The sequence below is a fragment of the Lissotriton helveticus genome, chromosome 5_1, assembly GCF_964261635.1.
Source record: "Lissotriton helveticus chromosome 5_1, aLisHel1.1, whole genome shotgun sequence".
Taxonomy (NCBI): Eukaryota; Metazoa; Chordata; class Amphibia; order Caudata; family Salamandridae; genus Lissotriton; species Lissotriton helveticus.
This window is the reverse complement of record NC_136065.1, coordinates 1,324,827,957-1,325,116,314: the sequence shown is the minus strand read 5'-3', so window position 1 is coordinate 1,325,116,314 and position 288,358 is coordinate 1,324,827,957. Positions and strand designations below refer to the sequence as shown.

General features: G+C 44.6%; 1 protein-coding gene across 1 annotated transcript; it reads left to right on the top strand.

The window, feature by feature from the left end:
• The first annotated feature begins 59,303 nt into the window (after positions 1-59,303).
• Positions 59,304-278,694, top strand: PTPN7 (protein tyrosine phosphatase non-receptor type 7). Its single transcript, XM_078644166.1, has 10 exons — positions 59,304-59,369; positions 122,062-122,282; positions 130,521-130,704; positions 132,631-132,715; positions 160,047-160,123; positions 164,633-164,770; positions 219,202-219,312; positions 227,570-227,727; positions 228,528-228,641; positions 274,870-278,694. The coding sequence occupies exons 2-10, from the start codon at positions 122,152-122,154 to the stop codon at positions 274,961-274,963; spliced, it is 1,092 nt and encodes a 363-aa protein (XP_078500292.1). The 5' UTR covers positions 59,304-59,369; positions 122,062-122,151; the 3' UTR covers positions 274,964-278,694.
• The last annotated feature ends 9,664 nt before the right edge of the window (positions 278,695-288,358 follow it).

The following is a 288,358-nucleotide window of genomic DNA, read 5'->3' as shown; positions in this document are numbered from 1 at the left end:
GTTGTGTTTACAGATTTAGTTGACCGTCTGTGAAGCGGCTAGAGTTGGCCATCCGGTACACAACATACACTAAAGGGTGTAAGCTTTATGGACTCACAGGGCCTAGCTGCGGAGGGGCTAGTACTATCTGGCTGGTACACCGCCACTGGGTGAAAACTTCACAGACTCAGGGGGCCCTGCTGCCATTGGGCTAGAACACCTACCTCAACCTCGACCACCAGGTGCAAGCTTCACAGACTGAAGGAGTCAAGCTACAGAAGTGATAGTAAGGCCACCCGGTACACCACGAGGTGCAAACTTCAGGTACTCAAAGGGCCTGGCTGCAGAGTAGTTATTAAAGCTCGGTAGGTACCCCACCACCGAGTGCTGTAGAGGGACTAGTACTGCCCACCTGGTACACCATGTGCAAGCTCCTTAGACTCAAAGGCCCTGCTTGCAGACAGACCTTTACCGCTCACTTACTACAGCAGTACTGGGTGCAAGCTTCCAGACTTACAGAGTCTAGCTGTGAAAGGAGTAGCACAGTCCTGCCAGTGCACCACTATTAGGTGCAGGCTTCACATACTCATAGGAACCCTCCTACAGAGGTGCTATTGCTGGCCTTCTATTACACCAAACTGGATGCAAGCTTTGCAGACTCATGGGACCTGCTGCAAAGGGCTGCTATCGCCCATCACTTATGCTGCCACTGGGTGCAAGCTTTCCAGACTCAAGGGACCCGGTTGTGGAGGGGCTAGTATCACCCGTCTGATACACCATGCACCTAGTGCAAACTTCATGGACACAAGGAGCCCCACTGTAGATGGGTTAATACCGCCCACCCAGTACACTACACCACCCGATACAAGCTTCATGTCTGTGCATGGCTTGACATGATATAAGGTGGTACTTACAAACTACCAGCCACCCGGCATGTCACTTCTGGAGTAAGCTTCACTAACTGAAGGGAGCTGGCTGCACTTGGTCTGCAGCTAACCCCCACTGTGTAACATCAAAAACTGTAAACAACGAAGTTTGAACGCTCGATGAAGGTATTGTGCAGTGCCTGACAAGATGCTAGGCACTACAGTCCAACTGTTCATGGTTGAAGGCTGTTTACACAATGAAGGTTGAAGAGCCAAAAAGGGTGGGGTGCATGTCCTGGTCAGAGTACAGGCCCTGCACCCTTCACATGCAATGTAAAATTTTGGCACAATTGATAGTGTAAAGCGTAGAGATGTACCACAACAATAACCCAAACAGGGATTCTATTCCTGTCTTTCTTTTCTATAAAAAGCATCACATAGATGAAGTGAAGACAGTTCTCCAGTGGCTGTTTCAACCCCCTGAATAAGTTGCTGTTTGGAATTTTTTTTCTCCATTTTAGTGTTTTTCATGTTTTAAAGACTACTCATGTGGGTGGCACAATTAGTGCTGCATGGCCACCAGTAACATTTAAATTTCAGGCCCTGGGCACATATAATTCACTGTACTAGGCAGAAAATCAAATATGCCAATTATGGAGAAACCAAATGATATTACATTTTAGACACAGAGCACATTCACTTTAGCTCTGGTCAGCAGTGAAAAAGTGCACAGAGTCCTAAATCCAGTAAAAATAAGGTAAAAACAGGAGGTCAGAAAGCTAAATATCAGGAGAAACCACGCCAAAAGATGCCAGGTGTAACGTGTTTACAACACAAAAACTGTTTTTTTGCTATTCTGCATCATCAGAATACACTTAAATTGAACGTATAACATAGGTCACACAAGTTACAGTTATGGCCTGAATATTTTGTTTAAACATATTTCCGGCATTAAGTAGATCAGTTAACTAATAATTCCATCAGTAGACCATGCCTTTTTCCTAACATAATTGAGTACTGCCCAATTTTTTGAACCATGGTCGTCGCTTAAACTTGAATGACGATGCTTAATTTGTACAACATTAAGTGCGGGGCCTATAATTTCCTGAGAAGCCTGCAGTCAGTGCTATTAATATTGGAGGTGCTGAACAATTAGGATACTTAAATTTGATTCCACAACATACCTCTTTCATCCACCACCCGACACCCTCTACCCCGTACCTCACTCTTGCACGTTTCTTTTTATTTCTGCCGTATACCTTTGTCACTAATTTTAAATCTTTCACTTCCTCCTCCATTCCCACTTTTGTGTTTTTCTCTCTCTTGCTCTAGAGCAGAGGTCTTCAAACTTTTGGATGCCGAGACCCCCCTGTCGACATTTTCAGGTGTACGAACCCCCTCATTAACAAATGTTTTCCTAAGCCTACATACTCAGGGGCAGATTTACAAGCCCCCTGCGCCACCACTACGTCACTTTTTGTGACGTATTGGTGGTGCAGGGGGCCCCTCCATATTTACAAGGAGATGAAAAGCCACCCTGCGAGCCTTTTCCTCTCCTTGTAAATATGACCCCTTCACATGCAGCACTGTGCGTGGAAGGGGAGTTCCATGGGTGTTGCTGTGGGTGTTACCACGCAACATCCATTGAACAAGACACATCTCAATATTTACAAGAAATCGCCGGTGCATGGCTGAAGCTTGTGCGCCAGCGCAGGGAAAGGACAGAGATGTAACATATTCTTGTAAATATGTTGCATCTCTGTGCTTTCCAAACTAACAGGGCACGGTGCAGCAAAATGACTTGCTGCACCGTGCTGCGTTACTTGTTGTAAATCTGCCCTAAAGTGCTTTAAAATTTTTACAACTCCAGCACATCCACAGGACCAAATTCTCACGAGTGCCGAGATGTAATGGGACTTGCATATAATGTTTTTATAAGCTAAATTATTCTTATAATAGAAATTGGCAAAAGTGAAAAACATTTTGGGGCAGATTTACAAGCCCTTTGCGCCACTTTTGCGTCACTTTTAAAATGGGAAAAGTGACGCAAAAGTGGCGCAAGCGGCTTGTAAATCCGCCCCTTGGTGTACAGAAAATAACCTTTTAAGATGTATGAATGTCTTTTCTGTTCTTTGTTAATTTTATTTGTTGTTGACCTGTGACATTCTTAACTTCCTGGAGTTTTATTCACAGCTACCACTTGATAAAATTGTTTAAATGTAAGGAATAGGCAGAGTGGGGGCCCAGGGGGTACTGGAACCAGAAAAAAAACAAAGCCTCTGTAACCAGTTTACAAAGGCATGTAAATATGCAAATGGTCTTTAACGACGTGTCAAAAACTCGGGTGTGCCAGAGATAAGACTCCAGACACTGCCCAGCCCACAGAAGCTCGAGCTGCACTGCAGCAGCCAGGGCTGAGACACAGACGAGGTGGGGGGGGGGGGGGGGGGGGGCTGAGGCCCTTGTAGTTCTATGGGCCTGGGAAGAAGTTTGACAGGGAATGCGCGACCCCCTTTGTAACACTCCACGCCCCCCCTGGGGGTCGCGCCCCACAGTTTGAAGACCCCTGCTCTAGAGAAATAAGTGCCGACCGCAAAAATTAGTCCTGGTTGCTCCCACCTACAATCATTGGCTCAAATTGAGCACTTGTTAATTCTGCTTCTGTGATATATTTGGTCTTATTTTGTTACATATTTATACTAGGGTTTTGTTGACAGTAGTATGCCAAATGTGTCTTTGAAAACGTCTGTGCAGATTTGTCATACGGGGCCAAAGTTATTAGCAAATCAAACATTTGCTCGTTTTAAGGATTTATGATCTAACCATTACTATAGTCACATTGTACCTTGCAGTCTCCTTAGAAACTAGCATTGGCAAGCCAACAGGTGTGGCCTTACTGTGCTAACACATGCTGTACCCTATATCTTTTCCGGTGCTTGTTTTTGCTTGGCTCTATGCTTTCTTTTGCTCGTAAATGAGTAGGCCGGTAGCTATATTTGCTTTTTAAACCAAACATTTTGAATGCACTTTATTATTCTTCCTCTCAATGGGTGCTGACGGTAACTTTCCATCTTATGAAAGGCCCTTTTCTGGGCATTTGTAAATGCCTGCTACAGAGATCTTAAGACACAAAAAAAGCAGCTGCCCCGACTTTATTTTTTAAACAAAACCCATACATTGACGACATAGAGGAAAGATTCAAGTCGTTTAAAGAAGTAAAAGTACCAGCTACATATAACGTCACCCATCTCCTCCTCCTCACACCCATCTCAGATGTCTCCTTTAGCTTCCTGTGATAGATAAGCCTATACCTTTAAAGCACACCATGGCTCCAGAGTAGACCACTATACTTAACTCAAGATTGCTAAAACTCTGCCCTAGAAGTTCTGTGACCTGGTCTCCTCGTGGCCTCTTGACTGTACCGACAACAGGGAGGCAAAAGATAAGGGAAGGTGGTACCCTTTCCTATTTTATAGCGGTGCATACTGAAGTCTACTCTTTCAAACTGGTCATAACGTATCCGATCCTTTTCTCTGCTTCCCCAAAGGATTAAAAACATGCTCTTTTCCAAAATGTGTATTTACTTGGTTTCTAGTTTTCTTCATCTGGTATTTTTGCATTGAAAACATCATGCAACCCATAAACGTACAACTTGTGTTCTACAATATGCATTTAATAGACTTTTTTTTCATATCAGCCTTGAAGACAGGATGCAACGGAGCTTGTTGTCATTTCTCCTTGACTCGAGAACCTCAGAAAGTAAAACACTTCCCTGAGCTCTGCTCTCAGCCGACTGTAGAGCCAGGCTGTATCTGTTTCCATGTCAGTGCTGCTCTCTTTACATTCTGACACCTAGTAATAGCCAGGACAAGACTCTGACAAAAGACTTACTGATTGTCCTTCATGTTCAACAAATAGAGGCTGGGGGCACACCTCTGTATGCTTTGCTGCTCTCACTTGCGTTTTACATTGCAAAGCTCTGAGGTCATTGTCTGCAGCCCCAGGGGCGGATTAAAAAGCGATCGGACTAGTTAAAATCCGGTCCCCCACAATCAGCAAAGCATTATGGGTCTCCTCGACACAACCTGGGCCTACTACATCTCTAGATTGACTGCACATTTATTTAGCAGGATTTGGAGGTGTCGAAGCATAGAACTATACATTTTGAAGTAATTGTGCTAAACTATAATAAATATCCTTAGATAATTATTCTTAGCTATGCGACGCCAGAGCTCTTTTCATCAAATAGTTGGTAATTTAGCTATTCAGGTTAGTTTATGTAAGAGGAATAATGATGAAGTGCGGACTTCTGCACATTTTTGCGTTTACAAATGACTGGGGATTGAAAAGAACTTCTTTAGCATGTTTTGTTACTTGCACCACATGGCTTTAAGCTAGAGTTCCTGCTCATGTAAAGGGGGATGGGACACGGCGAGGTGCTGACGGATCTGCTTGGACCATTTTGCACGTTTAGAAAACACCGCTGCCGTCGCCAATAATAGGCCTTTGGCTGCACAGTGCAAAACCCCTTTTATGAGTTAGAAAACAAATTCCCAACTCGCATAAAGGGTTTTGCGACCCATTACAATTTTCAATACAGGGGAAGTGAACGGAGCATCGCCTTCATATTTGTGAGTTTTCATGAAATGGGTCAATGCTTTGCGACCCCAAAACAGTTACAACCATTTGAACCGGTTAACAATACCCTGTTTGGGTGTTATTTTATTTGTGTGGGACAGCTTCCTCAGATGACATTGGGGTGGTTGAGCAGACAGTGCTCTATAGGACCACTGCATATTTCCTCAATGTCTTCACAGTATGGGACTTGTTTTTTTTCTTTTTTACATGTTCACTTGCTAAGAAAAAGAATGCAGGCATTGGGTCTGCTGTTTCTCACAGGCATGCATCCCTGCATTCAGAGACATTTGTAGATGACTGCAAAATGAGACTTGCCTGATTAATATTGAGGAATAAGGATCTTTAATGGCCCCTACAAATATACTTTTTGTGATGTGACTGCCTGGTACTGATAGGCACACCAACAAATTAACAGGAATAGCTGAGCTGTTATGATTTGTAATGCAACTCAATGTAGGCCTGGGTAGTCACCTATCCTTTCACCTACATTTACATTGCCATTGTACTACATAACAGGTTTGTGCTGACCTTTTACCTAGTTAGGTGCTGCATCAATGTCGTGTGGTTTTCTCCAAAAATTAGACTCATTTATTATGCATGAGGATTCTCAGAATCACAGTAGGACTGCCATCTACTACATCTTCTGCATAATAACTATGTATAAGGGTCATCCCTTTTGTCATCCTCTGCCATCATGACACAGCAAGGTAGAACGCCTGAGGGTACCTTTTGGGTGTATAAGCACCATATCTTTGCTGGGGCAAGAGGAGGAGAAAGACTTCTGACACACTGACGCGATATGTTGAGTTTCCTGCACGCAGACACTCCAGCACGCAGTGGTCTGACATCCCTTGTGGGGTGTCCATCTCGAGAACAAGACGGAGTCCCACAGTCTCTCACTTCAGGTAATGGAGTTGGCTTCCTCCAAGGGGGAATCTTGGCTCTACACCTACATACATGTTAGGTTCACTTAGGTACATCTAGTTAGGGTTAGCATCGAAGGAGAACGCATTCTTACAGCTATGTATTCATATGCCTGCATATATTCATTGTTTTAGCACTATGGTAGAAATATACCATCCATTTACTCTGTCGGTGCTTATAATCATTTATATCAGTTTCTTTCTTATGGTTGTTGCAGCACACATATTTTACACTAGAATGACACTGGTTTAATAAATGCTTATTGAAAAACGTCCCCACTGTTTTTTCGGTGTATATCTCTGAGACAAAGTGAGCACGAGTGACTGAGCGAAAAGTACTGTACTGTTTCCACGATCCCCCAGGGGTCAGGGTAGTCATGTTCGATAGTTGCCAGAAACTATTCTCTCCTTGGTAAAAGGTGTTCATAGTGGCATTGTAAGCTAGCTGGTATACAGATGAACATATCTGATAGGGTTGTCTGGATCAGTCTGGACACCAGTCCCACAGTTTATGTTGTCTAAACGCGCAGATCCTATATAGATTGATAAGAACTACACGACAGAGCCAGGGGTCTGGCTTGGCTCTAAGAGCCCAGGCACGAGTTGAGTCCTGAAAATAGTTTGCATGTAAATTATATAAACACATTTTTTTTTTAATTATGGAAAAATATCTTAAACATTTTAAAAAGTATTTGTTTAACATGTAAAAGCGTGATCATTTTTTAAAATGTACTTAGAAACATTCCTGCCCCTGCTGTAATGAAAATCCCGTTTTTGAATTAAAAAGCATCAGTTGTCATCTGTACAATGTGTGTGGCCTAGATTCTTATTATACATGGAGCAACATTCTATTTCACTAAATCAAACAAGAGGTTTTTGCGCATTGGTCACCCTCAACTAACATATTTGAAGGTGCTTGCATGTATGACAACGAAGATAGAAAGAGGCTCAGTGAAAGAAGATATTTGCCTGTGATCACACAATTTAATCAAGCAGAGAAGCCAGGATTAATTTCAGGTGCTCCTTGGTCACCTTATGCAATTCAGCCAACAGGTGGCTATTTTTTACTCTCCTTTGCAAAGTCAAAGGTCTATGCATTATTTTTAATTCTAAGAACATGTGGTTAGATTGTGAAAGCTCAGCTCGTTTTGGGCTTGAGAGTCACAGAGGACCTCAAGCTGAACAAGAGCCAAGCCTCTGGTTCGAGCCTGACAAGATATTTTATAATTAATTCAAGAACTGATATTTTGTTCTCATGAAATTGTGATTATTTTGTCCAACTTTGTTTTAATGTATTTCCTTTATTGATTATGTGTATTGTAAACAAATATTTTTTTATATGTTTCTTTGAAAAAGTTTTTAAGATATTTGCTTCGGTATATTTTTATGTAATTTGTTTAATTAAAATAAAGTGTCTTTTCTACGGAAGTAGGTTGTTGCGTCCTATCACTATTATGTGGGCAAGTTTTGTTTGTTACCGCCTGGGTTGATACTCACACATCGAGCCTGGCTAGAGCCTTTAGTGGCTCGCCCACCTCTACCGATTAGCATATATCAGTTGCATCAGAAAATGATTGACAGGTTGCACAAAGTTGGTGCACAATTGGCACCCACTATTTGCGACTTGTCCGATGGCACATTGGACCCTTACAGCTAAGCATCTCCCCCAGAGCCAGATTCACAACAACTCCTAAAAAACAGAGACTGGTTCTGATTTTCGTCTGCTTGTGCAGCACTGTTTGGAAAACCTGACTGCTTGGACATCGCTGTGGCAGGCCTGATGTAAACTCTGGTTGCTTACACAGCCCTCTACTCACCTCTGATTGTGAGTCCTGGATGATGTACAGTACCCTGAATGATGCCTGTAATTGAAAACCCTGGATGATTGTATATCACACCACCTGCGTTTATACAATACTCTGCATCCGCTTCTCTGCAATTTCTGCCTCTGAATCTGTACCCTCTCTCAGTAGGCCATTGCTGCATCAATAGCACTCTGCCGCTAACATTTTATGGAATACTTTTTATTATTAGCAACATAATGGGATGAGCCAACATCCACAGCCAATTAATCCATCCATTCAGTAGGTGAAATTTCTGCTTCTAAAAAATTTCCCAATAAGTGGGATCAAGAGAAAAAGCGTTGTCAGAAAGGAATTCTTTAGAATTTCTTAGAATCTTTCCACATGGGCCCTAGTTTGAAATGTATTCACCTTTCTGAGGGTTGTATCCTGGGTCTAACACAGGCCCCCGCTGTTCCTATAGTGTATGGGGAAAAAGAAACCTTCGGCCCCCCCAAGCATTCAGGTGGCCCCTCTACAGCCCAGGGTCAAATACTATCTGTGAGATATGAGAGACTCCGGAGACCCTCACAACATCCTGCAGGGGACCCCATCATTTTATGCTAGACCACTGCTGCCACAGCAGAGGCGGTGGTGCTCTGATACACTGTTCTTCAAAAAAGAGGAGTGACCATCATAACTAGTGTGAAAGAAAATAGCATCTGTTTTAAATGCTGTGCCAACAGGTGAAAATCCTTTCGTGGTTCCTATTCCAACGTTAATACACCAGTAATTAAAACCACGAGAATTGCTGCCTTCTCAACCAATGCTGTTGATGTCCCAGTGCTGTTGACGTGTCATTGGTGAGGTCTGCATATATTAGGGCTCTTGTGGTGTCTCTCTGTATAAGGGAGACCCCCGTGTGCCAGTGGGCATCGCCGGACTGCTTATGCCAGGGGTGCCCCTCTGTGTGCCAAGACCCTACTCTAAGACATTGAGCTTCTTATGTGCCAGTGGTGCTTTGTATATGTGTAGCTCAATGTCTAGCAATACTGCTGTACTGCTTGCTCTTCCCTTGTAAAAACTGTCCTCAGGTACTGTATTGTGCCCGTGTTCCAGGAGATCTCATGTTTGTGAGCCTAATGTCTCAAAGACCTACTCCATCGCTGACGGAGGGATGTACGTTGTTACAATGCATGCTTTTACCACGCATGCTGTTACAACGCAAGTTTTACCACGCAAGCCATTACAACGCATTGCTTTGGGGGGTGCTGGATAGTGAATAGTTTAATTTACTATTCCAACTCCAGTTCCCGTGGATAGTAGGGAAGGTGTTGGATAGTAAATTAAACTATTACTTATCCTAGAGCGCCCCCCAGTGCAATGCGTTGTAATGGTTTTCGTGGTAAAGCCTGCGTTGTAAAAGCACTGCGTGGTAAAAGTTGCGTTGAACAGGATGTTCCCCCTGACGGAGTATCACCATGTTGCCTATATGGTCTTGCTTCTGGTTCTCCAGTTATGCTCTTGTGTCAGGAATGTTTATTAATGATGGATGCTCATGTGTCAGGCCTAATCATGTGCCAGAGGTTCTCATGTGCTGGGTTCCCGTCAGTTGCCTTGGCTGGCGGTGTTCCAGTGTTCATCACGTGCTCTTCTTGGTCATGTACAAGAGAGCCACTAATGTGTCGTAGGATGCTCATGTTCCAGCTACAGCAGCTACTGTTCCAGTTCGCCAGATGCTACTGGTCACTCGCCTGAACAGCCTCCATCATAAGGAATATTACATTTCTGGACAAGGTATCAATGTGAAGTTCATTAGGGCAACCTCAGCCCACTGACACACAGGCCATAAGAAATATCTTGGTGGCTTTTTAGGCCATTGCAGCAGTGCAGTCTGTTACTGATCCTAGTCAGTGGTGGTTCTAAACCCCTCTGCTGAAGCCTCTCAGGCAAAAGCCCTCCTAATGGTCTGTACCCTGTTTTTGCCTCTCATTCTACATGCAGTGGTGGCTGACAACAATAATTAATGGTGAGGCCACCTGCCAGGCTCTCCAAACAGATTCTCCTCTCCCTGCGCCGATCCTGAGGGTGATAACGAGCAGAAAGGAAAGGGAAGGACTTCCCTTCGTGTGCCCCACGAATCCAACCAATCCAGGAGCTTAAGAGCAGATACAGGATTAGTTGGAGTGGGCTAATCCAGTGCTCATTTTGAGGCTGGGGGACTTTGCCTGCAATCCGTCAGCTGTATTACTGTGCTGGGATTGCTGGCTTTGAAGTGCGCATGTCAGATTGACCAGCTGTAGGCAGCCGGCCAATCTAACATGCGTAATTGAGCACCTACAATGTTATCCTGCAATCTGCAGGAATCTTCCCTGCCCCACCATCCACTCGCTGCGGCATCAGCACACATAATAAATAAAATGGTAATGACAATTTTGTTATTCTGTGTTTACTGCTGAGCTCACAGTAAGTGGGGAAACCCTCTTTTGCCCATGAAAAGAAACCGCCCCTGTCTACACATCTTCTGCTCAGTTATCCTACACAACGTGTAAAGACACAAATAAAGCTGTTATGGTACACTATTGGTGCACAATGCATAGTTCCTATAAAATCCAGTGCTCACTCCCAGGGCCAACTGGAAAACATTAAATATAGGGGGAGAGGTGCTCCTCCCCCTAGTTTTAATATCCTGCACAGCGTGACTATCTCTTATACCAAGCCATAACTAACTGATTCAATCAATCAATCAATCAGCAAATTTGTAAAGCGCGCTACTCACCCGCTAGGGTCTCAAGGCGCTGGGAGGAGGGGGAGACGCTACTGCTCAAACAGCCAGGTCTTGAGTTGTTTCCTGAAGGAGAGATGGTCCTGGGTCAGCTGAAGGTGGGTGCGGAGGGAGCTCCATGTCTTGGCAGCCAGGTAGGAGAAGGATCTTCCTCCGGCGGTGGTTCTGCAGATTCGTGGGACGGTGGCGAGGGGTAGGCTGGCTGATCGGAGCTGGCGGATGGGTGTGTAGAATGTGAGGCGGCTGTTGAGGTATTTGGGGCCCATGTCGTGGAGAGCCTTGTGTGCGTGGGTGAGGAGTCTGAACGTGATCCTCTTGCTGACGGGGAGCCAGTGCAGGTCTCTCAGATGGGCAGAGATGTGGCTGCAACGGGGGATGTCCAGGATGAGTCGTGCAGAAGCGTTATTTATGCGCTGGAGTCTTTTCTGGAGTTTGGCTGTGGTTCCCGCGTAGAGGGTGTTTCTGTAGTCCAGTTGGCTGGTGACGAGGGCCTGGGTGACCGTCTTCCTGGTTTCGGTGGGGATCCACCGGAAGATCTTTCGGAGCATGCGCAGGGTGTTGAAACAGGATGACGAGACGGCGTTGACTTGTTTGGTCATCGTGAGGGAGGAGTCCAGGATGAAGCCCAGGTTGCATGCATGGTCCATTGGCTTGGGGGCAGAGCCCAGGGCCGGGGGCCACCAGGAGTCATCCCAGGCAGAGGGGGAAGGTCCCAGGATGAGGACTTCCGTCTTGTCTGAGTTCAGTTTCAGACGGCTGAGCCTCATCCATTCCGCGACGTCTTTCATTCCTTCCTGGAGGCTGGCTCTGGCGGTGGTGGGGTCGTTGGTGAGGGAGAGTATCAGCTGGGTGTCGTCAGCGTAGGAGATGATGTTGAGGTTGTGTTGGCATGCGATGGCTGCAAGGGGGCTCATGTAGACGTTGAAGAGGGTGGGGCTGAGCGAGGATCCTTGCGGAACGCCGCAGATGACTTAGGTGGCCGCAGATCGGAACGGGGGAGGCTGACTCTCTGGGTTCTTCCGGCGAGGAACGAGATGATCCACTCCAAGGCTGTTCCTTGGATTCCGGTGTTGCTGAGGCATTGTATCAGGGTGCGGTGGCATACGGTGTCGAAGGCTGCAGAGAGGTCTAGGGGGATGAGGGCAGCTGTTTCCCCTTTGACGAGCAGGGACCTGATGTCATCGGTGGCTGCGATGAGGGCAGTCTCGGTGCTGTGGTTTGCACGGACACCGGACTGCGAGGGGTCGAGGGATCCGTTCGTCTCGAGGAAGGCGGAGAGTTGTTTGTTGACGGTCTTCTCGATGACTTTGGCAGGAAAAGGGAGGAGCGAGATGGGGCGGAAGTTCTTGAGGTCCGTGGGGTCCGCGGTGGGTTTCTTCAGGAGGGCGCTGAGCTCGGCATGTTTCCAGCTCTCCGGGAAGTTGGCGGATGCGAAGGAGCAGTTAATGATGTCCCGGAGATGGGGTGCGATGATGGAGTTTGCTTTGTTGAAGATGTGGTGTGGACAGGGGTCGGTTGGGGAGCCGGAGTGGATGGTGTTCATCATGCAGGTGGTGTCTTCGGTGCTGACTGGGGTCCAGGTGCAGAGGGTGGTGGTGGGGGGCGCTGGTTCGGTGGTTGGGTGCGTGGTCTGTGCGCCGAAGCTGTTGTGTATTTTGGCGATCTTGCGGTGAAAGAACGAGGCGAGCTAATGCATCTCCTTCTAAATGTTGTCTGCTTATATTTCCTTTGGTTCGTGAATCCCATTCTAGACCATGACTGGTTGTATATCACTTACTAATGCATCTCTTTCTAGGCTCTGACTGCTTGTGTTTCACTTAGCTAATGCACCTGATTCCAGATCTTGACTGCATGTATATCACTCAATTACTTCATCTCAATCTAAACTCTGGCTATTTGTATATCACTCAGGTAATCTATCTCATTCTAGACTAATGCATGTATTTCTAGACTGCTTGTGTATCACTTAGCTAATGCACCTGATTCCAGGTCCTGACTGCGTGTATATCACTCCGTTACTTCATCTCAATCTAAACTCAGGCTATTTGTATATCACTCAGGTAATCTATCTCATTCTAGATCATGACTGCTTGTATATAATTTACTAATGCATGTATTTCTAGACTGCTTGTGTATGACTTAGCTAATGCACCTGATTCCAGGTCCTTACTGCATGTATATCACTCAGTTACTTCATCTCAATCTAAACTCTGGCTATTTGTATATCACTCAGGTAATCTATCTCATTCTAGACCATGACTGCTTGTATAGAATTTACTAATGCATGTATTTCTAGACTGCTTATGTATCGCTTAGCTAATGCACCTGATTCCAGGTCTTGACCAGCCGCGGCCCGTGCAGGTAAGAGCGGTGGGGCCGGGTTGGGGGGGAATTCAACAGACAACCACGAGGGAAAATTGAATTAATAATTATCGTCTGTCAAAATACCATGACTGCTCATATGTCACTTAGCTAAGGCATCTCTTTCTAGACGCTGACCCTGACTGCTTGTGTATCATTTAGTAAGTGCCTCTGATTCTAGGCTCTGGCTGCACGTATACCACTGGTTATTTCATCTCAAACTAGACCATGACTGCTTGTATCACTCGTTAATGCATCTCTTCCTAGAACCCAAGTTATTTGCATATTAGTCAGGTGATGCATCTCAATCTAGACCCTTCCTGCTTGTATACCACTCAATTTATGATTGCGATTCCAGAACCTGGCTGCCGGACTGAGAACCAAAACCGGCCCTGGCAAAGTGCTCGGCCGGCCCCCTGGGGGTGCGACCGAGCTCTTTGGCGGGGCCGGTTTTCAGGCGATTTTGTCACAGGGCCGATTTTGCAGCTATGCTGCAAAAACGGTCCTGTAACAAAAACGGCCCCCAGGGCCCAAAACCGGTCCCACCCTTGCGGCGCATCGGGGGATTGCCCGGTGCCTGCAACGGCCAGTCCGGACCTGCGCTCTGATTCTGTACCTCATTGTAAACATTGACATATTTTATAGAATGTAATTCTTGCATTCGATTCTGAGCCTTGTTTCCTTGCACTGAATACTTCTGATTTGAAGCTCAATGGCCTCAGTTCACGAACAGCTGTGAAACTCAACGGAAAGCAGACTTTAAACGGGTATGGAGAGGTGGGGCCTCCTTTACAGTCTTGGCCGCTCTGGCCTGGTTTGGTTTACCATTTAGGGTCATGACATGCAGAATGTACAGAACTTCTGCAAAATGTTTAAAACACATCTGTTTTGTAACTGTGATGTCTACATGCTGTGCAGCGCCGGGGCACTCTCTGAGCAGCTATGTGCTTTATAAGTTCATTGATTCATTTACTCACTCACTCATTACAGCTTTAATGGTGAAGATAGTACAGCAGGTTAGTAGTTAAGGTCAAAGAGTCCAGATAAGGACATTTCCCACCATTCCATTTGCTTCCAGTTTATTTCTGGTTTGCCAAGTAAGGAGTGTTAATATTACAACCTTTGTGTTTATATAAATGAAGATTCTAGCTAGACAATAGGCATTAAATGAGATCGTGAATAAAAGATATCTGTTAGGAATCTTTAATTGCAATCATTTTTTCACCCAAACGATGACCTTCAGTACATGTAAAAAGGGTATTTGCAATAAAGAATTTTTGTTTCAGTTTAAAATAATGACAATCAGGAACGTAAATGACTTGGAGAGTACCGACGTAATTAAGAGGACACATTTTGCTTCAGAAAGTTACTTGCTGAATTGGTCATCCCTTATGTTCTCCCGACACACCACAAGACCTCTGCAGACCAGCAGAAAAGCAGACGTGATTGGTCAGCCAGTTCATCTCTTTCACACTACATTTCCAGCTTCAAATTAAAATCCTAGTTGTTGGGTGTCAGAGTCATTTTTATCAATACCACCATTCATGCATGCATTATATACCCTGTGGCGCGGCTCAGCTGAGAGGGTGGATGAATACGATATTTGTTGAGTTACTTATGCGTAAAACCACTTCAATGTTCAAGAGACGGTGCCAACACACTACACACCATCATACTGAGGAAGTCTAATTTAGAGTAGACCACCTCACAAGAGCTCGGCTTGTAGTAGACCCGCTCACATGGCGAGGGAGGATCCAATTCATCTATGTGTGGGAAGTTGTTCGATAAAAGTGCGCATGACCCACACTGTGTAGATGAAGTGCTGGCACCTTCACAAACATTGAGCTAGAGAGTAGAAGAGCTGGTGGACTAGGCAGCAAACTCTAAATGCGAACAGAGTAGAATGTGGTCACCTTCAACAACAGAAGAGGAAACAAATTCTACATGTGGTGTTGGATCAGCGGATGTGTCATACCTTTCGAGGGAAAGGACCTGGGCCACGCAAGCCCGCGTAGGCTTGTGGCGCTCTCTTTCATTGCTTCTGCGCTGGTATCTCTTACCCCAGGCTAGGCTCTCTACAGCCAGTCGCGTCTGACTCACTCGGTTGCTCAACAGGTTGGTTAAATCAGTTTCCTCCCAACGGTTGAAGAAACTTTCATTTCTGAGAGTGAGGGAGGGGTTATCATCATAGCAGTGGGGGAATGTTAGGCTGAAGCACTGAAATAGTTCACATCTTGTTTCTACCTGCCCTGTCCTTCCTTTTCAGGATCCGTAAACCTGCCATGGAAGGCGTCGATCGATGATCGTTTGGAGGTGTTCCCTGACTGCTCCTGCTGCAGATTGTCTTTCAACCTCAAAGGTGACACCCTAAGGCGTCCAGCAAGCCTCTGGTAAGTCACGCTGCACTGCTGCATCTGAATGCTGTAAGGATTAGTCATTTTGTATAAGTCAAGCTGCAACTGTGTAAACTGAAAACCTCCTAGTCCCTGTGGATGGGGTCTGGCGAACTAAAGAGCTTCTGCCAAATTTGTTGTTTCTTTATTTGTAATCTTTCATTTTTTGCAGTGGGTAATGTACATACTTACCACTAGTCCACAATTGTAAGCCTGCCTTCTAATTCACGCATGAGCAGAGCTGTGCACTCACTGGTTGCATTACTCCTATGGGTGAAAGAGATCCATGCACATGCTGTCTCTGCACACAGGTGAGAAGATTGTTCAATTTCTACAACTCAATTTGCACCGGTCCTTTGATGGCAGGTTCATAGTCTTTGCAGACTGCCTATTTGGAAGAAAAGGTACCAAATAACTAATTCGAAAGGTCTATGAATGCGGATTTGGAATTTCCAATGATTCCTTGTGCTTACAAGTGTTACACCACTCATGTAAACCAGCCACACCCTAAAATGCTGCTAGTTAACCAAATGTTAGGTATATTTGGGGAAGAAAAAGAAGACGCAAAAGGAAGAGAATAATGAGAAGAATAAACTGATCATTTGAAAAGAGGGGTGGGTTTAGCTTTTCTGGTTTAGCCCCTCTACCTTTACTGCACTAATGCTCCTTCCTTCTAAATAAAGAGGTATCTAAATCTTCAACCCTCATCGCACACCGTAGAATGGCTTTGTGTAATTGAATCCTCTCTAGTCCTCCTCGTCCCGCAGGGCCAATGAGCGGTCCCTGCCTATATAAGTCAGGGACCTAGAGAGGCACAGTATCAGGCTTATACCCGTCCTTCAGAGACTCTGTCATCTTCCATTTTCATTATGGGTAAGGCCAGCTCTGATCTTTACCTGCCCAACTCTTACATCAGATTAGTATTTTTTGCACCATTTTCCACTCTGTGGATCCGGCGGTATTGTTTTGTAGGCTGCCACTCTTAGCAGATATTGCTGAAGAGCAAGGATTTTCAAAGTTCCATTACCATCTTACCCATTGTTTGAAAATATCCAGAAAGAATCTACTAGAAAAGTGAGTGTTAGACGAACTGACAACATGTGGATTACTTTAGGGCCCTAACACCTCACACGTGTGACATAATGTGCCTGCTAGAGCATTAGCATGGAACCCCCTGAGGAATAGACGCTCCTGCAATCAGTATGCAGATCATTGTTTCTTCCACATCCCTTCCATGACATCATTGTCCCCTCTGTCTGTGGTGGCACAGTGAATAGAGCGATGACCATTAATGCTCTTCTCGTGACAAGGCAAAATCGGTGCAGAATGAATTGAAGAGAAACTGAAAAAGCTGATTGGTTGAGTCAGAGTCCCCCTGATGAAAGTATTTAATTGAATCCGAATGTACTTAGTTCATAACCTGGGATTATGAATGACGGTGGTACATGGGATATTGACTTCTTATGATGGCAGCTGTGCTGAATGGGTTCAACTGTGATGAGAGGGAGCCTGGCCAACCGCTCAGAGATGCCTTTTCAATTTATTAAATGAAAACACAAATAGGGCCAAGCCATAGACATCAACTCGAGGTTTCCAGGTGTAGACTTCTACCCATGGCTTGCACTGTGCTACTCTTGATCCTGGCCTTGCTACTCCTGGTCTCAGGTGTCATGATTTCAGAAGTAGGACCAAAAGAATAGACATGGTTTTAAGGGCCTCTTTGCTTTCTTTTGTTCCCGCCCTTTGCCTCTCAGAAGCAATAGGAAGCTCTGCAGCGGCAGAAGCAATAGAAACCTCTTGTAGGTGATAAGAGATAGAGCTTGTGAAGTATTAGTGAGTGATGACACATCTGCTACCCTCAGCTTTTGGTTAATCCACATCCATTGGCCAAGAGCCAATAGTGAGGTGACATGTTTGGGTCAGGCATTGGACCCATATTTACTGTCCTAATATGACAAGGAAAAAAGGCAGGTAATAGCTTCTACTCTAATGCATCTGCTGAGCTCCTCTCAATTTCTGTCAGTTCAACAGGCATCCACAGGGTTATCCAGGGGGCAGATATACAAAGGACAAACCCTTTTACTAAGTTAGGTCCCAATCCAGACTCTTGCCCCAACTTTGAATGACCTGTCATGGAGTACCTTTGCCCATTGTATCCACTTGAGCACCTCCCACATGGGAGGCCTCTCACAGGCCAGTTGACACCCTTCTACCCTACCTTGAAGTCTAAGGGTGAGGGGGCAATCAAGTATGTGAATGAAATAGTGCACAGGTAGAAAAGTGTCCTGTGTGCTAGGGTGCAATGGAAACACCACTCCGATGGGTTACTTTTTTACAATCATGCTCTATCATCATTTCACGTGTTCACTGACCACAAATCTCCCACAGATTCATTAATTTCAGCAAATCTGCAATGAATGAACTCTCTGAACACAAAACCATCAAGTGGGACATGGCTGTTACCGTGTCTAGGTTATATAAGTGGAGGGAATCAAGTGCAGAGTAGGTCGGAAGGACATGCATAAATAAAGGGGTTGCAAAAATATACCAAACCTTCAGCGCCAAGAAAACCACTGAGATGGCCCCGAAGCGATTTGGTACTGATCCACAATTACAAAGAGGATACAGAAGCCCCATCATTCTGCTTCTGGGAAGCCGATCACACCCCTGGACGGTGATAGTCACTGGTCTCCGCTGATGAGCTGTCTCAAACTCCAAGCAGCCACTCCAATGTCAGCTGAAGAATTGTGGCGTCCCTAAGCAATACATATTTTGAGGTCCCTGTTCAGAACGACTGTATATTTCATTCATCAATTTTTACCAATTGACGCCCGATGATGACAAGCAATAATGACTTACACATTAAAGGTTGGATTACAGAAGCAAACCAGAATAAGATAGAGAAAAGTTCATTTTCATATGGCCCCCTTGGCAGGTGAAGGCCCTGGGCAATTGCCCACTTTACCCATGCAGTAAAGCGTCTCTGACACCTACACTTGGCGATTGCAGGTTTGTGTTAAAGTGCAGATTTCTGGTTAGGCAGGTGTTAGGAGTTGCAAAGTTTTTCTCTCACCAACTTCCCTAATTCTTTCTTCTGAGTAAGAAAGTTTGCCAACATCCATCCAGTTACTGAGTCGGAGAGCAACGGTCTAAAAGTTAACTTGTTATAAAATAGCACACATTGATTTTAGCACCAGCTACTACTCATGAAGAAATATTGTAGTTGCGTAATAAAAACGTCAAACAACCCTAATTCTGGTCAGCATTGTTTAGACATTTTAGACACTTCTTGCAACTTGAGTCTCGATTATGTGTTCAAACCATATGATTCTTCCCGTTATCCTATTTAAAATTTTCATACAACTGAGAGAGGAAATCAGACGTTAATTTTCACATGAATGACACAAGATTAGCAGGGTGTTTTAGAAGCATGAGATAAGAACAGGTGCAAAAACATCATGTGCAATTAATGTCAGATGACACATCTATTTGTTTCACCTGATTATGGCTTCAACAGTACTGACGGGAACTAATAACACCCAACAGTAACTGCCTCTGTTGTGCTTGTTATTATCTTTTGCAAGTGGTAATTAGTGCTAGCTATATACTGGAGCTAGCTGCATGCCCGAAAATCAGTGCCACTGGAATTACGCGATTCTGCAGCCATGACGTTTTCTCCATAATTATCGATTCGCTGCATTTTCTACATAATCAATCATCTGCTGCATAATTTGCAGATTTTCAACAAAATAAAAATGTGTTTCTAGCTCAAACGCATCAAAAGTTACTAATATTGCAGCAACCCGTGTCGCCATGCAGTGAATGCCATATGAAAAGGATGACTGGTCATCTTTTAGTTGCTTATTACATGTATTAGATGTTAAACTGGTATTAATGAGGCGAAACCATTGCCCAAACAAAGTTAACGTGAAAAGCTGACAAAATTATGAAGTAATAACTACCACAAAATCACAAATTGTGCTGCATTATGTAATATCTTCACTTTAATTTCGCATAATTTGCCTTTTCTTGCTGCATAATTTAGCCAACCATGCCATATAATGTGGTCCTCCCCTGCTGTATAATTCGAGTGGTTCTGACTAAATTGCAGCAGAGCAGGAGCTGTTGGCACTAAGAGCAGCCAATGGGAGCAAGTGCTATAATGGGATTGAATACTCTTCTCTCCCACTTGCGTGTTCACTAACATCTGAATTGTAATGTTATGGCGTCACTGCGGTGTTAACAAATGCAAAACATCTTGCTGCAAATAACATTTGCACAGTTCATAAATTGCATTTTTACACCCAGTTTATAGCAATAAATAAAATGATTGGGGCTAATGTGAGCAAATATTCATTACACTCATGTCTGCATACTTCACCCGTGCAAAAAGGATTGTCTGGGGAACGAGGGAAAATCTGGTGGTGGTTGTCAGTACAAGCACAATCAGAGCCCACTTTGCATTCAGCTGCTATATGGCGCAGTTACTAAAACGGATTATTACCTCCTTCTATGACTTCCAGGTCCAGTCCTTACAAATGTGTAATCTTTCTTCTCAACAACCTTTGATGTGGGCAGAGCTCAAACTTCTCTCAGAAAAGTGATTTTCTTGGTGGTTATTTGTTAGAAGGGGGAAGGTTGGGGAGCTCGGGGCTCTGCTTTCCACCCCTCCCTTTTCAGTTGTTTCCCAGATAAAGTTGTACTATTTATTTATGAAACTTGTAAAGCGCGCAAATGCCCAGGGGCGTCTCGGCGCTACTAAGGCTGGGTCCTCTTTTTCTGCCTTAGATTCCCTCCGTATTCTGTTGTACAGAGGATATTATTTTGCCAGCATTCTTTCCTAATCATGTTTTGGATGAGAAAATAAGATTACACACACTGGCTGTTCACAGGGCATTTTCGATTTATTTAAAAAGGACTGCGTCCTTCTCTATGGTTGAGTCCCAATTTATAACCTTTGGTCTGTCGGGTAGGAGCCGGTGCCTCTTCCCCCACTCTTTCTGGAAGAATTAAACTAGGGATTTCTAAATCCCACGGGCTTTCAGCTCAGTAACATCCTAGGCACATACATGGACGGGAGAGGTGTGGAGACCCTTACGGGTGATTGTGCGCTTTACAAATGTGGACTTTACTTTTTTACTTTACTAGGGGGATGGATGCATCCTTGGCAGCTTTTAAAGGTTCCTCTTGAAAGGCATTTGCGGTGCAGCACATTGCCGTCCTCTCACGTGTATATGTTACATTAACATCTGTATGTTTGTGTAGGTGTCCACCCAGACGTTGGTTCGCATGTATTTGCTTTGGTAAATTCTTCTTAGATTGCTTTATCATGAATGAGCTTTATATATTCACAGGTGTTGCCTTACTAGCGCAGTTTTTCCTTTGTTTCTTGTGAAAAATATTGACATCAAACCAATCAAGCACCTGCTTGGGTATTTCCTCTTGCATAAGGACCATATGTGGAGGGCGGTTACATACCGGTATTCTTCATTGCTCCAGGTACACATGTCTTCCTTGTAGATTAGGGTCGATTAAAGTGGGGTGTGATAAATTAGAGAGGAGTGGGGTAGATTGCACTGGGGTGGAGTGGGGTAGGCTGGGTTGGAGTCGAGTGGGGAGGATCGGGGTAGATTGAAATGGGGTGGATTTGGGTAGATTAGAGTGGAGTCGGGTAGACTGGAGTGGAGTGGGGTAGTTTGAAGTTGGGTAGATTTTTTTTTCTCAGGAGTTTTATATAGCGCAAACTTGAGCAAAGGTATCGGGTATCAAAGGGCTTTACATGAACACCAGTTGCTTTATATCAGGACACATTCATTTTTGTTAGGCACGGAGAGATTAAGTGATTTGCCCAGATGTAGCATGTTGAACATCATTGCCGAGACTCAAACCCGGTTCCCCACATTTGAGGTCAACCGCCCTAGCCATTAGGCTACATCCTCTCCCCTAAGATTGGAGTGGAATGGGATAGAGTGGGGTAGACTGGAGTGGAGTGGGTAGATTTGGGAGGATTGTAGTGTAGTCGGTAGAATAGGGCAGACTGAAGTGGAGTAGGGTAATATGTAGTAGAGAGGGATAGACTGGAGTAGATAGAGGGGTAGAGTGGAGAGGAGTGGGTAGATTGGAGTGGAGTGGGGTAGATTAGAGTGGGATAGATTGGAATGGGGTGGATTGGGGTACATTGGAGTGCAGTGGGGTAGACTAGAGTGGAGTGTGGTAGTGTGAATCAGGGTGGACTGGAGTGGTGTAGATTGGAGTGGAGTAGATTGGAGTGCAGTGGGCTAGATTATAGTCGAAGGAGGAAGATTGGAGTAGATTGAGTGGAGTTCTGTTGATTGGGGTGGAGTGGGGTAGATTGGAGAGGGGTAGCTTGGAGTATATTGTAGAGGAATGTAGTGGGATAGATTGGAGTGAAGTGTATAGAATGAATTGGGGTAGATTGAGGTACATTGGAGTGTGGTGGGGTAACTGGGATAGATTGATCTGAGGAGTGTAGAGTGGTCAGGCATTGAGTAGAGGGCTGTAGAGTTGTGTGTTGTGGAGTGACATAGAGTGGAGAGGCAGATGGGAGTGGCATGCCTTAGAGTGATGTGGGTGGCATGTCAGACTGGAGTAGAGTGGAATGACGTAGTGTTAAATATGCATGTTGTGGTGAGCCTTGCCATTTTAGACAATACATTTTCAATTGAAATGACCATTACATTTGCACAGACATACACTTTTACTGTGCACAAACTTTAATGTGTGGAAAGCTCATCTCATAGTGTATTGATGTGTTTTGATATTCAAATATTTGTTTCACCACACTTCAGAATTACAAAAATAATGTGCTTCATTTATACTTTCCTAATTCTGATATATTCTGAAATATCAGCATAGTTCTTTACAGACATTTAATGTTTGTTGTGTGCTAGAAAACAATCCTTTCCTGTCATGGCAAGATAGTCACATAAGTTGTCTTACTTTGAAGTCAGAGAAAGAAAAGTAAACACCAAGTTCCTCAGAAGACAAAGTCGGGCATTTATCCTCTGTCTTTAAATGCACAGCAAATGTGACAAGATAAGAACAAGATTTAAAGACCTGTTTATAGAAAGCGAGCACTCGTAAGAATACAGTAAACAGGCATTGCTTTATGTGCGAAACAAACTCAACCACAACAGCCTAAAACAAATAAAGCCAGCAAATAGAAAGCAAGCAACTGTGAGTTACACACCACAAAGCCAATGGTAAGCAATGGGCAGAATGCATTCCCTGGGAAGCTTTCAAAATGTCCACAAGAAGTTGTTAGAAAATGAGATAGCTGTGCTGCCTGGTAGACTTCGACCTAAAAATAGAGTGACATTTAAGAAATAAAATGACACCAAAACTACAAAAATCCAATAAAAAGAACTGGAGTAATGAGTTATTAAAGTTTCTAACTGAAAGTTTCCCCCGAAAAGCACAAAGTGCCACTCACATTTACTTGTTTAGGCTGGATCGAGGTAAAGGCACAAATTCAAGCTGACCACAGTGAAACTTGGGTTGAATGCAAGGACCATGTTTGCCCCCTGGAGAATTTACCTTCTTGATTCCAAGACTATTAGAGGAGCTGAGTTTGCATTGGCGGGCGCCATGAGGAGCTGGTTGGACATTGTGAACCGTTGCTGTTTTGCCACAAAGAGTCAGTTTTTGCTGGAGCTTCATGTTAGCAGTCATCATGGACAGTCGCTGTTGGAGCCGAGTAAAGGTCTTGTTGGTGCTTCATACTGTAGGTCATTCTGGAATGCCATTGTTTACCGCATTTCCTTTGCGAGGAGCCAAAACTTCAGAATATTTCACCTGGTGTTCAAGAGGAGTACACTCTAATGCCAGCTAATGTTTCAACACCTGGGGCACCTCTTGCTGATCCGGTCTCACTGCAGTAGAGACCAACTCCAGGGCTCAGGCAGGTCCAGTTGGAGCTGGTCCGCTGGACAGTTGAAGGGAGGTTTCTGGAAGCGTGTTGCTTACCTGTAGCTCAAACTAGAGGTCAGGTAACTGACCTCCTGAAGTCAGTTCGGGGTAGACTGGGTTCATGGCATGCAGGTCTAGTATTCCTTCTTCACTCAGTAGGACAGTCCTTCTGAAAATTCTACAGGTCCAGTAGTGTTCTGATGAGAGGTTTTGAAAGTGCTACCTTTATCCCCAGTGCCAGTCAGTGGGTTGGGAATGCCCCCATTGTCTAATCTTTCACCTTTCCTGAGTTTAGCTCGAAACCTTCTAGGGTAACAAAAGTAGCAGGGCAGTAAGCCCTTATAGTTCAGGAAGGATGAGTGCAATCACTGGGGCTACCCTTGGAAGTTCAAGAAGGGCTGATTGAAACCCCTGTAGCATCCTGCTACAATAATCACAGACACTGTAGGTTACTAGTACTGGAGCTTTATTACTGCACATCCATGCTTATCCCTGTCCCTACTCTGACTGGCCCCTTCCTGTCCTGTCCCCACCTCTTCCCCTCTGCCCACCTAGCTCCGCCCACCCCAGCTACTGGACTGCTAACTCCTTCACATCTCCCCCTTTCTTAATAAAGCAACAAGTGAAATAGAGATTAGTCCATCTCTGTGATCAGTCTTTTGGGAGGCTGCACGTGACGGCGGGGCCTCGCTGGTGTGGACACGGCGCCTTCAGTTGAGGGTTCCTTCACTGATGAATGTCCGGTGTCGGGTGCGACAGATTCAGGATTGTCTCGGCTTTCAGGTGTGGGGATTATAGTTATGCTTTCATGGTCTTCAGGAGGGCACTTCTTGAAATGAGAAGCGTTGCGGGTGACTCGCCGGTTCTCAGATTCCGCGGTCACCATAGTGCCTTTTTGTCGGGTAATTGTTAGAGGCTCATCTTTGAAACGACAATCCGTCTTTTGGCGCTGTTCCTGTCTGACAAGGACTCTGTCACCTTCCCTCAGGGAGGGGGACCGGGCTCTTCGTTTGTGGTCCGCATACTCTTTCATTTTGTCTTTGCGGCGCTGATCTGTTGCGGCCATTTCTCTGTGTTGTTGATCCGAAAGAGGCTTTCTTAGTGCTCCGTCCCATGTGGGGATCCGATTCCTCATTGTCCTCCCGAGCATGAGAGTCGCAGGGCATTGGCCCGTTGTGGAGTGGGGAGTGGTTCTGTAGGCACTAAGGACCTCGTTCAGCGCTGACTTTAGATCTTTCTTCTCGGCCGTGGCTTGCTGGAATGTTCTCTTAATGGTGGACATGAATCTCTCCACGGTGCCGTTGGCTTGGGGCCAGAGTGGTGTGACTTTGCGGTGTTGAAAGTCCATGTGTTTCGCGAAGTCGCTGAATTCATGACTATTGAATGGGTGCCCGTTGTCCGTCTTGATGACCTTGGGGACGCCCCATGTCGCGAAGGCTTCTTCAAGTACCTTGATGGTGCAGGCGGCACTGGTGGATGATATAAACTGGGCCACTGGGAATCTGGAGTATTCATCCATGATAACGGCTACGTACTTCCCTGATTGTAGGGGGCCGTAAAAGTCCATGGCAACTTCTTGCCACACCCCATCCGGCAATGGGGTCATCTGTAGAGGTGCGGGTGGATTACTGTGGCTAGTCAGTTGACAGAGGTGGCAGTCTTTCAATGTGTCTTCAACCATCTGGTCGAGGGCTGGGAACCAGACACGCTCTCTCAGTGTTCTTTTGGTGGACACGACCCCTCGATGGCCTTCGTGAGCCAGGTCAATTACTCCTTGCCTCAGTGCTGCTGGGATGACTAGTCTGTGATCTCTGAGGAGGAGGTCGTCACTGGTTACAGAGAGTTCGTCAGAGACATGTCGAAAGGCTTGGAGTTCTTTCTTGACAGCGGGGTCTTCTTCTTCCTCCTGCGGGTGGTATCTCCATCTGTTGGTTCGTGTACGCTTCAGTGCTGTTTGTAGGATGTTGTCTTGACAGGTTGCTTCCCGAATAGCGTGCATGGGAATGGCCGGTGGGCGAGCATGACTAGACACAAAGTGAATGTATTCTTCCGCAATGGAGGGCGCGGTCTCTGAGGAGTCTCGGGGGTGGCGAGACATATAGTCAGCTGGATTCTCATCCTTCCCCGGTTTGTGAATGATCGTGAACGTGTACTCTTGTAGCCGTAAGCCCCATCTTTCGATCCTGGGGGGCATCTTGCACTTGGGATTTCCGTAGATCGTGACAAGTGCTTGATGATCGGTTATGAGCGTGAAGTGCTTCCCGTATATGAAGATGTGGAAGTGTTCGCACGCCCACACAACGGCCAGGCTCTCTTTCTCTGGTTGAGAGTACCGTTTCTCAGGGTCGGAGAGGCTCCGACTGGCGTAGGCGATGATCCTCCTCTGATCCGACTCGTTGTCGTACTGGGCCAAGATGGCTCCCAAGCCCACGGGGCTTGCGTCCACAGTGATTTCCGTTTTCCTCTTGGGGTTGAAATAAGAGAGGCAATCAGCCGATTCCACAGCATGTTTGATGGCCTTGAAAGCACGTTCACACTCCGGGGTCCAAACAAATTGCGTGCCAGCTTTCGTGAGGAGTCTCAGTGGATGACTTACTGTGGCGTAATCACGAATGTAGCGGGCGCAGTAACTCGCCATTCCGAGGAAGGAACGTAGATCGTTGATGTCAGCCGGACTCTTGGTGTTGTTGAGCGTGGCGATCTTGTCCGGGTCCGGTTTCATGCCACTTGCCGAGAAGATGTGCCCGAAGAATTTCAGGGTCGACTGATGAAATTCACATTTTTCCTTGTTGAGGGTCAAACCGGCTTCCATCAGGGCGTGGCAGACACGATCAAGGGCGATGTCATGCTCTAGCGTGTCCGACCCGTAGACCAAGATATCATCACTGTAATTAAGGGCGTTAGGTATGTGGTGGATGATGAGTCGTATGGCCTCCTGGAAGATTTCGGCGGCTGACGAAACGCCAAAGCTGAGCCGTTTGTAACGGAATAGACCAAGATGTGTGACAAATGTTGTGATGGACCGAGAACTGTCATCTAGTTCGAGCTGATGGTAGCCCTTGTTCAGGTCCAGTTTAGAAAACACTGTTGCCCCATTGAGCGCTGCAATCATGTCACTCAGGAGTGGGCCGGGGTGTCTCTCCCTTTCAATGGCCGTGTTCGGTAAGCGCATGTCCACACAGAGACGGACCTTGTTGTGGGTCCCTTTCTTGGGGACGATGACCACCGGGGACACCCAAGGAGTGGGGCCCTCAGAGCGTTCAATGATGTCAGCGTCCAAAAGTTCCTGCAGTTCACTTTCAACCGCGGATTGCAAGTGAAATGGCACCCGTCGTGGGTGTTGAGCCACCGGTTTGATTTGCTCGTTGATATGCAGATGGACTTGTCGGCCTTTCAATTTTCCCAAACCTCGGAATAGTGACGGGAATTTCCCAACGCAGTCTGAGCTGTCATGTACGTTGAAGAGGATGTGCACCAACCGAAGACGTTCAGCGGTGGGAAGGTTCAACAGACAGTCAGCTTCAGGCCCTTTAAAGACGTGGATGACTGCTGGGATGGAGATGTCGCCATGTGTAAGGGTGGTGTCAAACTTGCCCAAACATTGGAGTGGTTTCTTCGCCATCCAGGTGAATACACGGACAGGCGCGAAACGCAGACGAGGTTTTGGGTCCATGCGGTCATGTTCTGCAACTGAGATGTAGTTGAGCGACGCTCCACTGTCCATCACGAACTTGGCAGCGTGGTTGCCCACTTTGATGTTGAGACGTGGATAGCGTTTAAACTGATCGTGGTCAGCAAAGTTGACATATTCAGTGGTGTATGACGACCGCCTGGATGAGGACAATCTTGATTCCCTTGACGGAGAACGACGGTCCCATCGGGAGCGTCGAGATTCGTGACTGGAGTGTGAAGACGCGGGAGATCTAGGGGGCTCTTCCTGAACCGCTCTGATGTGATGACGTTTGGCCTCCGATCTTGAGGGTCGCTGCGGCCCATCGCGTCTGTCATTATCGCTGCGTCTTTCTCTGTGGTAGTCCCCACACATGGCTTCAAAGTGGTTGGACCGCCCACACTTTCTGCAGCGTTGGCCCATGGCAGGGCAGGAGTCGATATGAGGGTAGTCGTATCCACACCGGAAACACCGCCTCGTGTGTTCGGGTCGTCGATCCCTCCTCTCAGAGTCTTTCCTTTTATAGTCCGGGCGTCGCCTGGGCGAGAATCTGGAGCGCCGTGACCTATCTCGCGGGTGACGTCTTCCGCTGTCACGCCGATCCGGTCGTCCATGCCGACGTTCAGTAACACGGTTGGCGCGTTCGTGACTGGTTCTGGGTCCGGTTTCGATTTCTGCCGCATTTTCTTCAGCTTGGTCGTACAGCCGGGAGTTCTCTTCGATGTCTGCCAGTTCCTGTGGTTTTCTTAGCAACCGTCGTCTCAGCGATTCCGAGTGACACCCAGTGATTATTTGAGATTTAATGGCTGCATCCGGCGAGAAGTTTGTGAACTCGCAATATTGGGACTGCCGTCGTAGTCGATGTATGAAGGAGCTCAGTGGTTCCTCCTTTCCTTGGCGCTGCTGGTGGAACTTGTGTCGCTCATAGTCGACGTTTCTCTTGTGTAGAAAACGGTTGTTTAAGACATCTCTCACTTTGACATAGGTGTCACCGTCCACAGCCGGGATCTCTCGTACAATCTTGCTTATCTCACGCCCCCCTAGATTGCGAAGGGCTATTATCTTGTCTTTGTCTGGTTCTATTTTGGACCCTTCAATGTAGTCCTCAAAGTCCTCTAGCCATTCTTGCCATTTTAGGCCCATGCTGCTTCCTGTTGTGACTGACAGTGGCTCCGGGGCTCGCAGGTGTGTGCCTCCCTTGACTTCTGTTTGCGCGGGAGGGTTAGACATCCTGGCGGTGAGTCTTAGTGCCTGTGTCTGCTTCTTGCTTCAGTGACCGGCGCGTGTTTCCGAGGGTTGTTCTCTCGTAGCTATCAATGCTTGTTTATTTCTTGCTAATACTTGTCCTTGCAGGCACCAACGCTCGTTGACTTCCCTTTACCAATGTTTGTTTACGTTGTTCTTGCCAATGTTTGTTCACTTTCTGGCTGTTGCCTGACTCCAAGATGGCCGCCTATGAATCACACAGGGTACGTCCTTGAAATCCGCCTGACTCAAAGATGGCCGCCGCTATGGGAATCTCGTTTCCCACGAGATCTCAGTCTCATTCAAGCCTCCAGACTCACGTCTCTTCACTCGGCACTCACCGGCAGCCGATTCCTTCAGGCAGCTCACCCTCCGCACCTCTCCAGACGCTCCTCGGGCACCGGAGCAGTCAGACACGATCCAGGTGAGCTCCCGACTCCACTTCGTGGCTCGCAGGCGAGGTCTCACGCATCAGGGGTGAGCTTTTCTTCCGTTTTGGCGCGAACAGCGCTCTCGCTTCTGGGCTCACCCACGGGGCTTCCGCAGTGCTCCAGGCGCCCTCTTGCAGTCAGGGCATTAGGCAGGATCGGGGTGGGCTCCTGATTCCTCCTTACTTTGAGTTCTTGCTTTCCTTCGCCGGCACTCACTAGTCTTTGCACGCTTCCTGCGTGAGTCGCGTTTTGGCGCGAAGGGGTCTCTTTTTCTTCGAGCGTTTTAACGTTCGGTGTCTCGGCTCCCTCTTGGATCCCTCTCAACTGCTGGGGAACAGGGTCACCTGCTACTGGCTTCTTGCTTCAGGTAGCAACTTCGTTTTCCTTGGTCAGCGTCTCCTTCTCCTCGAGGCTGCCTGGGGACAGGGCTCTCTTGTGGGGTTCTGTGGGTTGGGTTCAAGCCCATCCCACCCTCGTCGCCAGTTGTAGCATCCTGCTACAATAATCACAGACACTGTAGGTTACTAGTACTGGAGCTTTATTACTGCACATCCATGCTTATCCCTGTCCCTACTCTGACTGGCCCCTTCCTGTCCTGTCCCCACCTCTTCCCCTCTGCCCACCTAGCTCCGCCCACCCCAGCTACTGGACTGCTAACTCCTTCACAACCCCCTAAGGACATCCTGCTTAGGGGAGCAACACTCTGCCACACACCAAACCCCTTTTATTCCCATGTCTGGAAGGAATAAACAAAACACCACAGGAGAGCCATTCAAAGTCATGTGAGCCTGTACACAGACAGAAAGTCACATTTGATTTAAACAGAAAAATCACAACTTTCTAAAAATGACATTTTCAGAAGAATAACTTAAAATCTAACTTTACCATTACAGAGGACTTGAAATAACAGTTAATTTTTGTAATCATGTAACCCAGTGTTAGTGTAAGGCACGGGTACTCATAGTACGGTCCGCGGGCCAACAGCGGCCTGGCAAGCCTTCCCTGGCGGCCCGCGGACTGTCCAAACATCATACCCGTGTTTTAATATATAAATTTTTTTAAAGTGTGTCAGCAAACACCCCTGCGGCAGCGCGACGCAAGAGACTCTGCTGCTTTGTGGAGGCGGGCGATTCCCGCCATAGTCAGAGTGGAGCTGCAGGGGCCTAAGAGGTGAACAAAGCCTCATTAACATGTGAATGGTCTTTTAAAGACCTGTGAAGTGCTCGGAAGCGGCTGTGTGTGTGTGTGTGTGCCCAGAAGATGTCTCAGCCAGGGCACACACACGCAGGGTGAGATGAAGAGGGTGACAGAGGGAGAGCGAGGGAGAGGCAGACAGAGAGAGAGCGAGGGAGAATGTGAGGGAGGGAGACAGAAGCAGACAGAGGGAGAGCGAGGGAGAGGCAGACAGAGGGAGAGCATGGGAGAACGCGGGAGAGCAAGGGAGAGCGAGGGAGGGAGACAGAGGCCGAGGGAGGGATAGCGAGGCAGGGAGACAGAGACAGAGACAGAGGGAGAGCGAGGGAGAGTGAAGGAGATCGTGGAAGAGCGATGGAGGGAGACAGAGGCAGACAGAGGGAGAGCGAGGAAGGGAGACAGAGGTAGACAGGGAGAGTGAGGGAGAGCGAGGGAGAGCAACGGAGAGTAAGGGAGAGCGAGGGAGGCAGACAGAGGCAGAGCAAGGGAGAGCGAGGCAGAACGAGGGAGAGCGAGGGAGAGAGACAGAGGCAGATAGAGGGAGAGCGAGGGAGAGCGAGGGAGTCAGAGGGAGAGCGAGGGAGAGGGAGAGAGACAGAGGAGCGAGGGAGAGCGAGGGAAGGGGAGGAGACAGAGGAGTGAGGGAGAGGGACTAAACCTGCATTGGAAGGCCTATGACATGTTCTGCAAGCCATTTTAGTGGGTGTCAGAATAAGTGCTGCGGCCCACTAGCAGCATTTAATTTACAGGCCCTGAGTATACGTAGTATCATATACCAAATGTACCAGTAAGGTATAGGCCAATTTTACCATGTTTTCAAGAACGTTACCACTGGTTAGCAGGGAAAAGTGCACAGAGTCATAGAAGCCTACAAGAACGTTTTCAGCAAGGAAGGCAACATTATGGGGTGATCCAAAAGAGAGGGCTAAGTTCAACAGAAATGAAAAATAAATTCAGCAAACATGGTTAGACATAATACAGAGGCATATATAAAACTATTAACTTGGCCACGTTTTATAACATTATTAGTTTTGTGCATCACTATTGACTCAAAAAACCGACAACATAATACAAGGAAGACAACTAACCTGAAAGGCATGAAGCAATATAGTTTAGTTGTATGTTTAAATTGAAAATAAATAATCCATGACTAAGCCAATAGTTTTAACATCTGTTCAGTAGAAAGGTTTTGATAAGCAATGCAAACACAGACATAGAAATATTTCAGGAAGTGCAGTGAAAACCTTTCTCAAACACATGACAGGCACAAGAAAGCTGTGTTCTTCACTTCCTAAATCACACATAGCTGGAACACCAGGGCAGCAGCAGAGCAAGCTTCTTTTCCATAGAACAGTGCAGAACTGTCAACCGCAGTCCAAATTTCCTTCACATGTACAGAACATCCATCAGTGCACAAGTTTCCGACACACGCTGAAGACCTGTAACATGTTCAGCATATGTGCATACCTCCGAATCTCACACAAAACAAGTAGAAGATGATCAACAGTAGTGAAAGGTTCATTCACATAGTTGTACAGTGTGTGTAGCAACTAGCAAATTCCCTACACAAAACAGGTACAGCATGGTTGCTGCAGTATAAGCTTCCATCATACATATACCAATGACAGCAATTGAAGCAGTACTGCAACTTTCTTCATACATGAAGCAAGTACATTTTCTGTAGCACCCATGTAAAACTTTGAACAGTTGGAGAGCATGTAGCAGTACAGTGGTGGCCTGTAATTTTGACATGGAGGGGGCGGACGGGCCACACATATATCCTCACTCACATCCATGCATTCACAAATGTGCACACACACACACACCCATTCACAACACTCACAACAGAGCCATACTTTTATACGTACAGGCACGCATGCACCAAACATTCAAAAACAGAAAATATACCTGTCCTGCAGCTCCAGAAGAGGAAATCCTTGGAGGTACCAGGAGGGTTGGAATGCTGTCTTCCCTCATTGAATGGCCTTAGGCCAGCCAATGAGGGAAGGCAGCAGTCCCACACTCATCACAGAGTAGGATGGGTTCAGTGAGAGTTTCTGATCCCACCCCACTGTGAAGAGGTGTCATTTTTTGTCACTGGACCCAAGGCAATCGGTGACACTCCCCTTCATCACAAGGAGGAGGGCCTTGAAGCACTTTTGCCAGGCTGAGGGGATGACGCCCACAGGGCTGTGAAATCCTCAGCTTGGCAAACTTCACATCAAGCAGCCAGGAGCCTGTTCATTTATTACGTGTCTAGCTCCTGCTGCCTGACCTGAACATGAAGAGTGTCCATCAAGCTGACCTTCACTCAGCCTGACAGACACTCTTCCTCTCTGGAAAAAGGTGACCATATGGATGGGCCTTGGCTGGCAATAGGACAAACTTCCTTCCAACATATTAGGGCAGCTACAGAAGCCAGTTCTCACGCATGCAGAATAGGTGTATCACAGATAATGTTAGTGCAAGTTCATCTTACATAAAAACCAACCGCAATTGCATAGGAAATAGAAGTGAAAGTTACCGCACAATTGCAGAGAAAAGGTGCTGCATGGGCAGTGGCGGCTCACACAGGTAACGCTGTGGGGCGGTGAGGCGGGGCGGGGTGGTAGTGGAGTGTGACATACGACGGGAAAGTGGAGAGTAAGGAAATAAATAAATAAAAGCCCTTACTTTGCGCTTGCATCACTGCTGAGTCGGTGATGCTGCGAGCGCAAAGTAAGTGCTTTTATTTATTTCCCGTTATATGTCACACTGTCACAATCCACTACCCCCCGACCCAGCTCCGCCCACCTCGCCGCCCCACAGCGTTACCTGTGCGAGTCGCCACTGTGCATGGGTAACCGATAAGTGTCACACAGATCAGTATCAGCACAGCATTCTCAGTGGACGCTTCCGCTTCACAGAATAGGTAGAGCATTTTCCACAGCAAAGCAAACGTCGTCACAAAGAGATGAGGTGTAGCACTGGAGGGAGTAAGTTAAGCTTCATTAAGCACAGAGGTCAAGCGCAACACGAGGAGCAGCAGTACACGCTTCCCTAACAAACAGAAAACGTGTAAGGTGTAGGCAGAAGTGCAAACTTCCTTCATACCAAAGTGGCGCACATACAACAACCACCATTGCATGGATGACCGGTAAGGGATGTATTGTTGGCTGCCCATCTTCTGCCTATTTAGTTGGTTTAGGGCCAACAAGAAACAAGGTGCCAGATGAATAAAATGATTTTGCAAACCCAAATCGTCAGAGTGTTTACAACTGCAAAATGGTGTTGGGCAGCTATTTTATCTACAGCAGGCGATTGCAGGATCCTCATGAAACCCAACTTGCACAACTGGCAGAGTATTCGAGTGAAGGGAAAGCATCCCAGGTAAAACATCTCCCCTGGGCTTAAATAGCTACTTTGGCTACCATCTACATTGGAATTCCGTTGAAGTCACTTACTATGTTTCCGTCACTTCCTCTAGCCCATGAAGCTCTTTGTTTATAAAAGAAGAGCCTGTGTAGTTAACGAGAGGCCAAACCTCTCCTCTTCTTTCAGTCAAGACGTGCTTCCCATGGTGAAGAATGGAGATTCACTTCCTGTTTCTGAAACAAGGAAAGACATTTGTGTTCCTGCTTAACCTGTTGCAACCGCCTTCTCTGTTCAGTTATATCTAGTACCAGGAAGTCATTCCTCATGAAGGGTGCACTTTACAAGATGACACAGCGCTGGGGAGGGAAAACAATGCCCTGCAGGGAAGGCTGGATGCAGGAAGCAGAATGTCTTTCCATGTACAAAGGATCAAAAAAGATAGCTGCAAGCAAGGGGCATCTCCCATAAAGGTGTGCCACCAGTAAGGTCTAAATGTGCAGTGTCTGGGGCGAGGAGACTCAGGGGCATATTCTCGAGGACTTATCGCTGAGTTATCAGCACTTTATCACAGCCAAAGTGGTGATAAACCTATCGCTCCATTCACAAGCTGGTGCTAACAGCCGATATCACCAGTTCCCCTGCTATAGCAGCCGCAAAAAACATCATGACCCCGGCAACTAACGCTAATGATATGCAGAGTAGACGTTCCCGTGCAAACAGCCGCAACAACACCACGTCACAACATTCTCAACGACCAGCCAGATCTGTGATAAGATCACAAAACAGGCGATAAGGCGTGTTAGCAGCAAGGATTTAACATCTGCTCTTACCTGGTATAAAGTCGGATGACAAACCTGCACCATAAAAGGGAGTCCATCCGAGAACCACATCTGAAGACCGACAGATGCCATGGAGCCAACGATCATGCAGCACGGACACCCAAGAGGGCCACAACACCCACTCCCACCACCCCCAGGACACTCCCCCCCCCCCGACCTGAGCCCTACCCCGGGCACAACCCCCAAGACCAAGATATTGCACATCAACTTCACAAAATCATGAACAAAATCATTAGCCTGATGTTGCACAGTTACAGCAATTAACTTTCATGTGTGGACAGAACAAAGAGAATCATTAATTCACCATTGAAAGTCCAAACAAAATCTCACAATCAAATTTGACTCTAAACAACTATTCGGAAGAGTCATGGCAGGTCATCCCTGGACAATCTGTAAGTCACTGCCTTCAAGACAAAATTCAAGATAAGAAGGTGTGTCATGCACTCATCAAAGGACAGAGAGAGAGAGAAAGAGAGAGTGAGAGAGAGGGAAAAGAGGGAGAGAGAGAAACAGAGAGGGTGAGAGAGAGAGGGAGAGAGAGAAAGAGAGAGAAAAAGAGATTGTACAAGGAGCGCAAGGCCAATCGGGCTCTTGGCTCATACATGCCAACTGTTGTGTGTGTATCGCTATTGGTGCACCATAAGTCTAAGGCCTGGCATCAATTGCAGCGTGAAGGCCACATCACATTTAAAAAATGCAAGCAGTAGTCAGACTAACATTAGGTATGAAAGCACCTTTGTCTCAATGCATAAGGCGGAAGTACATCTGAACCTCTGACCTTGGTCTTGAATGCGACTGGCACCCCCTGAGAGAGATACCATACCAGATTTTGATGACTCCCACACCACGAACTGCGCTAATGAAAGACCAACATGTCCACACCCCACACGTAGTTGTCCCTGCTTATGGTACTCCTGCATGGGATGCCCTTGACACATACGAAAAAAACAACCCATACGTCCAAACGTTGCACACACATACGACTCATTGCTCCGAGCTGTGGCATATCATCCATATAACTGCCGCCGGTCTGAAGAGTGCCGGTTCTATGAGACCAATAAACGCAATGGCAGGCCACTTCTCTGCATGGAATGGTTTTTTACTGATTTCATTGTAGTACTAGGTGTTTTATAGAATGTGTTTTTGGAAATGTATAAATTGATATGACAAATTGATAAATGAGAAATTTTGTACTATGAAATATAACTAAAGTGAAAAAAATAATAAAACTATAAATCCCAAAAAAATTTTGATGTTTGCCCCTTTGTACTAAAGTATAAAAGTAAAAGTGTTGGAGGTATATCGTTAGAATTGTAGAGGTCAAGGGGGAATATTTCTTATAGAGGCCACCCGGGCACACGCACAACCCCTGTCACGTGGAACTGTACCGTGCACATATGCTGCATCTGTTGGGATAACTGCCACTGGCAGTGTTGCGCTTCAGTTACCGCCTGAGCTTCCGCCTTGCGTACGTCACCTGCATCCACTCCTGGTTCCACTGTCGACCAAGCACATTCGAGTGGCCCATGGATGTCTGCCTATCCAACACAATGGTAGCTGAACCGGATTATGACTTGTCTGTGTGCCCCCTGTTAGCCACGACCAGGAGTGCGACTGTGATACCTGTGCATGGGATGCCTTGATATTTGGCGTATGTGCTGGCAGTTGGGGGTGGGAGATTGCACAAGTCATCGTGTGCAGTGACCACATCAAGGCGCTTCCCTATTGGGCTGTGTTGCGGATTGGTGAAGCAGCGTGGACGGAGCACATCTGTCTGCACCTGTTAATGGATGTGTTCTCCTTCATGTTGGTAGAACTAAAAAATGACATACTCTTGGAACTGATTGCCCATGAAGCTGCGCTCGCATTCATGGATGAGTAACTACGTTGCTGAAGCCACAACTGATTGTAACCCAGAGCACAGGTCCCAATACCATGTCGCATCTTGGAGGAAAGGTCACATATCCCACCACAACAGTGGACATGTCTGCATTCACCAGGACTCAGAATGCCTGTGCGTGCACCTACGCGTGTTGACACACACCTGTGCAAGGTGATGCAGTCCCATGGGCGGAGATGCAAAGGAAGTTTAGCAACGTTTCTATATCTGACATACTGCTGGAGGGAGAGTACACACATGGCAATTGTTGACCTTGTTGGACCCTTTCACCTGTCAGCAGAGCACACAGTCTGCGCAGTCCAGTGGTATAGCACTATGCAGATCCCATGGTCTGTGGGTCGGTCCCCTGACACGGGGCAATGAGCAGACGCCAAACATCACATGATTCGTCCAGCAAGGCAAGGTGTGATGAGCGCGTTGGCATCCGTAATGATTTGTGTTAATTTTTTCCTCCCCATTTCTTGCACCTCGACATGTTCCTATGCTGCCTGTAAGTGTCTTAAGCATTGGTCTGCATGTTGTGGCCCTTGTCTTGCCCGTACTGACACGCACATGCTAATAAAGTCTACGCAACTTCACTAGTGTTCAACTGTGATGAGTATTGCTTAGAATGACAAATCGTGTGCTTCAATGAGCATTGTCCGTACATAGGGAGGGACTGACTGACGCATTTCCTTTGGGGGTGAGTCCCTATTGACAGCTCCACCTCTGTGAGCCAGACATTGTGGTTGGGATAGTTGCTGGTAGACCTGTGCTCTTACATGCCTTCAGCAATGTGAGTGTGGTGTCCAAGTTCTTGACATGTGGATCAATGTGATCCATCAAAACAGGCTGTGTCTACACAGATGTGTGTGAGTAGGTATGCAAAGAGATGTTCTGTAGCCACATGTGATGGGGACACCACTTCAGGCCTGCTATCGAATTTGACATTTTTACACACAGCCTTATTAATACATCGTCGTGGGGCTACTTTGGAGGGTTGCGAGATTGTTGTTTATGTGCAATGAGGCCACAGCTAGTTCACATCTTCACAGTCATCTAATTGGCAATGTGGGTCAGTTCAAACATGCGCATTGATGTCATTTACCAGGGTGTACCTTTTAGTGCAATCAATGTCCCTACATTAATCCATAGTTTTATACTTGATTGAACATAGACATGACATATCTGTGAGATTCGGAATGTTTTATTCACATTCTGTGGAGTGTCGGAGCTGGATCAGTACATGGCCATGCCAAGCCCACATAACATAGTTGCCCAGTGGAGGGCCAACCAGAGTCCTTGGGGGAATACAAAGTAAATCGGAAGAGGAAGAGTTCAGTCCGCAGCCGGATTGCTGTGTAATTGGTAACCAGAGCAGACATGGCAGTCCATGTCGGGGTCCAGGTGAATGTCACAGAGTGTTTCAGGGGACAGTGGGAGGTGTTGTTCCAGGGCATGATGCATAGGGGTGAACCAGGCAGGGACAGGCCATATGGCGGGGATGGATGCTAATACCTCCTTCCTCACACAGTCATTACCATCCACATCTTACTACTTTGATATGTCTTCTGTCTCCAGTGTGTCAGGTGTGTGTGGTGGTGTTATGGCTGCATCACTGTGTGCCACTGACACATTTAGGGGCGAAGGTGGTAGGGCTGCATCACTGTGTGGCAATGACACATCAGGATGCAAAGATGTGTGTGTTGACGTTCCTGCAGTAGTCATCTGGGATAGGCTCTGTGGCAGCAATGGCAAGATGTGGATCTGCAGGGCATGTAAGAGCCCAGCTACAACTCTCTGGTGTTCAGCCATGGCAGCCATACTTCCAGCCTGCATCGGCTCCCTGGTCTCCATTGTCCTCCTTGTCTGTGCCAACACTGTGCTGTCATCGCTGGAGCCTGTCTGACTAGACAGTTCTTGTTTCTGAGTAATGGCCCCAGCGATGTCAGCCAAGGATTGTTGGAGGGCATGGAGCAGACAGTGGGTGTCCGTTAGGGACTGTAAGTGGTCCCCGACGGGACTTAGAAACCCACGTATGGCATCTAGTTTGGCTGCCATGAGGTCGAACCCCACCCGCAGCTAATCAGCCATATTCTCCTAGCAACCTAACACACAGTGTTGAAATGCCATGTGTTGGTTGTGGGGGTCATATGAGCCAGCCGTGATGGTGTGTGCGTCCTGCTGTATGATCTGTGCAGGGGGTGGGATCACCTCGATGCAGCTGGGCTGACCTGCTCCTGGAGGTGGGGCGCGGAGGCTGTCTAGGAGCCGTTGGAGGGTGACGGAGCAGGTGGCCAGGGGGTCCTCTTCATCTTCACTGAAGAGATGTCTGGTCTGCTCTGCAGAATGTGTTGATTGTCCCTCTGCTATGTAAAGGGGAGATGCAGGGTAACAGTGTGTTCCATGTATGTTGACGCATTGTACATGTTTCCGGAGAGACAGCATGACAATGTACATTGTGACTGTTTTGGAGGAGCTGGCTATTTCATGGGAGACAGTGAACATTTCGACTACATGACGGATGTGAGGTTGTACTCATAAATTATCATCTGACAGTTTCCTGCAATGCCAGATGTGATTGGCCAGTTTCTACGCACAAGGGGCACCAGTTGTGTCCTCTGTCCTGTGGTGTAAGTATTGCACTTTGTACCACATAGTCGTCAATGTTGATGTGCTGTGATTGCTATGTGTGTGTGCTGCTTGTTGAAGAGTCGGCCCTGCAGCTCTGATTTAGCAGCCCCTTATCCCTTTGAGGCGGTGTGCCTTTGACTTGTGTGCTTTTCGGGTGCTAAGATGTTGACGACTTGAGTAATTTGTGCTCTTGGACGGTTGGTTTTTGTACTCTTGTGCATTGTTTGTCTGCAGATGTGTTGTTGACGTCAGGGTTGTATGTGCACATGGATGTGTTAGAGTGTGACCTGCTACTTTGAGGATGTGATCCACACTGGGCCACCTCACTGTCATGTCGTGCACCATGTCATGTATTTTGGCTCCAGCCATGCTATCGGTCATGCAGTGTCACTTGCATTGCAGTGTGGCTCACAGAGCCGCTGCTTTGCTGGATTCAGCTCCTGTGCATGGGTAGGTTGTGGGATTGGTGATAGGGAAGGGGGTTCCTTTGTGCACATAGTGGACGGGGGCCTACTTGGTGTTTTAATGTGTGCTACAGTGTGCCAAGGGTATCAGGGACATGTTCCACAATTATTGTGCCTGTGCAGTGTGCTACACATAATTGTGCATGTGTACCCCTCTCCCTCCGTCCCCCCAGTCACTGGTCATTACTCACCCTGTTGCGTCAGGTCATATCGAGCTGTGTCTGGGCTCCCACCTCTTTGCACCGTCTCCACACTGATGACTGTGGCCACCATTTCCTCCAGCTCCTACTGTGGCGCATGACTGCCACCTCCAGTCGCCTTTGCTGCTTTCCTGTTAGCTGCAAGTTTCTGTTTGGTTTGGCTTTGCACATCATGCCAGCGCCTCTTGACATCCTCCATTGACCTCCTCAACACTCCGACTGCATTCACGTTTTTCACGATGGACTGCCATATTTTCGTTTGTGTTGCCAATGATGCAGGGGAGGTGACGAACAGTTGTTGGTAGTGTTCTATCACCTCCGTGACAATCCGGTCTTCCTGTTCCTGTTCCTCTTCCGCTTGCCCTTCCCCGAACACGTTGGTTACTCCTCCGTGGGGCTTGTGGGGTTCGGGTTGTCCTCTGCACTCAGTCCGGGTGCATCCATGGTGCTATGCAGTTTGATTTGGTTGTGGTGTTTTTTTGTTGTTTTATAGTGCATTTTCCCGCATGATGCGTGGGAATTGCAGGCCTGTCACTGGTTGTCGCTGATTTTTGTATCGCGATTTGGGGCTTCGCTGCAATTTTTGCATTTGTGTTTCGCATTTTTTTGGTGTCGCCTGCAGTTGTTTGGCGCATTATCCTGATACTATTGCATGGTGCCGCCGGGTTAGGAATACAATGTTAACACATTGTTATTTGGTCGGGATAGACTGCTATGTGCTAAGTTGCATTAAGCTAATTTTGTGATAATTATCACACCTTCTGGAGAATATTCCCCCGAGTTCTCTCCAAAGATGGGAAATAGTAGATGTTGGATGAGGGTTACAGATAGGGTCATGAGTGCTGGCACGCAATGCTGCAGGGTATTCCTCAAGAACAGAGGTCAAACAATGACTGCATGCAAGCAATTCAGGAAATATCTATGTTCAAATTATTGACTGGCCCTTTTATATTTCAGGGCAACATTCTTGTACAAATCTAATGTCCCAAACGTTTTCGCCCCTCCGTTTGCTTTAGCTTGAATCTTCTTTTTTTGCTAAATCGAATTTGATTTTCTTAATTAAAATTTATTTTGACTGTACAAAATTTAAATATATCCACTTTTAATGATGTGTCTGCACTTTGCGTGAACTTATATAAATGAACACTTTTTTTTGTAAATATTGTAAAAAATGTTACTCTTGATACAAACCAGCATAGAATTCAAGATACAATGAGAAACTTAAAAAAACAAATTGTTGCAATACATTTGTAGTTGATTGCATTAAATCTAATCAAGAATGACACAGTTTCAAACATTTGTATTAAAAAAGCAGGATTTAAAAGATTCAAAAGTATGTAAAATATTGATAATGGTACAATAATATAGTAAACTGGCTACGTAGTAGTTTTTATGTGACCTTCTATAGTTAATGTCTCTTTTTTATGCATTGAGACTAGGTGAAGCCTAGAGTCATCCCTTTGCGGGCACACAACTAGTTGTCTTCTCTGTGAAAAAGACTTCCACTCCTGTTTGTTTCTTAGTGTTCGTTTTTATTTCTTAACATTTTGAGTTTGGGACTTTCAAACAGCTTGTGTTATCCTCTTAACTTGTCTCAAACATGTTATTTTCTTCAGGCAATGTCATAATTGTGTTACCAATGCATTTCGGGCATTACAATCATGCCCTTCATCAGGGAGACGACAATGCCTTCGTTATGAAGTTGTTCCAATCTGAAATCGAAGAGTAGACAGACTTGAATCCGTTAGTAATCTTCAATGGTGGCGGCATTCAAGTCTGTCTGCCCGAAATGCATTGGTAACACAATTATGACATTGCCTGTAGAAAATAACATGTTTGAGACAAGTTAAGAGGATAACACAAGCTGTTTGAAAGTCCCAAACTCAAAATGTTAAGAAATAAAAACGAACACTAAGAAACAAACAGGAGTGGAAGTCTTTTTCACAGAGAAGACAACTAGTTGTGTGCCCGCAAAGGGATGACTCTAGGCTTCACCTAGTCTCACTTCTTAACTCAATTGCTAGGACGTCGTTGGACCCTCGACGCCTCCTTTCGGTGCACCATAAATTTGAATTAACGTGATTACTTCAACATAACCCACTTGCTGTGCATCTATCCAATTCTTATCTTTTTTATGCATCACAGGAGTTTTATGCCACAATCTCTTATGCAGTTGTTTTACTATTAATGTAACACACTGAATTTGATTAATCATTTTAATGAAGCTTTTTAAACTTTGCAAAAAAACAGCTCCTGATTACCCCTCAATTGGGAATCAACCAATCAGAGTTGAATCTAGACCTATTACACTGAGAGGCTCTAACTTCTCAAACTTTTAAGGAGCTGAACATTAATGTTATATACATTTATATTCAGCACCTTAAAAATCATGTGAACAAAGCATTGATACATTTAGCTTGTTAGCTGAACGGATTCTAATTGCAATACCATTTGTAGATAGTTTTGCTTTAGTAAAGCAATTGCTCGCTAAAATATTATATAACTAATAGCAGAGAAAGGGAGGAGACTGAAAGAATCACATTGTATTACATGCCAGTCTACCACCACAGAACGATAAACCAAAGTAGTTTTAATTTCATAGTTGAGTAACACTCATGCCCCATTTTAAGCAATGGTCCAGGTCTATAGAGTAAGCATTTATAGAACTATAAATGCAGTGGTGGCTGGTGACATTTCAAAGTGGTGAGGCGTAACAGTTCGGGATGAGTGCCCGGTAGCGAGTGAACGTAGCGAGTCCAACCATCAAAGGGCGCTTGCGTGGGTTCTCCCCCAAGAAAAAAATTTAAATACAGTGGGCAAATGGTGCATTTTCAAGCAAATTTATGAAAGCAAGAGGGGTAATAAAGCAATTGCGAAAGTGTAGTTATGAGAGCAATTAAAGATTTAATATGCTAATGACATAGGTAGCTGCTTATTCAGTATAACCAAAGTACTTCATAACAGACTTTGAGATAACAGTGCTGAGTACCTCACAGATGTCTATATTTATTCATAGCCTGGATATATATTTTTTCCCAATGACAAACCGAAGGAGCCTCATGCGAGAGGACGTTGTTATCATTTTTTGAGAAACACATTTTACGTTTTGTAAAGCAAGAACATACACATTGTATAATGAACATTGTTTTAACGTGAGCATCTCATGCTACTATTAGATTGATCCATGCGCTATTCAATCGTAAAAATAATTAAATCAAACATACATCTCTCAAACAATTTACTTTTAATTCCTATAAAATTGTGCTACAGGCAGGTTAATCTATTTTGCACAATACCCAGTGCTTACTGTTAGACACATTTTAACCGTGTGTTGCATATCTGCCCAAACACACACTTTTGATTAGTTCATTAAAGAGCTCATATGTACACATTCAATTAACTAGAACAATCTTAAACTGAAGTCCATGAAAAACATTTAATGATGTCCACTTTTATCTCACCCACAAGCATATAAAAACAGTTGGTCGTGGGTTACGTGAATATGTGCACTGTTCTATTTTCAAGTGGCCTGCCTCTCTTCTGCTCTCAAGCCGGCATACCTGAAGCTTAGTCATGTGCTGCATTGCACTGGCGTCAGGCAGGAGGGCCGTGCGGGATGCTGTGCCGAAGACTAATCTGCCCAGTTCACAACCATTTGTTAGCAGGTACCCCATACTTGAGAATTGGTCTAAACTGCCCCAAAGAGTTAGAGTGTTCTGACTAGCCTTTCAATCGAGGCAGCGATAATCAGGAAGCCTTTTGCTATGTGTTATATACCACGTTAAAAAGCGCAAGTTCTGCGGCTGTGACAGGAAGCACCAGACATTGTACACTCTGAAGATCTGCTGCCTCAGGAGTTAGCCGAAACATTGTCACACTTGGGCCCAATCAAATTCAAAGTCCATGTGACTGAAACAATGGATGACTACTGTACGTAGGCCCTTTTTGTCCAGAAGCAGCAACCAAACAGCAGTTGCGGCTCGCGGGGGGAGGGGGGGTGGGGTGGAGGAGAGGGATGGCGCACGGGAGGGGGGTAAATTAAATATAAAACAAAAGCAAGCAAAACTTACATCACCACGCCACAGTCATATGCAGGAACATTCACCTACTACTGCAATCTGATTGGCGGCAAACATCAGTGTCTGTGTAGCAAAAAAAGTATAGGAATCCTCATCGTGCTTCTTTCCTACCACAGGAAAGGTCTACCGGCTGCTCCCCTATGGGCCCCCCTTCTCTGACTCCCCCTCCGACAGGCACAGGTAAAAATCCTCACCAGCCGGCTCCTCTGTGGCACTTACACCCTCGCCTGCACTGTCCTCACTGGAGCCCCCGCCCAGTCCCCAATACCATCCCCGGGCAGCACTTGGACATGTAGGTCTTGCTGTGCTCCTCCCAATCCAAGGCCCCCAGGCACTAGCTGCACACCTCTGGCCATCCCGCCCCCTTTGCCTGCCTTCTCACTGTGAGCCCCGGCCGCCGGCTCACTTCGGGGACGCGCCGGGTGGCTCAGGCGCCTCCCACCGCGCTTTGATGTCTCCTGTTGCTTCCTGCCCCGTCCTCGAACCGATTTCATCCAGGCAAGCCGCCACCGCCGCGGCCACACCCGCGGAAGCAGAGCGAGGCGCTCGGATCATCCCGACACACGCCTGCTCTAGCACGCCGGGCTGAAGGAGGTCGGACCTCCCAGCCCGGCCCAGAACCAGCAGCGTGGCGCGTACCGCTGCCGCGTCTGGCTCCGCCATTGCCGCCCACAAACTGACGCCTACCTGCTGAAGAGGCCCTTCCCCCGCCAACGTCAACACCCACACACCAAAGCACCTCCGAGGCACCGAAGGATCCAGCCGACACAGCCCTGCACCGACAGGAAAAAGCCAGGCATGACCTAGCAACTCCCCACACTACTCGGCTAAAAGTAGGTGAAAACACAAAAAACCCCTGCCACTAAATCCCTAACTACCACCAATCCTCAAACTTTCCTATCCTAAACCTGCTGGCGCTGAGACAGGAAGAGAAAGGACTTCCACTCCTGTCCCCCTTTATAATCTAGCCCTGGCCCCCACCCCTAATCCCAACCCCTACTCTATCTACACCCTGTCCATAACTATCGCGCGAACACCCCAGGGGAAGACTGGTCTGCCGACCTCACTTCCCCTGGGGGCCGCATAACGCTGGTAACTCGCCTGTTACGAGACAGCTGAGAGCCTGATGTTCAGATCAGATTGGGAATCACCTTGTGACCTGCAGCCCGCCAGCGCGGTCTGTCACTGCGGGGCTGGGCAGTAGGCAGTGATGCACTCCCCATCTAGGCCAACATGTCCTGTTACTAGAAGTAAAAGAGACTGAGGGAGTCAAGTTTTCTGTGTCGTCTTCCTTCACTTGGACCACTTTCCCCCCTTGAAATAAAATCTTCTGCCAATACCTGGGGATTTAGAAAAAAAACCTTGGCTGTTCAGACGAACTTATGTATAAATAACTAGCAGCGGCCTCCTCTACCCCAGAGCAGAGACCTTTTTGGTGGCAAGTGATCTTTAACATAACATAATAGGTTCACTAAATGGATGTGCAAAAAAAAAGAAACCACTAAAACACGCAATAATTCAAAGCCGTGAATCACTCGAAACACTACAGCGGGCCTGAGAACCCCTGGTAGGAAACGGGGGTTATTAACAAGGCTGTCAGGCAAAAAAACCTCTTGGCACAATCTCCCAAGCCACTGTGGGCAGCACATAGATTCCTAGAGAATTGGCCTGAGATATCTCCTTCGAGGAACAAGATAGCACTGGAGGCCCAGGCAGCCCTAATCAGTGCAGACACAGCACCAGCGTGCAGTGACCATACTGGTGCCTGTCAACTTTCAGCACAGCCGGCGTCGCTTAGTTTAAGTCAAGAGCCTGGTTTATATTGGTAGCTCTGGGACTGCCGCACTCACAGCCTACTCTGTAGATCTGGTGCTGCGGGGCTGGGCAGCAGGCAGTGTGCTCCAACTGGGGCGGACACCGCTCAGCAGTGCTGGTAAACACTTTTATTAGGGTTGAACAATCAGTAGTATAGTCAAGGCTAATACAGTTTCCTAGTTGGCTGTAATGTGTGCCTCACACTCCTTATTTCTGGTGCTTTCCAGCAGTTTTAAGATGTCAGAGCTTCTTGTTGCTCAAATGGGTGTATTTTCTGATATTTATGTTTCCCTCATCACATGATTTTGCTCATGACAAAATGTCACTCATAATTACAGTAAAATTATGAACATGTCACACATAGCAATCTGAAAACTTGGCAGCTATGGAAAACGCCCACAACTCCTCCCCTCGTCTGTGCAGGTAGGGACCGTGTCAAAAGTGCATTCACAAGGCCTGCATGCAAACTTCTCTAAACCGCCAGGAAATAACGCAAGACGCCTGATGTCTAACAATTGTTTAATGTGTATATGGCCCCCATCGCCATTCTCGCCGAGAAAGTTGGGGCCAAAATAGTGTCATATGCTGATGACACTCAAACACGTGCGAGAAGGGTGTTGAATTTAACGGCAACTTAACACTTACGTAATGAAATGTGAGGGGGCCTCCCTGCACGGTACTTAGGGGGGCCCCCTCTGGGCTCAATCAGGAGCTCTTCCGGCCAGAGTTCAGTGCCGAGGGGGCCCCTTGGAGCTAGGGCCCCCCCGTACCGCGTGGGCTACGGGGACCTGTGTTACGCCCCTGCAACTTAATAAACACTTGTCTCCCTGAAGTCTTCTCCTGGCTTGGATACAATCAATTAAAGTGTAACTCTGAGAAGTCAGAGATTATTTTCTTTGGCCCTTGCCCGTATGAAGCTTGGCATACCTGGTGGCCTCAGGACATGTCCCCCCCTTCGTCCTCTGTCACCACCGTGAAAAATCTAGGGGTCAAATTGGATGCTGCCCTTTCCATGAAGGCCCAAGTCCAAACAGTGGCCGGGGTCTGTTTCGGGGTGCTGAGAATGCTGGAGAATGTTCTCCCCCTCCTCTCAGCCTCCTATAGAAAAAATGTGGTCCAGGCCCTGGTGGTCTCTAGATTGGACTATGTAAACTCCCTGTACCTGGGGCTTCCTGAATACCTTCTGGGCCGACTACAGGTGATTCAGAATGCGGCGGCAAGGGCCCTCTCTCTGTCAGGGCCCAGGACTCACACTACTCAGCTTCTGTTCTTGCTTTACTGGCTCCCAGTGTGGAAAATAATACATTTTAAAACCTTGGTCTTGGTCTTCAAAGCCTTCCACCAGATTGGAGCCCCCTACCTTAGGGATAGATGTCAACCTTATATTCCACAGCGGAGTTTGATATCTTCTTCCCAGTTTTTGATCTCTGCTACGAGATTCAGCTCTCCCGGATAGTGGGTAGATCTTTCCAAACAGTGGCCTCTCGGCTGTGGAATGGCCTACCCTTCTCCCTTAGACAGATTCCGGACCTCCTTACTTTCAGGAAGTGTCTGAAAACGTGGCTCATTCAGTTGTGAGCTTTATAGCAATGGTTTGCTTTGTTTGACGTTATGTGGTCTATGTTTCTCAGTGCCGGGACACTCTTGGGAGTAGTTGTGCGCTTTATAAATATGAACTAACATAACATAACAAGATTAGCCAGCACATGGTGACGCGCTGCTGCTGGTTACCGAGTTCTGGGCTGAGCCCTTACCTGCTTTCCACTAGCCTCAAGAGAGTACAGAGTCCTCGTAGCCGCTCATCAGGGGAGATATAGCCCCAAGAGTATCAGGCGTTAACTAGCAACCAGCCACCACAGTCAGAAATGTGGCCGGAAGAAGGATCTATGCTTGTCATAGCCCTGAGCGAGATGTCGTGCTGAGTGCCGCAGTACCTCCTCGGTGTCGGCAGAGTGCAGTAGAGAATGGGGACGCTCTCAGGAGAAAAGTGAGCAGGTGCCCCATAGCTGCACCAGAAAGGCGCGCTGCATCAGAGAAAGCTTTCACGCCTCCTGCTCCATGCCACGCGGAGGCCTCACTGCAAGTGATCAGCTGGCCCGACCGGTTACCGGGCGAGTGTCCTTCTCCCACCTCTTAATGGAGCCACACACAGTTACGCTGAACATCCTGGGGGCATTTGTTGGAGTGTTGCGACATGGGCTGAACCTTGACGGAAGATCCAGGTCGCCTAGACAAACTTGCTGCATTTCCCCTTTCGTCAAATTACCGTAAGACCCATAGTAGGCACACAGGCACTTCTATGGCATACAGGTTATAACTGCATAACTGGAATTCACTGGTGAGGTTTAGGGGGATCTATGTGGTTTTTTTTCTCTCTAAAGGTTGCAATTGTGCCTGATTAATGATGTATGTGTGCTCATAGAGTATATTGACAGAATAAGAATTACTCTGTCAGGAGCTACCTATTACATACAGTGATGATGTTTGTATGACTTGTGAAACTTATAAGTATTTGTTTCAATACACTAAATGTGGTGTTTTGACAATGACCATTGCCTAGTGATCTATGGAAGGTTATGACGATTGCCTAGTTGGCAAAGTGATTTATGTGATTGTGGCCTTATGTGTTTTATTTGGGAAACAACCTTTACAATGCAGTCATTACATCGCACTACACTTACAACGCAGTCATTACACCACAACATCCTTTACAAAGCATGCCATTACAACGCAGGCATTACAACGCATACTATTGCGACGCATAGTACCCCTACACTATCCAACACTTACCCTACTGTTGCATCCCCTGGAGTTAGAATAGTAATTTTTAACCCCTACACTATCCAACACTTACCCTACTGTTGCACCCCCTGGAGTTAGAATAGTAATTTTCACCCCTATACTATCCAATACTTACCTTGAATGCAATGTTATGGAATGCGTTGTAATGGTATGCGTTGTAAAGGTATTATACAATGTAATGGAATGTATTGTAAAGGTAGTTTCTGAAAATGCGGTATAGTGTCATACGATGTAATGGAATGCGTTGTAAAGGATGTTGCGATGTAAAAACTGCATTGTAAAAACATGCGTTGTAAATGTAAGCATTGTAACGTCATACATCTGTTTTATATACAATATACAAGATGTTTTATATAACCTTGTGTGGAGTCTCTTTTCTGGTGTATCTAGTGTGTCACTGGTGTGTGTGTGTGTGTGTGTGTTACGCAAACGCTTTACACATTGCCTCTGGGAGAAGCCTGACTGCTCTGCTAAGCTACCAAGGGGGTAAGCAGGGGTTACTTTGGGTGTGTAAACCTCTTACCCTAAAGAGAGAGATGGGTTCTGACAGGCTTAGATGCATACCCTAGCCTAACAGAAACCCCATTTCTAACAATTCACAAGTGCATGCACATACACCTACCATTCACCAGCATATACACATGCACACACCCATTCACAGCATGCACTTACAAATACCCATGCATTCATGTACTAACTGGGCAGGGCAGTGATGGCTGGTTCAGAGCGAGAGAAGCAAAAGGACTGGAATGAGAATTTTTTACATTACATAAGCACACGTACATTTTTTGTAAGCACAAGGAGATTAAGTGATTTGCCCAGAATCACAGGACATTGAGCAGACGCCGAGAATTGAACCTGGTTTCCCAGCTCCAAAGTCAGCAGCTGTGGCTGTTGTGCCACATCCTTGCCCCTACACAAGATATCAGGAAAAGGGGTTCCGTAAAACATGCTTTCTGAAACAATTGAAAAATACATGATTATGTGGAGTATGGCCAGGTGTCGCCAGTAGGAGGCCATCCACAGATTTCCAAGAAGGCCTATGGGGCATCTAGATTAGACACATATGTGATATAAGTGATTCAAGAGGATATATAAACCTTTGTTTTCTAACAGCATCAAGTCATTCCATTGTTAGTATAGTTGACATATAAAGAAGATCGCCTTCCAAAGATTCAGAAACAGCTGCAGATTTACAATTGTCCTACGAAAAGAAAAGAGGACAGATGGATATTTCATAATATTTGTGATATCAGGCTTCTGGACACAGCTCTAGGATAAATAAAGTGATTTTGCCCAGGATCACATGATGTTGAGCCAATACAGAGACTGGAAACAGGATCCCCAGAACCCAAGTCAGCAGGCCTGCAATGCCACATCCTCTCCTCGAAACATCCAATGTTCCGACTAGTACTGGGCTAAAAGGAGGGAGACTTTTAAGAAAGCTCTTCATTTTTAAAAAACATTTTTCTTAGAGTTTTATATAGCACAAACTTGATCTGAAGATAGCAGAGCACTTTACATGAGCACCAGTATGATTACAGACGGACACATTCATTTTTATTAAGCACGGGGAGATTACATAATTTGCCCAGAATCACAGAATGTTAAGCTTCATTGCCAAGACTCAAACCCGGTTCCCCAGCTACGAGCTGGTCGACCGATCTAGCCATAAGGTTATATCCTCTCCCCTTCATGCTTACCTGCCAGTGAATGAAATCTTCAGGAAGGATGCCTCTGTTGTAAAATCCTTGGAGCGAAAGGCAGTAGCTGCAAGGTTACAAACCAGGATACCCTTCAACAGTGAGGCGAAGGGAAGCAACCGGATATGAAATTCCGCTATCAAGAGGCAAACGACAGCAGAGAAGAAGGGCTGCTTTATCAGCAAAGTAGAAGTATTTTGCAGCTTTATGTCTGCAAAATACGCAGCACTTCCTGGCATCTGTGCTGCTGTCCCTTTCAATTGTTGAACATAAGTGCTGACTTCAGTCCCGCAAGAGCTACATACTGCTTGGCTGTTCTAAATGACTACTCCAATCAGATAGCCCTAACTCGAGATGGGTGTCTGCAACACGGGTAGCCATCGTACTTCAGCTGTGGGAAGCAACAATGGAAGGTGAAATGGTGGGGTGGAGTGCACGCCCCCCCCCCCTTAGGGGCGGCAGTGCCCCCCTCCACTTACAAGACCTATGCTCTTGCCTCTGCAATGTGTGTCTGTCTTGGATGTATGACATTACAACGCATGCTTTTACAACGCATGCCATTATGATGCAACTTTTACAACGCAAGTCGTTACAACGACTTGCGTTGGAGGGCGCTGGATAGTGAATAGTTTAATTTACTATTCCAACTCCAGTCCCTGTGGATAGTAGGGAAGGTGTTGGATAGTAATTAAACTATTCCCTATCCTAGAGCGCCCTCCAGCGCAAGTCGTTGTAATGACTTGCGTTGTAATAGTTGCGTCATAATGGTAGTGCGTTGTAAAAGTTGCGTTGTAAAGGATGTTTCCCGTCTGTCTTCAAACCAAGCCTTCTAGGCTCTGACACCAATAAATATTTTGTTAGTGAGTGATATACAGTGCTACTCTCCCAATCTAGCATGCCAGAGTGCTTTACATCACATATTATACAGGGCCAATGAGTAATAAAAGTGTGTAAGTCAATATATAGGAAATGTTACTTAAGACAACACGGACTACAACATGTAGGAGCTATAATGATAGGCATTTTATGCTATGAGTGTTTGGTCTGGAGCAACAAAAGGGTGTCTTGCTAAGTTTTCATGAAGTCGCTGCGCTGCATTGCGTGAAGAGGATAGAGCACAACAGGAGCATATCTGCTAAGATTTGGTGCTGTTACTCTCTCTCCCCAAGTGTTCACATACCTTCGGCTGCCTTGTACTAATACACTCCCCATTGTACCATAGTGCAAGGGTGTGTGCTTGATGGCAAGCATAGGCTCTATACTGGAAGGATACCATGCTATTGTTATAATCCCCTACAACATTCCAGGAACACGAAGATTTCTGCTGACCCTTCTTATCTCACTTCAGCTTGTCATGCAAACGGTGCCCCCACGAGATTGGTGCACAGTGCGGTGACAGCGGCTGCACCACCCTAAAGTCAGCGCAGCTGCTTATCTCCCATTTAAACAGTGTTACTATATCTATAACGGTGCATAATTAATCACTATGCATTTTCCATTAAAAAGTTACATTTTAATTTGCGATCTGCGTTAAATAGTGTGCACAATCATGTCTTCGGAGACTTTTTTACTCTTCTATTAGTACTAGACAACTTGCATTACTAAACCCTACAAAAGTAGTGCGAACAGTACACAGACGTCTAGTAGCCTCCGATAATGTGTGATTCCTTTAGAAAGGCTTGCATTGTAGTATATTGTGGTCAGGAATTCTTAGTTTCACCCGTAACACTGCAACCATAGGTGTAAACATTCCACCTTGCAAATGCACTTGGCTAAAAAGACACACAAGGTTGATGATCTCGCTCATGACATGTGGCGTCTTCGAAGCAATTTGGCATACTTAAATGCACTAACATAAAGCTTTATTGTTCCTTTCAATGTCAATGGTGCAGATCTTTGGCTGCTTGCTCAACGCAGCAACTAATAAATAGCAGGGAATGTCACCCCTACCTGCTGCTTGCCTTTCATTCCCTGTCTAAAAGTATTGCTGCTTGCCTTTGGGTCATGCATTGGATAGTGGCAAGTCATTCTTCTCAACTCTTGTGTAGTGCAGGTGGAATGTTTTTCAATATCATGCGCTTGGACCATCAAGAAAGTCAGCTGTGCCTCTGGAGTTTGGACCTCAGGCCCCCCCCACCCCTTCAAAGTTAATGCCGAAGCAGCAGAGGGGGCTAACCATGCTCTCTTTTAAGTAAAAAAGAAAATGCACACGCATGGATTCCAGGACTGATAACTTTGCCGCTGACCGCGTGACCCGCAGGGGAACATGGGCGGGGCAGCGTTTTAGTCCCACCCGGCAAAAACTCCAGCCGACATTGGTGGGGCGCCCCGCCCCGCGTCTACCAGTCGTAGGCCAGGGGAGGGCCTACATGTGGGAGGGGCAAACCCCCCCCATATCTAGCACGGTGGCCAAGGCTCGGCCTTTCTCGTCCTAGTCTTCCCGCGGCCCAAGCGCTGTTGGGCAGGCGAAGGGAGTGCAAGTAAGAGCTACTCAAACACGCAAAGGTGATAGGTGGAATGCTAGCAATGTGTCTAACCACTGGCAATCGCTCGGGGTAGTAGTCAACAAGATCCATGCATGAGTTCATGGGACGTGAGGCTTGGGTTTCATCAGGCAGTACCATGACAAGAGAAAACTGAAGGGTACTACGACAAAGACAGGGTTTACTTGTCTAGATTGGGAGTGGACATATCCCTCCCGGATGTGCAGGAGGTACGAAACAGCGAAGGGAAGTGGCTAGGTGGGTGGGGGGCTCTGTCATCGACGGAAGCCTCCTCCAGAGCTGTGGCGGAGTTATGGGGCGATCTGGAAGCAGACGGGTACAGTAAGGGTACCTCTGCGGCAGAAGGGTGCAGTAAGGGTACCTCTGCCTGGCACAGTAAGGGTGCCTGAGCCAAGGACCAGGAGCCGAAGGAGGTTCCGGGAAACCGCGACAGCGCCCCGTTAGTCCTTCGGGCGGTCGGGGGGCCTGAACCGACCGGGGGTGGCCCACACTGCTCCGCCCCGACAGGGGGGGCGGGGGTATAACGAAGTTGGTAATGTGCTGCACCGTCAGAGCATCGACTCACCGTGCAAGATGGCTCCTTAGGCATGCGGGACAGCGAGGGGCTGCCTGCTTTGGATCGCCTGTAAGATGACCCACCTTAAAACGTCATACGTGTGTTGTATGAAATAAACCTGCGACAGTTCTTTCCCATAAATATGTCTCCAGAGTTTTATTGGGGAGGAATTGTGTATATGTTCTAGCAGGCGGGAGTGTATGGCGATGTGGGCACTATGCCGCTGACCGCGTGAACCGCAGGGGAACATGGGCGGGGCAGCGTTTTAGTCCCACCCGGCAAAAACTCCAGCCGACATTGGTGAGGCGCCCCGCCCCGCGTCTACCAGTGGTAGGCCAGGGGAGGGCCTACATGTGGGAGGGGCAACCCCCCCATATCTAGCACGGTGGCCAAGGATCGGCCTTTCTCGTCCTAGTCTTCCCGCGGCCCAAGCGCTGTTGGGCAGGCGAAGGGAGTGCAAGTAAGAGCTACTCAAACACGCAAAGGTGATAGGTGGAATGCTAGCAATGTGTCTAACCACTGGCAATCGCTCGGGGTAGTAGTCAACAAGATCCATGCATGAGTTCATGGGACGTGAGGCTTGGGTTTCATCAGGCAGTACCATGACAAGAGAAAACTGAAGGGTACTACGACAAAGACAGGGTTTACTTGTCTAGATTGGGAGTGGACATATCCCTCCCGGACGTGCAGGAGGTACGAAACAGCGAAGGGAAGTGGCTAGGTGGGTGGGGGGCTCTGTCATCGACGGAAGCCTCCTCCAGAGCTGTGGCGGAGTTATGGGGCGATCTGGAAGCAGACGGGTACAGTAAGGGTACCTCTGCGGCAGAAGGGTGCAGTAAGGGTACCTCTGCCTGGCACAGTAAGGGTGCCTGAGCCAAGGACCAGGAGCCGAAGGAGGTTCCGGGAAACCGCGACAGCGCCCCGTTAGTCCTTCGGGCGGTCGGGGGGCCTGAACCGACCGGGGGTGGCCCACACTGCTCCGCCCCGACAGGGGGGGCGGGGGTATAACGAAGTTGGTAATGTGCTGCACCGTCAGAGCATCGACTCACCGTGCAAGATGGCTCCTTAGGCATGCGGGACAGCGAGGGGCTGCCTGCTTTGGATCGCCTGTAAGATGACCCACCTTAAAACGTCATACGTGTGTTGTATGAAATAAACCTGCGACAGTTCTTTCCCATAAATATGTCTCCAGAGTTTTATTGGGGAGGAATTGTGTATATGTTCTAGCAGGCGGGAGTGTATGGCCGTGTGGGCACTATGCCGCTGACCGCGTGACCCGCAGGGGAACATGGGCGGGGCAGCGTTTTAGTCCCACCCGGCAAAAACTCCAGCCGACATTGGTGAGGCGCCCCGCCCCGCGTCTACCAGTCATAGGCCAGGGGAGGGCCTACATGTGGGAGGGGCGAACCCCCCCATATCTAGCGCGGTGGCCAAGGCTCGGCCTTTCTCGTCCTAGTCTTCCCGCGGCCCAAGCGCTGTTCCCACCCTGAACCCTGACCCAGCAGGTTGAGCGGTGGCTCAAAGTAAAAGAATGTTGTAATGTTTTTCTTGTGTAGCAGGCGGAGTTACAGGGCGATCTGGAAGCAGACGGGTACAGTAAGGGTACCTCTGCAGCAGAAGGGTACAGTAAGGGTACTTCTGCCTGGCACAGTAAGGGTGCCTGAGCCAAGGACCAGGAGCCGAAGGAGGTTCCGGGAAACCGCGACGGCGCCCCGTTAGTCCTTCGGGCGGTCGGGGGGCCTGAACCGACCGGGGGTGACCCACACTGCTCCGCCCCGACATGGGGGGCGGGGGTATAACGAAGTTGGTAATGTGCTGCACCGTCAGAGCATCGACTCGCCGTGCAAGATGGCTCCTTAGGCATGCGGGACAGCGAGGGGCTGCCTGCTTTGGATCGCCTGTAAGATGACCCACCTTAAATTGTCATATGTGTGTTGTATGAAATAAACCTGCGACAGTTCTTTCCCATAAATATGTCTCCAGAGTTTTATTGGGGAGGAATTGTGTATATGTTCTAGCAGGCGGGAGTGTATGGCGGTGTGGGCACTATCTTGTGCTTTGTGGCACCAATACTGTCACCATACAGAGCGCAAAGTTGTTGACGCCCTCATGCTTGATTGTGGATCTGGCCAGAGGTGCGTCTTAGCTTGTTACTAGGAAACAACCCTCAGATACCTACAAAAGGCAACAGTTAAACTGTTTCCGTTTAAATTGGTCACTGTTTCCATCATACCCATTTGCTTTCTAAAAAAGTAACTGTCGGAGACTAAGAGGAAGTAAAAAGCTATACTATTTCACAGTAGCACTGCCTTTGAGACCTTCTGATGTCTGGGAGCGCAAGGGCAGTGCCAGTGGTAGCAAGACATAAGCAAGGGGTCGCAGTTGCTACCCCTGGTGACCCCTAACGGACGTCCATGTCTTTAGTCTAGCATAAAATAAGGCATTATGCCCGACATATAAGGATTCTTTAAAATGTACCATACTTTCATCAAATTATAATCTTTAAACTCATTTTACTGATTTTTACAAAAAGAAAAAGATTACATTTATACAGTTATATTGCACATACAAAAAACCCAAGGAGATACAAACTCAAAATAATACACCTTCCATCTTATATTCGCGACAGCTCTGACATTCTAGCCAAATTCAATGGCTTACAATGGTCGGAAGAATTGTCCTTTGTCACTTTTGACGTGGAAAGCCTGTACACGTGCATCCATAGCAAATTTGGCATAACTGCGGTACGATCTTTTCTAGATAAAGAGAGAGCAGAACTACATGACTTTAACGAAATGCTCCTCGAAATGATAAATATCATTCTGGAGAACAACTACTTCCTGCATGACGGTACCTGGTACCACCAAACCCGTGGGACAGCTATGGGTTCTAAATTTGCGCCGTCGTATGCCTGCTTATTCATGGGCTAGTATGAGCGGTCACATGTATGGTGCAACTATGCCTCCCCCTGGACCGATTATATCGTGTTCTGGGGGAGGTATATAGACGACATTATAGTCATATGGTCCGGTACAGACGAACAACTGCAGGCGTTTCATGGTTATCTTAATGATAACAACTGTAATGTCAAATTGACAATGAAACATGGAAAGGACAGTATTGACTTTTTGGACATTCATTTTTACATCGACAACAACAGCGTCCAGAGCACACTATTTAGGAAAGAGACAGCTTGTAATGCTGTGTTACAAGCCGACAGTGCTCATCCGCAGTCAGTGATTAACAATATCCCCTATGGCGAGATGGTAAGGATACGTAGAAATTGTAGCCAGGAGGATAAGTTTATCACCAACATCAAGGAAGCAAACAACAGATTCCTCAGAAGGGGGTATAAAAGGAAAACAGTGCAGACAGCAGTTGAAAGAGCAATCAAACTTGATAGGGAAGACACCCTTCGCACTAAAAAAAGAAATCCCAAGTCATCCAGGAAAAAGGATGGTCCGGTTAGATTTGTCACCCAGTATAACACCAACAGTAAGAAGGTGCACAACATTCTCAGAAGAAATTGGGGTATTCTAAAGAACATCAATAGCTTATCTAGTGTCATCACAGATCAGCCGCAGATAACATACCGCAGGGGCAGATCGCTAAGGGATACCTTATGCAAAAGTTATGTCACAAGTGATAAGAAAGTATGGTTCCCACCGAAGCCTCCGGGCTTTTTCACCTGTGGGATTTGCAACATATGTCCCTTTGGTCGACACAGAACCAGTGAGTTTTCACACATTTCATCTAAGAAATATAAGATCGATGCTTTCATCAATTGCAACACACCCTATGTAGTATACATTTTGGGTTGTAGTTGCGATAAAATATATGTTGGTAGCACAGCACGCCCGTTAAAGATCAGAATCCAAGAACACCGTAGGGCGATCATTAATAAGGACAGCCGCTACCCGGTCAGCATGCACTACAAAGACTACCATCCAGAGGACTCAACTTTCTGGTTTTTGGGAATTGATCATATCCCACAGGATAACCGAGGTGGGGACCGTGAGTTGGCACTACGACAAAGGGAGGCAAAATGGATTTGTCGCCTTAGGGCCACTCAGATGGGGCATAATACGGACAGGGAACTTCATTTCTTTCTGGAGTAGTGCTGTATGTACTTGATATGTCTCGTATGATTAACATATATAGATACCACCTAAACTGTAAAATGGTGCCATTCTCAATATAGATACTGCATGGCAACCCACTATATATGTCATGACATGCCCATATGTTGTTCTTTTATTTATGTGTCGTGATAATATGTCATTGTCTTTATCATGGGACAGTTGTATCCTATTTATGTTTTCAATTCATGTGTTGTGATAATGTTATTGTCTTTACTATGGGGCAGTTAGTAGGCTCCTCTCACTTACTGTAGTGAGATGGCCTTAATAAATATAACAATAATAGAAATATTTGGCGGGATCGGATATACCTTTCCTTTGGAATCCTGGGAGCTAAAATAGCTTGTATTATGTTAAACGCATCCTTTTAAGCCTGCCACATCCATCCTTGAAATATATAAAAGGAAAATTTTTTGAATACCCTTTAAATATTCCCCATACTAAGTTAATAATTGATGAGCATTTTTACAACGAATTTGACTCGCTAAATGTATTATAAAAATATTTCGAGCGTTAGTGTGTCCCGGGAACTTTTACACCAAATTTGACTCGCTAGCGGTATTATATATAAAAAAAAATTTTTATATTCCTGGGAACTTTGGAATGTACAATACCCTTATTCCTAATAATAACTCTCTCATTCTGGCGGTATGTTTAGGTTAAAAACACCACTTTAAGATGGCGCTTTTGCAACCTCTGAATCCGAAATGTACACTGTCATGTGCTGAGACGAGCATTTTATAACGGATTTGACTTGTTGGATGACTTAGTAGACGTCCCAGTACCAGTGCGTCCCGTGAACTCTTCAATGTACCTTTTTCTTATTTCCAAAAATAACTTTCCTGTTCTGGCGGTATGTTTATGGTTAGAATCACCACTTTAAGATGGCGTTCTTTCGCCGTCTTAATCCGACCAGGACCCTGTCACGTGCTGAGGTCGTTCGCTACTAGGTGCACAGGTGTGTGCAATTACTATATCCCTTTATAAACGAACGGCTCACACGTTTCCCTCGCTGAACGCCGCACACGCCGAGGGTCTGAGAGCCGACACCCTATCACAGGTATGTTCTAAAGACATGGACACGGGAGGGAACTCCTTGATACTTATTGATATTCTAACTATACATCTTGATGGGGTTTTGTAACTGTTATCCTAGGTTCGGCACGTTGTACTTCAAATTTCGGGTACTGCTCACAAGCACTTGGTCTGTGACTTTATTTCGGGGAACCTCGACGTTTGCAAAACGAATAGAAGCTGGCACTATTTGAAAACGGGTACGGTTGCATTTTACTTGTTTTCATATTCTAACCATTCTAACTATACATTTTGATGGGGTTTTGTAACTGTTATCCTAGGTTCGGCACGTTGTACTTCAAATTTCCGGTACTGCTCACAAGCACTTGGTCTGTGACTTTATTTCGGGGAACCTCGACGTTTGTAAAACGAACAGAGGCTGGCACTATTTGTAAACGGGTACGGTTGCATTTTACTTGTTTTCATATTATCAAACTCCCTATGCTAATTCGGTTTATTTAGGGCGTGAGGCCATTAACCACATACCATATTAACAATCCGCTAAGTTCCGACGTTGTAGTCTCTCATTCTGAGTCTTATACTCATTACAGCATAAACTCGTTTTAGTAGGCTCCTTGAAACTAAAAATGACAATCGGTGCCATCCTTGGTGATTTAAATTTCCGCTTTTGCCACGTTCTGAAAATTAAATGTTTTTTAACTATATAATGATTTGAGTTGTTTGCGATTCCTATAGGTTCTCAATCTTTCTGCGTGAAACACAAGATCACCCCAGGAACCACAGGCTGATATACGCTATCCTTATTTATGAGGTAGATAAACATTGAGCGAGAGCAGTAGCACTGTACAGTCATAACATGGTTCCCAGTTTGGGACCATGGAGCCGTAAAACAGCTAACTTACCTTAAGTGCTTACTATGGACGGTTGTTTAGATAATATGTTTGGAAAGGATGGTCACTAATATTTATTGTTACATGGACGCGAGATCCCTTGGCTCATGGTGTTTTTATCTTTATGGGCCACTAATGGGTTGATTTTTGTATGTTTTAATTACTATACATTTTCGCTCTTTTTTGTTTAGAACGCACGTCCGGCCTACACAGCGTAATATGTGGAACTGTGTGGCAGTCTGAATTTCACTGCTTTGAAGTCTCAAGTTTATTGTCTATTGGTAAGCACAACTGGCTTTTTGAGCCTCTATATCTTGGTGGTTGTAGATATACCTACACTGATCTCCCCCCTTTCTCACTAATGTTTTGTTGAGGTTTCCCCAACTCAGTGTTCTTAATTCACATTTAGGGCAAAGGGGATCCATTTAGGGCAACACGTTACTCTTCGTGACTATGGCCTATCTTTAAGACCTAGGACGGAATATCCTATCCCTCTGTTTGTTCAAGTCTGTTCTGCGCAGACTAGGGGGTAATCCATTATTAGGATAAAACCCTCATACTAACTGATCTCTTCTATGTATTCATTTTTGCTCACATTAATTCAATGTAATTACGACTTTATCTAGACTTGCTCTACTGTATATATCTTATTATGTATGTTTCAAAAGATATTGCAAGTTTTGTAAATGTTTTTAAACAGGTATTCACTAGGAGCATGGTATTATCTACGGTCATTACGACACTTGTCCGATTTTCCTTTAATCGATATGATTTTATTTAACAATAGTAGAAAGGCAGCAAACCATGACAGTCTTTTCAACATATATGATGCTTTCTAAAAATTATATCAATGCAATTATGGCAGTCACTTGTTCTGGCCATATTGGAAAGATGTTCTGGCTACATTAGAAATGTTTTAACCAACTTTAGCGGTCTCCCCTTTTTTAAATATGGTGTATTATTTTGAGTTTGTATCTCCTTGGGTTTTTTGTATGTGCAATATAACTGTATAAATGTAATCTTTTTCTTTTTGTAAAAATCTTGTACTTTTACTTTTTTGTTGGTTTTGTCAATTGAATATTTATGTGTGTATATATGTTTATAATTATTACAGCCCTGACGAAGTTCCAAAAGGCAAAGAGTGGAACGAAACGCGTTGGCTGTGCCTTTGATGTTTGAAAGAAATTCAAAATAAAGAAGAATTTATACAAAAAAGCAACTCCAGACACTGATTTTTCTTAGAGTGCACCTTCTTTTTCTGTTTCAATATTCTTGTAAATTACGCATCCTACGGCAGCGGATGTTAGAAGTGTTTGCACCACCATTAATTGGGAAACAAATGAATCGTTGTGCATGACCAGGTCTGCTGCTTTGGTCCTTTTGTCTAAACATTTTACTGATTGTTTATTAATATTATCATAGTCAATATCAGAGAAGTGACGATACAAAGCTGCAATTTCTATCCCCACCCCAAATAACAATGGCCATATTACTGGAATTGAAGATCAGAGAATCTGATTCCAATCACTTTTCTTAAAAAAATTTTAACTCTGAAGATATTTGAAAAAGCTCTGTTTCCTAAGATTATATGTGTCATGCAGAAGCTTAAAAGCACATAGTTGCCCATATATAACAAATCTCACACAATTTGCATGCCCCAGCTTCTTCCCATACTTGACAATAACTGTCATGGAATATTGCAGGAAAAATCAGTGGATCCCGTTGGGGGGTTTGGAGGCTGTATTTTGTGATCTCCTTTAAAGTGGCTATCTTTGTCCATATTTTATAGTGGCCACAACTATATAGAATTTTATTTTGTTTAAAAATAACGTTGTCCGTAAAATTTAACAAGAAGTCTAATGTAACTTTACTTATAGTATATCCATATAACACTGGTATCAAAAAAAGTGGAAAGTTGTTTGAACACCTCTTGTCTGCAATTGAATATCTGAAAAGTCGTATCATTGCTGCATAAAAATATCTAAATTTAGGGAGAGCCCAGCCTCCACTTCCAAGTGGAAGCCTAATAAAAATTATAGCTCTCCTTGTTCTTCTATATTCCCACACAAAACTGCTACGAGCAACATCTAACTTCTGAAAGCAGTTCGTGCCAAATTCCAATGGAATTGCTCTAGACAGATATAATATCTTAGACAATATGGACATTTTTATAATATTACAATGGGCACTGACCGCTAAAAGTAAATTCTTCATACGTCTCAAATCAGTTATGTTCTTGCTTAATAATGGATTGAATTTAGTGTAAAGATTTGCCCAAAAGAAGTTGATATTTTTACCCCAAGGTACATAACACATTCAGTCCTTCTATTACCAACTACCGTCAAGTGGTTGTTATTAATGATCTAGGTCTTATTGTTAGTGAGCTAGTATCCCAAGACTATCTCAAACTCTGCTACTTACCTCTCCATGTTGTTTATAGCTGTATTTGGATTAATAGTCAATATTGCCACATCAATAACATAAGCTAGCAGCTTAGGTGCATAGCCATCAAACACAGGTGCTTTTCTTTCGTCATTTTGTAATATTCTCTGTAGAAAAAGCTCGACAGAGGTAATAGCAGAGGAGAACCGGGACATCCCTGCCATGTGACAAAGGAAAATCTAATATTATTAGACTCTGTCCCAATTAGATGCCATCTAGCTGTGGCATTTCTATACAGGGTTTCAGCTGTGACCGGCTCAGGTAAGTGCGGTAGGGCAGTGGGGTGGGGCCGTGCGAGGCGGGGGGGCGGAGGGGGGGGGAGCCCACAGATCACGGAAACCTTTTTGCAACAATCCTGCTCAGGCGTGCAGCCATGATTTTGACATATATTTTAACATTGCTGATTAAGAAAAATCCTATCACAGGAGCACAATAGCGTATGCATATTTGTCCAAAACAGTAAAGAAAATAAATGTTTTCCCCCACCTTCATTGCCAAGCCCATTTCTTAATAACCTTCTGGCCATTCCGCCTGTCTAAATAGGCAGCCGGATGCAAGATATGTGTAATCATACAGCCACAATTTGCCATGGTTTTCCCAGATTCCCGCCTCACGGTTTTGACCCTCTGAACCCCATACCCTTACACCAACCAAACCTCTGATCTCTGATTCGGGGGTTTATTAGATATTGCACTGCTACCACCTTCTCAGTGGCCTGCCTTGAAGTTGTCTTTATTTTTAGCTGGCTGAGTGCTTTATTGTTCTTGTCTGTGGCTCACCCAATCTGGAGCTTGGCACTGTTGTCATGACTGATTCTGACTCACCAGTACAAGACCCTTGATTATTTGTTTTTGTGATTCTAGAAGGTGAACCTGTCATATCATCCATAACACCGATTAAGACTAAGGGGCATACTTATGAGGCCAATCCACCACCATTGCGCTGCCGTAACATCACTTTTTGTGATGCTCCAGCAGGACAAACCTTGAAATAATATGTGAGGCCACGCAAAGCCACTTTGCGTGGCTTTGAATGGGCTCATAGATATGGAGTAAGGCAATGCAGCGCAAATCATTGAGTTGCCCTACTCTGTGCTAGGGAAGCATTCCATGGGCGTTGCAGTGGATGTTCCCAAGCAACACCCATGGATTTTGAAACTTACCAAGATTTACAAGACCCTTTAAACCTGGGGATTCACCAAAATCTTACACCTCCAGAGATGAGGTGTAACAAGAAGAAATAACTTTACTTCTCCTCGTTTCTTCCACTTTCTATGTGTGCTGCAGAATAGATTGTTTTGGTGCTGGAAGGTGTTCATTCCTGAATTTAAATAATCCTGCCAACGACACAGGCACTCTTGCACCGTATGCGCTGGTGCTAGGCTGCTGAAACAGCGCTAGCACAGGGGAAGGAAAGGACAGGGATGCACCATATTTGATAAATGTGGTGCATTACTGCCGTTTTACTTTGATGTTGGGTGTTGGAAACCGGCTATTTCTGGTAGGCCAAGGCTGATGCCAAAGCCAGGCAGAAACCACCATTCCAGTCAGGGCAAGGAAGTCACACGCCAAGATAACCCCTGCTCACCCTCTAGGTAGCATGGCGCGAGCAGTCTAGGCTAAACTCGGAGGCGATGTGTAAAGCATTTGCGTCAGCGCACGACAGCAACAACATTCTAGGCACACCACAAAAGAGACTCCACACAAGGTTATATTAAAATAACTTTTGTATTGTCAAAACATATCAGATAGAAATCACACATGTACATTGTGCCAACTGGCACGGCAATATTCACAAGGGATTATTTACACAGGACAGGGCCACATGGGCCACTGTCATAATCAGCACTTTTAGAAATAGAAATAGTACCTATAGAACTTAGAATAAAAGTGTATAAAATCACTGTAACACAAAGTAACAGTTATAGATCACATCCAGTAACTACTGGGAACAGGTAAGTACTCCCTACGCAACCCTAAACCCTTAGGAGACTGTCACGCAGGGGACCAGGACCTCACTAGGACCACCTGTACTAAAAAGAACAACCACCTAAGTATCACACAGCATTTAGGGGTCTAAGAAAGAACACATTACCCATGATGCATAAATATACATTCAGAGGAGTAGTAAAGAAAAACACATAATGCATAAACCTACACATTCAGCGGTGTTAAGAATAAAGCACATGATGCAATAAAATTACATTCAGAGGTACCAGAATAATACAGTAGCGCAATAGTCACATGATGTCTAAAAACATTCAGAGGTGCAGGAATAAGACATGATGCAAGAAATCACATTCAGAGGTGCAAGAACCATACAATTGCGCAAAACCTACATAAGCCACCACCTGTGGCAGTCCCTAGGCCAACTGACCTTGTTGGGGCTAGAACGCCCTGAGTCTCAATGTCAGGGACCTAAACGATGCAGGGGCCCACTAGTTGCTGGGCCCCTGGGAACACTCACAAGGGCCTAAACGCTGCAGCTGGCACTAAGTGCTGCGCAGCTGTGACTGGCCGGGCACCTCTGTGCCAACTCCATCCCTCTCAGGGACTCACTCTCCATCTTGCGCCTAAACGGTGCAGCTGCCCACTAATTGCTGGGCAGCTGGAGAATCATCAACACTGCGCCAGGGCCCTCACTGGCCCTCAGGCGCGAACTGCGCCACGCTGGAGCCACACAGGCTCTACACGCACCTATGTCCACGTTGGAGCCACACCGGCTCTGGCATTACTCGTGCCCAACGTTGGAGCCTTCTGGGGCTCTTAAACAACCATGGTGCTCTCACTGGCACCAGAACTACACAAGCCCAGGAGGGGACGGGCATCGACAATATGCCCCGAGGTGTCCCAGGAGCCATCTAGACTCCTTAAACAAATATGGCCTGCGTTGGAGCCTCTCAGGGCTCGTAAACACGAGTATGCCGCCTGGAGCCTTGCAGGCTTGTAAATATCAAAGCGGCATTGGAGCCTCTCAGAGCTCCACGTACGTTGGGGCGACCCACTGCCTACCGGGGCCGCCCTTGAAGCCCTCGTGGCTTCGCACTGGCAATGGGCGCGAGCTCGCGCCACCGGGGGGCGGACACCGACCATGTGTCCCGGCGCCCCCCCCTTCTCCTCCGCCCTCCTCGGCCCGGCCCTCAGCCCAGACTCACCGGGACTCCGACGCGGGGCGGTCTCTTCTTCTGGGCAGCGCGGGGCTCCTCTTCCACCACGGAGCCCCGCCTGCACTCTCAGCTGCTCTCTCTCCCCACGTTGCAGGGCTCCCTCGACACACGGGAGCCCTGGTCACCGGCCATCTTTCTGCCTCGCCGCCACTCCGGACTCTCCCCCAGGCGTCCACAAGCGCTGGGCCAATCCCAGCGCGGCCTTCGGGACGAGCCTCCTCTGACGCGCAGCTTCTTCGGCCAATCAGGTCGCGGCTCTCGGGGACAGGCCTCCTGCCAAGGCCAAACAGAGCGCGGCTCCTGCCGAGGGACGGCCAATCAGGTCGCCACCCCTTCGTGGCTTCGTCCACGGCCGGGCACAGGCGAACGGCGGCTCCTGGGCACCTTCAGGCCCCCGGGCAGCGGCAATCACGGCGTGGGCAGCTGAAGTTAAATAAAGTTAAGAGTAAGCGAGGTAGGCACTCGCCAGGGCGGGCAAAGCGCTCCTCAGCGCAATAATCAAAATAAAGCGCTCTAAAGCGCTATGGGGCAATAAAGCGCTCCCAAAGCGCTAGACCACAGGCAGAGCGCTCCCAGGCGCTCAGGGGGAAGCTCAGCGCCTCCAGGCACTAGGAATACAGTTCCAGCGCTCTCCCCATGAAAATGCAGCTTCTCCATGCTGCCAGGGGTCCCCGAGCTTCCCAGGGGTAAAGCCAAGTCCCCCCCTCAGCCCAGGCAGGGCAGAGGGGTCCCCCCAGGAGTCCAGGCATCCAGGGGCTGGGCAGCGCCCACCCCTGCTAGATTCAAGTCCAGAAAACAAGAACAAATTGGAAGGGAACACGGCCCCTTCTTATACACAGAAAAGGCTTTGAAGTCCTTTGAAGTCTTTGTGTGAGCGAGCCCTAAGCTCTGGGTGTATCTGGTTTCCCTCTACTGTCAGCCTCAGGTCAGAGGTGACAGGGGGCCATCAGGAGGGAGAGCCATCAGGGGTGGGCTGCCAGGCACGGCACCACCAGAGCTCTTTCCTCCCCTCCCTAACAGCAGATGGGGGCCTTTCATCTACAGCTGACTCAGACCCCCCTTGTCCAGACATTCCATCTACCAGCAGGCCCAGGCATCCAGGGTCAGGCCCATCAGCCAATCACGTGCCAGCAGACTCACGACACAAATATGCCAACTTCTAAAAGTGGCGCTTTTAGACTACACACAGCCATGCCGCATACACCATTCTGCAGCATTCATTCTCACGAGTTCATACATATCAAACTCGACCCTGCACTCCCCATGCATCAGGAATCTACCATGGGCATACATATTCCCCAGTCATTCCTATGGGAGGGCAGGGCGCTCACCATCCATACCCAGAGAGCACACGCACTTTACACTGTACCACAGTGAAGACGTGCGCAGAGGCCTAAAATAACCAACCCAGGTTCCAAAAACAGGCTAGGAAAAAGCAAAAAGTCACGGGGTGAACCTGCCCAAAGGACCGGGTCCAACACATCCCCCTTCCAGCCAAAACGCAGGGTAGACCAATCACTACACTGATGGTCTTCAGTGCTTTGGCGACAAAACCCACGGACACGGGCCTGCACGGCAGGGACCTTCCAGTTTTTCGCCACTCTGAACCCACATAGATTTCCCTCACCAAAAGCTCTCTGGCACAACTAGGATACCCCACTGGTACACACTAGTCATCCACAGTCAGGACCAGGCCCTAGGCCATCCAAAGATCACAGGTCCTAACCAATCCACAGAGTGGGGGCAGAAGCCCCTGGCACACAATAGCTAATCTCCACTCTCTCTCTCAGGGTAGCTACACTACCACTGATCCTACAACCTAGGGACCACACCCTCAGGCTGACTAGAGGTCACGGCAAGAATGCCCGATCCTACCTCTACTCCACCAATGTTAGAACTGGGGGTCTCTAGTTGGCAGAGGTAAGTACCTTAGACCAAGTAGGGACCCTTGCTTCCAGTCAGGGTGAAGGAATAACCCCCACAGGGAAGCATTCACCAGAACACAACTCTCCTACCAGATCAGGACCTCACTCCGTCACTGGTCTACCACCTGGAAACGATTCCACTTCTGAGGTACAAAGCACACAGCACAGTCCCTCTGTGGTTCTCAAAAAATCCGGACCCTGGTGTTTTCCGATATCGAGGTCCAATACCCGTGTCACAAAACCTCAACGCACCGAGACGATTTTGGTATCTATGAACCGATAATAATTAGGACATCATTCCTATGTATTTGCGTCACAATCGAGGGTTGCCAACACCCCAAAATCGTAGTTTCCTTCCCCATCCCTTAAACTCCATTTTGTGAACGGCATCCATCTTGCATCTTGCCCTCATGTTAAGTCAATTAAAGGTCGAGCTTGATCAAGAGGGACACGTCCACCTTTTCGTGACTTCCCCCTGACCTGTCCCAACTGACTCCATTGCCTTCGGCCAAACCTGTTTGGGCAGCTCCTCGCCCAGTGGCCGAGTACGATAGCATCAATACATAACATTCCACAAACCATTCACGACATACAGACCATGCTTTCTGCAAACATGCACCTGTCCACATTCCTTGTTTATGGCCAGTTTTATGACTGGGTTGTACCTTTCTTTATTAAGGTTTCATCGATATCTGATGGAAGTTCCAGGCCTAACTGGGTAATCTATCAACAAACTGGACATCTAAAATATGGGCTTGCTTACATGACTCCGCTCTTTGTATTATTGTAGAAATATGTGTATAGCCATATCATAAACTCAGGAATTCTTGCTTGCAGCTATTATTTTTGTATATAAGGAGACGACTGGTTCTGTAAAAACGAACAGTCTCCCGAGAACCTACACTCCGTGTGGTGTACTTCTGGGACACGTGTTACTTGGTAGCTACCAATAAAACTTGATCTTTGACGGTAACTAGAAGACTCCGTGTTTCTGTGGTCCGGAACAAGGGAGAACTCAGAGGTCCTCGGGTGCTACCCCCTGGCACCACCGGGTTCCTAAAAACCCGGCACCTCAGTTGGCGCCCAACTCGGGGCGATATCAAGCGGTGACGGTCCAAGCCAGATGTTCGTGAGGAGCTTCGTGTGAAAATTCTGGAGGACGGCCAGCCACTTCAGCGACCCCTGTATGGCGACGTGGTTCCGAAGGTCTTTGCTGCGAGGTTCCCCGCATCCCGACGGCTACGAAGTACTGCTGCCCTGACTATCGCCTTGTTTTGGACCCAGTGATCCTTGGTAGAGCGAAACGATAGACGAGTCTTCTAGCGACGTCACAGATCTTCAAATACTTCAGTTAAGTATAAGTGGAGCGTCTCCCAGTCCTTAGTTTGTCCTTAGTTTTTGGTATCCTTGAGATACGCTTTGATTTGGTACTTGCAAGCCCCAAAGCCGAAGGGCTCGTGTTTTCACGAGATATATCGTAACAGATAATCCTTTGAAGTTTGAAGCTAGACTAGTGAGCGAAGATGCCTGGTTTTAGCAGACTTGGAAACTTGTTTTGTCTTGGTTGTAGTAAGGACTCCCGATTAGAGGAATCTTGTCCGGTTCCTCCAATTGGAACTCCAACGTATGAGCTCTATGTAAAGCACGGCGTAGGTCCTATAACATATAACGAAGTATGGATAAAATACACCCGCAAGGATGGTGTTTTAAAATGGCCCCAATATGGTAGTTTAGACTCAGAAGTTTTAGATAACCTAGAGGTCAAACTATTCAAGAAGAAAGCCCGACCGGCGATGTTTGACTCTTTCCGCTTATGGCGTAAAGAGGCCAAACAGAAGGAAATTAAATTAGAAAAGAAGAATAAGAGGGAAAGAGGTATTTCAGTAATGCAAGCCGCGATAAAATTTAAAGACAACGAAGAGGATCAAATAAGTGAGCAGTTGCACAGGCAACGTAAAATGGCAATAGATAAATGCTATCCCGTTTTGCCATCTCTTCAGCGAGAGACAGTAAAAGAGCGTGAGAAAGATCCATTAATGGCTCATTTGCTAAGTTCGCCTCCACCCTATGCACAAAATGCCACAGTACCTCCGCAACCTTTAGTTGCACCTCTGGTAGCTGTTATACAGGCTCCTTTACCGCACTCACCGGCTACTCTTCAGCTGGCTCCTGTTTCTCTGGCGCAGCCTCCTCAAGGCTCACCGATCACATCTACTTCTCCTACTGTTCCTTCTAAAATTTCGCCTAGCACATCTTCTAGTCTCTCTGATACTCGTTCTACGAACATTTCTGTTTCTACTTTGCGTGACTCTGTTCTACCACCAGTTATTCCCCCACTTTCACCTTCCGTCTGGCATAAAATGGCCAGCATTGTTACTAACTTTCCTTCACCACTTTTTCGGTCGCCTAAAACGACCCCTAACACGGAACGAAGACAATTACGAAGCCAAATGCCCGATTATCAGGAAAGGGAATCATTGAATAAGTTAGCACGAAATTGGGCTATGGACACAGCAAGATATGATGTAGAGTCTGTCATGAACGTTTTCCGTCAATGGGATGAACCAACGCAAAGATACGTCTTTGAGCAGATGTGTGTTTTTCTGTGTGAGGATTTGGTAGATAATGGTCAGAAGACCAACCAGCAAGAGTTGTGTAGTGTACGATGATAGTTGGTCCCGACGTTGAAAAAGCAGTTGAGATATTATTATCACATAGAAGTACGGGTGGTAATTCTGGGTCATCCTCTGACAGTGGTACATCCAGCAGGAAAAGAGCGAGACAGTACCCCATGAGAGAGGTTCCTCCGGTCTGGAGGGAAGGTGACGCAACTGCAGTTCCACCGGTTCTGCCTCATTTCCAGCGTGTATGGGTACATGTCCCCTGGAAAAGATCCGAAGTTTTAGCACTCAAGCAGACGCTACCCGATCCCCGTAAAAACCCGACTGGGTATTATAAGGAGTTATCCCAAACTGCCAGCTCATGTATAATGAATTTAGCGGATATAGACATGTTGTTTGGGAACGTTGTTCCACATCCTTTATGGAGTAAGATACGTCATACAGATCATGACCAAGAATTAGGTGACTCGTGGGCAAACATTGCGACTACAGATGCTAGACAAGTCGGTGGTTTCAAGCCTGAGCCGTTAATAGCTGAACTTCCCAGTAGAATTATTGCGTACATGAAGACAATTATGCCTGAAGTACGCGTAAACTGGGACAAGCTATCGGCGTGCAAGCAGAAGAAAGACGAGAATGTGTCTGACTTTTTCACAAGATTTGAGGAAACTTTCACTGACCATAGTGGTCAGGATATGGCTACCGAGGGTGGCCAAAGATTGTTTGTAGACACGTTTGTACACAATCTGCTTCCCGAACTGTGTGCTAAACTAAAAGATTCAGAGAGTGCTTGGGCTGTCTCTACGTCAGCGCAGATTCTAGCAACAGCTCAGTACTACGAAAACAGGCGCAAAGACGAGCTAGACAAGGCAGACAAAAAGACGAAAGATTTAAAAACTAAAGTTCTTCTCCAACAGGCCTATCCGCCTCGTATGGCTAGCCAGCCCAATTATCAACAGAATAAGCAGTATTCTAGAGACGCGCAAGGAAACGAGTCTTCCCACCAGCGTGTTCCGTATGGCCCGAATCAATGTGCGTATTGCAAGGAAGAGGGTCATTTTAGGAGTAATTGTCCGGCTCTTGCGCGACGCTTAAACGGTGTTTCAGGTGTAAGAGGGAGAGGTGTTCAACATGCCCCCAGAGGTAGGGGCCGTGGAAATTTCTCCCAGAACACAGTTTCTTTTCCGCCTCAGAATTCCATGAATAGCTTTGACCAACAGAATAACGCATCGTCTAGGTCAGCTCAGTACTATGCTGACGACTATTACACCGAACACGAAAATGAGGGTAATGATCGCTAGGACAGCCATGGACAAAGAGAGGGAGTTGTTTCAGTTCCAGTAGACCAGGATGGACCTTATGTCGAGGTAATTACCTCAGGAGTGTCAGAGCCATTTCTGCTGGATACTGGTGCTACGAAAAGTTCTATTATGCACTCAAAACTTCCTGGCGCACCTTTGTCTGGCGAAATGAATGTCTCAGTAGGCTTCTCTGGCGCCCCTGTTAGAAACCCGATCTCTAGTCCTATATCACTTTTTGTTGGCCCCTGTGAATTAGAAGCACCCCTCATTCTTACAACAGGTTGCGGTGAAAATTTGTTAGGATTGGATTTGCTAAAAAGGTTGTATGCGACTTTGTACTGTTCTCCCTCGGGAGTACAACATACCTTAGGGAAAAAAGTCATTTCTCCAATGTATTTGTCGAAACAAGGTATTCCAACCGAATTGTCATCACTTCCTGATATACTGTGGGCTAATGGTTCCAATGACGTAGGTCGTTTGGAGATAACACCGTATGTCATAACTTTGAAAGCCAACGTCGGATTGCCGCGTATTCCCCAATACAAAATATCTAACGAATGCGAGAAGGCGTTGTTAACGATCATTTATGATTTGATCGATAAAGATGTTATTGAAGAAACAACAGGGAACGTTTGTAACAGTCCAGTTTTACCGGTCTTAAAACGTACTGATCCTTCACAGCCCCCTGTGTATAGATTTGTGATTGACCTCAGAGAGGTAAATAAGGTAGTTATCCCACAGTTTCCAGTTGTCCCCGACATTACTGCTTTATTGACAATGGTTCCAGCTTCAGCAGACTGGTTCTCGGTGATTGACCTGAAGAACGCTTTCTTCAGCATCCCGATCGCCGAAGAGAGTAGAGACCTTTTCGGCTTCAATTTAGGAGGACGAAGCTTCCGCTTCAAATGCGCTCCTCAAGGCTACTGCGAAAGCCCATCTATATTCAGTCAGGCACTGAAAACACAACTAGACACAATTGTGCTGCCAGATGGGTCAACTTTGATCCAGTACGTAGACGATCTACTGATCGCCGCAGACACTGAGGAGATTTGCAAACAAGCCACGTTGTTACTATTGCGTCACTTATGTGACATGAAGCACAAAGTCTCCCTTTCAAAGCTGCAATTTTGCCGACAAGAAGTAACCTACCTAGGTCACATCTTATCGAAGGAGGGAAGGAGACTGACACCAGAAAGAATACAGGCAATTACAGAACTAAGTGCCCCAAGGACACAGAGAGAGGTTCGAGCCTTCTTGCTGGCACTACTCCGCAAAGTCACGCCTAATCCTATGCCTTGGTCTGAAGATTGTCAGACGAGTTTCCACGAGTTGCGTGATGCATTGTGTTCGGCCCCTGTGTTTGGAAACCCCAACCACAGTAAGCCTTTTACATTGTATGTCCACGAAAAGGAAGGTTGTGCATTATCAGTCTTAACGCAACACTTTGGGGACAAACAGCGCCCATGCGCGTATTTTTCGGCAACTCTGGATCCAGTGGCTAAGGCACTGCCAAGTTGTCTAAGAGCAACCGCCGCAGCAGCTGTCTGCATTCGACAGTCTGCTGGATTAGTCATGAATAACACTCTGATCGTTATGGTTCCGCATGCAGTTGACATTTTGCTAAATAGGACCAAGACACAACATCTTACTAGCGCTCGACTATCCAGTTACAAACTTACCCTGCTAGCAAGTCACATCCACATAAAGAGGTGTGATACACTCAACCCCGCTACGTTCTTACCCATCCCGACAGAGACAGACAAGATTGACAAACATGACTGCTGTTTCAGGACAGAAGAAGAGACAAAAGGGAGAGTAGACTTACAGGACACTCCCCTTCCCGAATGCAATGATACTTTATGGGTTGATGGTTCATGTTTCAAGTTGCCGAATGGTGATACGACCACAGCATACGCCGTAACGACATTACACACCATTGTAGAGACTGCACGCATTTCCCACAATTCTGCACAAGCTGCAGAGCTGATTGCGCTTACTAGAGCATGTGTGTTGGCGAAAGGAAAGCGAGTGAATGTGTACACTGACAGCCAATATGCCTTTGGTGTGGCTCACAGTTTTGGGAGATTGTGGCGTGAACGTGGGTTCCTTACGTCCCATGGTACAAAGATACAACATGGCCAGCTAGTTAATGAGCTCCTTGAGTCACTCACCTTGCCCCTACAAGTCGCCATTATAAAATGCAGTGCACACAAAAAGATTCAGGATGATGTTGGCCGCGGAAATGCATTGGCAGATGAGGTTGCGAAAGAAACTGCAAGGAACACAATGAGTCGGATGTATGTTATGGGTCCCGCTAGATGGACTACTGATGTGGGAATGTGTGAAGACACCATTGAAAGCGTAAAATCGATACAAGCCGAAGCAACTGAGAACGAGGTGAATGAATGGAGAGAAAGCACAGGTAGATTGGATGCGAATGGTTGTTGGGTCGAACTATCAGAACACCAGAGATGGCTATTACCTAATGCATACGTACTTGCAGTAGTAACGATGGCTCACGGAATTGCGCACATCAGTTCGAAAGGAATCTGTAAACTATTGGCCCCAGTATGGCAGAATAGCAATATCCCAAAATATGCAAAGAATGTGGTTAAAAAGTGTATGGTGTGTTTGAAGTACAATCCCGGTAGGGGAACCCCAACTCCAGCTGGTCATTTTGCGCCTCCAACGTACCCGTTCGAGGTTTTACAGCTCGACTTCATCCACATGGAGAGGTGCAACAACCTAAAGTATGTGCTTGTTGTTGTCTGCGCCTTTTCAAGGTGGGTGGAAGCGTACCCCCTTAAGGACAATACCGCTTTATCAACTGCCAAAGCACTCGTCAAAGAGTTCTTTCCGAGGTTCGGAATGCCTAGAATTGTCTGGAGTGATAACGGAAGTGAATTTGTAGGATGCGTGATGAAGAGAGTGTGTGAGTGTTTAGGCATCCACCAAAAATTCCACGCTGCAAATCACCCCCAATCAGCTGGATTAGTAGAGTGCTACAATGGCACTCTAAAACTCAAACTAGCCAAGATCCAAGCCAGTACAGGTCTTAAATGGCCTGACGCCCTGCCTCTAGCGTTTTTGTCAACCAGGACGACTGTCCACTCCAGATTAGGACTTAGCCCCCATGAGATCGTGTTTGGCCGCCCAGCCAACGTCTGGGGCGTGCCAAGACCCAAGAAACTAAGTGAGATAGAACACCCCGTACTACTTGACTATTTGTGCGAATTGACAACTAAATTGCGTGTTTTACACCAACAGGTTCACAGTTCCTCTCCACCAGCCTCTGACGATCCAGGTCACCTCATCGAGCCCGGTTCGTGGATTTTGGTGCGGAATTTCCAGCGCACCAACAACGGACAGCCGAGGTGGACCGGACCGCACCTAGTGCTGCTTTCAACGAGATCTGCTGTTCGGGGGGAAGGCAAGAAGAATTGGGTACATGGGACCCACTGCAAACGGGTCCCTCTACCCCTTCCATACGACCGGTGGGTCAACAAAGGACTTGCCAACTCTGAGACCGAATCCGTACCTCGCTTCATCCCTTTCAGCGATGCACGTTTGAAAGAAACTAGTACCGAAAAGGAGAGTGATCATATTTTACAAGGACTTGTGTCACCGTCTATGCAATTGGACGCTACCGAACCTGAGACGCTGTTTGAAGACCACACCATACCTGGGAAACGACGATACGACCTGCGGTCTAAACAAAGAGACTAATAAACGATTGACCTAATGTGATTTCCCTTTTCCCCTAAGAACTATTTTTTTGATTTTTCAGCTCTCTCGTCCCAGGGGAACTAGCTCATTTTTGATTTTTCGAACCGCCATCCGGTTCTGCTGCTAGGGTCGCGGTTGAAGTCTGGGGAGTGCAACTGGGAAGTTCTAGGTCCACGGTTCTGATTGGTCCACGGGAGTTACCCCGGACTGAGCAGAGCGCGCTCCCTGGGAGAATCAATCAACCACCGCGGGCAGCAACTAGAGGATGGAGTTTCCAAGGGTAGAGAGACCTATCAGACTCACGAACTTCGGAAAACAGTTATGCACAATACTGTCCAAAAGAAGTTTCCTGATACTATGTGTTTTAATGTTATGTAGCATACTTGTGTTTTTTACTGGTTATACTCTATTCGTATTTAAAGTTACCTTTTCGAATGACACCCAGCCACCATCTCCTCCCACTATTTCTCCACACTATTTTCACCCTCTACCTGAACACGAGTCTGCCTGAAGACTCAAATTTGTAAACAATTCTTTCATTCAGCTCCTACACCAACACCAGTCCGTAATGAACATATCAAACTGTTGGATATGCGGACTTATGCCACACACAACCGATAAGGGGATCCCATACTTCATTTTGCCATTCAGCTACTATGGTTCTCTGTGGGCTTTCCAGACCATGTTCCTATTCGCCCTAGAACCATACCCGACCCGTTCCACTGCGAGCGATTCCAATAACAAGGCACTAATTGCAGGGATAAGAAATATGAGTAGGGATATCGACATATATCTGACAATGCCCAAAGATGAACTCAGTCCCTACACCCGTCGGAACGTGACTAAACATGGGGTTTACCTGGTCAAGAGCCAGGCAGCAAAGAAATCCCGCCCAGTTTGGATAGTGCCCCACCGAGGTCACTTATGCTTACAGGGTATTGGTAGGGACCCCACAGCACAGTTAGGAAAGAGCATTTGCACGGAAACATATGTATTTACTTCCTGAACTTCCCCTATACTTTTGGCAGCCAAAGGCACGTATTTCGTTTGCCACGACCAAGCCTACACGTGGTTGCCCCCTGATTTCTCAGGTACATGTTTTATCTCATTTCTGCTGCCTCCCACCTACACGGCCAGAGCAGATTACCATCGGACAAGGACAGCTAGGGGTGTCGTGAGTAAAGACGACACCGCGGGTCAGGAATTCGCTGACTTCGCAAAGGGTTTTCTGCCATTTTGGGGGCCTATGGTGAACAGCAGAAATATTCGCCAGTTATCGAGGATAGTTGAATCCGCCGTGACTACGACGGCCGGAGCACTTGGCAATTTGACAACCGAGCTTCAGTCGGATCGACTTATGACCCTTCAGAACCGAATTGCCTTAGACATCATACTCGCCGATCGTGGTGGTGTGTGTAGAGTCATCCAATCCAGTTGTTGCATATTCATCCCTGATAACGCACCGACAGTATACCAGGCCATCTCCAAACTACACGAAATATCTGGTTCCCTTCACGTTGAGAAAGGGGACTGGTCCCTGCTGGGGTGGTTCTGGGAGCTGATCACTGCCTGGGGATGGAAAATTTTGATCTTCATTGGGATGACCTTGGCACTTCTGTTCATGTTTTGCCTATGTATACAGTGTGCTCCTGCACTATGTGGCCTCTGTGCTACCTCGTGTGTACGGAAGCCTGTGTCACAGGACGAGCTGAGTAACAGAATGATGCTACAGCAACATCTCCACGAATTTCTTCATACCGATTTGGACTCAGATTAGCATGAGTTATTGCCTTATATGAGGGCAAAAGGAGGGTCTGTGGTTCTCAAAAAATCCGGACCCTGGTGTTTTCCCGATATCGAGGTCCAATACCCGTGTCACAAAACCTCAACGCACCGAGACGATTTTGGTATCTATGAACCGATAATAATTAGGACATCATTCCTATGTATTTGCGTCACAATCGAGGGTTGCCAACACCCCAAAATCGTAGTTTCCGTCCACATCCCTTAAACTCCATTTTGTGAACGGCATCCATCTTGCATCTTGCCCTCATGTTAAGTCAATTAAAGGTCGAGCTTGATCAAGAGGGACACGTCCACCTTTTCGTGACTTCCCCCTGACCTGTCCCAACTGACTCCATTGCCTTCGGCCAAACCTGTTTGGGCAGCTCCTCGCCCAGTGGCCGAGTACGATAGCATCAATACATAACATTCCACAAACCATTCACGACATACAGACCATGCTTTCTGCAAACATGCACCTGTCCACATTCCTTGTTTATGGCCAGTTTTATGACTGGGTTGTACCTTTCTTTATTAAGGTTTCATCGATATCTGATGGAAGTTCCAGGCCTAACTGGGTAATCTATCAACAAACTGGACATCTAAAATATGGGCTTGCTTACATGACCCCGCTCTTTGTATTATTGTAGAAATATGTGTATAGCCATATCATAAACTCAGGAATTCTTGCTTGCAGCTATTATTTTTGTATATAAGGAGACGACTGGTTCTGTAAAAACGAACAGTCTCCCGAGAACCTACACTCCGTGTGGTGTACTTCTGGGACACGTGTTACTTGGTAGCTACCAATAAAACTTGATCTTTGACGGTAACTAGAAGACTCCGTGTTTCTGTGGTCCGGAACAAGGGAGAACTCAGAGGTCCTCGGGTGCTACCCCCTGGCACAACCGGGTTCCTAAAAACCCGGCACCTCACCTCTTCAAGCAGGTGGGGGGTCACAGCACACAGCAAAGTCCCCTCTCCTCTACCTTAGTGGAAACAACAAACTGCAGGCGGGCCCCAGAACACACAGCAAGGGCAGCCCCCTCGGTCTCTTCAGCTGATTCACTTTGGTAGAGTTCCTCTTGACCTAGAAGTTTCCTAATCTCCCAACCTAGGATTTACACCCTTAAGTTGCACCGGGGTCAGAAGTACACCGTCCTTCTGCACCCCCTTCCAGTTCCACGATTACAGGCACAGTATGTCTCAGGCTAGACAGAGCACACGCCAGCGGCGTATCAGCGACACACTCTCCTCCAGTACTCCCTATCACAGGGAGATTCTCAGTATGTTCCCGGCTAGACAGAGCACACGCCAGCGGCGTATCAGCAACACACTTTCCTCCCACCGGGGTCAGAAGTAAGGACACCGTTCCTCTGCACCCCCCTCCAGAGTTCTGCACCCTCCCACCTTGGAGCGGTACCCCTGGAAGCCAACAACCGGTCAGGACACTGATTACAGATGCCCTTCCCTCCAGGTCAGGCTGAACCTCAAATGCCCAGCGAACCAGGACTTCTGCACCCTCCACTTAGGAGCGGTACTGCCCAACACTAGTGTGGTATTCCATAACATGTCATATAAGAACTCATGATGTCATTGGAATGTCTGTGGGGATTCGTACATTGATGCTGGGCTGCGGTTGAAAGAAGACGTAGGTCTTCCTGTGGGTGTTAAGCTGTTGTACCATATATTAAACCCGTATCCTGGAACCCATCTGTTTTCCTGTGTTTATCTACAACACAAAAACTGGCGACGATCGGGATCAGCAACTATCTAATTGAAAAGAAACAGGATTACGACGAAACAGCGTTCACAAGTTTGCCAGCCTTCTTCAAAACAAAATAACGACTTTTCACCGGATTGGGTAATGTAATACCACTCGACTGTAAAAATTTTTTATCTTTCCGACTTGTTTAGCGGGGTTTACTAACATTTCACCCGACCCGCTTACCTATCACCGTTGAACATTTCAAAAACGGCTGAGTGTTCCACCGCGGCTCGAGGAAGACACCCGACTCGTCATTTCTTGACGCACGTCTCCCTCTACCGCAGAAACAAACGCTTGGCATTGTGGGTCCTAACCTTCGACACCAAAGACGCGCTGACGTCACAGGCGTGCCGCCATATTGAAATTCACCGAAATTCATCGGAGCAAACAGGAAATTACTCGGACATCACAGGTTTTTACATTTTCAAATATTTTAGTTACAGATCGAGTGAGCAGTTACCCAATAACGGAATATAACTACCAAATACTTATAAAACATTTTATCACAAACTTTAACAATCCAAACTATTTAATCAAAAAAAAAAAAAAAAAAAAAAAAATGTCGAACATTGCTGCCCCTCCTCATTTTTTACAAACAGCAGGAGATCCGAATATCGAATGGGACTTATGGTTTCCTATGTTTATGGCTTACGTAGATGTCCTAGAAAAGGAAGGGTGTTCAGCTAAACGCAAACTAGCACTTTTGCGACATTGTTTGGGAGGGGCAGGAATTAAAGAATTTGACAATCTTCCCCCAATTGAAGATGCTGGTGACATTGATGTTTTTGAAAAAGCAACTAGACAAATGAAAATCCGTTTTGGCAGGAAAATAAACACTGTCATGGAGAGGTTTAAGTTTTACTCTCGCATTCAAAAACAAGAAGAGTCCATTGAAGACTATGTATCGGCACTACGCTCTTTAGCCTGTTATTGCTCATTCGAGACAATTTCCTATGAACAAGTTCTTAGAGACCAAATAATGATGCGAACAAAAAGCAAGAAAATTCAGGAGAGACTTTGGCTTGGAACAGAAACCACTCTTAATGCTGTCATTAACATAGCTAAGGGTATAGAACAGTCAGAGTTGTTTGTATCAGAAATTAGAGGCTCTAACATCAAACCCTCTGTTCCTGAACCTGAAGTGTCATTAGTTAAAAACCAATCTAACCCTAATCTTACCTCCAGGAATGTTTTGAGAAAAGATAGCGAGAAAAAATCAAATGAAGTCAAAACCTACTCAGATAACAGATTTGGCCAAAGGAAAATTATTTCGTGCTATCGTTGTGGCAGTTCCAACCATGTTGGCAATTATAAAGGTTGCCCTGCCTGGGACAGAGTTTGTGTGAAATGTAAACGTAAAGGTCATTTTGGCAATGTTTGTCGTTCAACACAAAGAGTGAATTATATTTCACAAGAGGAAGAGGAAGTTCTCAATAGTTTCAATTGCATCCTTTCCGTGGATGAGGTTGAACTGGATGAATTTCCCTCTTATCCCATTTTGGTTGACAACATCTCCATTGAGCTAATGATGGACTCGTGTTCACGATATTCCATCATTGGGTTAGATTTGTTTAAAAGTTTCTGGGACAATAGGGAGCTTTGTGTTCCAGACATTCATCCAGGAGGTTATTCAGGCAAGAAGATAGAATTGGAAGGGTACTTCTGGGCCAAACTTCAAGTGAAAGATCGTGTTACCAATGGGAAGGTGTATGTAGCCACTAAAGGGGTAGCTATTTTGGGTTGGCCTCACCAACGTGAATTAGGCATCAAACTAGATCCCAATGCCAATCCCCCTGTGTGTTTTATAGAACCTGAGGTAAACTTACTCTCCAATATGGGAAATTCTGGTTTCATTAACAATATAAAAAATAAATTTCCTAATGTTTTTAAAGATACTCTTGGCAAGTACGCAGATTTCAAACATAAGATTATACTCAATGAGAATGCAGTGCCTGTTAGACACAGGGTAAGGAATGTCCCGTTAGCCTACAGAGATAAACTCAAAGGTATTTTGGATGATCTTATTTTAAAACATATCATCGAACCTATTGAGTCTTCCCCTTGGGTTTCCCCCGTAGTTTTGTCCCTCAAGAGTTCTGGAGATCTCCGTCTCTGTGTGGACCTTCGCAGCCTAAATCAGGAAATATGGGTTGATAAACACCCATTGCCGAATATCCATGAGTTGATTTCATCTTTGTCAGGTGCCACTGTGTTCTCTACGATAGACTTGGCGAGTGCATATCACCAAGTGGAGCTCCATGAAGACTCAAAGAAATTGACAGCATTTGTGACTCCAGAGGGCATGTTTCAATACTTGAGGATGCCCTTTGGACTGGCCAGTGCTGCTTCCGTCTTTCAAAGACTAATGCGAGATGTACTAAAAAACTGCAATGGCGCAGTGGCTTTCCAAGATGATATCTTGATTTTTGGAAAAGATTGTGAAGAGCATGATTTGAATTTGTATTCTGTTCTTAATTGTATTCAGGAGAAAGGTTTAACCTTAAAGTTTTCAAAATGTAAATTTAGGCAGTCTAAAGTCGAATACTTAGGCCATGAAATTTCAGAGAGTGGTATCAAACCTAAACTTAGCCATGTCAAAAGTATTTTGTCTGCTCCTATTCCTACTTCCAAAGAACAGTTATTATCCTTTCTTGGCCTTACAGAATTTTATGGAAAATTTGTTCAGAATTACTCTACGTTAATACACCCTCTACGCTCCCTACTCAAGAAACAAGCAAAATTTGAATGGGGAAAAGACCAGCAGGAGTCTTTTGATTCTCTTAAAAAGAAAATTGTATGTGCTCCTTTTCTCAAACCTTATTCAGTCAATAAGGAATGTATACTTTGTGTTGATGCCAGCAATATAGGCCTAGGCGCAGTTTTAATGCAAAAAGACAATTCAGGTGAATATGTTGTCTCATATGCTTCAAGGTCTCTTCGTGGTTCTGAGGTAAATTATTCCACAATAGAGAGGGAGTTACTAGCATGTACCTGGGCCACCCAACATTTCCGTCAGTTTATTTGGGGTACCAAATTTTCACTAAGGACTGACCACAAACCTCTGGTCACTATGTTATCTGCTGGTGGAGGTAGAACTCTTACTGCTCGTCTAGCGAGGCTTGCTGCAAAATTGCAGGAATATCGATGTGTTGTCACCTATGTTCCGGGTCGCCTTAATGTCCATGCAGATTGCATGTCTCGTTTTCCTATTAAAGATGGTCCAACAATAGACCACTCAGAAGAATGTGATGTGGCGTTTACCATGTACGATATTAATATCATTGCTAATGATAAACAGTCTAAACCAATTTCTCAGCTTGAATGGACTAAAGCTTGGGAACAGGATGATGTTCTGAAGGATGTTAGATTGTTCTTAAACAAGGGTTGGCCTGAAGAAAGGAAACTCAATGGTGAACTAGCTTCTTTCTTTAAGGTAAAGGATGAATTGATGGATGATGGTGCAATGATTTTTAGAGATGATAAAATTATTCCCCCATTAGGCATACGTGAGATGATTTGTGACCTGGCTCACGAAGGTCATTTAGGGATGTCTTCCACGAAAAGAAGGATTAGAGAATTTTACTGGTGGCCTAGTATGGACAACATGATAGATAAATGGGTAAGGAATTGTTCCCCATGTTCCTTGAGTGATAAATCCGTGAAACCCATTTCAGTGAGCCCTACTCCTGTAGAGTTTGTTCAAGGTCCGTGGCGCAAACTAGGAGTAGACATAATTGGTCCTTTTAGTTATCAGTCAGGCAAAGAGATGTTCGCTATTGTTCTAGTTGATTACTTCTCCAAATGGCCGGAATTGAAAATTGTGGAGAAGGTAAATACAGAAATAATTGTCGACTTTCTTAATGAAGTTTTTTCCAGAGAAGGTTTGCCTGAAGAACTTGTAACGGATAATGGTCCGCAATTTGTTAGCGAATTTTTTTCATCATTCCTTTCCAGTTGTGGTATCAAACATAAAAGAGTTTCCAACTATTTTCCTCAAGCCAACGGACAGGTTGAACGTTTTAATAGAGTAATTAAAGAATCTTGTCAGTTAGCTGTGCGTAGTGGTTTGAACTGGAGGAAAGCCCTCCAAGCTACCTTATTAACATATCGATTTTCCCCTAATACTGTTACAGGTTTGTCACCTTTTGAAATGTTGCGCTGTAGAAAGCCCGGTTCAAAGCTCATGCCTTGGTGGTTGCGGACTGAAAAGGGTGATTATCTAGAATTGGATTTGAAGTCTGTCAGAGAAAGAGTCAATAAATATCAGGCTAAGATGTCCCGTATACCAGCGCATAATGTGGGTCTACCCAAATTAAGTGTAGGTGATTTTGTGAGAGTGAAGTTTGGTGGACTAATCCGCAAAGGTTCACCCAGATGGTCTAGTCCTCTCAAAGTTATTGAACTTTTCAGCAAAGCAGTTAGGGTAGAAGATGGGAAAATTTGGAATCTAAGACGTATATCTATGTGTAAATCAGATGACTTAAAACACTTTTCTGAAAGTAGATCCACTGATTCCAATTCTTTCACCTCAAGTCCGAGCTCTCCTCCCTCTAATGACTCACATATGGTGAAGGACAAATCTGAACTTTGTGGTACTCATGAAGCCTTTGATCATATGTCTTTAAATAAGAATGTTAATGTTGACAATATTACCAATGATGATATCATTAATACTTCTACTGTTGGTGGAAATACAACTAAGAATGTTATTCCTGTGAATGTTGATCAGGATATTATTGCAGACAGTTTGGTTGATGTGGATCATTCTGATTGTGCTTTTACTGCCTGTAATCAAAGGTCAATTGCATCACGCAGTAGTTCGCGGGTCAGATATCTTCCTATAAAATTCAAGGATTTTGTTCGGTTCTGAACTATTTCATTGTTTTTTTTTTGTAAAATTTTTTTTTGTTAAGTTTTATTTTTAATTTTGTTTTTTTTGAAGGGGGGGAGGTGTGTGGTATTCCATAACATGTCATATAAGAACTCATGATGTCATTGGAATGTCTGTGGGGATTCGTACATTGATGCTGGGCTGCGGTTGAAAGAAGACGTAGGTCTTCCTGTGGGTGTTAAGCTGTTGTACCATATATTAAACCCGTATCCTGGAACCCATCTGTTTTCCTGTGTTTATCTACAACAACTAGGACCGCCGGAGTTCTGGTTACAGAAACTCCCCGTCCTCTAGACACAGGAAGATCCTCCTCAAATGACTTGTAAGTACAGCCTAGGCCCCTGACCTGGCGCTCCCTTAGGGAACCCTCCAGGCCCCGAGACAGGGTTTCGGGCTAACGTGGGACACACCGTCCCACACTCACTCCGCCTCCACTGAGACAGGACGTGAGCCCCTACACCCCTACCATCCTAATGGGACATAGCTTGGCTACACATGAACCTCTTCACCTACACAGGATCATCAGATACACAAGCCACTACTTTTAGAATCACTTTCTAATGTCTCTGCACGACATCCAGCACACCGCCAGACATCCACCTCACGTGCGAGCTCCCCTCCAGACTGGTGAGACAGTTCCTCACTGCCTCTGACTCTCAACCTGTCACCCTCTTACTGAGCACCAGGCACCATACTCTGGGAACTGGGAGTGGGAATTCATGCACTGGACACATTTAAGCTGCCACCACTGGATCCTACCATACTGGGGAATCCAGACACACACACTACACTCAGGGAATAACCACCCTCCTGAGCAAGCAATTTCTCTTCCACCCTCCCTCTCTTCCATCTACCCAAACAGGGACAGGAATAGGAGTTGGACACTGGACCCAGCAAGGGATTCCTAATCTATGGGAACCTCCCCTCTCTACTGGCGTCCCGCCCTGTCATTTTCTCTCATCTGCCACTAAACATAAAGCGCAGGAACACCATCTGTAAAATGACACTCTTGAGGAAAAACAAAATCAAAAACAATAATCCCAAATATGTGACTATCTGAAAAACGCAGAGTTTTTGTAATGTAGCCAGTTGTCGCTATGGCACTGAGCAAACGCAAGTCCAAATCCGCACCGCTGACCCACCAATGTTGGAAACCGGCTATTTCTGGTAGGCCAAGGCTGATGCCAAAGCCAGGCAGAAACCACCATTCCAGTCAGGGCAAGGAAGTCACACGCCAAGATAACCCCTGCTCACCCTCTAGGTAGCATGGCGCGAGCAGTCTAGGCTAAACTCGGAGGCGATGTGTAAAGCATTTGCGTCAGCGCACGACAGCAACAACATTCTAGGCACACCACAAAAGAGACTCCACACAAGGTTATATTAAAATAACTTTTGTATTGTCAAAACATATCAGATAGAAATCACACATGTACATTGTGCCAACTGGCACGGCAATATTCACAAGGGATTATTTACACAGGACAGGGCCACATGGGCCACTGTCATAATCAGAACTTTTAGAAATAGAAATAGTACCTATAGAACTTAGAATAAAAGTGTATAAAATCACTGTAACACAAAGTAACAGTTATAGATCACATCCAGTAACTACTGGGAACAGGTAAGTACCCCCTAGGCAACCCTAAACCCTTAGGAGTCTGTCACGCAGGGGACCAGGACCTCACTAGGACCACCTGTACTAAAAAGAACAACCACCTAAGTATCACACAGCATTTAGGGGTCTAAGAAAGAACACATTACCCATGATGCATAAATATACATTCAGAGGAGTAGTAAAGAAAAACACATAATGCATAAACCTACACATTCAGCGGTGTTAAGAATAAAGCACATGATGCAATAAAATTACATTCAGAGGTACCAGAATAATACAGTAGCGCAATAGTCACATGATGTCTAAAAACATTCAGAGGTGCAGGAATAAGACATGATGCAAGAAATCACATTCAGAGGTGCAAGAACCATACAATTGCGCAAAACCTACATAAGCCACCATCTGTGGCAGTCCCTAGGCCAACTGACCTTGTTGGGGCTAGAACGCCCTGAGTCTCAATGTCAGGGACCTAAACGATGCAGGGGCCCACTAGTTGCTGGGCCCCTGGGAACACTCACAAGGGCCTAAACGCTGCAGCTGGCACTAAGTGCTGCGCAGCTGTGACTGGCCGGGCACCTCTGTGCCAACTCCATCCCTCTCAGGGACTCACTCTCCATCTTGCGCCTAAACGGTGCAGCTGCCCACTAATTGCTGGGCAGCTGGAGAATCATCAACACTGCGCCAGGGCCCTCACTGGCCCTCAGGCGCGAACTGCGCCACGCTGGAGCCACACAGGCTCTACACGCACCTATGTCCACGTTGGAGCCACACCGGCTCTGGCATTACTCGTGCCCAACGTTGGAGCCTTCTGGGGCTCTTAAACAACCATGGTGCTCTCACTGGCACCAGAACTACACAAGCCCAGGAGGGGACGGGCATCGACAATATGCCCTGAGGTGTCCCAGGAGCCATCTAGACTCCTTAAACAAATATGGCCTGCGTTGGAGCCTCTCAGGGCTCGTAAACACGAGTATGCCGCCTGGAGCCTTGCAGGCTTGTAAATATCAAAGCGGCATTGGAGCCTCTCATGGCTCCACGTACGTTGGGGCGACCCACTGCCTACCGGGGCCGCCCTTGAAGCCCTCGTGGCTTCGCACTGGCAATGGGCGCGAGCTCGCGCCACCGGGGGGCGGACACCGACCATGTGTCCCGGCGCCCCCCCCTTCTCCTCTGCCCTCCTCGGCCCGGCCCTCAGCCCAAACTCACCGGGACTCCGACGCGGGGGGGTCTCTTCTTCTGGGCAGCGCGGGGCTCCTCTTCCACCACGGAGCCCCGCCTGCACTCTCAGCTGCTCTCTCTCCCCACGTTGCAGGGCTCCCTCGACACACGGGAGCCCTGGTCACCGGCCATCTTTCTGCCTCGCCGCCACTCCGGACTCTCCCCCAGGCGTCCACGAGCGCTGGGCCAATCCCAGCGCGGCCTTCGGGACGAGCCTCCTCTGACGCGCAGCTTCTTCGGCCAATCAGGTCGCGGCTCTCGGGGACAGGCCTCCTGCCACGGCCAAACAGAGCGCGGCTCCTGCCGAGGGACGGCCAATCAGGTCGCCACCCCTTCGTGGCTTCGTCCACGGCCGGGCACAGGCGAACGGCGGCTCCTGGGCACCTTCAGGCCCCCGGGCAGCGGCAATCACGGCGTGGGCAGCCGAAGTTAAATAAAGTTAAGAGTAAGCGAGGTAGGCACTCGCCAGGGCGGGCAAAGCGCTCCTCAGCGCAATAATCAAAATAAAGCGCTCTAAAGCGCTATGGGGCAATAAAGCGCTCCCAAAGCGCTAGACCACAGGCAGAGCGCTCCCAGGCGCTCAGGGGGAAGCTCAGCGCCTCCAGGCACTAGGAATACAGTTCCAGCGCTCTCCCCATGAAAATGCAGCTTCTCCATGCTGCCAGGGGTCCCCGAGCTTCCCAGGGGTAAAGCCAAGTCCCCCCCTCAGCCCAGGCAGGGCAGAGGGGTCCACCCAGGAGTCCAGGCATCCAGGGGCTGGGCAGCGCCCACCCCTGCTAGATTCAAGTCCAGAAAACAAGAACAAATTGGAAGGGAACACGGCCCCTTCTTATACACAGAAAAGGCTTTGAAGTCCTTTGAAGTCTTTGTGTGAGCGAGCCCTAAGCTCTGGGTGTATCTGGTTTCCCTCTCCTGTCAGCCTCAGGTCAGAGGTGACAGGGGGCCATCAGGAGGGAGAGCCATCAGGGGTGGGCTGCCAGGCACGGCACGGCACCACCAGAGCTCTTTCCTCCCCTCCCTAACAGCAGATGGGGGCCTTTCATCTACGGCTGACTCAGACCCCCCTCGTCCAGACATTCCATCTACCAGCAGGCCCAGGCATCCAGGGCCAGGCCCATCAGCCAATCACGTGCCAGCAGACTCACGACACAAATATGCCAACTTCTAAAAGTGGCGCTTCTAGACTACACACAGCCATGCCGCATACAACATTCTGCAGCATTCATTCTCACGAGTTCATACATATCAAACTCGACCCTGCACTCCCCATGCATCAGGAATCTACCATGGGCATACATATTCCCCAGTCATTCCTATGGGAGGGCAGGGCGCTCACCATCCATACCCAGAGAGCACACGCACTTTACACTGTACCACAGTGAAGACGTGCGCAGAGGCCTAAAATAACCAACCCAGGTTCCAAAAACAGGCTAGGAAAAAGCAAAAAGTCACGGGGTGAACCTGCCCAAAGGACCGGGTCCAACACATCCCCCTTCCAGCCAAAACGCAGGGTAGACCAATCACTACACTGATGGTCTTCAGTGCTTTGGCGACAAAACCCACGGACACGGGCCTGCACGGCAGGGACCTTCCAGTTTTTCGCCACTCTGAACCCACATAGATTTCCCTCACCAAAAGCTCTCTGGCACAACTAGGATACCCCACTGGTACACACTAGTCATCCACAGTCAGGACCAGGCCCTAGGCCATCCAAAGATCACAGGTCCTAACCAATCCACAGAGTGGGGGCAGAAGCCCCTGGCACACAATAGCTAATCTCCACTCTCTCTCTCAGGGTAGCTACACTACCACTGATCCTACAACCTAGGGACCACACCCTCAGGCTGACTAGAGGTCACGGCAAGAATGCCCGATCCTACCTCTACTCCACCAATGTTAGAACTGGGGGTCTCTAGTTGGCAGAGGTAAGTACCTTAGACCAAGTAGGGACCCTTGCTTCCAGTCAGGGTGAAGGAATAACCCCCACAGGGAAGCATTCACCAGAACACAACTCTCCTACCAGATCAGGACCTCACTCCGTCACTGGTCTACCACCTGGAAACGATTCCACTTCTGAGGTACAAAGCACACAGCACAGTCCCTCTGTGGTTCTCAAAAAATCCGGACCCTGGTGTTTTCCGATATCGAGGTCCAATACCCGTGTCACAAAACCTCAACGCACCGAGACGATTTTGGTATCTATGAACCGATAATAATTAGGACATCATTCCTATGTATTTGCGTCACAATCGAGGGTTGCCAACACCCCAAAATCGTAGTTTCCTTCCCCATCCCTTAAACTCCATTTTGTGAACGGCATCCATCTTGCATCTTGCCCTCATGTTAAGTCAATTAAAGGTCGAGCTTGATCAAGAGGGACACGTCCACCTTTTCGTGACTTCCCCCTGACCTGTCCCAACTGACTCCATTGCCTTCGGCCAAACCTGTTTGGGCAGCTCCTCGCCCAGTGGCCGAGTACGATAGCATCAATACATAACATTCCACAAACCATTCACGACATACAGACCATGCTTTCTGCAAACATGCACCTGTCCACATTCCTTGTTTATGGCCAGTTTTATGACTGGGTTGTACCTTTCTTTATTAAGGTTTCATCGATATCTGATGGAAGTTCCAGGCCTAACTGGGTAATCTATCAACAAACTGGACATCTAAAATATGGGCTTGCTTACATGACTCCGCTCTTTGTATTATTGTAGAAATATGTGTATAGCCATATCATAAACTCAGGAATTCTTGCTTGCAGCTATTATTTTTGTATATAAGGAGACGACTGGTTCTGTAAAAACGAACAGTCTCCCGAGAACCTACACTCCGTGTGGTGTACTTCTGGGACACGTGTTACTTGGTAGCTACCAATAAAACTTGATCTTTGACGGTAACTAGAAGACTCCGTGTTTCTGTGGTCCGGAACAAGGGAGAACTCAGAGGTCCTCGGGTGCTACCCCCTGGCACCACCGGGTTCCTAAAAACCCGGCACCTCAGTTGGCGCCCAACTCGGGGCGATATCAAGCGGTGACGGTCCAAGCCAGATGTTCGTGAGGAGCTTCGTGTGAAAATTCTGGAGGACGGCCAGCCACTTCAGCGACCCCTGTATGGCGACGTGGTTCCGAAGGTCTTTGCTGCGAGGTTCCCCGCATCCCGACGGCTACGAAGTACTGCTGCCCTGACTATCGCCTTGTTTTGGACCCAGTGATCCTTGGTAGAGCGAAACGATAGACGAGTCTTCTAGCGACGTCACAGATCTTCAAATACTTCAGTTAAGTATAAGTGGAGCGTCTCCCAGTCCTTAGTTTGTCCTTAGTTTTTGGTATCCTTGAGATACGCTTTGATTTGGTACTTGCAAGCCCCAAAGCCGAAGGGCTCGTGTTTTCACGAGATATATCGTAACAGATAATCCTTTGAAGTTTGAAGCTAGACTAGTGAGCGAAGATGCCTGGTTTTAGCAGACTTGGAAACTTGTTTTGTCTTGGTTGTAGTAAGGACTCCCGATTAGAGGAATCTTGTCCGGTTCCTCCAATTGGAACTCCAACGTATGAGCTCTATGTAAAGCACGGCGTAGGTCCTATAACATATAACGAAGTATGGATAAAATACACCCGCAAGGATGGTGTTTTAAAATGGCCCCAATATGGTAGTTTAGACTCAGAAGTTTTAGATAACCTAGAGGTCAAACTATTCAAGAAGAAAGCCCGACCGGCGATGTTTGACTCTTTCCGCTTATGGCGTAAAGAGGCCAAACAGAAGGAAATTAAATTAGAAAAGAAGAATAAGAGGGAAAGAGGTATTTCAGTAATGCAAGCCGCGATAAAATTTAAAGACAACGAAGAGGATCAAATAAGTGAGCAGTTGCACAGGCAACGTAAAATGGCAATAGATAAATGCTATCCCGTTTTGCCATCTCTTCAGCGAGAGACAGTAAAAGAGCGTGAGAAAGATCCATTAATGGCTCATTTGCTAAGTTCGCCTCCACCCTATGCACAAAATGCCACAGTACCTCCGCAACCTTTAGTTGCACCTCTGGTAGCTGTTATACAGGCTCCTTTACCGCACTCACCGGCTACTCTTCAGCTGGCTCCTGTTTCTCTGGCGCAGCCTCCTCAAGGCTCACCGATCACATCTACTTCTCCTACTGTTCCTTCTAAAATTTCGCCTAGCACATCTTCTAGTCTCTCTGATACTCGTTCTACGAACATTTCTGTTTCTACTTTGCGTGACTCTGTTCTACCACCAGTTATTCCCCCACTTTCACCTTCCGTCTGGCATAAAATGGCCAGCATTGTTACTAACTTTCCTTCACCACTTTTTCGGTCGCCTAAAACGACCCCTAACACGGAACGAAGACAATTACGAAGCCAAATGCCCGATTATCAGGAAAGGGAATCATTGAATAAGTTAGCACGAAATTGGGCTATGGACACAGCAAGATATGATGTAGAGTCTGTCATGAACGTTTTCCGTCAATGGGATGAACCAACGCAAAGATACGTCTTTGAGCAGATGTGTGTTTTTCTGTGTGAGGATTTGGTAGATAATGGTCAGAAGACCAACCAGCAAGAGTTGTGTAGTGTACGATTTAAATTTGGGGAGGGTATGATAGTTGGTCCCGACGTTGAAAAAGCAGTTGAGATATTATTATCACATAGAAGTACGGGTGGTAATTCTGGGTCATCCTCTGACAGTGGTACATCCAGCAGGAAAAGAGCGAGACAGTACCCCATGAGAGAGGTTCCTCCGGTCTGGAGGGAAGGTGACGCAACTGCAGTTCCACCGGTTCTGCCTCATTTCCAGCGTGTATGGGTACATGTCCCCTGGAAAAGATCCGAAGTTTTAGCACTCAAGCAGACGCTACCCGATCCCCGTAAAAACCCGACTGGGTATTATAAGGAGTTATCCCAAACTGCCAGCTCATGTATAATGAATTTAGCGGATATAGACATGTTGTTTGGGAACGTTGTTCCACATCCTTTATGGAGTAAGATACGTCATACAGATCATGACCAAGAATTAGGTGACTCGTGGGCAAACATTGCGACTACAGATGCTAGACAAGTCGGTGGTTTCAAGCCTGAGCCGTTAATAGCTGAACTTCCCGGTAGAATTATTGCGTACATGAAGACAATTATGCCTGAAGTACGCGTAAACTGGGACAAGCTATCGGCGTGCAAGATGAAGAAATACGAGAATGTGTCTGACTTTTTCACGAGATTTGAGGAAACTTTCACTGACCATAGTGGTCAGGATATGGCTACCGAGGGTGGCCAAAGATTGTTTGTAGACAAGTTTGTACACAATCTGCTTCCCGAACTGTGTGCTAAACTAAAAGATTCAGAGAGTGCTTGGGCTGTCTCTACGTCAGCGCAGATTCTAGCAACAGCTCAGTACTACGAAAACAGGCGCAAAGACGAGCTAGACAAGGCAGACAAAAAGACGAAAGATTTAAAAACTAAAGTTCTTCTCCAACAGGCCTATCCGCCTCGTATGGCTAGCCAGCCCAATTATCAACAGAATAAGCAGTATTCTAGAGACGCGCAAGGAAACGAGTCTTCCCACCAGCGTGTTCCGTATGGCCCGAATCAATGTGCGTATTGCAAGGAAGAGGGTCATTTTAGGAGTAATTGTCCGGCTCTTGCGCGACGCTTAAACGGTGTTTCAGGTGTAAGAGGGAGAGGTGTTCAACATGCCCCCAGAGGTAGGGGCCGTGGAAATTTCTCCCAGAACACAGTTTCTTTTCCGCCTCAGAATTCCATGAATAGCTTTGACCAACAGAATAACGCATCGTCTAGGTCAGCTCAGTACTATGCTGACGACTATTACACCGAACACGAAAATGAGGGTAATGATCGCTAGGACAGCCATGGACAAAGAGAGGGAGTTGTTTCAGTTCCAGTAGACCAGGATGGACCTTATGTCGAGGTAATTACCTCAGGAGTGTCAGAGCCATTTCTGCTGGATACTGGTGCTATGAAAAGTTCTATTATGCACTCAAAACTTCCTGGCGCACCTTTGTCTGGCGAAATGAATGTCTCAGTAGGCTTCTCTGGCGCCCCTGTTAGAAACCCGATCTCTAGTCCTATATCACTTTTTGTTGGCCCCTGTGAATTAGAAGCACCCCTCATTCTTACAACAGGTTGCGGTGAAAATTTGTTAGGATTGGATTTGCTAAAAAGGTTGTATGCGACTTTGTACTGTTCTCCCTCGGGAGTACAACATACCTTAGGGAAAAAAGTCATTTCTCCAATGTATTTGTCGAAACAAGGTATTCCAACCGAATTGTCATCACTTCCTGATATACTGTGGGCTAATGGTTCCAATGACGTAGGTCGTTTGGAGATAGCACCGTATGTCATAACTTTGAAAGCCAACGTCGGATTGCCGCGTATTCCCCAATACAAAATATCTAACGAATGCGAGAAGGCGTTGTTAACGATCATTTATGATTTGATCGATAAAGATGTTATTGAAGAAACAACAGGGAACGTTTGTAACAGTCCAGTTTTACCGGTCTTAAAACGTACTGATCCTTCACAGCCCCCTGTGTATAGATTTGTGATTGACCTCAGAGAGGTAAATAAGGTAGTTATCCCACAGTTTCCAGTTGTCCCCGACATTACAGCTTTATTGACAATGGTTCCAGCTTCAGCAGACTGGTTCTCGGTGATTGACCTGAAGAACGCTTTCTTCAGCATCCCGATCGCCGAAGAGAGTAGAGACCTTTTCGGCTTCAATTTAGGAGGACGAAGCTTCCGCTTCAAATGCGCTCCTCAAGGCTACTGCGAAAGCCCATCTATATTCAGTCAGGCACTGAAAACACAACTAGACACAATTGTGCTGCCAGATGGGTCAACTTTGATCCAGTACGTAGACGATCTACTGATCGCCGCAGACACTGAGGAGATTTGCAAACAAGCCACGTTGTTACTATTGCGTCACTTATGTGACATGAAGCACAAAGTCTCCCTTTCAAAGCTGCAATTTTGCCGACAAGAAGTAACCTACCTAGGTCACATCTTATCGAAGGAGGGAAGGAGACTGACACCAGAAAGAATACAGGCAATTACAGAACTAAGTGCCCCAAGGACACAGAGAGAGGTTCGAGCCTTCTTGCTGGCACTACTCCGCAAAGACACGCCTAATCCTATGCCTTGGTCTGAAGATTGTCAGACGAGTTTCCACGAGTTGCGTGATGCATTGTGTTCGGCCCCTGTGTTTGGAAACCCCAACCACAGTAAGCCTTTTACATTGTATGTCCACGAAAAGGAAGGTTGTGCATTATCAGTCTTAACGCAACACTTTGGGGACAAACAGCGCCCATGCGCGTATTTTTCGGCAACTCTGGATCCAGTGGCTAAGGCACTGCCAAGTTGTCTAAGAGCAACCGCCGCAGCAGCTGTCTGCATTCGACAGTCTGCTGGATTAGTCATGAATAACACTCTGATCGTTATGGTTCCGCATGCAGTTGACATTTTGCTAAATAGGACCAAGACACAACATCTTACTAGCGCTCGACTATCCAGTTACGAACTTACCCTGCTAGCAAGTCACATCCACATAAAGAGGTGTGATACACTCAACCCCGCTACGTTATTACCCATCCAGACAGAGACAGACAAGATTGACAAACATGACTGCTGTTTCAGGACAGAAGAAGAGACAAAAGGGAGAGTAGACTTACAGGACACTCCCCTTCCCGAATGCAATGATACTTTATGGGTTGATGGTTCATGTTTCAAGTTGCCGAATGGTGATACGACCACAGCATACGCCGTAACGACATTACACACCATTGTAGAGACTGCACGCATTTCCCACAATTCTGCACAAGCTGCAGAGCTGATTGCGCTTACTAGAGCATGTGTGTTGGCGAAAGGAAAGCGAGTGAATGTGTACACTGACAGCCAATATGCCTTTGGTGTGGCTCACAGTTTTGGGAGATTGTGGCGTGAACGTGGGTTCCTTACGTCCCATGGTACAAAGATACAACATGGCCAGCTAGTTAATGAGCTCCTTGAGTCACTCACCTTGCCCCTACAAGTCGCCATTATAAAATGCAGTGCACACAAAAAGATTCAGGATGATGTTGGCCGCGGAAATGCATTGGCAGATGAGGTTGCGAAAGAAACTGCAAGGAACACAATGAGTCGGATGTATGTTATGGGTCCCGCTAGATGGACTACTAATGTGGGAATGTGTGAAGACACCATTGAAAGCGTAAAATCGATACAAGCCGAAGCAACTGAGAACGAGGTGAATGAATGGAGAGAAAGCACAGGTAGATTGGATGCGAATGGTTGTTGGGTCGAACTATCAGAACACCAGCGATGGCTATTACCTAATGCATACGTACTTGCAGTAGTAACGATGGCTCACGGAATTGCGCACATCAGTTCGAAAGGAATCTGTAAACTATTGGCCCCAGTATGGCAGAATAGCAATATCCCAAAATATGCAAAGAATGTGGTTAAAAAGTGTATGGTGTGTTTGAAGTACAATCCCGGTAGGGGAACCCCAACTCCAGCTGGTCATTTTGCGCCTCCAACGTACCCGTTCGAGGTTTTACAGCTCGACTTCATCCACATGGAGAGGTGCAACAACCTAAAGTATGTGCTTGTTGTTGTCTGCGCCTTTTCAAGGTGGGTGGAAGCGTACCCCCTTAAGGACAATACCGCTTTATCAACTGCCAAAGCACTCGTCAAAGAGTTCTTTCCGAGGTTCGGAATGCCTAGAATTGTCTGGAGTGATAACGGAAGTGAATTTGTAGGATGCGTGATGAAGAGAGTGTGTGAGTGTTTAGGCATCCACCAAAAATTCCACGCTGCAAATCACCCCCAATCAGCTGGATTAGTAGAGTGCTACAATGGCACTCTAAAACTCAAACTAGCCAAGATCCAAGCCAGTACAGGTCTTAAATGGCCTGACGCCCTGCCTCTAGCGTTTTTGTCAACCAGGACGACTGTCCACTCCAGATTAGGACTTAGCCCCCATGAGATCGTGTTTGGCCGCCCAGCCAACGTCTGGGGCGTGCCAAGACCCAAGAAGCTAAGTGAGATAGAACACCCCGTACTACTTGACTATTTGTGCGAATTGACAACTAAATTGCGTGTTTTACACCAACAGGTTCACAGTTCCTCTCCACCAGCCTCTGACGATCCAGGTCACCTCATCGAGCCCGGTTCGTGGATTTTGGTGCGGAATTTCCAGCGCACCAACAACGGACAGCCGAGGTGGACCGGACCGCACCTAGTGCTGCTTTCAACGAGATCTGCTGTTCGGGGGGAAGGCAAGAAGAATTGGGTACATGGGACCCACTGCAAACGGGTCCCTCTACCCCTTCCATGCGACCGGTGGGTCAACAAAGGACTTGCCAACTCTGAGACCGAATCCGTACCTCGCTTCATCCCTTTCAGCGATGCACGTTTGAAAGAAACTAGTACCGAAAAGGAGAGTGATCATATTTTACAAGGACTTGTGTCACCGTCTATGCAATTGGACGCTACCGAACCTGAGACGCTGTTTGAAGACCACACCATACCTGGGAAACGACGATACGACCTGCGGTCTAAACAAAGAGACTAATAAACGATTGACCTAATGTGATTTCCCTTTTCCCCTAAGAACTATTTTTTTGATTTTTCAGCTCTCTCGTCCCAGGGGAACTAGCTCATTTTTGATTTTTCGAACCGCCATCCGGTTCTGCTGCTAGGGTCGCGGTTGAAGTCTGGGGAGTGCAACTGGGAAGTTCTAGGTCCACGGTTCTGATTGGTCCACGGGAGTTACCCCGGACTGAGCAGAGCGCGCTCCCTGGGAGAATCAATCAACCACCGCGGGCAGCAACTAGAGGATGGAGTTTCCAAGGGTAGAGAGACCTATCAGACTCACGAACTTCGGAAAACAGTTATGCACAATACTGTCCAAAAGAAGTTTCCTGATACTATGTGTTTTAATGTTATGTAGCATACTTGTGTTTTTTACTGGTTATACTCTATTCGTGTTTAAAGTTACCTTTTCGAATGACACCCAGCCACCATCTCCTCCCACTATTTCTCCACACTACTTTCACCCTCTACCTGAACACGAGTCTGCCCGAAGACTCGAATTTGTAAAAAATTCTTTCATTCAGCTCCTACACCAACACCAGTCCGTAATGAACATATCAAACTGTTGGATATGCGGACTTATGCCACACACAACCGATAAGGGGATCCCATACTTCATTTTGCCATTCAGCTACTATGGTTCTCTGTGGGCTTTCCAGACCATGTTCCTATTCGCCCTAGAACCATACCCGACCCGTTCCACTGCGAGCGATTCCAATAACAAGGCACTAATTGCAGGGATAAGAAATATGAGTAGGGATATCGACACATATCTGACAATGCCCAAAGATAAACTCAGTCCCTACACCCGTCGGAACGTGACTAAACATGGGGTTTACCTGGTCAAGAGCCAGGCAGCAAAGAAATCCCGCCCAGTTTGGATAGTGCCCCACCGAGGTCACTTATGCTTACAGGGTATTGGTAGGGACCCCACAGCACAGTTAGGAAAGAGCATTTGCACGGAAACATATGTATTTACTTCCCGAACTTCCCCTATACTTTTGGCAGCCAAAGGCACGTATTTCGTTTGCCACGACCAAGCCTACACGTGGTTGCCCCCTGATTTCTCAGGTACATGTTTTATCTCATTTCTGCTGCCTCCCACCTACACGGCCAGAGCAGATTACCATCGGACAAGGACAGCTAGGGGTGTCGTGAGTAAAGACGACACCGCGGGTCAGGAATTCGCTGACTTCGCAAAGGGTTTTCTGCCATTTTGGGGGCCTATGGTGAACAGCAGAAATATTCGCCAGTTATCGAGGATAGTTGAATCCGCCGTGACTACGACGGCCGGAGCACTTGGCAATTTGACAACCGAGCTTCAGTCGGATCGACTTATGACCCTTCAGAACCGAATTGCCTTAGACATCATACTCGCCGATCGTGGTGGTGTGTGTAGAGTCATCCAATCCAGTTGTTGCATATTCATCCCTGATAACGCACCGACAGTATACCAGGCCATCTCCAAACTACACAAAATATCTGGTTCCCTTCACGTTGAGAAAGGGGACTGGTCCCTGCTGGGGTGGTTCTGGGAGCTGATCACTGCCTGGGGATGGAAAATTTTGATCTTCATTGGGATGACCTTGGCACTTCTGTTCATGTTTTGCCTATGTATACAGTGTGCTCCTGCACTATGTGGCCTCTGTGCTACCTCGTGTGTACGGAAGCCTGTGTCACAGGACGAGCTGAGTAACAGAATGATGCTACAGCAACATCTCCACGAATTTCTTCATACCGATTTGGACTCAGATTAGCATGAGTTATTGCCTTATATGAGGGCAAAAGGAGGGTCTGTGGTTCTCAAAAAATCCGGACCCTGGTGTTTTCCCGATATCGAGGTCCAATACCCGTGTCACAAAACCTCAACGCACCGAGACGATTTTGGTATCTATGAACCGATAATAATTAGGACATCATTCCTATGTATTTGCGTCACAATCGAGGGTTGCCAACACCCCAAAATCGTAGTTTCCGTCCACATCCCTTAAACTCCATTTTGTGAACGGCATCCATCTTGCATCTTGCCCTCATGTTAAGTCAATTAAAGGTCGAGCTTGATCAAGAGGGACACGTCCACCTTTTCGTGACTTCCCCCTGAACTGTCCCAACTGACTCCATTGCCTTCGGCCAAACCTGTTTGGGCAGCTCCTCGCCCAGTGGCCGAGTACGATAGCATCAATACATAACATTCCACAAACCATTCACGACATACAGACCATGCTTTCTGCAAACATGCACCTGTCCACATTCCTTGTTTATGGCCAGTTTTATGACTGGGTTGTACCTTTCATTATTAAGGTTTCATCGATATCTGATGGAAGTTCCAGGCCTAACTGGGTAATCTATCAACAAACTGGACATCTAAAATATGGGCTTGCTTACATGACCCCGCTCTTTGTATTATTGTAGAAATATGTGTATAGCCATATCATAAACTCAGGAATTCTTGCTTGCAGCTATTATTTTTGTATATAAGGAGACGACTGGTTCTGTAAAAACGAACAGTCTCCCGAGAACCTACACTCCGTGTGGTGTACTTCTGGGACACGTGTTACTTGGTAGCTACCAATAAAACTTGATCTTTGACGGTAACTAGAAGACTCCGTGTTTCTGTGGTCCAGAACAAGGGAGAACTCAGAGGTCCTCGGGTGCTACCCCCTGGCACCACCGGGTTCCTAAAAACCCGGCACCTCACCTCTTCAAGCAGGTGGGGGGTCACAGCACACAGCAAAGTCCCCTCTCCTCTACCTTAGTGGAAACAACAAACTGCAGGCGGGCCCCAGAACACACAGCAAAGGGCAGCCCCCTCGGTCTCTTCAGCTGATTCACTTTGGTAGAGTTCCTCTTGACCTAGAAGTTTCCTAATCTCCCAACCTAGGATTTACACCCTTAAGTTGCACCGGGGTCAGAAGTACACCGTCCTTCTGCACCCCCTTCCAGTTCCACGATTACAGGCACAGTATGTCTCAGGCTAGACAGAGCACACGCCAGCGGCTATCAGCGACACACTCTCCTCCAGTACTCCCTATCACAGGGAGATTCTCAGTATGTTCCCGGCTAGACAGAGCACACGCCAGCGGCGTATCAGCAACACACTTTCCTCCCACCGGGGTCAGAAGTAAGGACACCGTTCCTCTGCACCCCCCTCCAGAGTTCTGCACCCTCCCACCTTGGAGCGGTACCCCTGGAAGCCAACAACCGGTCAGGACACTGATTACAGATGCCCTTCCCTCCAGGTCAGGCTGAACCTCAAATGCCCAGCGAACCAGGACTTCTGCACCCTCCACTTAGGAGCGGTACTGCCCAACACTAGGACCGCCGGAGTTCTGGTTACAGAAACTCCCCGTCCTCTAGACACAGGAAGATCCTCCTCAAATGACTTGTAAGTACAGCCTAGGCCCCTGACCTGGCGCTCCCTTAGGGAACCCTCCAGGCCCCGAGACAGGGTTTCGGGCTAACGTGGGACACACCGTCCCACACTCACTCCGCCTCCACTGAGACAGGACGTGAGCCCCTACACCCCTACCATCCTAATGGGACATAGCTTGGCTACACATGAACCTCTTCACCTACACAGGATCATCAGATACACAAGCCACTACTTTTAGAATCACTTTCTAATGTCTCTGCACGACATCCAGCACACCGCCAGACATCCACCTCACGTGCGAGCTCCCCTCCAGACTGGTGAGACAGTTCCTCACTGCCTCTGACTCTCAACCTGTCACCCTCTTACTGAGCACCAGGCACCATACTCTGGGAACTGGGAGTGGGAATTCATGCACTGGACACATTTAAGCTGCCACCACTGGATCCTACCATACTGGGGAATCCAGACACACACACTACACTCAGGGAATAACCACCCTCCTGAGCAAGCAATTTCTCCTCCACCCTCCCTCTCTTCCATCTACCCACACAGGGACAGGAATAGGAGTTGGACACTGGACCCAGCAAGGGATTCCTAATCTATGGGAACCTCCCCTCTCTACTGGCGTCCCGCCCTGTCATTTTCTCTCATCTGCCACTAAACATAAAGCGCAGGAACACCATCTGAAAATGACACTCTTGAGGAAAAACAAAATCAAAAACAATAATCCCAAATATGTGACTATCTGAAAAACACAGAGTTTTTGTAATGTAGCCAGTTGTCGCTATGGCACTGAGCAAACGCAAGTCCAAATCCGCACCGCTGACCCACCAATGTTGGAAACCGGCTATTTCTGGTAGGCCAAGGCTGATGCCAAAGCCAGGCAGAAACCACCATTCCAGTCAGGGCAAGGAAGTCACACGCCAAGATAACCCCTGCTCACCCTCTAGGTAGCATGGCGCGAGCAGTCTAGGCTAAACTCGGAGGCGATGTGTAAAGCATTTGCGTCAGCGCACGACAGCAACAACATTCTAGGCACACCACAAAATAGACTCCACACAAGGTTATATTAAAATAACTTTTGTATTGTCAAAACATATCAGATAGAAATCACACATGTACATTGTGCCAACTGGCACGGCAATATTCACAAGGGATTATTTACACAGGACAGGGCCACATGGGCCACTGTCATAATCAGAACTTTTAGAAATAGAAATAGTACCTATAGAACTTAGAATAAAAGTGTATAAAATCACTGTAACACAAAGTAACAGTTATAGATCACATCCAGTAACTACTGGGAACAGGTAAGTACCCCCTAGGCAACCCTAAACCCTTAGGAGTCTGTCACGCAGGGGACCAGGACCTCACTAGGACCACCTGTACTAAAAAGAACAACCACCTAAGTATCACACAGCATTTAGGGGTCTAAGAAAGAACACATTACCCATGATGCATAAATATACATTCAGAGGAGTAGTAAAGAAAAACACATAATGCATAAACCTACACATTCAGCGGTGTTAAGAATAAAGCACATGATGCAATAAAATTACATTCAGAGGTACCAGAATAATACAGTAGCGCAATAGTCACATGATGTCTAAAAACATTCAGAGGTGCAGGAATAAGACATGATGCAAGAAATCACATTCAGAGGTGCAAGAACCATACAATTGCGCAAAACCTACATAAGCCACCACCTGTGGCAGTCCCTAGGCCAACTGGCCTTGTTGGGGCTAGAACGCTCTGAGTCTCAATGTCAGGGACCTAAACGATGCAGGGGCCCACTACTTGCTGGGCCCCTGGGAACACTCAAAAGGGCCTAAACGCTGCAGCTGGCACTAAGTGCTGCGCAGCTGTGACTGGCCGGGCACCTCTGTGCCAACTCCATCCCTCTCAGGGACTCACTCTCCATCTTGCGCCTAAACGGTGCAGCTGCCCACTAATTGCTGGGCAGCTGGAGAATCATCAACACTGCGCCAGGGCCCTCACTGGCCCTCAGGCGCGAACTGCGCCACGCTGGAGCCACACAGGCTCTACACGCACCTATGTCCACGTTGGAGCCACACCGGCTCTGGCATTACTCGTGCCCAACGTTGGAGCCTTCTGGGGCTCTTAAACAACCATGGTGCTCTCACTGGCACCAGAACTACACAAGCCCAGGAGGGGACGGGCATCGACAATATGCCCCGAGGTGTCCCAGGAGCCATCTAGACTCCTTAAACAAATATGGCCTGCGTTGGAGCCTCTCAGGGCTCGTAAACACGAGTATGCAGCCTGGAGCCTTGCAGGCTTGTCAATATCAAAGCGGCATTGGAGCCTCTCAGGGCTCCACGTACGTTGGGGCGACCCACTGCCTACCGGGGCCGCCCTTGAAGCCCTCGTGGCTTGGCACTGGCAATGGGCACGAGCTCGCGCCACCGGGGGGCGGACACCGACCATGTGTCCCGGCGCCCCCCCCTTCTCCTCTGCCCCCCTCGGCCCGGCCCTCAGCCCAGACTCACCGGGACTCCGACGTGGGGCGGTCTCTTCTGCTGGGCAGCGCGGGGCTCCTCTTCCACCACGGAGCCCCGCCTGCACTCTCAGCTGCTCTCTCTCCCCACGTTGCAGGGCTCCCTCGACACACGGGAGCCCTAGTCACCGGCCATCTTTCTGCCTCGCCGCCACTCCGGACTCTCCCCCAGGCATCCACGAGCGCTGGGCCAATCCCAGCGCGGCCTTCGGGACGAGCCTCCTCTGACGCGCAGCTTCTTCGGCCAATCAGGTCGCGGCTCTCGGGGACAGGCCTCCTGCCACGGCCAAACAGAGCGCGGCTCCTGCCGAGGGACGGCCAATCAGGTTGCGGCCCCTTCGTGGCTTCGTCCACGGCCGGGCACAGGCGAACGGCGGCTCCTGGGCACCTTCAGGCCCCCGGGCAGCGGCAATCACGGCGTGGGCAGCCGAAGTTAAATAAAGTTAAGAGTAAGCGAGGTAGGCACTCGCCAGGGCGGGCAAAGCGCTCCTCAGCGCAATAATCAAAATAAAGCGCTCTAAAGCGCTATGGGGCAATAAAGCGCTCCCAAAGCGCTAGACCACAGGCAGAGCGCTCCCAGGCGCTCAGGGGGACGCTCAGCGCCTCCAGGCACTAGGAATACAGTTCCAGCGCTCTCCCCATGAAAATGCAGCTTCTCCATGCTGCCAGGGGTCCCCGAGCTTCCCAGGGGTAAAGCCAAGTCCCCCCCTCAGCCCAGGCAGGGCAGAGGGGTCCCCCCAGGAGTCCAGGCATCCAGGGGCTGGGCAGCGCCCACCCCTGCTAGATTCAAGTCCAGAAAACAAGAACAAATTGGAAGGGAACACGGCCCCTTCTTATACACAGAAAAGGCTTTGAAGTCCTTTGAAGTCTTTGTGTGAGCGAGCCCTAAGCTCTGGGTGTATCTGGTTTCCCTCTCCTGTCAGCCTCAGGTCAGAGGTGACAGGGGGCCATCAGGAGGGAGAGCCATCAGGGGTGGGCTGCCAGGCACGGCACGGCACCACCAGAGCTCTTTCCTCCCCTCCCTAACAGCAGATGGGGGCCTTTCATCTACGGCTGACTCAGACCCCCCTCCTCCAGACATTCCATCTACCAGCAGGCCCAGGCATCCAGGGCCAGGCCCATCAGCCAATCACGTGCCAGCAGACTCACGACACAAATATGCCAACTTCTAAAAGTGGCGCTTCTAGACTACACACAGCCATGCCGCATACACCATTCTGCAGCATTCATTCTCACGAGTTCATACATATCAAACTCGACCCTGCACTCCCCATGCATCAGGAATCTACCATGGGCATACATATTCCCCAGTCATTCCTATGGGAGGGCAGGGCGCTCACCATCCATACCCAGAGAGCACACGCACACGCACTTTACACTGTACCACAGTGAAGACGTGCGCAGAGGCCTAAAATCACCAACCCAGGTTCCAAAAACAGGCTAGGAAAAAGCAAAAAGTCACGGGGTGAACCTGCCCAAAGGACCGGGTCCAACATTGGGCAGCACAGCACGGTGACTTGCTGCGCTGCCCTATGCCAAATCCCCATTAGTGAGGCCCTAAGACTCAAGCTGCTAACTCCCGATCTAGTTCACTACATTGTGCTGTTGCCGAGGTATTGGCTGTATCCCCAATTTGCAGTGTCTGTTCAGTTTGAGAACTGTTGCAGTTGCTCCTCCACATTGTATAAGATCATCACAGCTGCCATGGGTTTTATCTGAGTTGGGGATCATGGATGTTCAAGTTCAAACATTTTGTTGAAAGCAATAGAAATTCTGGTAAGGTCAGAAACTTGTTCTGTAGTAGGTAATTAAGGAATCATAGTACAGATGTCTGACACTGTACCATTAGTAGGAGTGAGTGGCTTTTCTAAGGTAAGTCTTTTATCACTGTTACTGTTGTTGTAAGCATATATATGCATTGCCCCAGCCGAACACCCTTCTTTCTTATATCTGGGGATCCAATGAAGAATCTGGTAATTAGGATCTTTCTACATATCAGGGAGCGATTTCCAGGTTCACTACGCGTTGAGGTGTCACATTTGCCATCATTAGCAGGGCCAGGCTGGAAACACTTTCTTTTAGTGGTGTCAGACTGCCTGCTGTACACAGTTTAGGCAGATAGGTTGGTTTGGGCTGCTTGGGAGTCATCCTGAAGCAGCAGCGTTGCAGCCTAGCGCTTGTCTGCTGGACGAAAGTCAGAACAGAAGGAAGCAATTACAGGATCTTCATCCATCAAGCATCAACGCTGCGGAGCTCAGGTCAGCAGATCCAGAAGGCCATTCAAGTAAGAAAACTGGGCACTATCATCTACAGACTACCACATGACTACGTTGGGAAGAGCGAGAAGCACTACAATTGTTCACCATCTTGACTTCCTCTCCAGAGTTTTCACAGGAAAAGCAAAGGAAAAAGAGAGGGAGCCCTTCCCTCCCTACAAGCATTTGCCAGTTTACTCTAGGGTAGATAACTATCCAGCTGGCTGTAGTGGGAGAACTCAGTGGACTGAAGTGCATCTGTATGCAAATCAGACCGTCCTGTATGCACTCTTTCAATAGTGATGTACTTTACAGAGGTCTCTGAAGATCCAAAAGGACCTATCTACAAACTACATTTTGTAGTACGTTTAGTAGAATTAAATAGTACAACTAAAGTACTATACAATAATACTCACAAACCCACTAGTGTAAATCTCCAACTTTACCTCTCATATCTTTTCTATGAGATGATCCTTACACGTTAGTTTGCTACTTAATAGTAAATGTTGGAGGGGCCAGAGAGGGGTTGGATAAAGGGAAGGGGTTTAGGGGGAGTAAGGAGTCGTGTAGGTAGGATTAGGGAGGGATAACATCCACCCACAAAGGTTTAGGCCCATTGCTATTAACAAACTACTTCTAAAGTTACTACAGTCAAAAAGGTACTCAAAACAATAGTAAATTATCCCAGCTCAGAGCTGAAGTAAGTTCAGCACACATGGCCAACCACTAGTACTACAACACCTTCACATAGAAAATAATTAAGGAAGTGCCTTAAAATAAAATGCCTATGGAAATATTTTTAAATTAAATTATACTAAATGATTAATAATAGTTCAAATTATTTTTTTCAAAGTCGTTTTCAAAAAAATCTGTAAATGAAGCATTATAAAATATTTTGACAAACTTTTTGAATTTTCAATACATCACTTTCAACAACAATTAATGCAAACCATTTTTTTAAACTTTATATGGGAATTTATTATACTTCATTTAAACCTCAGTAAAATAACTATATTTCATTTACTATATTTAATTTTTGTTATTGAAAATTCAAATCCAATTAAAGTTAATAGTGCTCTAGCATGTTTTAAATGTGTTTTTTATATAAAATTAATTTACATTAATATTTACCTTTAAAATAGTTTACTATATTTATTCAAGTTGAATAAACCTTTTTACTTTTCCCTACCCCTTACCATACGGAGACTCCACAGTTGTGGTGGAGAGATCCCTATGGTTAAGTATAGGGAAAATTAAAAAGGTTTACTAAACTTTATAATAAAAAAGGAAAAACATTTTTAAATGTGACATTTTTGTAAATTAATTTTATATAATTTAAATTAATGTAACTTTATTTCCTATGTGGCATTATTTTAAGACCTTGTCTCCATTCTTTTCGAAAGAAGGGTGTTGTCGTATCAGTGGGCGGCCATGTATGGTGCTAGACTTGCTACTGTTTGTTTTTTGCAGTAGTAACTTACACTCATGAATTTGGCTCCACCCATTTTTTCTGAGGGTGGAGGTGTTTAAGTCTACACTTTTGAGTAACTTTATACTAAGCATGGGCGGATTTTGCGAATTGGCAATCCGCGAAATTGCGTATTTACGGATTCGCAATCCGCAAAATCCGCAAACTCTCACGAATTTGTGGATTTTTTTTTTGTGTTCGCAAGGATTTCTGCCAGTTCGCGAGGATTTTGTACCAGTTCGCAAACGTGAACTTACTTTTCGGGTAGCAACGGTCGCGAACATGTTGTTTCTACATCTGGTTCATCACAGCACTCTCTGTTTCACCACTGCCACCCTCTGTTTCACCACTGCCACCCTCTGGCTCACCCATGCCACCCTCTGGCTCACCCTTGCCACCCTCTAGTTCATCACTGTAGATTATGGGTGGAAAAGCACACCTGCCCTGCCTCAACTGACATAAATGAATTAGGGGCTGATTAATGTGTTACTGAATTTGAACTTCCTGGCTGGAACCTGCTTCCTTATCTGTAATTGCTTTCTCTGAGCCTGCTGTGAGGGTCAGAGCAGGGTCATAGAATAGTTGCAAGTAGGCAACTGAACTCTGGAGGGGCCCCTCAGGAAGCACTACAGGGAATGGTTACTAATGATAAGATTGAACTTTTGCACCTGCTGAGTGCTTTCAGTTTTGCAAAAATCCAAATATCCAGCAGCATCCACAAAAAGTAATCCTTCCAGGTCAAGATCCCTGGCACCTGCTTCCTTATCTGTAATTGCTTTCTGTTGCAGTGTAATTTTTTTAACAGGACCTTTGTTGTATACTTGTAGCTATTCTCTGAGCCTGCTGTGAGGGTCAGAGTAGGGTCATAGAATAGTTGCAAGTAGGCAACTGAACTCTGGAGGGGCCCCTCAGGAAGCACTACAGGGAATGGTTACTAATGATGAGTTTGAACTTTTGCACCTGCTGCGTGCTTCCAGGTCAAGATCCAAATCAAAGTGACCAGCACATGAAGAAAGCACTGAGAGGAGCCTGCTGGACAGGAACAGGAAGTTGGAGACTGTGGGGCACTTCCTTCCTCCCACCCCCCCCCCCCAAAATGGACTCCTTGCAAAAAAAAAGTGCAGGCAAATGTCAACCTGAGGAGTTATTCTAATAAAAATCATAATTTTCAAGGTTTATGCTGCCTGCTGGCGGATTTCTTGTGCGAAATTTTACATTTTGCAATCTCGCAATTGCGAGATTGTCGCTGCCCGCCGCATCTACGTTTTCGCGAGTGTTTACTCCCGCGAAATTGTATAGTATTCTAGTTGGCAAGTGCGACCAAGCAAAAAAATCCGCTTCGCACAGATTTACAAATTTTCGGTAAGTTCGCGAGAGTTCGCGGATTGCGAATTTACCAAAAATCCGCAAAATCCGCGAGCGGAACGGATTTTACGCCCATGCTTACTTTATACTCGGATTTTGTGAATAACTGAAAGTATTGGAGTTACTTAAAAATGCAAGAATAACTTACTTGGGTAAATTGCTCACAGGTGTAATTATCTTTGTGAACAGCCACGAAAGGGTTCAAGTCGTAACTTGCAGATGAACAGCAACTGACACATTACCCATATGATCTATTTTGCCAGTTTTGATAGTTGAGATACTAGCTGATATTGCTGGCCTGCAGATAAAGTTGATTATATTGGTTGATCGGATAACACTTTTACTGTGGAAATCTATGGGTAGCTCAAAGGTCTCAGTTTCAGAACATCTGGAGGCCAATTCAGCTTTTGATTTTTTATGCAATTAAGTTGGCTAATAAAACCTATCATTTACAGTGTTACATCAAGTATGCTCTAACATACTCCTTATAAAAAGATAAATAGAAATATGTCCATGCATACTTTTATCTATGTGAGTAATGAATGTGACTATGGGTGCAGTAAAGAAGCTTGTTACTTTGATATGTGGGCTACGCAGTGTTTAATTTGAGCCGGTATTATCCAGTGGTGTACACCGGCACAGATTTTTGGGAACTGGCACTTATTTATTTTAATGAGATGTTTACCGAGAGCAAGAGAGGGAAAACAAACAAAGAGGATAGATGAAGGAAGAGAAAGGCAGATACACCATCATGAATGGAGGAAGCAGGTACAGGATAAAGTGAGATAAAGGGGCAGGGAGTTGTCTAGTAGTGGATTAAAGTGGCATGAGATGGATTTGAGACTACTCAGCCTTTTACATGCACAGAAATTTAATTGGGCAATGGCACTCATTATTTTTACAAATTACGCATTGTGGCCATGATGTGTTGCATCTTTTTCTGTAAATAAGGAAGGAATCATTAATGAGGACTCTCGGATTACCAAGCGGGCTTCAGGGCAGGGACAGGGACTGTAGAGCAGGCGTTTCGCTTGTTACTTATTTATTGGAAGGTGGTCCTCATAGGCAAAGGCAGTCTTTACCTCTCGTTCATCGACTTAAAGACTGCCTTTGACCTGGTACCTAGGGAACGCCTGTGGAAAGTCTGAAATGGGGATCCCACGGTATATTTTATCGTTATTAGTGAGGCTGCACGATAGAAACTTTGCGCGAGTGAGGTGGGGCCAGCAGGGACAGAAGACCAACAAAATTCCAGTGAATAGGGGTGTCCGCCAGGGATGCGTTCTAGCCCCCACCCTGTTCTCACTATGGGCACGATTAGGATCCTGGTGAATCTGCATCCTCCGGGCCGGCGGAAGCCACCGCCGGCCCGGAGGATGCGGATTCACCGCTGCGGACACAGCAAAGACCCCCCGCCCGATTAGGATGGCTGGGGGGTCATTTTTCCGTCCGCCGCTTTTCCGCCGCGGTCGCCTTCCGACCGCGGCGGAAAAGCTCTAATATGGTGGCGGTGTCTATCAGACACCGCCAGCCATATTAGGATGCCGGCGGAGACATGCTTTTCCACGGCGGGTTTTCCGCCGTAGAAAAGCATGTGGAGTCTGAGTATGGGGGCCTGTTGCAGGCCCCCAGGGGTGTTGGGGGGTGGGGGGTGCACATGGGGGGGAACCTATGGTACCCCCCTGCCTTTGCATGCACGAAGCGGCAGGCACCACGCGGAAACATGCACATTTAACATGCACATTTAACCTTGCGGCGGGTGTTGCTTGAAGCAGCATCCGCCGCAATGTTAAATATAGGGGATGTGACCGCCAGGGTGGCGGTCACATCCTAATTCCGAGGGAGGGAATGCCGAAGCCCCTGCGGACGGTCCATCCTAATCGGGCCCTATATGTGAACGGGGTGGTGGAGCATTTACTGCAAAGTCCATCTGATGCACCGTCCCTGGCGGGCTAGAAAATCCCAGCTCTCCTATTCGCTGATGACACCCTCCTCATTTCCAAGTCCGCTGTAGGGTTGCAGAATCTGCTTGATAGTTTCCAGTCTTTTTGTCTTTTGAGGGGGATTGTTATAAATACAGATAAAACAAAATACCTGGTGATAAATCCACCAAAAAAGATTAGCAGGCCCCCTGTTTTAAATCTTGTTCCACTGGAGAGGGTTAAGGTCTTTGATTATCTTGGGATCCGTATTTCTGACAACATGCAGTGGTCCCCTCACATTCAGAAGATGCTTTTATGTCATAAAAGGGTAGGGGGGGCTATTCTTAGGGAACATCGCTCCTCATTTACCAGGCCCATTGCTCCGGTTCTTGAGATCTATAGGGCAAAAGGAGTGAGTTCTGCCCTATATGGAGCGGAACTGTGTGGTACATGTAATGTGGACCAGCTGACTAGATCTGAAAACAAATTTTTCAAAGATCTGATGGCACTCCCACAGAGTGCCCCTACGGTCCCATTGTTACTAGACCTGGGATGTAACTCGATTTGTGATTTGGCTAAACTTCGCCCGCTCTTATTATGGGCACGGCTGTGGCAAGCCCCCGAGCTAGCGAAGTATGCGGAGTGTCTGACGGAAGTCTTGTCCATGGCTGGTTGGCATTAAGCATGGGCGGATTTTGTGGATTCGCAATCCGCGAATTTGCGGATTTGCGTATTTGCGGATTGCGACAATACGCAAAATCCGCGAATTCTCGCGGATTTGCGGATTTTTTGGGGGGGTGTGTGTTCGCACGGGTTTCTGCAAGTTCGCGAGGGTTTTGTACAATTTCGCAAATTGCGAACTTACTTGTCGGGTCGCCAGTTTTGCGAACTTGTTGTTTCTACGTGCCCAGCCTGTTTGCAAGGCTTTCTTCATCACTGCCACCCTCTGTCACCACTGGCACTGTCTTTGGTCACCCATGCCACCCTCTGGCTCACCCATGTCACCCTCTGTGTCATCACATCACACTCTGGTTCACCAGTGTACATTATTGGGGCAAAGCAAAGCACTGCCATCCTCTGTCAACACTGGCACTCTGGTTCACCCATGCCACCCTGTGGTTGGCACACCCATGCCACCCTCGGTGTCATCACAGCACCCTCTGATTGACCAGTGAGTGTACATTATTGTGGCAAAGCCAAGCACACCTGCTAAGTGCTTTAAGTTTTGCAAACAACAACACCTGCCCTGCCCCAACTGACATTAATGAAGGCTGGCACCTGCTTGTCTGCTCCCTTTCCTTTTTGTTGCAATGTAATTTTTTTTTAACAGGATGCAATGGCATACTTGTAACTATTCTGTGACTGTCAGAGCAGGGTCACACAATAGTTGCAAGTAGGCAACCAGATTCTGGAGGGCCCCTTCAGGAAGCACTACAGGTAAATGGTTACAAATGATGAGCTCGAACTTTTGCACCTGCTCGTTGGTTTTGCTTTTGCAAAACTCGTTTTTCGGTAATTTCGCCCTATTCGCGAGGCGCGGCGTTGTGCGAAATCGACCGTGGAAGCCGCGAACTCGTGCGAGTTACCCCAAGGTTGAGTATGGGCGCCGCCATTTTGTTTGCGTGACGTATTTCCGTTTCCGCCCGCTATGTGTAATCTCGCGCAATGAGCGCCTTGCGAATGCAAGTTCGCACGAGTTCGCGAGAGAAATCGCGTGCGAACTTACTTACACGCACGTGTTCGGGCCGCCATCTTGTTTTTCATTCATTCCTATGTGTCTGGGCATGGTGTTTCTATCCTCTGTATATCTCTGCCATCCTTTGCTTGTTTTAATATTTTTTTGATCTATTTAACTTTTTTTCTATCCCTCTAGTTTTCTAGGTCTATATTTTTGTGTTTTAGGCTACTTTTGTTTACTTTTCAACTACTTTTTTAAACTTTTATTTCCTTCTTCCCTACTCTTATTCTTTTTAATTTTCCCTCCTTACTGCTAACACCTGCCCAGAACATGGTGAAGACAGCTGTCAAGCTGCCCAAGACGGGCACCGCAGCCCGTGCCCGGCTCCCGTGTGGCCGTTTGAGGGCGGAAATGGTGGTGCCCAGGGAGATCTTCAGCCCTGAGGAGGTGGGCTCACTCGTTTTTTATGTGCTGCCCCGTCTCCCCAGGACCATCGCGGCAGGCGGCAGGATCGCTGCTGGTTATATCAACAGCCAGGAGCGACGGAAGCGGTGGGGGCAGGTGTGCCGGGCCCTTTTTGACATCACAGGGGTCCAGCGCACCTACAATCAAGTGACCCACCGCTGGACCGATATCCTGGACCGGGAGCGCGACCTGCTAGACCTGCTGGGAGTGGAGGTCCCCGGGCTTGGTGAGTAGTAGTAGCAATTTTTTCATCACTCACTACTCTGTTTTTTCTCCTGCTCTGTGTGACTGTGTTATATTGCAAATGTTTGCTTTAACTTTTTTACAAAGAGCAATAATGCTGCTGATTACATTGATAGGAGAGGTAAATTAATATTTCAAAATCTTCTGTGCATTTCAGGTGCACTGTTCTCCTTCTCTGTGGCGGTGCCACTGCTTATTTGTTTTCTATTTTGTGTTCATTTAATTGGGCTGAGTAATGTATGAGTGTACTTTACAGAACTGCGTAATGCTAGACTCAAAGGGGCAGATTTACAAGCCCCTTGCGCCACGTTTACGCTGCCTTACCTGAAGCACAGCGACGTAAACGTGGCGAATCCATGCGAGTCATGTACAACGAGATGCATCTAAGGAGATGCGCCACGTTAAGGCCTGGGCCTGCGCCTCAATGGGTGCGTTCCCACGCAGGGGGGCCGTGGGGGGTGGCGGTCAGGCAGCTGTGCGCCTCGCAAAAGTGCCTGCGTGAAATCTACAAGATTTAACGCAGGCACTTCCGCGACGCTGCTACGTCAATTCTTTATGCCTGCTTGCTTGAAGCAGGCGTAAGGACTGATGCGGTATGTTGAGTATTGGGCAGCCCTGAGCATTGCTATAGTTGCATCGCGCCTGAACGGAGCAAAAGAGCTGCAAGGGGCTTGTACATCTGCCCCTAGAGTAGAGGCTCAGGTGCAGTCCTTCCTTTGTAGCCCTCTTTTTGGCTGAAATAGTTGGTTCTTGATCTTTCTAAATGTTTGATTTGGTTGACAAGGACATCGACAAGCAGCAATCATCAATGTTTTCTGTTCTTTCTTTCATGTTGTACGTCAGGTCCACCCAGGGGCAAGCGGACAGAAAAAGCGGATGCAGTGGCTCCAAAGGAGGAGGATGCAGGCCAGGGCGGCGAGTGCTCCTTTGCTGGCCCCAGTAAGTTTTCATTTAAATATAAAGGACCTATTGTTGTCCAAGCGTTCCTAATTTAATTTTTTTGAAATAGTGTTTAGATAGGAGCAAAATCCATAATACTACTGTTGCAGGGACAATTCTCCACAAACCTAACTATGGACACCAAAGACCAGAGTAATAATATTTCAGAGTGACGTGTTTGGCACACTGTATAAACCTGGTAGTGTCAGCGGCACGGACTCCTCCTTGCAAAAATTACAAAACCTTTCGCTCAGTCACTCGAGTCTGGAGGACCAAAAACCACAGAGTCTATTCAAGTTTAAAAGCTTTATTAAAAGTTAAAGTAAACACATATATTAAAATTAAGTTAGCTGGAAATGGAAAAGTGCTTGGTGCTGAGTTGATGAGTAATGGAACACATTTCTTGTGGTCGAGCCGAGCTTTCACCTGGTTTGAAGTTGATGTTGCTCTTGTCCTTAGAAGTCCAGTTTCTGTCTGTTCAGAGAAAAATGATGTGTGTTAAAATTAATCAAGCATTCATCAATTATGACAAAAAAATGCAGCAAGACAACAGCCTTCCCTGGAAGGAGGGACATTTTTACTTTAGACTAGAGTAGACAGTCAATTAATTTTTCTGTTGTTTTCACATTTCTTCATTCATAGACCAAATACTAGTGAGTGGTGTAATCTAACATTCTTAAATCTACTTTGTAGGTGGAACATCTGGTGGCGGGGCCAGCTCGGATGTGGTGGTGATCATTGACTCCGAGTCCGAGGACCACTCTGGGGAGGAGGCGGCGCAAGAGGACCAAGAAGTACAGACTGTGAGGAAGCAGACAGTGGCGGTGGCGAGTAGAGGTAAGCTGGATCATGGTACTATCTGACTCTTAGATAGGATATGATGTGTATCCAGTGCTGGCCCAGTGACAAATTACAATATGGTAATTACAGCAGGCTGGGACCGACAGACAGATGGAGGCAGAGACAGAGAGAGAGGACGACAGAAGGAGAGAGAGAGAGGGAGGGAGCCAGAGGGAGGGTGAGGGAGGGAGACAGAGAGAGAGAGACAGCGAGGTAGAGGGAGACACAGGGAGACAGAAAGAGGGAGACAGAGAGAGAGAGAGAGAGGGAAACAGACATATCGCCTGGGCCTGGTGCAGATGATACGGTTGCTGGTGTGGTTAACGGCTCAGAGGAAAAGTCACTCACTTCTGCCAGATCTCTTTCATATGAAAGAGCATCAAACCAAGGATACAAGTGAGTTGTGGGAAGGGAAATGGTGATTCAAGCGCCCCCCCTTGCCCCTCCCTGCGGACGCCCATGATACTGGCCTGAATAGTTTTGTACTGCGCTGGCTAGATGCTAGTTGTACTGTGACACAACTTCCTGCTGAATCATTTTGTGTTAATCATATTCTTAAAGAGCATTGGTTACATATTATGTCTTTCTTTCTTCATATAGTTGGTAATACTAAAACCTCTAAACCGACGAGGAGTATGCTGGCTGTACTGGCCCGGCAACGGAGGCTGGAAGCAACTGTTGCCCAATATCGGCGGCTGGTGGAACTGGAGGGGGACGACACGCAGTCCAGTGCATCAAATGTAACATCTGCATCCTCCTCCGTGACCCCACGTTCTGCCGGTAAGCGCAGTGCTCCAGCGAAACGGAGCCGTGCTGGCAGACACCACCGCCAAGCAGCAAAGGCTGCACCTCACAGCAGTGTAAAGGCTCGCTTGCGCCGAGCACTCCGCAGAGTGTCCGACCTAGAGGCGGAGGTCCAGAAATGGAAAGACTATCAGAATGTGGTGGAGGGCCTCTGCTTAGATCACGCCACCCTCCAGGAGAAGTACGATGCCCTGGCCCTAAGGTATGATGCCCTGGAGGCCAAACTCAACACTGTGCATCCCTAGAGTGTCCCTTGCCCCTTTTTTAGAGACTTTTGGGGGGGTGGGAATTGGGAGTTGGGTTTTTTGGGGACTTTTGAATGACTATTTATTTGTTGGGGTTAGGGAGGGTCTTGCGGGAGATTATTTTGTTAGGGATATAAAAATATACTTTTTCAAACTTTATCTGAGCATACCTGTTTTTTTACTACTTTTGCGCTTGGTGGGTGGTGGTTTTGCAGTAAGTTCATTTAACTGAACACTGTCATCGTGTTGGTTGACGTGTAATACGCCAAATGTTTTCCAAAGTAAATGCCTGTCACAGAGTTTGTTAATTCAAGAGCCCTAGGACTTTACTACTAGTACCACTGTCACTCTCTCGCCTCTCCTAATACTCCATTTATACTACCTCCCACCCAAACGCTTATCTTACCTGTAATTTGTGTTTGAGGGCTGGCTCCACCTGGAATTCACAGTGTCCTAAAGCGTTCTGCAGCAGGGCCCCAACTGGAGTTTCCCGGCGTGGATTTTCTGCAAAACAAAAGCAATCAACATTAGAAATATGGCAGCGGTGCTCACAGACCCCAAAATCCTAGAAGCCCCACAGACAGCACCCCTAAGACAGGCAAGCGAGCAATAATAACGCCTAAACGTTCACGTGTAAGAGGCCAAATGTTTTCCAAAGTAAATGCCTGTCACAGAGTTTGTTAATTCAAGAGCCCTAGGATTTTACTACTAGTACCACTGTCACTCTCTCGCCTCTCCTAATACTCCATTTATACTACCTCCCACCCAAACGCTTATCTTACCTGTAATTTGTGTTTGAGGGCTGGCTCCACCTGGAATTCACAGTGTCCTAAAGCGTTCTGCAGCAGGGCCCCAACTGGAGTTTCCCGGCGTGGATTTTCTGCAAAACAAAAGCAATCAACATTAGAAATATGGCAGCGGTGCTCACAGACCCCAAAATCCTACAAGCCCCACAGACAGCAGCCCTAAGACAGGCAAGCGAGCAATAATAACGCCTAAACGTTCACGTGTAATAGGCCAAATGTTTTCCAAAGTAAATGCCTGTCACAGAGTTTGTTAATTCAAGAGCCCTAGGACTTTACTACTAGTACCACTGTCACTCTCTCGCCTCTCCGAATACTCCATTTATACTACCTCCCACCCAAACGCTTATCTTACCTGTAATTTGTGTTTGAGGGCTGGCTCCACCTGGAATTCACAGTGTCCTAAAGCGTTCTGCAGCAGGGCCCCAACTGGAGTTTCCCGGCGTGGATTTTCTGCAAAACAAAAGCAATCAACATTAGAAATATGGCAGCGGTGCTCACAGACCCCAAAATCCTAGAAGCCCCACAGACAGCACCCCTAAGACAGGCAAGCGAGCAATAATAACACCTAAACGTTCACGTGTAATAGGCCAAATGTTTTCCAAAGTAAATGCCTAACCAATTTCATCCCTTAATAGACCTTGCCAGCAATGGCCCAGCCAAGACCCGTAAACCCAAACGCAAAAAAGTCACACTTAGCAAAATGTATTTAAATGAGGACTCACTACTTCCAGACAGTCCCTCTTTAGGGGACTCGTCAACGTAAGTTTCTTCATTGTGCAGATTCCAGGCATCAGCATTACGGGAAATGGATAGGGTGAGTCTGGAGGAGGAGGATAGACGACCAGGACTGAGTTCTTGTCAACTAACTGTTGTGAACCTGAGGAATGCTGCGGCATCAAAATCAAGACAGTTCTGCTGATGGGCTTGTTGTTGCTTGTGATGGGGTGATTACAGTTTTGTTGTGAATGTGATCAAGCACTTGCTAAAAAAAGAAAGACAGACACACAGGAATAAAAGTGAATAAGGACTAATGTTACAGTTAATGAATCATTGACTCATTTTCAGAACTCGCTGTCAGGGAAGCAGAGCTCGTCCTCAAACTCTGCAAATTGAGTCGGTAGTACTTCTGGTAACTGAGGAGAACTTTCCTCAGGTAGGTCGGTGTCCTCGTCTTCTTCCTGCGTGCATTCTCGTACTTTGTAATCTGGTGATATGAAGTGCTGGTTCATCTTTATCATGGTGAGCCGCTCCACATTTGCGGGCAAGAGGCGGGACCTTTTGCAAGTCACAATGCCACCAGCAGAACTAAAAACACGTTCTGAGGCCACGTTTGCGAGTGGGCAAGACAAGTAATTGATAGCCAGGTTGGTGAGCTCTCACCATATTTTTCTTTTCCCATGCCAATACGTCAATGGGTCCTCAGTAATATTGACCGCTGTTGAGTCATCCAGATAGGCCTGCACCATTGAAAGAATGTCCTCCCGGATTCCTGTACTTTGCACTTCTGTGTCCTTTCTGGGACAAGGAAACCCTAGCTCACTTAGCCAATCTGCTTCAGACATATCGCCTGGGCCTGGTGCAGATGATACGGTTGCTGGTGTGGTTAACGGCTCAGAGGAAAAGTCACTCACTTCTGCCACAGACACAGATGCAGAAGTGTTTTTTTGGGACGCCTGATGGCCTGCTGATTCACTAGTAGTACTGTCTTCTCCTACAGTTTCCTTCCGCTCTCTTTCAAAACGAATGGCTGACTGAGCTAGCCAACCTTTGTACTCTGTAACATCTGATGTTTCAAAAGGAATTATTACTTTGCCAAACAATGGCTTTTTGTAACGTGGATCCAGAATAGTAGCACAAATGTAGTGCTGTTGTTTCTTGATATTTACAAGCCGTTTATTGCTAACTAGGCGTTGTAATAATCTCTGCGCCAACTCATATGCTTCATTCTTTCCAGCATCTTTTAATTCTGAAGACACCACCTTGACTTGGTGCTAGAGCTTCAGCAACAATGGGATAGCTTTGCTCAAAGAACAGTCCTCCCTGCTGACGTCACGCGTGAAGACCTCAAAAGGACGAAGCATGTCTGTCAGGCTTTTAACTAGCTGCCATTGCTCCACCGCTAGCATCATTTCTGTCGTATCACCACCCAGGTTGTAGAGATACTCATTGACTACTGGAAACAGCTCATGCAGACGCTCAAGCATGTAGAAGGTTGAGTTCCAACGTGTTGCCACCTCCTGGATAAGTGCTTTCACTGGCATTCTACGTACATTTTGCTGGCGCCTCAGCTCCTTCCGGGCCTTAAAAGAATGGTTGAAATGTGTGCATATTCTTCTGCAGATGGTCAGTATTTTGTCGACTGCAAGTTCTTTTTTCAAGAACTTTTGCACGACAAGGTTCATACAGTGCGCCAAACACGGCACTCTGAAATAGTAACCGTCCTCCATGGCCTTAACTACATTGCTGCCGTTATCAGTAGAAACATAACCAACCTTGCATTTTCTTTTGGGCAGCCATTGCGATATTTTTTTGTTAAAGTCATCCAAAATGTTGGCTGCAGTATGACTTTTCTCCATGCCAAACATGGCTAATGTTGCATGTTTATGAGCACCCTTAAAAATCTCGACCAAGTCACCACCTGCATTTATCTGTTTTGCAACCCCTGAAAAAGAGACCCAGTGTGCAGTGATGCACATGTAATCAAGGGCTTGGCAACTGGTCCACATGTCTGTTGTCAGGTGTATAGTGTGAACAGCACTCTTCTGCAAAGCTGCCCCAACCAACTCAAGCACCTCTTTATGTAGTGCTGGAACAGCAACCCTGGCAAAATAGTACCGGCTAGGAACCTTCCATTTAGGGGCCAATGTTGCCACGAGTTCAAGAAAACCCACACCTTCGACAAACGAAAAAGGGAGAAGGTCCACCGCTAGCATTTTTGCCAGCTTAGTGTTATACAGGCGTACAGTTGGGTGGTTGCGTTGAAATTGCGCATCTGAGGAGAACATGGCTGAAATGGTGCGCTGGACAAATTTACTGGCTGATGCTGATGCCTTCTTCGACCCACTTCTGCTCAGTGTTGACATTTTCCGCATTGGTGTGTCTCCCAGACTCTCAGTGTGCCTCCTATGTGTTCCAGAGGGTGTGGTGCTGCCAGGGGTACTGGGTGCAACCGGACAAATGTCTAATGCTTCTTCTACCTCCCCGTCATCTTCAGATGAAACACCTAGTATGGGTATATTTTGGCCACTTGCCCTTTGGGATTGCTTTCCCTTGATGTTTGCTAGGTGCGCAAACCATTCGACAGCGTGCCTTCTTTTAAGATGACCTGTCTGGCCTCCGGTTCCATAGTTGGTACCAGTCTTACCACGGCTAACTCTAGTCTTACAAATGCAACAGACGGCTAGGTTATCATACTTTGCATGGACACTAAAAAAGTTCCAAACTGGGGACTGGAAACTTCTGGTTTTGCCGCACGAGATGAAACTGCCAATGCCAGATGAAGCAGTGGTGGATGAGCCTTGCAGACATCTACTGGGTTGTGCAATTATTGCAGCAACCCTACTTGAGGGAGTCGAGCTGGATGGAGTCCCCCTCTGGGGAGAAAATACGGGAGCTGTAGGTTTTGTTGAACTTGTTGTACTACTTGACTGCTTTGGTGGTGCTACCAGTGCCACGTCGCCAGGGTCACGCTCAGCATGATGTCGGGATAGGGTATAAATGTCTGTCTGCTGCATGGCCGGTGTGGCTGGAATGACGTGTGTGATGACTAGGTCATTGCTGTCATCCTGTTCATCAACATCAGAATGAACCACTTCATCAAGTCCGACGTTCGGATCCATAAGTATGAGCTTTCCGGGGCCCTTCCTTTTAACATTTGATACCTTTCGCAGCTCATGGTGTGCCTCCCTCTCAGATGTCGGAGATGGGTGCCAATCTAGATCCAGATCATCATCTGAAGGAGCGGGGCTTGAAGAGGAACTTCTACACACACTCCTTGATCTTTTCTTTGGTGGGGAGCTGGGAGAAAATGAATCATCAGGAGGAGTGCCTTCGTCTTCCTGACATGATACCCCGGCTCCAAAGTCAATTTCCTCCTGTGCCCCTACTTCTGGAAGAACAACCATTGTGGGCACTTGCACCGCTCCATGCGCCGCTACATGGGCCTCTTCACTGATCGCTACTTGCAACTCTCCATGGACCTCTCCTTCTCGGCCTTCTCCTTCTCGGCCTTCTCCTTCTCGGCCTTCTCCTTCTCGGCCAGCTCCTTCTCGGACAGCTCCTTCTCGGACAGCTCCTTCTCGGACAGCTCCTTCTCGGACAGCTCCTTCTCGGACAGCTCCTTCTCGGACAGCTCCTTGTGCATGTACTTGTGCTTGTACTAGTAGCCCATACAGTTGTTGTTGTGGCTTTGGTTGTTGAATAGTACTTGTGAGATGAGTTACAACCTGTGTTGATGGTGTGCTGCTACTTTCTTGCGATGAGCCAACATCACTGGTCGTTGGTGATTGAACCACTAAACAGGCTACCTGTGCAGCACTCATGGTGGGCCTTTGTTTTCCCCACAAAAATTTAGTGGTGGTGCCACCAGTCTCCTTGGTAAGTGGTGCCACTTGCTTCTTCTTCTCCTTAGTAGAGACATCTTTCTTGCTAGAGGACCTACGGGCACCTCTTTTTGGAGCCATCTTCTTCAGATGTCGGAACAACAGGCCGCAGCAGGACTTCTTCCTGGCACTGATGCTCAACGATGATGCGGATTTATTGACTTTATGCACCTACAAGCAAACGAAGACAGAGGAACATCAGTAAATATATGTTGCATATGTAGCACTTCAATAAATAGTTTGCAAGTAGGCATTTATGAATACACGCGTGCACACCACACAATATGGAAATTTCAAAATTAAGAATTGCTAAATTTTTGGGAAACAGGAATTTAACATTGATCCAAGAGAGCACACACAGAGAGGGTTATAGTTTCATGTACCACTGACTCCCCCTGGGCACAATGGGTGAAAGCAAGGCAAAATGGTTGCAGGCCTATGGCACAAAGCTCACTGCCTGCCTTCAAAATGGCCGCTTGACCCCCATCCACATGGCCAGGACCATGCCCCAAAATGGCCCCCACCAACATAGCCAGCCCCCAACCCCTACTCCAAAAGTCAAAAAACACAACACCAATCTAATCACCACAATCCAATGCCATCCATCAAGTTTCAGAAGGTTTAGGCTGCCTGCTGGTGGTTTTCTGGTGCAGAATTGCAATGTTTGCAATTTCGCGAGTGTGAGACTGTTGCTGCACGACGCGAACGTGGCGAAAAATCAGCAAAATCCGCGAACAGACCGATTCTGGGCCCCCTGGGCATGATAAAATCACAGCACACTGGGTGCAGGCCTATGGCACAAAGCACACAAACTGGTTTAAAAATGGCCCCTAGACCCCCACCCACACGGGACCAGGCAATAAAATGGCCCCCACTCACATAGCAAGCCCCCAACACCACCCCAAAAAGTTGTAAAACACACAAAAATCACAACAATCCAATGCCATCCATGCCCTGGCCAGAATAATGTTAAAATTAAAGAAAACAGTTGTATCATACATGCACCCATAACTAAGCCTGGTAGTTTTCAATTCATGCGCAGAATTGTAATTTTTACTATTTCGCGAGTGCGAGATTGTTGCTGCGCGGGACGCGAGCAGTGCGAACACAGGCAATTTTTTTTTTTTTTAAATCCGATTTTCGGGTAATCCGCGGGAGTTCTAGGCCCCCTGGGCATATGAAAGCAATCAGAGCAGACTGGGTGGCCCGATTGACCCCATCCACATGGCCAGGACCTGCATGACAATGCCTCAAAATGGCCTCCCACCAACATTGTTAGCCCCCAAACCCACCCCAAAAAGTCGAAAAACATAAAACACACACAAAAATCACCTCAAACAAACAACATCAACTTATCATCTTACTTGTGAAATCAAATTTCGAATCCAAAAGTAATCCAAAAGGCCTCAAAGCCAAATCTCCAGCAGCATCCACAAAAAGTAATCCTTCCCAGTCAAGATCGAATTCAAAGTGGCCAGGAAATGGAGTAAGCAATGGGAGGAGCTTGCTGGACAGGAACAGGAAATTGGAGACTGGGTCACTTCCTTCACCCCTCCCCAATTGTAATTTTTGTAATTGTAATTTCGCGAGTGCGAGATTGTTGCTGCCCGCGCCGCGGCCCGCGAGTAGTGCGAACACAAGCAAAAAATCCGCAACGCGCGGATTTGCGTATTTTCGCCACATCCGCGAGAGTTCGCGGATTGCGGATTTACCGAAAATCCGAAAAATCCGCGAGCGGAACGGATTTTGCGCCCATGCTTAGTTGGCATAACATCAAGTGGCTCAAGGATGTTAAAATCTTGTTGTGTGATATGGGCCTTAAAGATGCATGGGCAACTAGATCGGCCCCACCTAAGCCAGTCCTAAAAAGAACTTATTGGAATTGGGTAGCATACAAGCGTTGTTCTGACTCGAATCTGGGTAGAATAAAAGATTATGTTTTTATCGAAATAAAGCCTTATTAATTAATTAATTAATTAATTAATTCATTCATTAATGAGAACTTTGTCAAAGTGTTCCACCGCTGCTTCTGCGCAAAGTTAGCTAAAGTCCTTACCCTAGTCATCCAAGGCACATAGTCAGCCCTCTTCCTCCTAATTCTTCTCATATATGGTAGGTGATTCATTCTAGAGGGCAGGGTGGGTGTGACCTTTCTGAATGGAAATGATAGCATTTTACCCTAATTTAAAGTTACGTTCATATGCAAGGTCCAACTAACATTGTAGAGTCAATGAAATGGTCTGGATTGTAAAGAGAATTCAGAGCTCTCACAGCTGGAAAAGCAGTCGATTGTGGATAAAATATTCCCAGCGGTTTCTACTTTTATAACATTTGAAAAAATCATAGTTTCCTTTTGTGATCCTATAAATTATCCATTGAGGCCACTGAATTGCAATATAAAGCTCAAGTGGGACGAGTGCTTTCATTGGAGGGCTGTCATCAAAACTTTGAAAGGTGGAGGACAATACAGACTGCACATGCTCTTTTTGTTAGTTTGCTGCTCTAGTGATGGTGGTTGTCTTGTCTGTTGATATGTGTTAACTTGTATTTATGTTTTCTGCATGTACCTTGCAAAATACATTATTGCCAATAACTCTGGTTATGAGTGAAAGATTTATGGTAAAACTCACTTGCAAATTTACTCATATTGTTGTTATATCTGACTAAGGTTGTATGTAATCGGTTATTTCAGACAGATGACAATTGTCCAATAATAGTCGGCAAATCCATTAGTTCTACAGGCTACATCTTTTACATTAATTTCTTACTTACTGGTCATTCTTAGACCACACCCAAAATATATTGTGTATCTTTTGGGGTTCCTCAGTTTTCAATCCACTCAAAGCATTGGCTGCTGTACAGACTTCACCGCAACCTCCTTACACAACAGAAGAATGCTGTGGAGAGTCGTGTGAGCAAAGGTGGTGCATTTCATGTTCCCGGATCCTGTTGTGTCGCCTTTGTTTATCCCACTGCTTTATATTTATGGTCCAACAAAGGGGCCCCGGAGGACAGTGCAGGAGAATAAAGGATAGGGAAAAAGGGCCTAGATCCTGTACCTTACAAAATCACTTTTCAATTCATAACTGTGAGCACAATTTCCTTATTGGGGGTTCAGTAATGCCATATGTTGGAAGAGACCATCTCTGTCAATGGAACCTGACAGTGGAAACATGCCTAGTGCAGAATGGGAATCCATCCATAGTTTTGCATTTCTAGAATCCAGTCTGACAAGTTTCCTGAGGCAAAACTGTTTCAAACTGCCCCTTTTGGCTTGCTACTATTGACTAGAATATCATACTGCTTTCAGTGAAATATGCATTCACATCTTCTAAGGTTCTCTGCATCACGATTCACTGCATTTGCTTCTTGGTTTCAGGATCCCCTCCCTTCTATGATGGCTTGGATACATCCTTGCACCCTTTCCCCCTTCTGCGCTTCCGCCTGATGTCAGTACAACTGGCACAGCATGGTCCTTTGCTGCTCATGTTCTTCCGGAGTAAGTACTGCTGATCAGTCACATCAGACTCCGAGGACAAAGATGGAGCAGATACTCAATCAATGCACCTCGGTCAAGAAACATGCCCGCCTCCAGGAAAGGTATGAAGCTATTGCAACAAAGAACTGCTATTAATTATTTTAATGGACAGAGCTGTAGCAAGTGGACAAAGTAGATATGAAACCATGTATATTGCTTGCACTATTGGCATAAATCATTATCTCCTGCTGTGCCCTTAGTTCGTAGAACACAGTAACACTTGCCTGTAGGTATTACTGTCATCAAGTGTGATTACATCAAGCAATGCTTCAGAATGTGATATAGAGTTGAGGAGAGCACCATGATTCACTTGAGGCTTCAGCACGTGTTAGCCATGGCCAGCCCCACCCCACCCAATAATGGTCGAAAATTAGCATTTTACACTTCGTGTATCTGCTTATATAATATATAAATTATGTTGGGCCAATAGGCCCATCCATAATAAGGGTGGGAACATGGTAAACATAGTGATTCAGAAGTCAGAATTAAGGTGGGATTTCGTTCTGGTAATATGAGGAGGAAATTGCTGGTTTACTAAACTTTGAGACATGCAATGTTTTAAAAGATTTTCTGAGTGGGTTTGAAATGCTGGTAGCCTTTAAGGAGAAACAACTAGAAAGGATATATGATGTAATGCGACGCCATGTAGTCATTGCTGAACTGCACCCAAAATATAGAATATTCATCTATGCATAAACACTTTAGGATCCAGTGATTAGTAAATCTACAGATGCTGGTTGAAGCATGCATTTCCCGCTTAAACTCGTGCTGTTTCATCCTGACAATCTTGGGGCCGCTTCAAGAAACAAAGCAAATTAAAACAACGGACAACACGTATTCCGTGATGCTTAGAGTTTACTTTGGCCACTTAGCAGTGAATCCTTGTTCTTAGATCCCCTTAATAAATTGTGACTTTAGTCAAGTTAAGGCGAAGGAATACAGTTTGCTCTGGTGTCTTAAACATTCATAATAAATTGAGGAATGTTAATGTATATTTTCGTGTCCTTTCTGCTGATGTTTAGGTTTTTCCACATAATGTTTCTTCCCATTTAGACATTTTCTTCTCATATTTGCACTGCCTTTAGCCATAGGACTGATTGTTTTAAGAGAAATATTATTATGGTTATGAGTAAAGGGCATGAATAGATATTAAATCAGTTTGCAGGCCTTCCACTGTGTATGCCTCCATTGGTGAAATAACCATTTCATAAGCATCTTCGACCTCCTTCTGGGATTTCTGGAGTGATGAAAGCATGATGCCCAGCAGCGCTGGGTCACTGCCCCATAAAAATGTCACACTCCCTATAATCTGCACTTAGGTATAAGTAGATCCACAATACATATAGAAGTTTGCTAAAAATGAATTTATGAGGAAGGTACTTCAATATGATTAGTAAAATTTGTCATTGGTGACAGTCATGGGTCAGAAAGCTGTTTCAATTCATTATTGAGAGGAGTTCATTATTGAGAGGAGGTAGCCTTACAGTTAGAGCAGTCATTCTGGAAGCTGGGGAACCAGGTTCGAGTCTCAGCAATGACGCTCAACATCCTGTGACTCTGGGCAAATCACTTAATCTCCCCATGCCTAACAAAAATGAATGTGTCCATCTGTAACTAAACTGGTACTCATGTAAATCGCTCTGATACCCAATGTCTTGGGTCTAGTTTGCGCTATATAAAACTCTAAAATTAAAAAATGTATATATATTTGTTTAAAATTTCCATTTAAATATATGAGACATCCTGGATAGTTCCGAACAAGGGCAATCGCTTCACCTCGATGAAGACCATTTTTTACACCAGCAATATGGTCATGAGCCCCCTTATTTCAATACTGTAGCAACAGACCTTTGATGTAATGAAATACGGAATATATTAATGTCAGACCCCTTTGTGGGGTTGGTCAAATGGCAGACATGTGCTACCGGGCTTCAACTGTGGTGGTCGAGGTCATTGAACACTGATTTCCTGGGGTCCGTTCTACTAGGTCTCTGCAAAATTGCCCAACTACAACTTTTAATTGAATTTGCTTCTACAGTAATGAAGGAGAGCAGCAAATGGTTTTTCAACAAGGTAGAGTGTGGGAAATGTAGGCAACAGTCACAATAACGTATGGTTCAGCCCTGTGCTTATCTTTTTTATAAAAGTCTGTAATTTAGTTTCACAGAATAAAAATACTGTACAGTTCAATACGAATCTGTAGACCGGGCCTGCTGCTCAGGGCCGCCTGGAATAGGGGGGTTTGGGTTTGGATCAGGCCTAACGGTTGGAACAGGTTGCAAACCAGGGAGTAGAAGGACACCAGGTCTTGCAGGTAAAGAGGGTTTTATTGGGATAACACGTTTGGTATTGAGCATCAAAGTTCTCCTGGTTCTAAACGTGAGTCTTTCCCTGGCAAACTGGCTGGGATCCGTTTTCGCAGCGCGGGTGTCCTCTTCCGGGTCTTCGGGTTTCAGGGCTTGTCCTTAAGGTCTGGTCACGGAGGCAGCTCGCCGCTTCGGAGCCCATGTAAAGGAAGCCAACAGAGAGGGCACCGTTAGTTCAATTGCCTTCTGGGGAGTGCACCTTTGGGGCCGTGTGAGGTGAGGCTGGGAGGAGTTCACCAGTGTATAACGTGCAAGTAAACCTCTGTCAGTGACGTGGGGGAAAGGCGTACAGAAGGTGAGGGTTAACCACGGGGTAAGGAACACAGAAGGAAGGGAAAGACGCGGGATACAAACACGGGTCTATTTACACTAATTACACACTCTTCCTTCCCGCCCACACTGCCATACGCTGCCATACCTGGGTCAGCCACGCTCCTCCCCTGGGAGAGTGGCACGGTGGCTCGCGGTGTCGTTGGCCTCCTGGCACTCCGTGGGTCTCTCCTCCTCCTCCTCCGTGATGTTCTTCGGGGTTCCCTCGCTGTCCTTCGTAATCGCCTTCTCCGCTCCGTTCAAACCGCTCTCCGACGCCGCTCCTCGCCTGCTCCTCCTCCGGGGTGATGTCACACACCTCGTACCTTGCTTCCGGGGGTTTATCCAGTCCGGGCCTGGCGACGTATGTAGGGGGAGTGGTCTCCTCCTCCTCCGAGAACGCCCACTTAAAGGCGCCAGGTCCCTCATCCCGTTCGTCGAGTCCGGTCTCCCAGGGGTCCGTCTGCAAGGAAGGAGGCACAACAGAGTCATTCCCGGGAGCCCACCACTCCTCGGTAGCACTCCGCCTCGCATCGTTACAGAATCATAACTATGGAGTTGTAATTCCAACTACAGTCTTCAGTAAGGCACTACACCTTCTCTAGTACCCTGTTCCCTTTCTAGGAGATTTCTTTTGCTAGCCATCCCCAAGGAGGATGCAGGGATAGACTTTAATTAGATGCAGGAACACATCAAATCTATTTACTTCACTAGTTATATGCACAACTACATTCAATAGTATGTATGTGTGTGTGCATGTAGTATAGCTGTAGCAAAATCCTAGCCAAATGGCAGTGGAAAGCTCTATAGGATCCAAGACAAGTAATGCATAATTATAGAGGTAGCTGGTTGGTGGACTGTTGATACATTTTAATGTAGTGTGCTTTAAAGAGGTGCACCTTCGACTCTTTCCTAAATTGGATCGGTGTTGGGTCGGTCCAGATGGATTCAGCGATGTTGTACCAGATCCTGGGAGCATGAACAGAAAAAGCCTGCAGCCTTGTTTTTTTCTTTTTCACACCTCTGAGACTGTAGTCTGATAGTATCCTGGCTGTAAGAGTACTGAGAACCAACAGAGATAGTGACCTTCTCTGCAATTAAGCACAAGTGTTGGTTGTGACGGTTTTGTAAACAATGCAGTTGGTTTTAAAGATGGTGAGGGACAGCAAGGAGTGCCAATGGAGTTCCTTCAGGATGAGGGCAAAGCGATCATATTTATTCATGCCATAGCTAAGAAGGGCTGCAGCAACTAAGATGCTTTTAAGGCATGCCAGTTTGGAGTCTGGAACGCTATGGAGAAGGACGTTACAGGTACCACAATCTAGAAATGAGAGTACAAGGGCTTGAACATCAGTTTTGAAGTGTCTTTTTGGAAGAAACTGGTCCATGTCCTTAGAAAAGAGAGCTGGTACCAGGCCATATTATTTTTTTTGACAATAAGTTCCTAAATAAATGATAACCTCTGGTCTGGGGACAATGGAAATCGGTGATGCCTACTCAGGGGATTTGGACTGCTTAAAAATTTTTAATAATATTGGCATATTAATTAAGTATCTATACATAAAAAAGCAAAATATTAGAAGAATTGGAAATTTAGTTAATATCCTAATATTAGTTTGTGGGAGCAATGCAAGCAATGCAAGGGCAATGCAATATAGTGTGGATAATGCATGGTCTCTTTTCAATTTAGAAAACTTCCCATTAGAATTTGGATTTTTTATATTTGATTGTGAATTAAATGAGATACTTAATCATGTGTGTATTTGTTTGAGGAATGTTTGTTTCTGTATTTTTTGTGCATTATTTTGCAGTTTAAATCATTAGGAAATGTTAAGTCTGAGGCCTCCATATTTCAGTAATGACTCAGTGAGGGTCCCTAGATTCCAATAATGATTCAGTGGGAGTCCCCAGGTTCCAGTAATGGAACCTGGCAGTCCACAGAAGTTAGAAGGTTAGGAACGACTGAAGGATAAAAACACTGAGAAAGAAAAATAACAAATTGAAATGTGCAAAGAAAAAAGAAATGAGTGAAGCAAATGAATAGAGCACAAAGTAAGCCATGAATGTACCTGTGAAGGCATAAAAGAGGGAAAGAAAGAAGGAAATGAAAAATACAATGAAGGAAACAATGATGGACGGCAAATTAAAGACAAATGATAGGAAGTTAATAAAGTGGGAAGTAAAGAAAGGATGAACAAAGAATTGAAAGAAGGAAACAGATTGAAAAAAGAAATATAATGGAAGGACAAAGAAAAAAGAAACATAGTAAGAAAGAACAATAGCAAAATAAAGAAGTAAAGATAGAATGAAAGAAAATGAACAGGAAAGAAATGGGGAAAGGGAGAGAGCACTAATGAGTGAAAAAGACTGAAGGAAGTAAAAAGAAAGATGTACGAAAATAAACATTGAAACTATAAATGGAGAAAAGAATGAAGGAAGACTAGAAAAAAGTCAAGGAAGATAAAAAAGGAAGGAAAGAAGTAGTAATTTAAAGTGAAGAATTAACAGGCTTGGGGGAGGAAGGAGGAATGATTAAAGGAACATAAAAAGATAAGATGAAAGTAAAGAAAATAAAAGAGAAAGAGAAATAGAGATGAGAGAGCTAAAAGAACAGAAAAGGGAAAGAAAGAGCTAGCAATAAAATAAATGGAGTGAGAAGAAAGAAAGAACGAAGGGAGGGAGGGGAAGGAAGGGAGTAATCAAGGAAAGAAAGAAGAAAAAAGAAAGAAAGAAGAAGAAAAGAAAGAAGGAAAGACAGAGAGAAAGTAAAAGAAAGAAATGACAAGAGTAAATCAACAAAGAATTAACGAAGGCAAATATTGAACAAATGAATCCAAGAGGTAACACAGATGTAAAGAAATGTGAAAGGAATGGGAAGTGAATAAAACAGAAAAAGGAAGAAAAGTTGGAAGGATTAATGTCTAAATAAAAGGAAAGAAAGGGAAAGAATAGGAATAGATTTAAGCAAGACAGACAATTACAGATAAATAAAGTGACAGGGAAAATATAAAATTTGGCTAGGGCAATAGAAATAATGATAAAGCATGAAACGAGATGAGGAAGGAAGAAATGAGCTATTCGAGTGCAATTAAGAAGGCAATAAAGACAAAGATTCAAGGAAAAGAACAGATAAGAAAGGATGGGAAGAAAGAAAGTGAAAAAAGAACTAGAAAGATCAAGGTGGAAAAAGGATGAGTGAAATAAAGGCTGGGGTAGAAAGAAGTGGATAAGAAGAAATATGCATGCAAAGATAAATGAATGAACCATATTAAGGACCCAATTTAGAGTTGGCAGAGAGGTTACTCCATTCCAGTGGAGACAGAGTACCCTCTCTTTGAAACTTTCAGTCCACCTGTCTGATTCATGGTTCGGCAGACTAAGAGCTTGTAGATGATAGAGCCTACTCTGGCTGCTTTCCAACAGGAAACAGGTCGTCAAATGGCTTGCTGTCACCATTGAGGACAGTACTCTCTCCGCCAAGCTCTAAATGGGGCCTTTAATTTTTGATTAATGGAAAACTTTCAAAAGTTTGGAATAAGAGTCTGTTACCAATCATGGGTGCACACAAAATCTTTCAAAGGCTGTGTATGAACCACCATGATGGTGGGTTATAAAAATCCATTGTGTTAATTGCCATGTCAGGGGTGAACTCTCAATGAGGCAGGTGGAGTAAAGACTAAATGATGGATGTCAAGGTAACTGCAACCCTCACTGCCTTTACTCCATCACCAAAATCTAAAACAAGCTCAAAGTCATCAAACAAAATGGGTAAAATATAAAAAAAAATGTAGGAAACGAAAAACATAAGACAATGGTAAAAAAGGTGACTATAAAGTCTGCAGACAGAAAGAGGATGGTAGCAAGTAAGAAAATATATATATTTTTAAAACAGACAAATCAAGCAATATTGAGGAATGAACAAAGGGAATAAAGGAATGAAATAGAAAAAAATGAAAACAAGTGGATCAGGTGAGCAAAGCAAAAGAGACAAAGAAAACAAGAAAGAAAAAACATACGAGGAGGTTTAAATCAAAATACGGGGGAGTAGAAAATGGAATGAAAGTTAACCAAAAGGACGACACCAAAAGTATGATAAGAAGTGTGAAATGTGAAGTGGAGACATGAGAGGGAAAACTGAAAGACAGGCTGAAATTAAGAAGGAAAATAGGAATAAAAGAAAAGAGAAAGAGACTATTGTGGTAGATCAAAGAAATGCATCTAATAAGTAATCACTAGCTGGGAAGTAGCAGTAGTTTGAAGTTTTAAATTGGGGAACAGGGATAACGGTAAGAGAATAAAAGATTCAGGTGACATGGAAGCTGAAACAATGGGGTAGAGAGAATGCTAAATGAAGGAGATCGAACTGAAGTTATAACGCTAATTAAGATTGGGATGTACATTCTAGGCATCATGCCAGATCTAGAATTAAGTATCCCCCTGGGGCATATTGCAGATGTTGTAGGCATTGTGATTACTCCTTGGCATACTGTGGCCAGTCTAGGAACGATGATCGAATCATCATAAAGTGGTCCTACACTGTATGTTTTCAGCATTGTAGCCATAGATGCTTGATATAAACCATTGTTTTAAAAATCAGAGCATTTGGGGCATTATGGTGTCACTCACCTGTGACTAGCTTTCTAGGCATTATGCGGCCCTGGGACAAAGAGGATCTCATTGGCATATAATGTGAAACCCAGTCAACATTTTGGCCACAGCTAGCAGCACAATAGTGGTCAACAATGACTTGCTGTGGCCACCCTTGTCGTCTGTAGCACATCGCAACAGGTGTGCGTTCCTGATAATTGACAGCTGCCACTAACATATGATGCACATAAATAAATTGTGTTTGTAATACGAGTCAGGTTCTGTCTCTGTGGGGCAGTAGTGCATGTGTGCTTGTCATGAAAATGCCAAACTTGTATTTTGTGTAGCTCAAACATGTTTGGCACTCCATAAAAATATTAAGGATATCACATAAATGCATCTTTAAAATTGACTGTAAAACGTCTTTTTCAATTAATTGCATTTGGAAATGGTATTATCAAAGGCATACTTTGAGGTCCTATTAGCAACATTTTCTTAGCAGATGTAATCCTAACATCCTCACTAGGCAATCTGTATCTTTTCTGTATTATTCCATAAGTGACCTTTTTAGAGCCTCCTGGACACATGTAGATTTTTGCCGAATTCTTCGAGAAATGCGCTGTAAAATGTGTCATCTTATCACATTGTATTAAAGCAATCCTTGGGAAGGAAAACATGCCTTGGGAGAGGAACCCTCAGAAATTTCAAGAGAGGGTCAGGATTGCTCACTTACTCAGTGCCATTTATGACATGGTCAAAGTTGGGGGAATACTATTATTCCATCTACTCTCTTTTTTTGAAACTCACCATTTTATAAATAAAAATTATTGCTACAGTTATCAGGATTAGCAACCTAACGCAAGATTGATAAATGTTTGGTCACATACGCCTCCATTGTAAGCCTTCTTATTTCTAGGTCTCCATCGCTCTATGTGCCTCTCATCACCTTCTCCCAATGTCCCTTGTGTAATTGGTGGATCCTGCAGTCTGTTGGAGCTATGGTCTCAGGATTTAACTGGTCCCTTTCTTCACACACAGGAGAGGGTCCAATGTCTCGCTGACCCTGGACATGAGTTCCTTGGGTGCTGTTGATCCGATTCTGTCCATCACAACCCCTAAAGAGATCACGCTGCACTTCCTGAGGACCTCGAGCCGCGTGCTGTCAAAGGATAGACTTCAGGAGGAAGCCAAGAACCTGAAGGCCCTAGAGGAGCAGTATGCAGTATGTGCCGTTACTATTTGCTGTTTGAATCCATTAATAAGAGCTGAGGTTAATTAAAAGGTTTAAATGAAAGGTTTGAGATCCATGTTTTTATTATAGCCCTAACGAGGTGGTATCTGAAGCGGCAGAGATATTAGAAGATGAAGTTAAAAGAGAGATACCAAAAGGGAAGAAAAGGATACTGCAATAAAAAAGGGAAATAGATATCAAAAGAGGGAAATGCTGCACACAAAGGAGAAGGGTGGAGAGAGCTATACAGCAAGAACGGAAAAAGTAAGAGAGAAACAGAAACAGAGAGACACATAAGTGATATATACTGAGAGAGGAGGAAAGACAGAGAATAAATGAGTGAGAAAAAAAGGGGAAGAAAGAGTAAAGGAGAAATAAATAGAGGGGCAGAAAAAGAGGCAGAAAGGGAAGGATAGAAATGGAGAGAGATATTCTCTGCAAGTACACTAAGTAAGTTAAGCACTCCCCACTGACATTTGAGGTCATCTGTAGATCACAAGTTCAAATCCCATCAACGCCCACTCAGCCTTCTATCCTTATTAGGTGACGAGAAAGAGATTCTTTGAAAAAGGTGGAGAGAAATACTGAAAAAGAAGGAGAGACAGGGGTTAAATACTGAGAGCGACTTGTGGAAAGAGAAATACACAGAAAAGTTGTAGATACTGACATTATTTTGTTTTATTTATTTTGTGGAGCTTCTATGGAGCTTTCTCCGAACCACTTTACAGAAATATGAGGCTGTACAGTAAATATATGCACAGTTTAACGAAATACAAGAAAGAGAAAATATGTCCAGATGAAAACAGCTGACACGAAAAAAAGTATACAATGGCATGTTCAAAAATTTGCATTGGAAACATTGAAAGAGATATTGAGAGAAGTGGTGCGGGTGATACTTAGAGAGACACTGAGGAAGATGTCGAGGGAGAACAAGGGAAACAGACTAGGAGATGCTGCGAGGACAGGAACGTTCGATAATGAGAAAACCAAACCAAGGAGAGCGAGACACTGAGAGAGCAGAGAGAGAGAGAGAGAGAGAGAGAGAGAGAGAGAGAGAGAGAGAGAGAGAGAGAAGAGGAAGAGGATGGAAACATACACAATGAGGAAGGGCAAGCCAGGGAAAGGCCGACAAGGATTTCGAAAAGAGGGGGTGATGCTAAGGAAAATGGAGAGCCTTGTACCGGTACCAAGAGACAATATGAAACCGCTGCAAATAGAAAAACAAAAAAACTCTAGAGAAAAGTGACTGAAAGTAAAAGCTAGAGGTACTGAGAGAAAATTAGGAGGTATTAAAACATAAAGAATAGTTAATTCTAGAAATACGGAGATACAGTGTGATGGAGTGGGGAAAGAGAATGGACTGTCCAGCTGTTCCGAACTTAGAGAAAGGCTTTCTTTTTTCTGAGAGAGAGGTTACACTTTTTTTAATTCTTTTTCCAATCTCCCTTAAAAATTCCACATTGTAATGAGTGAAAGACAGAGTAAGAACTGCCTCTATCTTTCAGTACTATTTGTCCTCCGAACAGCAACTGCCACATCTATGTTGGAACTACAGATTCGTACACAATGTGATTTCTAAAACGAGGTACAACATGTTTCTTTTAGTAACTGCATGTTTGTGTCTGCCGTCAACAGATGTTTAGTAACAGGCTGCATCCTCCCTTTTAAACTGAGCGTTGAAAAAGAGCTTTGCAGTGTCCCGTCTTGAAGTGCACAGGTCCTGTGATGGCACTTCCTTAAGTACCACAGAGGAATATGATGTTAGTGCCATTAAGCATCTTTGTTATGAATAAGGAGCATGTCCAACAACGTGTCATGGACCTCTAGAAGAAAACAGTCTCCTACTGGCGTGTATGTGACATAAAAGTTCTCAGTCTGCAGCTTCTACTTCACACGTCATGTTTCCATTTCTTGCAGAAAATCCCACCCAATTATGTAAATCCAGAAGAACTAGATATCCCAGGTCGAGCCAGCAAGGACCGCTATAAAACCATTTTACCAAGTAAGCACCTTATGCCTCTCCTTCTAGGTGTTGGTCGGAAGCCATTTGATACTTAATAAGGGAACACTAGAATGTATGTCTTGAAGCATGCTGTCTTTTACTACCCATTTCCTTCCTTGCAGGGGGCCCATGGTGCTCTTGTTGTTCCATGGCAAATCATTATATAAAACTGTGTTTGCATTTTTTCTGTTTTATTTTTTTTGCGTCTAATGTTCAGGGGGACAGTACAAAAGTTGTGATAAACCAACAAGACTATGAAGGGGCTGGGGACCAAAGAGGTAAAAAGGTTCCTGGAGGGCAGTGGGATTTAGCTAGAATTGGCAAAGCCAATAGGTATTGCTTGCGACAGTGGGGCACATTCATAATGGTTTTGCCAGTGCTACTTTTGGTAATTCAATTGCTTATGGCATAATTCTTGACGATGGCCACCCATGCATGTGCACGGTGGCTATTCTGGAATTGTTGTTCCAATATTGCACATACTGGAACGGCAGTCCTGGATTGGTTTAACCCCTTCTCTGCGGGGGAAATTCCCCCACCGTGCAGGGGGCTGGGGGGTAGCGCGGCGCCACGGTGCTTGTGACGAGAACAGCTCGTCATGAGTCACAGTGGAGCTGTGCTCATGACGAGGTGGTCTCGTCACGACCCCGCCCACTAATTAATTCGGCCAAACAGGCGGGGAATTAATTGCGCGTGGGCGGCGTGGAGCCGTTATGACGAGACCAATGACGAGACCAGCTCGTCATGAGTAGAGCTCCACAGTGACTCATGACGAGCTGGTCTCGTCATGAGCACCGAAAAGGTTAAAAAACAATAAATGATGGACAGACACTGCTGTATTGGGAGCGGAAGGCAGGCAAAGCATTGGGATGGGGCAATAAGCCAAGTAGGCACAGAGCAGAACAGTTTAAAAAATAAATAAAGTGAGCGGGCTGTAAAAATGGCAAGCAGAAAGAGAAAGTAGAGGGAGGGAGAGACAAATTGTGCCCCATGCAATGCAGTGCAATGAGCAGAGGAGCAATGGAAGGATAAAACACGTCAAATCAAAACAGAGTGAGACATTCCATGTGTAATGACTGGAACACAGAGGAAAGCCGCTGCATCAAGAGCAAGAAACTGAGAAATACTATGTGTTGCCTAACATCAGAAGCAAATAAATCTTCGCGATTGTGAAAGTTTTCACGTCACAATCGGCTGACTCCAACTCAATCACTCCCTTGCAGTACATCTGCAACAATCTCTCTAAATCCTTCAACAATTAAATCACCATCATTTACAACAACTTCAGCCGGCAACCTGACCTGACAGACCATGCCTAATGCCTCCCGATCTTATTCAAAGAACACATTCTTACCAAATGGCCTGTCATCACACCAGGACAAACTGCTACCACAAGGAAGTCCATCCACTCAGGGGCCCCATTGAAGCCCTGCCCCACCACACCTACTCCAGAGATTGCAACTCATCATTGCCATGCTCACTCCCATTCTAAATGCCTCCACCTCTTCTGCGGCCTTCCCAGATGCTTGGAAATATACAACTGGCCTTCAATTGCTGAGAAATCCCTGTTCAGACCCCTCAATGTTCGCCAAATATAGACCCTTCTACCTGCTAGAGTTCCAGACCAAGGTCTTAGAGAAAATCATCAACAGACACCTTACCGAATACCTCAATGACCACCAAGTCCTCAACACCACTCAGTTTGGTTTCAGACCAAACCACAGCACAGACACTGCTTGCTCTCAATTTTGCCGCAGATGACATCCGCGTTGTAGCATCCAGCTACAATAAATACAACCACTATTCTGGTATTAACTGGAGCTTTATTATTTGCATGGTACTCCTACCTTGTCCCTGCTCTAACTAACCATATCCTGCGTCCACTCCTCCTCTTCCTCTCGCCCCCTAGCTCCTCCCACTCCCAGCTACTAGTGTGCTAACTTCATAACATCTCCCCCCTTTGTAACAAAACAAACAGAGCATACTGACTTCTTAGTCCATCTCCTCGATCAGTCTCTTGGGTGGACGTATGTCACGATGAGGTCGTGGCGACCTGGCCCTCAGACCATCAGTACTCAATGTCTCAGTGATCGGAGCAATGTTCTCTTGACCATTTGGCTGTGGTTCTTCAACTCTGGGATTGTTTATGTCACTCATCATGGTTCTCGAGGTGTCAGTTGGCAGTTTCTTGAAGTGCGAGATGTTTCTCGTAACTCGCCGCTGCTCGGACTCCGCAGTTACCATAGTCCCTTTTCTTCTGGTGACCACCAGCGGTTCATCCTTGAATGGACAGTCAGTCTTTTTCTGCGTCTCTTGCTTGACGATAACATTGTCCCCTTCATTTAATGATAATGACCGTGCTCTCCTCCGGTTGTCGGCATAGGCCTTCATTTTTCTTTTGTTGCGGTCATCAGTGGCTCTCATTTCCCACGAGTCCTTCTCAGATGATGATGCTTCCAGGGCTCCATCCCACGTGGGAATGCGATTCCTCATGGGACGTCCCAGCATGAGAGTCGCCGGGCATTGGCCAGTCGTAGCATGAGGAGTTGTACGATAAGCTCGAAGGACTTCATTGAGTGCTGTTTGTAAGTCTCTCCCTTCCACGGTAGCATGTTGGAAGGTTTTTTTGAGGGTGGCCATGAACCTCTCAATTGTCCCATTCGCCTGTGGCCAGAGAGGCGTGATCCTGCGGTGATGAAAGTCTAGGTGCTTCGCAAAAGCAGCAAAGTCATTTCCGTTGAAAGGAGGTCCGTTGTCTGATTTAACGATCTTGGGAACTCCCCACGTTGCAAAGACTTCATCAAGGACTTTGAGAGTACTGGCAGTGTTCGTGGATGACACAAAACAGGCAATGGGGTACCTGGAATACTCATCAATGATGGCCAGCACATATTTGCCCGATGACAGGGGTCCATAAAAGTCTATGGCGATTTCTTGCCACACACCACTGGGCAGGCTGGTCATATGTAAAGGAGCTGGAGGATCGCCCTTGCTGGTGAGTTGGCAGAGATGGCAATCTTTCAAGGTGGCTTCCACTAGTTGATCAAGGAACGGAAACCACACTCGTTCCCTTAGTGCTCGTTTGGTCGACACTATTCCTCGATGTCCTTCATGTGCAAGAGCAACCACTCCTTGTCTCAGTTGAGTAGGAATTACAATCCTCTGATCACGCAACAATATGCCATCAGTCGTGACGGAAAGCTCACCACTCACATGCCGGAAGGCTTGTAGTTCACGTTGAGTCAAGGAATCAGCTTTATCGTCCTGAGGATCATGCCTCCATCTATTGTTGCGGATTTTGTGAAGGACTCTCTGCAAGATGACATCCTGTGCTGTCATCTCCCGAATAGTCTCCATAGGGATAGCTGGAGGAAGAGCTTGATCCGTTACAAAATGAATGTACTCTTCCGCAATGGAGGATCTGGAAGCTGATGATGGGAGAGGATGCCGGGACATGTAGTCCGCTGGATTTTCAGACTTCCCTGGTTTGTGAAGTATAGTGAAGGTATATTCTTGTAACCGTAGGCCCCACCTTTCGATCCTCGGGGGCATCTTGGATCTTGGATTTCCATAGATGGTGATGAGAGCTTGATGATCTGTAATTAGAGTGAAATGTTTTCCGTAAATAAAGACATGAAAATGTTCACATGCCCATACCACGGCTAGGCTTTCCTTTTCGGGTTGGGAGTAGGCTCGTTCCGGCTCAGTCAGACTACGACTCGCGTAGGCAATGATGCGGCGTTGATCTGAGTCATTTTCATATTGTGCCAGGATCGCTCCCAGACCCACCGGACTTGCATCTACAGTTATTTCAGTTTTTCGCTTTGGGTTGAAATATGACAAGTGATTCGCCGATTCCACTGCCTTCTTGATTTCCTTGAATGCCTGCTCACATTGGGGAGTCCATTCAAACGGCTGACCCTGCTTGGTTAGCATGCGGAGGGGGTGGCTGATCGTAGCGTAATCCTTAATGTAGCGAGCACAATAACTGGCCATTCCCAGGAACGATCTGAGGTCGCTGACATCTCGGGGACTCTTGGTGTTGTTTAAAGTCATGATTTTGTCAGGATCAGGTTTCATGCCAGCACCAGAAAAGATGTGACCGAAAAACTTCAGCGTGGCCTGGTGAAACTCGCATTTCTCTTTGTTCAAAGTCAAGTTGGCTGCCAATAAGGCATGGCAGACATGATTGAGCGCAATGTCGTGTTCTCTGACGTCAGAACCATAGACAAGGATGTCATCGCTATAGTTGAGCGTGTTTGGAATATTTTGAATGACTTGCCGGATCATTTCCTGAAATATCTCGGCCGCCGAGGACACACCGAAGCTCAGTCTTTTATATCTAAACAACCCCAGGTGAGTTGCAAAAGTAGTGATATATCTAGACCCTGCTTCCAATTCCAGTTGATGGTAACCTTTATTCAAATCCAATTTGGAAAACACAGTGGCTCCGTTAAGTGCTGCGATCATGTCGCTCAAGTGTGGCCCCGGGTGCCGCTCTCGTTCTATCGCAGTGTTGGGCAAGCACATGTCCACACAGAGTCTGACTTTGTTGGCCGTGCCCTTTTTGGGAACGATGACGACCGGCGAAACCCATGGGGTCGGGCCATCAGTGCGTTCAATGATGTCCGCAGCCAACAAATCTTGGAGTTCTTCCTCAACAGCGGCCTGTAGGTGAAATGGTACCCGCCGAGGGTGTTGGGCGACAGGCCTGACTTGTTCGTTGATGTGCAGTCGCACTTGACAGTCTTTCAATTTGCCCAGACCTTGAAACAACCTGGGAAACAGGCGAGTCACGTCTCGGATGTCGCTAACTTTGAAGAGAATTTCCACCAGGTGGAGTCGTTCAGCAGTTGGTAGGCTCAAAAGACAGTCTGCTTCAGGGCCCTTGATAACATGGATGACTGCTGAAATAGTTGTGTTGTCGTGTGTAAGCGTCGTTGAGAATTTCCCTAGGCAGGGAAGTGGCTTCTTAGCCATCCACGTGAAAACTCTCACAGGTGCAAATGTCAGGGGAGGTCGTGGACTCATCCTTTCATATTCAGTAACTGGAATGTAATTTAAGGAGGCACCAGAGTCTAGTACAAACTTTGAGTCGTGATTTCCAACTTTGATGTCCAGCCGAGGGTATCTCTTAAGCTGGTCCGGGTCTGCTGCCAAATTCAGGTATTCAATGGTGTAAACAGAGTCTCGGGACGAAGGTCTGGATTCTCTGGAAGGTGACCTCCTCTCCCACCGAGACCGACGTGACTCTCTGCTGGAATGTGACGATTCAGGGGACCGCTCCTTCTGATCTTGGACAGCTCGCGCATGGTGTCTTCGAGTGTCGGACCGCGACACTCTTGGAGCTCTGCTTCGTGTGTCAGATCGTGTAGTACCTGAGTGGCCACTTCGCTTCTCTTTGTTGTAATCCCCGCACATTGCTTCGAAGTGGTTAGTGCGACCACACTTTCGACATCTCTGGCCCATGGCCGGGCAGCTGTCCACATGAGGGTAATCATACCCACATCGGTAGCACTTTCTCACTCTTTCCTGTCGTCTCTCCTTCCTCCATGGTTCTCGACATTGATAGCCTGATTGCTCTTGACGGGAGGATGTGTGCGACCTCCATTGTTTGTCTCTGGAGCTTCTTCGACTGTCACTCCTGGCGTGTACGCGTCGCGCCTGTTCATGACTCCCTTTGTGTTCCATTTCCATGACGGCGGCGTACTTCTCCGCCTGATCATAAGCTCGTGTCATCTCCTCTATTTCATCCAATCCATGCGGTTTCCTCAGTAGTCGTCTCCTTAGTTGATCCGAATGACATCCGTCTATTATTTGGGATTTGATGGCAGCGTCAGTAGAGAAAGAATCAAATTCACAGTACTTGGCTAGTCTCCGCAGACGCACCATGAAGGCACTCATGGGCTCATCCTTCCCTTGCCTGGCGGAGTGAAATGTGTGTCGTTCATAGTCTACATTTCTCTTGTGAAGAAACTTCTTGTTCAGGACCTCACACGCTTTAACATAAGTATCTACGTCGGCAGCGGGCAGGTCTTTGAGTATCTTGACTATCTCTCGCCCCGCCAGGTTGCGCAGAGCAATCAGTTTCTTTTTCTCATCAGTGATGTCCGAACCTTCAATATAGTCTTCAAACTCTTCCAGCCACTCTTGCCATTTGGGGCCCATGCTCCCTTCCGTTGTTACCTTGATAGGAGCGGGTGCTCGCAAAAGCGATCCACTGGGTGGAAGTTGAGCATCTTCGTCGGACATTCTGCAGCGATCTCACTTGTCTTTGCCAGTGCTTATTTATTTTCCACTGCTTGTTCCTTTCAGTCGCCAATGCTTGTTTGCTTTGCCACCGCTTGTTGCTTTCAGTCGCCAATGCTTGTTTATTTTGCCAATGCTTGTTTCTTGTAGTCGCCAATGCTTGTTTGCTTTACCAATGCTTGTTTCTTTCAGTCGCCAATGCTTGTTTACTTTGCCAATGCTTGTTTCTTTCAGTCGCCAATGCTTGTTTACTTTGCCAATGCTTGTTTCTTGTAGTCGCCAATGCTTGTTTGCTTTACCAATGCTTGTCTTCTCCCAGCGCCTGACTTCAAGATGGCCGCCGTTGCCTTGCACAGGGTTGTCCTTACTAGGCGCCTGACTTCAAAATGGCCGCCGTCCTTGCAGGCACACACGAGGCTGGCTCTCCCGGCTCATTCACTCGGGGCACTCAGAACTCACCGGCGGTCGGCTTCTGGGGCAGTCCACGCCAGGATTCACTTCTCCACCACCACCACGGACATCAGGTGAGATCGGGGTGGGCTCCCGACTTGCCTCAGCAGTTCCCGCGTTCTTCCGCCGATGGCCTCCCAAACCTCACGCATCGGGCGTGAGGTTTTCCGACGTCCGATTTCGCTTGGACTCAAATCACAGCGCTCTCAGCAGCGCTTGCTGGCGGCACGTCGTGGGCGCCGTCCACGCCACTGGGGCACTCCACAGGGTCGGAGTGGGCTCCCGATTCCTGCTTACCAGCTTTGCACTTGGGACACACGCTTCCAGTGTGCAGTGCGTTTTCAGCGCGACAGCTGCTGGGGACAAGGCGTTTTCTCGAGGCTCTGCACAGTGGGGTTTGCTCAATCCCACTCCTCGTCGCCAGTTGTAGCATCCAGCTACAATAAATACAACCACTATTCTGGTATTAACTGGAGCTTTATTATTTGCATGGTACTCCTACCTTGTCCCTGCTCTAACTAACCATATCCTGCGTCCACTACTCCTCTTCCTCTCGCCCCCTAGCTCCTCCCACTCCCAGCTACTAGTGTGCTAACTTCATAACACGCGTGATTCTGGACAAATTAAACACACCGGCTCTCATCCTCCTAAACGTCTCTGCAGCATTTCTCGCAGTCTCCCACCCCATCCTCATTGAGAAATAAGGAACTCAAGGACACCACTCCGATGGATCTGCTCCTTCCTGATTGGAAGGACATTGTCAGTGAGCCTGGCACCATACACCTTGGACACCCCAACTTCTTCTGCTGAGTTCCACAAGAATCCTCCATGAGTGCGACCCTCTTGACTCAGCCTCTGATATCACACTCACATCCCACCACATCTACTGACTCCCCATTCACGAACGAGCACAATTCAAACTCCTCACCCAAACTTTCAAGTACTACATAACACTGGCCCAGCATACCTCAACAATCACATCTGCTTTCACAAACCTTGCAGACACCTACACTCTTCCAGATTCTGACGTGCACGAAATCCATGCATACGGAAAACCAGATCTGGTTGTCGAGCCTTCTTCTACATCTCTCCTTAAGCGTGGAATGACCTGCCTCTACACATAAGAGCCTCCTCCTCACTTCTTGAATTCTGCATGTAGCTGGAGACCGGGCTTTTTGAGAAGCCTCATTAGGCTCTAGGTGTGCCTAAACGCATACCTGCTTAGCACTAGATACCCTCCTGTGTGATAGTGTGCTCTACAAATCTGCATAACATAACTTCATTGTTAGGCTGGAGGAGTCATTACTTTGCTTTGCGAATGCTTTTTTTTCATTCTTTACATTATCCTTTTGTATTTTGTAGCCATCCTTAACTGTTTAAGCTATAGTAATTATAGAAATAGGTTGATTGTGGGTATGGGCAATAGCGGCTGCTATGGGACAGTAGTGGTGGGGCAGGGGGAGGCAGGGTATTATTAAAAAAAAATTGTGCTTATCTGCTGGCCACCACTTTTCCTCCATACTCGGTCGATGCACGAAGCAGACTCCCCTAAGTCAATCACGACGCTGCTGTCATCAGCATGACAGCAGCGTTGTGATTGGTCTGATTAGCCTTGTTCGGCTCTCAGACAGGCAGTGGGAGCCTGTGCATGTTCTACACCCAGCTGTGCAATGCAGATGGGTGGAGAACAAACTAAGTAGACGGCTGGCCAAAAAGTCAGTTGCGGCTCGCAGAGGGAGTGCTGCCGGGTGGTGGGGCGGGGCGGGGGAGGGGCAGGGGGTAGTGGAGTAAGTAATTAAATTAAAAAAAACAATTTACCTTGCGCGCGCTGCATCGCCACCTCATCAAGTCAGAGATGGCCCATCTTGACAATACCTAGTCCTCCTTTAACTCACATTCTGGAGGTAATACACAAAGGCCAACAGCTAGCTGCACCTAGTCATGTGACTCAGGATACAGGCTACAGGCACCAAATGGTTGGGACAAGAAAGTGCCAACTTTCTAAAAGTGGCATTTTCAGAATTTTAACTTCAAATCCTACTTTATCATTGAAGAGGGTTTTAAATTACAGTTCTTTAGACACCAAACCCGACATTCATACTTGCTCTCAACTAAAATGTATCACATATTAAAAGTAAATACGGTAACCCAATGTTATTCTATGAGGCATGGGAGAAGGAGGGAGAGCAATCCTTGCAGTAGTGAAAACAAATTTGAGTTTTTTATTACCAGTACATGTATAAATGTATAAGTACATATCTAACGCTTTAAATACACTGCACCCTATCCTAACGGGTGTTTAGTGCCTACCCTAGGGATGATATATGTATTAAAAAATTAAGTTTAGGCATGTCGAAAGGTTGATTTTGCCAGGTTAAAACATGAGTTTAAAACCGCTCATACAGGCTGCAATGGCAGGCCTGACACACATATAAAGACTACGTAAATGGGTGGCACAGTCAATGCTGCAGGCCTACTAGTAGTATTTAATTTACAGGCCCTGGGTTTACTTACTTCCATTTTACTGGGGACTTACAAGTAACTTAAATGGGCCAATCGGGTGTAAACCAATTTCACCATGTTTAAAGGAGAGAGCACACATGGGTTAACAGGTTAACACTGGTTAGCAGTGTTAAAATGCAAAGAGTTATATGGCCAACAAAAGCAAGTTCAGCAAAAACAGAGGAGGAAGGCTAAAGGTTTGGGAGAAGACCACCCTCAGACTGGCAGATCCAATAATATGCAATTGATAAATGAATAGTAGTTATCAGGAAAATGAAAAACTATAATAAGACTTCTTTACTAAAAATATGTGCCAACTGCATGCACAGTAACTGATTCAATTGCCAGCTGCTCTGTTCATGAGAGCAACTTTAATTCATCTTTTAGAAGAACTTGCATTTTCCCAAACAACATGTTAAGTAAAGATAGCAAATTATTTCTAGTTCATGGAAAAGTACTTAAGGGAAATTAATATTGTAAATTCTTAACTAAAAGCCTTTGTATTGTAAAGCAGCCTTCTCAAGTTGTCTCATGTCTGCTGTGAGTAATGTTTTTTTTTCTTTGCATTCTGATATCTGTAGATGTGCATGTCCTCTTATGGGTGCAGAAGTACATGTACCACAATGCAAAAGAGAAACAGCACCTGGAATTACATAGAGCACTGTGAGGACTAACTGTAAATACAAAAGAAGCATTTGCTGTATACATTAGTACCCTTCTCCTGTAATGTAGCAATTGGGTACATTTATGCATTATCATTGTTAACTCCCCCAAAGCATAGATGTACAAGAGTAGTGATTATTAATCTTTTTGATTTACAAAATAGAGTTTATCTCTTAAGTACAGGAATGTTGTCAGTGACATCAAACACGCAAAAGGTGATGGGAAGAATGCTTGCAAGTAGTCTAACCACTGACAATCGCTTGAAGTAGGAATCCAATCTATCTTTTTTTGCCCACCATGCCACCTCATATTAGCCCCAGCTATATGCAAATCAGTCATGGTCATGTTCAAATAGGAACCTTCTAGCCCAAACTGCCAAGCCAGGTTTCCTCTGAACCTGAACACTTGCGACTCAAGGCCAGTTTTGTCGTAATTGAGCCTCATCAATAGGGTGCAGATTGGTTCCAGTGACACATTGAGCACAGGACCCACAGCATATTCTTGGCCGCTTAGGGCTTTACATCAAGCACTCTAAAGGTGATGGGATGAATGCTTGAAAATAGGTTACATTGTCAGTGGCACAAGAGTATGCAGTGTCTATGGACCTGTAGGGAACAGTACTGTGCATCCGTTTTAATCTGGTAGATGATGGAGTCAGGTCACATTCTGGAAATTGTTTCTGGCAGGGGGAGTCCTGATGTAATCAGAGGCCACAGTCTATGGCAACTGTGTACGGGTGCTTATACTAGAGAGTGGCTAATTTTGCCCAAAAAATGTCACTCAGTGTGTCACATATGAGGTATGGCAATGCCACACATTAGGGCAAGGCAAATATTGAAATGCCACACACAAGCAAACTGGAAATTTTGCAGCCCTGAAAAAAGTCTCAATATTCACCCCCACCTAATAATACTAAATGCTCTTCCTGTGTGATGGACAATGTTTAATGAAGATGTCATTGAGTTATTTAGCAGAGTAGTAAAACTTAGGGATATTCTCATGATAATCTAAACAGACTGTTTGGGACATGTGGAACAGCCTTTCAATATTTGGCCCTGTCAGTTCTCAAATACCTGGGTGTGAAAGCGTCTCTGACTCGCAGTGCACATGTACAGACATGGTTAATTGAAGGCAACAGTTGAAGCAATTGGCTGAGAAACTCATTAAGGGCTTTTGGTTTTGACGGGGACACTATTGCAATAAACTCCTACAGTTCAGGTAGAGAGGGGATGAGACTAGCAATTCAAGGTTTTCACCACTTTCATACATTTTTAATTATAGGTGAAGAATTAATTCAACAAGTTATAAAGGGTTTCTACTGGACCCTGGATGATATACGCCCAGTGAAACGCCAAGGGATATTATACTGTTTAAATAAAATACCAACTGAAAGTAAGCAACACTATTGGAAACTAATAATATGTTCCAGGAGTCAACTGTATGTATTTATGTAAGTGAGTAGTACTTGTATAGCACAGACCTGTCTTTGTTTTTTTTTTACACTGTGTTCCTTCAGGGCGAGGTTGGTGTTTAGGTAGAATCCATGTGACATGGAATTCGGTGAAAGTTGGGGTTTGAAGCCATCAAAGTTGATGTTATTGAGCCAGGCAGGTTTATAATATTTTGTGCTTGTGGTTCTTGGTAATTACCAGGAATAATGTCTTGGGCTAAGATTCAGGTATGGGCTGGACATTGAGGTCTAGATGGGGTGCAGGCAGTGATGAGGTGTTGGATGTCTGGAGCGGAGAAACTTTCAAGAAGATTTGTGTATCATTGGCATGTTGATTAATTTCTATGTTATCTGTGGTGTACAGTCATAATATCGAGTCAATTATTTCGACTGGACAGAATATCGAGTAAAAAATATAGAATGGACATAATATCGACTAGACATAATATAGACAACAAAAATATCGACTAGAGAAAATTAATATCGAATAGAATGGACATAATATCGAATCAAACATATAGAATGGACATAATATCGACTAGACATAATATAGACAACAAAAATATCGAATTTAAGGTAAGTTAATAATAATTTTTATTTTTTGTGTAATATAAGTCTGTAGCGGGTTGTGGGTTTATAGGGGAATAGGGTGGGAAGTAATTTAATTCTAATTAATTAAATATGTTAATTTATTTATTGATATATATTTAGAATTAATTGTTAATTAATTATTAATTGGTAATTAATTAAAATATAATTGGTAATTAATTATAATTGATTAATTGATAAATATTTTAATTTTAGTAATTTATTTTCTGTAGCGGGTTGTGGGTTTATAGGGGAATAGGGTGGGAAGTAATTTAATTATAATTAATTAAATATGTTAATTTATTTATTGATAATAATTTAGAATTAATTGTTAATTAATTATTAATTGGTAATTAATTAAAATATAATTGGTAATTAATTATAATTGATTAATTGATAAATATTTTAATTTTAGTAATTTATTTTCTGTAGCGGGTTGTGGGTTTATAGGGGAATAGGGTGGGAAGTAATTTAATTATAATTAATTAAATATGTTAATTTATTTATTGATATTTTTAAAAAATTAATTGTTAATTAATTATTAATTGGTAATTAATTAAAATATTATTGGTAATTAATTATAATTGATTAATTGATAAATATTTTAATTTTAGGGTTCAGGGTCAGTTGTCAGTTTTTGGGTAAAGGGGTATTTTTAGGGTTCAGGGTCAGTTTTCAGTTTTTGGGTAAAGGGGTATTTTTAGGGTTCAGGGTCAGTTTTCAGTTTTTGGGGTAAAGGGGTATTTTTAGGGTTCAGGGTCAGTTTTCAGTTTGTAGGTAAAGGGGTATTTTTAGGGTTCAGGGTCAGTTTTCAGTTTTTGGGTAAAGGGGTATTTTTAGGGTTCAGGGTCAGTTTTCAGTTTTTGGGTAAAGGGGTATTTTTAGGGTTCAGGGTCAGTTTTCAGTTTTTGGGTAAAGGGGTATTTTTAGGGTTCAGGGTCAGTTTTCAGTTTTTGGGGTAAAGGGGTATTTTTAGGGTTCAGGGTCAGTTTTCAGTTTTTGGGGTAAAGGGGTATTTTTAGGGTTCAGGGTCAGTTTTCAGTTTGTAGGTAAAGGGGTATTTTTAGGGTTCAGGGTCAGTTTTCAGTTTTTGGGTAAAGGGGTATTTTTAGGGTTCAGGGTCAGTTTTCAGTTTTTGGGGTAAAGGGGTATTTTTAGGGTTCAGGGTCAGTTTTCAGTTTGTAGGTAAAGGGGTATTTTTAGGGTTCAGGGTCAGTTTTCAGTTTTTGGGTAAAGGGGTATTTTTAGGGTTCAGGGTCAGTTTTCAGTTTTTGGGGTAAAGGGGTATTTTTAGGGTTCAGGGTCAGTTTTCAGTTTGTAGGTAAAGGGGTATTTTTAGGGTTCAGGGTCAGTTTTCAGTTTTTGGGTAAAGGGGTATTTTTAGGGTTCAGGGTCAGTTTTCAGTTTTCGGGTAAAGGGGTATTTTTAGGGTTCAGGGTCAGTTTTCAGTTTATGGGTAAAGGGGTATTTTTAGGGTTCAGGGTCAGTTTTGGGTTTTTGGGGTACAGGGGTACTTTGTAAAAATAAAGTAAAATTACATTTAAATTACATTTATTTAATAAAATTAAATTATATTAAATTATATTATAATATTTTTTATTAATTTATATTCAAAAAATTATTATATACTTACCAATACTTATGTTGTAATGGTATGCGTTGTAAAGGTATATGCGTTGTAAAATCTTGCGTTGTAAATGTATGCGTTGTAAAAGTTTTTGCGTTGTAAAAGTTTTGTTGTAATGGTAGGCGTTGTAAAAGTATGCGTTGTAACGTCATACATCCCTGGAGTGGGAATAGTAATTTTAACCTCTACGCTATCCAGCGCTTTCCCTACTGTTGCACCCACTGGAGTGGGAGTAGTAAATTTTACCTCTACGCTATCCAACACTTTTGCTAATGTTGAACTCACTATAGTTGTAACAATAAATTTTAAACATTTTCTAAAATGTTATATATGTTTATTTAATAATATGTTTAAATATATATATATATATATGTATATATATATACATATATATATATATACATATATATATATATATATATATATATGTGTGTGTGTAATTTTTGGTGATATAATTTTTTTAATTATATAAATTATTTATTAAAATTATATTTTTTTAATAATTATTTCTAAGTTTATATTAAATATATTTATTACTATATTAGTTTTAACTTACTTTTAAGACATTTTAAAAAATCGATATTTTGACAGTCTATATTTTTGTAAGTCGATATTTTGGAGTCGATATTTTGGTACTTACCTGTTTGAAGATAGGGAGTCGATATTTTGTCAATCGATATTTTTGACTCGATATTTGTGTATCTCGATATTTGTGTCGTCGATATTATGTCAGTGATCCGTTATCTGTATGTAGAGCCCTACGAATCCCTATAGAGACTGAAGATGGCAAGGGGCAGTTTAGAACCTTGCAGACTCTGCCGATGATAGGGACCTGAAAGTGAAAACAAAAAGAAATATTCTTCACGAAAGTTCAGTATATTTTAAAATGAAAATCTAGGCCTTACTCTTGTTGATCCACCAAAAGTAAATTACAGCTGTTTTGTAGAATCGCCAACAATTAAGATAATATATGGATTTTTGGCAAACGAATAGTAAAACTAAAACCCTAGTTTGAGCATAGGTTTGGAGCTGACACTTCCCTGAATTTCTATACTCTTGTATAACCTCCTCTACCAAATTAAAATATTTAGTTTGGTGGGAAGATGGATGAGACCGTACAAAAGGTTCCCTCAAATTTCTCTGTGTCGTCCACTGTTTAGGGTTAAACATTGGCATCCTGATGAATACTGGGTGATGTGGAAGATCCTGGGTGCATATATTCAAAAGACCTGCTGCCAAGTGGAGGCAAATTTAAATCTAGAGACACTGATGACAGATAAGTGCCCTAGCAGAACAGGGTCGATTGTTCAGTCTACTAAGAGGTGCAAGTGGGTAGTGCATGTCCTCACTGAACAAAACCTTCTGAGACAGCAGCACATACACCTGGGAAGAGGTGTGGCGCCCGGTTCGATCCCCGGCTCCGGCGGCAGGTTAGCCCAGCACCATGTGACTCTGGGCAATAGCTTGCTTAATCTTCCCGACGGCCCCCAGCGCCTAGAGACCCTAACGGGTGATTGTGCGCTTTACAAATGTGGATTTGGCATTTTGCCTGTACAATAAGAAGCAGCAGGTAATGGGCAGAATTGTGCATTATTGGAGGATGAACGCTTCAAGTTATCCAAAGACGAAGGAGCACACTCCATGGTGCAAACACAAATGAGATGGAAGTGGGAGAAAGCCTAATATGGACGAGAAAGGGAACCAGGAATAGCCGTAAGAGACATTAACCGGAGTCAGATATGTTTGCTCACCTACACAGTTGCAAGTAACTGCAAGGATTCTGTAAAAAAAAGCACTGCAAGAGTAGTGGGCATGGACCCCTTACCAGGCAAGCAAATACTACTGTATTATAATACAAGTGCATAACACAAAACTATATAATACTCATCAGGTGAGAACTTTTGTACATCTTCTCTATAAATGTGCAGACCCTTTGAAAAGCATGATGTGCAAGTGATTTGAGTGTTCAAAATTTGGAAAATAATCTAACCACATTCATAGATTGGTTATTATTTCCTTTCTACAGTGTGGCATATGTGGATACTCAGAGAGTCCAGGCATTCTGAGTGTCTGGCGTCATCCTACGATTTTTGTTATTACAGGATCCGGGCACTTATTAAAAAAAGTAATTGGGGAAGTTGTTGTGGCCCGGGAGAACATACCCTGACTCCAAGGGATATGTTGGAGCACCAGAGGTGCAGATCCATCCCTCCCCCAAAAACCTCTTTCGACATGTGATATATTTACCTGGAGTCCGATCCTCAAACCGTGGGTCGTTCTACCGATTTGTTGAAAACCTTGTATTTTTTTAGGAATAAAAAAAAGAAAAGAAAATGAAATTCCAAGTGCAACTGTATATGGTCAAAGGCCATCTGCAATGAGCACCGTGGACCCATGGGCCGGAGCAGGGTGTAGCTCAGACCTAGCTGTCTTGGCTAAAAACCAAGCAGAGCTAGTGCACTGACATGGGGCATGAGGCACAGACTGTAGGGAATATTGTAATAGAAATACATGGAAATGAAATAGAAATAAATGGGAGTTGTATGCAGTATGTCACCAAAACTTTCACTGAAATCTTTTGCTACAGATGCGTTTTAATTTTGCTTGCTCATAAGACATTAAACATTTTTTTTTTATTGATGCTTATGCTGAAATGAAAAAACACAGAAACTCCGTAGAAAAAATGCAGTTCCAAATTATTTTTACAAAACAAAATTGAGAGAGTCATGGCTAGCAATGCAAACCATAACTCGTATCCCTGCTAGGCATTGCGCTAACCGTATACATAACATCATTAATCACATCATAAATGACACCATCAGGGACATCACAGGTTACATCTCAGTTTTCACCACAGATGACATCACTGATGAGATCACATGACATCACAAAGTACATCATTTACGTCATTGTATGAAAATGTGTGATGCAGAGCTTGTGCACTTCAAACAAGCACAACAAATTATTAAAAACAGTTCTGTATACATTTAAGAAAGACAAAATCAACAGCAGTCTAAATATTTTGTGCAGTGAGAAGGACCGGTGCTTTAGACTAATCTTGAACAACTTAGTACTTATGTAACTTTCTAAGCAGAAATACATTTTAATATTGTGGATTCTTACTACAGGGGTGAAGGAGCGAGATCTCAGAGTGTTATTGAAGGATGTACTATTTATACAATATGCACCACTCAGGCATGCATTGTGGGTGAACAAGAAGAAGGAAGATTGTCATAATGATGAGTGACACAGTCGTGTTTCAAGACATTTATAAGGATCATTGCAGTTGTTGCCTTCTGAGTTGCATATCTTGATCTTCCCAAAGATAACATTTGCTTGCCTTTCCAAATACCCTACCAAACCCATCCCATCCATAATGAACATCTCATCCTCTATACTGTTTTATATTTTCCTCCGCAATGAAAACCACGTCTGTCACCTGCTCACGACACTCCTGTAACACCTGGTTTACTTGCTCAAGCCTTCTCTTCTATTTCCAGTTCCCCCTTGGTGACCCTTTAGTGCAACAGACAGGTTTATACGGATAAGCTTTTTGACATTGTGGAATGCCTCATGCACATCCAGTTCTCATTGATGTCAAAATGGGGTTGTTTTTATGGCCAACATTTTTTTTCAGTCAGACAGCCCACAATGATACAATACTTTGTATTATGTTTCTTGTGTAGTTGAATGTTCCCCATATGTAAATTCTTAGAGATTGCTGGGAATGCACAGGTCTCTTAAAGGAGAATATTGAATGAATGAATGAATAAATACGTTTATTTGCATAAGTTAACTAAAACCATTGCAATACAGAATAAAAAGGGAAAGAGAAAACATTTTCTTGTAGAATAAAAGAGTTGATAAAATAGGGTGCTTAAGTGCCAGCAATTGTCTCAGATTTTGTGTTCAAATGTGGATCTCACTGAAGCACTGTGGTCCCATTCGTGTGAGATTATCGCCACTCAGAATGTTCAGGGCTCCTTTTAATTCCGAACCCCACGCTTTGGAGTATTTCTTGTGTATAGACCTATTACATTGCTAATTTTTGACCTGGTAAGGCAGGTTTGTGTATGATCATGGAGACAACTAGGGATGCAGCCCCATGGACGCGTAGTTTCGGTTGACTGGATAATACAACCTGAATGGAGAACATGCAAAGTGCGCATGACTGTTTGGCCAGCCCGAAAGGGTCGGCCAAACAGTCATGCACACTTGCAAAGAGTGCTCACCACTCACCCTAGACCTGTCGCCAGAGCAGCCCCGCCCAACCCTACAAAGCCGATGCAGTAGGACAAAATAAAATGATAATGACATCAAAGTATTATCATTTTATTTTTCCTTTATTTCACTCCTGCAAAGCAGTATGGCGACACTCCTCCGCTTTAGCAGAGGAGCCGCCACTGTTTATTGATATAATAATGTTGACCGTAATTATATCATGGTTGATATGCTTTATAGTAATATCATTGACACACAGGGATTATTGCTTTTACACACAAAAAATTTTGTTTTTAACATGGGAATTGAGCATTAGGAGCTTTGCAGCATGCCTGTTACATCCAATCCCAGATGTGTTGCCCACCGCAAAGAAATCGAAGTCTGACATGGAAAGATCAAGTAGGAACCAGAATGGGCGTCAATGGCAGACGAGCTAACTGCAGCATTGATAATTTTGTATGTTCGAGGCATGTGAGCTGTAGATCACATGCTATGCATAGATCGCCATCTTGTGTTGGGTCCAAATGTTTGCAGTTTATTTTTCTTTAAAGAAGTCTTTCCAGTGACGAGGCCGGTGACTCCTTCTTTTGGGGATAGTGAGCATGGGCATCGACTCCATTGTTAGATTTTTTTTTCCGCCATCGGGTTCGGATGTGAATTGTTGTGCTCCGGTTCAACACCATTTTGTCAGGTTCCCCTCGGTGCGCAATCCACTACCCTAGACGGTATTGTTTCCCAAACGCATTTCCCATTCTCCGCGTATCGTTTCAAGTCAACAACCTTCGGTCGGAAGACTCGTGGAGGGCTTTATGGCCTACCCGCATTGGGCTCCATAGCAGTCGATGGAACAAACTTCATTTAAAGTATGTCCCGGTGTTGCGCTAAATTTCCATGCACCGACTTGCATGAAGTGTACAATCTCTGTCTTTCTCCGGAACACAACAAGAAGGACTGCGACGCATGCCAATCATTTCTATCGAAGAAGAAGCTGCATGAACATCGGGCTTGACATCACACAATGCGTCAGCAAAGTGGCTCCACAGTGGATCTTTTCAGAGATGATTCAGATCAACAAGAGCCCAACGCGCCGGAAGCTGATGCAGAAGTGGAGGAAAAACACATCTCTGTGTCAGGAGCCAACTCTGATGTCGAAGACCAAATCACACCAGGTCAACGTATCGTGAGTACAGAGACTTCCTTCCCCTAACACTTACTCCACAAAAAAGGTTCCAGTCCCTCCTCTGCCCTCGGGTCGAGGTCAGCACAGACAAAAAGTTTTGAGCACCCCACCTTTGGGCCAGGCGCCGAAACACAAGAGCTTTTTGGCTCGGGCTCGAGTCGGCCCCATACTGGCACCGAACCAAAAGCTTCGGCACCTAAATCAAAGCAAGTCCATGTACATCTTCCATCTTTACCCAAGATTAAAGCTGCGGCGCTGAAACCCTCGGAGACGAAACTTTCAATGCTCAAAATGGCAGCTAAAGAAAAGACTCTCTCTAAAGAAATTCGCTCCTAAGTTCTATCTTCAGATCCGAAGCAAAAAGAGCTGGAAATAAATCCAGATACTGGACATATCATTGCCAAGTTACCTGAAAAGAGGAAAATGAGCCTTCCAGAGGATTACCACATACCTCTAAAAAACTACCTTACATTCCATATTCTCCACCCATTAATCCAAACTTGCTTATTTCACCTACAATTTCACCACCGCCATCACCTGACCCACAGGACAAGGGAAATCGGGACCATGATCAGGGAAGTCCAGCAAACCCTGACCCATGGGAAAATTATGATAATGACAACAACACTGATAATGATCCGGATCTATATCTGTCGAAACCCTCTCCACCTGAAGATAATGAGATACATTGAGCTTCTTAACAGGGCTGCTCACGGGGTGGAGTTATATAAAGCAAACGTAGCAGGGGATTTTCTATTTGGAACCCTTAATACCACTCAAAGACCTACTCATACCTTACCTATGTTAAAGGGAATGCTTAAACATGCAGATGAGATTTTTAAAGACCAGGTAAGGACAAGAATTTCACACCTGGAATAGATACAAAGTACAAACCAGCACCTACTGACCCTGTCTACATCAAAGGTCAGGTGCCTTTAGAATCTCTCGTAGTTTCCAATGCACGCAAGAGAGCTAACTCACAGACCACAGGTGAGGACCCTTCTCCTGATAAGGAGTCCAAGTTGATTGATGCTTCAGGGAAACGAGTGGTGTTGCAGGCAGCCAATCACTGGCGCATTGCTAATACTCAAACTTTATTAGCTACGATCGGGCTCGTTATGATGAATTAGAGAAGCTCATGCAATTTTTACCTGATCAGCACCAATCTAAGGTAAATGATCTTATTCAAGAGAGTAAGCTCATCACTAATACTTCTATTAGATATGCCTTAGACGCTGCAGACACAGCAGCCCCAGCAGTAAACACCAGTGTATTGCTACGCAGACATGCTTGGTTAAGAGTTTCAGGTTTCAAACCTGAGGTGCAAGCCTCCATTCTTAACCAACCATTCAATAAAGAACACCTCTTTGGTCCAGCAGTTGGCACCTCGCTGGAAAAGACGAAAAAGGACACTGAGGTCACTAAGTCCACGGGAGCTTTACAATCACCTTCAGGTAGAGATTCCTTTCATCGCTCCTATTATAGGGTAGGCTCCATGAGTATATATATAGAAAATCCTTCCTCCTCTTACAATGGCATTAGTCAGTCGCCTTCCTCAAGAGGCTATTTCAGAGGTGGATTTAGAGGAAACAATGGAAAAGAAAGAGGTAGAGGCAACTCAACATGCATTTCCCCCACAAATACCAAACAGTGACTTTTTAGCAATAACCCCAGACCATTCCACTCCTGTAGGGGGACGTCTTACTCAATTTCTCACAGTCTGGAATACCATCACTTCAGACAAATGGGCATTACAAATTTTCCAATCTGGTTATTGCCTGGAGCTTACCAACAACCCTCCAAACATTCCACCAAGAGCACACAAACTGTCCCAAGAACACCTTCACCTCTTCAAACAAGAGGTTCAATCTCTTCTGGAGAAAGGAACAATAGAGCCAGCCCTATTAAAATATCAAGGGACAGGTGTCTATTCCCTTTACTTCTTGATAACCAAAAAGGATGAATCACTCAGACCTATTTTGGACCTCAAAGACTTAAACCTCTACATTCATTCCGACCACTTCCATTTGGTCACTCTACAACAAGTACTTCCACTGCTACAACAGGGCAACTTTATATCCACCCTAGACTTAAAGGATGCATACTTCCACATCCCCATCCATACCGCTCATCGCTAATATCTAAGGTGTGTAGTAGCAGGTCATCGCTACCAGTGCAAGGTACTTCCCTTCAGAGTCACCACTGCTCCCACAGTTTTTACCAAATGTCTAGCAGCAGTTGCAGCTCATCTCAGGAGACAAAAATTACATGTGTTCCCGTATCTGGACGACTGGCTCATCATAGCCAACTCCCAATAAAGGTGTCTCCAGCACACACAGAGTACGCTACAACTGTTACACAGAATGGGCTTCACAGTCAATCACATCTGCAGCCCTCCATGTCTCAGACATACTTGGGGACTAATGTCGATACCCAAAAAGCTCTAGCTTTTCAAAATGCAACAAAAATACATAACATTCAAAGCCTAGTCTCCCAATTCCAAGACAACCAATTGCTTCCTGCAATAGTGTTCATGCAATTGCTAGGAATGTTGGAGTCATGCATCACAATAGTTCCACATGCAAGACTTCAAATGTGTTTCCTTCAAGAATGTTTAGCTCATCAGTGGAATCAGTCACAGGGTCAACTGAAATATCTTGTGTTGGTGGACAGCCACACCCATCGATCTCTGCAGTGGTGGAATACACAAAACTTGTCCAAGGGGCGGCCATTGATCGACCCAATTCCACAGACAATCCTAACAGTAGACCAATTGCTAATGGGTTAGGGAGCACATATCCATACTCTAACCGCTCAAGGACTGCGGAGTCAGGAACAGAAGCAAATACATATCAATCACCTAGAATTGTGTGCAATTTTTCCAGCACTGAAAGCTTTTCAGACCCACCTCAGGAGAAAAGCGGTCTTGATTTGTACAGGCAACATAACAGGAATGTACTATGTACAAAAACGGTGGGGGACTTCATCCTCAAGTTCTCCTTCCGTTCTTCCAGCTATGGGGGTTTCCGGAAATAGATCTGTTAGCGACTCCCCTCAATGCAAAATGCCCAGCTTCGCCGCCAGGTATCCACATCCACAATCCAAAGGCAATGCCCTATGGATAAACTAGTCAGGGAGGTTTGCTTACGCTTTTCCGCCTCTCACACTCCTTGCGTTAGTGGTTAGGAGGCTCAGACAAGCATCCCTGACTCTGATCCTGGTTGCTCCTACTTGGGCTCGGCAGCCATGGTTCACAACCCTGCTAGAACTGTTGGTAGTACCACATCAAAAGCTACACCTCACACCCAGTCTCCTCACTTAGAACCATGGAGAGATACGGCACCCACATCCGGAGCACAATCTTGCGATCTGGCTCCTGAAATCATAGAGTTTGGTTATCTAAACCTCCCACCACACTGTATGAAAATCATTAAAGAGGCTAGACGATCTACTGCTAGGGCTTGCTATGCAGCCAAATGGAAGCGATTTGTAATATACTGCAATAACAACTGCATTAACCCACTTGATGCTTCAGTACAAAATATCAAATGTTACTTACTCCATTTACAACGCTCAAATTTGGCATAGGTATCTATAAGGTTAAATCTAGCTGCCATTGCTGCATATCTGCATTACAGGCAACATCTTTCTTTATTCAAAGTCCCCGTGATTAAAGCATTCATGGAAGGATTAAAAAATGTGATTTCACCAAGACTCCCACCACCACGATGTAGAATCTAAATATTGTCCTTACCAGGTTAATGGGTCCACCATTTGAACCTTTGCACAAATGTGAGCTGCAATTTCTCACAAGGAAAGTTGCTTTCCTAGTAGACATTACATCACTGATGAGAGTTGGTGAGCTACAGGCATTTTCAATAGAAGAACATTTTTTTTGCTTCCGCAATGACAAAGTGGTTCTTCGTACCAACCCAAAATTTCTACTGTAAGTAGTTTCTGCCTTTCATTCGAACCAATCTGTAGAGTTGCCCATATTCTTCCCACAACCAGATTTGGTGGCAGAAAGAGCTCTTCACACATTAGACGTTAAAAGAGCATTACTTTACTATATTGAAGGGACAAAACCATTTCGTAAAACCAAGCAACGAATTGCTGCTTTTGCACCACCGCATAAAAGCAGTGCAATTGCAAAGTCTGGAATGGCAAGATGGAATAGTAGAATGTATCCAAATTTTTATGCTAAAGCAAAAAGAACTTTACCTACACCCCTAGGGTTCCATGTTTAAATATCGTTAACAAAAATATCGTTAACAAAAATATAGATGTAAAAATATCGACTACAAAAATATCGAATCCCTATACTTAAACAGGTAAGTACAACAATATCGACTCAAAAATATAGAAGTTAAAAATTATAGATGTAAAAAATATCGACTTTAAAAAATAATATAACTTAAATTAATTAATTAAATAATATTAATATTATTAACAAAATACATTAAATTACATTTATATTTTAACTAATTATAACAAATAAACTTAATTTAATGAATATAAACACAATAAATGTGTACATATACATATATTTTCTTAATTACATTTTATTATTATCTTTAATTAATATATAAACTTTAATAATTATATAAATATAAAATAAACACATATATAAAACATTTTGAATAAAAAATAATATTCTATATTTCATTAACACATTAAAGTATTAAAAAATAATAATACATACATTTAATAACAAAATACAAACATTAGTAGTGAAAACAGTTGATAGCGAAGGGGTAAAAAGTTACTATTCCCAATCCAGTAAGTGCAACAGTAGGGAAAGCGTTGGATAGCGTAGGAGTAAAAATTACTATTCCCACTCCAGATAGTGCAACAGTAGGGAAAAAGTTGGATAGCGTAGGGGTAAAAATTACTATTCCCACTCCAAAGAGTGCAACAGTAGGGAAAGCGTTGGATAGCGTAGGGGTAAAAATGACTATTGCCACTCCAGAGGGTGCAACAGTAGGGAAAAAGTTGGATAGCGTAGGGGTAAAAATTACTATTCCCACTCCAAAGAGTGCAACAGTAGGGAAAGCGTTGGATAGCGTAGGGGTAAAAATGACTATTGCCACTCCAGAGGGTGCAACAGTAGGGAAAGCGTTGGAGAGCGTATGGGTAAAAATTAGCATTCCCACTCCAAAGGGTGCAACAGTATGGATAGCACTGGATAGCGTAGGGGTAAAAATTACTATTCCCACTCCAGACAGTGCAACAGTAGGGAAAGCGCTGGATAGCGTAGGGGGGAAAATTACTATTTCCACTCCAAAGGGTGCAACAGTAGAGAAAGCGTTGGATAGCGTAGGGGTAAAAATTACTATTCCCACTCCAAAGAGTGCAACAGTAGGGAAATTGTTGGATAGCGTAGGGGTAAAAATTACTATTCCCACTCCAGAGGGTGCAACAGTAGGGACAGTGTTGGCTAGCGTAGGGGTAAAAATTACTATTCCCACTCCAAAGGGTGCAACAGTAGGGAAAGCGCTGGATAGCGTAGGGGTAAAAATTACTATTCCCACTCCAGCTAATGCAACAGTAGGGAAAGCGTTGGATAGCGTAGGAGTAAAAATTACTATTCCCACTCCAGAGAGTGCAACAGTAGGGAAAACGTTGGATAGCGTAGGGGTAAAAATTACAATTCCCACTCCAAAGAGTGCAACAGTAGGGAAAGCGTTGGATAGCGTAGGGGTAAAAATTACTATTCACACTTTAGAGGGTGCAACAGTAGGGAAAGCGTTGGATAGCGTAGGAGTAAAAATTACTATTCCCACTCCAGAGAGTGCAACAGTAGGGAAAGCGTTGGATAGCGTAGGGGTAACAATTACTATTCCCACTCCAGACAGTGCAACAGTAGGGAAAGCGCTGGATAGCGTAGGGGTAAAAATTACTATTCCCACTCCAGAGAGAGCAACAGTAGGAAAAACGTTGGATAGCGTAGGGATGAAAATTACTATTCCCACTCCAGAGAGTGCAACAGTAGGGAAAGCGTTGGATAGCGTAGGGGTGAAAATTACTATTCCCACTCCAGAGAGTGCAACAGTAGGGAAAGCGTTGGATAGCGTAGGGATGAATTATTTTTTTTTTGCAGAGTTTTATATAGCGCGAACTAGACCCGAACCGAATCAGGTATCAGAGCGCTTTGCATAGTACCAGTTACAATACATGAGGACGGACACACATTCATTTTAGGCACGGGGAGATTAAGTGATTTGCCCAGAATCACAGGAGGTTTTGGCGTCATTACCGAGACTCAAACCCAGATCCCCAGGTCCGAGGTCGAGCGCCCTAGCCGTTAGGCCAACTCCAATTACTATTCCCACTCCAGAGAGTGCAACAGTAGGGAAAGCGTTGGATAGCGTAGGGGTGAAAATTACTATTCCCACTCCAGAGAGTGCAACAGTAGGGAAAGCGTTGGATAGCATAGGGGTAAAAAGGACTATTCCCACTCCAGTGAATACAATAGTAAGGAAAGCGCGGGGAAAAAAAAACAATAAAGAAACTATCAATTTGTTTTTTTTATTTAATTTCCAATATAAACATAATTAATATATACATTTAAATATATTATTATTAACAAATATAATAACAATTATTTAATTACACATTATTTAAAACTATAATATCCACCACACACCTAAAATTAATTACACAATTACATTTAATAATTACTAATTAATTAATGAAAAATAATGTTTTTTCTAATTAATTAATTATTTAATTAATTACCAGCTTTCACGCCATATACACTTAAAAACACCACAACACACACCTAACATTAATTACACATTTACAATTAATAATTACTAATTAATTATTGGTAATTAATTAAAAAATTATTTATTAATTAATCAATAATAAATTAATTAATTACCACCCTTCACACCATTTACACGTATGAACTCCCCAACCCCCACCTAAAATTAATTAAACAATTAACATAATTAATTATTAATTGACTAATTGAAATTAATTAACAACTAATTATTAAACTATTATTAATTAATTAACACATTAATTAATCAATTACTTTTATATAACTAAATTACTTCCCACCCTATTCCCCTATAAACCCACAACCCGCTACGGAAATAATAACACAAAATTAATCATAAAAAACATTAATAACTAATACAATTCCAAAACATATAATAAAATAAGAAACAATTCTCATTTAAAACACTAAAATACATAACATTATTAATAAATCGATATTTTTGTAAACTATATTTTTGTAAACGATATTTATTACAACTATATTATTGTTATCGATATTACTTACCTGTCAGTCGATATTATCGTCAAACTATATTTTTGTTCTCGATATTTATTCAACTCGATATTTCTGCGGAGATATTAATGTCAGACGATATTTCTACGTCGATATTAATACTCTGCACCCACCCCTAGAGCTCATTCCACACACAAATTGAGGGCTACTATGGCTTTTTTAGGCAACATTCCCATCGCAGATATCTGTAAAGCTGCAACATGGTCTACTCCACACACATTTACTAAACACTACTGTATAGATGTGTTAGCCAGACAACAGGCTAATGTAGGCCAAGCAGTACTCATAACATTATTTCAGACAACTGCACCAGCTTTAAGTTAACAAGACCTTTGGGAGCAATTGCTGTATAATCTATGCATAGCATGTGATCTACAGCTCACATGCCTCGAACGGAAAATGTTACTTACCAGTAGACATCTGTTCTTGGCATGTAGAGCTGTAGAGTCACAAGCACCCATCCGCCTCCCCGGTTACCTGTACCTGCTGCAGTTAAATTTTTTTTTCTATACTTATTACATACATACGAATGGTCATCTCTTTATTAACTACTAACTCCATTCTCACCCTATAACGGCAAACAATCTAACAATGACGATGCCCATGCCCACTATCACCAAAAGGAGGAGTCATCGGCTTCGTGACTGAAAAGACTTCTTTGAAGAAAAACAAACTGCAAACATCCGGACCCAACACAAGATGGCGATCTATGCATAGAATGTGACTCTACAGCTCTACATGCCAACAACAGATGTCTACTGGTAAGTAACATTTTCCTTGTCTCTTCTCATAGTGAGGAGCACTATATGCCACCAGTAGGGTTATAAAATGAATCTGATGAACCTGGACTTTACTAAAGTGGCCAGTACATGCTCTCTGTGTTCGGACACATATCATGTACATGCAGAACATTTTAAAAAGAGGTTTGAATGATATGAAATACAAATTGAATTCACATTTTTCATGTTCACTGAAAAGTCATACATAAATTAAATACATAATCATACTCAGAACCCCTCCCTGTACACACACACAGATGTCCTTTAGCATATTGTTTCAATGCCACAAGATTTTGAAAGGTTTTATTTCTCTCTCTTGAAGATCCTCAAACCCGTGTGCGCCTCAGGAGAGCAGACTCTCAAGACGAGAGCAGGTACATCAATGCTAATTACATCAAGGTAAGTCATATACCTCTGCCCAAGCAATGTTGGCCGTATACACAACAATTGTGTTTGAAATAGAGACTGTATCTTTTAATGAAGGCAAACTAGCATCAGGTTAAAGGGGGGAAGAGACCTCTACCACCAGGCCCGGACTGGCCATTGCGGGCACCGGGCAATCCCCCGGTGCGCCGCAAGGGTGGGGGCCGGTTTTGGGCCACTGGGGGGCGTTTTTTGTTATAGGGCCGTTTTTGCAGCGTTGCTGCAAAAACGGCCCTGTAACAAAATCGTCCGAAAACCGGCCCTGGCAAAGAATGCGGTCGCACCCCCAACCCTCCCTGGGGGGTGTGGGGGCCGGCCGAGCACTTTGCCAGGGCCGGTTTTCGTTCCCAGTCCGGCCCTGCCTACCACAAGCAGGTACCGTGTGTTACTGTGCCCACCTTCAGGTGGTTGTGTTGGGGAGCTCTAGGAGTGCACTAATTGTATGCCACCTTCTGTGAGGCACACAATCTGTACGCCTCCTGGATACCTCTTTGCCATGTTCATGTCAGTAATGGTTTGTTAATTACATTTGTATTGCACACGTGTACTAGAGATTGATGTCACTTTAGAGAGCAGCAACATAACCAGTGACAGACAATCTAAAACATAATACAAAATGATATTGATTAAAAAGGGAAAAAAATGAATTTTTCTGGAAGACCGTGAGACAGTATAAGGAACACAGTTCACTCTTTGGCAACTGCTATCAAGAAGGCCCTGTCACCTGCTCACCTATTTGGTCTTTGGCCGCAAGAGCAGAATAACCCATTTGGGAGCATAGAGTTAGCAATTGTTTGCCAGGAAAGAGGGTGATGAATTGTGAATTACCCTGTGTATTATTACTAGGGATCTCATAACAAGCCTTGTTTTATTGAAAGCTAGTGGAGATTTCAAAGGACAGGGGTAATATGGCCTTTATGCTACTGCTGTAATACTTAATGGCATAGGGTTCCTTTATAACAAGGGTTCATGGCCACATGAAAATGAGGGAACACCTCTTATGAATACTCTAGCACATCTCTTGCAATGGCAAGATTCATGTTACAGAAAGGGGCAACACCAGCGTCTGTTGCCCCCTTCTTTAATACAAAGGTATCACAATCGGTGCAAGCAACAGGTGCTATGCCTTTTGCACCCCATGAAACATTGTATAATATAGCCCCCAAAAGAACCTTCCAGACAAAACGTTTAGTGCACAGCAAATAAAATGCCAGTCATCGAAAGGTTGTTAAGAGATTTGGAGCTGTGGCCACAATTGGACACAGCAATAGCAATTAGATAGCAAATTCAATTTTCACACTGATTTGAACAACTTTTCTTCCAGCAGGATTTTGAAGGAATATAAAGGTTGGGTAATTTAAAACGAAACAACTATGTTTCATAATCTGAAATAATGTTTGCAGAATTCAATTGTAAAATCTATTATTGTATAATTATTTCAAAATGTATGTAATCTACTATCAGAATTTGGTTTTGTTTGGCGATTCTAAGAGATTGGTCTGATGGTCATTGTAGTGATCTGCTGGGCACGGTCTAGTGTTCCAGTATATACCCTATGTAACTAGCCACTGCCAGAGGGCTGGCCTCAACACTCACCCTTCGCTTATCCTTCACATGAGTGACCGGTCAGGTGACCCTGCCAATAAAAGGGGCCAGGCGCATGTTCCCAGCACCATATACCAATGTGTCTGTGTGCCTTATTCCCTAGTATGTGGGCCTGGAGCCCACAACATTATGGTCATGAAGACCGTGCCACATTCTTACGGCATGTATTTTACTGACTAAGTTGAGGTGTGTGTATCTTTCACTACTTGCATGGAGGAAGGTCTCCAATAAACAGTCACTTTTCTGTAGTTGGGTCAGGAAATTATTTGAGCATTTCACAGGAATTAACAACAGCCCCAGCCTGGTCGCTGCTCTTCGACTTTCATTTCAGAATCTTGACACCCAGGGCTTTCTTTACAAAGCCCCACACCACCGGGGCCTCACTTTTTGAGGCACTCTGGTGGCACTGCGTCCTGCTCCATATTTCTTAGGCAGCGCTAAGCAACTTTGCGAGGCTTAACGTGGCCTAGTAAATATCGTTCCCTTTGATACCGTTTTCTGCGCTAAAGGGACATGCAAAGAGTGTTGCTGTGGACAATCCCAGAAACACCCATAGTTTTTTTGACACTGCCCCAGATTTACAAGGAATCGTAAATCTGAGGCAGAGCCAAAAACCGCATAACGAGGAGAAATAGTTTTATTTCTTCTCAGTTTTTTGCTCTTTCTATGTGTGCTGCTTTCGCAGCACAACAAAAAGGAGCAAAAGGCCATTAATGATTGTTTTTGTTGCAGGAAGGTGTCCCTTCTTGCCCAACAACAATCATCTCTGAAACATAGGCAGCCTGGCACCATGGTGCAAGGGTGTCTGCGTTGACGCATGGCTTCTGCTTGTGCACCGGCGCAGGGGTGAGTACAGGAAAGCGCCATACTCTTGTAAATGCGGTGCATTCCTGCACTTAGACAATGATGCAGCTTGGCACAGCAAAATTGCTTGGGGCACCGTGCTACGCCATTGTCTTGTAAATATGCCTCCAAATCCCTAGCAAAGAATGTCCTTGCAAACATTGTCTGCCCCCAGTTAACATCAACTAATTTCCCTGCACTGACACACACATCATAATTACATTTCTCCACACAAACCCCTTGATGATATATACACATATAGAGGTCCCTTTAAAACAGCTTTTACACTAACTAATCTTAAACTACCATACCATGGAGTGGTGTGGCTCAGTGGAGTGGTGTGGCTCACTGGTTAGAGGCGGCAGACCCGGGAGCAGAGGACGGCCCGGGACCAGGGTTCAATTCCCGACGCGGCAAGGTCTTGGACCAGGGTCAGCCGACTCGATAATTCTCGCCTCGGCGCCTACTATAACTAGGGATCACACTCGGCAACTCTGGGCATTAGCTTGCCTCATCTCCACAACGGCCCCACACATACGCCGGGGATGCCTGGTTTCACCTTGGAGATACCCAGTAGGGACCATCTCACAAGGAAAACCAGGACGGGTTCCCCAGCGGTCTATAGCACAGAGATACTCCTTCGGGAGTCGATTCTAGCGCGTTAGAAACCCAAAATTAATCCCAACTGAAATCCAAATACCAAATTAAAAACAGAACTGAAAAAGAAATAACCGAATGCAAACATATTTTTTCATGTACATTGGAACTTGTTTCCAAACACGACTCATCACCCCCAACCTCATCTCTTTATGTACATTTGCTTCCTTGCCACTCTTTGCTGTCTGCTCTTTATTCTCTCTTCCTTGCCTCATCCCAGCTTTTTTATTCTCATACAGCTCTACATAGAAAATATTTCAATTTTGGTAATTTCCCAAAATTATGACATTACCAACACAGTACTTCACAACCACCTGTTATCCATATTTAAGAAAACATTGCTGCTGCCTATACTGCAGTTCTACTTAAACCAGTCCCTTCTCCGGTACTGATTCTCACTGATGTTTTCTGACTTTATTTTAACACTGGGCCTGATTCACAAAGGTACATTTACACTTTTTAAGTTTACTATTTCTTTTCTTAGTCATAAATTACAAGTTTAATTTTTACTAACAGTAATTTTACGGTTGCAGTGAGTCCGCAGTTGGGGCAGAGAACTCTGTACATTAAAAGATAGGATAGGTCTACATTTTTATGTGTGGACTCTCATAAAATTAATATTAGTAAGATTAAACTCGTATTTTGTGAATACCAAAATATAGAAACTTACACAAAAGTGGTAAGTTTACATTTGTGAATCAGACCCATTATGTTGTTGCGGCTGCTCTCACGATCTCTCAAACGAGGGCTATCAAAGGCAGTGTTTTGGAGCATCAAACTGCTGCCCAGAGATATCAGTCGTATCCCTGATTCAGTGCACCTTGCATATTAATTCACACAATGACCTGCTGGGTAACACAATTTGTTGCACACCAGCTGTTAGCACCTTAGTCTAATTTATATTTAGGACCTAATAAACTGCTTCTTTAAGTGAGTGAGTGAAATAGTGAGTGAGTCAATCATTACAGAAATGTATTTGTTGTATTCGGTTCTGAGTACAGGTGGTATGCTCGAAGATCCATACTTGTTGGGCAAGCGTACAGTGTTCTTTTAAGTGTAGTCCAAAAACATACATTTTTCTCTGTATATTGCCAACTGCTGTTCGTTGTTTGGCACTTGTATAGTGTATAATCGCCCAATAGTAGTCCTATATGGCCAGTAAATAAGATATCCAGTATTACAGAATATGACATGCCTTGCATACTCAAGGATAGCTTTAAAGGCCCCGGGCCAGTTCTGATTGGCCTGAGTAATATGGATGACAGGTACCTCTTGAGATAGCAGCTCAGTTGCATCTGTGTGGATCTCTTCTTTTGGTCTGCTTCTGTCATCCCATCTATGAATGAACTAACATGCAATTACTCGGGCTCTTGCTTCCAGGGCTATGAAGGACGGGAGAAGGTATTCATCGCAACTCAAGGACCCATGCTGAACACAGTGAGTGACTTCTGGGAGATGGTTTGGCAAGAAGATGTTCCAGTCATCATCATGATCACGAAGCTGAAGGAAGGGAAGGAGGTAGGCTAACACAGTAAAATCCCCCCTTTACACACAGGGTACAGTGTCCAGAATGTTTTGCCTACATGCAGTGGTTGGAAGGAATCTCATTTGTTAATCATGGCATGCAAGACTCTCTTAAAGAGAAATCAAGCCATAATCAGTATTGAATCTATTTTCCATTCTCTCCATACTTTTGCTGATAGTGAAAAAAGCAACATTTCATATTTTTCTGCCAAAACATCAGTAGCTTCTTATGTTCACAGCTCAGTTGGAGGAGGGTAAGTCATTCCAGCTTGTATGACCGGATGCATTTAACGAGTTTCCATTGCTGGTGCTTTTATTACAAAATTAAATAGGTCTGAGGCTTTCCAAATGGAAATCATGGACAGAATCTTTGACACACAGAATTTGGTAGGTCATTGTGCCTGCCTTAATTGGGACTGTGGTCACCTGGACAACACCTGGTAGCCCCTCGCCCTGCATCATACTCGACTCTTCTCTTCCCAAGAACCGCCAGATCAACGCCTTATCCTCCACTTGCTTCAACACCCTCTGCATATTTCGCAATACCTTAAAATGGATTCCCCCGAAGCCTGGAAGACCGTCACCCACACACTCATCACCAGCAGACTGGACTACGGACCCGCCCTCTACCCTGGAATCGCAAATAACTCCTCCACAAACTCCAGACCGTCCAGAACACTGCCGCTAGACTCATCCTCAACATCCCACACCATGGTCACATCACCCAACACCTCCACAACCTCCACTGGCACCTGGTCGAAAGAAGAATAGCCTTCAAACTGCTTACACATGCTTACAAAGCCCTCCATAACACCAGACCCCAATACCTCAACAAACGAATCTCTTTCCATGCCCCCAAGAGAAACTTCCGCTCTGCATACCTAGCCCTAGCCATGGTTCCCCGCATTCACAGGGCCAAAGTGGGTGGCAGATCCTTATCCTACCTCGCGGCTAAGACATGGAACAAACTCCCCCACAGCATCTGACGAAGCACGACACAGCACCAGATCAGGAAGGATCTCAAGAACTGGCTCTTCAAATGACCGAGGGAGCTGCGCCTACACAAACACCCTCCCCCCATGCCTTGGTGAGTAGCACGCTTTTAAACCCCTGATTGATTGATTGACTTACATCCATTCACTGTGTAATAAGCTCTTCAAAATCAAGGTTGGATGAAGGTACCTGTGGGATCTTGAGTGAACTTGTGTTGAGGCTTGTGCGAGTGAGGGTTGAAGAGATTGTTTAGCCCATGGCTTGTAGATCCCACCCGTTATCAGGACTGATTCTTTACCTTGGAGAATCATCTTACTGGCTTGGTAAGACCGTTTCTGATCAGCTGCAGTGCAAGGAATTCTGGAGTCCCATACAAAAAGTTGCTGTTTGCAATATTATTTTACGGTCAGTTGTTATATGGCCCACTCTTGTAGGCTCTTGTGCAGCTGCCAATAGTCACATTGATGTAGCACCATTCCTGGCTCTGACATCTACTTTATAAGAAGGATCACCAGGGCTGCATAAGTGTATCTTTCTGTTCTTGAAATCTATACTGCATAATTTTCTATAAATGCTCTGTTTCAGGAATCGATGATTTTTAGTGGAAAGGTGCTTTGTAGTATAAAGTCATTTTGGCGTGGATGATGATGCAATGAAGTATGATTTGCCACAGGCAGGACAGGTCTTTTGAACTTTTTACGTTTCCAGGCGTCCATGTGGCCCTTTCTCCACCCAGTGATGTAGGTGTGTTAAATAGGGCTGGGTATAATGAATTGACCAAAATAACTTGCGCTACTTTTGGCCCAAAGAGTGGCCTGTCGTATAATAAGTAATCGCCCCAATTTTACCAATAGAACTTCAAGAAGAGAAAAGAGATATCAGTAAATGATTTGTCGCCAAATTAAATTTAAACCTGGAAGTGGGCTCTAAAAATGAATCATTTAATGGGGAAATAGATTAAGGCAAACAACTATAACTCATTCTGAACTCTTATTGAAATAAGAGAGCTTTCAAATAAATATATTCCCAATTCAAAAATCTATATCCTTTTGATTAAATCAACGCATTTATATGCTGTCAATTTCCCGGATTATGTAGATTTCTTGTCCTATTTCCATTACTGAATTAATGAAAGCGAATTGTCACTTCGAAATTGAGTTGCTCTCACACAACTAGCAGACCGGTGATGTGTATTTGCAAGTGTCAGCATATATCGTCTTCGGGGTCGGTTGTAAATTTAGGGAGGATGCCCGTGTAAAAGGTGGTGAACACCAATTAAATTGGACATATTTGGGTATTCACAGACTTCACTTTTGTAGGTATGTTTCTACCATAGAATGGTCCTGATTTACTTCTGTTAGGGGCAGTATTGAATCAATTTTCAGGGCGAGAAATGGGGATGAACTCCCCGAAAACTGGTGAGGGGTAGAAAAAGGGGTTCTGCCTAGGAAAAAATATTTTCTCCAGGAAGAAAAAAGTTAAAATCAAAATGCACAGATGCCTTAACCCCTTGGCCGCGGCAGTAATTCCGCCCCGGCGCTAGGGGGAGGGGGTGCCGCGCGGCGCCGCCATGCTCGTGGCGGAACCACTCCGTCACGAGCCGTGGTGGCGCTGTGCTTGTAACGGAATGGTTCCGTCACGGCCCGCCCGCCTAATAGAACGCTCAGCGCAGGCGCAAAATCAACGCTGCGCAGGCGCGGCGGCCAGGCCGTGACGGAACCATTCCGTCACCAGCACAGCACCACCGTGGCTCGTGATGGAATGGTTCCGTCACGAGCATGCAAGGGGTTAATTTCGTTATTCGAAAATGAATACTTGTTACATTTATACACTTGAGTACCTTTTGGGAAGCTGTCACAGTTGCAACTTCCCCGGAGACCCTGAAATCATTTGAGAATGACAAGAAAGGTTGAAATGTACCTAAAGCAATGACGTAAGCCTTCAAAACTTTGTGAGTCAGACAGCCCAGCACTAAACTGGCCCTGTCAGAACAGTGGTACATGCCCCTGATTTCCACTTACATGTGTGCCCTTACTTTTCCCTAATAAGTGAATGCCACTGTGTCTATTTGTAGTGTGGTTGTGCTGTGAGGATCACATTTGTGGGTTCTCAGGACACACATGTATGTGAGATATCTATGAATAAAACATGTTTCCCTTGCCTGGCACATTCAATATGCTCTCAGTCATTTACTATTACCTGATTCATAGGCTCCAAAGGAATCCCACTGACTCAGAAAGCTCAATGAAAGACACACCTTCAGACCCATTGGCACCCTATCCTCTTTGCCCTGCCGTCATGTGCCCCATGACACTTAGCGAAGCCGCACTCCACTTACCAATTGTGTCGTATACTTTAATGATGCACGCAGAAAACATCTCACCCCAATGGCAAATTATTCCTTTATCATTGAATACCTGAAGGCCAATTGGCTCTCACTTCATGCATCATTACATTTTTTTAAAGGGGCCCTCGCAGATCACCCTAAGCAAAATTTTAGAATGCTTATAATTGGTGAATATTAAAGAAAGTTTTTTCTCTGCACTTGATGGCCCATTTAAAGTACTCTAGTTGTGCTCAAACCTTGCTTTGCTGGTTGTGCCGTTCAGTACTGCCTATCAGCCCAATTACCCTCTGTATATACTTTAATTGTGCTTCAGACTTGACATCCTAAACATTGTTCTTCTGTCTCACTCTTTGTCACTGGGCTCAGAAACTCCACACCCCGGCCATATATACTTTGACTGAGTGTCTCACATTACACCACTGACTTTATACACAATTCTGTTTCAGCTTCTAAACTATCTTTGTATGTTTATGTTCTTAAACGTACACCACAAGCCTATATATTCTAATTGTTCCTCAACCTGATATAACTGGATTAGCATAGTTCATCTGTTTCTTACAAGTTGTATCATTATCTTCTTCAGTTGTGCCTGAGTCTCAACCCCTTCCCTTATATTCTTGGTTATTTCTGACTCCTTATTCCCTGGCCTTCTGTGGTCCATTTTGTGCAATAACAATAATAGTACATTTTCACCTCACTCCTTGTGTGGAAGGCTTCATATATTTACATTTTCCCCAAAACTTTACACCATAACTATCACATATTATTTCATTGGGCTATACAGTTCAATTGTGCCTCATACATTAAAGCACTGGCCTCATATATTATACTTGTGTTTCACACCAATATAATGATGGGCCTTATATACTTTCAATATATCTCACACCTTCCAACACTGTCACATATAATTAAGTTGTGAATCACACAATGCATAACTAGCCAGGTGCACTTTAATGATGTTGAAAAAGAAAACAGACTCTTTGGCAAGCTAGAGAAAGCCTAAAACATGTTTATGCAAAATAGCCAGCAAGCATCAAAAATAGGCCAATGTGAGGACTTCAATTTCCCTGTAAGATATCTGCCTTTTCTGCGTGGTCACCACAGATTCTTTCCTTTTGCTGGACCCTCTGTGCACTTTACCTCTTCTGTGCCTGTGCCCTACATTTAAACATGATTGAATTAGAAATATTCTAAATGGCATATTTACCTTGCCTATAAGTCTAATATATGGTACAAAGTTTACTCAGGGCTTGGAAGTTAAATGCCACTACTAGACTGCAGCATCTCTTGCGCCACAAACCATAGTGGCAGTGAAAACATGGATTTCCGCCAACCATTGTATTCAGACAATAGCAGCATAACAATTACAATTCGGCCTGTCACAATAAGCCCTTTTAAGAGGTCAAAAAGACCCTTTTAAATATTAATAAATCACTACTATGTAGGCCTTGTAGCCTACAAGGCAGGGTGATGGCGTTTAATGCTAAGACATGTGGAAATGTGACCTTAAAAGGTAATTACAGTGACTTGCAGCTAAAAGATATTTTCACTGTAGCAGGCCTAGCTGTCCTATGTAGATAAGCAGAGTACATAATAAAATGGAATACTGTGTCTAGGATATAGGACCAGCTAGAAAAACAATTACAATTCTATTTTAACAGTTACTAAAAATCTAATTCAATGGTGAAGTGTTTTATAAATATTTAAAAAGAGTAACTTTCAGAAAGTGACCTTTTCCTGCCTGAATTTACTGGAAGCTAATTTCCATCGGCGGAATGGTGAAAGGCCACCCAGGAAACAACAGTCTGACCTGAATTGGCAGCGATAAGTCCTGTGAACAGGAGATGCCGGGTGGTGTCTGTTGCCATACTTGTTGACACATCAGTATCAAATTCTTATTGAGTGTAAAATATAATTAATAGATCTCCTGGGTGCACATGTAACACTTGAAAGGGTAGAGTGAGCCTACCAAGGCAAGTTTTGTGGATCCACTGCTAGGTTGCTGAAGACTCTGCTTTCGTCCTACAAGACTTATATCTCTGAGTTTACATATAACACTTGGGAAACACTTTAAAGATGAGAGAACAGGAAGCAAAGTCAATTCTTGTGGATCCACTCTCTAGTTGCAGAAGGACTCAGCTTTGCTCCTACCAGATTTTTGTCCCAGTTTGTTGTGCGTACAGTGGCTGCCTCAAACTGGGTTTTAGTGTTAGATGTGGGAGGACGCTACGATTACCATAATACACGCAGAACACATACTCCCAGTGTGGAAAGGTAGGGCCGATGTCGACCAAGAACTTTCAGTGTTTGCCCGGCGATAGTCGCCTCTCATACCATTCAATATTACCAAACAAAGAGGCAGGCGCTGGAGACAGGAAGGCAGGAAACAGGAGTTTATTCCGACGGAGCAGAACACGTCAAATCAGACAACAGAGTACCTTCTCGAGGTGCTCTAACTGCATCTCTGAGGCCTGGCCTCTTATACACAGGTTTATGGCTTTATTACATACATTGCATCCGTAATGTTTCTTTGAAGGCCAGGAAAGACATCCTTGGAATCCCCGGTCCAGGCCCGTTCCCACACATATCTACAGTAGAGTTCCCACCCCGATCTCAGCATGTGGTGGTTATCGCGCAGCTGGGCATTCCGCTGGGAACGGGAGAGTGGGTGATCGGTCGGATCTGGAGGTGTGAGGGTATTGATTAACCACCGCTCCTTTGATGTGAGGCGAGGTCCTACTGTAGGGAGCAATAAACTGCATCTGTCGGGCTAGGTGATGGCCTGGGATCAGGCCGGACAATCGACCAGGGAGGAAGAGGTTATGACACACAAAATGGCTGCCACCTACGTGCGTGATGGGGCCTAAAAGGGACAAGATGGCGTGGCCACTGTTTCGCGATGTTCACTTTACTTTCAACAGTGGCTGTGGTGAACATTAATGAACGCCGCTTATGTATACCTAATTTTAGTCATTTTCCACACCAGTGTTCAGATCCCAATTTTAGTTTCCCGAAGACTTTCCTCATCTTTAAAATGCTCAAAGTGGGTAGGGTAGACCCCAGGACCTTTTACCTCATTGGTTTAGGTGTCTCCAGGAGTTATTCCCGCCCACTAGTTCATGCCAGGCATTCAGGTGGCACCAACAACAAAACCACAGATGGGACACTGTTCCTAACGCAGGGTGCAAACAGTCACCCTTGCGTGAGGGTGCAAAAAGTCACCCGTATATTTTAAAAGAGAGAACTAAAAAAGAAGAAGGAAAGACATCCTAGGTGAAGTGGAAACCCACTAAGGGAAGTGAAAAGCACATATTTTGTCCTTTATTGCCCTCACACACCCCAAAGGAGTGTCATGCTTCTTCATCGGGCGTTTGCTCCTCGTAGGGCCGGCGCTGCAATTCCCTACGGTTCCCCAGAAGGGTCTCTTTATCGGAGATCTTTTCATGGACTGCCGGATGGTGCATGTGGGTGTGAGGGGCTGGGGTCCCATGAGGGTGGTCAAAGTGCGTGCCTAGTGACACCCATTCCAGAACTCTTCCTGGATCTGCAGAAAATTAGAAGAGGACTGGACCTGCTGTCTTTGACCTGAGAGGAGCCCAGAAGGACTGGGCAAGCTCTTTCTTGTATCTAGGATAGAGAAGTGGGCTCCAAGGGTCAGTTGGGTGACCTGCTGTTCAAGCTGCAGAGATACAACAAGCTACAAGGGGAATTTTCCGGGACGTACCAGCCACATATTGACAATTGTACCAGGACTGGAGCCTACTGATGTCCTTTAACTGATACCATGTGAGTCCCCTGAGTTTCTCTGGGGCTTTAGAAGTGTAAACCTGGGTTGGGCTGGGAATTAAAGAAGTAAATCAGAAGGTAAAATCTTTCACCAGTATAACCCTGGTTGGTGTATCTGACACGCACTCATTCGCTTCATGGTGAGCATCAAATTTCCCCTAGGTGCCGGTCAAAAGCAACCAGTAACTAATGTTGAAACTTTACTTTTTTATCACTATTTGTGCTTTTTAGTGTAATTTCTACTTCAAAATTTTTAAATACTTGCTTTGGTTTACCTTATTGGGTTTTTGCCATTTTGTCTATTACATTTTACTCTAATTCAATTTGGAATTTTCATTGTTTTTCTTTTTGACTTTATTACTGTTCTGATGTTGCACAACTACTTTATACATTGCCTCTAGGTTAAACATGTCTGCTCTGTGCCATAGCCAACAGTGGTTGAGTTCAGGTTAATTTAGTGACTTTGAGGGTTTACCCTCACAAGGTTTGTGATTATTCCTTGAGGTGGCTGGTCACCAACCCCAGATAATAATCTAATTGATAACACTCCTTGTTTTGCACTATATTGAGGTAGACGCAATTGCTGTACGGAATACAAAGCAATTAAGCATGGATGGGATGTCCTAAATGTTTGGAATGCTGATGAGGTAGTTCACAATAGTAAAGCATGATTTTCTGTGATGGGACTAAGATTGATGGAGACAGGGTCAGAAGTGTGGTACATGCTGGGTTGAAATAACAACTGCATCTTTGTTCAAGCCTAGGAGAGGTTTTGAGGGAAGGGAGTTTGTGCCAGTCTCAATAAGACAACTGGTTGTTTTTTACCATTTAACATAAATTCAGCATACTGGCATTTCTGATGTACAGGAATCAGAGTATTCATGACACAGCTGGCACCTATTGGGCTGTGTACAATAAATGCTGGCATACGATCAGAAATGGGGAACCAGGGACCTTAAAGGAGAATAGCCCCGCCAGGATTTGTCTGGAAGACTCCTTGGAACAGTTTGGCCTATGGGGCTTCTGGGAGACCTCAGGGACACATGAATGCTTTAAAAACTTGTTGAAAAAAAGTTATCAGGAGAGTCTCCTAGTTGGAGTATAAACCAGCACTAGTGGCAAGGGCCATACAAAGGCAACTCCTCAAGCTTAACCTACGCACCGGCTTTTTAAAAATTTCCAAGGAGAAATTCTTGGGGCACGCCTAGGCTTATTACCCTCTGATTTTTATTTACGACCCTGGCAAAGTCCCTCACTACCGTCTTGTTGTTGACTATGTGGAGAGGAAAGGGAAGACATTATACATTCTACTATGAGAACGCAGAGCACTGCTGAGGCCACTCTTATACCATAACAGAATACGCACATGTAGGCTGTCAATAAAAGTGAGCTTCTCTGGAGAAGACATACAACTGAGCTGCCATCTGGTAAGGTTCCTGAACATGGTAAAAAAAAAGGCTAAAATGAATAAAAGCTGTTGACGTTTATTATGAACCTCGGGTGGAAAACACTGCAGATGCAGTCTCAAAAATGAAATAAAAATTAGTTTACTCGGACACAATACAAACTTAAAACTCCTACAATTACTCATTGGACATCTTAATTGCTTGTTTTGTATAGCCAAAACGTACTTTTCAAATCTCAGCTGTCGCTAATTTGCACCCTATTGCATAATTTGCACAATTCTCCCATTCTCAACTGTTTGGAACCAAGAGACTAGTTTACCTAGTAAGTCTGTGTCATAGATACCTTACCCTATCATACTTTGAAGCACATGATGCACCTTATTTGCCTAATTTGCACAGTTAAGATATTACTTATATTTTCAACTGCCATTATTCAGCATATTTTAACACAATTTGCACACACCTCTCCAATCTCAACCATTTCTGAACAAAAGATTACTCCATCTAGCAAGGTAGCAACATTGATTGTTAGAAACCATTTCATTTACATACATTGTCAGCTGATAACATAAATGTAACCTAAACCGTCACAGTTTATTTTACAATTTTTTACTCTTATTTTTATTTATTTTTTATGTATATTATTGCAAAGGTTTTTTATTAATCATGCAAAATAAACTTACTCCTACTCTTACCCATGTGCTAGTACCCACAAATTCAGAGATGTACAAATAACCACTACTCCTAAACTCCATGGGCACGATTCACAAAGGTAAAGTGGGATGAAAGTATAACGTTACGGCTTTCAGTATTCACAAAGGGTATTTACTACTCGTAAATGACCTTTGTAAATTTTGAAAGTTGTAAACTTCGATTTTCGGTATTCACAAAGGACATTACCGGGTAGTAAATGAGCTTTGTGGATACCGAAAGTCATAAAGTTAGACTTTTGTCTAACTTTACCTTTGTGATTCGGGCCCTATATCTTTTGTTCTTTTCAGAAATACATAGGTTTGCTTGATACCCATTTTTCACTCTACATATTTTACCAGATGAATTGGTCTATACTCGGTACACAATGAATAAACATTGTACGGTACAGCTCAGTTGTTGGCTCTGGGTACCCTGGGTTCTTGGAGAACCTACAAACTCTTCATATCACCGCAATTACGAAGGCTCTATATCGGCCATTTTGCAAAAAGTAACAGATGAAAACATTGTCACAAATGGCAGGGTTTTTTTTCCTATTCATTTTAAGTATTTTTTGCTTTCAACAGTTAGGGGTCTATTACGATGGCGCCCACCATCACACCGGGAGATGGGACCGCCCGCTATGTGTGCGGTGGTCCTGCATTTACAATTAGGATGCGCCCATCACAATGATGGGCGCATCCCGCACTTTTTGCATTGTGGCGGGCGGTGCTGTCAGCAGCACCCGCCGCCGTGGTCAGGAAGATGCCTGTTGTCACAGCCACAGCCAGCTCCACTGGAGAAAAACCCTTGGTGTGGCAGCCAGTCTTCCACTGGACCACCAGATAACAACAATGGTTACCCCCAGTCCATTTAGGATGTGGCAAACCCTCAATCTTTTTATATTCTTGGCATGGTGGTCCTGGGAAGGGAAATGTTGAAATGTCCCTGTCATTATGTGATAAAGTTTACTGTGTATCATGGATGTCAATATTTCGTTTTCCAGTAACAAACCTCTGCTGTAAGCCATTTCAACATGGCAGCCCACTTGGCATTCAACAGTAATAACACTGCATGCGCCACACTGGTGGATGTATTTTAATTGCAAAGATACCCTCCAGGCAAGTGGAGCTCTCTAATTATGGTGGGTTCTATGGCTTGTCCTCCATCAGTCATTTCCATTTCGTCCCTTCCAGGTATACTGTCAGAACAGTACAAGATAAAAAGAGGACACCAAGGGATCTATTATAATGCCAGGCGGATTGCCACCGCCCATATGGCGATCGGCCCACCATTATTCACCGCCCGCCACCCATTTCCCCCCACCATATTAGGATAGTGGGGGGACCCCGGCAGACAGAAAGACCATCTGCCGGTTTTCCGCCAGTCCAATAGGTGACCGGGCGGAAAAGGGGATTGATATGGTGGCGGTATCTGTAAGACACCGCCATCCATATCAGGATGCAGGCGGTGATGTGCCTCGCCGCCATGGAAAGGCATGCGGAGTCTGCATGTGGGGGCTGTTGGGTAGGTGGGGGGTGCACATGGGGGGTACCTATGGTACCCCCTGCATTTGCATGCACAACGTGGCAGACACTGCGCGGTGCCTGCCACGTTGCGCATACAAATGCACAAATGCCTTTTTAACATTGCAGCGGGTGCTGCTGAAAGCACCGCCAGCCGCAATGTTAAAAATGTGGGCTGCGCCTGCCATTGTTGCGGGCGCATCCTATTTGTATGCGCAGGACCGCCACACACATAGCGGGCGGTCCCATTTCCCTATGCGATGCCATCGTAATAGACCCCCAAGTGTCGTAAGGATACAATATGAACAAACATATTAATGCTGGTCAAAAGGTGCACAGAATGCTGCAATAACGTCTGTCCACACCATTTCGTTTCCATGTAAATAAGTTTTTTATGTATTTAACATTAATAAGCAATGGAACATACAGTTCACAGACTTCATTTACATTTCTCCATGAATTACACTGCCTAACAAGAAAATATGCTTCCCACACCAGATTTCAGTGACTAAATAGTGACTATTATGCCTTCCCCATAGGGGCTACACTTATACGACTGGATGTAATAAAATGTGTTTGAGTGTAGTAAAGCGAATCTTCTGATTAATGATGCAAACTAGAAAACCATTCCCTTCAAATGGCCTTTAAGTGCTTTTTGATGCATACATGTCTCTTAACTCAACTCAATGTTGTGGTCACAGCGGTAAATTACCAGTTACACTTACTCCAAAATATAGGGACCGATTCACAAGTGTAATCTGAGACATAATCTCAACTTTATGACTTTCAGTATTCACAAAAGGCATTTAGGAGTAGTAAAGTTAGGATTCCTAACTTTACTACTCATAAACTGAGAAAAAATCCTAACTTTACGACATTCGGTATTCACAAAAGGCCTTTAGTAGTAGTAAAGTTAGGAATCCTAACTTTACTACACCTAAATGCCTTTTGTGAATACCGAAAGTCGTGAAGTTGGGATTTTGTCTCAGATTACTTTTGTGAATCGGGCCCATAATGCCCTTAATCCACTGCACCTATTAGGTGGAATTGATGCGATACTGTAATGTTTTATGTAATAGACTGCCAAAGAAAGTGACTGCAAAGAGCGCAACAATGGCACAAATGTGCAGCCATGCCGGGGCAAAACCTCCAAACATTTCACACCTAATATGACTGGCTTTGCATACTTTATTTGTGCCTCGCACCATCCATCACTGGGTTTATGTATTCCATCACTTCTCTGCAATTCTTCAATCATATCTGACGGGTACAAGCTGCCTTGTATGGTACATAGTCCGCTATGCAAGTGTGAATTAATAATAATAATTAAATAAAATATGCCCCACTCCTAACACCACTGACTTTATATAGTCCACCTTCCCCAAACATTACACCATGTAAAGCCAACATTGAAATCAGTTCACTGGCTGCGGTAGAACAAGGAATCAAGTTTAAGATGTTGTGTATGTTATTGAAACCATAGTAGCAAAAAAACCCTCTGGCACAAGCAAAGACTCAGCCCCTACAGCATCTCATCTAGGAGTCTCTGGTCAGCTGCACTGCACCAGAGCGGTCAGCAAACCCCCTAGAAGCTGTAACACAGACACAGTAAGACAGGAGCCCAAGGCCCAAAGCCTTGGAACACTCTGAACCATCTCTTGAGGGCAGAACCCACATATGTGCACTTCACAAAACTATACATTGCTAACCTTTGACTTCTTAAAGAGAACTAAAGACTATTAGATACCCCAGTAGTTTAGGAGTTGCTTATGAGACTATGAACAAGTCTCAACGAAACCTCCAATCAAATTAGCAGTACATTCTTAATCGTTGCTGAACATACAAACAAGTGAGTAATTTACAATTTCATTGATGAAAATATTTTAGCTCAAACTGCCCACCCTGTCTTAGCACACAGCCAGCACTCTGCTCTGATGTCACAGACTTGCAGCCAATCAAATGACTCGTGCTCGCACACTATCCTTGTGATGCGGCTTTCTTATACTCATCTCTTAGCACCAGCCTTCATGCCTGCCAGAGCACAGTGGGACTGACAATGCACAGTGCCCAGCACCTCACAATGGTTCTACACACTTCAGTTGTGCATATGGCCTTTTATCACTGACCTCATATCGTTGAAGAAAGTTTCAGGCAACATATAACGGACTTTGCCGCTTCAGTTATTGCAAGACACTCTGCTCTTGTCTCTGCACGCTTCACTACTTCTGTGTTTAATAACTGTGGCGCTCAGGCTCACATCCGGCGTGAGCAGAAAACAAGAGTGAAACCCTGCATATGGATTATTCATATTCAGTTCTCTCCAGGAGCACATCTGGTGCGAATAAACATTGGGTCTTACAAACTTGTTTATGAGATACCATCTGTCTACCTGTTGCATTTAGCAAGAATGTATTTTCCAAATTAAAAAAACAATTGCTTAACTGTTTACAGAAAACATTATTCCATGATGCTTTGTGCGAAGAGTCTTGTAAAACAAACACTGATGGGATACATAATTCATAGAAACTATGGGTTCCAATAGGTTAGCGGGCGGATCGCCACACCCCGTATGGCAATGGCGTTCCGCCGCTAAAAACCACCGCCCGCTCTGTATTCCCCCGCCACATTACCATGGCGGACTTAAGACCGTACAACGGTTTTCCGTCCGGTTGCAGAGTCGACCGGGCGGAAAAGCAGCTAACATGGTTGCGGTGTCTGGGAGACAACGCCATCCATATTAGCATAGATGAGGGGTTGTGCCTTTAACGCCGCCACGGAAAGGCATGTGATTTTTGCCATTGGGGGCCCGTAACGGGGTGGGGCTGCACATTGGGGGTACCTGTGGTACCCACCTGCAGTTCCATGCCCAACATGATAGGCACCACGCGGTGCCTGCTACGTTGTGCATGGAAGTGCATGACATGCCTTCCTGGCATTGCGGCAGGCGGTGCTGGGTGCACCGCCCACCGCAATGTCAAGAATGCAGGATGCCCCCGCCAGTGTGGCGGGAGCTTCCTGATGTCTGCGACAGGACCCCCTCACCAATGGCTGGCGGTCTCAATCCCCGGAAGGATGGCGGGCGGATAAAGTCCGCCCGCCTTCCTAAAGACCCCCTAAACCTCTCTTCTTTCCACCTGCAAGAAAATGATGCACTATTTCAGTTGAACATGTTGCATTGTGTGCACTTGTAATGTACATACACATTCATGAAGAACTTGTTTTGTGCAACGTGTTGCCCAGTTTATAAGATTCACTCATGCTAGATTATGGCTTCTTGGGGCTCTCAGTAGTTTGCTGACAGAAGAGAGAGGGAGTAGCCCTACGGGACTGAAATGTGTCAGGTTTGTCTTCTCTGGCGGGTGCATGGCTTCAAAGTTGTTACTAGCAGATTTGAGATTGCAACCACAGTTGTATCAGAGCAATCTATCATTAAGTTTGACGTGAGGATCATACAAAGTTCTTTTAGATCATGGACCATTCATGCATGACATCTAGTCTTTTTAAAAATGTCAAAACCCAGGAGCTGATGGAGGCTTGAAACGTATACATGGACATATAAAATCTGCCCAGGGTCAACCATTATAAATCCTCAATTGGTCATGCAGATGACTAGGTTGGGGTATATGTTTTTTAGTTTAATGGTGCTAAAGCCTATCTTGTATCTTTACTAGCAATCCATTGTCAGTCCTACCACATCCATATTGTGCTCTTCCGACTCGAATCACTGACAGAATATCGACTACAGAAATATCAACACCAAAAATATCGAAGGAGAAATATCGATGTCCACAATATCGAAGTCCTATCTTCATTATGGAAAGTACAAAAATATCGGGAAAAAACTATCGTTATCAAAAATATCGTTGTTAAATGTTAAAAAAATTATGTAAAATAATGTAAATAATACATATGATTAAAAGAAACATAGTTAAAAATATTAAAAAATGTTTAAAATGTAAACAAACCCATAATGTTAAAATAAATTAAACATATATATATACAATATAATATATATACTTACTTAATAATATTTATAAATAATTATTGTAATAACGTATAAATTGTTAAAAACATTTGATACAATCTAAATACATAAATAAACATACAATAATAATATAAATACAAATATAAATATAATATATAACAAATTAAAAATTTATTTTTATAGCAAATTATACACTATATTAACTAAAACAGTAAATATTGGATAGCGTAGGGGTAAAAATTACTATTCCAACTCCGGAGAGTGCAAACATAGGGAAAGTGTTGGAGAGCGTAGTGGTAAAAATTACTATTCCCAATCCAGAGAGTGCAACAGTAGGGTAAGTGTTGGATAGCATAGGGGAAACAATTAATATTCCCACTCCAGAGAGTGCAAAAGTAGGGAAAGTGTTGGATGGCGAAGGGGTAAAAATTACTATTCCCACTCCAGAGAGTGCAACAGTAGGGCAAGTGTTGGATAGCGTAGGGGTAAACATTACTATTCCCACTCCGGAGAGTGTAACAGTAGGGAAAGTGTTGGATAGCGTAGGGGTATAAATTACTATTCCAACTCCAGAGAATGTAACTGTAGGGAAAGTGTTGGATAGTAGAGGGTTGCATTTAAAATGCTTAGCAATTTTTTTACATTAAGTAACCAATTATTAATTAATGAACAATAATATATTTATGAATACCAATAAATTAAAATTAAAAATTACTATTAAAATTAAATTACTTACCACACTATTCCCCTAAAAACCCACAACCCATTTCTAAAATAAATTAACACAATTGATATAATAATCACTTAATCAATTTATACAAATTAATTACCAATTAATAATTAATTAACAGTAAATTAAGTATCAATACCAATGAATACAATTTATTAATTACTTTATTATAATTAAATTACTTCCCACCCTATTCCCCTATAAACTCACAACCCACTCCCACAATTAATATAATTAAAAAAAATATCATTCAATTAATAAAAATGAATCACCAATTAATCATTAATTAAAATAAATGAACAGAGTTAATTTTATTATACATTATGAATACATTTCAATTAATATTTAATTAACAATGAATAATGTATCAATACAAATAAATTAAAATTATTAATTACTTTAAATATAATTAATTTAATTCCCACCCTATTTCCCTATAAACCCACAATGCACCCCCACAAAAAAGTAACATAATTTATCAAATAATCAATCAATTAATAAATATTAATTACCAATTGATAATTAATTAACAATAAATTAAATATCAATACTAATAAATTGAACTTTAATTCGAACCGCAATCCCGAAATCTAGACTTTCAATGTTTAATAGAACGCTAATTCCTTATTCCAAAGTTACACACTGGCTTATATCACATACACTAAGCCTTTAACTTTAATTCTGTGTTTGCTTAAGTTTATTTTTTTTATTGTGATTTTAAACGACTTGTTGTCCTGCTTCCTTATTTTGAATATCTGAAAAAGTCCCCTCTGCCGCACACTAGGGATTTACGGCCACATGCATCATTGTATCATTTTGCGATTTCTTAATTGCGAAAATTAAGGAATCGCAATTAAGAAATCGCAAAATGCTATGCATTAGGAAATCGCAATTTTTTTGCGATTTCTTAATTTTCCTTAATTGCGATTCACAATTTGCGAATTGCAATTAAGGAATCCCTTCCCATTGATTCCTATGGGCCTAGAGGCCCATATGAATGAATGGGAAGCCATTCTCATTTTGCGAATCGCAATTAAAGAATCGCAAAATGAGAATGCTATTTCAAGGGTGCAGGGGGGGTCCAAAGGACCCCCCCTGCACCCCTGAAATTTAACTTTAAGAAAATCTTTCACACACACATGCCCCAAGGGCACGTGTGTGTGTAAAATGAAACTTTCACAAATGCATTTTTGAAAGTTTTCACAAATTAGCATGAAGTTTGCTAACCGTTTGCGAATGCAATTTACCTTGATGCATGTGGGCCATAGAACCTTGCAATTGATAATAAATGACAGTATGTTAACAATGATTTAAAATATTGTAAATTCACATCAAGAAAGAGGGGAGGCAGAAGCATTGCTAGTACATACAATCTACTTCCATGGCACAGCGCATTCACACCTCTTTGATCTTTTGGTTAAAATATTGTAAACTAACATCAATATGAATTAAAATAAGCGGCATAACTACTATTGTGTTTTGGATTTTTTCTGCACGTTTCCCTGTGCTATATCAATATATCTCTATGAGCTGGATACTGGTGTAATTATTAAATCATGACAATATATGCTGCAACTATTTTCACGGAAAAAGAGAAATGTGTATTGATCCCCTGGCGATTTGTGGTTGCACATTAGTTATAATACAGGCGGTATCTAAAATGCACATGTTTATGTGTGATATGTGTAAGTATTATATTAATTCTACACTTTCCTAGGCAGATTAAGGGACAGGTGCTTGTGATGTCACTTTCAGTAATGTCTTTGAGGTCAAAGAGCATGTAATGTCACTTCCCTGGCAGTTTAGTGAACTCATGTCCATGATTCCAAGGAACACTGTATTACAAAAGAGGGCGATGCGCCATTGGGCAGATACATGTTGTCGGAGCAATATGTGCACTAATACAGCTGTGCAGAGAGAGTGTTATTGATGGAGAGGGAGTCCCAGCAAAGGGAGTGCTGTCTGAGCCATGCAGAGTAAATGATGAGAATGTTGGCGATGGTGATGACTTATGAAGAAAAATGTCAATCCCTGGAACTTGTTTAAAGAGATCAAGTATTGGATGAGCTCTCGCAGGGCTGTATATTCAAAACTTACTCTTCAGGTAACCAGAGACAGACTGCCAAACAGGCAGAGAGCCAATACAACTCATTTTAAAGTGGTTCCTCTGAGAGGCAGGAATTCAATGAGGTAAGACAAACTCTGCTGCAATGAGACCTTTGTACAAACTGCTGCCTATAAACCCTCCATTGTCACCTTATTAAATGGTCTGAAAGATGGTGATTAAGGACATTCTGGACAAAGTAATGGCAACAGGCACATTCCTCACTGGATGCAAGCAGAAGCAAGGTAGAAGCTTAAACTCATATTAGGTAGTTACTATCAGCTTAAACTTTGATTCTGTTCCTTCACTCTGCACTGCTCTGACAGTGCTCACTATGTTGTGACTCATTTTGTATCAAAGCGTTCCTTCTGCATGGCTGTGTTAGTGCAAAGCCAGGTAGGACAGCATTTGTCGATCTTAGTACACACCACTCCCTAGGAGTGCAAAGAATGACAGCCAGGAACTTCATTTAGGCCCATGTCGAGCGCATGCGCAGAGCGAGAATTGCCCAGCAGGGCCAGTGGACCCCTGTTTTAGGGCATGGTTCTTGGGTCATTGAGGGGCAGGAGAGTTCAATTGGCACAGTAACCCATCCGCTCCTCTGGTCATACCTGAAGTATTCTCGATTTTTAAAAACATATGAAAGAGTTTCTCTAAACAAATTAACCAGAAGACTGTCAAGCCTTTTTTGCAGTATGATCTGTGCAGCAAATGAGGGTGATTTAGCCTGATCTTGTATCCAGCCGCAATTAGAAAACTGGATCCCAGATCCGGGCCAATCTTAGCGAAATATGCTGATTTTGTGCAGATGTAATTTGCTGGTACCTGGATACTTTCAGCTCTGCAATACAGTTTGTCAGCTTTGCGTTCAAAGTAGCAAACTCCTATTTTTAGGTCTGGTCTTAAGGCAACTTTAGATTTGAAGCCAGTCTTATGGTTTCTGAAAAAAATAATCAATATGATACATTATTGTATTGTATTGTAAATGCAGTTATATAGTGCGTACTACCCCTGATGAGGCGTCAAAGCACTTTTTCGGCGAGTAGCATGCTACTCCAGAACCCATAAAGGATTAGTGGTGAATTAATTAAGTGAAATATGAAAGTAATTTGAGTGGTGGATATGTTAGTCAGTAATTTGATTGAGAAGGATAGTGGCGAGTTAGAAGAGGGGAAAAGGTTTTCATTTATATAGCACGTGCTACCCCTGATGGGGGCGTTGAAGCGTTTTTTTTGTGAGTAGCAGGCTACTCTGGAACCCATAAAGGATTAGTAGTGATTTAGTATAGTGAAATTTGAAAGTAATTTGAGTGTTGGATATGTTAGCCAGTTATTGGATTGAGAAGGATAGCAAAGGGATAGAAGAGGATAAAGGTTTGCATTTATATAGCGCTTGCTACCCCTGATGAGGTGTTGAAGCTCTTTTTTGGCAAGTAGCACTCTACTCTGGATACCATAAAGGATTAGTGGTGAATTAGTATAGTGAAATATGAAATTCATTTGAGAGGTTGTATCTTACTTACTTCAAATTGGCTATGGGTCAGCCCACTTATCAGTCAACAGGACAGCATACATACAATCGGGCCATTGGTCAGGCTTCACATAATGGCTTTCTTGCCCCTGTGACCTAGGCTCGGCTTGACCCATTGGACAGCAATTTTCTGTTTGGTTTGTGTAAGGCACTTCAAGCGATGGCATATTGTTTATTGTGTGTCTGTCTAGAAGCACAAGAGACGACGAAGTTCCTCATTGAGATACTCCCTTCATCCGTACCCACGCTGCAGTTTCACCCTCATCCTTTGCTGACAGGAAAGCCGCCATGTGATGCCATGCTGCATCTTGACCACTGATTGTGCCCTAACAGGTTTTAGCCAATCACCTACCTTGCTAATATTAAAGAATCTTGAGATTACATTCAGGTACACCTCTAGATGAGTAAAATAAGCTGTTGGTACAACTTTTGGGGACGGTCCAAAATATAAAAAAAGAAAACTTACCTTTTCCACCGCCTCTCCGTCTCTGCTTCTCTTCTCTAGACCGGTCAGGAAGAGGCTACAAGAAGCACCTAGGCACACAGGCTCCCTGTGTGCCCAGCGGAGGAGCCGAGAGAAGGAACCGCCACTTAAGTATGGGGCAATGGGTAAACAAACTTCAGGCATTAGCTATCTTGCAATGAGAGTGAATCGATTTTGCCTGATCACGTGCATATCAAACTTAAAAGAAGTGTGCTTCAGTGCTATGGTACGTGGACCAATGCTGTACTTTGCCAATGCTTTTTTCGTTCAGTTCTTTATCCTTCTCTAATTTATAGATATCCTTTTGTTTAAAAAAAATTGTTTTCAAGTTACAGTAATTAAAACGCAATAGTGCGTTTTCCTATCATGTGTATTACAACTAAAAAGGGTTTCTACACCTGTCCTGAGTACACCTGCTTGCTTGGAAGCACCTATACTATGCTATTACAATGATAGGCAATGGAATCGTGTTAGAAGAATTTGTTATTGCTTATCCAACAGGTTTAGGTGGCAGTATGTTCTTTTTATGGATGTGCTTGCAAAAAAACAAATAAATAAAACCCATCAGGCCAGCTGCCAAGGCAAGATGTATTGTTTTTGCCAGTGCTTGTTTTTTTAAAAAAACTTTTGGCTAGACCAAATGCAAACGCCTCACTTAAAGGGTCATTGGCATTATTTTTGTTCAAGTTTCATCATGGTTGTGAGCCAGTTGAAAGTTAAATCTTGATGCCAGTGCCATCAAGGAAAATACCACACTTTTATTTCTCACTTTCAAGAATGCTTAGGAGAGAAATTATGACTTGGAGGAAGGTTTTTGACTATTCCAATGTCTTCATGTAAAAGATATGCATGCACCATAAAAATGCAGGATGTATCCCTCTATACATGTAATCACACTAATACCAATTTTTATGGTGCTATTTTTTTCTTTAGTTTCTTTTAGACCAATACTCATATCAGTGTAGGGTGTTAGAGCTCTTCGCATCACATAAATATACGGAGGCAATGAAACATACAAGTGTGTAAGTCAATAAACAGGAGATGTTACACACGAAGTTAAGGTTCACAAGGAGTCGGATTCACATATCATCTACACTGCCAGGCATTACATGTTGAGAGAGCTTCTAATAGATCTGACGACCATCTTGATAGGGGCATTTTTGAGACTCTATTCCACCCGTCATTGAAAATTCATGGAGGCTGACATCCAGTGCGCCGTGCAGTATTCTGATACCTCACTGCCATCACCAGTGTCCCAAGTTACCTGTAATTTGCAGGCAGCGGTCTTCCTAATGCATGCAGTAAATCATTGTTTCAGCCTGCCCTTGGATTACCTGGTTGGCTGCAGATCAAGCTGCAGTAGCCCCATGTCACAATAAACCTCTTTATTATGTCTGAAAGCCTATTTTTAACATGAGTAAGACACCTGTAAGTGGGCCTTGGCACTTACAAGGCCTAGGTTTCTATAGAATCTATGAATGTTATACATCTCTGCCAGAGCATTGACATTCTTGCAGATGAATTAAGAATTAATCAGTATTGGCTCTCCTAGCAACAAAAATGTCTTAATGACCTCAAAGTTGACTCTTTGGCCTATGAATATGTGTTCCATAAGAGAACCCAGGCTTTCAATGCTTCTTAGATTTGATGCAACTTGAAGCACGCCCCACTCGGAGGCTTACATTTAGGCTTGGTTTTCTTGCTACTAGAGCCCGCAGGGCCAATTGGCACCAGCTAAAATACTATGGCGGTCTCTGGGGCTGCAGTGTGTGGTATGGAATCCATTCTACATGTTATGGTGCTTTGTACTAAGTCAGTTGCATGATGTAGCAAACGCTTGCTTCCAACATTTAAGCACTACAGGACTACTAATAATGATGCGCATGCACTTTGTTGTAAAACTGATATTGTTCTGATTTATCTCGCAGTGGCTTCATAAGTTTGGCAGACCTGGCTTCTTACCAATACAGTAGAAGAGTAGAGCTGGTAAATATTTTCAGATGCTTGCGCATATCTTCCCAATAGTGACTCCTCTCAAGAGAGCAGCCAGAAAAATAAAATACCCCCCAGTCTGAACCATGTTGCAAACAGCTCTGCGCGAAGGGTTGAGCAAGTGAATCCGGCAGTCATTTATGAGATTGCTTCCTCTGAGAGATTTCTGAAATTCTGAAATTCTTAATTTTCCTTACTGTGGTATTCCTGTTTAGAATATCTTTGTAGAATGTTATCTTTCCTTCTTGTTCTTGTTTATTTTCACTTACAAGTATTCTTAGTGTCATTTAACTTCTATTTCTATTTCTATTTCTCACCAATTTACGTCATGTCTAATATAGTTGTACCTCCACATTTTTTGCCAGTGGCTGAAGAACCATAAATGGAATGGGACTTATGGTACCCAATGTTTTTGGCCTATGTTGATGTTTTGAAAGAAGAAGATGGTCGTTCCCCTAAAATAAAACTTGCCCTTTTAAGAAACTGTTAAGGGGGTGGGCAGGTTTAAAAGAATTAGCTTTGTTGCGCATGTTAGCACGATCTTGTGCTTTTGAAGCTATCAATTTTGAACAAGTTTTAAGAGACCAAATTATGATGAAAACTAAAAGTAAGAAAATTCAAGAGCGATTATGGATGGGCACTGAATCTTCTTTAAATGCTGTAAATGTGAATATTGCCAAAGGTATTGCACAATCTGAAAAGTTTTTTTGCCAAATTAGGGGTCAAGTTGTCAAAGTCAACGAGATTGTGCCCGAAGTATCAATAGTAAAGGAACAACCTAATTCCCAAAAATTCTGTGCTTTTCCGCCTTAGAAAGATATTATGGGAAAAGATAACAGATTTTTTGGAAAGAAATCTCAAGTTGTTTGTTATAGGTGTGGTGGTTTTGATCATGTTGGAAGCTACAAAGGTTGTCCTCCTTGGAACAAGATATTTATCAAATGTAAGAAATCTGGACATTTTAGCAAAGTTTGTAAATCTCCTAAAAATTTTTTATTTCATGACACATGAAGAGAGCGAACAACCCCAGAGATCAATAGCCTTTTGTGTGTTGATAACACTAATTTTAAGGGCTTTCCCAGTGACAAGATATCAATAAATGGTATAGAAATTACTATGTTGGTCGATTCATGTGCTTGGTTCAGTATTATAGGCAGAGATATTTTTGATGAATTTTGGAAAACTAAAAAAATATTTTCTCCTGACATTCAACCTGGTGGTTATTCTGGTCATAAAATTGATCTTGATGGATTTATGTGGGCAGACTTAAAGTTTAAAGGCAGAAAAACCAGAGGGAAAGTATACGTAGCCACCAAAGGAGTATCTATCCTCGGTTGGCCGAGAATATATGGGTATAAAGTTAGATCCTAATGCCTTGTCACCTGTTTATGTTGTACTCCTGACAATGATGAACTTGCAAATGAACTAAAAAACAAGTTTCCTTCTATTTTTACAGATAATTTATGGTAATTTGTAAATTTTAAACACAAAATCATTCTCAAGGAGGGTGCTATTCCTGTGAGACAAAGAGTAAGAAATGGAAATGTACCATTAGCGTATCGTGACAAGTTAAAAAAGATTTTGTTTTGATTTAGTTTCTAAGAACATCATTGAGCCCACAGAATCCTCTCCATGGGTTTCTAGAGTTGTTTTATCCCTTAAGAGCAATGGTGATCTTCGTTTATGTGTAGACCTTCGCAGTCTAAACAAGGAAATTTGGATTGATAGACATCCCCTACCCCACATACATGAACTAATCTCTACACTTTCGGGTGCTTGTTTTTTCTCTACTATAGATCTAGCTAGTGCCTATCACCAGGTAGTTCTACATGAGGAATCAACATTCCTGACAACTTTTGTTACACCTATAGGTATGTTTCAGTTTTCCAGCCTGCCGTTTGGCCTAGCCAGCGCTGCGTCTGTTTTTCAAAGGCTCATGAAAGAAGTCCTGGAAGATGGTCCTGGTGTTATCGCCTTCCAGGATGACATTCTAATTTTTGGGAAGAACTATGAGGAACATGATAAAAATTTAGAAAATGTATTAAAATGTGTACAAAAGAAAGGTTTGACATTGAAATTTTCCAAATAAAAATTCAGACAAAACAAAGTCGAATACTTGGGACATGAAACTTCTAGTAACGGTATTAAACCTAAGCCTAATCATGTCCAAAGTATTTCTAATGCTCCTGCTCCTACTACGAAAGAACATATCGTTTCTTTTTAGGATTGACAGAATTTTACAGTAAATTTGTACAGGATTACTCTTCTAAAGTTCATCCTTTAAGATCAATGTTAAAGAAAAAGGTAAAATACATCCGGAACAAGGAACAACAATTTGCTTTCGAACTTCTAAAAAAAGAAATTATTGATGCACCATTTTTGAGACCTTTTGAGGTCGGAAAGGAATGTATTGTAACTGTGGATGCCAGCAACATGGGTTTAGGTTATGTGTTAATGCAAAAAAACACGGACGAGGAATATGTTGTTTCTCATGCATCCAGAACGTTACGTGGCGCTGAATACAATTATCCCACCATCAAAAAAGATTTATTAGCATGGGCTGTGCAACATTTTCGTCAATTTTTCTAGGGTATCAAATTTCGCAGACCACAAGCCTTTAATCAAAATGTTAGCTGCTGGGGGTGGTAGAACACTTACTGCTCGTGTGGCACGACTGGCTGCTAAATTACAAGAATACCAGTGTACTGTTGAATGTGTTCCTGGGCGTTTGAATGTTCATGCTGATTGCATGTCACGGTTACCTTTGTCTGACACACGTGATACTGAAAACAATAGTGTTGATTTTGATGTTGCATATACAATTGACAATATTAATAGTGGAAACACCAATGTTTCGTCATCAGATATCATTTATGAATCTGAGTGGAAGAATGCTATGTGTGAGGATGGTACGTTATTTAATGTAATGGCATTTCTACAAGTGGGTTGGCCTGAAGAAAGGAAATTAACTGGTGATCTTTTGTCTTTTTGCAAAATCAAAGATTAATTAATGTTTTCTCATGGTTTTGTAACAAGAGGGGATAAAATTGTTCCTCCTTTTAAGATAAGAGAAAAAATTCTGTCCATGGCTCGTGAAGGTCATATGGGTATGTCCAGCACCAAAAGACGCATTAGGGAATTTTATTGGTGCCCTGGTGTCGATGGCATGATCGACAAATGGGTTAGACAGTGTCTTCCTTGTACCAAAAGTGACAAATCAGTCAAAGCATTGCCTGTGGAGGTTTCTCCCATTGATCATGTTCAAAGTCCCTGGAAGAAACTGCGTATTGAGATTATTGGTCCTCTTGGTTTATCTCCCAACAAAGATGTGTATGCGTTAGTCTTAATAGATTACTTTTCAAAATTGTAGATAAGATCGGTTCAACTCAAATAATTGAATTCTTGGATTAAGTTTTTTGTCGTGAAGGGTTACCTGCAGAAATGATTTCTGACAATGGCCCTCAATTTATTAGCAAGGAATTTGATCTGTTTCTTGAAAGATGCGGAGTTTTGCATAATTATAACCCACAAGCCAATGGTCAGGTAGAGAACTTCAATAGAGTGGCTAAAGAATCGATTTAATTAGTTATAAAAACTAAGTTTGGATGTCATATTGTACTTGTCCAAATTTTGTCACAGGTCTTTCTCCGTTTGAGATGTTGCGAGGAAGGAAACCTGGTTCTAAACTTTTACCTTGGTGGTTAAAGGCTAAAACTTTCAATCATTCCACTTTTGATTTATCACAAGTCAGGGAGCGTGTTCAGAAATATCAAGAGAAAATGAAGAACAATACTGTGCAGGATCAATATTCTGGTTCCAAAATTAAAGTGGGGGACTTTGTCTGTGTCAAGTTTGGTGGTCTTTCTGGCAAGAAGTGGGCCAAGTGGTCTGATCCCATAAAAGTATTGGAAGTTTTCAGTAAAGCAGTAAGAGTTGATGGGGGTAAAATTTGGAATTTTAGACGCATATCTTTTAGTAAATTTACAAATTTGCAGTCTCTTTCCCAACCTGTTCCCAACCCTACTGATGAAAATGATAATGCTTCATTTGTTTTGGACACATATGAGAATGTTATACCCACTCCAAATGTTTCAGAGTCATGTTTTAAAAGTGTTGACAATCTTCAGAACCTAGCTCCTTCTTTGTCTGATGACAATAATGCTGTATCATGTGACGACATTCCTGAATACGAAAGTAATGTTACTGAGTTAAGGAAAAGCTCTCGCATTAGGTAAATTCCAGTCAAAATGAAAGATTGTATTCAATATTGATAATTAATTACTTGTATCTGTTTCTTTATTTTTTTAACATTTTTTTATGGGGGAAGGTGTGTGGTATTCCTGTTTAGAATATCTTTGTAGAATGTTATCTTTCCTTCTTGTTCTGCATTCCATGAGAGGGTTGTGGGAGTTGAGGGAACAAGTTTACCGGTCGTGGATGTACAAGCTGTCTCTAGAGAATAAAACTTCTTTCTCTACTTGAACCAGTTTTTGTGGAATTACTTCACTTACTTCTGTCTATCCTTCTGTCTGTATTTTCTCCTACCTTCTGTCTGTCTTTTTAATCTCGCTTTCTTTTCATAATCCAATCTTTCTGTACTTTTTTTCCGTCTATCCAACTACTCATCTATTTATCCATCCTACTCTCCATCTTTATTTTTATCCATCTTTCCTTCTCTCTATTCTTCTTTGCCCTTTCCCTTCATTCCTTCTTTATCCATTATCTATCAATCCTTTTGCTATCCATCTAGCCCCATCCATTTTTACCTTCCATCCTTCTTTCCATCTGACACTCTATCCATGTAAGTTTTAAGGCATGGGCAACGTGGGCCTTCGCCCAGGGACCCAGCCGTTCATGGTACCCCCCTGACAGAGACAACTCTGTTCGGCAAAGTCTCTTGCCCTGGTGACTTTAAACAATTCTTAAACATATTGTCTTTAAATATTGTTTTGATTTACTTATTTTAATTAGGAGTCTAGTTCTAATATTTTGCAGAGCATTCTGTGTCAACACAATGCAACAGCCATTACAAAGTTTATTTTAGGTCAAAACTGGACCTCACAGTTGAGAAATGTGAGGGGGTCACTAAGAGTATTGCAATAATATTGCTGTATTATAATATCGAAATCACATGTCACTATCCCTGAATATTAGATGTAAACAGATTTAGACAAGTGTGCCTGTGCACTGTCAGCGACCTGCCCAAAGAAAGCATGAAGAGCTGAAATTGGATCATAAATTCAAAGCTGTTCCGAACAAGGGGCTCCAAAATACGTTCAGCTCAAGCCCCCGAAATCCATATGATGGCTGTGACTCTATCTGTTTGAGGCATGTGGGCTGCTGAATTCATATCTTGTGCATAGATCGCCGCCTAGTATTGGGACCGGATGATTGCACCTAGTTGTCCTGGAAGAGTCTTCGAAGTATCACGAGATAGGTGACTCCTCCCCTGGACTACAGTGCGCATGGGCATCTTCTCCTTTCTCAGATTGTTTTTTTCCGCCATTCGGTTCGGATGTTATTCCTCTACTCCAACTTCGGAAACCGAAACTAAACTACTTTAAAGGCCAAAAGGCGTTCGACTTCGATGGTATTGTTCTCGTTCGGTACTTCTTGACTCGACCAACCTTTCCATCTTGATCCGGTCGTCCACGCGGGCCGTTGGGCCTTTCGACGCCACGTGGGACTGCTGTCGATGGAAAGGAGCCCGTTCAAAAGGTGCCCACAATGCCACTCCAAATTCCCGCATACGGACAAGCATACAGTATGCAACAAGTGCTTATCACCAGAGCACAACGAAGAAAATTGGCCAGCTTGTGCCCAATTCCGTTCGAAGAAGACCATTTGGATTCGACGGGCCACTAGGCAAGAGATGCAGCAACCGGCACCGGAACCGGACAACATCTTTGATGATGAATACGACCTCCCAGAAGCGGCGGACTCGGATCTAGAAATCGTCACCGTTGAGGACTAGTCGGACTCAGATGACCAGATCCCGTCGGGGCAAACAGTGAGTACACAGCCCCCAACACCGCTTATCCCGAAACCGAAGGCTCCGGTCGAAGCATTGCCTAAAGGCCTTAGCCGAGATCGACAAGCCCCTTCAGAAGCCCTGCCTTCCGGCTCGGCTCCGAAGACCAAAACAAAGCCTTCCGAGAGCCCAGGACCAAGTAACATTCCCCCCAAAAAGGTTGTCGAACCCAAGAAGGTTGTCGAACTGAAGGCCGTCAAACCAAAAAAGGCAGTCGAACCAAAGGTCGTCGAACCGCAGAAGGCCGCCGAGCCAAAGGTTGTCGAACAGAAGAAGGTCGTCCAGCCAAAGGGCATCCAGCCGAAGAAGGTGGTCTAACCAAAGAAGGTCGCCCAACCTAAAAAGGTTATCGAGTTAAAAGCTATCGAGCTAAAGAAAAGCCTCAAACCTAAACGGGTCGTCGATCCTAAAAGAGTACCCGATCCAAAAAAGGCCGTCGATCCTAAAAAGAGTGCAGATCAACCAAAGCCGGTCAAACGAAAAAAGTCATCAAGTCGACCAAAAACACTGAGCCTAAAAAAGGCGTCGAGCACAAAAATAGGATCGATCCAAAACAGGTCGTCGACCCAAACAAAGTCGCCGAACCGAAAAAAACTGCCAAACCAATAAAGGACGTCGAACCAAAAAAGGTTACCGACCCCAAAACAACAGTCAAGCCGAAAAAGACTCCACAACCAAAGGCCCTCGAGCCAAAAGGTCACAAGCAAGTCAGTAAGCCAAAAACATCAGCGCCAAAGCCACGAACAGTGGAGGAGGAACTCTTCCATCCTGATCCAAAATCAGAGGAGCAATCCAAACTGTATATAAACCCTGAAACCAGCAAAGTTACGATTTATTACCGGAAAAAGAGACGATTGGACACGGACACTCCTTGCCCTGTTCCACTGAAGAAAAAGGACTTCGGGACATCCCCCTCCAGGCCTTTTACTCCTCCTCCTTTCTATCCTAATATGCCTTTTGTGCGAGAAAAATGTCAGGAAACTTCCTATGCTAAAAGGGGTACTAAAACACGCGCCAGACATATTCAAAGATCCAGCCAGGGCACGGGTGCTCAATCCCATGATTGAAAAGAAATATAGGCGGCCCCTACAGACCCTACTTACATTAAATCCCAGTTGCCTTTAAACTCACTGGTAGTAGCAAATGCTCGCAAAAGAGCCAACTCGCAAACAACAGGAGACGCACCACCTCCTGACAAGGAGTCTAAAATATTGGAAGCCTCAGGCAAAACAGTGGCCTCACAGGCTGCTAATTCATAGAGGATCACAAACACACAGGCTCTCCTAGCTCGCTATAATAGAGCACACTACAACCAGTTTGAAGGTTTACTGCAACACCTGCCAGAACCTTTCAAAGCTCAGGCTACCGACCTCCTACAGGAAGGCAAATTTATAACTAATGCTTCCATTAAATGTGCACTTGACGCAGCCGACACAGCAGTCAGGTCCATTAACACTAGCGTGTTACTACGCAGACACGCGTGGCTACGCATCTCTGGTTTTAAGAACAAGGTGCAATACACCATCCTCAACCAACCAGTTAATCAAGACTTCCTGTTTGGCCCTACAGTATATACCATTTTAGACAAAATGAAGAAAAATACAGAAACTGCAAAATCTATGGGCGCACTGCAGTTTCAACAACATAGAGGGTCCTTTCGTCGCTCCTCCTACAGAGGCACCGCACAAGGCAACACTTCACTGACTTCCTCTACATACAAATGCAACACCCAAAGTTCCTTTAATAAAGGCTCCAACAGGGGAGGCTACAGGGGCAATAATAACAAGGGCAGGGGACGTGGCGGCAATAACACCAGAGCCTCCACTGCCGCCAAACAGTGACTTCATCACACTCCCTCCAGACCATCTAACACCAGTCGGAGGCAGAGTCAAACAGTTCCTATCAGTCTGGAACGCAATTACCACAGACAGGTGGGTGAGACAAATTATCCAGTATGGTTATTGCCTGGAACACACTTCTGCTCCACCCAACATACCTCCCAAACACCGTCCTATGTCCAAAGAACACATCACTCTGCTACAACAAAAGGTCAAATCCATGCTAGAAAAGGAATCCATAGAATCAGTCCCTTTTCAACACCAAGGGACAGAAGTATACTCACTACACTTCCTTATTCCCAAAAAGGACGGGTCCCTCAGACCAGTATTGGACCTCAGACCTCTAAACCAATACATACTCTCGGAGCACTTCCATATGATCACTCTACAACAAGTACTCCCGTTACTCCAGCAAGGCGACTTCCTAGCAACATTAGACCTCAAGGACACATATTTTCACATACCTATACATCCAGCTCACAGGAAATACCTCAGGTTCACAATAGAAGGTCAACATTATCAGTTCAAGGTTCTCCCCTTCGGGGTAACCACAGCCCCAAGAGTGTTCACAAAATGTTTAGCGGTAGTAGCTGCACACCTCAGAAGGCAACACATCACGTGTTTCCATACCTGGACGATTGGCTCATACAGGCAAACTCATATGCGCAGTGTGCAAGCCATACGTCTCAGACACTCCAGCTGCAACACAGCCTGGGTTTTTCCATGAACTACCCAAAATCACATCTACAGCCCTCCCACATACAGCAATATCTGGGGGCTACAATAGATACCTCAGTAGCAAAAGCATATCCAAATAAAGCCAGGATAGCCAACATGCAGACTCTCATCCAAAAATTTCAGCCACAACACTCTTTGTCAGCTCGAGTATTCCTGCAGCTCATAGGCATGATGGCCTCCTATATATTCATTGTTCCTCATGCCCGACTTCAAATGCGTCCACTACAGGAATGCCTAGCACAGCAGTGGAACCAAGCTCATGGACAACTAAAGGACCTAGTGTTGGTAGACAGGCGCGCTTACAACTCTCTGCAGTGGTGGAACCCACAAAACCTTTCCAAGGGGCGACTGTTCCAAGAGCTGGTTCCACAATTAGTGCTAACAGCGGACGCATCACTGACAGGTTGGGGAGCCCATTCACTTCAATACACAGTCCAAGGGCTCTGAACAATCAAACAAAGGAAACTGCATATCAACCAACTAGAGTTGCTAGCAATATTTCTGGCACTAAAAGCATTCCAGAAATACCTGTGCAACAAGGCTGTGTTGATCCGGACGGACAACATGACAGCCATGTACTACATTCAAAAACAAGGAGGGACACACTCTCCACAGCTGTCCCACTTAGCACAGAACATATGGACGTGGGCAATTCCAACAAACATTTTTCTCCTAGCAGAACACCTGCCAGGAAAAGACAATCAAGTAGCGGATCTGTTAAGCAGACAGAGTCAACAGCTACACGAATGGGAGATTCACCCTCAAGTTCTCCAACCATTCTTCCAAAAATGGGGGCATCCAGAGATATATCTGTTTGCCACAAACAAAAACTCAAAATGCCAGTACTTTGCCGCCAGGTTCCCACATCCGTCGTCACAGGGCAATGCGATAAGGATGATCTGGTCAGGCAGATTTGCGTACGCTTTTCCACCCGCTCCACTGATTCCGCTGGTGGCACGCAAACTACGTCAGCAGTCACTCACAATAATCCTGGTTGCTCCCACATATGCAAGACAGCCATGGTACACAACGTTCCTGGAACTTTCAGTAGTTCCCCGCCAAAGACTGCGTCTCTCGCACCATCTTTTAACTCAGAACCATGGAGAAATCAGGCACCCAGATCCCAATCAGATGAACCTAGCGATCTGGATCCTGAGGTCTTAGAGTTCGGATACCTTAACTTACCTCCTGCATAAACATTATCAAGGAGGCAAGACGGCCAACTACTAGAGCATGCTATGCAGCAAAATGGAAAAGATTTGTAATTTACTGCAACAATAACCAAATCAATCCATTAGATGCTTTCATCCAAAACATTCTCTTGCACCTTCAAAGATGCAATGTAGCATACTCTTCTATAAGGCTACATCTTGCTGCTATAGCAGCATATCTCCAGAACAGGCAACACATTTCCCTGTTTAACGTACCAGCAATCAAGGCTTTTATGGAAGGTCTTAAAAAAGTAATCCCTCCAAAGCACCCACCTTCACCAGTCTGGAACTTAAATGTGGTACTTACCAAACTTATGGCACCTCCTTTTGAACCACTCCACTCATGTGAACTGCAATTTCTAACATGGAAGGTGGCATTCTTGATTGCCATTACCTCCCTCAGGAGAGTGAGTAAGCTTCAGGCACTAACCATCCAAGAACCTTTTATGCAAATACATGCTAATAAGGTAGTACTTCGCACTAACCCTAAGTTCATGCCAAAAGTCATATCCACTTTCCATATCAACCAATCCATACAATTGCCAGTTTTCTTCCAAAACCCACAGTCAGTAGCTAAAAGAGCCCTACACACACTAGATGTAAGGAGAGCTCTGCTATATTATGTGGACAGGACTAAATCATTTAGGAAAACAAAGCAACTGTTTGTTGCTTTTTTACCACAACATAAAGGTAATCCCCTCTCAAAATCAGGAATAGCCAGATGGATAGTTAAATGCATCCAAATATGCTATCAAAAAGCTAAACGCACTCTAACAGTTCCCTCAAAAGCACACTCTACGCGTAAAATGGGGGCATCCATGGCTCTCCTAGGGAATATTCCCCTTGAAGACATATGTAGGGCAGCTACATGGTCTACCATACACACTTTCACTAAACACTATTGAGTAAACGTGCAATCAAAGCAGCAAGCTGCTGTAGGCCAGGCTGTCCTTGAAACTCTTTTTCAGACTGCTGCAGCTGGTACAGGTGACCACCGCTAGAGGAGATACTTCCATACAGTCTATGCAAAAAATATGAATTCAGCAGCACACATGCCTCGAACGGAATATGCTACTTACCAGTATGCATCTGTTCATGGCATGTAGGGCTGCTGACATTCATATCGCCCACCCTCCTCCCCGGTGCCTGTTGCAGCTCCAGGATTCTCTTTTGCATGGCCATGTCTTACTTTACTATACTCCATCTTTGCCACAATGGCAAAAACAATCTGAGGATGGAGAAGATGCCCATGCGCACTGTAGTCCAGAGGAGGAGTCACCTATCTCGTGATACTTCCAAAACTCTTTCAGGACAACAAGGTGCAATCATCCGGACCCAACACTAGGCGGCGATCTATGCACAAGATATAAATGTCAGCAGCCCTACATGCCAAGAACAGATGCATACTGGTAAGTAGCATATTCCTTTCTTTTCATCAATTCTCCCTTCTCTCCGTCCATGTATTGTCCATCCTTGTCTCTTTATCTCTGCTTCTCTGCATTCCTCCAGTCCTTCATCATCAGGAGGTCTTTTTTATGAGCTGCTTGGAGACCAGAGTATCCTTCAAAATTAACACCTTAAAATCAACTTAAATTTTGCCCTACATAGCCTTATATATCAACTCAAATATTTCTTGTTGAACAGAATTACTCATAGATACCCCTTTCCTAAAAGTGCTGGGGGTGGGATGAAGGGGGAGGCCGATGGTAATGAAACCTGGGACTACAGTAATGCGAGAATATGTGTGTATTCATAAAATATGTTTTAACTTTAATACTAATTGCTATATTGTTTTTATTGGAATTTATCTGATTGATGTAAATTAACTTATATTTGCATACTTGCATCTGTTTATTATTGTTATAGCTGTGCAGAGAACAATGCAAACTATACATGTAAGGCTAATTATAGAGATGCGGAGTTAAGAAGAGTAAATCTATAATTATGTATGTATTCTCAGAACTTTGTGATAGAATGGTATTCAATATTTTGAAGTCCATATTTTGTACAAGATGATATTTGTAGTTTAAAAAATCTGACACACAACTAAAGGTGTTCTGTGCACTGCGGTTGCGTGTGTCATCCTGCGTCATTATTTGTACTTTATTTAAGTACATTGGAAACAAGAACAATTATGGAAGAGCTAAACCAAACAAATGAAGTTTAAGATATCTGTTAGCGTGCCCCTGTGCCAGTTCACACAAATGTGGCTCTCTTTGTGTGTTTTTGTGCTGAAATTGCTTGGCGTTCTAAAATAAAAGTAGTGTGTATTCTACCCTTTCCACCTCATCCACTCATCATAATTTAAATAATGTACTGACTTTTGCAATGGAGTCCACTCGCTCCACAGTTCCTAGCAATAATTGATAGAGTATTCATTTTCCTCTACAGTCAGGACTAGGCATGTGGGTATTTTTAGGTTGAGCCTAGTGCCAGCGCAAATGCGCTGTTCTGCGAGACTTGTTGTGGTGGAGTAGCGAATAGAAACCCCACCCACTCTCCGCCCATATTTGCCATTGGCTTGTGTCATAATCGGTCCTAAATGCTGGCTTCTGATAATTCATAAATAGGATTGTTAGTCACTCCTTAGTACTGCCTCCTCTTCATTTGTCACCTCCCATGGCAACTGGCCCCTTTACTTTGGTTGTTGCACGGTACGTGTTATTTAGACTGTGAGCACTATTTTCTTTATTCTGTTTCTCTTACTGCAGGCAAGACGTGCTTTGGTACTTTCTTTACCACCACCCCTCCCGTTCTTGTGCCTTGTTTACCCTCCATGCCTTCCCTCCCTTTCCCCGTGCCGTCTCCCTCTCCCCCCATTAATCATATGAGGACTGGGGACTGGCTTTCATTCCAGCTCAGCTTGTTTAAGCGTTGGCACACATTTACACTCATGAAGGCAATGGGACCCCAAAGGCTTTATCTTCTTCCGGTGGCGGCGAGCTGCTGGAGCCACGCCCAATAGTCTGCTGCAGCTGCAAGTCATCTCTGAAGTGGCAAAAATGGGACTTTTAGGCAGAGCCTCACTCCCCGCTGCTTACTGCTAAGCCCTTAAAAATGTCCCAGACTCGGAGCGGGAGGAATGTGTGTGATTCCTTGCCCCCAAACAGAGTTGTGTCGCTGCTACATTTGCAGCGGTCCTCAATGGGATAACAGGGCTCTTCTGTTCCACTCCTTCCCTCTGGCCGCAGTGGTGATTGCAGCAGGCTAGGCTTCTCCTTGCTGCCCCTAAGCAAGAAAGCTTTGCGTACACCAGTGCATTGTCGATCAAGTCATCCATGCCGAAGGGGAAGGTCTTGCCTATGCTTCCGATGTTGATCTGAGTGCTTCCCCTGAAAAAGTAGCACATATAATACACCTTGTCCCCATACAGCCAGTGGTGTCGTACCACCATTGGGGGGTATTCAAAACATCACCTGGCCACCTATTGGCCAGGGTTTTTTTGTGCCCACTTTGGCGTTCTACCTGTCTTGTTGGGTGTGGAGGCCCAAACCAGAATTTATGCGTCCCCAGCGGCTGTTATTGCACTGCACCATAAGACCCTCTCCAGGGCAGACTCTGCTAAAAAAAACAAGCATTTACAATGCAATAGGTCTCGCTTTTGCGAGAGTTTAAGCTAATAGTATCGTAAATAAAAATGCCTTTTGTTTAGGTTTTAAAAACCAAAACATAAATAAAATACATTGTCATTTACAATGTCAATAGATCAAACTTGCATAAATGCGAGACCTATTACATTGCAAATGCTTGTTTATTACAGCAAAAGGATAATTAAAATTTTCTTCCACTCTGTAACAGTTCATAACCTATACTAGATGCATTGAGCATGTGATTTCTATAACGAGCTGCCGTTCTGTACTGTCGATAGCAGTGTTCCCATGTCTGTTTTAATAATCATCCCGAATACAAGACCGTTCTAGCTAGTGAGGAGGGAGGTCATTAGGCAGAATCACTGATTAAGCACTACATTTAACTTTAGGCTTTTTAACGCACCAGCAAACAGGGATACAACTTAATTCTGTGAGAACTGGCTTCCCAGGGGCTGTAAGTCACAATACTGAGTGGAAGAATATCATCCTGAAATGATATTGTTGCAGTGGCAGATGGTAATTTTTACAGGAATAGTGGCCCCCAAATATACACTAAATCACTGCCATGCATTCAAAGACGTGCACACACACGCACTCACTCACAACAAATTCATACATTTATACATACACCCATAGATACACAGAATATTCAAAAACATAAAACTTACCTGCCCTGCATTTCCAGGAAAGGAATCCTTGGAGGTCCCAAGAGGGTTGGGACTGCTGCCTCCCTCACTCGTCACAGAGTAGGATGGGTCACTGAGAGATGCTGACTCCATCTCACTCTGTGACGAGTGTGTCACTGATAGACACTCGACCCTAGGCACTTCAGTGGTTAAAACTGAAGAGCCTAGGTCTGAGGCAATTGGTGACGCTCTCCCGTGCCAAAAGGGGGAGGGCTTTGAGGTACTTTTGCCAATCTGAGGAGGTCATACCCACAGGGCTGTGAAATCCTCAGCCTGGCAAAAGTTCAGCTCAGGCAGCCAGGAGCCTGCGCATTTAGCGCATGTCTAGCTCCTGGCTGCCCGACGTGAACAAGAAGAGTGTTTGTCAGACTGACCTTTGCTCAGCTTGACAGACACTCTTACTCTCTGGAAAAAGTTAAGTGGGTGTAGCCCCTTTACCCATATGAATGGGGCGTGGACGATTCTTAGTAAAATATCAACACACAGTATCAGACGGTAAGTATATATAGGTATAGATTTAATATTCGTAACTCCATATATTTTTACCCTTTCTCTATATGTACAGTCACTTACATGTGGTTTTAAGAATAGTACATCTATGTATCTCTATATATACTTATGATAAGGCTGGCTTCCACTTCAGAAAATTTAACAAGGAACCTCAGGTCGATGTCTCTTTTTTACCTGCTGAGAAATGTAAAGGGGAGAAACAGCACATTACCACAACTAACTTTCCAAAAGTAATCAGGGTTCAAGGATCACAGACTCCAACTTCAGTTTGGGGATTTATTACAATGTCAAAAACAACTGAATATACAAGCACCTCAGTATGAGGTTGTAGAAATACATAGTGTTGTAAATTGTTCTTCATAATCACTTAATGCACATGTAATGGTATGTTCCAACCACCACTCCCCTTACGTGTAGTTAATCTAGCCCTTTAGACTGTTGGTGAGGCGCTCACCTTGGAACGTTGTGTGAGGCTGGCAGCGGTGAGACCAGAAGCGTAATAAACTGCTCTACTTCAACCTCTAGTGTCTGCAGTTTAATTCTAACAAATTGGCGACGAGGATGGGATCCGAACCCACGCGTGCAAAGCACAATGGATTAGCAGCTCGGAGAGGCTTGCCCCCATTGTGGTAGCTTCAAAGGGAGGGAGTAAAGGGATTCGCTTGTGTGTGGATCTCAGGGACCTCAATGCCAACATCTGGGTGGAGAGGCATCCTCTCCCCAAGATAAATGAGATGCTCAGTGTCATACAAGGAGCACAATACTTCAGTGTTCTAGACCTCTCGGCTGCGTACCACCAGGTTGCCCTTCATCCAGAGTCTAAAAGCCTAACTTCTTTTATAACACCTTTTGGGGCATACCAATACAACCGGATGCCATTTGGGTTGGCATCCGCAGCTGCCGTATTTCAACGCATTGTGCAGCACATTTTGGAGGGTCCTGGAAAAGTCTTGTGTTTCCAGGACGATAATTTAATTTATGGTGATTCAGAGACTGAGCATAACAAGAATCTGAGAGAGGTACTAGGTAAATTAAGCAAGGCAGGCTTTACAACCCAAAAAGACAAGTGTAAAATTGGTGTCAAGTCTGTAACTTACTTAGGTCACACCATAACAGGAGAGGGGATCAAGCCCAAAACTAGTCTGGTGGATGCGGTGATGTTAGCTCCCACTCCTTCTAATAAAGACGAGCTTAGATCCTTCCTGGGCTTAGTGGAGTACATGACCATATTTGTTGAGAATTTTTCAAGTCACACATGCTCCATGAGAGAGCTTTTGAATAAGGGTTGCTCCTTTGTTTGGAGTTCTGAATGTCAACAGGAGTTCCAATATGTGAAGTCAGCCATTGACAAGGCACCCACTTTAGGCATGTTTGATCCTAACGCAAAAACTACCCTGACCACGGATGCCAGCATTAAAGGCCTGGGGGCCTCCCTCACCCAAATGGTCGACAGATGTGAGAGAGTAATTGCTTTTGCTTCCAGGGCGCTGAAGGAACCTGAGTCCAATTACTCAACAATAGAGAGGGAAGCCTTAGCATGCTTTTGGGCAATAAATCATTTCAAGTTTTTTTTGTGGGGAATCCCCTTTACATTATGGACCGATCACAAGCCCCTAATCCCATTTTTTTCAACAAAAAACATTGAGAGGGCCACTCCACGTATTTCAAAGTGGATTTTGGCATTGCAAGGGTACAATTTCAACATGTGTTATGTGGCGGGTGTAAAAAACACCATAGCGGACTGCATGTCAAGATTACCAATACATAGTGAGGACATCCTATGCCGTCCACCAGAGGATGTTATTCTGTCTATCGAATACCCTGCCATCAATCAGGAGGAGTGGGAGAAGGAATCTCAAGAAGACCAAGTGTTGAGGGATTTGAGGAGGTTAATTGAGAGAGGATGGCCTGAGTCTAGCAATGAGCTGTTGGAAGCTCTCAAACCATACTGGGTAGTAAAAGATGAGTTATCTAACATGAGCGGCCAGGTGTGCAGAGGAAATAAAATTATTCCCCCTGGTAACATGAAGGAACGCATTATTGCATTAGCACACGAAGGTCATCCAGGGAGAAGCATGACCAAGAGTAAAATCAGGCAACATTATTGGTTCCCTAAGAAGGATGGGTTGGTGGAGAAGACTGTGAAAGACTGTGAGGCATGTGGGAGGTGTGACAAATCCAAGGTGATACATAAAGCACCTCTCATTCCGGTGACGGTGCCGACTAAACCCTGGGACAAGCTTGGGCTTGATATTATAGGCCTTTGAACCTACTTAACATTAACCAGAGGTTTATGTTCGTACTCATTGACTAACACTCCCACTGGGTCACTACTAAGTTTGTATCTTCAATAACAACATCTGTCCTAATTGAGTTTTTGAAGGAGGTATTCTCAAGAGAGGGAATACCGAGTACCCTAGTGACAGACAATGGGGTCCAATTTACGTCTGATGTGATGAAAGATTTTTTAGCTGAGTTGGCCATTTCACATGTAAGAACACCTTTCTACTGTCCCAAAGCAAATGGAATGGTAGAAAGAGCAAATAGAATGTTGAAGAACTCCATTCAAATGGCTGTTACCATGTACGAACCGGTAGAGGAAGCCATCAGGAAAACTTTATGGTCGCATCATTCTTCCCCTAATGCTGTGACCGGAGTTTTTCCCTTCGTATCCCTTAAAGGGAGAAATCCACGATCTAAACTCACCCCTAACTGGTTAAATGGTGGTATCCCAGTGTGGGTGGATAGAGATTCTGTTAGAGAGAAGGTGGACCAACATCAAACCGATTACAAGGCCAAATACGACCAGAAGTGGGGAACCTCCAATAGGAAATTCCATGTTGGACAGTGGGTGGTAGTGAAAAGACCTGGTATAGGGTGTGCAAAAGTGTCCTCTTTCTCCAAACCATCGAGAATCCAGCGTGTAAAAGTAACTCTATGGTTTTGAATGATGGCAGCACATGGAGTATGGACAATGTAAGTTGTTGCCCTAATGTGTGTGTTCCAGTACCTGGCTGCGATGAGAACCAGGAGGTCGTGCTACCTGATGTTCAGTTAGCCAGAGAGACCAGAGTACGCCACCCACCACGTTGGCAGGAGGACTACGTGAAATAGCTGGAATGTATATACACAGTTGCCTCTATTGGGAGGATATGTTTCTGTATTTAATTGTTGATTTCTCTACAGAGGGAGATGTGTTGTAAATTGTTCTTCATAATCACTTAATGCACATGTAATGGTATGTTCCAACCACCCCTCCCATTACGTGTAGTTAATCTAGCCCTTTAGAATGTTGGTGAGGCGCTCACCTTGGAACGTTGTGTGAGGCTAGCAGCGGTGAGACCAGAAGCGTAATAAACTGCTCTACTTCAACCTCTAGTGTCTGCAGTTTAATTCTAACACATAGGAACGAATTCAAAACCAAAACTATGGATTAATCTGCTCCAGTGGATCATGAAGAGAATAAACAACTCCAAAAACAAAACGCAAGCAAGGACTGCTCCAACATTTAAGTTAGACTCTATCGGTGAAAACCCTTAGACTATCCCTACACTGTCTCTAAGGTGACATCCCTACTTAGCATTTCCCAGGCAAAGTCAGTAACAGGTGTCAGATTGTGAAGACTTTCTGAGAAGCGCATTCATAATGTAGTCCAAAATGACTAAAGCTAAAGCGTTCGCTCTAAGATACTCTTCCCAAATCAACCCTCTGACTCCTAACTCATGCTGTCTCTCTCTACCTCTCTGAACCTCTCTCTTTCTCCTTCTGCCATTCCTCTCTCTTAGGGCTTCTTTCCTGATACAAAATGCAAAAATGTTTAACACGCCCACAGATCACCTCATACTAATGGACACCTCTCCTAGGTAGTTTTCCACCGTCTTCTTCATGTGCATTCCGGTGTCCTTGGTTCCCAGGCCTCCTCAGTGAGAAAGAACACTAGCTCCCAATTATCGATTCATTGCTTACAATATTGCATCTCTCCTCCATACCTAACTCCTAAAACAAAAGGCGTTAGTTCTAACTAACAAAGGCAGCTTCTTCCACCTGCAACTGAAACGTGAGAACAGAATATCCTTGCATACACATGAAAATTGCTGACTACTTCTAAATGTGAGAGCACACCAGGGGAAATACATTTTACGGGGTGGCACAGTTTGGCCAACGTAAGAATAACTGAATAGGCCTTTCATATTTCAACGTGAACATTTCATTTAGGCCTTTACACGTCAAATTATACACTCGAGTTAATAAGGCATCACACTACAACATCAACAATTATTACACGTTAAGCAGTTCTCATTATTTCTTCGTGCAATCTTCATCTTGGTGCACAATTAAACTAAAATGCATTCTGTTGTACATACACTTTTCATTAGGCAACTACAACATAGCAAGGGTTAAAATTTCATTCATAAATATCATTTTAATTCTTGCATGGCACAATACATTTCTATCATCTATTATCACATCATTATTACACCACAATTCTAATAATCACACGTTAATACAACATACATGCGGATGCGGACTATCTGTGATTATGATGCACCCCTACAATTTTAGAGCACCATCATGCTCTATCAGTTCCCCCCTCTGATGACTAGTGTCATCTCAATAAATCACACTCCCTGGAGAAAGAACCTACCTAAACAAAGCTTGTAGCCATCCTTCCCTGTTGGAACTTCTCTAGGCTCTTAATATTTTCGTAATGACTGTCCTGCAGTCTTTCCATCCTTTGCGCTTGCTCTCTAAGGGATCTTTCAACTCTATTCCCCCTATGCCACTTATAAATCATCACCAATTCCCACAGGAAAATCACACAAACTACCACTATAACAATAGGTTTCAAGATGTAACCAAGAATTCCCTTTCCTAGGGAAGCAAACTAACTCCCTACCTTACCAAATCCTTTTCCCACCTTGTCCCAAATTCCTTCTGTGGGTAGGTCATGTACTTCATGATGTATCTCAGTAATGTTATTTATATACCTCCTCAGATCTTTACTGTTATGAGGTACATAAGCACAGCACTGTTGGACCTTCAGCATTTTACAGACTCCACCCTATTTTGCCAGTAAAACATCTAAAGCAAGACGGTTCTGTATCACCATATCCCTTATCGACACCATCTCTCCATCTACAAGTAACAATAACTGAGCTGTATTTGCTGACAACTTGTCCACAGTGGTTGACAACTTTCTAATCTTGATATCATTCAGGACTACTCCCACATTTGGAATCGTTTCTCCAAAAATATCTTCTACAATTTCTCCTGCACTTTCACCTCGCTTCCTTCTAGGATGTAATCTACCTTCCAAATGGTCCAAATCCTCCAGATGATAGATCTTAGGAAACACTACTGCTACATAACACGTACCATACCAATTCAATGGCAATCGAACATAAGCATTTTTCCCACACACAAAATACACATTTGGCACCACTTGTATTGCATCCTGCAAGAATTTCTTGCTGAGGCCTCAATGGTGAAAGTATGATCACATACACTCTCTCCCACAAAGACCTTATCATAGTAGGTTTGAACTTGTCTCACACAAAACATCCCTCTCTGCTCATAATCTAACGCAATTGGATCACTATTCCCTTTTGCCTTATGAGCCATCTCCTCCTTGGTCCACTCAACCTTACCTCCCTTGTTGTAACTGTTTCCTATAAATTGTCCATGTCTATCTTTTACTTGATCTATAAACTTTTCTACATCTGTTAGTGAACATGTTAAGCTGTGTCGGTGTGCATAAGTTGTATCTAGGGTTACAGTAGGTATGAAATACTTCCCTATTTTATCTTCTTGTTTAGAATAATCATACTTATTCAGATGCTTATAAGCTGGAACGTCTGAAAGCACCACATCATAGTTAGAAAAAGAATGCTCATAGTGACCCATGTCATAACATACTAAGCAATAAACTACAAGTAATACCATACGTCAAAGGAAGATGGCAGTATCGGATACTCTCCTTCACAGATGCAGGCAACTGCATACACGCATAACAGACTCTCACATCCATCGAACTTACATATTCATATAGTAGCTTTGCATATGCATTAAGTGTAAAATCACCTCTAGACAAATCTACATGCAACATACGACTAGTTAAATCTAGCATAGCCTTTTCAGCCCCTAAAATACCCTCTTTTGTGCTAGAGGTAACAGGTATGAATGTCCCTTGTACCCCTACTTCCCCAACTTCTGCATCATGTGAAAGAATTATAGATACAACAACAACTGCTACTATTGCTAATATTACTCCTACAGTACATGTACCTATTACCCACTTGGACCTCCTGTTCGAACTTCTAGACTCCATCCTCGATTTGTCGGTTCAGCTCAATAAGAGGATACACAAAAGTCTCTTCTTTCCACCTTAGATTGCTGACTAAACAGTCCAAACACAATTCATCAAAGTGCTAGAAATTCGATTCACAGTTCAGTGCCTCTAGTTTTACTTACATTGTCCAAACATTTCCCTAGCCCTCTTTTCTTCGTCTTCAGGAAAAACCCTAAATGTATTCTTCTTCCAGTCTGACCTAGGTTATCTTCCTTGAGACATTTATTTACAGTTCACAGTTCATTCACAGTCCCTTATGAGCTCAAATCCATTTCGAATAGCAGCCTCTGCAATATTTCATGACGAACAGCTCCGATCTCCTGAGCTGGTGGCTGATAAGCAAAAGTCGGAAAAGATCATTCCTGAAGGATCAGAATCCGCTCCTTGTTCAGGACTGGAGGTCTCCGAATGGTTATGGTCAACAATCACTCTATTTCCAGTCCAGGAATTATCAATCCCACCTAGATTTTCAGCCTCGGCGTTTTGCTGATCACTCGCAAAGACCTCAGTCTTCTGGTCCCCACCACTCCCGGCATCTGTTACCAGATAAGTCCACTCCGGGGTGGCGTATTTTTGACAAGGCAGGCACTCTTACTCTCCTCGACCTTCTTGGACCCTCCTGAGCTTGCTCTACTTCACTTAGTTCCAATTCTGAAGTCTCTGACACAGGAGCAAGATCTCTCTCAGGGCGAGTTGCAGATTCAGCCTTCCTTGTCTCCCAGGCCATGATTCCTCTGCAATGTCAGCTTTTCTCCCCTGCCTCTGACCAACTTGCACACCAGTTGCTTCAGTTGAGTCTGACTCTATACCATGCACAACGTTACCTTTTCCTCAGAGTCAATACCTGGGTCTTGTGTAGTGTAACCCTCCTCAGCTTGTTCTGTTCATCAGCAACCCCCACAGCTAGGCTTGCCCTCTCAAGTGGCCTTTCTGCCACAGCTTGATTTTCTTTTACAAGAGGGGCTGTGTCTTTCCAGGGATCCTGTAGTCTGCGAGGCATGTATCCAGTTCGGTAAGCCTCTACACTTCACCGCTGTATTCGTCACCAAGATCACCTGATAAGGACCTCTCCCACGGGCATCGAGGTAACTTTTCCTCAAGTGGTTATGGACAAGCACCCAATCACCCGGACACAGGTCATGGCAGAGGTCTCTCGAGGTTGGGGCAGTTGTAGCTTCCACATGGTGAGACACAGAACAGACCACATCAGCCAGTCCTTTGCAATAGTCAAGGATCAAATCATCTGTGATGTTTATCAAGGCTGTCGATTGCACTGCTGGTAACTGCATAGCCCTCTCCAACAGGATTTTGTGGGGTGAAAGACCAGTCCTCCTATCAGGTGTACTGCGAATACTCATCAACACTAAGGGCAGTGCATACGGCCATTTCAAATACGTAGATGAACACACTTTTGCCATCCTCATTTTCAAAGTCCCATTAATCTGTTCCACGATACCAGAAGCCTCTGGTCGATAGCTACAATGCAGCCTCTGGTCAACGTTCAAAGCAGCACAAAGTAATTTCATTATTTCACTTTGGAAATGTGTTCCTCTATCTGACTCCAATGAGGTTGGCAATCCGAACCTCGGGATCAACTCCCTAAGCAACAGCTTTGCTACCGTAAGGCTATCACACTTCTCGTCAGATAAGCTTCCACCCATCGTGAGAAAACACACCACAACCGGAACATACCTCAAGCCATTGCACCAAGGCATCTCAATAAAATTGAGCTGTATTCTGTTGAAAGGCCTTCCAGACCTCCCAATATGACTTAAAACAACCACAGTCTCCTTCCCAGCATTCATCTGCTGACACGTGACACACCTAAGACACACTGCTTCAGCAAATACACTGAACCGTGGATTATACCACGTCTGTCTGAATACTCGCACATAGCATCCCTTCCAAGGTACACTGCTCCATGAATCTGTCTCGCCATTGGACTTAATAAATCATCTGGCAATACTGCTAGATCGTCATTTGAAACCCAAATCCCTTTAACTCCTACCTCGCATCCTGCTCTGATACACACAGCTTTAACCTCTTCTGAATCCTCTCCCTGCAGACTCTTAAGCTCATCCCAAGTGTCTGCCATGGCTAACATCATGCTGAGCTCGGTTCTTTCTGGGCTCTCTCCTGTATAGTCTCCAGTAAATATGCACCCTTGTTCAGTGCAAAAATGTGCTACTTCGTCTGCATACCTGTTTTCGAGAGGGATAAAGTAATTTCCCTTCCCATGGGCTGTACATTTTACCACAGCAATCTCTCGCGGACGTTGTAAAGCTTCTAGCAATTGTCTGACATATTCCCCGTTTCTAATGGGAGATCCTGATGATGTCAGAAACCCTCTCTGTGAACATAGCTGTCCGAAATCATGAACCACACCAAACTCATACTGGCTATTGGTGTAAATAGTGATTCGGATTTGATCAGCAGCCAAACGGACATGAGTCAGAGCAATGATTTCTGCTACCTGTGTGGAGTATACTCCCTGTAAACAAGCAGCTTACATAACTCCAAAAATGGTACACATAGCAAATGAGATTTCATCTGGCTCAAGCAGAGGTTCATTCTCAATGTCAGGCCTCGGTTTGGTGCACAGTTCAGTCACATCGAGACAGTCATGGTCCTCACAATATTCATCATCAACATTTGGCAAAGGCATTAAAGTAGCTGGATTCAGGACAGAACAATGTTTCAAAGTCACATTCTCTGAGGCAAGTATAACCTGTTTATAGAATGTGAGTCTATTGTTTGTCATATGCTGTGTCTTGGTTCTCGTCATAAGGAGCTCAACTGAGTGTGGAACAAAAACAGTAAGTGGATGACCCATGACATACTCTCACATCTTTCAATGCTGAAACCTGTTGCAGCAACGGATTTGAGACATCTGGGCAACGGTGAAGCTACTCGATCTGAAGTAGCTGAGAAGTAGGCAACTGGTCTACGGACTCCTCCAGGACTTTGAGTTTGGACTGACAAAGTGCAACCTTCTTGCTCATAACAGAACCGTGAAAAAGACTTGTTATAGTCTGGCATCCCCAGAGCTGGAGCATGTCATAGATCCTCTCTCAACTCTTAGAATGCTACTAGGCAACCTTGATCCCAGGGTACTAGATCACTCACATCCTTGTGCGTCAGCCTCTGCAAAGGCTTTGCCATTAAGGAAAAGTTTGGGATCCACTGACGACAGTACCCAACCATTCCCAAGAACATCCTGACTTCCTTCTGTGTGGTGGGCACCATCATTTTCATAATCGCTTCAATTCCATCTGGTGACACCTTCCTTTTGCCTTTTTCTATTCGGTGACTCAAATACTGAACCTCAGTCAAACAGTACTGTAACTTGTTCGGGGACACCTGGAGTCTATTCTCAGCTAGATGGTTCAGTAAGGCAACAGTATCAATCCTGCAAGCATCCTCAGTCTCGGACACCATCAGAAGATCGTCAATGAACTGTACACGAACTGAATACTACGGCAGTACGAGACTCTCAAGATTCTTCTTCAGCAGCTGATTAAAGACCGATGGACTCTCGGTATACCCTTGAGGGATACGACACCATGTTAACACACGATCTTCCAGCCGGAATGCAAACAAAAACTGTCTCTCCTCATGTAGTGGTATCAAAAAGAATGCCTGACACAGATCAATCACGGTGAGCCATTCAGCTTGACATGGGATCTGAAACAGTATCACTGATGGATTCAGTACCACAGAACAACATGGAACCACAATCCTGTTAACCTTTCGCAGGTCTTGCACAATCCTATACTTCCCACTCGGTTTCTGTATTCCCATGATTGGTGAGTTACATGGACTTCCCATTATCTCCTTCAGAATTACCTGTTCAATCGTAGACTCGATCACAGGGTTGATTTCTGCAACCGTTTCCGGTGACAGATTATATTGAGGTTTACTTGGAAACTCAGCATTAGGTTTGACTTGTATTTTAACTGGCTCAACTCCCTTGATCAGTCCTATCTCTTCCTCCCTGAAATCTCATACGTCCAAAGAGACAGGGTCCCTCAGGTCGAGTGGGAGTTCCTCAACTGTCAACACAGGAAATTCCTCTATGCACAAATTTTTGTTTACCACCTTAATTGTAGAATCATCATAAATAGTCTGTAGCTCTACTCCTTTGGGTGTGCAATAGATAGTGCAGTTCAATTTACACAAAAGATCACAACCCAACAGACAGACTGATTCAGAACAGGGGTTGGTGATGAACAGAGTGTCTGAATTAAGCAGACCACTCTTACCCAGTCCAAAGATCAGGGCTTGATCCATCACCGTTTTTTAGCTCACTGCACCATCCCAGCTCAGAACCTGGCTATATGCAAATTAGTCTGTTCCTGTCCCAGTGCATGATGGGAACAGGGCAAACCAAACTACCAAGCCAATTCTTATACTGGGAAGGAAACAAGCTTCCGGGGACCGGTTTCTGGCATTTCAGCCGTCGTCGGCCCGGCTTGCTTGAATCCTGATGGTGCAATGAGCAAGGGACTCACATCTGAGTATACCCTTCCACGCTTTTGGTGGACAAAATGATTCAGAACAGGGGTTGGTGATGAACAGAGTGTCTGAATTAAGCAGACCACTCTTACCCAGTCCAAAGATCAGGGCTTGATCCATCACCGTTTTTTAGCTCAGTGCACCATCCCAGCTCAGAACCTGGCTATATGCAAATTAGTCTGTTCCTGTCCCAGTGCATGATGGGAACAGGGCAAACCAAACTACCAAGCCAATTCTTATACTGGGAAGGAAACAAGCTTCCGGGGACCGGTTTCTGGCATTTCAGCCGTCGTCGGCCCGGCTTGCTTGAATCCTGATGGTGCAATGAGCAAGGGACTCACATCTGAGTATACCCTTCCACGCTTATGGTGGACAAAATGATTCAGAACAGGGGTTGGTGATGAACAGAGTGTCTGAATTAAGCAGACCACTCTTACCCAGTCCAAAGATCAGGGCTTGATCCATCACCGTTTTTTAGCTCACTGCACCATCCCAGCTCAGAACCTGGCTATATGCAAATTAGTCTGTTCCTGTCCCAGTGCATGATGGGAACAGGGCAAACCAAACTACCAAGCCAATTCTTATACTGGGAAGGAAACAAGCTTCCGGGGACCGGTTTCTGGCATTTCAGCCGTCGTCGGCCCGGCTTGCTTGAATCCTGATGGTGCAATGAGCAAGGGACTCACATCTGAGTATACCCTTCCACGCTTATGGTGGACAAAATGATTCAGAACAGGGGTTGGTGATGAACAGAGTGTCTGAATTAAGCAGACCACTCTTACCCAGTCCAAAGATCAGGGCTTGATCCATCACCGTTTTTTAGCTCACTGCACCATCCCAGCTCAGAACCTGGCTATATGCAAATTAGTCTGTTCCTGTCCCAGTGCATGATGGGAACAGGGCAAACCAAACTACCAAGCCAATTCTTATACTGGGAAGGAAACAAGCTTCCGGGGATCGGTTTCTGGCATTTCAGCCGTCGTCGGCCTGGCTTGCTTGAATCCTGATGGTGCAATGAGCAAGGGACTCACATCTGAGTATACCCTTCCACGCTTATGGTGGACAAAATGATTCAGAACAGGGGTTGGTGATGAACAGAGTGTCTGAATTAAGCAGACCACTCTTACCCAGTCCAAAGATCAGGGCTTGATCCATCACCGTTTTTTAGCTCACTGCACCATCCCAGCTCAGAACCTGGCTATATGCAAATTAGTCTGTTCCTGTCCCAGTGCATGATGGGAACAGGGCAAACCAAACTACCAAGCCAATTCTTATACTGGGAAGGAAACAAGCTTCCGGGGACCGGTTTCTGGCATTTCAGCCGTCGTCGGCCCGGCTTGCTTGAATCCTGATGGTGCAATGAGCAAGGGACTCACATCTGAGTATACCCTTCCACGCTTATGGTGGACAAAATGATTCAGAACAGGGGTTGGTGATGAACAGAGTGTCTGAATTAAGCAGACCACTCTTACCCAGTCCAAAGATCAGGGCTTGATCCATCACCGTTTTTTAGCTCACTGCACCATCCCAGCTCAGAACCTGGCTATATGCAAATTAGTCTGTTCCTGTCCCAGTGCATGATGGGAACAGGGCAAACCAAACTACCAAGCCAATTCTTATACTGGGAAGGAAACAAGCTTCCGGGGACCGGTTTCTGGCATTTCAGCCGTCGTCGGCCTGGCTTGCTTGAATCCTGATGGTGCAATGAGCAAGGGACTCACATCTGAGTATACCCTTCCACGCTTATGGTGGACAAAATGATTCAGAACAGGGGTTGGTGATGAACAGAGTGTCTGAATTAAGCAGACCACTCTTACCCAGTCCAAAGATCAGGGCTTGATCCATCACCGTTTTTTAGCTCACTGCACCATCCCAGCTCAGAACCTGGCTATATGCAAATTAGTCTGTTCCTGTCCCAGTGAATGATGGGAACAGGGCAAACCAAACTACCAAGCCAATTCTTATACTGGGAAGGAAACAAGCTTCCGGGGACCGGTTTCTGGCATTTCAGCCGTCGTCGGCCCGGCTTGCTTGAATCCTGATGGTGCAATGAGCAAGGGACTCACATCTGAGTATACCCTTCCACGCTTATGGTGGACAAAATGATTCAGAACAGGGGTTGGTGATGAACAGAGTGTCTGAATTAAGCAGACCACTCTTACCCAGTCCAAAGATCAGGGCTTGATCCATCACCGTTTTTTAGCTCACTGCACCATCCCAGCTCAGAACCTGGCTATATGCAAATTAGTCTGTTCCTGTCCCAGTGCATGATGGGAACAGGGCAAACCAAACTACCAAGCCAATTCTTATACTGGGAAGGAAACAAGCTTCCGGGGATCGGTTTCTGGCATTTCAGCCGTCGTCGGCCTGGCTTGCTTGAATCCTGATGGTGCAATGAGCAAGGGACTCACATCTGAGTATACCCTTCCACGCTTATGGTGGACAAAATGATTCAGAACAGGGGTTGGTGATGAACAGAGTGTCTGAATTAAGCAGACCACTCTTACCCAGTCCAAAGATCAGGGCTTGATCCATCACCGTTTTTTAGCTCACTGCACCATCCCAGCTCAGAACCTGGCTATATGCAAATTAGTCTGTTCCTGTCCCAGTGCATGATGGGAACAGGGCAAACCAAACTACCAAGCCAATTCTTATACTGGGAAGGAAACAAGCTTCCGGGGACCGGTTTCTGGCATTTCAGCCGTCGTCGGCCCGGCTTGCTTGAATCCTGATGGTGCAATGAGCAAGGGACTCACATCTGAGTATACCCTTCCACGCTTATGGTGGACAAAATGATTCAGAACAGGGGTTGGTGATGAACAGAGTGTCTGAATTAAGCAGACCACTCTTACCCAGTCCAAAGATCAGGGCTTGATCCATCACCGTTTTTTAGCTCACTGCACCATCCCAGCTCAGAACCTGGCTATATGCAAATTAGTCTGTTCCTGTCCCAGTGCATGATGGGAACAGGGCAAACCAAACTACCAAGCCAATTCTTATACTGGGAAGGAAACAAGCTTCCGGGGACCGGTTTCTGGCATTTCAGCCGTCGTCGGCCTGGCTTGCTTGAATCCTGATGGTGCAATGAGCAAGGGACTCACATCTGAGTATACCCTTCCACGCTTATGGTGGACAAAATGATTCAGAACAGGGGTTGGTGATGAACAGAGTGTCTGAATTAAGCAGACCACTCTTACCCAGTCCAAAGATCAGGGCTTGATCCATCACCGTTTTTTAGCTCACTGCACCATCCCAGCTCAGAACCTGGCTATATGCAAATTAGTCTGTTCCTGTCCCAGTGAATGATGGGAACAGGGCAAACCAAACTACCAAGCCAATTCTTATACTGGGAAGGAAACAAGCTTCCGGGGACCGGTTTCTGGCATTTCAGCCGTCGTCGGCCCGGCTTGCTTGAATCCTGATGGTGCAATGAGCAGACAGACTGGACTTGAGTTGCATACCACAAATTGGTTCCTGTCACAGAAGGTCCCTATTCACACAGGTATCGGTTCAGTCAATGGATTCGTGATTTTCTTATTCGCCACTCCTATAACTTGAATCGATTGTCCAGAAAGCAGTAAGTTTGGAACTACAGCAGATCTCACAGTAGAGCGGGTAGCACCCGTATCAACCAAGAAGGTAGTTGGTTGATCATCAATATCCGCCTCTACCTATGGTCCTCTCTGATCTATCTCCAAGACTGCTCCAAGGGTACAGTCTTACTCCCTCCTCAGACACCATTGTTGCAATGGGTCCGAATCGTTTTCATCAAAGGTCTCAATAAAAGGCATCTGCTGATATGGTCGGGATCCCTGTGGGATTCTCGGTATCTGGAGAACTTGTACCTGCAGACGTATTGTCCCCCCTTTTACAGTTCTGGGTTTTGTTCCTGTATTGACAACCTCGAATGTCTGCACCACTTCTTCCTGATGGATCTGATTAGCTGGGTTCGATCTACACTCGCGCTTCCAATGCCAGATCTTATGACAGATTTGACATGCGGCGGTCTTCTTTAGAGTGGCAACATCTATCCCTGTCTTAGGATCTATGGATTTCCCCTTTCCCTGTCCTGATGTATTCTGAGTCCCTCTTTGATTATTTCCCTGTCTTCTTCCTACCGTTCCTCTGTTTGTCTGGGTTTGATCTTCCTTCTCTGCATTCTGCATTTGGACCAGCATCAGCTTATCCTTAAGCTTCTTATGCTTTGAATCCACTTCGTCACTACAGTATCTGGCATACCGCAGGATTTCATCCACGGATTTATTCTGCCAATAAATCAAATGCTGCTGAATCATAAAGCTAACCTCTGGTCTTAATCCTAACACAAATTTGGAGATGTCCCATATCCTTTGGTTCAAGCGTATCCAACCCACTGTACTGCTTGAGGGCTTATAAAAGCCTCTCATAGTAGGCATGCACAGTCTCCTTTGACTCCTGAACAGTTCTGTCTATCCTAAGCCAATCAATATCTTGTGGCGAAATCCTAGATTGCAACCATGTGATTACCTGTTCGTACTTTTTCATAATCACAGGTGAAGGACCATGTGTAACAGAATATCCCTCAGGCTCTGAAGAAGGCCAATCAACAGCAATTTTACAAGCTGACCACAAATCACTTGATACCACAATATCAAACAACGTATTCAAATCAATCCACAATACTTTTGAAAGTTTGACAAACCGATCAACTTGCTTGTACCACTCAACAGGTTTTTCCCTCAGCCGAGAAAATCATTGGTATATGCTACCAAATCACCTCTACTCCAAGGCACATGTACATATCCTCCACTCTGTACCTCTCGCAACGGAAAAGCCTCTACTCTCATTGTCCCTCCTCCTGCAGGTGGTGTTTCTCCTATGCTCTTTTTGGAACTATTCTTCTTTGACCATCTTTCCTCCCTCTTGTCAAGCATGCTCCACGCTTGTATCCCTATGATCAATTCTCGAATGTGCATTTTCAAACCTATGTCCCTTTTCTCTTCTAGTTCCTGATCACTGTAACTTAACCTATGGTTTCCCTGTAGCATTTCCGTTTTAGACAAATCCACATCATACCTCCTTGCCAACTCTGTCAATTTCTCATGTGCTATTCTTGCCTTGCGAGTTACATCTTTCGCCACAAACAACAATTCATCTGGCTCATAGAGTTCGATCCTTTCCAATGGCAAATTCCCACTGATTATCTCCTCCACTTCTGCCTTCAATCTCACTACATCCAGTACCTTAGCCCTCAGATAGGCTTTAGTTGTCCCTTGACTCGACACAGTACTCGACTCTCCACTCTCACTACCTTGCTCTTCCCGCTGATTCCCTTCCACTAAGTTCTGTGAGACAGGTTGACACCTCGAAACTCCCAAACTATTACTTCTTCCCATCAACCTTTCACTAGGACCTCTCACTAGGGGTTCCCACATCCTCAAATCAGAGCGTGAGTCGGCCAATGACCATGTGCTCGGTGCTCTCTGTTTCCCTATACCCTAAAGGAATCTGCAGTGGATGGTAACAGCGTACTTGATTCTATAGGCCTCGAAGGGTGTCTACTTCCATCCGCTGTCCAGTCCCCCCCGGGAACCAGCACCCTCTCCTATTACTGACCATACTAAACTTCCATTTCCTGTCTGATCTGGATCGTTTACTGACACTATAGGGCCAATGGTGACCGGTACTGTAAGAGCTTCTGGTAGTCTGGTAACTGTGTTAACCTCATTTGTCTCCATTCCTCTCAGTGGTTGTGTCCCCATTCTCTCTATTCCTGCTGAAATCCTTCCCACTGTAGCTCCCCTGTTTCCCTTGCAGAAGCTCCCGTTCCTCCTTTTGAATCTGGATTATATGGAGGTGGACATTCTGCCAACAACCTCTCCAAAAGACTGTCATCTGTGTCGCTATCATCTTCCTCTTCTCTTCTCTTTTGGGCATCTCTTACCTTTACTGGTAATGGAAATAGTCTATCTCCCTCAATGGTGTCTAACCTCCATCTTTTCGTCACTGCATCCCACCGTGCATCCCGAATTGCCCTGATCAATTTCTTCACCCTTCCCTCACTTCAATCTCTTTTCCTCACATACGCTTCTCTTATCCATGCATCTAGTGCCTCAAACTGAGTTGGTCTAGGCAAAGGTCGCAATACAGCCATCACAGACTTCAAGTGATACAACACATCAAATCTGAATGAGCCATAACATGGGAAAGCCAAATCTCCCTCCTTCTCAGTCATCTTTTGCCATTTCTGAAGCCAAAGTATTGTATGGAGCCCTACATTCATGGCCATATAATGAGCTGGGGTATCCTCAGGTGGTGCTTCTTCCCCCACTCGAGTTACTACTCCTCTATCTCCCCTACAAAGATCCTGCAATACTCTAAAACATTTCATGATGAAATCAACTCTTTTACCCACAGTGTTTCCGTTTTACTTCCTGATGTTAATCCACCAATACCAGTGCAGCGTTACACTAACTGGCCTGTCAAAGCGCGGCACACTTCAACGTCACTCTTCCTCCTCACGCAGCAGATCCCCTCTTTCACAATTCTCCTCGAGCACTCTCACATGTCTCACTCATACAACAAGTAATTGTCTGTCCACAAAACGACTGGACAATCACTTGATTGACGGTCTGTCCCCCATACGACCGGACAGCCACTTATAATTGTCTACCTCAATTTGACAATTGCCTGTCCACGAAATGACAGGACAACTGCCCTCAACCATCTGTCCACGAACGGCCTGGCGGTAAAATAAATAGTTGATAGGGTCCAATCACTCGATTATACACACAGTAACCCACGACCTGCGTTGGTCACTCAAAACGCTCACTCTCTCTCTTTCCCTATCTCATGTGGGTTTGACGATGATGTCTCATGACTTCCACAATCAATGGTCGACAATTACAGCTCTGGGTGTCTTCTACACCACAATCTTTCTATCCTGGGATCTTAGGCTACTCGTCGAGCCCGACATAAAAAATCACATGGACCGCGCGCGCTCACAGTCCAAAACCACAATCACTTAACTCTAATTCCAACTCTGCAAGACATCACACAATCAAATCATCACCGCAATCTAACAACATCCCTATTCATACTTACTCCTCTGCAAACTGCTGCTTCCGCCGCACGGTCACTCTCCGTCGGTGTCCGCCAAACACCGTTGTTCTCCTCTCTCGATCTTCTGGGCACTTTCACACCACCAAACTCATAATCCGTCCCTAAGTTTGTGGCAGATAAATTTAACATGAGCATTGCGCTCAGTTATAAATGGTCAGGCTAGGCCGGATAAGAGAGGTTTCCTCATAGCTTTTGCATGTGAAGTATTATGCAGTTTCCTTTCTTGAGCACAAGGAGCCAATAACAATATAAACAAAAATCAATTGTATAATCTTTCTTTCAGAAATGTTTCCACTATTGGCCCGAAAAAGAAGGGACCTATGGGCGGTACAAAATTCATATCCAAGATGTGCAAGAATTTGCTGAATACAAGGTCAGGGAACTAGCAATCGAGGTAAGAAAAGGGAAGGTTGTTGTTATTGTTCTATTATTGGTGTTGGTGTTGTTTTGGTATTCTTAATTCTTGTTCTGTATATAACCAATGATTACAAGAGAATTCATAAGACATGGAAGTTTATTATAGTCGAGGATGCTGTCCTCATAGTAAACAAAACTCTGAATTGCATCCATCTGTCATTCAACAACTAGACCGCACTCTCTCGTGACCTATACAAGACTAGACTACTCAACATCTCTTTAGGAAAATCCTCTATACTCACCTTTCTTGATTGCTCGGAGCATTGTACATACAAGTCAAATGTGACTTCCATTCATTTTGTTTAAGAGGGGCAACATGACCAACCTTTTAAGTCCTGATTCCTTTCCGGTTATCCTTGTCACTCCAAGTTATTGTCTTTATCATCACTGTCCTATTTATGTGAGGGTTAGCCGGTTGTACGATGGTACAACGCAGGTAAATACATCGTAGGCCTTTACCACGCTTTTTTTTCAACACATGTTTTCACCATGAATATGCTTTTACAACGCACGTCATTACCACACATTGTTTTTATACAAAGAAATAATGTATTTGGGGGGACCCCCACACCCTTCAACTTACCTTAAATGCATGCGAAAGGCATGTATTGTAAAGGCATGCACGTGGTAAAAATATGTGTGCTAAAAAATCCGTGGTAAAGGCACAACAAGGTAAAAACCTCGTTGTTAAGGTTGTTTTCCTGAGTTTGCCTGATCCTGTAGACTGGATTTACCTTACCTTTGGGGTCAAAAGCATTTATGAGTATAAAAAGTACTACTGCAGAGGCACTCTTTTATGTACTCTTGCACCTCTTTGTGAATCTACCTGAAACATCCAACACCCTGATAGTAAAAGTGCACCGAGAGCGTAGTCCTTTCTATTTGTATTAATTGTAGATGAAAATTGAATATTCCAATTTTATTCCCATTTTAGAAGTTTTGGGGGAAGTCACAAAGGCACCTAAGAGTAGATAAAAAAGAACCACTGGAGTGCTAGCTGTACGTACTTCACAATCCTTTCATGAATAGGCCTCTCATATTTTTGGTCTATCAATTTATCACAGTCTCTATATAGCTTCCTGTTTCTCTAAAGCACTCTAATATGTCAGCAAAACTTTTTATTTAGGCAAGACAAGGTTCCAATAGATAATTAATTTAGTAACATGCACCAAATAAATAAAAAAAGGAAATACATAGAAAGTATTTGGCCTCCCTTTATAATCACCATAAAGAGACTGGGTCATTTCCTGATATCCCAAACACTCCCTATCCTGTATGATAAAAAACAACAGGGTCTAGAAGTGACACAATGCCAGATTGTGATGAGGAAGCATATATCCCCTATCACTCTGACTGTTTTTCACAAACTTTTTTACTTCACCTCAAAGCTGCCAAGTGGATTTGCGATTAAAATTACTTTTTTATACAGCAAAGAACTAGAACACTATGAGGAAAAATGATGGACTGGAATGAGGGCCAGAGTAAAAGCCAGTGGATGGGAGTTATTTAAGTAATACTATTGTTGTTGGCGTTGTTATTATTATTATTGTTCGTGTTGTTGTTTTTGTTATGTTGTTATTATTATATGAAATGGAAGAATATAATATTCAAACAAATATTAACAATGATTTGGGGGTTTTCTCAATACATCCACGTCTCATACAATTATTACTTCTGTTTCAAACTATTGTTATTAGTAGTAGTAGTAATGGTAGCAGCAGCAGTATTAGTTACTATTATTAATAATAATAATAACAATAATCATTATTATTATTAAGAAGAAGAAGAGGAAGTAGTAGAAGAAAAAGAAGAAGAAGAGAAAGGAGCAGGCTGTGATGATGTCCCTATTGTTATGAGTTGAAACATATCAATCAGATAGGCCATATAGTATATCCAATGTTGGGATGAGAACTAAGCAGTGCTTAAAATAAATATTTGAAAGATGACAACATGAGGAAGTGCATCAATTGCCCTAGAAGTCTGAAAATTTTCAAATGTACAAATGTGGAAGCAATGAAATCACCCTGCAAATAAAATAGAAATAGGTGCCACTTGCAATCTTTCTATGTTGCTAATTTTGACAATGAATACCAGAGTAAATATTGGCTTGCTTTGGAGCACAATAGCCTGTGTAGTCTTGAGCATTCAATTTTAATTGTACTAACTGAAGAGCAGCAATATGTCATCACTTGTAGTTTGATAAAGACTAATGTGGAGCAGATAGCCCAATGTTTAAAGATATATAAATGGGAGATAAACAAAATTGATCTTCAGTCCAATTCCAAGTCCAATGCTGAAATAATAGAATAATAAAGTGGAAAATGACAGCAATCGAAGGAAAAGGCATAGCAAGTGGCAGTTTCTGACCTCCTGGTTTTTTTGTTTTTAAAAAATTTTAAGATTTATGAGTTTGACCTGCTCTACTATGAACTTATTGACCTTATTTGATCCAAATATTTTCTGTGGCACAATTCTCTTGACACTTGATAAATACTGTTAGAACTGGGATTTCTGGTTGGCTAAGACTTGCGCCAAAGCCAGGCAGAAACCACCATTCTAGTCAGGGCAAGGGAGTCACACGCCAAGATAACCCCTGCTCACCCCCTTGGTAGGTTGGCACGAGCAGACAGGCTTATCCCTGAGACAATGTGTAAAGCATTTGCGAACGCACACAACAGCAACAACATCCTAGGCACACCACAAAAGGAACTCCACCCAAGGTTATATAAAAATAACTTTTGTATTATCAAAAACACATCAGATAGTATCACACAATATACATTGTGCCAACTGGCACGGGCAATATTCACACGGGATTATTTACATAGGACAGTGCCACGTGGGCCACTGTCAGGAACAAGCACTTGTTAGAACTAGTACTTAGAACAGTTGTAGCACAAACTGACAATTGTAGAACACCACCAGTAACCACTGGTAAAGATAGGTACACACTACGCAATACTAATAACCATAGGCCTAGATCACGCAGAGACACAAACTCACTAGTAAAACATACTAGGCGAAGCAAACTTCTAAGCATGAGCACCTTTAGAAGTATAACACAAGCATAAAGGCAAAGCACATTACGCAGCAATCACATTAGGCCTAACCAGTATAAATACAGTAGGCAATCTCCTCACTAGTCTAAAAACATTAGACCCTCCCCCCTAAGAATAACTCACATTTAGGGGCGTAACTCACAGAGTGAAAACATCTCAATAGCATAAACCTACATAGGTAAAACAACCTCTTAATCATAAACCAAAGTTTTAGAGGTATCAGATACAGGGTGCGCCAAACATACTGTTAACAATACATTTCCTAGCACCACATCACTCTAGCCCATAAATCACATTAGGCAATTATCATCACAACCATAGCGGAAAATCACATTGCGCAAAAATCACTTTAGGGCCTTGCGCCCTATCCACATACCAGCTCCCCTGGCCAACTGGCCATCTCAAGAAGGGGCTCAAATGCCCTGTGTCCAGAATGTCAGGGCGCGCTGCCAATGCAGCGCCAGTCAGGGGTGCGCCGCCGGCGCAAACCTAAACGTTGCAGCTGCCCACTACTTGCTGGGCAGCTGAGGACAACAACAGGGCCTAAACATTTCAGCTGGCACAAAGTGCTGCGCAGCTGTAGAAGGCCTGGCACCTCCGTGCCACTTCTGTCCCTCTCAGGGGCTCTCTCTCAATTGCGCCTAAACGGTGCAGCTGCCCCCTACTTGCTGGGCAGCTGTAAACTCAAACTGCGACTGGGGCTCTCACTAGCCCTCAGGAACCAAAACTGCGCCATGTTGGAGCCTTCTAGGACAATCCTGCGGCATGGCGCTCTCACTAGCCCTTAGGAAGAAAGACTGCGCAAAAGGTTGGAGCCCTCTGGCTCTAGAAATCCCTATGGCGTGCATGGGAGCCCTCTAGGCTCTTGAACAACTGGGCCCATTGGAGCACTCTGGCTCCTAAAGTACAATAATGCCCCCGGGAGCCTCGTGGCTCTAAACAACAATGCCCTCGCACTAGTGGAGCCTCTCAGGCTCGAATTGCAAATGTCCACTGGAGCCTTCTGGCTCTGAGAATGAACACGCCCGCAGGTTTAGGAAGTCATTACCAAACCGTTGGGGCAGCCCACTGCCATCCGGGGCCGCCCTAACTACCACCAACATACTGGGCCTTCAATGGGCAGCACCACTTGGCCACCCGAATCCCCCCCCAGCCCTTTAACACTCACCGGGCTGTTGTGTGGGCGGGGGCTCCTCCTCTCGCGAAGTGGCAACGCTTCTCCTGCGGGGCTCCCCTGGGCTCCTGGGAGCGCTGCGCTGTCGTCGGCGTCCTCACTGCCATGTGGATTCACTCGGGCCCCCTCCTGGGACCCGGGGCTCGCTGCCATCACTGCGGGGCTCTCCCTTCCGCATGGGAGCCCCGCAAAAGCTTGCGCCGGCATCTTCCGGCATGAGGGCAGGCAGGCAGCATCTCCGGTCTCCCTCTCCATACGGGAGACCGGCAACGTAGGGCAAAGGCTTCCCCCAGGCAGGGGGAAGCGGAAGTGACCGCATCCAGGCCCCGCCCACAGTCAGACGGGCTCGGGCCTGGCTTCCGGTTTCGCCGCGGCGGCGGCACCGGCTTTTCCTTTTCTCGGGGGCAAGAGGGGTAGGCACCCTCGGAATTAAATAAAATAAAACCCTGGAGTGATGCAGGGTGGGCACCTGCAATTGCGGCAATAATCGGGGTAGGCACCCTAATTTACAAGAATACCAATGCGGGGGAGGAGGAGCTACGCTAGCAACCAAGATGGCCGCATAAGCTCCCGGCTCCGTCGACCTCTGTCGCTCGTGGACATATCCTGTAATTAATCCTGACCTCCCGCCCGACTCCCGTGTGCCTGAATCGTTGCTGAGCCTGGGGGTGCAATCCCGGAGTCTTAATTTACTTGAATGACGAAGTTACACCGTCTTTCATTTCCGGCCTATCCCAGCGTGTGAGCCCGGGCCTCGAGTACTGACCCTGCCAGGTTTCAGTTGAACAACATCGGCCGCGGGTACCTGGCGGAGTCCGGTCTCATCGGAGTGAAGTTTATCCTTTCGATCCTGGTGGTGGTTTCAGGTCCTGGTGAATACTGAACAGACGGCGACAAGGTGTGTCTGCGGCTGTGGGTGGGGGGCCAGGTCCCGGGGACCCTGCTGCCTCTCTCGGGGTCCGCGGGTGGGGCCCCCGCTCGCAGAGGCGGTGTAAAGATCGCTAAATTTACATGTCGCCCATTGCTTCCGTCCACCCCGCTCCTGCCTGTTTCCCCGGAGTAGCCGGCCTCCGGGGTTAAGGATCTGCTTTGTTGTCGTGCGAGCGGAGATGGATCGGAAGGAGTGTGGGCCATCGCTGAGGACCGTAATGGCCGCCGTCGGGGCTCTTCACTCGCACCTGGAGGCCATTTTCCACAGACTAACCGTAAAGACTGAGACTGTGTGTTCGAGACCGGACTCCGGCCCTCTGTTGGACCTGCAACGAACGGTGATTCCCGCGCAGCTTGGTTTACCCCGAGAGGAGGACCCCGAATGGTTCCATTTGTTTACGCACGAGCAAAGTGGTACATTACTGGAGCCCCTGAACAACTAGTACAATCAACAGAGCCATCACCCGCGCAGGACCCGTTCTTTCTTTTGCTCCTGGAGACTTTCTTCAGTACTTTTTGGAATGACTTCCGTATATTTGGTGGACTTCGAGACTTAACATTTTTGACCCTTTCTGGCTGTATTGGTCTCCATTTCCTAAAGCGTTTTGACTCTCCTGCTAATATGGTGGTTCTGCTGGATGGGGTTTGTGCGATGGATCGGAAGGGCCAGGGTTGAATTTGACTGTCTGAGTTCGATACAATGACTTCCTTTTGGCTCTGCCGGGTGGTGTTCGTACGATTGATCGGAGGGGCCAGGGCGGAGTTTGATTGTCTGGGTTTGATATAATGGCTTTGTTTGATACGGGATTTGCTGCCTGTGCTGCTTCGGGAGTTAGGCGGGGGGGGGGTTCATAACTTCCCCTATCTGTTGGCTTCCTTGTTTTCTTAACTCGCTGTATGACGTAGGGGCTGTCTGCTCTGACGGGGGGGGAGTCCGAGAGCTCGTTTTGTATGACTTTTCCTCCTCCATCTTTTCCCTTCCTTGGGGTTTAGTTTAGTGGGCGACAGGCACGCTGCTAGTGGGGATAGGCCGTAGCCATCTGCAGGGGTGCAGGGTGGGGGGATGTTTTTTTTTTTGTTTTTCCTTTATTTTGTTTCTATGGCCTTTTCTTCCTTTTCCCTTTTTCCTTTCTACAAGAGATGTGGCGTATTATCCTGAGTTGCTCTGCCTCTCATATTCGGGTGTCAAGTAGTTGATATCTATTACCCTGATCACGGGTGGAATGGCGCGGATACTGGTGGCTGTTAGTGATCTGTAACGCATTGTTTTGCTCCAGTTGTATGCCTTTATTGTTGATTTACAGATGCCTTTAATTGATATGTACTTCGTCGACCTATCTGCCCGCTCACTGCTGTAATGTGTTCTACTGTATGACTCCCGATATGGCCATTTTTCCTCTTGTATTATAATCAATAAAAATATATATAAAAAAAGAATACCAATGCGGGCATAAGGCAGGGTAGGCTCCTGCCTCATTAAAAATAGGAAAACGCGGGCATAATGCAGGGTGGGCACCTGCAAGGAAGTCAAGGGCAAATTAAGAGACAGCGTTCCCAGGCGCTAGGGCAGGCAAAAGGTCTTGTGGCTAAAGGGGATCAGTCCTCAGGGGAGAGATGAGTCCAAGGGTCCTAAAAGATAAGAAGGGCATCCAGGGGCAAAGCAGGGCAGAAGGGTCCCCATAGTTCCTCCAGTAATCCAGGACATCAGCAGTGCAGGGGCTGGGCAGGTCCCAGGGAGGCAAGCCTTCCCCTGGATCCCAGCAGCAGCACGCCCCTGGCAGATTCAAGTAGGCAGACAAGAACATTGAACATGAGGTCACAGCCTCATTTTATACATGGAAATCCCTTTGTCTCTAGGGTGCAGGGTGGGGGAAAAACCAGACGCAGATGGTTTTGGAGCACTCTGCTATGCTCAGCCCCTCTCACTGTTCACTGGCCAGGCTAGGGTCATCAGTCGCACCACAGGGGGCGGAGCCAGCATTGTGGAGGGAAAGCCCAGCCCTATTCAGGTCCCAGGTGCACTCCTCCCCAGCAATCAACATGCATAGCTCTCATTCACCACCGGGGCAGACCCATCCTGATTTCTGGAGCCAGGCACACCAGCCAGCTCCAGCCAATCACAAGCCAGCACATTCACTGCACAGACACACCAACTTCTAGAAGTAGCACTTCCACACTAGACACACCAAAGCCGCACACATCATCACACAGCATTCAATCTCACGAGTTCGCACATACCAAACTCGACCCTGCACTCCCCACACATCAGGAACTACCATGGTCACACATATTCCCCATGCATTCCTATGGGAGGGCAGGTCACTCTCACCACACCTACACAGAGAGCGCACGCATTTTACACTGGACCACAGTGAAAAAGTGCGCAGAGACCCAAAATAACCAACACCAGGTTACAGAAACAGGCTAGGAAAAAGCTAAAAGTTTCGGGGTGAACCTGCCAAAAGGGCCAGGTCCAACAAATACCATCTGCATTTTTAGTACCAGTTGAAAAGGTATACTATTTTTATACACTGACACAGCTGTTGGAACCAGCAAGAAAATGATAACGCATTATCTGACAAGAAGTTGTCATTTATGAGTCATCAGCAACTGCAAAAGTTTTCTCTTTGCTGACCCTGAAAATGAAGATATTACATTACGCTTAGTGCAGTGTATTCACCTCCATTGAATTTCTCAGGTACAAATGATGTGTCATGTGTCATCTTGTGATGCCATGGGCCTGAAGTTTATGTGATGTAGCTTTCCATCATGTCACTAGCGGGACAAATGATCACTTATGCTACCCAAAAGATTTTTTTTCTGAAAAGATATCAATGTATAAGTGTCAGCTTATTATTGGGTGAAAGCTGAAATGTTGCATTTTTTGGGCTCCAAATGCACACAATGGTGAACACAACAGAGAAGAAATACATCAGAGAGATTGGACTGAAATGTATTCATTTTAATTCTTAAGTAGTTTCAAAGTGGTGAAGAAAGTAGAAACAATGTTATAGTTTTACTTTTGTAAGCTACCTACACTGTAGCACCTTTCTCTTTGCTTCTCTGCCCAGCTGCAGGATGAACGACGGCATGTGAAGCACTACCTGTACTCATCGTGGCCGGACCATCAGACCCCAGAGAGTGCCAAGCCACTGTTGAGACTGCTGGCCGAAGTGGAAGATAGGACGCAGGTGGAAGATGGTAGAGGTCCAGTAGTTGTTCACTGCAGGTAAGAGGCTGGCCAGACAGGCAGCATACTAGCCACATGGCACAGTTACAGAGGTTTTTGATGTGTGATTCTTGGGCCGTATTTTACAAAGTACCTCGGGAGTACAACAGGCGATTGCGCCCGATTTACACACCACCAGGGCACTTTGGTATTACAGACGGGGCCCACAGACGTTGGTGTGGCCCCACCTGTAATACGTATAGCACTGGCCCACATATAGCACAAGCGCTCTCTTTAGAGGGCGTTCCCTCTTTTGCATTGGGGCAATCTCTTTGCGTCGTATTATAGATGCAGGCACAAAGGTAAAGATGCTGGGTGCGCTGACAGTGTCAATGCGCACCCTGATGGCAGCCCTCTGGAGGGGCTGAAGGGGGTCCTGTGGACCCCCCAGATATCTTATTGCATTAGTGTTAGGTTTTGCTGTCATGCGTGAGCCTTAGAGGCAGTGCTGTAGGCTTGGCTTGGTGACGCAGAATAGCATCTCTTGCATCAAACTAAAACTGAAGGAAAGATAGTGAGGCAGATAGCGTATATAAACAAAAGGATTTGAGGTCAGATGCGATAAATTTAGGGAGCATTCAAACCTTTATTGCTATTGTGAATTCCAAGTGGCTTTAGATAATCAACAGAGCATTCTCAGATATGTTATAAAGGTGTACGAATCACTGGTTGTCTAATCATGATATTTCAGTAGGCTCTGCTTGCTAAGGCTACAAACCCTGGTAATACAAAGTTATTCATGTGTATGCCTCAGGACTCTCCACATAATGCTGGTTGGTTATAACTTTTGTTCCACCCAGTGCAGGGATTGGCCGGACGGGCTGCTTCATCGCTACCAGCATTGGATGCCAGCAGTTGAAAATGACGGGCGAGGTAGACGTCTTGGGAATTGTTTGCAAGCTTCGCCTAGACAGGTATGATGCATGGAGCAGAGCAAGCAAGTTGGTACTGCCTTCAGTGATTCACATTATTGTATTTAGTCAAAAGTTAAAACATAGAAATATGGATGTCTGGAAGGTATTCACTGTAATACCTACATGGTTATCCTTCAAAGTCATAAATGTGCTATTGGTTTTGGTTCGGGCTGGATTGCACTAAAATAGTTATAGCAGGTACTGCAAATTCCAACGAGAAGTAAATTAATAATGTTTCCCACAAAGACAAATCAAGGGGAAATTGGTATGTTCAAAGAACAGAAGGATGGAAACCTGGTAGGCGTTCAAAGTGAACAGCTGTAAATAATTTCGATTACATTTAGGTGCTAACTTTTGGGGTTTTCGACACCTATTGCACTATTAAAGAGAAAATTGCCTTTTTATCTTGGAATTGATTGTTGGTGTTGAAAGTTGTTTATTCGGTTCAGTTTGTTATTTAGCTAGTCGAACATACCATTTTTACACTGGATGGAATTAATGTGTGAAGTTGGCAGGAGTTAGATCACCAAACATAGTGAAGTTGGGGATTACGGACGCGAGGAATACATGTAATTAGATTTTTCGTAATTATGTGAAATTTCTAAAAAAAAATATGAGAAATTATGTCGATTTATACGAAATGTAAAAACCTGCTTTTAGCAATATATTTAATCATAAAATTCCTACTTGTGTTTGCTTTATAAACGAAGACGCATTTGTAGCTAAAAAATGGTATTAGCAACACAAGCATTTGTTCTGGTCATGTAGTGCTCCCATTAGTTTGCTATAATGTTATTCCACATATGGAGTGTATTTGCAAGGCATGGTGTAACAGCATACTTTAGCAACAAGCATAATATGAAATCACTGAAATTACGTGAGATTACGCTGCTGCAATAGAAATTTCACCCGGGCCTCGTCACTATGCTGGACGTAGACATGAAAATGTCAAAATTAGGTTACAGAAAGTGATCCGCATAAATAAACTAATATTTATCGATTTTTAACCATTTCAGCAAATTAATACAAATCCGAGTACTGTGATTACCAGCACAATTATATTACCACTCCAAATGATTAAAGAAGTTACTGAAATCGATCAAAGGAACATTTGGCAATAAATGGAGTAATACTTGAATCCCAAAAATACATATATATACATTTGCTAACCTAAATGCTACCAAAAATGTATATTCCACACCCATCTTGGAATATATAATTATTCAGAACGAGAATTACAATAAAAAACAAATACGTATATATATATTGCCAATGAGAAGTTATAGTTAGGTCTGGGTTTGCATAGGAAATTCCTTTTTTGGTTTGCTAATAACTTCTTAACTTTGGAGCCATTTGACAAATTTTCACCAAACTTTGCAAAAAAGTGCTCTTTTTTGTCTAGTGTCGGCATGGAAAGTTTCAGGGTGATCGGTCAAGTGGTGGCTGACAAAAATGAGAGGGTTCCAAAATGAAAAATCCATGTTCAATTATCATAACAATTTTTTAAAAAAGCTAAAGCCCAAACTGCTGAACGGAATTACGCCAAAATTGTCAGGAAGCTAGTTCCTAGTCCAGAAAGTGTGATTTTTGTGATTTGGTGTAAATCTATTCAGTAGTTTTTAAGAAATAAGGGGTCAATTATATTTGCATATGTGGGCGGTTGGGTTTGAAGGACATAAGCCCAATTAAAAAAAAAAAAAAAAAGAGCATTCTGATTGGCCAAGGGAGGGTCTTTTCACTTGGACCATTTGGCTCCCACGGAAGCAAGCACTCTGATTGGTTGGCCACAACATGAACAAAAATGTTGTGGCTGCAATTACATGACACAGGGACAATGGGGCACATGCATCATTGGTTTTTGCATTCGCAAACGGTGCGAATCGGAAAAATCGGCCGTTTGCGAATGCAAAAACCATTTTTGGGATGCATCAAACTTTTGTGCACAATTCGCATTTTTTAGCATTTCTAAAAAATGCAAATGCATTTAAGGAATCGCATTTGTGCGATTCCTTAAATGCAATGCATCATTTTTTTTAAAAATTGCGAATTTGAAAATTGGAAGTGCAAATTAACACGAGGTTGACCCTCGTGTTAATTTGCGAAAAATAAAAAAAAAGCAAAAAAATGCATTTTTTAAACTTGCATGTTACAGACACACATGTCCTTAGGACATGTGTGTGTGAAACATCCACTTAAAAATACATTTCAGGGGTGCAGGGGGGTCCTTTGGACCCCCCTGCACCCATGGAATGCATGAACAAATTGCGAATTTGGAAATGCCTTCCCATTGACTCCTATGGGCCTTTTGGCCCATAGGAGTCATGGGAATTGTGAAAATGCAGTTAGGAATTCGCTATTTATTTGGAATTCGGTAAAAATAGCGATTTTTACCGAATCCCAAATAAATAGCCAAAAAAATGATGCATACCATTTTGCGATTCTTAATTTGTGATTTGGTAATTTTCGCAAATTAAGAATCGCAAAATCATACAATGATGCATGTGCCCCTTAGTTCCCTGTCCTGAAAATGTTTTACAAAAATATATAGTGGGCAGGATATGGATACCCAGCCCCCCTAGCCCTTATTGGAGGGGCCCAAAGGTAGCCAACGGGGCCAAAATCTGAGAACAATTTCTGTTTCTGATGCAATGTGGGATCGAAGGAAAAAAAACTGTGGATTTCATTTTGTTTTTTAAAGAATAATTACTCATGGGATGTACCAGTGCCCTGGGGCAATTACAATATTTATTAAGGAAGGGGGTGTGCATTGGGCCCCCCTTCCCAAGCCAATTAGGGCCCCAGGGACTCACCCCTTTGGAGCCCAACGCAAGGTTCAAAAGGGAGGTGGGTTCACATCCTCCCTCCCCGAACTGATCATGGCCACACAGGGCCCAATACAGTATCCAGGCCTGTGGCCATCCCCCTCCCCAAACCAATAAGACCCAGTCACTGGTGCAATATTCAAAGGGGTTCACGCACCCACTCATGGTAAAAAAGAAAGCATCCCGTGGTATGGGTTCCCCAGAGCCTGTAAACCCTCTAAAGTCTAGGGAGGTGGGCCACATGTCCCCTCCCTATAATTATTTTAAAAGAGGAGTTCTGAGTGGGCACCGCGCCACAAAAATGAATAAAAAACGAGTGGCAGGAGTTGTTCATTTATTATTCTCCGCTCCTTGAAAGAGCTCCCTTAATGCTCTGCGAGGGATTTTTGTGTGTATTTTTGTGAACTTGATGGTGCCCCTAAAATAGAGAGGGGTAAGACTCGGCCATTTTTAATGTTGTGTGGGCTGCAGGGAATGTAGCAGCTCTCCAGCAATATTAAACATAAAATAGTAAGTCTCCTGGGTCATTAAATCCATGGCCCGAGGAGAACTAACTATTTTTTTTTTAAGCAAAAATTGTTGGAGCTCAATGCTCTTCAGCTAGAGTGCAAGGTTCTATTGTAGTTGCTCGTATGATCTAGGTCTCTGAGTCTTTCTTTCAACATTTTTCTGCCCAAAAATGCAATGATATAAACTATGTTAAAAGATAGACTTGCATTGTTTATTTTATTAAAAAGTATTAAACATTTTTAAAATTATCAACATTATTAAATATTACATTGTATGAAATGCTGAAATATATATTTTACAAAATATATGATGATTGTTGGAGAAAGATGATAGATCTATGTATATATTAATATGTTCATCCCTTAATAAAACCAATAGGCTCACTTTTTATATTTTGGTGTTGTGACTTTTTGACAAAGTAAGTAAGCCTGCCTGATTGCGGTCAGGCCCTTTGAGACCTACTGAATGCTACACATGCCATTGATGCCAAGTAGGAGGTCGAAGGATGGAATAAGCTAAAAGGCCGAGGAGAGTGGGGGTTGTCTAGGCACGTGGTTGAATGAAGGACCAGCGAGGCCACGACGTGATGGTGAACACAGAGAAATAAAGGTGGAAAGATGTATCAAGGAAGAGAGCTGTAACTATGGGGTACGCAAAGCTGCACTGTACCTTACATTATATTAAACATATATACACCTGTACCTTACATTATATTAAACATATATACACCTGCACAAACACCCATTTGCACAAGAACAAAATATTGAGGGGCAGATTTACAAGCCCCTTGCGACACAACGTTGCGTCACTTCTGTGACGCAGGGGCGGCGTAAACCATGTGCCATGTTGCACCGTATTTACAATGTGACGCATCTAGGGAGATGCGTCATGTTGTAAAGCCCTGCGCCACATTAAACCTGCGTCATGTTAGAAAAAGACTCGGAAAAGTGACGCAGTGAAATCTACAAGTCACTTTTCCGACGGTGCTGCGTCAAAACCATGCACCTGCTTGAAGCAGGCGTAAGGCGTGATGCAGCATGTTAAGTATGGGCAGCCACTGAGCATTGCTGAAGTTGCGTCGCGCTTGTGACACGACTCCAGCAATGTGCTGCCCTTACGCCATCAGATGCGTCATGCATCTGTTTATCCTTGCGCCACGATGTGCCGGCGCAAGGGTAAACTTGTGTGATGCATCTTACCTGGCGCATCCCTGCTGATATGCAGGGATGCGCCAGTCCTTGTAAATCTGCCCCTAGATAACTAGCAGACAAAAGGGTGAAATCAGCAATTACTTTCATACCGTTACTCTATCAGTATCTGGTATTAAATGCAGATAAGAACAAATTTAAAAAACTCCCTGTCACCCTGGTCATCCTTTAAAAGCACATTTAATACAGTGGTTATGGTAACCATCAGATGGTCATGTAGCTCTTGGTGTAATCAAGCAGTGAATCCTCCTCGTTTCTGTGTGTGACGCTTTAGCCTCCTTTACGGAATAAGTTGTCTTGTCTGTGCACAGATTTTCATATACAATGCAAGGTGTTTGGTATGTAGTTTGGTAACATATTATGAGGAGTGTTTTAATTGGATTCACAATCAATGGTACACTGGTGAATTTTGGGGATTTTTAGTTTTGCTTAATATTGACTTTTTCATTCATTTGTTTGTTCGACTGGTGCTGCTTGGTTTTGTTTTCATTCTAATATTTCACAGATTTCATCTTTGTAGTTTCTGATTTCTTCCTGTTTTGGGGTATCTTTCATATGCGAAAATGGGCCCAGTTAGTCTAATGTTCAAAATTCAATTTGACTATGTGGAAATTAATTGTAACTAATTAATGTTAACTCTTGTCGGGGAAAGGAGGACTGAAGATAGATGTTAAAGGAAATTCAAAAGGTATTTTAGGCAGAATGGCTGACTGGGACTGAAAAAGACAAAGGGAGGATGTCTGGGGCAAAACTATATGTTAAAAGGAGAATGGAAGAAGTCTGGAATATAGAGAACACGGTTTACAGAATAGATGGACGAAATGGGTATTGAATTAAAATGGATGATTGATAGTACTTCCAAAGTAAGGAAGGTAGATGGACTGAAGGTGAGGAAGGGTAGAGCCTGCAAGAATGATGGAAATGGGGATTATGGAAGAGGAAAGGATGGATGGAGTGATAGTGAATGGAGCAAGGGTCCCAAGACTGCATGGCAGTTAATGCTGAGGTGGATGAAAGAAGATGAAGGGAAGTGGATTGAAGGGGAGAAGGGATAAATATGTAATTGGAAGCAAGGAGAATGATTGAACAAGGAGCATAGAAAGTGTACATACATGGAGAGGTTAGGGAGTACATGGAAAAGAAGGAATAAGAGAGCATAAAGTGTTTGGGATGATATGAAGTGAAGGGGAGTACCAAGAACAGATAGAAGGAAGAAGGTAAGGAATGAGAATGCTTGGAAGTAGATAATAGAGTGTTTTGAGGAGTAGAAGGGATAGTGACATGAAAGAAGAGGAAGGAGAGCGGGTAGAAAGGTAGAAATCATGGCTTATAGAAGTCAAAAAGGAAAGCTGATAACACAGAAGAAAGACTATTAATGCAAAAGAGGGTGGGAGAACTATTGAAAGCAAAGAATACAGATGATTAGGTGTAGGAAAAAGTATATGTTGAATGGGAGGAATTAAAAAATATTTAAGCGAATCAATAAAGAGGCTAAGAGGAAGGATTGAGACCCAAAATAACAAGCACTAAATGGTAAAGAAGGATGCCTTGAAGCGAGTACATATGATAGTTAGAGGGGAAAGAAAAATATGGATGGAGAGCATAAGAAGAAGGAAATAAATGGAAGTGAGGGTAGGCGATGGATGAGGAGAGGAAGGAATACGGATGGGAGAACCGGAAACAAGGATGTATGGGAGGAGGGGAAAGGAAGCAGATGGGAGAGTGCAATGAGTAGTAGAAAGAGAAATATTTGAAAACAGAAGACATTGGATGGACAGAAAAGGGTAAGGAAGAGTTTATAGATGGATATAAGCACATTAAATATTGTAGGAAGGGAAATTAGGGTAAATTAAAAAAAGAAAATCCATAGAAGTTGAAGGAACTATGATGAAAGGTTATGAGGAGGAAGGTGGTGGGCGAACAAGAGGACAACGGATAGATGGAAAAGTAGGAAGGACGATCCATAGAAAAGGAATGGAGTGGATGGATTGAAGGGGGGGAAGGAGGATTAATGCAATAAAGAACAAATAATAGGAAGGAGAAAAAATAATGGAATACAAGTAGGTTGGAGAAAAGGAGAGATTAATGCTCTCTCACATTAGAATTCATAAGAGCAGTTATTTACTCAGCCCATCACTCAGTCACTTAGAGTGAATGAAATGGAGAAAGGAAGGAAAACAATATAATGGAGCAATATGAGCATAACGTTATCAAAGCGGGGTGAGAAAATAAGAGTGGTTTGGCTCCACTAATGTTCAATTTTTTAAGGTAGAACACTAGGGTCTGTATTATAAATAGGGTACACTTTTCCTGTTTTCACCACAATGCACTTTTAAACAAGTGCCCTGGGTGCAAACAGGGTGCAAACAGAGAGAGTGCACCTTATTACAATGAATGAACCATCCTCTGAAAATATCCCTGGCACTATATGTCTGCCAGTGCTATCTATCACAGAAGGGAACACAAAGCATCTGCAGCACCTTCTCTAATATCGTAGTGCCCTGTGGATGCAAAAATTGGGTGCAAACTCCCGTTGTGTCCCGGGCCACTATCTGTAATACAGCCCCAGAAGTAGTTCAGGCTAAAAATGTGTCCTTTGCAGATTAGCTCAGTACACTGTCACACTCCTGTGCCAAAGAAATAAATAGTTCTCTGGGCAGGACACTTTGTTTGGATGCTGTTTCAAACTGAGTTGTCTTTAGAGGCAGAGCAGGCACATGGTGATTATTTACAACATAAAAAATAGTTAATATTTAACAGAAGAAATGTGACGTTCAAATAGTCATTCGTGTTGAACTATGTATTAAAGGTACCTAGGACTCATGTACACCCCCTTAATTGTGAACAATATGCCTACATTGCCGAGCAATGCACCATCTATCATTTGAGGTAAAGCTAGTTCCAGCACATTCACTCCTGGGTATGTTCCTGATCAGTTTCTTATATGTCAGTGATTACCAGTCCACCTTCCAATTGCTGGACCACACGGGTGTCTTCAGGATAGAAGTATTTATCACTGTTGTAAGCGCTAAAGAAAACAGTGAGCAAAGCAGTGTGTTTGTTACAAAGATTCAGAAATAGAGCTGACCATAACGGAACTCCATAGTTCATGATGATAGCTTGAAAGAGGGCCTGGTTTACTTACTGGGTGAAATTATTTAAGAAGGATTCAATTGGAGGAATGGTGCTCCCACACACTGAAGCATCCACTGTTAGGAGGTCGAGCAATGCTTCACGATATCATGTGTTGCATACATTTAAAGTAATAGTCTGCACATGCTTGGCTTTTTCATGGGTTTCTTGTAGTAGTTTAAGTTCCTCATGGGCAATTTTGATGATTTCTTGTAATAGATGGTTATGGTGAAAATGACTTCAGAGGTAGCTTTGGATGTGATGGCCTACCCTGTGATCACTGTCATAATGAAGATTGAGTAGACATATCTGAAGGTCTGGGACTAGATTGAGGTGTTTGCCATGTTGTACATTACTGGAGGTAAATGTTGGCAGCAGCTTTTCAGAGCAGTAGTAGTAATTTACCATCTCAGGATTCAATGTGAACGTGTAGAATCTGCAACTATTTCTTGGCATGCTTTGTTGAGACCTGGCTCATCAGTCTGAAGAATGATGCAAAGAGTCAAAGGGATTAGAAACATCAGAGATCGCTAAATGTGATCATGATGGGAGGAGATAGGTGCCTTCAATAAAAGCAAAAACTCAAAGTACAGGGAAAGTTTTTCTATATGTTAATGAGCAAGTTGCGACTTTAAGATAAATCATGCTCATATAAGCGTGTTTCATGTATAATGTTTATATGGCAAACATTGCTTCTGCAAGTATGTGATAAAAATGTATTTTAATCACTGATATTCACTTCCTTAACCAACCAACCAATCAATCAATCAATCAATCAATCAGGGAATTGTGAAGTGTGCTACTCACCCGTGTGGGTCTCAAGGCACTGGGGGGGCTAATGCAGCTCTGAGTCAACCGAAAAGCCATGTCATGTGGCTCTTCCTGAAGGTGTGCATAGTTGGGGAATGTCTGATGTTGGCCGGGCCTTTGCCACATCGTAGGAGAAGGCACTTCAACCCATTCTGGTTCTGCGGATGAGCAGGGTTTTTGCTAGAACGAGGTTGGCGGAGCGGAAGTAGACTCTTTCATTGAGGTATTTGGGTCCGGCGTTGTGGAGGACTTTGTAGGCGTGGGTGAGTAGCTTGAAAGTTACTCTCTTCACGATGGGGAGCCAGATAAGGTCTTGCAGGTATTAGGTGATGTGATCATGTCGTGGGATGCCAAGGACAAGTCTGGCCGTGGTGTTCTGGATGGTCTTGAGTTTGCGCAGCAGGGATTTGTTGGTTTCAGCATAGAGGGCATTTCCGTAGTCCAGTTTGCTTGTTATGAGTGCTTGGGAGACAGTCTTTCTGGCTACAGGGGGATCCATTTGAAGATCTTGCAAAGGATGCGGAGGCTGTTGAAGCAGGTGGATGCGACGGCAATAATCTGGCAGGTCATGGTGAGGGAGGAGTCGAGTATGATGCTGAGGTTCTGGGCGTAGTTCATGGGGGCAGGGGGTTGCCTAGAGCGATCGTCACCAGGTGTTGTCCCAAGCTGAGGGGTTGAGTCCGAGGGCGAGGACTTCTGTCTTCCTCGAGTTGAGCTTCAGACAGCCGTTGCTCATCCAGGATACGATGTATTTAATTCCTTCCTGCAAGCTGAGTCTGGTGGCTTCAGGTTCATTCGTGAGGGAGAGGATAAGCGGGGTGTCGTCAGCAAAGGATACTATGCTGAGTCCATGCTGTCTGACGATGGAGCAAGATGAACGATGAACCAGAGAATTGCTTACTGTAAGACAGGCTTCTCCAACAAGTAGCTCATGAGCCTCTGGTAGCTCTCCCATGTGCTGAACAGTCTACTAAATTAGGAGTTTTTGCTTGATTTAAATAATATACACATACCTAAATATGAGACTGTATAGTCGATAGGAAAATGTGTTTCATTTCAGAACTCATAAGCTGATATTTGGAGAAAAATGGCTGAATTTCCAAAATATACAGAAAGCTGATAATTTAGAGATAAATTAAGTAGCACTGGAGAGACCTGTTACAAATGGAATTACCTTGGTGCCAGAGGCATTTATGTATTATCCATGTAGGGGCATTCCATATTGACAAAGACATGTTTACATTACTGCTGACACCATGCATGAAGCACTGAAGTGATTGTAAGTAGTAATCTTGCATATGGTGGTCACTAATGTAATCCTTGTGATCAGTACTACAACACTAATAATATTAATAACTCTTGATGAGTTTCATTGAATGTAAGTAGCTCTTAGTACAGAAAAGGTTGGAGACCCTGCTACAAGCAATGCACGCACTATGTATTTGAAGGTAGAATTAATTTAAATTTACATTTTACCTGTCAGCTATCATCTTCTCTAACCGTAAGCACATTAGGAAATTATTGCGTGGATTAGTGTTCTTTCTGCAGAAAACGGTATGTTTAAATCAGGGACTCCGAATCGGATAGTAAATGCATTCCAAAAGATTTGTGAAAAATGATAGTTTGTCTTCTTGCACACCAAGTTTGCTTTGCATGACTTGTTCACTTCTCTAACACTACCCTGGTTTCCGAACCTTTGAACATCTATTTCGAAATTAGGACCCCATGCATAAAGCCTTTCAGGAATTCATGGAAGTTTTCCTGACAGGTGTAAATGGTATTACTACTTTGAATTTCTCAGGCACAAGTGTGGAGAAATATGCAGTAGTAAAGTAGGAAGTGAACGAATCAGGACATGATTAGCCCCAGCAGTCTGTGACTGCCTTAAATATAAAACACTAAGGGCCAATCCCCCAAGATGTAAATCAGGCGCTGCTTTAGTTGACAGTCACAAATTCTCATATGACACTTTTCAACCTTGGAAATGGTCAAAGCTGTGCTCCAGCTTAGGCCTCTAAGACCTTATATTCTAGATTGGGAAGTGCAAGGGATCACCTTCAATCGAGGATGTATGGGAAGAGGTTTCCACATGGAACAAAAAAGAATCGAAAAGTGCAGCCTGCATTTTCCCAGGCTGGACATGTACACTGTGAAGACATTTTCGATGCCTTAAATGTATCCGTTGAGGTTGTTTATCACTATTGTATCACCAAATTGAAACCTAATCACATCGGTTTAGCACTTCACTCTCAAGGTAGTAATGCCAGAGCAGTCTCAGGCTACCTTAGGAAAGTGGTTGGAAACTCCAAACTCAATGAGGCATATAATATAATACTCAATAAATCATTATCGAGTCAGTGAGTTTACTTTATGAAAGCAAAAGTATTTTAATGTGCAGCTAAATAATATGCATACAAATACACTTATATACGCAAGCAACAGTTAATTAAATTGTGAAAATAACCATTTCAAACCTTTCCTAAACGGGGCTTCACAGATGACCAAGATTCACATCACCTACTGTAAAGCTTTATTACAGTGAACATCCTACCTAATAAATGTAGTCTGCTGGTATTATTTACAAAGTACCTACTGACAAATTGCATTCCTGCAGGCGCTAACATGGAACAATAATATCCCTAAAAAGCTCAATTGAAATAATATGGGCGATTTACAACACAGTGTGGCCGGCAGAGTTTGTCTATGTGATCACAATTGATAAGAAAAGGCTTATAGCTCTTGATAATCTGGGCATGCCCCGAGACGGTCGCTCCCCCACGCTCCCTGAGACAGCGCTTCTCCTCCTAGCGCCTGGTATCGTAGCCTGCTCACTCAAAAACTGTTCTCATTTGCGCTGCATTGCTGGGATATTTGTTGCCTGATAAATAATTGCCAATTGTGCTCATTTGCGCTGCATCGCTGGAATAGTGAGAATTCATTTTTATATGCTCATTGGTGTTAAGTTTTGACTGATCGCATCGCCTGCATTAGCATTTATTTGTGCCGCTTGTGACGCTAGCACTGCCCAGATCTCTGCTTTGCATCGGCTGTGCCCCTGTTTCGCTTTCTATTTGCATCCATTTTGTTGTTGTGACCACTCCCATCTCTCCTCCCCGCTCCCGCCTCCCAGCTGACCCTCCCTCGCCCCCGCCCCCTCCACTACCCATTTATGACAGATGCTTTTCCGCGCAGCGGTCGCGCGCAGCTGTCGGCCCCATGCGCGCCGAAGGTGCGCCAAAGGTAAGCCCGTCTACGCCCGTCCGCGCCTGGACCGCGCCCAGCGCCAGACCCCCTGGTCCTCGCAAAACCCACCCCACCCGCATAACGTACGCCGCCGCTTCCCTCTTTGCCCTCAACCCCGGACGCTCACCACAATGCTGCACAGCTACCCCAGGACACACCCATGGACCATTCGCCTGCCACTCCTGCAAATTCACCTGTATCAGGACCCACACCAAATCCACTTCCTCCAAACACAACACCGACTCTAACCACCTGAAGTGCATCCTGCTGAACACCCGCTCGGTCCATAGACACGCCACTGAACTCTGGGATCTACTCGACACTACATCGCCGGACGTCGCCTTCCTTACTGAAACATGGATGAATGCCTCATCAGCACCCGACATCGCCTAGCCATCCCGGACAATTACAAGATCATCCGAAAAGACCGCACCATCCAAACAGGAGGAGGCATCGCAATCGTCCATAAGAACACCGTCCGAATCACAACCAGCTCCGACGCCAACCTCGCGGCCGCCGAACACCTTCACTTCCAGATCCACACCGACCCCAGGACCACACTTAGAGGCACCCTCATCTACAGACCACCAGGAACCCGCACACAATTCAACGAAAACATCACTGAATTCATCAGTCCACATGCCCTCACATCTGAGGATTACATTCTACTGGGAGACCTCAACTTCCACCTGGAAAAGAAGAACGACAGCAACACCACCACCCTTCTGGACAACCTGGCCAATCTCGGACTCAAACAACTTGTTGACACCCCCACCCACTTAGCCGGACACACGCTCGACCCTATCTTCACCTCCAGCAAACACATCTCCTTCGATCACACCTCAACTCTTCACTGGACGGACCACAGCTGTGTCCACTTCAGCTACAATAAGACCACAACTCACAACCCCTCACAACCCATTCCTCGAAGAAACTGGAACAAAATCACCACCGACCAACTCACCACATCGCTTAACCAAAACCCTCCCGCCATTTCATCAGACCCAAACCAAGCCGCCACCAAACTCACACAATGGATTGCATTTAAACATTAATACATTCTTCACAAGAGAGACAAACAATACAGTTTGCCAGAGCTGAGAAAATGTATGATATCATAAACAATAGGTGCACAAAATAGACACAAGCACAACTCTAGCCATGCTCAACCTTTTTAGTGTTGAAGAGGCAGGTCCTCAGCGACTCCCATTTTGGGTACCTCACTTTCTTGGCAACACTCATGCCTTTCTAGCATCTGCCACAGCCAGCCATCCGAGAGCCGATACCAAAGTTAGACCGAGTCTGGCAGCTAGGAAAAGGTAGCCTCTACCCTAAACTTGGTTGTCCGTCCTGCACATCTCTGGTCTTAACAACATAGCAGAGCACATTTCTTAAAGGTTGGTGGAACTCTTCACTCGGTGTAGAATTTTGCAGTCTACCTGCTCCTTAGCTTACTGTGTCAATCTCACATTTCTGGACACTTCTGATCCATGCACTGGCTTCCAGTCTAAAAACACAACATTTTTAGAGTCCTCTGTACTAGGTTTACTGGGTTTAAAGTGCTGCATGGCTAAGGCCCTGATTTATTTAAGAGACATTTCCCCAGGTACTCTTTTTTCAGAGTGTGACACTCCTCGTTGGCTCATATCCATCAAATTTTGAAAATAAATAAAGTATTTCAATTAGGCTTCTCATTTGCTCATAAAGTAGCTACCAAATGGAATTCTCTTCCTTTGAGAAATCAAACCAATTTGTTGAGTTTTCAGAAAACATCTTAAAACGTGACTGTTCATACAGTAGGTAGGATATTTTTTAGTCTGCTCACTGCTTCCAGGACACATTCAGGTAATTGCACACTTTAGAAATATAATTAATAACTAACATTTCCAATACCTTTTCTGCAGCAAGGTTATCCTTTTCCCTCTAGGCAGATGCAGCTTCTCTAGAAGGGATAGGACCCAATGTCTCCAAACGGCAAGCTTATCCTCTGGTGGATGTAGTCCAACAAACAAATTTCTCCATCAGGCAGTTCCTCTTTTTCTCCAGGCACTCTACAGCTCTTATAGCATGGGCCTTGCCCACATTGTCTTTGCCTGGAAGGAAACCGGTAGTAAGAGATCCTGGCTCTCGCACTCAAGCAAATCCCCACTCCTTCTACATGCGAGTCTTTTCACTGGTCCTTGAGAACACTGTCACACTGACCTGGGATTCTACCTTGAACTTACCCTATTCTTCCAGGGAAAAATGTTGGTTCCAGAGATCTTTCTAGGGAGCTGGTTTTAGGCAGTTACTAACATTTGGTGTAATAGAACCATACTGGTGAGACTAAAGTGTTTTTTCTCTCACAATTCACATGGAAATTGGAATGGAGTCCTGAGTTCCCTGTTAGAGAAACCTATATCAATGACGCCTTTCCACACAGCTATGATATAACACTATCTGCAGTAATAACTCTGGGGAAGAATGAAGGAGCATGGGTTCAGTGAGTGTCCCTTCACATCATAGAGGGACCTTTCTCCCTCTTTCTTTCCATAGGAGGCTGTTCCTCTTCAAAAGACCTCAAGAATGTTCTACAGTCTACATCTCTGTATATCAGGCTTTCACCGCCTTCCATCTTGTGTGCCATCTACACATAGGGGATCGAAAAGAGTGTCTCTCCCCATACAATAAAGCTCTACAGATACACCTCATGTTCACCATAATCGACACATGCAACATGTACTGTGTACATGCACTCTCCATAGATGTCCTTAGAACCTACCCAGAGCCCCTTACCCTACCGCTCTACAAGCAACAGTCCTTAACGGTGGCAATACAGGATGCAGCTAATGATTCAATTTAAACAGAGCTTACAGTGTGTGAGCCTTGTTAAGGAGGCTCATCGCTCAGCTGAAGTCAAAATACCTGCAGTTAGATGTCAATAAACTGAGAGTTTTCAACAGTTAGGACCTATTTTCATACCACAGACAATGTAAAATTCTGTATTGGAGAACATGAAACAGGTCACACAGCTTTCCCAATCATACATCTAGAAAGCTGGGCATGCTTTGTGGATTCACACATGTAGCAAAACTGCACCTGGCTATAAGAGTACTCCCACAGGTGCAGATTTACTATTTTTTTTATCAGGCTTCATATGCTAGTAGAGTATATATGATACACAAATACTACACACTAATGTTCGGGGAAAAAACTGCAATTTATATCCCTGCCTAAGGGTATATTTATGGGTTTTTCAGTTCACAAACATTCCGAGGACTAAGCCAAGTCTTGTCTTGTGAGGTTCGGTTTACCCTGTGTGGAATTCTACATAGTCTTGAATTCCCCATTGTTGAAATGGACCCCCTCTATCCCCTATAAAGCACACCCTTTACCCCTTATTATTAATGGGAAAAATACATTTCCCATGGCAAAATACCCTTTCCCTCCAAACCCATCAGATGTGGAGATAATCTACTTGTTTTCCATCCTGGAACGGAAGTCATTTCATCCATTGGTTACAGTGGATCTCTGACCATTTTCAGGGTGGGAAATGGTCAAATAAGAGTTTGAGAATGGCCACAAATGTACATGTTTGTGTGTGTGTTCCCAAACATCAAAGGAAAACCATGCATTGGAGCGTCCTCTACCACTGTGTTTAAGAGACAGCTATCTTGTCTTCTGTAGGGCCATGAAACCTGGATGTTTCATTCTGCTGTTTAGGTACCTGAGTGATAGCCTTGCCTATGAGCCTGATAGCGCTGTACTGGGCCCCGAATTAATTTCAAAAGGTCATTTAAGTCCAATTTGAGCCCATCTTCCCATGATATGTCTTTCTTCTCCTGCAATGGACCTTTGAATTGTTTATTAGTAGTCAAGGAGCAAGCTAGCCATCTTAAATAACATTTTATCTTCAGTCAATGATGAGAGTTGCATTGTTGTTTTACATATTTATTCTTTTCTCTTTAAGAGATAATTAACGATCTTTATTTATTTTTGGTCTTTATTCAGTTAGTCCATCAATCAGATATGGTTACAGAAATCTTATCAAAAAGAATATTGGCTAGAGCAAGTCACCATCAAATCAAATGCATTCAAGCGTTTTCCACGAAGGAACTAAGGGCCAGATGTAGGTGAAATAGATTTACCGATTTTAAATTACCGAATTTTACCGATTCGGTAATTAAAAATCGGTAAATCTATGGGGTCGACATGTAGGTATTCCAGATGTGCTGGAATACCGAATCGGATGATTTCGGTATTTACCGATTCGGTAAATACCGAATCGGTAATGCCCATTCATTCCTATGGGCTATGAAGCCCATAGGAATGAATGGGCATTACCGATTCGGTATTTACCGAATCGGTAAATACCGATTTCCACAAGGGTGCAGGGGGTGTCACTTTGACACCCTCTGGCACCCCCAAAACAGGCTCGGGTGCCATGTGGCAGGCATACATGCCCTAAGGGCAGGTCTGCCTGTCACATGGCATAGGTGTGCATGCACACATGTGCATGCACACCGGAATCGGTATTTTACCATCAAATTTATTTGATGGTAAAATACCGATTTGGTAAGGCTCCTGGGACTCTGAAGAGTCCCACCTACATATGGGTGGCTCAGATTCGGTATATTTACCGATTTTTTATTTTACCAAATCGGTAAAATTACCAAATCGGTAATTTTACCGATTCGGTAAAATAAAGCCCCCTACATGCCAATCGCCTATTTACCGATCGGTAACGGCCGAAAATACAGATTTTCGGCCGTTACCGACCGACCTACATCGGGCCCTAAGTTCCCTATTCCATAGATTCAGGGATCAGAGTTTTAATCTATTAAGAATGATGAAGAGTTAGAAATCAAACAAGAAACAGTGAAATCACAGGAGCATGAAGCTTAGGAATCGAGTTAAATAGCATAATTACCCATAAATAGTATTTCATAAGACTCAGCCAAGTCTTAGATGTAAATGTAAATGTATTTTGATTTATATAGCGCACGAATCACCCAGGGGTCTCAAGGTGCTTGCTTAGGGAACCCGTCCTGGTATTCCCCTGTGAGATACCCCGGCAGGGTATCCACAAGGTGAAAGCCAGGCATCCCGCCGCGAGGGGCCGTAGTGGAGATTAAGCAAGCTATTGCCCAGAGTCGCAGAGTGTGACCCCGTGAGTCGAGTAGGCACCGGAGCGAGAATTGTCGAGTCTGTGGAATTTTGAGCCCGAGACCCGCCGAGGCGGGGAATCAAACCCTGGTCCACGGCCGATCTCAGCTTCCGGGTCTGCCGCCTCTAACCACTGAGCCACGCTTCTCCATCTAGATCAGCAGACAGTTGTGGTAGCAATCTTTGGAATCCAAGTGAGTCAGGTAAAAGGAGGGAAACAGTAGCAGCAGTAGCTACCACCAGCAAAGATCTGGGTCTTGGTCAATCCTCCAAGCAAAAAGTGTGGGAGAGAAGAGGCCCTAGATACCTAGGAACACGCACTAACATAAAAGTCAAGAAAACGTATTGAAAAATTGTTGCTGGCTTATTCATCCACTAGCCAAGGAGAGGACAGGGATCTTCGGTAAGCCAGTTCAGCTTCTCCGTTCCCACAGAAATACATGTGGATTAAACGTTTTACCATGTTGTTAGCTACAGACAGTCATGTGAGTTAAGATTCTGGAAATATCAGGCATAGTTCTCATGGGCTTCTCATATTCATTGACCTTCTATATCTCTTCTTGTTTCTCTGAGAAAACAATGGACCACTACCTAAAGAACAAAATCACTATTATGTAATACATTATTTAGAATTAAACAAGAGTTCATCATAGTTCAACTGTGCAAGCTTCTATTCAAATATTATAGAAAAATATAAGTAAGTTGGAAGTTCATAACATTTTAGAATAAAATGCTGCATAGTAAATTAATACATTTTGTTAAATTCTTCAGTTATGGCAGCATCTCTAAGCATCATTCTAAGGTCACGCTTCTAAATCACGTTGTGCACATTTCAGCAATATCGAATTTCTTCTTTAGCTTAGCAAACACTATCGGCAGGGTTTCTCTGCAGCCTACATGAATAACAATGAATGCCTACTGCGATTTTGCACAGTTTAAATGTGTGTCAGATTTCATGTTAGATTTACCCTAAAATTTTCCCTCTGCTTACGAATTAATTCAGTGGATACACGTGCCTTTGGTCTCACTTTCTCCAGAAAGTAGCATTTCAAATCTGTATTAGAATGATTTTTATCTTGGCAGTGTTGGACAATGGCGGCAATCATTTTTCCTGTGCGGATAGCAGATTTGTGTTCACTATATCTCACACGGAATTCCCTGCTTGTCTCCCCAATGTATCCCAAATTGCATGGGCACAACAAAATGTAAATTATGTTCTGGCTTCTGCAATTAGTCATATCTTTGAGTTTTCCTCCTTGTCTTTTCTCCCAGCAATTATGGGCAACCATAAGTGTGGCTCTTGTCACGCATGCAATACAGCCACAATGGCTGTATTGCATGCGTGGCAAGAGCCACACTTATGGTTGCCCATAATCGGTGGTAGGCTAGTGATTGTCTTCTGAATACTTTTGTTGTTGCGTGTATCCCTAGCAGCCGCGGGCCGTGGATGGAGTTACGGTGGGGCAGGGAGGCGGGGAGGGGGAGGGGCAGGGTGGAGGGACCTAAAAACCGGCATATGGATAATTGCAGGTAAGTACACAATTTAATTATTAAAACGAAATTCGTAGCGCGCACAGCATCGCATTTTGCAATGCAGTGCGCGCTACGAAATTCGTTTTAATATTTAAATTGTGTACTTACCTGCAATTATCCATATGCCGGTTTTTAGGTCCCTCCATCCTGCCCCTCCCCCTCCCCGCCTCCCTGCCCCACCGTAACTCCCTCCACGGCCCGCGGCTGATCCCTAGTGTGCACTAGTGCATCTTTAAGATTACGATTTCTTTAGTATGCTACTCCAGGGAGCTGTATTTTTCCTCAATATCATGGACATTCAGTATTTTCCAATTTTTGTTTAAAATGTTTTTTATTTTGAAATTCAGTTTGAATGATTAATCACACACACTATTTGGTCATTAGGATCTCAAGTTGTCCCTTGTAACAATGCATCCCGGTTGTAATATTTTGCCTGTTTGAAGGAAGTTTCAACTAAACAGTAGGGATACCCTCAATCAAAAAGTTGTTTCTTTACCAATTCTCCATGCTTGTTAAAATCTTTTATATTCATGCAATTTCTGCAAATTCGGATGAATTCACCGAAAGGCATTGAATCTTTTTGGCTTAGAGGATGGAAACTCTGGTGTTTAAGAATCATGTTCTTTGCTGTTGGATTCCTAAAGAAACCTACCTGCAGTGTACCTGTTTGCCCAGAGATGAGTATATTTAGAAAGTCAACCGCTAAAGTACTGAATTTGGCAGTGAATTTGAGGTTGACGTCACTGGCATTAAGCCATGCAATGTATTCTTGTAGCATGGCAGTGTCTACACACCATACGAAAAATAAATATGTAATCTACAAAACATCTCCACGTTTTAACATTTTCGTAGAACGATGCTACCTCATTGAAAATATGCTTCAGCTCATATTCCCCCATGTAGATGTTTGCTATGCTTGGGGCACAGAAAGCACCCATGCTCGTACTTTTGATCTGTTGGTACATTTGTCTGTTGCATTCAAAGTAATTGTTAAGGCAGACCACTTCTAGATATTCCAGGATAAAAGCGTCTGGTCTACCACCTAGAGTTCTTGCAAGTAGGGCTGCCACACTTTGCAATGCTTGACATTGAGGAATGTTTGTATAAAGTGCCTCAATGCCAAGCGTTCCAAGGACTTCACACTCAGGGTTAAAGTGCATGTTCTCAATTTTGTCAATCATATCACCTGTGTCCCTGATGTATGTTTGGTAATTCTTAGTCAGTGGGCATAAAAATGTGTCTAAATATTTGTTATTGTTATTGTTAATTTAGATTTATAACGCGCTCAATCACCTACAGGCCTCTAAGCGCATTGGAAATAGATGTTGTTACAATAACTTAGCTTCCCTCCTCCGAGAGACACCACACCAAGCCTACATTGCGGTCAGGACTCTTCTGAACAACAGTGTTTTCAGGGATTTCCTGAACCGTAGGAGATTCACCTCCCTGCGTAGCCCCTCAGGCAGCTTGTTCCATAACTGAGGGGCCCTTTAGACAGGGTTCAGTGCTAGCTCCTTTGGTGGAGACGATTGGAAGCAAAGGTGAATCTTCAATACTTTTATGAGTTTTTGGGACCCCATAGAGAGCTGGTACCACCGGGTGTTTCTTATTTAGATAAGCATGTTCTTGTTTGCAAATGTGCCCTTCCTCCAAAGCCTTTCTAGTTATTTTTTTAATGTTGGGGTTTAGTTGGGTAAGTGAGGAGGAATGTGCTTTTTTATAATGTTCCGGACGCCCAGCATGTTGTATACCTTGCTATCGTAGCTTGTTTTATCCATCACTACTATTCCTCCTCCCTTATCACAGGGCTTGATGATTATTTTCTGGTTTGTTTTAAGTTTATTGAGAGACAGGTTTTCACCAGGTGATAAATGATATTGATTGTGTAGGGGACGTTTTGTGATGCGTTGCCCTTCATTTAAGACTGCCTTTTCAAAGATGCTGACTTCCAGGCCCACCATCTCCAGTGTGGGTGTGAATGTGGATTTTGGCCTACATTTAGAAAGAATGTCCTCGTTGTTTTCCACAGGGTGGTGTATTAAAAAAAATGTTAGTCTCACCTTTCGAAAAAAAAGCAAAAATGTCTTGATGGAGTTTATAAGTGTATCTGTTTTTGGGTGGGTTGTTAGTATGGATGGTATGGAAGAGTATGAATGTGGATGCGAAAGGTAATATGAGTATGTGACAAACTGTTAACAGTTTCCTCAAGAACATTTTACTTAGGGTGTTGAAATGGTCACAATATTTGCCCATATATAAATGGTACAACATCCATGTCAATTAAGGAAAAATGGAAAAAAGTATTAGTAATATGTATGGTTTTGATTGTTTTGGATATCAATAATGAAATAATTTAAAACATCTATAAAAATGTTTTAGAGAGACAGAAAGGAGGGGATAAATGGATGCAGTCAGTGAGTTGCCAGCCACCGTTTTTTATGTGATTGGTCCTGTGGAATTGTGGTAATGGTGAAAAGTAAATCTTCAAGAGTTAAGACAGAAACAAATAGAGGAAACCTTTCTTGTTTCCTTCCTCTGGGGTGCCAAAGCAGCACACTTTGTCTCTCCTAGCTCTTAAGTTCCAGGTTCGTAAGTGGGTTATGCAGGTGCAAGACATCTTGTCCCCAGTAGGGTTGGCCCCACATTTTTTTTTGGGCTTCTGTGCATTCGCATTCTTTAGATTCCAATTAGATCTGGAATGCCACAATATCGTACTGGGTTATCCCATATTTCGTGTGATGCTACACTTAGCTTTCACCACAAGAAGGAGGAAAATAAAGCATAAACAAAAGTGTGATCAAGAGGAGCCTTAATCCTGACGATTCCCAATCTTATTATAACATAGTTACATGCAGTTAACCAGTCCTCAGGTTTATGCGAGTTCTTTCTTCTACAGTCATCCAGCTTTGAAGCTTAGAATGCCTTCCATCGGCTTTCTAGCTGCCACTGCTAACCATTTTACAGAGGCCGTTCCCACACACTAGTCTGTCTAGGTGGGGTCTTGGGTGAAGTGAGGGCCACAAAGTTGGGACATAAATTAGACGTCATAATTCATAAAGGCTCACTCCAATCTATCAGTATGTCTTTGCAGAAAGTGCTAGGGCTCATGAAGGTTCGCCCTATTTCTAGTCTCTTTATAGACAGTGGTCCAAGCTCAACAGCGTCAGCAGAGAAGCATCACTCCAATGCCTCACTGCTGTTTCCACTGACGGCTGGGTCAGTCATCAGATCTCTGTGTCTGATCCCCACCTGTGTCCCCCCTCCTCACCACCCGCCATTGTTTCTAAAGCTGTCCAGTCACTCATCAGCTAAGGTAGGCTGCAGAGCCTCGTTGCGGTATTGAAGTGTCTACAATCACGATGTAGGTTTGTACAACTTCCCAGAACAATTCGCTGTCGGTATCTCATCAGTTTCTCTCTCTATGCAGCTTGTCCCCTCCATCTTAGTGGATCTTTGATTGCTGTTCGGCATCACATCATGGTAGGCTCAAGGAAGCAGCCATTGTGTTTGCTGGCCAAGCTCTCTCTAATACACGTAAATCATGGGTGGGACCTGTTTCTCATCTTACCTGTCTGAGAGACCAGATCCGAAAGAGATTGGACAATGCAGAGCAACAAATACCTGTTGTTAGTGGTTGTGGCCACTCATAAAGGGAACTGCAAGACCGCTGGGATTAGGAGAATGTGGTTAAGAAATATTTTGGAAGTGGATGGATGCCATGTGCAGGTGAAACCAGAGGCATGTTTATTTATTTATTTTCAAAGTTTTATATAGCGCTGGCTAGACCCGGAGGTATCAGAGCGCTTTATATGAGGATCAGCGAGTTACAGGATACATAGTTACATCAATTTGAATCAAAGAATCACAGGGGGAGGAGGAGGTGGGGAAGGAGACACGAACAGGGAGACGAGGAAAAACCATGTCAGATGACCGGCTGGGTAGGTGACGGCCAAGGGGCCAGACTCCTCTGTAGCTGTATAGGACAGCTCCACCGGGCATTTCCTTCATCCCACTATGTACAGAGGCAAGTAAGAATAATGCACCTGTCATTCTTCTTGAGTGGGCTCTAAAACAATCCCCTCGCTGCCATGAGGGTTCTTTCAATGCACAGACTATGTATGAAAATTGCAAGGTGTACCAGCTGAAGTTGAGAAATTTAAATATAGCTAGAGCATTGAAAAAATGACGGGGTCAGTTAGGTACATGAATAAATGTACTCTCTGCACTCAGCACTGAGCTCTTACATGTCTGCACTAAATGTGTAACAGGTGGTGGGTTCTATACGAATGCAATTAGTCATGTTAGTCAGTCAAATGGCTCGGCCATAAGCAGGATCTATTCTTCCCTCTGAACATTATATTTGATCTATATTTTAGAGTTGTTCCCTACATGTTTCACTCGACCTGTTTCCCTCACTCTTCAGCCCTCTGCATTTTCCTTAAGTTGAGGTTACACTAACCGACAGGTTTCATTCAACTTCATTAAAATTAAGCATGCTTCTTGATTTTTCTGTCATTTCTGGTGAAGCCCGAGCAGGTAGTGTTGTCACCCAGCAATTGCAGGCCCAACGAGGTCAAGCCGGTAGATTTAGCCCAGAGCTGCCAATATCGTTGCATATGACTGGCAGACCCAGTTGGGCCAATTAAGCAGTTGCAGCCCCAGCCATGTTAATACTATACATTTTAATACTATTGTACAGCAATTGACCCCCTGACTGCGCTAATAAGGCAGTTTCAGTCCCGATCGGGCTGATGTCGTCATACCGCAGTTATTTAACTGTCTGACTAAATTAAACAATTGCAGCTGCATCAGAGGGAGATCTTCGGCCTAGCAGTTGATTACACAAAAGTGGTTTCCTCCAAGAACCACATATGAGAGACGTGGGAGACCTCCCCAGCAAGTCGCTCCAAGCTCGCTCTGAGTAGTTTGAATCCTCTGATTCCCCACAACCCAGGGACACTCTGTGCTTCTCTTGCCAGTCTACCTGGCCAGTCAGTCTCTCCTCCTGTATGGCCAGGTAGATTATTTTCCTATCTCAGCAGACCGACAGGCTTTAACACACTCAGACATACCTCAACTCTCCCAGCAGAAAGTGCGAACTTCAGGTGATGTCCCCTCACCTCTGGGAGATTGGCTGCCAGCTAGAAACCAGCCCTGGTCACGCAGCAGTCTCTCAAGTACTCAGTGGGGCACTCCCTTCCTTGGTATTTAAGGCCTTGAAACTGGAAGAAAGTGAGGTAATTTGAGTACCACTTTATACAGATTTTCTATTGATGTCAATCCACTGTCTCAAACTTCTAAATCGGTCTGAGGTGGTTGTCCTTTCAGGTGTCCGCTCTCCAGGCATGGCCTTTGTGAAGCAAGATATTTCTTGCAGCAGGCAGCACTGGGCCGTCTCCGAACTGGAGCACCCAAAACACCAGCACAATAAAGTTTGAGATTTCAGCAATGGTTTTCAACTGGCACCATAATAAGGGAAAGACAGTAGGGCAGTCCTGACCTAAAACGTCTTCACCTTAGACAATAGAAACAGCAATGTCACCACTTATTCCTAACATCAACCAAATGGGAGTGCTCAGGAAGAACTAATCAGTAGCCCTTGCTAACTAAAGTCCTCTCAGAATTTCTAAAGGCTGCCCTGTCTACATCCTCCTCACTTCAGTGGTTGGATCTCTACCCTCTAGTGACAGGAATGCAGGCAATACACTGTCAAGGGAAGCAGTGTTTATCCTCCGTCCTGTGCCACACCAGGTTTGGGATATTCAAAATGGATACCTCTGGCTTCAGCACTCAGGTTCACTCAGTGCCATAGCCCTGGCGTAATACATGGGATCCACTACACAATGTCCAGGACAGGGACAGCAGTCTATTGCCAGCCATGAGGGAACACTTGGCGCACCCCTCTGAGACAGGTTCAGGAGCTCACTTTCTCAAGAACAGGCCTAGGCCTCTTTTTCTTGCTTAGATTAGCATGCAGCTAAGCCAGAACAAGAATAAGAATTCCATATATGCATACAGTCTGCCACTCACGGCAGGGTAACACTCCTGTAAACCATGCAGGGATTCCTTTCCCATTACCATATCTAGGTCAGTCCTGGAGATTTGATCTATTGTTTCATTGCTTTGTACCTCTTGTATATATGGTATATTTTCACATATAACAGGTGGGTCTCGTCCATTGACATATGCCAGAAAGAGGTCATTATTGAACAAGATTTCCCACCTCAAATCCTCTTCAACGCTTACATAAAACTTTCTAGCGAAAGCAACCCCACTTTGCAGTTTGGCAAAAGGCCCTATTTGGACTGGTACTCTGCATACTTTTGGTGAGGCTAAACACAGGAGGCAGCTTCATTCCATTGGAAGCAAGTGGCCTGTCCCTCTCTATACAAAACATTGAAGTGTAAAACTGCTAGAAAATGCCACTACACACAGACACAGACCTTGGATATAAAAGATGGAATGATAATGGCCCACTTTTACTAAGGGGTCTTTTCACGAGGGGATACTCAATGCTAGAAAGGAAATTTGAGATAGCCTGAGATTAGGCAGGAAGGATGACTTCCAGTGACACCCCTATGACACTGGGAGCTGCAGGGTTGGTGGTCTGACTGCCCTCCGCCTTTTACATTGGCACTTCTTTTTCACACCATGGGAAATCATAAGGCCACATCTGATGTACCCCAACTCTTTTCCAGTTCTTCTCTGGACAGCTATATTAAACATGTAGTAGGTGTAATTAACAAAGAAATAGTTGGTGGAGCCACACCTGTTGGTCTCCCATGAGTCAGCTGCCCAGTTGCAGAACTTGGTGTGTGGGATCTCCCCTCAGCTGAACTTCTAATGAGCACTACAACTGGATCACTCTATCTCACAGTATCAGTAGCAGCTGCAATTTCTGCATCCATGGCACAGCCCTGATAGAATAGCCATATTGTTCTATTCCTGGGAAGGCACAAGCATGATCTAGTAGGACATTTTGAAAATTAGTCCTATCTCATTATAAACAAGCATTTACAATGCAATAGGTCTCGCATTATTAAAGTTTGAACTATTGGCATTGTAAATGACAATGCCTTTTATTTAGGTTTTAAAAACCAACATATACATTAAAGGCATTGTCATTTAAAATGCCAATAGCTCAAACTCTCACAACTGCGAAACCTATTGCATTGCAAATGCTTGTTTTTCTTGTTTGCGGTTTTATAAAGGGCAAACTCGACCCAAAGGCATTGGAGCACCAATTACATTACATAGGGATATATTCATATTTTTGTAGGCACGTGGTTAATTAATTTTGCCAGAATCACAGGGGTGTTCATCTTTTATGTGGAAGCTACTGTTTGGCATTGTTGATACTTTGCCTATGTCTTCATAACATACCACCCCCCCCCCACACACACAGACCCTGCGCGTCAAAGTCCTATTCCTTGTAAAACTAAATATTTTTCAGACCTTGGCTTATTAGGTAACCTTGCCTGAAACTTCCCTTGGTTTTTGTGGAGCGAGGTGGGGTGCTAGAGTTGTATTTCCTTAATTGAGGGGTGTTTCTAGTTCCCGTATCCTGCAGCTATCGCCTAGTTTCCCCTCCCCCTTTACAATGTCTGCATTTCCATACCATTGAAGTGGGGCTATCAAAGAGACACCAAAGTGGCAGCGGGGAGCCGAAGACTCTGCCCAGAATAAACACGTTTACAGCCCCATAAAAGGGAGGCTGCATAGACAGGAAGATGAGACACAGCTCACCTCCTTCTTGGGCCTGGCCACACAGCGTAGACCCCATCCTGTGGAGGAAGCAGTGGTGAAGCTTTGGGGTGGCACAGGTTAGAGGTTAAAAGGACCTTGAGTGGCATCTCCACGTGGCACCGGACGGGGGCCAGACTTCCAATCATGTCTTGCCAAAATCACGAACTAACCAAGACAGTTTTGGTTAGTTCGTGATTTTTTGGGGACGGGAGGTAGTGATGTGGCAGGATAGGCAGACATGTTTTTGTTGTTTTTGTGCAGTTTGTATACAGCACACATTTAGCCCAAATGCATTACGAGTGCTTTCTATGACAAACAGGTTACATTACACAAGGTCAGATGTGTGTTGTTTTTAAAGGCACTGGCAGATGCCGTGATTTGCTGAGAATTACAGCATGTTGAGCAGATGCCGGAACTCGAACCTGGTTCTTAATTCCAAAGTTAGCAGTTCCAGCCCTTCGGTCACACACATCTCCTGCCTTGAACTAATTTGGGTCATTAGTTTTCTTTGAAATAACTACCTTCCTTATCCTACCTTTTTTGTTGCAGTTTTTATATAGCGTGAACTCGGCTTGAAGGTATTGGAGCACTTTACGTGAGAACCAGCTACATTACTCAAGCACGCAAGATTAAGTGATTTGGCCAGAATCCCAGGATGATGAGCCGACGCCGAGACTCCAAACTGTGCTCCACCATCAGCAACTCTGGCCTTTAGGCCAAATCCTGTCCCCGGAGATACCTTGAGTGTATCATTCATTATCAAAGGCGAACTAGTCAGTTGATGCTTAAAATAAAAGCAGCACTTATTATCCACATGAGTGATGCGCATTGTGCCGACCTAGGAAGGATGAAAATGCGATTCGACCCCGTCGAACTTGTGGTCGTCATGAGGCTGTAGTCAAATGCCTATAACCAGCGTTCCACAGTCACAGCAATATTACATGCAATAACTGTGTTGTGTGTTTGTTTCTCTGTGTCTTTTGGGCTTTGTCTTCCCTTTAAAGTACTTTTTCCGCTTTAAGGGTCCTCGTGTTGGAAGCGTGTCACACAAAATGCTTTAAGGAAAATCAATACGTGCATACATTGTAAACAATCAAGCAATGCTTGGTAGCACAGTGTACATTTAACGGGAACATAAGACAGTACAATTCTTTTTTTGCAGGGGTGAAAAGTGTTGTTTTCATACATTCTAGCAGAGAGCAGTGCTTGCAAAAACACTGACCATTATATATCTCTTTGTGGTTGGGCCCTCTCAGTCGTACATGGCTTCTTCTAAACAATGTACAGACCCTGGGCTGGGTGCAAACATGCCGCATTAAACTCAGTCTTACCTGAAAAGGAGGAGGTGCATGGCAGCCTCGGGGGCAGAGCGGGTTTGTCCGTGGCTTCCCATGATAGAAGAAGAGCCCCTTCTCCTGCGACGGACCCCGGCACAGCCTCTATCCTGCCTCCACTAATGTGAACTATGGTTCCCATTCACAGAAGGAAACGGGGCCACGCGCGACCGTCACGTGACTTGGGGGCTCGCCCGCGGGGGAAGACAGCAGCAGCCGGAGAAGGGCTGTGCGCCAACTGGGGGATAGGGTGATCGGGGTTTGCACGAGCCGGGGGAGAGAATGGGCGATGGGATTGGGGTCTCACGGAGTTAGTGGGGACAGTTAGGTGATGAATGCCGCAGACGCATGGTGCGGCCAAAGCAATATTTCAGGCAGGGCTCCTGTGAGCAAGACGGAGCCCCGCTTGTTGCTGCAGTGACCGGCTGAAGGCGGACTCCAGCCGAGGAGCAGCGCAAAGTGCTGGTAAGTGGGGTGAAGCATACTGTACGTGGGGTGAAGCATGCTGTACATGGAAAGCGCGCCGCGCTTGGAACTCGTGTGGTGAGCATTGAGCCGACGGCGGAGAGGGGAGGGAAAGTGAAACTAACCGCATGAGGCTTGCAAGGGAGACAGGATATGAACAGCGCGTGACTGTACGTGGTGAACGCACACGTTCACATTTCCAGTTCGGCCGACCTGCCGCCTGCGCGTGCCCCAGTCTGGCCTGCAGCATGTGCGTGCCCATCTCCTGTCTCCCTTGCAAGCCCTTGAAAGCAGAGTCGACGACTATAGGTCTCACTGGTGACAGCTCTTTCGCGCTGTATTGCCAGGTGCGAGACCTAAACATAGTAAGATCACACTGCTTTCGGAAACCCTGGTCGTGCTGCTTGGAGATCTGGAAAAGAACAGTATATATCCATTGACTGCTCCACTGATTAACTGATTTCACGTTAAATTTTAACTTGCCATGGCACAGTTTGGGAAGCAGAAGAGTACTTCACTAACGTATATATGGTGGATTAAGATTTGGAACATTTATGCGCTGGAAAAGTGTTGGCTATTGTGCATGTCATAAGTTTGGGTCTGTATAACTTCAGTTCAAAATATATAAAGAGAGAGTGGGTTGTGGGGAAAGAACTATGTCAAAATTGTTGTGTAAATCGACACTGTGTGAGATGTCCTCCTCATCTGTTAGCATTTGAGAAGCAGAGGGTTACTGAAGTGTGTTCCCGATAATATCTGGATGGACTAGTGTAACCAAGTGATTGGTGTTTATATTGACACGGAATATATCTTCTGAGTTGGTAGGAGGCAAAAATATGCTTAGACATGCAAATCTAAAGTTGCTTTTCACGTTTCTCGGCAGCAATGATTGAAAAGTTGAGAAAAGTTGAAAAAGAAAATGCCACAGTTTGCCAAGGTGCTTGCCAAGGTACATATGGTATCTTACTAACGATTTTTCAGCCCCCTTCTAATTATCTTCCCTCAGTCCGGTGTTGGGAATAGAAAGGCATTTCTGCAATAGGTATGATCTATTGGCTCTTGTGTGTCTAGAATCAAAGCAGAAAAAAAGGTTTTCATTTAGATATTAGCAATTCCTCTTTTCACCAAGTTAGTAGTTGAAAAATCACATGAGTAGTGAGACAGTGGCTTCCGTTAAACAGCGCACTTTAGTGCTATGCAGTCTATAGGCGCTGTGATCTGTGACAAACTGATGTTACTGATTGGATATTACCACACTTTTCTGTTAAGGTAGTGCCACTGGCTTTTAAGAGTATTTGCACTTAAAATCTTGCCACAGGTACCAAGGGAGTTTGTAAAATCCATAGAATTGCCTAGGCTTGCTCATTTTTTGCAGTCTTGCAACCACCACCTGAAGCTGTCTAATGCAGACAGAATGGCACACAATAGTACAGAGAGTTGACTTTAGGTGTGCTCCTTCCTCATGATAGGATGGCTTTCTTGTCTGTCAGTTACCTGATCTTGTTTGTATTGGTTTATGCTTGTATTTATCCTACTCATACAGTATTTACTCTTTACCCTCACTTTTGATGAGTATGAGTTGCATCCTTTCACATCTGACAGCAGGGAACTTTATTTCTTTTTAAAATCTTTTTCAATTGATTAGGCATCCCATGGGAGTGCTAGTCCTGCTCCTTTGCTCTCTACATCAATTAATCAAGCGGGACTTATATAGCACGGTTTATCTCTAGTAAGGGCATCCAGGCACAGGGCCGTGGGTTTCAGTTGAGGATCCAGGTCTTGAGTCCCTTCCTTAAGTCTGTCAGTGATGGTGAAGTTCGGAGGTGTAGGGGAAGGACTTGACAGCAAAGTGGGGAAAGTAGCGACTTCTGGTGCAGCAGCAGCGATTGCACCGTGTTTCTGTGGGTGAGCCAGTGGAGGTCTCTCAGGTGTTGGTGATATGGGTTCTTTTGGGCATGTTGAGGATCAGTCTGACTGCTGCATTCTGGATCGTCTGTAGTCTTCTCATGAGTTTGCTGGTGGTGCCCGCATAGCATTTGCGGTAGGCACCTTCAAGTACTAAACCCGATTATACTTCTTCTTTAGTACCACGCTTACTACCCTGACTCAAGGCAGTATGAGGAAGGGCCTAAAAACTGCAAGGATGCCCACCCTTTGATCAAACAACAAACATAAGGAGGCTACCCCTCAATCTGTTCCCACTCTTACAGCAATTGATATCATGCTACAACAGACCATAGGGGCTGTATCCACTGCCATAGCCAATACAAAAAGGAGGATGTCCTTACCCCCCATTACACTTGTGCATGACTCGCAGGATGCAGTAGTTGTTCCTTTGGCAACAACTCTTGACATCACTAATGAGTCAGACCTAAGTCTTGGGGTAACTGCATCCTTTGCTGAGCTCCCGTGTGCTCCGCCCCACACTGAGGTAATAGGGGATCTAGAAAACATCGAGCTAGATTTAAGTCCTGCGCGGGATTGTGGAATGGTGAACTCAAGCAATCCAGTCTCTGAAAAAGGTAGTGCACTTAGTACACACAAGAAGAAGAAAAAAGCCAAACTCAACAAGACAAACCACAACCTAGAGATCCCAATTACTAACTCCTCATCAGGCATACCTTGCTGGGTAGCGAACATGGTGGCAGACCTCAAAGCAGACCTTGAGGACACGATTATTGCCCACATTAAGCCACTGATGTCAAAAATTGATAGACTGACATCCCTAATAAATACCAAAGGGTTGGGTCCCAACAAGCAAGTGGGTAACGAGGGCACACTAACTAAAGAGGGCACACTACCAAAAGGTGGGTCTAAAGGGGGCCCAAAAGGGGGAACCACCAGCAATCTAACTAAAGATAATGCAGTACATTCCAACCTGACCCCAGCAAACAAAGTTATGCAACATTCGGCCCAACCTGGGAAGAAAGCTGTTGCAGCCCTGAACGACAATACTGCTAGCACCACCCTGCAGGCTCACCACAATTCAGGAAATAGAAATCCCCCAAATTCCGCAGATAAAGATGGTCAAAGCGCTAAAAAAAGCACAAGCATTGCTACTCCCCTAATGAAAAACCAAGAGGCTAATGCAAAACCAATCCGTTTTAAGACAATTAACCAGCCACCTGAAGCTTCGCCCTTTGTGGTCGTACTAACAGGAGTGCCACCTATGAAGGAGGGAAAGAGGGAAACCCAAATGGAGCTTAGAAATAAATGTGCGCAAGGGTTACAGCTTAACAGACCTCTACCTCCTAACATCTCTGGGGAAATTCTTGCGGTTAGAAGAGGGGAATGGATAGGCAGAAACATAAAAACAATAACAGGGGACATCATAACTATCAACTTTAGAGACACAGCGGCAGTGAATTACATATGTAATGCACCCCCTAGTGGAATCAATACACAAATCCACCCTGTCCATCTCTCGTACTTCTACCTGTCCCAACCCCAAAGACAAATTGTGAGAAACAGAATACCCATAAGCAGGGCATACCAACAAGTTCCCCAACAGAGCTTCCAGCATTGGCAACTACCCTGGCAGGCCACCCTTGAGCTTGATCCCTTTACATCCCAGTTTGCACACTGGAACAGGTTCTGTGCTCTGGATGAGGTGGACTGACTCTTACCTGAGGAAATTACCTTCTCACCATCGAACACGAGACAGGGGGAGGAGGGGCACATGCTGAAGGAAACTCCAGTCTTGCGCCCCTCCCCTGCCCCTGTAGTAGAGCCCAGAAAAACCCAGCCAACACCCCTAATTGCTCCCCTGCCGCTAGTAGACTGTCTGGGCCCCCAAAACAACAATAACTACAATGGTTACGACCCCAAGGGCTCACTGAAGATTCTCAGTTGGAACCTAGCAGGTATACATAGGAAACTGGCATCACCGGAGTGGAATGACTTGGTGGAGGCACACAAAATCTGCTTGTTCCAGGAGACCTGGAGCCTAGAACCACTCCATCGAGCTGGTTACGTCACATACTTTGTGCCTGCAGTAAAAGCCAAAAACGGGAAGGGTCGCCCTTCGGGGGGCTTGCTCATCTGGGTAAGCATTTCCCTTAACTGCCGTATAACACCCAAACAGGTCAATGGCCTTGACATCCTAGGAATTTCCTTGAGAGGCCCTGGAAGGGGGATAACCCTTGCCTTGTACAATGTTTATATCAGAGGTACTAAACATGGGTTTTTGTCTCCGATAGTAACCACCCTTGAAGCAGAACTCAGAGGAAATGCTGAGGGTGCTCAAACTTTGGTTGCGGGGGATTTCAATTGCACTTATGAACCACTCCCTATGGACGATAGTATGGACCTAGGTGAGGATGATGTTAGATGGGGTATTCCAGCTTTAACCATCCCCCCGATTAAAAGATGGACCCATAGTGCAACCCAGTTAAATGCTCTGACATTGGAGTTTGGCTTAAGAGCCACAATTGAAATGAAATGAAATGAAAGCAAATTTATAACGCGCAGAACTCAGCCCAGTGGGCATCAAGGCGCCTAACCAAAATATTTGCAAGTCCAAAGAGCTAGTTACTGGTAGGCTTTCTAGAAGTACCATGTTTTAAGGGCCTTTTTAAAGAGGGGCAGTGAGGATAAAGATTTAAGCTCCAGCGGAAGTGCGTTCCAGAGACGAGGGGCGACTGTAGAGAAAGCTCTTCCTCCCCATCTGGTCTTCTTATTGGCCGCACAATTTCAGACCATTTAGGAGCTGCTACCTTCAACAGAGTCAATCATTCTTCAAGGATTGATTACATTCTGTTGGACTTTAAACTATGGGGATTAGTGCAGGATATGGTGGTTTTACCCACTGTGGAAAGCGATCATAACTCGCTCTCCCTATCCCTAACAGACCCCTGGCCCAACAATCCATCTGTAGTACCCCCTAAACAAACTCATAAAATCTCTGTTTCCTCCTGTGGCAGACGCCTGAAGTGGAATAAAATCTCTACTGACGAAACTAAACTTGCCACCATCAATGATCTACTCATGGCCTCACAAACGGACCTGGATACTACTAATCCGGCTTCGCTAATTGAATGAGTAACACCTATCTTTGAGGCAACACTCAGGTCCATAGGGGATGTATTCCTGAAAAAGGGCAGCACAGAGAAGAATGTGGTACCTCGGAATCTTAGGGGCAAGCACGATTGGTACACATCCACATGCAGAAAGGCAAAGTCACTCCTGATTAAGGCTATTAGAGGCAAATCCCAAACGTCGATACAGATAGCCAGGAAAGAGCACAAGCGAACATTGGCATGTGCAAAAAAAGAGTGGGAAGAAGAGTACTGGCGCACTCTAGAAGAGGCGAGCCAAAGTGCTTTTGGGACACAATCAGAGCCAGAAATAGACCAGACAGTGACCTTATTACCTGCAACATTTCCAGCCAAGCGTGGGTTGACCACTTCTCAAAACTATACACTCGCCAATTAACCCTTAACACCATAGATGAACCCAACGATGATGTGGGATGGGAGACGGCCTTCACTACAATCCAAACGGACTGGGAGATTCATTCAGTAGAGTCTGACTTTACAGTAAAAGAAGTGGAGTACGCCATAAGTACCATCATGCCCCAAAAGGCGGCAGGTCTGGATGGCATTCCTGGAGACCTGCTGAGGTCAGACATTCCTAAATGGGGGAAATTTATTCATTGCCTGCTTATTGCCATCTGCAGGGGTGCTTCGATTCCCACATCTTGGAAAGGGGTGGAGGTCGTCCCCATCTTTAAAAAAGGTGCTAGGGATGACCCGTCCAACTACAGACCCATAAGTCTGTTGGATATCAGTCAAAAAGTAGTTGGCAAGGTCCTATTGGTTAGAATATTGGAGTGGATTAACGATAACAAAATTCTCTCTGATTACCAGGCAGGTTTCAGAGCAGGCACTGGCACAATGGAACAAGCCTTTAGATTGATGCTGGTGTACTGGAAGGTGGTGGTCATAGGCAAGGGCAGTCTTTATCTCGCTTTTATCGATTTAAAGACTGCCTTTGACCTAGTACCCAGGGAAACCCTATGGAAAGTTCTTGCTGAGATGGGGATGCCACACTACATTCTTTCGCTACTTATAAGGCTCCACGAAAACAGCTTTGCCCAGATTAGATGGGGCACAGATGGCCAAAAAATTAGTAGTATCCCGGTCGAGAGAGGGGTCCGCCAGGGCTGTGTTTTAGCTCCCACTCTTTTCTCTTTATATATCAACGGAGTGGTTGAGCACCTTCGGAATGATCCCTCAGATGAACCATCCCTGGCGGGGGAGCGTATACCCACCCTTCTCTTTGCCGATGATACGCTTTTGATATCCAAAACCCCAATGGGCCTCCAAAAACTTCTTAATAATTTTCAGTCTTTCTGCTCTGAACGGGGCCTAGTAAACAATACCAACAAAACTAAATACCTTGTTATGAATCCCCCCAAAAAATCTGTATGTCCCCCGAAACTGAACGCTGTACCTTTGGGGAGGGTAGAAGTATTCGATTACCTAGGCATCCGCTTGTCGCATAATATGCAGTGGGCCCCCCACCAAGACAAAATGCTGCTAGCCAACAAGAGGGTAACAGGAGCTCTCCTGAAAGAACAGCGCTCCTGTGCAATTAGACCCATAGCCCCAGTTATTGAAATCTACACAGCAAAGGGGGTTAGCTCGGCTCTTTATGAGGCAGAACTATGGGGCTCATCTATCACCAACGAACTGCCAAAATCTGAGAGGAAGTTCTGGAGGGCCATCATGTCACTCCCCCAAGGTACTCCCATGGTTCCACTCATCCTTGATCTAGGATGCCGACCCATTGAGGATCTAGCCAAGTTCCGGCCTCTTCTGCTTTGGGCCCATTTGTGGCGAGTCCCGGAGCTTGCCAAATATACGCAAGGGCTTCTAGAAATAATGGAATCACCAGGATGGCATAGAATCAAATGGCTAAGAGATATGAAATCCCTGTTGTTTAACTTGGGTCTAAGCGAAGCCTGGGCAAATAGATCTTCTCCTCCAAAGGCAACACTCAAGAACCTCTATTGGAACTGGATCCTGTCCCTACGGAGCACTAATTGCTCCCTGGGTAGACTCACGGAGGATTTTCTGAAATTTAAGGACCTACCACTTCGGGAACTCTATCTAGACACTATTGAGAAACCATTTGATAGGGCCCTTTATTTCAAATTTAGAACAGGAACCCTCCCATTGCATGCCTTTACATCCCGGTGGAAACCGCCAGTTCAAACTACAGAGTACTGCCTAGCGTGCATATCCAGACCAGAGACAGTGGCACACTTTCTGTTTGAATGCCGGGAGTATGCCCTACCGAGGAAAAAATGGCTCAAACATCTGTGCCGCCTGTTGGGGACCAGGCACCATGAGGAGGCATTGCGCATATTAATGTCAGACTGTCGCACCTTATACGTTTGCTCTCTTTCTAAATTTTTATCATGGGCATGGTCTATTAGAAGCAAAAGGCCTAAAGCAATTGTTTAATCTCTTTTTAATTAACTATATATGAAATGCTTCTTTTAAATTTAAATGAAACGAAACTTTTTAATATTGTCTTCAATTAAATTGTTGTATTTTCCTTACATTATCTTAAACAAATGAACTTATGTATTTTTGTAGAAGCTTTTATGATAACTTTTATCGAAATAAAGCCTTTTTGACTTGACTTGACTTGCATTTGCGGTAGTCCAGACAGCTGGCGATGAGCGCCTATGTCACTGTTTTCCTGATGCTGATGAGGAGCCATTTGAAGATTCTGTGGAGCATGCAGTAGACTGTGGAAGCAGGCTGAGGAGGTGGCGTTGACCTTTTGTTTCATGGAGAGTTTGCTGTCCAGGGTGATGCCAAGGTTGTGGGCATTGTCTTTCGGATTGGGGGTTGATCTGAGTTCAGTCACACAGACCGAAGCAAATCCTAAATCAGCCAGGCCATCACAAACACCAGCTGTGTGAATTATCAATTGATATGAAAAATACACACACAATAGTAAATTTGACTCTGGACCAGTTTATTAATTGTCTTCTGGCATACAAAACGGGCACGTGCTCAGTTACTAACAAATCTGTAAGCTTTAGTATAGAGTGAAATAACACAAGTGGGTGGCTTTGGCAGAAGGGGGACCCTAGAACCCATTATAAAAAACAAAACTGGGGGAGCTACTGCCTCCCCAAGAAGGACCTACAGCATAGAGAACACTGTGCACTAAGTATCTTTGTTTAATCGCGCCTCAATTTATAGATACAATGGGGCTCCACACAACAGTGCAACATATTACTTTCATTTGGCAGCCAGACTTATGTGTGGTTTTACACATGGCATTGCCTTCAGTAAGCCAAAAATAAACAATTTACAGTTTGGTGTGTATATATATATATATATATATATATATATATATATATATATATATATATATATATATATATATATATATATATATATATAATTTTATTTTTTTAACAACCGCCTTGGTCACTGCATTCCGAGCATAGTATTTGGTTCTACATATATACAGAAAGATTCTCCATTGGTTGCCATGGCAACCTCAAAGTCAACCATAGACATAGAAGTATTATCCAGCTTCACTTGAATGACACTGCAGTTTCAAAAAAATAAGAAAACAAAATAAACGTAAACTGTGCAAAAATAATCATTACACATTTGAGTTAAATAACAGCACTCATAATTATAAAACACATAAATAGTGTAAGCATTTAGATTGTCCCAATTACTGCTATGCCTGGTTGATACACTCTTGACTAGGTCTGAATTCCCATAGCAGTTTGGACTCCCTATTTTGTGGCTAGGCCCCCACGAGCATTAACCCTGTCAAGCCTCCGTGGGCTGATGACCGGCTATTCTGTAGATAGGATAGCGTCAGAGCCTGTGTTTCAATAGTGCAGTCGATAATCCTATTGTGAGTGGGGCTATACTGGTGTCTAAATAAGCATTAAATGTGCAGCCTATGAACCTATTAGTTATTGACTCCAGGGGGACATGATTGAAAAGTCAATATCTCAAGTGTATAGAGAATGTGACAGTCCTTAATATGCAATAATTTACGGGGCAATCTAAGGGGCCTATTAGGATGGCGCACGGACCTGCGTCCGTCCGCCACCCCCGAGGTGGAGGGAACGTCCGCAGGGGCTGCGGCGTTCCCTCCATGCAGATTAGGATGTGACCGCCACCCTGACGGTCACATACCCTATGTTTAACATTGTGGCGGTGCTGCTTGAAGCAGCGCCCGCCGCAAGGTTAAAAGTGCATGCTTTGCATATGCACGCACAAAGCGGCAGGCCCCGGGTGGTGCCTGCCGCTTTGTGCATGCATATGCAGGGAGGTACCATAGGTACCCCCCATGTGCACCCCCCACCCCCCCAACACCCTGGGGGCTCGCAACGAGCCCCCAAAAACAAAAGACCACATGCTTTTCCACGGCGGAAAAGCCGCAGCGGAAAAGCATGTCTTCTGCCCCATCCTAATATGGCTGGCGGTGTCTGATAGACACCGCCACCATATCAGAGCTTTCCGCCGCGGTCAGAATGCGACCGCGGGGGAAAAGCGGCAGACGGTCTTCCTGACCCACCAGCCATCCTAATCTGGCGGTGGGTCTTTGGAGCCTCCGCAGCGGTGAATCCGCATCCTCCGGGCCGGAGGATGCGGATTCACTGCGATTCTATTCGGCCCTTAAATGTGGAGAAAATTAAATTATGAAAAAGTTAAAAAGAAACTCGGATGCTGTGAGGATTGGATAAGCGTTTCAGAGTGAATCTAATGCAAAGAATATTATTTACAAATGTACATTGAGGGCTTCATCGGCATTCATCCCGTGTGGGATTTTCGAGTTGAGCATAATGATGTACCTTGATTCAAGTCTTCTCAAGGCTTTAAAGCTCCTGACTGGATCCGGAGCGTGAGAGGCCCCCTCCACGAACTTTGAAGGGGTGGGGGCCTCAAGTTTTGTTACACCACTGTGTAGTATGTATATAACTAAAGGTTAAATGAACGTTATATTTAATTGAAAATGTCAGTTAAAACATAATGTTTAAAACTAACAAAACCATTGAAATTCACCCATTATAGGTATCATAAGTAACTAGAACATGTGTCCTAAATCAACTATAACGCGCACCTTCACCATGCAGTGTTATCAATAATGTAATTTCAGGAGGAGCTTCGCGGGCATCCAAGATGGTCGCGTGAGCACAGAGCTCCCCGGACCCGTGCCACCCCCTACGATTATCCTGGCAATATTCTGATTTCGACGGCTGGCTATTGTTCGCATATCTTCACTGATCATTGGACACTTTGAAGATTTAAAATCGGACGCCGGGGTCCACTTTTACATCGATTCTATTCTTTGAGGCCCACCCCGAGGCGGACCGGGGGCTTGGTTGCGATACAGGCCGTGGGTAGTTGATCAACAACGGCTGCAAGGGTCCGCCTCTGGTCGACCCCTCCTGACTTTCGGTTCGATTCTGCTCCCGGCTCTGACTGGCAGGGGTGCAGCCCCTCACTACCTTCGGCTGGCCCGTTGTCTTCCTCTCCGCCTGGTGTTGGCCCGGCTGCCTGCCTATGACTTGACTCTTTTGTGCCCGCACCACTCGGATTTGGTCTTGTTGACTTCCTGGACACTTTGCGCCCGGCCATTCTCACCAGGTCGCAGGGACCCCTTCGGGGTCCCTTTTCCAAGATGGCCACCGGGCAGCCTCTCGAGAAGCGAAAGACTAAGGCGCCTCTCCGTGGTGGCCAAACCCAGACTAACATTATGGACCACTACTCGCAAGTCAAGGGGTCGCCTGGCGCTGTGAGCCGTGTTTCGGATACTGCTAAGACCCTCTTTCCGGCATCCTCAGACCCATCCTTGCAGGATGTCATGGGAGCCATAGCTAACATGCAGGCCTCCATGGGCAAACAGTATGAGGCTTTATCCTCTAAGATCGACACGGTGGCCATCGATATCATGCTGATTACAGCGGATCTCTCGAAGACCAACGAAAGAGTTGAGTCACTGGGCTTGAAGACCTCGAGTCTCATCACTGATGTCACGGAGGCGCAGGCTGAGATCAGCAATCTACGATCCTCTCATGTCCAAATGGCTCGTCGTCTCGAAGACTATGAAAACAGGGCCCGCCGCAATAATGTGCGCCTTTTTGGTGTCCCCGAGGACTCCGAGACTGCGGGGGCTGACCTTCTGGTTGAGGACCTGATTGCCAACCATCTGTCTTCCGCTGGACTCAGCAAGTTTTTCGCGGTTGAACGTGCTCATCGCGTCCCCGGCGGGAAGGCCAAGCCGGGAGCCCCCCCGAGACCCATTATTGCCAGGTTGTTCCATTTTCGAGACCGGGACGCTGTTCTACAGGCTTCACGAGATAAGGGCCCAGTGAACTTTGAAAATGCATCCGTTTCCTTTTATCCTGACTTTTCGCCACTTGTCCAGAAGCAAACACTTGGCTTTCAGGGGGTCAAGAGGCGATTGCGAGACTTTGGTCTTAAATACTCCTTATTGTTCCCTACCAGGCTGCGGATTGAATATCAGGAACGTGTATTCTTTTTTGACCGCCCTGGAAATGTCGGTGACTGGCTCGACTCCCTGCCTATGAGAAATGAACGTACTGGGCACCCTGGAGGCGCTGACGGAGGTGCGGCTGAATGAGGACTTTGCCTGTGGATCCCGGCGCCTGAACTTTTTCGCTGTATCAGCTGAGCCTGGACTTGGGTCTTGGTTAGGCCTAGATCTGCCCGGGGGTGGCGGGGGTGAATGGGGATGCTTCCTCCTCCTGGGTTCTTTGCGTAGCTAGTTTAGTTATGGGGCGACAGGCACACTGCAAGTTGGGGTGGCTTCTTTGTCTTATGCAGGGGTGCAGGGTGGGGGGTGCAACATGGGTAAGTTGGGGGGTGGGGGTGGGGGTGTTTGTGTGTTTTTGTTCATTCACGAGGCATCGTATTGTTTTTTCTATTTGTTTTGCTTGTGGTGTTCTATGTGGGTCCTGCTCTTTCTCCTGTCTCCCAATCTTTCTCAATGGATTGGGAGACAGGATAAAGCGGGGTATTGTTTTGCGATTCCTTAGGCGTCATTCCCCGGATATTGTCCTCCTACAGGAGACACACTTAATAGGCAACACTTGTCAGGCGTTTAATAGACGTGGCTACCGACTAGTGGCCCACGCGGGGTTTACTTCTGGATCTAGGGGGGCTGGTATTCTTATTCGGTCCTCTCTCCCTTTTGCAGTTGACGAGGTTAAACTTGACGACAGGGGGCGCTATGCGGTGCTCACTGGCAGATGGGAGGGGAAGTCCTTGTCCGTGCTTTCGGTTTATGTCCCCCCGGGCCTGCAGTCTTTGACCTATGCTGACCTGTGTAAGGTCCTCTTGGATCTTCCTGAGGGGCTTCTGATCTTGGGTGGGGATCTCAATTCGGTTGCCTCCGGCACCTCTGACCGTCATCCCCCTAGGGACCTACCCAGGGCGCAAAGGTGGCTGAGCGATTTGTTAGAGACATTCGGGCTTATTGATGCTTGGAGGCTGCTACACCCTACACAGTTGCAATACACCTTCCACTCTGGGGCGCATGGCAGTCTGTCTAGATTGGACTATTTTTTAATGCCAGCGGTCCAGTCTACCTCTATCAGAGAAGTTCGTCAGCTCCCTAGGGGTATCTCGGATCACTCCCCCCTGTGGCTCCGGTACGAGGTCGGGGCGGGAATCGAGGGTAGAGTAGCTCCTATTAACCCGTGGTTTTTTCATTAACCCTGGGCGTAGTGTGCGGAGTGGGGCTTCGCGAGCTACGTGAAGTGGGCGCAAAACTACGCCCACCCGCGCACTCCGCGTAGCCCCACTACGCGCCGCCAGCCTCTCTCCCGCCCTCCCTAAATATTTAAATAAAAGGAGTCAAACTGGTTTTAAAAACACTTACCTGTCCGCCGCGTCCCCGGGGCTCCCTCTCCCGTCCCTGGATTCGCGCCGCCGCCATTTCGGATACTAATGCGCATGCGCGGGCGGCCGTGCATGCGCATTTCTCATGAGAAATGCGCGTGCGCGGCCGCCCGCGCATGCGCATTAGTATCGGAAATGGCGGCGGCGCGAATCCAGGGACGGGAGAGGGAGCCCCGGGGACGCGGCGGACAGGTAAGTGTTTTTAAAACCTTTCAATCCTTTTATTTAAATATTTAGGGAGGGCGGGAGGGATGCGGGTGGCGGCCGGCTAAGCTCCGTCTGCGGATCGCGCGTAGTGCCGCCTGGCTACGCCCGCTACGCAAAATGCGTAGAAGACGGCACTCCATGCACTCCGTGCACGGAGCGTAGCTGGCCGCCCACCCTTAATTTTCATAATCCCAAGACCCGCTCGAACCTTGTCAAAGCCATTGAGAATTATTTTGATGAAAATGTGGGGTCTGTTTCCTCTGCTGTGTCGTTGTGGGAAGCGTTTAAAACTGTTATACGTGGTCAGTCTTTATCCCTTATTGTTGCTGCTAAGAAGGCTGCCACTGTGGAGGTTGCGCGCATGGAATCCGAGATCGCTGATTTGGAGGACGATCTCCGACTTGGTGTATCCAGCGGCAAGTTACATTCCCTTGCTTTGAAACAGGCGGACTATAAGGCTCTTGTCACGGATGCAGCGAAAGTGATGTATAGGGAGCAGCAGGGACGACTGTATGATGTGGGTGATAAGGCGGGTAAGTTGCTGGCGTGGTTGGATAAGAAGGAGAGAGTGGATCGTGTGGTCCCCGTTGTTGAGAAGCTTGATGGTGAGTGTGTCACTGACCCTGTTGGGATCGTTCAGTGCTTTGCGGATCACTTTGAGACTGTGTACACCTCCGTCTGTGACAGGGATGAGGACGACTCCCGTTCGCTGTTGCGAGACATCGCTTTGCCCTGCCTATCTGGCTCTGACAGGGATCTCTTAGACGCCCCGCTCGCAGTAGATGAAATCACAGTGGCTATCCGCTCCCTTCGTTCGGGCAAGGCGTTGGGCCCCAATGGTTTTCCCATCGAACTGTACAAGCTGCGACCCGACAAAATGGCGCCCTATTTCCGGGACATGTTTCTCGAGGCCTTGGAGTCTGGCTCCCTCCCTCCTGACCAACGACTTGCTACCATTGTTGTTATTCCCAAAGAGGGTATGCCTCGGGATCGTTGTACTTCCTATAGACCTATCTCCTTGCTTAACGCCAAACCCAAGATCTTGGCTAAAACGCTAGCTAACCGCTTAGTCACTGTGATCGGGGACCTGATTCATCCGGATCAATCCGGTTTTATCCTGCATCGCAATACGGCTTTAAACTTGCATAGACTCCACGGGGTTCTCGCGAGAGCTGGAACGCTTACTGAACCGGCCATCTTGGCTTCTCTCGACGCTACCATGGCCTTCGACACCATCGAGTGGCCCTACCTATGGGCGGCCCTCTCGAAATTCGGGTTTGGGCCGGGCTTCATAGCCTGGGTGAAGCTTCTTTATAAGAGTACCCTGGGCCAGGTAGTTGTTAACGGGCGAGTGTCTTGCGTTTTTGGGCTTGGACGGGGCACCCGACAGGGCTGTCCGCTGTCCCCTTTGCTTTTTGCTCTCACTCTTTAACCGCTGGCGGAGTGGCTCCGTTGGGAACCCTCTATGCGGGGCATCCGTTGGTCCCCTGACTTTGAGGATCGAGTCTCACTATATGCGGACGACATCCTTCTATATCTCACATCCCCCAAAAAGTCCCTCAATGTGCTCTTTGATGTTCTTGCTTCCTTCGGTAAGAACTCCGGTCTTGTCATTAATTGGGCTAAATCCTGCATCTACGTTTTGGCTGGAGATCTCCCTCCACTGCCGCGTAGATTTCCGATTCAAGTGACGGAGACCGGTTTCAAGTACTTGGGGATTTTTGTCTCCCTGGACCCCTCCAGGCGCTATGAGCTTAACTTGTTACCCCCCCTTCAGCGGCTTAAACTTGATGTGGCTCGCTGGCGTAAGTTGCCGTTATCGCCCCTCGGTAGAGCGGCGCTTTTTAAAATGATGCCCTTGCCCCGCTTTTTGTACGCACTTCAAAACTCCTTTGATCCGATTGCCTCCGGCTATTTCCGTGAAGTGGAAAACCTACAGAGACAGCTTGTCTGGGATGGGCGTGCCCGTATCGCTCTTTCCAAACTCACGCTTCTGTGGTACGATGGCGGTATAGCCCTCCCGGACATCAGACGCTATTATTGGGCATCTCAGCTCAGTGCGATTAATCACGCAACTTACGCACCGGGCCCGGCCCCAGCGGTCGCCATGGATAGGTATATCCTGCCAGGGGGGACCTTTAGCAGAGCGTTGTATTCCAGTGGTCGCCGCGGAGCGCTGACTGGTCCCACCAAGATTGCTGTGAAAGTGTGGCGTGATGCGACTGCGGCCTTGGGCTGGTGTGGTAGATTTACCCTGGCCACCCCCTTGTATGATTCGGAATGCTTGGACCACGAGTGGAGTATGAGCTTGGTGACACTGAATTCTTTTGATATGCCCAGATCCGCCACGCCTTGTTGTCTGTGTTTGCTGCGGGCACCGATATTCAGGAATCTTCCCCTTTAGAGGACCGCATTTTGGACGGCCACGTGCCCGACAGCACGATCTCCCTAATTTATAAGAAACTCATTAATAACAGGGCTGACTTGCTGATCCGCCTCCGGGCTGCGTGGTGTGCTGACGGCTTGGAATTGGACGACGAGGACTGGCAATCAGCTTTGTCCTCGCCTAAGGAGGTCGCCATCCCAGCTCGCTTGCGGTTCGTTCAACTAAAGATCCTTCACAGAGTGTATGTCACGGGGCCCTGTTTGGTTCGGATGGGTTTTTCCTTCGATGGGTTATGCAAGCGTGGCTGTGGTATGTCTGGTTCCTTTCTTCACATACTGTGGGAATGCCCGGAGATGGTCAGGTTCTGGGCCCGAGTGCATGACGTCATGAGAAGTGTCACTGGTGTGTCCCTGCTGCCCGAGGCCAGGCGTTGTCTGTTGAATGTTTGGGAGCCTAACGACTACAGTTCAGCTCAAATTACGCGGGCGACCCTTGGCAACATGGTCGCTAAGAGGGACATTGCCCAGCTCTGGGGTTCGCATAGATCACCTACCCTGTCCACATGGAAAGACAACATGGATTGGTGTATGTTCCGGGAGAAAACGGTGTACCTTTCCCGGGGGCGCCCCAAGAAATGGGGTCGAATTTGGTCCCAATGGAATGCGTATCGGGGCAACATATGTGCCCCCCCTCATGATGTCACCATTGATGTGTCTTTATCCCCCTAATTGGCATTCGCTCGTTCTCTGATGGTATATTTGTCGCTTGTCTCCTTGCCTGCCCCTACATCCGCCTTATCCGATGGCATTGTATTGTTCTACCTTTGAGCTCTGCCCGTACGGACCCATAACAATGTATAATATGTCTCTGCCTTGTGAAGTTTGGTTGTTTATTGTATGTTTGTTTTTTCTTTCAATAAAAATTAAAAAAAAAAATAATAATGTAATTTCAGATGTATTTATTTGATGAGCTTTGTATAGCGCAAACCTCACCAGTCCTCGTATCAGAGTGCTGTACAAATAAACAAGTTAAACATAAAAATGCAAAAAGGAACAAGCAATAATCAGAGAAAGATACAAATTGCAAATGCTGCACAAATAGCAAACAAGTTAAGCATAAAAAGGAACAAACAAGACACAGAGTATATACCATGTAACAAATGCTTAATAGATTCAGGATCCAGAGACGTATACTGGAAAAATAGTCAAGCTGAGTGGCTTCAGTTCTATTGTTGAAGGTATCTATTCAGAAACAGCAGTTTTACTTCTTTCTTGGAGGAGGTTATAGAGGGGTTAGATCTGATTTCAGGAGGTATTGCATCTTTGCAGTCACTGAACATATCATGAGAGATGTAATATGTGAGAGTACAAGCAGTGCAAGGAAAGGGTGCTGTTACACGGTACCATTTAGAAGAAAATGTTTTTGGCCCCTGGGGGTGGGGATGGGGGATAGGGGTAACTCTGAGACACTTTACGGGTCAGGGTATCCCTTACTTGCCTCCTGTATGATTTTGTTGCACTTTTTTCGGGACATAGTCCCTGTGTCCTAAAATGGCTGCCTCAACAACTTCGTTGCTTTTGTGGCAGCCAATCAGATCATTATCTTTGATCTGTCAGGGCTGTGGTTCCTCTGTGGCAGGAAATATACACACATTTTCAACTGTACTTTCTCAAAACATACTGAACGGATTTACACCAAATAACAAAAAAAGCATGCTTTCTAGATAATGATCTAGCATTCAGCCAAACTTGGTGGAATTCCATTCAGCAGTTTTTGCTGTGTCACTGTTCTTTTTTTTCTAAGGACAATTGCATTGGGACAATGCGTTTTGGGACCCGAGCTTCTTTCTAGGCCCTAGTTTTATGGATCACCCCAAAACTTTCCAGGAAGGAATTGAGGTGAATGAACCTTTTTTTTAAGTTTCATCAAGAGCACCGAAGTTATTAGCTAACCAAAACAATGGGCCCGATTCACAGAATGAACTTAAGACTAAATCCTAAACTTACTACTATTTGGCATTCACAGAATGCACTTACTACTTTCGGGATTCACAGAGTGAACTTACTACTTTCGGGATTTACAGAATAAACTTACTACTTTCGGTATTCACAGAATAGATTTAAGACTACTAACTCTAAGTCCGAAATCGGGGAGTAAATTCCGTCCCGGAGGCGGAGCTTACGGCCCGGAGGCGGAGCTTACGGCCCGGAGGCGGAGCTTACGGCCCGGAGGCAGAGCTTGCGGCCCAGAGTTGGAGATTTCAGCATGGCAAAAATCCCCACCTCCGAGCTGGAAGCTCCGCCTCCGGGCCGTAAATCCACCTCCGGGCCGTAAGCTCCGCCTCCGGGCCGTAAGCCCCGCCTCCGGGCCGGAATTTACTCCCCGATTTCGGACTTAGAGTTAGTAGTCTTAAATCTATTCTGTGAATACCGAAAGTAGTAAGTTTATTCTGTCAATCCCGAAAGTAGTAAGTTCACTCTGTGAATCCCGAAAGTAGTAAGTGCATTCTGTGAATACCAAATAGTAGTAAGTTTAGGATTTAGTCTTAAGTTCATTCTGTGAATTGGGCCCCATACACTTCCTGTGGGTACCCCAGCCAAACCACCAGCCATTGCTTCAAGGAATGTTGGAATGTTATTATTGAAGTCCTCACAGTTGGCAGTTTGAGCTGGGAAGAGGGTTGGTGTTCGAATTGTCATTCTGTGCACTTGGTTTTCTCTCTAAATGGTATTACCATAGTTTGGCTGACAAACATGTTTTCTTGTTCTAGGGGTGGAATGATTCAGACAAGCGAGCAGTACCAGTTCCTACATCACGCACTGGCCCTGTACGCATCCCAGCTGAGTGAGCAGGAAGATGAGTAGCTGCTGTCACCAAACCTAAGACTAGCCATATCTTAGCTGCCTTCTGCGTTTCAACTCCCATTGGTGAGGATGGACAGACTGCACAACATATTGACTACGGCAGTATGGTCGAAATCCACCAAGACATCCACCGGAAACTTTGGCTACTTCTCAGATGACAGTGGCAACCAAAAGAGTTTGGGTTGTAGAGCATGGTGCCAACACAGACTTATGGAAAAATAAATGCCTCTGCGTCCAGATCTGCCCTGTCACTATACGTGGACTGGTGCAGGCTTTTCTAGCACACTGCTTCAGCAGCTCTTTAGCAACCCGTTATTTAAAAGTATTAGGATTTGCTTCTCAATGAAAAACTCAAATAATATGTATTTGGTAGCCCACCGAAAATTGGCCAAAGATTTAGGGCGACTAAACTATTTTACTCTATGGAGATATTTTTTCTGGGCTATGCAAAGAGTTATGTCTATTTTTAAAAAAATGAACGATTACATTTAGTGTTATTGAATGAACTTATTAGATCAAAAATACATGTCTGGAAATCTCATTCTTCAATCGAAAATCTGTTTTTCTACTTGGGGAATAGTCACACATTTCAGAAATTCCTTTCCATGAGTTATACACAGGGACTCAATTTTAATTCTAGGGAAAATGTTAATAGAGAATGACTGAACAGGGAAAAAATATATGGTATTAAAAAAAAAAGACGAGAAAATCAAGGATCTGATTTGTTAACTATGACTTATACCATACACCTTCAAATTCCTAGTTGCAGGAGAACCTGTTGGGCTCACCATGTATCAGCGTTGGACCAGGGACCCCAGTTCACAACCAACTCCTAAGTCTGGGTGGCCGAAAGTCAGTTTGCTAGATTTTATTTTGCTTTGATTCAGTTTTTAATATAGAAGGCAGAGCAGTAAATAGGACTACGGCTTGATTCAGAACAGGGTCTTTTAGTCTCTGGAGTAGTCTGGAGGAACTTCTAAATCTGGAGGACTACACACCCATTGGCAGGGATTTCCGTCAATATAGCGATAATATGGTGGAGTAAGTTACACCTGAGAATTCTCTTCATATGTAGCACTTCTTCCAGAAATTGAAGTGTTTCCATTACAGTTCAACTCTAAATCTGTCTCTTAAATGTATACTTACAATAAACATAGTGATAAGCATTACTCTGATGGACCTTGAAAGGAAGGCGTTGTAGTCTCCGTCTCAAAATCTCAATGACACCTTAGACACATTTCACTCTTTCCCTGCTGCTTTGCCTTGTGAATTTTACCATAGTTAACAAAAAAATCTCAAGGCAAAAGTAAGCCTATTGTGGCTCATGGCTTTCTGTCTAACTCTTATCATGCCAACCCACTCGCTCAACTGCATAGGGTTCCTTTCACAATTAAAAAGCCATGGCAATGCGTAGAAATCTTCTTCGGCGGGGGCATAATCCAACCCATTTTGACAGTGTGAAAGGGCAGGGACATAGTCATTAAAGGGTAAGTGAAAAACCCAGGGGGGCAGCACCCCTCCTTGCCCTCCTCCCCCACCCCACGGATGCCGATTCTCAGCACCCCTTTTTGATAACTCAGTTGAGAAGAGAAAGCCCAGAAGACTTAGTCACAGCACTTACACAAATGCGATCACTTAACACTGAACCCATGAGTTCCTACATAAGTGAATCTAAATTACTTAGCACCCATTTTACAAACAGCAAAAGTGCTGTAAATCTCACTATCCATATTATGGTAGGAACAGATGCAATGAAAAGCAGCCTTTCATGGTGTCTTTGTCAAGAGTACAACAAAAAGAGTCTTGTAGTATTCTCTTTTGCCCAAATTAGGAAATTTTTCCTACAAGCGAACTCCCCAACCTGTATTTGAACCAACAAGCACTTGAAAACGCACACCTTGCCATGACCCATGAAAGTTCCCCTATAAAAGCGAAAAACATAATATATGGCAATAGGTTCCTGCGTGGGGTGCTTGGAATGATGTCAGAGCAAGTATTCTAATTTGAAGGCATAACATTGCTTGCAAGCAATTTCACATAGACGATCCAAGGCTGGTTGTAACCCAATAGAAACAAAACAATGATAGTTTATCCCTGGTCACCTAATCTCAGAAGAATAAAGGGCATTTGTGTACTTCTTAATCAGTTCTTTAATCATTATGATGAACCTATAGGCTCAAAAAAGAATTTCTGCATTGCTACGAACAGTGTCCTGACGATCATGAAGTTCAAGGTAAGAACATGTTCAGAAACATTTTCTTCTATTCCAAAAGATCCTTCCTCCAAAGCTCTTATATATCAAAGCTTATGATGTGAGCTTCACAGTTAAACCTCACCTGCACTATTGACTACAGCAATTTCACGTATACTGGAATTAAGTGACCACCAACAGTTTAGTCTCATTTAGGCCCATAGTGCTTGTGTGTGCTCTTCTACTCTTGTTGCTTTGGAAATACAACCGACTTTCTAATAGATTTTGCTCAAGGCCATGGCTCCCAGTGCATTTCATTTAAAATATACTTAGAAAATACTGCACCTGACACAGAAAGCCATGTGCTGAGATGCTCCAGTATAGGCCCTAGAAAATCTAGCAATGCTCAGAGTCCATATTAAAAAAATCCATGCTACTACCCATCCTGAAAAGAGGTAAACTATCCACCGAGAGAAATAGAACATTTTGAGCTCGGTCTTCTAAGCACCGCAGAGCCCTCCATGCATACACTGGTCAGATGTAACCAAAGAAACACCTCAAAGTTTTTCTCATTACCCTCTCAACGTAGTATCTCTCTTACCTGATCCAGGCTCGTGATGCTCCAGCCGAAAATCAGCTCACTTTGCAAAGTGCATCTCAGAAATGTATTCAACCACTCACTGCAGCTGGGGTCCTGTTGGGGCCGGTGGAATCAGCAGAGAACATGAATCAGTATGTCATCATGTGCTTCCAAATTCTACATTACTAGAGTGCTTTTAATGTTTCTATATTTGACATATCTTTGCTGAAGCTCACATTGCCAACATTTAAAATTGAATCTGGAATATTCTACTACCGCCCCCATCACTAAGAAGGATGGATTTTTAAAGGGTGTTATTTTTTTGTCATTTAGGGTCATTTCCTCTCCGACTTCTGTACTTCTGATATTTACTAACTCAAGAGTGCTGCTCAAACAATTTTAAATGGTTAGATTTAAAAATAAATATTGATAAGGAGTACTTGTGATTTTAAGAAAACAAGAGGGTAGCACGACTTATTGATAACTAAAGTGCAGCTATATGTAAGTATCAGTGATACTTTTTTTTTAACTGCTTTTCAGGTGAGAAAGTGGGAGTAGCTTTCTGTAGTGTGCAGAAAAGACTCTGCAATCATTAGGGGCAATGGGATTTCTCTTGTGGATACTTCTGTACTGTCATCTATTGCAGACTCTGGGTTCTCAAAATGCATTCCAGAATTTTAGCAGTCTATGGCCAAAATACTAAACCTTTAGAGTGGTGACCAAATTATACATGAATGTTTTTTCCAGCACACCCACTCCTATTCCATTATTAGTGAGGCACGTACCCTAGAAATGTCTTTGTGGAGCTGCTCAGGGAATGCTCAGTGGTCTTTCTAGGACGCAGATGGTTACTGTGCCAATGTTTTTTTTTTTGCAATTGTAAAATAGTGCTTTAATATTTTCACAGTTGGCAAGTTTATTTGTAAGTACATAAAACATAAAAATACAACTTTAATTTACTGTTTTTGCATGTGTCTGGTTATTGCAGAGTTAGCTTTGTTGCCAACGGATGCACGGGCTCACACCCAGACACACACATACTCTCCCCCTCGACATATATATATATATATATATATTACCTACTGGCGGTCGCCAGTAGGTATATATAGTTAGGATTTTTTCTCTATGGGTTTTTTGAAAATTCTATGTCTAATAACTTTGGCGTTTGTGGACGGAATTGGCTGAAATTTTCAGGAAAATGGCACATTTTGTTTCTGAGCAGCCCCTGAAAATTGGGGGGGGGTTCGTCCAGGGGGGGTCGAGAAAAAAGGGGGGTCCCAAAACGTGTTTTTAACATTGAGTTTTCCATAGGGCGGTTGGCCTCACTTTTAGCCCGAACGGCTGAATGGATTTGCACGAAACTTGGCAAAATTGTAGGGACTGGTAGCCCGATGTGCCTTTTGTAGGTCTCAATATATGTGCTCCAGTGGATTTTGAGAAATTAACGTTTAAAAAAAGATATATATCTGTAACAGCGGACCGGGCAGCGCTCCAGTTCGCGTACTTTTCGCGCAACGGACCTTTGTGAAGCGAAGCTGATTGGTTCTCCGGCGTCTGTCAACATTCCAAACAGTCCGTAGCGGCCGCCATCTTGTCTCTCGGTAGGATCGAGAGACAAGAGGAGGCCAAAGCGAAGGGGCAAATGACCATAAGGGGGCATAGTAGATTCTCGCTGACCCCCTAGGTTTGATGTGGAGGTTTTAAAAGGGCCCCACGGGGCAAAAAAAAAAAAAAATTATAATAATCGAACGGCTGAATGGATTTGCACGAAACTTGGCAAAATTGTAGGGACTGGTAGCCCGATGTGCCTTTGCTAGGTCTCAATATATGTGCTCCAGTGGATTTTGAGAAATTAGCGTTCAAAAAAAGATATATATCTGTAACAGCGCTCCGCGTACTTTTCGCGTTACGGAGGTTTGCGAAGCTGATTGGTTCTTCGGCGTCTGTAAACATTCCAAACAGTCCGTAGCGGCCGCCATCTTGTCTCTCGGTAGGTTCGAGAGACAAGAGGAGGCCAAAGCGAAGGGGCAAATGACCATAAGGGGGCATAGTAGATCGTCCCTGACCCCCTAGGTTTGATGTGGAGGCTTTAAAAGGGTCTCGCAGGGCAAAAAAAAAATATACCGTTTTTTAGTTTTTTTGCGTGGAGTGCGCCCGGTTCGCGAACCGGGAAGCGTTCTGGGGAGCGTACTTTCTTGAAAATTAGTGAAAAAAGTTAGAGTAAAATAATAATTGTGAGTGATCCGATGTAGGGTAGCTCTGAGAAGAGCTTTTGGGTTTATGGTACATTTAGGTACTTATAAGTAGGTACCAATGCACAGTCTTAAATTCAGAGTGAAAATTCTGTTGCCCTCATCTGAGAAGTGAACTCCATCTCCTCTGTAGATATCTTGCATGTAGTAACGCAAGTTATTGTTGTACAGGGAGCCCATTCCATGGTCTCTCATGTAAGCTGAAACAGATTTGTTTACATGCTTCCTCGATTTCTCAATTTGTGGACAAAATTGGTTCGACCACCTCCATTTTTGTCTTTGGCATATATTTGAATATACCAAGGCAGTCTGAGGAAAAAGTGCCATCAATTGCTCAAAGGTGTCCTTTAAAAGCATTTCCAGACCTACCCCAGTCAAAGTGCCCAAATCATGACCTCCACAGTGCACAATTAATAGGTCAGGTTTTGGCAAATGCATAAAGGTTTTCACCAATGGTATCAATTGGTGACATTTTAATCCTCTGTGGCCAAACCACTTAATTTCCACATCTTGTAAATTGAGGTTAGGTAAATTCCTGTTTTCAGCGTACCTCTGAGCCCAATAGATGTAACTATGTCCAACAATCCAGACAGAAAACATGGCGAGAGAAGGTTCTCCTCCAGTCAGATGAAGTGTGGCAATGAAATGGCAGTTGAAAAAATGAGAGTGTAAAATGAAAAAAACTGAGGAGTTTCTGTGTTAATGAAGCAGTAATAGTGATTGGTGGATTTTGATTGCTGAAAACAGAAAGTTAGGGTGCATGGATGAGTTCGTTGAAAGATGTATTTTGAGTGGCGAAGAAAAAATCATTAAATGAAAGATTGCACTGGATATGCAGGTGCACTGAGAGTTCAGAGTTCAATTGCAACTTTGTTGTGTGAACTTGGAAACACCAGAGGTCTTGCAAGAGGTGGTTGCTATGCAGAAAAAGCAGAGAGGGGGCAGAGGGGGGAAGGGTTTTGCTTTGAAAAAAAGTGAGGGAAGAGTTTTGATTGGGTGACATGAGAGATATGTGTGAGGAATTACAGCATTTCTGTGCTTTTGATACTTGCAGACTCTGGAGTGCATACCTTTTGCTCTGCTGAAGACAAATTGGTGTGTTTCTGAGACTGTTTTGAAACTCAAAGTATTTGCTAAGGTGAGAAAAGATTTCTTTAATTTAGATAGAAAATAGTGTGCTTTAAGGAGAAAATTATGAAGAAAGTTGTGTTTTTCAAATGTTGCTTTGTCTCAAGTGTTTTACAAATAGATTTTGTTTCTTTGAGAAATTGTAATTGGAGAAAATGTGAAGTATTAGTACTGACAGGGTTTTTATGTGCATAGGAGCTGTGGAGTGTTTTCAAATTATGACTTGTAAATCGTTTTTGAGAAAAAGCAATGGTTTTAATATTGATGAGAAGGACATAATGGTGTCTGCTTCTTTATAAGGTAATTGAGAGTCTCTGATGTTATTTTTCCCATTTCAATGTAAGAAGTTTGTCTGTGGAGCAAATTGCTTGTAAATATGCTCCCACCTGTGCATGGCAAATTTAGATTTTGAATGTTTGCGTTACATAGGTATGTTAAAGGTGACTGAAACATGCTGCAAAGGCAATCAAAAAACGCTTTTATGTGTCTTAAGGACATTTTAAGTCATTTCCCCATGTGCAGTGTTTTCAAATTATGAGTTGAAAATCGTTTTTGAGGTAAAGGAATGTTTTCAAAATTTATGTGCGCCATATGCCCCCAAATTTCTTTTTCAGGGGTGCAGCAGGGTGTTCTTGAGACACTCCTGCACCCTCGGAAAAATTCGTAATTTGCGATGAGGTAATTGCTAATCGCAAATTGCACCTTCATTCCTATGGGCCTCCTGCTGCATGGAAATGAATGGGTAATTTGTAATTAGCAAATAGCTCATCGCAAACTAGGAATGGTAAAGAATCGCTATTTATTCCTTAAAGTTCGCTATTTAGGAAATGCAAAAAACTTTGATGATACATATGGCGGTTCATGTCTAACAAGATAAGAAGCATAGGGATATATTTATGATGACTGGCGCATCACCAGGGATGTGTTAGTCATTCTGTGCCGCTGTTCCGTCACCTATGGTGTGCTGCATTTACAATGCGGCGCATCATGGGGCAAAAACAGCACAGATGCGTGACGTATCTGTGCCGTAAAGGTGGCGCATTGCTGGAGTTGTATCGCAAGTGTGATGAAGCTCCAGCAAGGCTCAGGGGTGCCCCTGTCGCAGGGTTTCTGTTCTCACACAGAACTGTGGACAGAGGATTGGAACCTCGGCGAATTAGGGTGCCCCAAAACTCACCTTAGTAATCAAAAACCCCTTAGCAAGCTAGGTACAGTGTCACATTGGATATAACAAACTCTCAATGTTTAGACAATCCAGAATATGAACTTATAGTACCTCAGGATACGTGGAACTCATGAACAGTCGGTCGTTATATATTTCTTAGAAACCAGAACATGGAGTTAAGAAGAACACATGTGTATTTGAAATGTTTATTTACTAATGCCGTCTTCTCAGGCGTAGTATCTTAGATAATACAAGTACACATATTATCAGTAGCAAAATTACCAGCATAGTTACTAGTACATAAAAAGCGAATGGTGACAGTATGTTAACATGCTGTAAATGAATAAGAGTTAGCAACACTTATAAGCAGCCGCGGGCCGTGGAGGGAGTTACGGTGGGGCAGGGAGGCGGGGAGGGGGAGGGGCAGGGTGGAGAGGGCTCCACCCTGCCCCTCCCCCTCCCCGCCTCCCTGCCCCACCGTAACTCCCTCCACGGCCCGCGGCTGCTTATATCTCACCCTCCCTAATACACATATTATATTATTTGCTAAGAAGGTCTCTTTGTGTTGGTTTAGGGCGTGCCCATACTTTAGTGTCTTAGATTTGAAGGAATCACATCAGCATACACCAGCTCTCTCTTCATGTGAACCGCATCAAGTGTTGTGTATGTGTGTTTGGCAAAGCAATATAAAACCCGCCTCATGCCCAGAATTGGCAGAAGCTGCACTTATGTTATGAGTATGAAGTCGTGGAGATCAGACCTCATAACAATTCTGTATCGTGTTGTTCTTGAAACTTCAGCACTCGCTGTAGAGATATAGTTTAACAAGTAAAGCAGATAGTAGAGCAATAACATATTATTCTCATGTAAATCACGATGAACTATTAGGTTGAAAGCTAAAGCAACAACTAAGTGTCGTGTGCAGAAGTTGCAAAAAAGGAAAAATGGCGTTTAAACCGGTAATGAGTCCATGCTAACTTAACACGGTGTAAAGATATATAGGATCTACATGACACCTCCCCATGATCCGGAAACGAACTGAATAAGATAATAGAAGTGCCATCTCATGAGAGCAGATTGCAACTTTATATGTGGACGGTCCGCAAGGTAAAACATTAAAAACTAGGAAAATTTAATGCTAAAGAAAAATAAAACAGCCAACTACTTTATCGAGGCTTAAGCCAATAGGCAAGCTAAATAATAAAAACTTGACAGATAAGTCAATGAATTGTCAATGAAATGCTAGTACTCAGCATATCAAACATGAAAAAGGTCTATGACATAACTGTGTATGCAAAATAAGCTGCAACAGCCTCTAATAGGAAGTCACCGTCTTCATCCGAAAAGAGTTCAGCCATCCAATTTAAAAGCGGAAAAGAACATACGTGCTCTCCCAGCACCGGATCCTCTATCACCATCAGAGGAGAGCTCGGTGGGTTTTCAAGAAAGCTCTGTTCCAAGAAAGACTGTGTTGCCGCCAGTAAATTCCAGGGACCAATTAGTCCATGGATCAATGCCACAGCCATAATCCTTTCGCCAGGACAAACCAACTCGTGAGTAATGATAGGACTCATCAGCTGATTAAAGTCGACGTCAGGAGAAACCGGTCCGCAGAGACACAAATCAATGGCCCAATCGAAATCACAGGTCAGGCAGTGAAATACAGGCTGGACACAGGTGAAGTAGGAGAATCGAAAAGATAATCCATATGCCGTGCTTAATATCGCCAACGGCATTGTGCCATAATATTCAAGCATGCGATTGCGGAACAGCGTGAGCAGCTGCAGGGCGGGAGCTTGCACAGGAGGGACATCCATATTTAAAAATGTAAAAAAGCACAAGAGCGTCCGCTGGTAATGCAAGTAAAAATGGGAATCCACCAAGCACAGTGGAAAAAATAGAATGAAAGAAAGCAGGGATGATTCCAAAGATTTTCTCAAATGAAGTCACGAGACCACTGGTAACAACTTTAAAAAAGTGCGCCAGGCCCTTTGTAGAGGACGCGTTAGAGATAGTCCGAACCATCTTGCTGAAATGGAAAGGCGAATCTGTATTTAAAAGGGTCTGCACCTCTGTACGGGTGTTCGCTATGTGAAGCACGAAAGTTTCACGGGCCGAAGTCAAGGCCACCTCTCTCTGAGACAAAAGAGCTCTTATTCTTGCCATGCCGTTGAAATGTGCTCCCAAGGTTGGTATTTGTGGCCAGATTGAAAACTCCCTATGTTCATGTGTGGGAGGAAATAGAACATTTCTGCAGCAAATAACCCGTTCACTTACTGTTACGATAAAAGGAATACTTTTAATTAACCCAGAACAATCTTCATTATTGAGCATCAAATAACTACCATTTTCCAACAACTTGAACGTGGGGATGATAGCAGGAACTGGCGTGCCTTGCAACACGCAAGCCATATTTGGTCGGTGTTTGTTGCATGAACCGTGTAACTGTATGTGCCTACACATTAGTGAATGATCTGGCGTCTCAGTGCATTCCTCTCCATTCAGATAAACTTCTTGATCATCTTTGAAAATCTGTATGTGTATGGAAGCGACCAGACCTCATGAAGAAAACCACTACCTAAAGGTTAATAACGACCTATTGGTATATATTTCATACAATTTGAAAACTTATATAAAGCAAAAGGCAGCGTTATTAAACCGTGGATAAGGCACGTTGCCAAAGCAGTCAACCTTTTGGATTTATACTGGAAATGTTAAAGGAAGAATTACGGAGTAGGGCCTGTAAATCTTTAATGGACAACGAGTAAAATTACTCCAAGCATCATATTCCTGTAACTCCGGGATAGTAGGGGTGTTTAATTTTTTAGAAGTAGCCAATCCAAAGCATTTGGTCTGGGAAATTGTTTCATTCACAAACAACATATGATTTGGGATGAGACATGCACGGTGCAAAGCCTCAGTGCCTTGTACCTGCCAGGTTCGTGAACCCCAAACTGATGTAGATCCTGGATATCTTTACTCTGTGTTAAGTTAGCATGGGCTCATTACTGGTTTAAACACCATTTTTCCTTTTTTGCAACTTCTGCACACGACACTTAGTTGTTGCTTTAGCTTTCAGCCTACCTGCGTCAAGATCTATGCCTGCTTCAAGCAGGCGCAGGGTTTTGATGTAGCTTTGTCCTATCTGATTGTAAATGCGGCACACCGTGGGTGGCAGAGCAGCGGTGCATGTTAACTAGTGCATCCCTGGGGATGTGCTAGTTAATATAAATCTGCCCCTTTACATTTAATTATGTGCAGGGGACACAGAGTCGGTGAGGTTTATCCAAGGTTAAGAAGAGATGAGTCCTGTTCAGTGAAAAATTGGAGATAGGCTTCACCTCCTCTGCTCCTCAGCATCGTTGGACATGGTTAAATAATAGCTGCAAAATGTTACTCTTGTTAAACAATTTTACTATTATAATCTCTGAGATTTGTCTCTTACTGTGCAACATCTCATTGTTGTTATCTTTCTTTAAAGATAAAGACAACATCAACATGAGCGACAATCAGCAATCAGTTGATTTCGACCTCATCATTGAACTCGTAATTGAAACATCAGTGGATGTTGATCCCTTGGATGATTTCAATCCTGAGGATGAAGAAGAACGTGATGAGGATGCAGATTTGTCAGAATTGTATGACATAGGATGGGAAGCTGACTTGCTTGAGCCTATGGAACTATAAACATTTATTTTATAAATTTATAATAAATAAAAAGTAAATATGTAAACCGTTTAATTTAAAAATAAAGACACCTTCAAAAACAGGTTATGTGTAGTGTCTTCAATAAAATATTAAAATATGGTCATAAAATTAGATCAGATTCATATATAAAACAGGACAGGTAAAATGAATATAAATTCCATTTCTTTTCTGCTATTTCTGTATTCTAAATTTGCCATGTACAAAAAATTCTTCTATGTAAAAATGTTAAGTAGTGTGTTAAGTTTTTGATGACTGTTATTAATTTACTGTTGGGTAATAGTGGTTAATAACATTTTTTATTATATTTTACCACAGATTCAACTGCAGATTATTTCAAGATTTTAGGATGCCAAGCAAAGAAAGAGTGAGAAAGGCTGCAAAACGTCAAAGACAGCAGGTGAATGAAAAAAAGCAGCAGTCCTCTAACAAAAAGATTTGTCAAGTCACCAAGAAAGCACCGGGTAAGAGTACAAAAACATTCATAAGAAATATATCTAGTAAAAAAAATATTACTACAGAAAATGTTTCAGTCCAGAAAAGGAGAAGCAATTCAAACGGTAAGGAAAGGCCAATGAGAAATGTTACTGCTAGAGTAAGAGATAACTCTATGCATGAAAGTAGAAGGAAACAACAGTTTAGGGACATTCGTAAACGAATGTTCCGCAACAGGATAATTGGCAATTTGTTAAAAAATATTAAGAAAGGTCAACAGAAAGAGGTTTTTTATAAGAGAAAAAAAATAGTTGAGAAAGTTATTGATCAGGCATTTGAAATTAAACGTAAGTTATTTATTTTGACAATCAATAGAATTAGGAAGCTAAACAAGGCAATTTATGATTTCAAAAGAAATAGTAGATGGAAGAGAATAGTTAATCGTAGTAATTTTTGTGAAGTTTTTTCTGGAGAATGGATGCATAGTTCAAGCTCTGAGGCATTTTTTAATGAGGAGAGTTATTTCCAGGATAATGATTTGGTGCATGCAGTTGACACCAGTGGTCGAGGTTATGAAGTGAAAGATGGTTGTCCAGTTGAAAAAGAAAAACTTGTGACAACAGAGATAGAAGAGGTGTTAGGTAATGAGGTTTTAGGGAGACGTCCTAAGGGTCCTGTGTACACCTGGAAGTGTAGTAGTATTTGCAGTGTACGACAGGATTCCATCAATTTGCTTTGTGATTTTATACGGTCATTTAATAAGAAAAGTTTGAAGCAGAAAATGAAGTTGTTGCAAGAATTAGATCCTTGCAGAGTGAGAGAAGTGATAGGTTTGCATGGTCATTCACTGGCTTGTCTTTCCATGAGAGTATGCCAGAGTGTTTTTCATCATTTCAGGATGCTAGCAGTGCATCATAATAAAGTGAGGAAATTAGTTAGAATGTTGTATTATGCTAAGAGTCCAGCAATTATGCTTAAACAATTATGCGCTGCTCTTTTGCATGGTTCTGAAATAGATGTGAAGAATATATGTGAAGAAATTGAGTTTTGTTACTTTGGAAGTAAAGAGGAGAATGTTGAAATTGACCAAGAAGAAGAGAGTAATGTGGAAGATAGTGTACAGGTTTCCAGTACAGATAATTTCCAGAGGGAAATTGCGACGTTTGAGGTGAAATCAAGTGAGAGGCCAAATTTCACTTGTGTGTGTTGTCGACGCACTTATTATAAGAATCAGACTAAGTTAGTGGATTTATATGCAAAAAGTGAAAGGGAAAATAATAGTGAATGGAAGGATTTTACAACATACTTGATGGTAGAAAATTGTTTTGATTTGGGATTGGATCAACGTGTGTGTACTTATTGTTGTAACAAATTAAATCAAAACCAGATGCCTGCTAGAGCAGTTCATAATAATCTGGAATTGGTTGAGATTCCTTCTGAATTGAAGGATTTAAATACTTATGAATCTATTTTGATTCAAAGTATCCATCCCTTTCAGGCTATTGTAAGAATGGAGCCAAAGACAGGGAAATTGCCTCCATCAGATTTACAGAGAGGATTAAAGGGAAGAGTTGTTTATTTGCCTCTAGATTTGAAGAAAAACATTAACACAATTGGAGTAGAAAAAGTGGAAGAGGAACCTCTTGTTATCTTAGTTAATGGGGCTCCGACAAAGAATAAGAAAATATGGCAAGATTTAGTAGATGTTAGGAAAGTCAAAAGGGCAACATTGTATTTGAAAAAATATAATAAATACTATAAAAATGTATATGTTGCAGAAGAGGAAGTAAGTGAGGAAGAGGATAGCGATTTGTGTGCTGGTCAAATTGAGAAAGTAGAACCCTGTACTAGTGAAGAAATATATGAACATTATAGTGTTCATCCTTTGCATTCCAAGGAAGTCATGGCGAATGCTATTGAGTTGTTTCAAATGAAACAA

Bases quoted from the DNA above. Each gene is read 5' to 3' on its own strand.
- PTPN7 (XM_078644166.1), top strand. From the start codon at position 122,152: ATGGTCCTTTGCTGCTCATGTTCTTCCGGAGTAAGTACTGCTGATCAG. The intron at 122,283-130,520 runs GTATGAAGCTAT...CTTCACACACAG, and splicing joins CATGCCCGCCTCCAGGAAAG to GAGAGGGTCCAATGTCTCGC. The intron at 160,124-164,632 runs GTAAGTCATATA...TCTTGCTTCCAG, and splicing joins TCAATGCTAATTACATCAAG to GGCTATGAAGGACGGGAGAA.